Here is a 282,369-nt window from a genome sequence, read left to right on the forward strand (position 1 = left end):
GGTTTTGAAAAGTTTTAATTGTTTTGAAATTTTGGATGTTACAAGTTGGTATCAGAGCCTTGGTTTGAGTGAATTGGGGGAAACATTCGTGTAACCCCAGTCTCAAATCGAGGAGGATTTTAAAAAGAAAACTTAAAATGAGAAATTTAAAATGGTTTTCAAATTTGGTAAAAGGAGGACGCGGAGGTACGATCAGCCGGAGCCAGTAAGTAACCCCAAGATACCATACATGATATTTGTTTATTTGAGCTTGATAGCACAGCATGCTAGAGTTAGGCTAGGGATCTTCAGGAATTCATGATAATGTTGCCTGATTTGTGATGCCTGTAGCCTAGGGTCCCTTATGGGATATTCTCAGTGTTCCTCTAGTGGTGAGGGTTGATAGTTGTTATGCATGTTCCCTAGGGTATTGTGGTAGTACTTCATACAAATATGGGTAGGTGTGGAAGGTAGTATGGGCCCGTACTACTGAAAGCACAGGACCCATACGCGTATCAGGGAAACCATGGTCTCTAGGGTAGGGTTGCGAGAGTTGGATCCCAGGATTTTGGGAAGTGTCTGAGATTGGTATGGTGTCTTCGGTATGGAGATTTCGAGGCATGATGATAGTGGATCCGGATCAGGATCGGGAGCTGGAGAGCGAGTTCCGGGTGGATCGGTACTGTCGGAGGTTATCGATCAGACGAGCACGAGCGAGCGGGATGCGAGGATTCGCGAGATCATGCGTGATGGGGTTGCTGCATTGTTCCGGGCTGAATCGCCAGAATTGTTTGGGTCGATCAGGACCGCCATGATTGAGTATTTCGATGAGCGATATGCGGCTCTCGCAGAGACGGTTGCCGCGGCGGCTACGGCGGCTGTAACAACGGCAAAGAGAGGAGCTAGTCGGGGTTTTCAGTATCGGGACTTCTATTATACGAAGCCTCCCACATTCGATAGGGTTCAGGACCCGATTGTTGCTATGAGGTGGTTATCAGACGTGGAGGGGTATTTCTCCACGAGTTTATGCCCTGCTGATCAGAGGGTGAGGTGTGCTCTGAACCTATTGAGGCTCGGGGCGAAGGATTGGTGGAGATTGACCACGGGGTCATATTTCGACGCACTGAGGGCTGCGGTTTCAGAGGATCAGTTCAGAGAGATGTTCAGTACTCGCTATGTTCCGCGAGATGAAAAGGAGAGATTGGCTTGGGAGTTCCTTGAGCTGAAGCAGGATTTGGAGTCGGTGACTGAGATCACCAGTATGTTTATTGGGAGGGCGATGTTTTGCCCTGAGTTCGCTTCGGAGCAGGCTCAGATGCCCGATATCTAAGTGTGCTCAAGGGGGGGGGGGGGTATCAGATAGTTCGTGTCTGCGCAGAGGTGTGAGACCTTGTTGGAGTTGCAGGAGGCCGCCATATGGCATGAGTTAGAGGTTGAGTTGCAGTTGCGTGAGCTGAGGCAGGCCCCGATGCAGTCGCAGTCGGCGCCGAAACGGTCCAGGACCGTAGATGTTAGAATGGGGGATCGGAGCGGCCACACTTGTGGGAAGTGTGGGAGGGGTTACACCGGAGCTTGTTGGTCCGGTGGTGCATGCCGCAGGTGCGGAAAGGAGGGGCACGGTGCACGAGATTGTCGGCAGTCAGTGCCAATTCAGGATTTGAGGATTTGTTATCAGTGTCGGCAGGTTGGACATTTAAGGGTCAACTGTCCACAGCTTTCTGCAGGACCGGTGCAAGCTCTAGCACCGGCCACCTTGAGGAGTTCAGGAGGAAGACAGGATGGAGCAGAGCCCCAAGGGCTCAGGGTCGTGCTTATCGGCTTGCAGCAGAGGGAGACGGAGCAGTGCCGGAGGCAGCTGCGGGTATGATGCTTTCTTGATGTCTTGATTAGCTTGCGTTGATTGTGGCGTATTGTTTGTGCTGGTATCTGGTGTGGATTTCGATGCGATATTCGTTGTTTCGCGGGTTTGGCATGGTTATGGATTGGTGTTTCAGGTTTTCGCTTTGGCATTCGTTGTTCCCTGATGGTTTAGTATGGTTATAGTTTGGTGTTTTGGTGCCGGTAGCCTTGTGCGGTTTTCGATGCGGTATTCATCCTTTGGCAGGTTGTGGGTTTGGTTACGGGTTATTGTTTGGGGAATTCCGTTGGTTATTGTTCGTGAGGGTTGATAGTAGAGATGCGGCACTGGGTTGAATGTCGGGTAGCATCTGCAGTCGTGGAGTGGATAATTGAAAGACCGGATTCTTTTGAGCGGATTGATCAGGGAGGAGATGTGTTTTGCTGAGGGTTGCTTATGCTTGAGGGAAGCAGTCAGTGTGTAAGTGTTCTCTCTGTGCGGGGTTGTTCTGGAAGGTCGTTAATGGCGATCGGTGGCTGTGAGTTAGTGTTTTAAGTGGGGGAGAATTGGAGAATTCTCCGGGAGATCGATGAGTATGTGAGGGTGCTTAGCTGTTGGGAGTCAGCAGTGTTTGTCAGCGCAGAGTATAGGCTGACGAGAGCGAGTGTCGGGTATGCGGGGCGGGATACAGACCTAGGGCATTTGATTGTGGAGGCCTGAGAGAAGGCCGGGATCAAGCTTGAGTAAGTAACCGGGGTTATGCGATCAGAGTATTGGTATGTTTGAGGTACGTGATGGGTTGTACTGCATTAATCCCACGGGATTATGTTGTGCATGTTCCTAGAGCTGGAACCAGAAGGTTCCCAGAGTTAGAACCTGAGGGTTCGCAGAGTTTGGGTGCACGGACCCACAGAGATATAGCCTCGAGTGGCTAGTATGTGTTATGAGAGTCGGTCCAGTTATGCTGGAGACTCTGTTGGTATTGCTGGATCAGTTTGAGGTTGCGGATCGTGTATGTTGTAGGGTGATTGCATTGGAAGGTCTGGCCCCGGGGTAGCGATCTTGTTTAGTTGCAGCAGTGATTTGAGGAGTGGAGAGAGAGCATGGGATTGAGAGCCCCTGCAATGAGAATCAGAGTATGTGAATATCGGTTACGCAAAAAGGGTGGTGTCGCTTGGGGCGAGCACCGTGGCACCGTTTGGAGTGGCATTTTGGCCAAGAGGGTTCCTTGGAAAAGGAAAAGAGGATGGTGTGTAACTCCGAAGGGGGTGCAAGTTCACGAAAGCGAAAGCTGCAGAGCAGAGTTACGGTTAGGGTATTTCGGGTATGGTTTTGAGCATCGCGTTCGCGGCAGCGAAGTAGGAACCCACCCGGTTTGGGATGTCTGTTCAGGTTCAGAAGGGATGCAGGGAGAGAGAGAATCTTAAATTCTCAGTGTGATTCTGATCAGAGTGTAGGGTGGATGTAGTGGTTCGCATTGGGAGATGTTCGAGGATATCATCAGGGTATCGGGTCTTTCAACCTGCGGGTGTTGGGACTAGTTCAGTATGTGTATGTGATGGCAAGAGGAGAACTTGTGAGAGTTGCTCTGAGAGTGAGAATGGACCTCTCAGTCGGTCCGAATGGACAAAGTGGGCTTTGGATCGGGGATCCGGTGGTTCATGGTTTTCCGACCCTTATGGGTCGAATGATCGTTGAGATTTAGAGCAGAGTCGCATTTTGGGTAATTTTCGATTTCAGAGTGATGTGCAGTACAGAGATCGTGCTTCAGTCGACAGAGCAGATTCGACAGAGCCGACAGGAAAATTATGCAGACAGACGCCGGTCCGAGCTTGAGTTTCAGGTCGGTGACTTCGTATTCCTGTAGGCCTCTCCTTGGAGAGGAGTGATTCGATTCAGGAAGAGGGGGCAAGTTGGGGCCCCGGTATATTGGACCTTTTCATGTGATTGCGGGGTAGGCCGGGTGGCCTATCATTTGAAGTTGTCTACGGATTTGAGACAAATCCACGATATTTTCATGTGTCGCAATTGAGGAAGTATATAGCCGATGAGTCGGCAGTGGTTCCATTAGAAGACATTCAGGTGGATGCGAGCCTGAATTATGCCGAGAAGCCAGTGGTCATCAGAGATCGGAAGATCAAGGTTTTGAGGAACAAGGAGGTACCTCTGGTGTTGGTTCAATGGCAACACCGTAAGGGATCGGAAATGACTCGGGAGCCGGAATGTGAGATGCGGAAGCAGCATCCGGAACAATTTTCAGAGTGAGACTTCGAGGGCGAAGTCTAGTCCTAGTGGGGGAGAATTGTAACAGCCCAGAATTTCAAGTATTGTAATAATTATGTTTTTGGGGGTGATTTAAAAGGGGACTCAGCGAGTTGGAGCCTAGACTCGCCGAGTAGGATCGCAGACTTGGTCGCGGGTTCGCGACTGGACTCGACGAGTCCAGATATGGACTCGGCAAGTCGACGCTGTTCAGCAGAAACCCTAACCGTTCGGTTTTGGATCGTATATAACGCCTCTTAGGCCGTCATTGTCCGTCTTTTGGTCGATTGAGAAGAACCCTAATCGTTGTGGACGTCTAGAGCAGGAGAGAAAGCTATTGGAACTTGGAGGAACTTGTTAGGCAAGAAGAAGAAGAATTTGGCCAAAGGAATATCAAGGAGGATCGAGTCCTGAGGTTTGGGGGACACAGAGAGTGCGTTTTCAGGTAATACTCGGACCATTTCTGTTATTTTGATGTGTATACGAATCTAGGGTTTATGAAACCCACTTAGTGATTAGATGGGTTATTATGTTATTACCCAGACGTTTATACCCCAGTAATAAGATGTTTAGAAGTCCAGAAAGTCCCATGATTGTATATCTCGGGACCATACGTAATTTAGGAAGCAGTTGCTCGTCTGCATGGCATGGACTCGCCGAGTTGTTCTTCAGACTCGGCGAGTAGCTTGAAGATTAACTGGGACTCGTCGAGTTGTTCTTCAGACTCGGCGAGTTGAGTCGGGGTGGCCCCACGATTCTTCCAGGAGGAACTCGTCGAGTAAAAAGGGGATACTCGACGTGTAGAAAGGGTGCCTTAAGGAATCGGTGAGTTAAGGGCGAGTGGACTCAGAGTCGTTGAACTCGGCGAGTCTTGGGGTGACTCGGCGAGTTAGGTCGCGGGTTAAGCGAAGTTCTGAGTATGGGGACTCGGCAAGTCATAGGGTTGACTCGACGAGTAGGGTCAGTCAGGGGTTGACTTTGACCTTATCTTTGACCAAGGATTGACCAGTGGTTCCAGGGGTATTTTGGTAATTGTTGTTTATTGTTTGAGTTCAGTGCATTGGTGGCTGTCCAGAGGTGGAGATCGTATCAGTGATCGGAGCAGCTTGAGCTATCTGTTCAGTCGGCAGTTTCGAGGTGAGTTATCCTCACTATATCGCTAGGGTTTATGGCACCAAGGCCGACCCGTTTATCGGATGGAAATCCGGGTAGTTGTCATTACATGTTATGGGCCGGAAGGCGTTGCTAGGTGGACCGGAAGGTCATGGCCTGGAAAGGCGTATGTATGCATTTAGTATGTTGACTGGTTCATAGGGTAATGTTATGATAGTGACCGGCTAGACCGGTATCTTGTTAGAGTAATGCTATGATATGTGATCTGTTGATCGATTGTTGTCTATGAACTGCTATATGATTGCTTGTTATGTTATATGTGCATTTTATGCTTATGGGCCGGAAGGCAATATGTTATGGGCCGGAAGGCGATTATGTTGTGTGATGGACCGGAAGGTCGGCGTGGGTAGGACCGGAAGGTTTACCCAGCAGGGACGGAAGTCCCCTGAGACACATGGACTGGAAGGTCAGGGCCTGGAAAGGCGTATATGTGGTTGGTATTTTGGGGGTATCTCACTAAGCTTTCGGGCTTACAGTTGTGGTTTTATGTTTCAGGTTCTCAAGAGTTTGTGGCAAGGCAAAGGCGTGACCGTACCGTTCCTCGCGTTGGTGTTTTATGATATGAACCTGGGAAATTACTCTGTTAAATAATGTAATGAAAACCTTTTTGTAACAATGTTAATAAAATGGGTGATTTTGAAAAGTTTTAATTGTTTTGAAATTTTGGATGTTACACCGAAGGTCGTTTAAATTTTACCTATATATAAAATTGTATATGTATATAAATATAAAAGTTATTTCATCAGTTTAATTATCCTTTGTAATACGTTGAGCAAAGGATTACATGCAAACATAGTTATTTACCAGTTCCTAAAGTACGTATAAATTATAACAGGTATAATTTATGATACATAGAGCTATAATTCATATGAATACACTGTTTTACATGCTACAAGGGTTTTAATTCAAAACAAATCAAGGGTTTACACTTATAAAATACATGTTCGGGATACTAAGTCAAAAACATACTGTCAATCATTTATTTCATAATGATTGGGTTTTCATAACTAATATACATGTAACGTTTATATGCTTTTTATGAGACATTCAATTCAGGTTGTTTAATTCAGTTTAGACAACCAAAGTAAAGCCCTGACATTATAACCAGAATCTCCAGTCCGGGGATCGAAACAAGTTGTGTGTAGATCTATATCAGGATTGACAACCCCGCACTCAGGCTGCTAGCTACAGTCAGGCATACACGCCAATGAGTGGCAATTGTTATCAACAGTTTAAGCGCTCATCAGGTGTTTGTTTCAGGCGTTCATGTCTTAGTATGGTTATAATAACTCATTAAAAAGATATTAACAACACATTAGTGTATGAACAACTAAACGTAAGTATATATTCAAAGTACCAGTTTACAAAATGCAAAGTACAATGCTATACTATAGTTTTCGATAACAGCTGGTGAAGCCAGGCACACTCTCAAATACAAGTTTTACAAATACAATGGTTTACAAATAAGACGGTTTTATGGGAATAAAATTACTTTTCACATACCACAGAAAATATGAGATTTTCTAGAAGTGTTTTCATATTCAAAATACAAAGACACCCATTCAAACATAAAGACTTATGTACTCACTCAACTTATTGTTGATACTCTCTTTTCAAATTACTTGTATTATCAGGGAAATAATAGCAGGTACTCCCCGAGCTTTTTGAGAAGATGGAGCCATTAGGAGTCTTATCTTCTTCTTTTGTAATACTATTTTGGTTTCAATGTAAATATTATACTTTTAAAAACAATGGTTGTTTGTGCTTTGATTACTATGATACATGTGTTGTGATACTACAAATGAAGTCCTCCACCCCCGGAGGTTTCCGCCGTCTGGTTTGGGGGTGTGACACGCTCTAATCGTGTAACTAGCAACATGAAACGACGATTTTACCTAACACATAGCGTGGGTAGTGTAACCACTAACTCACTAAATTGTATTATTTTATGGTGTGTTAGCGTGACGATCACAAGGAAAAGACACTTCTCGGGTTCCATGTACTGGCTCCCTCTGTCTGCCTCGCATCTTTGACTGGAATCGGCGTTGGTTTCCTTCGGGTAGTTACCTAGGGGTCTTTTCTCATGAAGACACATTGAATTTCTACTCCACCTTACTCCCAAATCCGACTCTGGGTGTCATCACTTCATAATGGATGACTGGAAATTTCGGAAGATTAGGCGAATTTCTCACCGATGTCCCTAAAAATATATAGGCACTTGGTGAATTCAATAGTCTCAACCCAGTTCATTTATTTCTGAACAGGAAATCTTCTCAATGAACCTCTTCTGGGTCTGCATCAACTCTTCTGTCGAGTACTGAAGTGGATAGGGTTGTCTACAGGGTTCGTGCGAGAATGGAAATGTCTAAAGAATCCTAAGAGATTATTAACATTTCACTGGATGATCCATATCGAGTCCTGCTACGATTACATAGGGTATACAAATCATATATAGCTTAGATCCGATAGGCCTTCGAATATGTGATACTACTCTATATCCACATCCCAACGAGGAAAAGGAAGTAGAGCGAAACCACACATTCTTAGCCTATGGGATCCTTATTACATATAACCTTGGGAGTACAGTCTCTGTGATTGTAGGTATATCAATAAGGATCTTTTTAGTTCTTCACACAAGGTTAGTTATGGATCCTAAAATACCCCTATGGCATTTTAATTTCTTGTTTGGTTCTTATCTTCTGAATATGATTCTGGGATTAGTGTGAGTCTTTTAGTGTTCCAAAATACTCCTATAGTATTTTAACTTTATGTTTGGCTCTAGCACTCCTAGTTGGTAAGTTTCAGACCTGTTGCAACACCACTATCACTCCCAAGCACATGTTCATCGCATCTCGAATAAATGTAGTTGATCAGGTTACATTAATTCCAGCTTACGATTACATAACTACCCAGGTTTGACGGTAATGCTCAACATCCGAAGACTTTTATTATTGTTCTTCTTGTGATACTTGTGTTCGAGTGTTTAGGTTTTGGATGTTCTTATACTTTGGTAAAATATGGTTATATTTTAAAGTATCATTCTTGGTCAGAGTGTTTTATCCCTTTGTATTTATAGGCTGTATATCTTTTATGAATTGATATACTTAGCTCACTATAAACAATGCTCTGATACCAATTATTCACACCCCAAAACCGGAACGGCGGAAACGTTCTGGGGTGGATGACATCATGTCAAGTATCACAACACATGCATTATAGTAATCAAACTACAACAACCATTGCATTAATAGTAATAGTTTTACATGGTTTACATTACAATATATCAAAGTAATACAAGTAATAATATAAGTGCAGCCTGGTACTAAGCTATCATCATCAACAGCTCCGGGGATGTACCTGTCTAATGCTGACCTGAGAATACAAGTTATTTGAAAAGCGAGTATCAGCATTTTTACAAATGCTGGTGAGTTCATAAGTATTTAGTGTCATTTCATTCAAATAACTTTAATAAAAGTGGTAGTTTTAGAGTATCCAATAAATTAGAGTCTTCTCTAGAAAATCCTATATTTTCTTTAATAAAAGCAGTCTTCTACCAAGACTGGACGGAGTTATGTGGTAAAAAGTAGTTTTCCCTTAATCGCTATCATTATCAAAATACAGAATTTGATTATTAAAGAAAGCAAGAGAAATCAGGGAAATAACATATGCCTCAGCAGTGAAGACTACTGACTAAGGCAAAAGGAAACATAGACTCCAGGAGAGAGTATCGAACAAACGACATGCCTGGCTTAGTCTAACGAAGGAAGACACAAACTCCAGACAGTACCAAATGAAAGGTACAGCTAGCAAGGTGTAAAAACAGAGAATACTGACCCCAGACAGTATCAAATGAAAGATACAGCTAGCAAGGTCTAAAAACAGTGTGACTCTGAGAGTGGGTTTCCAGCATACAGTGTAAAATACAGTGTGAAATACCGTTACCTTAAGGCCATGAATTATAAGGTAACTTGGGAAACTCGTAACCATATTAACCGACACTAGAGTACTTACGACCATACCTTTGTCGTTATTTCCAGTCGATAGTATGGTACAATTAATCACATGATACCTTAATATAAATCCGGTTTAAGGTAGTTAGTACAGTAGTAATTCCTATAATACAACACTACAATACTACAGTAATTTACCCTTTATATACATTTAGTGACCTTTTCACTTAAACATTAATGTACAAACTATATTTTTGTTAATGATAGTTACACTTGGGAAATTACACACTTTTACAACAAACGAACATACAAAACAGTTAAGCCTTGGTAGAAGGCTACTTTAATAGAAAATTTAGGTTTTTCTAGGAGATTCAAACTTTTAAAAACACTTACAAACATTTACATACTTTTTACAAACTCATACTTAAAATCATGTTCAAATGTTGATAACAAACACCGACACTAAAATACTTATGAACTCACCAGCTTAATGCTGATAAACTCTTTCAAAATAACTTGTATTCTCAGGTTGACAGTAGACAGGTATCGAGGCCAGCTTTTGAGAAGATGGAGCGCATACAAGACTCATCTTATTATTTTGATTTACATTTTGGTGTCTATAACTGTCAGAACACACTTGTATTAAAATTATATATTTAATGCAATAGATGATGTTGTTTGCTTATTTACTGTTATATTGTGTTGTGCATGACGTCGTCCGCCCAGAACGTTTCCGCCGTTCTTGGTTTTGGGGTGTGACAATCTCTTTACTCGATTGTTTATACCTACTTCCTTGCCTAAACTCTAATTTCGGGACGAAATTCCCTCTAACGAGGGGATGATGTGACAACCCGAAATTTTTGGTTGCCTTGAAAGCTCAGCCATTTAACCCAAATAAATTCCAGACTTATTCTTGCTATCATTTATCACAATTTAGAGTCTGTTCGAGCGTTCTAAGCCAAGTACACTTAAGGAATAAGTGTTGGGGTTTATCTGCCAAAGCAATAGTACGTCAAACAATCCTGAACCACCTTAACCTGGAGTTCATGGCCAACACATGGGAGTTTACGGCCGTAAACTCCATGTGGGCCGTAAACTCCACCTTAAATGGTGAAAGGTTGGCTATTTGTTCATCCCACCCTCTTCCTTTGGCTGAAATCCTCTCAACTATCATCCCGTTCTTCTTCCCCGATCTTAAAAACTCGTAAGCTTCTTGTCCCAACTAGTTGATGTACTACTTAAGCTAGTGATCTTACATGTTTTCATCCATGAAATGTTTTCATAGATCTTCAAGTTTCCCCAAGAACACACACTAGTGTTTTTGGCCAAAAACAACCATTCGAGCTCCCAGATCGTAAGTACTCTTATCCTAAATCAATGTACACTAAGTTTAACATGTTTAGGGCTTAGAAACAACAAGAAATCAAGGATAAATGAGAGTTTACGGCCAAGGGATGTTCTTGGGCCGTAAACTCCCTTTGAGGGTGCAAAGTTGCCCTTTCTTCCTTCCTTATGCCCAGAACTCAACCTAGAACCAACCACCATTGAAGTAAGGACATTAAACATCAAAGAAACCATGTCCTCATAGAGTTTATGGCTATAAACCCCTAATGAAATGGTCCTTGGGCCGTAAACTCCATAAAATGATCATATGATGCCTTTAACACCCCCTATGGCTTGTAGAATTGACTAGAACCTTGCATGCTTAATCTAGGAACAACAAAACATGAAATGAATTGGAAAACATGAGTTTACGGCCATAAACTCATGTGTTTACTACCGTGAACTCCTCCAAGAGGTCCATTTGGAACCCCAAATCACTTCCTACGCCCTAGATTCGAGTCTAGCTTAATCCCTTGAGTGGTATTAGACTTTTGAACACCCAATGGCACCACTTCCATGAGTTTACGGCCGTTAACTCATGGGGGAAGTGGTATTGAATCTGTAAACACCCCTAGGTACTACCATTTGAGGAGTAAACTCCAATGTGTGTCCATACTCTCCTTATATGCAACCCTTGGTACTCCTAGCACTTGTAGCAAAGTGTTTTCATGTGTTAGGACATCCTTACTTGCTTAATTAGTTATTAAATGACTAATTAGATACTTGAATGTATCATTACATGTTAAATAGGATTCACGTGTGTGGTCAAGTCCTCACTTGACACTTAGCATCCTATACCGTCCGTTCATCCGAATCACCCACGTCAGGTGAGTTCATACCCCTGAATCAACCTTTTAAATGATTTTTAACTGTTTTATGGGGGGAGGAATACAAGGTGAACTATATAGTTATTAGATAAATCACATGTGATTAATAACGGTATAGCAAAATAGATTTTGCTTGTCAAACTACTTTATCCAGCTTAAGGTTTTCAAATCTCGTTTTCAAATCTTGTTTTAAAGTATAAATTTTTCTATTTAGATTATCAAAGATTTTCCAAAGGTTCTCCATAGGTTTTCAAGGCTTCTTTTATAAAGTGACATCAAGTCATAAGCTCTTATTTATAAAGTTTTCCAAAGGTTTTTACCAAGGTTTCTTCTAAGCTTTTATATTGTTAAATGCATGCCTGTATATGTATAGTTATATAAGTAATGCTTAAAGGACTTAGGAAGGCTGACCCACCGACACTCCTTTTCCTTGTTTGGATGTGGTCTAAGGGTAACGGTTATCCGTCCGAAGGTCGTTTAACTATTAGTTATACATCATGTATACATATATAGTCATGAAGGTTTCCTTCATCCAGTTCATTTCCTTTGGGTAGCAAAGGCATCCTTCCATGATTCATATTCCTGAAAATATTAGTAACTATTATAGGAATAGTTAGGAGATTCTATTTACTCTTTCTAGTATGAAGAATTCCACAAGAGTCAATTCAGTCGTGAGTCTATACTATTACTATATTACTTTAAATAGAATGTGACGTACTATCTCCCGATACGCCGCTTCCAAGCGTCATCGCCGTGTAACCAAAGTCTCTTGGGGGAGAGCGGACATCATGTGTATAGATCTATACGGGACAGACACTCCCACGTCCTGACTGCTAGTTACAGTCCGAGCAGGTACGACCCATGGGTGACATATGTCACATAATACATTGCGTGACCTGGAGGGTCATCAAGGATTCGATCGTCAATCAGCATGGTTACATACGAGTTCATATTTGTAACGCCCGTAGATCCGGGCTAGGCAATTTAGAGGCAATAGGGGTCGAAAACGACTTTTCGACAAAAGATTATTTAGAATAAATAATCTTAACCAAGTTGTGGAATATGTCACAAGGTTTCCGTACATATAAAGAACGCCGAAATCCGAGTTATAACGAAGAAGTTATGGCCCATCGAAGTTTTACGGCAAAACCGGCACGGCACCGGGAAGCGTAAATAGTGAATTTATGATAGAGCGAGATTTAGCCTTAGAAATCTAAACGAAAGTTGTAGAATATGTTAAACTAAGAGCGTCGATAAAAAGAACGCCCAAATCTGACTTCGTATGAGGAAGTTATGATTTTTCTAAGATTCGGCTTAGCAGTGCACGACCCGAAACTCGAATTTTAGTTCGAGCGGTTTTTGGCTTACGCGACCTAAATGAGAGTTGAAGATCTCATTAATAGGAACTCAACGGTAAAAAGATGGACGAAAACGGATTTCGTATGAAGGAGTTACGAATTCTTCGCGGTCATTTAACAGTCTAAACTCCTCCTACTGTTAAATTTGAGATCGGTTGAGAATTAGCCGACGGAGTCTAAACGAAAGTTGTAGATCTTGATTTTACCTACGCGTGGATATAAAGAACGTCGAAAACGGAGCTCGTATGCGAAAGTCATGATTTTTCTAAGTTCGAAGGTTGTTATGCGATAGGGGGTGACGTGGCACCACCAGAATTGGACACGTGGCACCACCAAAAGGTTGCCACATGCACCAACTCGGCGAGTCATGACTCTGACTCGGTGAGTCCATTAGATTTCTCCCCTATAAATAGAGGTGTCGGGTTCCATTCATTCTCACCCCTCAACCTTCTTCTTTCTCTCTCTAAACTCTCTCTCTAAGCCTCTCTAACCCCCCAAAGCCTAGGGTAACTCCCTAGCACGAGGCGGAAGCCCCGGAGCGCCCGGCGGCTCTGAGAAAAGAGCCTTTTGGCTCTGGAACGCTGCTCCAGCGAAGCCCGGTTTTGCGAAAAACCCGCTGTAAGTGAGCAGTACCTACCCTATCTTTAGTATAGCTTATGTTTTAATATAGTAACATTATTAGGAACTTATAATGAGTATTTAGGCTATTATTATGAGTTATATTGAGTGTTATTTAACGCTTATATAATAATAATAATAATAGCTAGACTATTAGTTTGTCGCGGTTATCGTTAGACTAAACCCTAGTGGTATTGATACTAGGTTTTCTCGAAGGAAAATTGTTTTGAGAGTATCGAAGCGTTGTCCGAGTGCTGAATCACCACCTTTCAGGTGAGTGCATAGTCCTGTTCATCTTACACATAGATATGAAGTATTTTAATATAAATTACGTGCTGTGTGTGCATATTGTCTGAATACTTGCTGTCTATGCTGGGTGAAAGATTTTTATACATATTTTAAATGATTTAAACTGTATATGTATTTTATATCTACAAAATGTGTTGGGTAAAACATGGGTAGATGAAATAGTTGTTTTGTGATAACACGATGGGAGACATCAATGTTGTCAGTGATCCAGTCATTTAGTGGAGTATAGATGATGACCATGGACGATACTAGACAGTCCGGTGGAACGCTAGCAGGCTCGTAACCTGTAGGTGTTTTTGAACTAGGTGCTCATTAGGTATTTTTGAACTGAGTGTGTTCACTAGGTATCTTTGAACTGAGTGTGTTCACTATGTTTCTTTGAACTGAGTGTGTTCACTAGGTATTTTGAACTAAGTGTGTTCACTAGCTACTTTTGAACTAAGTGTTTACCAGATGTTTTGGACTACGTGTTCACCAGTTGTAATCTATAAGCTTTGGTAACGATGGACTTCGTGCCGATTCCTTAGGATAATCCTTAGGAATGAATGAACGAGAAATAGCTGATTCTTAGGGTAGATCCTTAAGAGTAAAGAAGATAATGGGGATGGGTAATTGGGTTTAATTGCTTGATTGTTTAAACATAATAATTATATTATTGTGGGTTGAAAACCCTATGTACTCACCAGGTTTCCCAACCTGACCCACTCAGTTTATTTATATCACAGGTGTTGATACGAAGTCACATTACATTGAGAGATTAAAGAGATGTAGATCACTAGTGTAAATAAATGTAAGTTCCGTTTATGCTTATGTTCCTGTATTGACAATGACATCCCAAAAGTTTTAAAATGAAATAAATACGTTTCCTCGAAAATGTTTTAATAACGTATTTACCATGTTTTTCTGGGAACAAATTACGCAACCTTTTATTAAAACGAAGTACTCTGATTTTCATAAAGCATAAACAAAATCGGTCTTTTCTGGCCGTGATTTTGGGGATGTCACAGTTGGTATCAGAGCATTAGTTTAAGCGAACTAGGAATATGGATTTATTTCTAGACTTAAACTTAGAATGTTAAGCGATGATTGTGAGGTGTAAGCACTAGCTTATTTAGGGAAAATTCCTAACATGCTTTCATGTGCTAAATGTTTTATGATATGCATTATATGAACAGATCTATGGTCTGTTGCCGACCGGATCTGGAAACTTTATGTGTTCAGATTTCTAAACGTTTAATCACGGTATTAGAACTGGCATATAATTTTTCGAAGAGATAAGGAGAATTACACGTCGATCATAAATAAAATCTTCTCTATCTAAATTCTCGTCACTCTACACTGGACATCTAAATTCGATGTATAGATCGACATGATGAACACTCAAAGCGGATTCGGAGATAGTAACCCGCAGCCTAAGCCTCAAGCGATTGAGCGTACATGAGAAGTAGAAGTTGCACCCGAGCCAATCACGATGGAAGGAGTACAGGCAATGGTGCGGATGATGTTGGATCAACAGATGAGAGAAACAAGGTGCTTAATTCAACAAAGTAAGGACGAACTTACTGTGCCAGTACGCCAAGCACCCGCTCTTGAGGCAACCATCTGGGTTGCTAAGTCTGTCGGAAAGAAGATCAACGATAGGATCGCCAACAAAGTTGAAGTTGGCAAGAAGAGGAAATTTGAGGGATCTTCAAAGTCCAACAGGAAAAACTTATCTTCACAGTCTAGAGGAGGAAGAGGTAAAGAAAAATGGTGTAACAGGAAATGCCCTAAGGAAGTGACCTGCTTTAAATGCGGGAAGATTGGTCATAATGCCCATAAATGCTCAACCAAGGAGGAAGTTTGCCTCAAGTGTAGTGGAGTGGGACACTTCAAGCAAGATTGTCCAATGAGAGCAACAACACCAAATGTACTGCTAAAGCACTATGAGGGATATGATGAGAAGGTGACTTGCTACAAATGTGGAAGGATAGGGCATTACGCCAGCAAGTGCATGTCTAAGAGTAAGGTGTGCTATGGATGTAACAAAGAAGGACATTTACGTAGGGACTGCCCGAAGAAACATGAAGCAGCTGACAAGGTAATCAAAAGTGAGGATTGATATCCAGAGATCAAGCTATGAATGTAAACATAGTATGGTAGGGGTAGCCTAATAGAGGCACGATCTAGGGTGAACTTGAACATCTATGTAATAGTTTCAAGAAATAATAAAGCCTTCGTTTTGTTATCTGATGTGTTAAACTATTATGTGATTTTCTTGTATGGTGACATGGAAAACTGCGAGACAATACTTGGGACGAGTATGAGTAGGTGTGAAAGGTAGTAGATGCATATACTACCGGAAGCACAGGACTCACACTTGGATCAGGGAAAGTCACAAGGTTACCGAGAAGCCAATAATTGATTCCGTTTTATTCAAGTATGTCGTTACCATTGTTTCGGTAATGACTAAAAAGAGTGTTGATATTCCGACCCGAGTGGTCATATCAAATCGAGTCCGACTACGATAAGTATGTTGCGTGGTTCAGAGAACCAAGTTCGATGTAGCGTCCGACTTAAACCAAACGATTGAAATCAAAGCGATCAATAGAAGTATCGCACTCGTTGTTAAAGAAGTTGGTAGTGTGATTATATCACATTAGAACATGAAGGAAGGCATAGTTTGTTTTAGAATTTAACTTTAGGAGACCTAAGTCTAAGTGTTGCAACATACGATGATAGGTCATTAGAATATGACACGACGATCCATAGTAGTGGTAAAAGAAATCATCTCAAGTTCGTATCCAGTAAGGATCGAGATTGTGACTTAAAGGTCATAATTTGGAGTCTAACCTGAGGTAGAGAGCAGGTGTACGATCAAGTACTGCTTACAGTCAATAAGTCTAAGAGATAGACTTGAAGGAATATAGAAGATATAATTATTACCTAGGATGAAGAGATGACTTATGGAGTCATTATACGACCATGTTTCGTTGATGATTCCGGGACGTAATCATCCTAAGGGGGAGATAATTGTAACGCCCGTAGATCCGGGCTAGGCAATTTAGAGGCAATAGGGGTCGAAAACGACTTTTCGACAAAAGATTATTTAGAATAAATAATCTTAACCAAGTTGTGGAATATGTCACAAGGTTTCCGTACATATAAAGAACGCCAAAATCCGAGTTATAACGAAGAAGTTATGGCCCGTCGAAGTTTTACGGCAAAACCGACACGGCACCGGGAAGCGTAAATAGTGAATTTATGATAGAGCGAGATTTAGCCTTAGAAATCTAAACGAAAGTTGTAGAATATGTTAAACTAAGAGTGTCGATAAAAAGAACGCCCAAATCTGACTTCGTATGAGGAAGTTATGATTTTTCTAAGATTCGGCTTAGTAGTGCACGGCCCGAAACTCGAATTTTAGTTCGAGCGGTTTTTGGCTTACGCGACCTAAATGAGAGTTGAAGATCTCATTAATAGGAACTCAACGGTAAAAAGATGGACGAAAACGGAGTTCGTATGAAGGAGTTACGAATTCTTCGCGGTCATTTAACAATCTAAACTCCTCCTACTGTTAAATTTGAGATCGGTCGAGAATTAGCCGACGAAGTCTAAACGAAAGTTGTAGATCTTGATTTTACCTACGCGTGGATATAAAGAACGTCGAAAACGGAGCTCGTATGCGAAATTTATGATTTTTCTAAGTTCGAAGGCTGTTACGCGATAGGGGGTGACGTGGCACCACCAGAATTGGACACGTGGCACCACCAGAAGGTTGCCACATGCACCAACTCGGTGAGTCATGACTCTAACTCGGCGATTCCATCAGATTTCTCCCCTATAAATAGAGGTGTCGGGTTCCATTCATTCTCACCCCTCAACCTTCTTCTTTCTCTCTCTAAACTCTCTCTCTAAGCCTCCCTAACCCCCCAAAGCCTAGGGTAACTCCCTAGCACGAGGCGGAAGCCCCGGAGCGCCCGACGGCTCCGAGAAAAGAGCCTTTCGGCTCTGGAACGCTGCTCCAGCGAAGCCCGGTTTTGCGAAAAACCCGCTGTAAGTGAGCTGTACCTACCCTATCTTTAGTATAGCTTATGTTTTAATATAGTAACATTATTAGGAACTTATAATGAGTATTTGGGCTATTATTATGAGTTATATTGAGTGTTATTTAACGCTTATATAATAATAATAATAGCTAGACTATTAGTTTGTCGCGGTTATCGTTAGACTAAACCCTAGTGGTATTGATACTAGGTTTTCTCGAAGGAAAATTGTTTTGAGAGTATCGAAGCGCTGTCCGAGTGCTGAATCACCACCTTTCAGGTGAGTGCATAGTCCTGTTCATCTTACACATAGATATGAAGTATTTTAATATAAATTACGTGCTGTGTGTGCATATTGTCTGAATATTTGCTGTCTATGCTGGGTGAAAGATTTTTATACATATTTTAAATTATTTAAACTGTATATGTATTTTATATCTACAAAATGTGTTGGGTAAAACATGGGTAGATGAAATAGTTGTTTTGTGATAACACGATGGGAGACATCAATGTTGTCAGTGATCCAGTCATCTAGTGGAGTATAGATGATGACCATGGACGATACTAGACAGTCCGGTGGAACGCTAGCAGGCTCGTAACCTGTAGGTGTTTTTGAACTAGGTGCTCATTAGGTATTTTTGAACTGAGTGTGTTCACTAGGTATCTTTGAACTGAGTGTGTTCACTATGTTTCTTTGAACTGAGTGTGTTCACTAGGTATTTTGAACTAAGTGTGTTCACTAGCTACTTTTGAACTAAGTGTTTACCAGATGTTTTGGACTACGTGTTCACCAGTTGTAATCTATAAGCTTTGGTAACGATGGACTTCGTGCCGATTCCTTAGGATAATCCTTAGGAATGAATGAACGAGAAATAGCTGATTCTTAGGGTAGATCCTTAAGAGTAAAGAAGATAATGGGGATGGGTAATTGGGTTTAATTGCTTGATTGTTTAAACATAATAATTATATTATTGTGGGTTGAAAACCCTATGTACTCACCAGGTTTCCCAACCTGACCCACTCAGTTTATTTATATCACAGGTGTTGATATGAAGTCACATTACACTGAGAGATTAAAGAGATGTAGATCACTAGAGTAAATAAATGTAAGTTCCGTTTATGCTTATGTTCCTGTATTGACAATGACATCCCAAAAGTTTTAAAATGAAATAAATACGTTTCCTCGAAAATGTTTTAATAACGTATTTACCATGTTTTTCTGGGAACAAATTTCGCAACCTTTTATTAAAACGAAGTACTCTGATTTTCATAAAGCATAAACAAAATCGGTCTTTTCAGGCCGTGATTTTGGGGATGTCACAATATTCAACCCTTTTTTTATCCATTCCCTTGTTTTAGACTTTGCTAGACGTATTGTTCATTTGATACTGTCTGGAGTCTGTATTCCTTTGTTGACTTTGCTAGCTGTATTCGTTCATTCGATACTGTCTGGAGTCTGTGCTTCCTTGTTTTAGACTGAACCAGGCGTATTGTCCATTCAATACCCTCCTGGATGGAGTCTATGATTTACTTATTTTTGACTTTGCAAGGTGTCTCGCCTGAAGTCTATGATTTATTTACCTTTAAGCTTTGCAAGGCTTCCCGCCCTGAGTCTAGATTTTATTTACTTTTAGCCAACAGTGTTTCTGCTGAGGATAGATATGATTTTCCCTTATTATTTTTACTTGAGGCTTTTCTCACAACTCCTTTAAAGTAAAAACGATATTTTGATACTGATAGTACTTTTGGGGAAATTACTCCTTAAACATAAAACAATTGGGTCTTGGTGGAAGACTGCTTTTATTTAGAAAATATAGGATTTTCTAGAAAGAATTCTAATACACTATATACTCTAAACCACCATCTTTCATGAGGTTATTTTGAATAAAAATGTGTATTTATACTAATGTCATTAAATACTTATGAATTCACCAACATTATAAAAATGTTGATACTCGCTTTCAAAATAACTTGTATTCTCAGGTCATCGATAGACAGGTACATCCCGGGAACTTTTGCGAAGTCAACCTAGTACCAAGCTACATCTAAGTCATTCTCTGTATTTACTTTGGTGTTACTATGAAATGTAATCTATGTAAAATTATTACTATTAATGCAATGGTTGTTGTACTTTGATTACTATACTGCATATGTTGTGATACTTGACATGACATCCTCCACCCCAAAACGTATTCCGTCGTTCTCAGTTTTGGGGTGTGACAAACAAAGTCCGCACACTTCCTGCATATCAAAGAGACTGATGTGACAACCCGATATTTCAACTCTTTGTAATGACCTAAAAGGTCAAGTATTGTAACCACTTTTGAGTTAATAAAATTAACTTTGATAATAAAATGTCCAAAAAGTTTCTATTTAAATTCCTTCTATGCTTAAATGTCATTAAACCATGGTCGTACGTAAAAAGAACGCCAAAATCCGACTTCGTATATTGAAGTTATGATTTTTCCAAGTTCAGCTTAGCAACAGACAGCTAAAAACTCGAATCGGAGATCGAGCGACTTTTGACCGGAATGACCAAAACGAGAATCGAAGGTCTCGACAATGGTATTTCAGCGGTAAAAAGTCTGGCAAAAACCGACGTCAGATAAAGAAGTTATGAATTTTTAAAGAAATTCCTTAATCACGTCATTTTAATAAATAAATAATAAAAATAATTTCGGAATTTGCCAACGGAGTCTAAACGAAAGTTGTAGAGCGTAGTCTCACCTACGCGTGGATATAAAGACCATCGAAAACGGAGTTCGTATGAAGAAGATATGATTTTTTTGAAGTTTATTAAATAAATTATATATAAATTTAATTCAAAATCCGGTAATATCCGAAGGAGGAGTCAGCGTCCTCATCCGAGGTACGCACCGCGTAACCCCGTACGCCCTGCGTACCCGAGGTCCTTGGTCTCGGTCCGTCCACGTCGCCCCTATGCGAAGCTATCTAACCTGCCATCCCATCCGACCCGCCCCATCCGATCCGTCTCATCCGAAGCCGAGGCAGTCGAGGACTCGGTCATGCATGACGTACGAGTACGCGCTGCGTACTAGCGTACGCCCCGCGTACCGAGGCTTCTCAGACCCCCTATAAATAGAAATGCGAGGGTTCCGGAAAAATCACCCCATTTCTCTCCTTTCTCTCACGATCTTGCCTCGTTTTCCGTGCCCGCACTACCCCTAAGCTTTGGTCTTTTTGCTCAAGTCCCGAGGGTCGATTTTACTCCCGAGATTCCCGAGAATCCCGAGAAAAATCCGTTTCCCAAGACGAAACTCTGCCCGGTTTTCCATCTCGCTATCTTCAAACTTTCAAGTGAGTTCATACCCCTTAATTAACCCTTTTTAATTATTCTAAATGCTTTTATATGCTTTCGAAGGGGGAGGGGGAATACAAGTAAAACACACGACTACTATCGGGTGTTATATATAAAGATTTTTATACACTTTCATTAAGTAGAATCATATGTGATTTATAAACTATATAGGGAACTTTCATATATATATATATATATATATATATATATATATATATAATATGTTATATTCCATCTTTTGAAATATAAATTGTTGTAATGCATGTATAAATTAAACATTTTATTAGATTATATGTATACTTGCCTATCTTAGACTCTACACCAAAAATCTATGCTTTCATAACAAATGATTCCTTTTCTAGGTATTTCTAAACAAACGAGACACACTTTTAGAAAACTATAATAGGTATAGTTTTACGAAGAAATTCCTAACTCTTATGTACTAGAAACATGAATTTCAAGAAGTCACTTTCATATACAAAAACAAACGAAACATTTTAACAAGTAGATCTGTTTTTATACACCGGTTTATGTGAGACACTAACTTCACGTACGTTCGAGTACACATTTCAAGTCCTGTATTATATACCAGAATCCCTTGGAGGGGGAGCATGGTGTTTGTGTATAGATCTATACGGGCTTGACAACCCGCGCCCTGACTGTTAGCTGCAGTCCACCGTTTGGGGTGACAAACGTCATAACATTCCAACGCCTGAAGAACGTTGTGTATAGGCATTCCGAGTCAATAGTATGGTTATAAAACTCACATGGGGTATTAAAAATGCATTGATTTACAAGGTTTTCAAAACACATTGGTTATTTTACACTTACATACATTTTAGAAAACAAACATTGGTCTTGAGTGAAGGCTACTTTTATACTAGTAGAAAATATAGGATTTTCTAAACACAAACAAACAAAGACAAAACATTTCATTTCAAACAAACATTGTCACTTAAATACTTATGAAACTCACCAGCTTAAATGTTGATCTACTCTTTTAAAATTACTTGTATGTCCCAGGGAATCAGTAATTTCAGGTATCATTATGCTTTTGATGAAGGGATGCTGCGGCGCCAGTTTAATCTCATATTTTGACATCATATTGTAATTGGATTTGAACATGTAACTTTTGACAAATGTAAACTTTCAATTATATATATGATGGTTGTATTGCTTTCTTTACTATGTATTCATTTGTTACGTTACCACATGAAGTCATCCGCCCCCGAACGTTTCCGCCGTTCAGGTTTGGGGGTGTGATAGATTGGTATCAGAGCAATGTTTATAGTGAACTAAGTATATCGAACCACATAAGATATACAAACTATAAATGCTTAAGGGACTAATACTCTCTGACAAAACAATTCTTCTTTTTACGCTTAAGCAGCGTTGCGTTTAACTTAAATTGATAGTTCATTTAAGTACAATTACATGCATACCACAAATTATTTTCGTGATATCCAACTATACAAGTATTTAGACAAGTTGACACTATGATTGAGACTCGATATATGTAATCAGATTTTGGACAAATATAGCGTGATCAACTATATTTGCCCGAGATTGGACCAACGTATATCGAGGATGATCGTAGTAAGCAACAAGTCAAAACTTACCAAACCGTTACTAGAATCAAACACAAGAATTTAAATACTATAGGAGTATTTGCTATCTAAACTAGTTTAACTTACATGTTTTGCATGTTTCAACTTTATTCAATTCTTATAACCCTATTTCTCGTACAGTCAAATGGCTGGATTTCACCACCCTGGCGACCCCTACTTTCCCAACCAAGGCAACGGAGGATGGATCGAAGATGATCCCGAGGAGGACGAGGAACCCAGAGAAGTGGGTGATGACTCCGGTACCGACTCAGAGCCGGAAGTGATCGATCCACCACCCATTCAACCTCCCATCTTCGTAAGGAACTTTCAAGGACCGACTCTCGTCTGGGGAAGTCACCTCCATCATTGGAGCCAACAACAAGGCATATGCCCTCCCTACGGCATGTGCCGGGACTTCTATGATGTCCGCGGTGGAGGTTCGGCTGATCGGGCACTCCCAGTAATGGTGGGTAAGCTAGCCAACCAGTCCTATCAGTCCGGAGTTCAAGCTAGCCGACTCCGGGATGTCAACGTGGAAGTACAGGTTCACACTTCTGACATCCGTAGGCTGGACAAGATACAAGACAATGCTCAACTCCAAACCGAGGCATTCCAAGTGCAAATGATTGCAGCCCTCGCTGAACTGAGGGAACAACAAGCCGCTTTTGATAGGCGTCTAATGGAGTCAAAGCAATCAGATGCATAGTCAACCTCCAAGCGCAACCTGCATCGCAAGTAGTGCTTGTCAAAGACTCAAATTTTGTTATAGCTTAGGACATCGGCTAAAAGTATTTAAATTTCTCGAACTTTGTAATCGGAGAACCTTATAGGGGTCAAATTTTCATGATCGTTGTAACAACTTTTATATTAATATAAGTGACACTATTATTACTACGTTGAGTAGTTCGTTCAAACATTGAAAAGTCTTTGAGAAAACAGATACTTGTTTCATACTTTCAGTCTTACAAATAACTTTCAAGACTCATACTATCATCTGTTGTTGAACTATAGCGATTTAGTTCATGAGACACATACATTTTCTATTCTATGGAATTCTTATCTTTACCTTTTCAACCTATAGTTGAAGGATGCTTTCGCGTAGGAATCCAAGGCGAAGCAACGGTGGGGAAGCACCTGTACCACCACCACCTCCACCACCTTAATTTGATGCTGTTATGTTCCAAGCAGCAGTCACCGCAGCGGTGGCAGCTGCCATGTCACAGATCAATAACTCGAGTACTAATGGCTCGGGATCTGGCACACACCCATCCAACCATGGCGAGAGTCATGGACCACCTTGAGAATGCACCTATAAGGACTTCACTAATTCCAAGCCCCGGATGTTTTATGGAACTGGTGGTGTGATGGCCCTGAGGCAGCGGATTGAAAGGACGAAGGCAATCTTTGAAATCTGCTCCTGTCCCGAGCACAGCAAAGTCAAATTTGCAACTTTCACCCTTATTGATAAAGCTTTAACTTGGTGGAATGGCCACGTTAAAGTACTTACCCTGATAGTGGCAAACTCCATAAGCTAGGAGAGCCTAAAAGCCATGATGATGAGAGAATACTGCCCACGGGGAGAGATTCAAAAGCTCGAACACGAACTATGGACTCTCGGAATGGTTGGTACCGACATCGCTACTTATACCAACATACTCTACGAGCTGGCAATCCTTTGTCCAGATATGATTGCTCCCGAGAGCAAGAAATTAGAAAGGTACATCTGGGGACTGACGCCCCAAATACGATCAAGCGTGTTAGCTTCCAAACCTGACACCTTTGAAAGTACTAAGGAACTAACACAATATCTGATTGACTACGGAGGTCATCAGAACTCAACCACTTCTGCACCAGAACCACAGAAAGGGAACAACAACAACAACGAAAACAACAACAACAACAACAACAGGAAGAGAGTATGGAATAAAGGGAAGGGTGGGTCTTCCCAAGAGCCCGCAAAGAAACAACTGGTTTCAGTGAATGCTGCCACTGTACCTACTACAGCTCCTACAAATGCCTACCCAACAAAGCCTTATGTAGGTAACCGTCCAAAGTGCACCAAATGCACTTACCACCACCATGGACCTTGTCGGGAAATGCAGTGCGCCAACTGCAACAGAAAGGGACACACATCCCATTTCTGCAAAGACCCCGCAAAGCCGATCACTCAAGTTCCCAGTGCAGGTGTAGGGAAGACTTGCTACGGTTGTGGCGAGGTGGGCCACTGCAAGAGGAACTGCCCTAAGGCAGTAGGCACCGGCGGTGTGGGACGAGTTTTGGCTACAGGCCACGACGAAGCTGTAGTTGACCCAACCATAGTTGCCGGTACGTTCCTTCTCGATAATTCATATGCATGCATATTATTCGATAGTGGAGCGGAGAGAAGCTTCGTGAGTCAAAACTTTATTCATTTACTTAAACCTAAACCTAGCAAGTTAGAAAAATCATTCACTGTAGATATGGCCAATGGAAAAACCGAAAACACTAACTACATATACATGGGATGTACGTTAACTTTAGATGGCCATTCTTTTCCAATCAATCTCATGCCGGTCCAAATTAAAAGTTTCGACATCATAGTCGGCATGGATTGGTTGAGTCTTCTTCGCGCCGACATCATGTGCTTTGAGAAAGCAGTCCGTCTTAATCTCCCTAACAATGAAACATTAATTATCTACGGCGACAAATCAAGTACAAACCTTCACATCATTTCGTGCATCCAAGCTCGAAAGTGCTTGCGGAAGGATTGTCGAGCATTCCTAGCGCACATCGTTGATACAAGTCAAGAACTGAAGGACATCAAGAACATCTCGGTAGTACGCGACTTTCCCGATATCTTTCCAGAAGAACTACCAGGATTACCACCACAACGCCAAGTTGAATTCAGAATCGACTTAGTTCCAGGGGCTACCCCAGTAGCGAAGTCGCCTTATCGTCTCGCACCAGCAGAGATGCAGGAACTTTCCAGTCAACTTAATGAACTCCTTCAAAAAGGATTTATAAGACCAAGTTTCTCACCTTGGGGAGCACCGGTCCTGTTTGTAAAGAAGAAGGACGGATCGTTCCGTATGTGCATCGACTACAGAGAGCTGAACAAACTTACTGTCAAGAACCGTTATCCTCTACCCCGTATTGACGACCTATTCGATCAACTTCAAGGAGCAAACTACTTCTCAAAGATAGATCTACGATCCGGATATCACCAATTACGAGTTCTAGAGGGGGATATTCCAAAGACAGCTTTCCGAACTCGTTATGGACACTACGAATTTGTAGTGATGCCGTTCAGATTAACCAATGCACCATCAGTATTTATGGACCTAATGAATAGGGTATGCCGTCCTTACTTGGATCAGTTCGTGATCGTCTTTATCGATGATATACTTGTCTACTCCCGAAGTGAGGAAGAGCATAGTCAGCACCTACGAAAAGTCCTAGAAACACTGCGAACGGAGAAACTCTATGCGAAGTTCTCTAAATGCGAATTTTGGATTCGAAAATTAGCGAGAAAGGTATACACGTGGACCCCTCCAAAATTAAGGCCATTGAGAACTGGTCGGCACCAAAGACACCTACAGAAATTCGTCAATTTCTAGGTCTCGCTGGCTACTATCGCAGATTCATAAAGAACTTCTCTAGCATTACGAAACCTCTTACTACATTAACCCAGAAAGGCGTGGCCTTTGGCTGGGAAGCGAAACAAGAGAAGGCATTCCAGAAGCTAAAACAGGCCTTGTGCACCGCACCGATACTATCCCTCCCCGAAGGGATAGAAGACTTCGTAGTGTATTGCGATGCGTCAAATCAAGGACTTGGTTGTGTTCTTATGTAGAGAGGGAAGGTTATTGCTTATGCCTCCTGACAGCTTAAGACACACGAAGTGAACTATACGACACACGATCTCGAGTTAGGAGCAGTGGTATTTGCTCTGAAGATCTGGAGGCACTACTTATACGGAACAAAGAGTACTATTTTCACCGATCACAAGAGCCTTCAACGCATTTTCGATCAGAAGGAACTCAACATGCGACAACGATGATGGGTTGAGTTACTAAATGACTACGAATGCGAAATTCGTTATCATCCTGGCAAGGACAACGTGGTAGCTGACGCCCTCAATCAAAAGGAATACACTGGTCGGAGAGTCAAATCTCTAACTATGACTATCCATTCCCACTTATCCACACAAATTAAGGAGGCAAAAATTGTAACAACCCGAAATTTCATATCACTTCTTGTACCTCAACTTGTAATCCAATTCGATCAACCAAACGTCATTTTCAAATTCGTTTTGATTTTGCCATTTTATTAAGTCATTAGTTATATCAATCTAAAATGACTTAATGGGTGTCTTATTACATTTAGAAATCATTTTAACATCCCACTTTAGTAATCGGAATAATTATAGAATCGACTGTATCGAGTCACGACAAATTGGTCGAGTATGACCAAAAGCCTCACTTAACGTCGGTATCGGGTAAAATTCCGTCGTGTCCAATTCTCGAACACTATATAAAGTGTTCTAAGACTTCATTTGAAGCCTTTGGCCAATTTTTCACTAAACTCTCACAACCTCTCTCTTCAAGCTAGAATTAAGGTCCAAATCTCAAATTTAAGGCTTCAAATCTCTAAGGTACTTTCTTTAGCTTGTATTGTAACCTTCTTAGCCTTCAAATTAGAGTTCAAAGCATGGATTAAGACCACATTCATGAGTTTACGGCCATGGAGCCTTCATGGGCCGTAAACTCATATATCATGGGTTTTTAAGCCCTAAATTCACTCCTAAGCAATTTTGGACTTTAGTTATGGCTTAATGGCTTCATGGACAAGACTTTTATCATTTAAAACATAGATTTTGAGCCATTTGAAGGAGTTTACGGCCAAGGCATAAGCTTGGGCCGTAAACTCGTGTAAATGAGGTTTTCATGAACTTAAACCCTTCCAAATCATAGTTGGGACTTAGATATGACATTAGGGCTTGCTAATCTAGACTTGGAACACTTTAAACATGATTTTTGGGTGATAAAAGTGAGTTTACGGCCAAGACATATTCTTGGGCCGTAAGCTCCTCTTAAATGGTGATTTAGTGCCTTAAAACATGTCAAAATGCTTTCAAACTCAACCAATTACTTTGTAGTAAAATCTAGATGCATCTAAAAATAGTTTAAGGGTTTGTAACACATCAAAAATGTCACTTATAGGAGTTTACAGCCTAGGAACATACCCTTGGCCGTAAACTCATAAAACTTGCTTAAGGATGCATCAAATTCACTTATATGGCTTGTATAAAATTTTAGAATCACATGTGATTGTTTTTAAGCATCAAAAACTAACTTTTCATGAGTATAAGAGAGTTTACAGCCATAGAACATGCCTCTAGGCTGTAAACTCCCAAAAATAAGTTCAATGGTGTTCTAAATTCATTCAAGGCTTGGAAAATTAACTAGAATCACATGTGATTGTCCTTTGTAGCTTAAAACTAATCATTCTTGGCCATGGGTGGGTTTACGGCCATAAACTCCAAGAGTATGGCCGTAAACTCCCTTTTAAACGGTGTTAATTCATTCCAAGTGTTCCAAGGCATTTTTAGATATCCATTCTAGCAACCCTTATGTCCATTTAAGCCCTTAAACCTTTAAAATCACACCAACTTGAGTTTACGGCCGTAAACTCATGTGTGGGTGTGTTTTGTGGTTGCAAACTCTTTAAAATGTTTACTCTTGGGGAGTAAACTCAAGTCCCAAGTCACTAGTGCCATTACAAGTCCGAAGATGTCACCTGGGTCACTCCAAACGCTCGTTATGAGGTGTTTAACCTCGTTGGAATGTAATGTTCCATATAATTAGTGAATGTATCCCTAATTGTATATATATGGACATTATTTCATTTTACATATGGACATCACGAGTAAACAATCCCCGAACCAACGTCTAGTATCCAAAACCGACGCATTTCCGAGTCCGGTGAGTTCATACCCCTACCCTTTTTCACTGTTTTTCACTGTTTTCAGGGGGGGAACACAAGCAAAGTACAAGGGTTTTCTTGTACTCAAAACTTATTTTCATATGTGTGTGTTTCACATTTCATATGCTTTTAATATTGATTACACAACTGATAACTAGTAGAATATACAGATCACTTAAACATTTATTTGTGAAATGGGTTTTATAAACTGTTATGTTTTATATATTTCACAAATGGTTTCCACACTTTATCAGTTAAAAGCATGACATTATAATATGAACAATATAATTCGTACACTGTCTTGTCCTCGGTAACATTCCACAGAGATACGCGAATGGAGGATTGCCCTATTATTACTAGTAAATTTGTTATTCCATATGATTGGAGACACGTCCTCGGCGAACACTCCTCAGAGATATGCGAGTGGAGGACTACACCTGTAACCAGAATCTCTGGAATTTAGAGAGCGTGACTTGAGTGTATAGATCTATACGGGGCTGACTACCCCACACCTGGCTGCTAGCTACAGCCGAACCGAAATGGTTCAAGGGTGACGAAAGTCATAAGGATTGTGGACTACTTATTGCCACAGGTTCAGTCTTTAGTATGGTTATGGAACTCGCAACTAGGATAACAGAGATTTACTTATAGTAATAATGAACCACTTACTACATTTTTCAGATAACCAGGATTCAGTTTACATCTTTCACATCTTTTACATCTTTACATAAGGTAACTAACATTCAGGAAGGTATGGGACCTTCCTGGGAAACTTGTACATAACCAGGTTTAGCAGAATACATCTTTCACATTAAAAACCAACATACAGGAAAGCATGGGGCATTCCTGGGTAACATATACATAACCAGAAAAGGGTAACCAACTGAATAACATTACATCTTTTACAATAACTAACAATTTAGGAAAGTATGAGACTTTCCTGAGAATACACTGGTACATAAAAAGAATAGAACAATGAAGTGGATAATCATACTATATTTTACTTTTTTGATACAACAATCAACTTTTAAGAAAAAATGGTATTTTCTTGGTGTGTGTTATATTTTCAGAAACAGAAAGGAAACATAAACATTTTCACAAAACAAAACTACTTATGAACTCACCAGCATCATGCTGATTTTTAAACTGCTTGTGTTCTCAGGTCAAAGATAGTACAGGTACCCGAAGACTTACTTAATTCAGGATTGTGTGCGTGCAAGGCTCGTTCGTTTTGTTTATATCTAAAATTATGTATCACAACTGTATAAACTGTGTCTTTTGAAACAAATTATAAAACTTTTAATATGTAATGTAATGTTTGTTTCACTTTACTTACTATGTACATTGGATTTGATACTCAACGTGGAGTCAACCCCGGAAATGTTTCCGCCTTCGGTTTTCGGGGTGTGACAAATTGGTATCAGAGCCCTTGTTTATAGTGAATAAAGTATACCAAACCTTACATGGTATAAAACTATAAACACTAAAGGGCCTAAGTGCTCTGAAATAAAAGTATCTTCAGACTACAAGTATTTTCAAAAATATACAAGTATACCAGACCATCGAAATTTGTATCTATAAGTAGAACAAAACATAAGTAAATGGGTGTTGTGTATTGCAGTTAAACCTGGGCAGTTATGTAGTCATGTCTAGGGTCAATATAGCCTGGCCAACCATATTCATTCGAGACACGGCCAAAATGTGCTTGGGAGTGACTGTGGTATGCGGCATGCCTAAAACTTACCCTAATACCACAAACATCGAGCCAGTATCGTAGCAAACCATGAAATACTATGGGAGTATTTCTCGAATCATCGTACATGTATAGACCCCCGATCATTCCGTTAGCGATAGTTTACTTGCTTCAATAACTCTTTCCTGCTTTATCGCTTAATTGGAAATTAATATCTGTCATATCTCTCGATTCAGAGGACTTATCATCCTCTCTCTTTATTGATCTTAATAGATCAAGATGCCTCCCAGGAAGAGACCCAGCTCCAACAACCCTCCGCCACCTCCTCCTGAAATCGATCCCGTGTTATTTCAAACAGCTGTTACCGCCGCGGTGGCAGCTGCCATGTCCCAGCTCAATACCGGTGGTTCAGGAGGTAGTAATCAAAATCAAGATGTTAATCAGGAACGCCATAAGGAGGGTTCCTATAAGGACTTCATGAATGCGAAGCCTTCTTTCTTCAATGGCACTGGTGGTGTCATTTCCTTATCCCGATGGTTCGAGAGAATCGAATCCATCTTCGAAATCTGTGCTTGTGATGAGTCTGATAAGGTCAAGTTCGCAGCTTGTACCTTCCTTGATAAAGCATTGACTTGGTGGAATGGCCGAGTCAAATCCTTAACTCTCCCTGTAGCCAATGCCATGGGCTGGGAGGCTATGAAAGAACTTCTCCTTGCTGAATATTGTCCCCAAGGCGAAATGCAGAAGCTAGAGCACGAGCTCTGGAACCTGAAGATGAAAGGTTCCGATATTGCTGCCTACACTTCCCGATTTGATGATCTTGCCCTTATCTGCCCTGGACTAGTCACCCCTGAAAGCAAAAAGATCGAGAGGTTTATTTGGGGGTTAACCAATCCAACAAAAGGTCATGTCTTAGCTGCTCGCCCAGATACTTATGATAGTGCTAAGACTTTAGCCCAAGCTATAATTCACCACAGTGATGATGTTGAGGAAGCCACCACTGCTACCCCTGAGTCGACCAAACGCAGTGGTGAGAAAAGAAAATTCTGGAAGAAGAAGAAGGGTCAATCTTCCCAAGGCTCCTCCAAAAGACAACAAACAGTAGCAGTTCATGCTGCTACTACCCCCGTAGCTGCTGCTTCCGTTGTGGGATCCATAGCACCAACTCCTACCAGCCGGTATGTTGGTAACCTCCCTCTTTGCGAAAAATGCAAGTATCACCACAACCCTGGTCCCTGTCGAGAACTATCCTGTACCAATTGTGGTAGGAAGGGGCACACTGTTCGATACTGCAAAGCTCCGACTCAATCAGCAAATCAATCCTCTGGAACAGGCGTTGGTCAAGCCTGTTATAACTGTGGTGAGGCCGGGCACTTTAAAAGGAACTGCCCCAAGAAGACTACTGCTGGCAACACCGGAAGGGTCCTTGCTATGGGACGGGAAGAAGCAGTCACCGATCCCAATGTTGTCTCGGGTACGTTTCTTCTCGACAACTCGTATGCTAATATTCTTTTCGATTCGGGCGCTGAAAGAAGTTTTATTAGTCATGCATTCAAACATAACCTAAAACATGATTCCCAACCTCTAACTGAAATATTTACCGTCGAAATGGAAAACGGAGAGAAAGAAAGTGCGAGTGAGGTATTCGTAGATTGCACTCTTACCTTAAACGACCATTCATTTCCTATCGATCTTATGCCCGTATCCATAAAGAGCTTTGATGTCATCATTGGCATGGATTGGTTGAGTCCCAATCATGCAGATATCCTTTGCTTCGAAAAAGCCATCCGTCTTAACCTTCCTTCGGGTCAAACTCTAGTGATCTATGGCGATAAACTCAGTTCCAACCTTCGTATCATTTCCTGCATCAAAGCTCAGAAACTCCTGCGAAAGGAGTGTATTGCATTCTTGGCCCATGTAATCAACGAGAATCAAGAAGTTAAAAACCTCGCGAGCATCCCCGAGGTCTGCAATTTTCCTGATGTGTTTCCCGAAGAGCTTCCAGGAATCCCTCCCGAGCGACAGGTCGAGTTCCGTATTGACCTAATTCCTAGGGCTACTCCTGTAGCGAAGTCTCCATATCGCTTAGCTCCAGCAGAGATACAGGAGTTATCCAGTCAACTTAACGAGTTGCTTAGTAAAGGATTCATTAGACCGAGTTCCTCACCCTGGGGAGCCCCGGTTTTGTTTGTCAAGAAGAAGGATGGATCCTTTCGTATGTGTATTGATTATCGTGAGCTAAACAAGTTGACTGTCAAAAACTGATATCCTCTTCCATGAATAGATGACCTTTTCGATCAACTCCAGGGAGCCAGTTACTTCTCTAAGATAGACCTTCGGTCAGGGTACCATCAGTTGCGAGTTCATGAAAGTGATGTGCCCAAAACAGCTTTCAGGACTCGATATGGACACTACGAGTTCGTAGTGATGCCCTTTGGTTTAACCAACGCACCGGCAGTGTTCATGGATCTGATGAACCGGGTGTGTCGTCCTTATTTGGATAAGTTTGTCATAGTATTCATCGATGACATACTCGTCTATTCCCGAAGTGAAGAAGACCACAAACAACACTTGAGGCTAGTGTTGGAGACCCTGCGATCCGAGAAGTTATACGCGAAGTTTTCAAAATGTGAGTTCTGGATACGGAAGGTAACTTTCCTTGGTCACGTGGTAAGTGAGGAGGGTATTCATGTTGATCCTTCCAAGATTAAGGCAATAGAGAATTGGTCAGCACCGAAGACACCCACAGAAATCCGATAATTCTTGGGTCTCGCTGGCTATTATCGAAGGTTCATCCAAAACTTTTCCAGAATCGCCAAACCTCTAACCACTCTAACACAGAAAAGGTGTACCCTTTTGTTGGGGTGATAAACAAGAAACCGCATTTCAGACGTTGAAGAAAGCTTTGTGCAGCGCACCTGTCTTGTCCCTACCCGAAGGGACAGAGGACTTTGTTGTCTACTACGATGCGTCTACTCAAGGTTTAGGCTGTGTGCTTATGCAGAGAGGAAAAGTAATTGCTTATGCCTCTAGACAGTTGAAAACACACGAGGTCAATTATACCACACACGATTTGGAGCTAGGAGCCGTAGTTTTTGCATTGAAGATTTGGAGGCATTACCTTTACGGAACCAAGTGCACGATCTTCACCGACGATAAGAGCTTGCAACATATCTTCGACCAAAAAGACTTGAACATGAGACAAAGGCGATGGGTAGAATTACTCAGTGATTATGAGTGTGAAATCCGTTACCATCCCGGCAAGGCCAATGTTGTAGCAGATGCCCTTAGCCGAAAGGAGAGTACCAGCAACAAGGTGAAGAGCCAGTCGATAACCATCCATTCCAACCTACCCATGCAAATCCGAGAAGCTCAGTTAGAAGCCATGAAACCCGAGAACATGACAACTGAAGCCTTGAGAGGGATGGAAAAGAAACTTGAGATCAGAAGTGACGGAATCCATTGTTTTATGGATCGGATCTGGATTCCCAAGTCCGGAGGATTTAGAGAGTTAGTCATGGAGGAAGCACACAGAACCAGATACTCTGTTCACCCGGGCTCTGACAAGATGTACTTAGATCTCAAGAAACAATATTGGTGGCCAAATATGAAGGCTGAGATAGCTTCATTTGTGGGCAAGTGTCTGACTTGCGCCAAGGTAAAAGTTGAACACCAGAAACCCTCGGGTCTGCTCTAGCAACCTGAGATACCTGAATGGAAATGGGAGATGATCACCATGGATTTCATCACCAAACTACCCAAGTGCTCGAATGGGTATGATATAATTTGGGTGATTGTTGATCGTTTGACAAAGTCAGCTCACTTCGTTCCAATCAAAGAATCATACAAGATGGAAAGACTCGCACGGATATATATTCATGAGGTAGTCCGACTGCACGGCGTACCTACATCCATTATCTCTGATCAAGATAGCAGGTTTACTTCCCGATTTTGGCAGTCTCTCCAGAAAGCCCTTCGAACCCAACTAGACATGAGCACGGCATACCATCCTCAGACCGACGGTCAAAGCGAAAGAACAATCCAAACCCTGGAGGACATGCTTAGGGCATGTGTCATTGACTTTGGAAAGTCGTGGGACGCACATCTACCATTGATCGAATTCTCTTACAACAACAGTTACCATACCAGCATTAGGGCTGCCCCGTTCGAAGCTTCATACGGTCGCAAGTGCAGATCCCCTCTGTGCTGGGCCGAGGTAGGAGATACACAGTTAGCCAAGAGTCGAGTCCCCGACAGTGCACTTACCGGTCCTGAAATCATCCGTGAAACCACTGAGAAGATTATCCAAATCCGTGAACGACTAAAGGCCTCGCGCGATCGCCAGAAGAGTTACGCTGATAATCGTCGGAAACCACTAGAATTCCAGGTTGGAGACCATGTTCTGTTGAAGGTCTCGCCCTGGAAAGGCACTGTACGCTTCGGTAAACGAGGGAAACTTAATCCGAGGTACATTGGACCTTTTGAAATCATCGCCAGAGTTGGTCCGGTAGCCTATACGCTTCATCTACCTCACAAACTTAGTAGCATCCATCCCGTCTTTCATGTTTCAAACCTCAAGAAGTGCCTATCTGATGAAACCCTAGTGATTCCATTAGACGAGATTGAGATCGATGAAAACCTCAACTTCGTGGAGGAACCGATCGAAATTATGGATCGAGAAGTTAAACGTACGAAACAGAGTCGCATCCCGTTGGTGAAGGTTCGCTGGAATGCCAAGCGGGGACCGGAGTTCACTTGGGAGCGAGAAGACTCGATGAAACAGAAGTATCCACAACTCTTTCTAGATCCATGATTTGTATTTTCTCTTATCTCTTGTCTTGAATTTCGGGACGAAATTCCCTCTAACGGGGGGATAATGTAACACCCCGAAATTTCATATCACTTCTTGTACCTCAACTTGTAATCCAATTCGATCAACCAAACGTCATTTTCAAATTCGTTTCCGATTTCGCCATTTTATTAAGTCATTAGTTATATCAATCTAAAATGACTTAATGGGTGTCTTATTACATTTAGAAATCATTTTAACATCCCACTTTAGTAATCGGAATAATTATAGAATCGACTGTATCGAGTCACGACAAATTGGTCGGGTATGACCAAAAGCCTCACTTAACGTCGGTATCGGGTAAAATTCCGTCGTGTCCAATTCTCGAACACTATATAAAGTGTTCTAAGACTTCATTTGAAGCCTTTGGCCAATTTTTCACTAAACTCTCACAACCTCTCTCCTCAAGCTAGAATTAAGGTCCAAATCTCAAATTTAAGGCTTCAAATCTCTAAGGTACTTTCTTTAGCTTGTATTGTAACCTTCTTAGCCTTCAAATTAGAGTTCAAAGCATGGATTAAGACCACATTCATGAGTTTATGGCAATGGAGCATTCATGGGCCGTAAACTCATATATCATGGGTTTTTAAGCTCTAAATTCACTCCTAAGCAATTTTGGACTTTAGTTATGGCTTAATGGCTTCATGGACAAGACTTTTATCATTTAAAACATAGATTTTGAGCCATTTGAAGGACTTTACGGCCAAGGCATAAGCTTGGGCCGTAAACTCATGTAAATGAGGTTTTCATGAACTTAAACCCTTCCAAATCATAGTTGGGACTTAGATATGACATTAGGGCTTGCTAATCTAGACTTGGAGCACTTTAAACATGATTTTTGGGTGATAAAAGTGAGTTTATGGCCAAGACATATTCTTGGGCCGTAAACTCCTCTTAAATGGTGATTTAGTGCCTTAAAACATGTCAAAATGCTTTCAAACTCAACCAATGACTTTGTAGTAAAATCTAGATGCATCTAAAAATAGTTTAAGGGTTTGTAACACATCAAAAATGTCATTTATAGGAGTTTACAGCCTAGGAACATACCCTTGGCCGTAAACTCATAAAACTTGCTTAAGGATGCATCAAATTCACTTATATGGCTTGTATAAAATTCTAGAATCACATATGATTGTTTTTAAGCATCAAAAACTAACTTTTCATGAGTATAAGAGAGTTTACGGCCATAGAACATGCCTCTAGGCCGTAAATTCCCAAAAATAAGTTCAATGGCGTTCTAAATTCATTTCAAGGCTTGGAAAATTAACTAGAATCACATGTGATTGTCCTTTGTAGCTTAAAACTAATCATTCTTGGCCATGGGTGGGTTTACGGCCGTAAACTCCAAGAGTATGGCCGTAAACTCCCTTTTAAATGGTGTTAATTCATTCCAAGTGTTCCAAAGCATTTTTAGATATCCATTCTAGCAACCCTTATGTCCATTTAAGCCATTAAACCTTTAAAATCACACCAACATGAGTTTACGGCCGTAAACTCATGTGTGGGTGTGTTTTGTGGTTGCAAAATCTTTAAAATGTTTACTCTTGGGGAGTAAACTCAAGTCCCAAGTCCCTAGTGCAATTACAAGTCCGAAGATGTCACCCGGGTCACTCCAAACGCTCGTTATGAGGTGTTTAACCTCGTTGGAATGTAATGTTCCATATAATTAGTGAATGTATCCCTAATTGTATATATATGGACATTATTTCATTTTACATAGGGAATCGCGAGTAAACAATCCCCGAACCAACGTCTAGTATCCAAAACCGACGCATTTCCGAGTCCGGTGAGTTCATACCCCTACCTTTTTTCATTGTTTTTCACTGTTTTCAGGGGGGGGGGAACACAAGCAAAGTACAAGGGTTTTCTTGTACTCAAAACTTATTTTCATGTGTGAGTGTTTCACATTTCATATGCTTTTAATATTGATTACACAACTGATAACTAGTAGAATATACAGATCACTTAAACATTTATTTGTGAAATGGGTTTTATAAATATGTTTTATATATTTCACAAATGGTTTCCACACTTTATCAGTTAAAAGCATGACATTATAACATATGAACAATATAATTTGTACACTGTCTTGTCGTCGGTAACATTCCACAGAGATACGCGAATGGAGGATTGCCCTATTATTACTAGTAAATTTGTTATTCCATATGATTGGAGACACGTCCTCGGCGAACACTCCACAGAGATACGCGAGTGGAGGACTACACCCGTAACCAGAATCTCATGAATTTAGAGAGCGTGACTTGAGTGTATAGATCTATACGGGGCTGACTACCCCACACCTGGCTGCTAGCTACAGCTGAACTCAAATGGTTCAAGGGTGACGAAAGTCATAAGGATTGTGGACTACTTATTGCCACAGGTTCAGTCTTTAGTATGGTTATGGAACTCGCAACTAGGATAACAGAGATTTACTTATAGTAATAATGAACCACTTACTACATTTTTCAGATAACCAGGATTCAGTTTACATCTTTCACATCTTTTACATCTTTACATAAGGTAACTAACATTCAGGAAGGTATGGGACCTTCCTGGGAAACTTGTACATAACCAGGTTTAGCAGAATACATCTTTCACATTAAAAACCAACATACAGGAAAGCATGGGGCATTCCTGGGTAACATATACATAAGCAGAAAAGGGTAACCAACTGAATAATATTTACATCTTTTACAATAACTAACAATTCAGGAAAGTATGAGACTTTCCTGAGAACACACTGGTACATAAAAAGAATAGAACAATGAAGTGGATAATCAAACTATATTTTACTTTTATGATACAACAATCAACTTTTAAGAAAATATGGGATTTTCTTGGTGTGTGTTATATTTTCAGAAACAGAAAGGAAACATAAACATTTTCACAAAACAAAACTACTTATGAACTCACCAGCATCATGCTGATTTTTAAACTGCCTGTGTTCTTAGGTCAAAGATAGTACAGGTACCTGAAGACTTACTTAATTCAGGATTGTGTGCGTGCAAGGCTCGTTCGTTTTGTTTATATCTAAAATTATGTATCACAACTGTATAAACTGTGTCTTTTGAAACAAATTGTAAAACTTTTAATATGTAATGTAATGTTTGTTTCACTTTACTTACTATGTACATTGGATTTGATACTCAACGTGGAGTCAACCCCGGAAATGTTTCCGCCTTCGGTTTTCGGGGTGTGACACAAATGGAAGCTTTGCAACCTGAAAATGTGGCGGGTGAATCCCTGTGAGGAGTGGAAAAGAATCTAGAAGTCAAGGGTGGTGGAGCCTACTATCGCATGGACCGAATCTGGACCCCGAAACATGGTGGTTTCAGAAACGTAGTCATGACCGAAGCTCACAACTCAAGATATTTCGTTCACCCGGGTTCAGATAAAATGTATCTTGATCTTAAGAAACTGTACTGGTGGCCTAATATGGGGTAGAGGATAACAGTTCTTGACAGTAAGTTTGTTCAGCTCTCTGTAGTCGATGCACATACGGAACGATCCGTCCTTCTTCTTTACAAACAAGACCGGTGCTCCCCAAGGTGAGAAACTTGGTCTTATGAATCCTTTTTGAAAGAGTTCATTAAGTTGACTAGAAAGTTCCTGCATCTCTGCTGGTGCGAGACGATAAGGCGACTTCGCTACTGGGTAGCCCCTGGAACTAAGTCGATTCTGAATTCGACTTGGCATTGTGGTGGTAATCCTAGTAGCTCTTCTGGAAAGATGTCAGGAAAGTCGCGTACTGCCGAGATGTTCTTGATGTCCTTCAGTTTTTGACTTGTATCAACGATGTGCGCTAGGAATGCTCGACAATCCTTCCGCAAGCACTTTCGAGCTTGGATGCACGAAATGATGCGAAGGTTTGTACTTGATTTGTCGTCGTAGATAATTAATGTTTCGTTGTTAAGGAGATGAAGACGGACTACTTTCTCAAAGCACATGATGTCGGCGCGAAGAAGACTCAACCAATCCATGCCGACTATGACGTCGAAACTTTTAATTTGGACCGGCATGAGATTGATTGGAAAAGAATGGCTGTCTAAAGTTAACATACAGCCCATGTATATGCAGTTAGTGTTTTCGGTTTTTCCATTGGCCATCTCTATAGTGAATGATTTTTCTAACTTGCTAGGTTTAGGTTTAAGTAAATGAATAAAGTTTTGACTCACGAAGCTTCTCTCCGCTCCACTATCGAATAATATGCATGCATATGAATTATCGAGAAGAAATGTACCGGCAACTATGGTTGGGTCAGCTACAGATTCGTCGTGGCCTATAGCCAAAACTCGTCCCACACCGCCGGTGCCTGCTGCCTTAGGGCAGTTCCTCTTGTAGTGGCCCACCTCGCCACAACCGTAGCAAGTCTTCCCTACACCTGCACTGGGAACTTGAGTGATCGGCTTTGCGGGGTCTTTGCAGAAATGGGATGTGTGTCCCTTTCTGTTGCAGTTGGCGCACTGCATTTCCCGACAAGGTCCATGGTGGTGGTAAGTGCATTTGGTGCACTTTGGACGGTTACCTACATAAGGCTTTGTTGGGTAGGCATTTGTAGGAGCTGTAGTAGGTACAGTGGCAGCATTCACTGAAACCAGTTGTTTCTTTGCGGGCTCTTGGGAAGACCCACCCTTCCCTTTATTCCATACTCTCTTCCTGTTGTTGTTGTTGTTGTTGTCGTTGTTGTTGTTGTTCCCTTTCTGTGGTTCTGGTGCAGAAGTGGTTGAGTTCTGATGACCTCCGTAGTCAATCAGATATTGTGCCAGTTCCTTAGTACTTTCAAAGGTGTCAGGTTTGAAAGCTAACACGCTTGATCGTATTTGGGGCGTCAGTCCCCAGATGTACCTTTCTAATTTCTTGCTCTCGGGAGCAATCATATTTGGACGTCAGTCCCCGAACTGATAAGACTGGTTGGCTAGCTTATTCACCATTACTGGGAGTGCCCGATCAGCCGAACCTCCACCGCGGACATCATAGAAGTCCCGACACATGCCGTAGGGAGGGCGTATGCCTTGTTGTTGGCTCCAATGATGGAGGTGACTTCCCCAGACGGGAGTCGGTCCTTGAAAGTTCCTTACGAAGACGGGAGGTTGAATGGGTGGTGGATCGATCACTTACGACTCTGAGTCGGTACCGGAGTCATCACCCACTTCTCTGGGTTCCTCGTCCTCCTCGGGATCATCTTCGATCCATCCTCCGTTGCCTTGGTTGGGAAAGTAGGGGTCGCCAGGGTGGTGAAATCCAGCCATTTGACTGTACGAGAAATAGGGTTATAAGAATTAAATAAATTTGAAACATGCAAAACATGTAAGTTAAACTAGTTTAGATAGCAAATACTCCTATAGTATTTAAATTCTTGTGTTTGATTCTAGTAACGGTTTGGTAAGTTTTGACTTGTTGCTTACTACGATCATTCCTCGATATACGTTGGTCCAATCTCGGGCAAATATAGTTGATCACGCTATATTTGTCCAAAATCTGATTACATATATCGAGTCTCAATCGTAGTGTCAACTTGTCTAAATACTTGTATAGTTGGATATCATGAAAATAATTGTGGTATGCATGTAATTGTACTTAAATGAACTATCAATTTAAGTTAAACGCAACGCTGCTCAAACGTAAAAAGAAGAATTGTTTTGTCAGAGAGTATTAGTCCCTTAAGCATTTATAGTTTGTATATCTTATGTGGTTCGATATACTTAGTTCACTATAAACATTGCTCTGATACCAATCTGTCACACCCCCAAACCTGAACGGCGGAAACGTTCGGGGGCGGATGACTTCATGTGGTAACGTAACAAATGAATACATAGTAAAGAAAGCAATACAACCATCATATATATAATTGAAAGTTTACATTTGTCAAAAGTTACATGTTCAAATCCAATTACAATATGATGTCAAAATATGAGATTAAATTGGCGCTGCAGCATCCCTTCATCAAAAGCATAATGATACCTGAAATTACTGATTCCATGGGACATACAAGTAATTTTGAAAGAGTAGATCAGCATTTAAGCTGGTGAGTTTCATAAGTATTTAAGTGACAATGTTTGTATGAAATGAAATGTTTTGTCTTTGTTTGTTTGTGTTTAGAAAATCCTATATTTTCTACTAGTATAAAAGTAGCCTTCACTCAAGACCAATGTTTGTTTTCTAAAATGTATGTAAGTGTAAAATAACCAATGTGTTTTGAAAACCTTGTAAATCAATGCATTTTTAATACCCCATGTGAGTTTTATAACCATACTATTGACTCGGAATGCCTATACACAACGTTCTTCAGGCGTTGGAATGTTATGACGTTTGTCACCCCAAATGGTGGACTGCAGCTAACAGTCAGGGCGCGGGTTGTCATGCCCGTTTAGATCTGTCACACCCCAAAAACCGAGAACGGCGGAAACGTTCTGGGGCGGAGGACGTCATGTATGTATCACAACAAATGTAAAGTAGTAAACAAGCAACAACATCATCCATTTCATTAATAGTATAATTTTACTTACAAGTGTTTTCTTTCATAGTACAAGACATGATGATAACTTATCAAAATAAAAGACGAGTCTAGATTGCTCCGTCTTCTCTAAACATTGTATCGGCACTTGTCTATTTGTAACCTGAGAATACAAGTTATTTTGAATGAGTAGATCAGCGTTTAAGCTGGTGAGTTCATAAGTATTTAATGTCATTGCTTTGATTAGTTGATATGAAAGACTGGTGAATGATTGATGAAACATTTAGTATAAGTATGAAAACTCTAGAAAATCCCATATTTCCTACTAGTATAAAAGTAGTCTTCTACCAAGACCCGAATGTTTTGAAATTAGTCTTTTACCTAGACCTGACTGTTTTGAAAGTACGCATCTCTTGAAAATGTGACGGTTTTTCCCTGTTTAACTCTTATTGGTTTGTCCCTTAAGTATACCTGAAATGGTATCAACCTAAAACATCCGTAGATTGTTCATGTACCTCTGTTGCTAACAGCCGGGTTTAGGAATAGTTAGTCCCTTATGTATACCCGCGATGGTATCAACCTAAAACATCCGTAGATTGTTCATTTACCTCTGTAGCTAACATGGGTTCTCGGAATGGTTAGTCCCTTAAAGTATCCTTTGGTACTAGGATATAAAGTCCAATCTATCTCGTCGATGATGTGATTGTATCACAAGGTAAAGATAGAAAGGCGAACGATATAACAGTATCTAGACATATAACATGTAATAGTAATTTGCCATATAATGTCTATGTAAAAGTATTCATGTATAAGTATTCAAGTAAGAGTATTCTTTCATATAACATGTAGTAGTAATTTGCCATATAATGTCTATGTAAAAGTATTCATGTATAAGTATTCATGTAAGAGTATTCTTTCATATAACATGTAGTCTAGACTCATGAATGAACTGACTCCGGTGTAATTTCTTGTAGTAGGGATAATGTTTTGTTTACTCTAAACTATTCCTATAATAGTTTACTAGAATGTAATTGATGAGTGTCCAAGTAGGTTTATACAGTCTTGCTACCCAAGAGTATCGGAACTATATTAGCTGATGGAACATTTATGACCATATATGTATACATGATATATAACTAATATTTAAACGACCTTCGGAGGAGTACCCGATATCCCACCAGACCACATCCAAATCGAGGAAAAGTAAACAGGGTGGATAGCCTTCCTAAGTCTTTTAAACATTTCTTATATAACTATACGTAGAGAGGCATGCATTTTATAATATAAAAGCATAAGGAAGTTTTGTAAATCCGTTGAAAAGTCTAATAAAGCATTTGTGACTTGATGTCAGTTTATAAAATGATTGAAAGTATTTTGTTTGATAAGACAGTTTAAGTACACGGAAAACCATTGTTTGAAAACACCTTTGTAACCGAGTTTGAAAGGAAGCTTACAGTGTGTAAGACAGTTTGATAATGAGCGATAATCATGTAAAACGTTTAAGAAAGTCATTTGAAGTAATATGTTTAGTTAAACTGTTAAACTTGTAGTAAATCCATTTGTATATTAGTTATAAATCCCATATGATTGATTTATTAACAACAAGTATCCCAAAATATTGATGTTTTTCGTGCCAAAATAATCGCATGTTTGTAGTATCGAAGGTGGACATATATACATACAGTATAAGCAGAGTGTTTGATTTATATATAAATAGCAACACTTTTCATTTCAAAAGATATGATGTTATCGTGATACATTTTGCATACGAAAGTTTCTTTATAATAGTTATAAATCACATGTGATTCCGTTGATAAAAAGTATATAATGAAACTTTATATAACATACGATAATCATCGTGTGTTTTACTTGTATTCCCCCCTTAAAAGCATATAAAAACATTTATAAAACATTTAAAAGTGTGGATTATAGGGGTATGAACTCACTTGAAAGTTTGAAGATAGCGAGATGGAAAACCGGGCAGAGTTTCGTCTCGGGAAACGGATTTTTCTCGGGATTCTCGGGAATCTCGGGAGTAAAATCGACCCTCGGGACTTGAGCAAAAAGACCAGAGCTTCGGGTTTGAACGAGCACGGAAAACGAGGCAAAACGTAAGAGAAACGAGAAGAAATGAGCCCTTTTTCTGGAGACCCTCGCATCTCTATTTATAGTGGTGCTGAACCGCCTCGGTACGCTGGGCGTACGAGGGTACGCAGCGCGTACTGGGGCGTCATCGCTTACGCACTTCGGATGGGGCAGGTCGGATGGGACGACGGATCGGATAGCTTCGCATAGGGGCAACGTGGACGGACCGAGACCAAGGCCCTCGGGTACGCAGGGCGTACGGGGTTACGCGGCGCGTACCTCGGATGAGGACGCTGACTCCCCCTTCGGATATTACCGGAATTTTGAATTATTTTTATATATAATTTATTTAATAAACTTCAAAAATTCATATCTTCTTCATACGAACTCCGTTTTCGATGGTCTTTATATCCACGCGTAGGTGAGACTAAGATCTATAACTTTCGTTTAAATTCCGCTGGCAAATTATGAAATAATTTTTATTATTTATTTATTAAAATGACGTGATTAAGGAATTTCTTTAAAAATTCATAACATCTTTATCTGACGTCGGTTTTTGCCAGACTTTGTACCGCTGAAATACCATTGACGAGACCTTCAATTCTCGTTTAGGTCATTCCGGCCAAAAGTCGCTCGATCTCCGATTCGAGTTTTTACGTAACTTCGTATTGCCGTTTTTCTGTCGGAAAACTTAGAATGGTCATAACTTCTTCGTTATAACTTAAATTTTAGTGTTCTTTATATGCTTGGAAACCTTGATACGATTCCTACTACTTTATTTAACCCAAATAAGATTTTAGGAAAGTTAAATTTTGAACCAAATTTGACTTGCGTTTCATCATAATGCCTCGAAATATCGGGTTGTCACAAGATCTATACACAAACACCATGCTCCCCCTCCAAGGGATTCTGGTATATAATACAGGACTTGAAATGTGTACTCGAACGTATGTGAAGTTAGTGTCTCACATAAACCGGTGTATAAAAACAGATCTACTTGTTAAAATGTTTCGTTTGTTTTTGTATATGAAAGTGACTTCTTGAAATTCATGTTTCTAGTACATAAGAGTTAGGAATTTGTTCGTAAAACTATACCTATTATAGTTTTCTAAAAGTGTGTCTCGTTTGTTTAGAAATACCTAGAAAAGGAATCATTTGTTATGAATGCATAGATTTTTGGTGTAGAGTCTAAGATAGGCAAGTATACATATAATCTAATAAAATGTTTAATTTATACATGCATTACAACAATTTATATTTCAAAAGATGGAATATAACATATTTTATATATATATATATATATATATATATATATATATATATATATATATATATATATATATATATATATATGAAAGTTCCCTATGTAGTTTATAAATCACATATGATTCTACTTAATGAAAGTGTATAAAAATCTTTATATATAACACCCGATAGTAGTCGTGTGTTTTACTTGTATTCCCCCTCCCCCTTCGAAAGCATATAAAAGCATTTAGAATAATTAAAAAGGGTTAATTAAGGGGTATGAACTCACTTGAAAGTTTAAAGATAGCGAGATGGAAAACCGGGCAGAGTTTCTTCTTGGGAAACGGATTTTTCTCGGGATTCTCGGGAATCTCGGGAGTAAAATCGACCATCGGGACTTGAGCAAAAAGACTAGAGCTTCGGGGTAGTGCGGGCACGGAAAGGGAGGAAAGATCGTGAGAGAAAGGAGAGAAATGGGGTGATTTTTCCGGAACCCTCGCATTTCTATTTATAGGGGGTCTGAGAAGCCTCGGTACGCGGGGCGTACGCTAGTACGTAGCGCGTACTCGTATGTCATGCATGACCGAGTCCTCGACTGCCTCGGCTTCGGATGGGACGGATCAGATGGGGCAGGTCGGATGGGACGGCGGGTCAGATAGCTTCGCATAGGGGCGACGTGGACGGACCGAGACCAAGGCCCTCGGGTATGCAGGGCGTACGAGGTTACGCGGCGCGTACCTCGGATGAGGACGCTGACTCCTCCTTCGGATATTACCGGATTTTGAATTAAATTTATATATAAATTATTTAATAAACTTCAAAAAATCATATCTTCTTCATACGAACTCCGTTTTTGATGGTCTTTATATCCACGCGTAGGTGAGACTATGCTCTACAACTTTCGTTTAGACTCCGTTGGCAAATTCCGAAATTATTTTTATTATTTATTTATTAAAATGACGTGATTAAGGAATTTCTTTAAAAATTCATAACTTCTTTATCTGACGTCGGTTTTTGCCAGACTTTTTACCGCTGAAATACCATTGTCGAGACCTTCGATTCTCGTTTAGGTCATTCAGGTCAAAAGTCGCTCGATCTCCGATTCGAGTTTTTAGCTGTCTGTTGCTAAGCTGAACTTGGAAAAATCATAACTTCAATATACGAAGTCGGATTTGGGCGTTCTTTTTACGTACGATCATGGTTTAATGACATTTAAACATAGAAGGAATTTAAATAGAAACTTTTTGGACATTTTATCATCAAAGTTAATTTTATTAACTCAAAAGTGGTTACAATACTTGACCTTTTAGGTCATTACAAAGAGTTGAAATATCGGGTTGTCACAGAATACAAGTAGACACATTATAGTTATTATATCAATCACATGTGATTAATAACTATCAAACAGACAAATTTCTTATACTTCAAACTGTGTTTTCAAACAAATTGCTTCAAATAAGTTTTACAAACTCTTTTATATGCAAAACTCCTTATTAAACTCTTTCAAACTTATATTTTGTCAAAATCATGTCTATATAGATGTAGTTATATAAGTAGGATTGAAAGGACTTAGGACTGATAACTTGCCTTATTTCATGTTCCTTGTTTGGTTGTGGACTTAGGGTATTGGTTGTTTATCCGAAGGTTATTTGAATATTATTTATATATTATGTGTATGCATATAGATATTAAAGTTCTTCATTCAGTTCAATACCTTTGGGTAGCAAAGGTGTACAAACTTGTTCATTCATACAAAAAACATTACTAGTAAACTATAATAGGTATAGTTTAGGAAGTCATTACTTACTATTTCTTGAACAATGAATCATACAAGAGTCAGTACATACTATAACGAGTGACAATACTCACTATAAAGAGAAACTGATAGAGCATACTATAACGACAAACAGTACATACTACACACTATATACTAGAGAGCATACTACATACTAGACAGAAAGAACATACACTACACTGGAACATATTATACAAATACAAGAATACTATAACATTAATGTGAGATACTACTTCATGGCTCGACAATATACTGTTGCGTCACGTTTTGTATCTAGAGTCTCCTGGAGGGAGAGCATGAATTTATGTAAAGATCTATACGGGACTGACCTGTTGGGTTTTGAGCATTCTAACACTCCTATGGTGTACATGCAACCCTAAATACCTTGGATCTATGTTTTCTCTATTATACATTAAAATATCAATTTTCCAAGGTATTGTTCTAACTAGCATAATATAAAGTACACATAATATAAATTCTAGTAGAATTACATACCTCTTGTTTGGTGCTTGATTCCATGGAGCTCAAGATCCTAGTGCCCCAAGTGTGACACCTCAAATGGTTCACACAACATCATGAACACTTGGAATAACTTGAGAGAAAGTAGAACACTTCTAAAATCGGTTTTCCCTCACTTGTTTCACTACTCAACCGATTTCTTCACTAATAGATCATTATATAGTTAGTCACAATTAGGGTAAACCCTAATTGTCATGGCTTTCCATTTCCTTGGATCCATGGGTTTAAATACACCATGGAGCATCCTATGGGTTTTAGCCCAACTTGATAATCCATGGAGCATTAGCCCACTATATAAGTATGGATGATTTACACAATCAACCCATATATTTAATTAGTCTTCTTTTGATCACTTAATTAATTCTAGATTAATTCTCGATCAATACTAATTAAATAATCTTATTAATATATTAGAACTTATAATATATTAATAAACCGTAAGTGTTATTTCTCTTATTTTAGTCTATCCAAATGCATGATGCCATGCAACCCAAATGGACCATGCCGGGTCAGTTCAAGTATATACCAATTATAGTTATGGACATAAACACTAATCCAACAGTCTCCCACTTGGATAAGTCTAATAACTATTATTGCAAGTACGCCTTCACAACCTGACTAGCAATCATAGCTCTTAACAATTGTTGTCGAACTCTGAACAAATCAATGACACGTCCATTAGATAAGTGATTATATACTCCTCCATTCTAGATATCATATGGACTGAGACATGGATTATAATCATTCTCTCTGTCCATTTGTTGTTTCCCGATTTATGATTTATAACAACTGACTAATTGAACAAATCAAATCAGTCCAGGCCCGGCCGAGCACTTACATTTTGTCATCACTAAATCATCGAGGGGCCCACAAATATCGCTTTTATCCCTTTGAGGGTAAAAGGAATGGATAAACATCAACTCATATGCTTGTACTTGTTGGATAAGGTGTCTAAGTCCATAACTATTTCTAGTAAGTACTTGACCCGACCCGACATGGTCCATTTGGGTTGCATGGCACCATGCAATTGGATAAACTAAGTGAGAGAAATAACACATATGATTTATTAATATATTATAAGTTCAAATATATTAATAATATTGTTTAATTAGTTTTGATCAAGAATTAATTTAGAATTAATTAAGTGATCAAAAGATAACTAATTAAATATATGGGTAGATTATGTAAATCTTACATATCTTATATAGTAGGCTAAGAGGCTCCATGGATTATCAAGTTGGGTTCCACCCATAAGATGCTCCATGGATGCTCCATGGAGTTAACCCATGGATCAAGAAATGAAGAGTCATGGAGCATTAGGGTTTACCTAATGCAACACACTATATAAGCAATGTAACTCTCCCCAAAATCGGCTACACTAAGAAACAAGAGGGCTTGGCCGATTTTGCATGCATTAGAGTATTCTCTCAAGTTTATTCTTTGCATTTGGTGTTGTGTGAAGCATTTGAGGCATCACACTTGAGGTGCTAGGCTCACAAGGTTTCAAGGAACACTTTCAACAACAAGGTATGTAGTTCTATCTTTTATACAAAGAAAATTGTACCCCATGTATGCTAGATAGGTTCATAACCTTGGAAAACAACTTTGCATGATTATTAGACAAACATAGATCCAAGGTTATTAGGGTTGCATGTACACTTAGGAAGTGTTAGAATGCTCAAACCCCATCAGTGGTATCAGAGACTAGGCTTGCTTGTTTTATTTTTGTGCAAACTGCTTGAAAAATCGATATTTCTGCTTTCTGCCCGTATGAACTCGCCGAGTCCATGGGGGGACTCGACGAGTCCATGACCAAATGCAAACTATCGTCGAGTTTGTTCTTGCACTCGACGAGTAGAGGCTGCAGTTTTCAGAATTTCGATTTTTGTTGTTGGAAATGGACTAGGAACATTACCCTAAACTGTTTTGGTGTTTTGAAACTTGTTTTAGTTGGTGTAATGTTCATGTTAATCCATTTACAATGACAAATCATCAAAATTACAAGTTTTTAAGTGTAGTTTTTTGATTCATGATAGTGTTTATATTCATGTTCTTGATCTTATGATGTTTAAATGATCATAGGAATTATTTGTAACCTATGTGGTAGATTAATTCATGATCATTATGTGTTTTAATGGAGTACATAACTTGTCCTCAAGTTATGGAAAACCAAAAGTCACTTTGCTTTAAAACCATTAAAAGAACACATGGGTTATAAAAATGAAGAGTCTTCATTTTTAATGCTCTAATTAACTCATAAGTTACAAGAAATGAAAAGTTTTGAAAGTTTACAAAACTTGGCCTCAAGTTTTGGAACAAGTAAAGTCTTGATTAAAACTTTAGTTCCAACCATTAGAATTTTAAAAGTTAAAATTCAACCCTTATACTTATAATATTATAAGTTATTAATAATATATATATATATATATATATATATATATATATATATATATGTATGTATGTATAAGATCAAAGTCGTCTTACCGCTAGTACGCCTCATTCATGAAGCCAGTCTATAAGGAGGGTATACGGTTGTTGCCTATAAAATGGCAACATAATGGGTGTCCACTCTCACCCACCGCTTGCTTGACTGGTGGAGGGTCGTTAGTCGAACGGGTAGGACAAGGACTTATAAATTCTCATTAAAAGTATAATGATAATTATTAAAGTAACTAAATGCTTTTATTAAATTCCCAATCTTAGTTACTTTAGGAAAAATGTGAATAAGGTTCTAATCCATGAAATTACACTTTACACTTTGTTTAAGTCGTTAATGGAGCGTGTGTGGTTAACCGGCACACTAACTTGAACTTAACAAGGTAGGTAAAGGGTGACTTAATGTTTATCATAGTATCGATGGAGCGTGTGTGGTTAACCGGCACATCGATTAAGGGGTAATACATTAAGGGTACCAATTGATTCGCATGGTTACTTCACACCTCGTTTTATGATCCTCGGCATCCCAGTCACAAAACTTGGAGGGCACACTCGAGATTGAAACATGCCTTTGAAAAGTTCATTGAATCTCAAAAGAATCTAGGAGTTTCTTAGAACCAAATTAAATATTTTTTAATATTTCGTCTTTGGTGGAAGTTGGTGAATCATCATTCACCTACCTTTCAAATATGTTATTACTTAGATTATGGCATACCTCTTCTAAGTATAATATATTGTGATTGGGTCCTAGCCTTAATACTACATTTGGGTGTTTTATTAACGACTATCTCTATTTCTAAACTAAACTTTTCTTTTCTTCAGATGTCTGCAAACACTGCTGCTTCTGGCTCTAAGCCTAATGGCTCCTTTTCTCTAATGAACTTTTGTGGGAAAGTCACTTTTAATGGATCCAACTTTAATGAATGGATCAGAACATCCGAATGATTACCCGCTACGAGGACAAAGAATATGTCCTCGATAAGGAGCTTAAGGAGATTGATGAGACAGTTGCTACTCCTCAAGAGATCGCTGACTTTAGGGCACATGAAAGGGATGCCACCAAGGTGGCATGCATCATGATGGCCACTATGACAGCCGACCTCCAAAAGTCCTATGAGGACTACTACTCTTTTGAAATGCACCAAGATTTGATGGAAAGATACCATCAAAGTGCAAGACAAGAGAGGTATGAAATCATCTCCTCCATGATAACAACCCGAATGAAGGATGGTGAACCCATCACGGGCCACATGCACAAAATGCAAAGATTTGTGGACCGTTTGCTGAAGCTTAATGTGAACTTCCCCGAGGAGCTTGCAATAGATATCATTGTGCACTCCTTACCTTCATGTTATGATCAATTCCGCATGACATACCACATGAATAAGGATGAGGTCACTCTCAACAAACTTCGAGGAGTCTTAAAGACCATGGAAAGTGGTCTTAAGGGTAAGGCGGTTGTTACTACTCCTACTCCTACAACTTCCACCCCTGTCTTGGCAATCGGGAAAGGACGGGGGAAGAAGAGAAAGATTTCTTCGAAGGGTACCAAGGCAAGGACCCTTGATGGCTCTTCTTCAAGTGGAACCAAGAAAGGTTACATCACTCCTTCTTCTGACCCAAAAGAGGTTGAATGCTTCTATTGCCATGAAAAGGCACATTGGAAGCGGAACTGCCCAAAATACCAGCAAGATGTGAAGGATGGGAAAGTTAAACCCAACCATGCAGGTATTTACACTATCTTATCTAATAACTCACCCCATTCTAACGCATGGGTCCTTGATACCGGTTGTGGTATTCATATTTGTTCTGATGTGCAAGGACTAAGAAGAAGTGAGAATGTGGAGCAAGGAAGAATAAACTTGATCATGGGAAACAGGAAAGCTTCACCTGTCACCAAGATTGGAGTTTATACTTTATCGCTTAGTAGTGGGCTTTGTTTAGATTTGAATAAATGTTGTTATTCGCCAGAAATGGCAAGAAATATTATTTCCTTTCATGCATTGTATAAACAAGGTTTTACCTTTTCATTTGATAATGAAGTTGGTTTGATTAATGCTCTCTTTAATAATGTTCTTTATTTTAAAGCGTTACCTTGTGATGGTGTGTATGAAACTGTATCTGTGGTTGATAACTTAGGAAATAATGTATTGTGTATTGATTCTATTAATGATAATAACTTGGATAAAGCACCATTATGGCATTTCCGTCTTGGACATATAACTAAGAAACGCATAGGCCAACTCCAAAGGGATGGAGTCTTGGAGTCATTTGACCTAAAGTCAGATGATAGTTGAGAATCATGCTTACTTGGCAAAAATGAAAAAGTCACCCTTCATAGGTTCTTATGTATGGGGAGAAGTTTTGTTGGACCTCGTACACACGGATGTGTGTGGACCCTTCAAACATGCCACAAGGGATGCTAATCTTTATTATTTGACTTTTACTGATGATTACAGTAGATATGGATATGTCTACTTAATCAAGCATAAGTCAGAGACTGTTGAAAGGTTTAAAGAGTTTAAACAGGAAGTGGAAAATCAATTAGGCAGGAACATTAAGATGCTTCGATCCGATCGAGGTGGTGAGTATCTTAGTTGAGAGTTCCTCGACCATCTTAGGGAATGTGGGATTGTCTCACAATTGACACCTCCCAGGACACCGCAGTTGAATGGTCTAGCTAAGAGGCGTAATCGAACCTTGTTGGATATGGTTCGTTCCATGATGATTCGAGCTTCGCTACCAATCTCATTTTGGGGGTATGACTTAGAGACTGTCGCCCATATCCTTAATCTGGTCCCTACAAAGAAAGTTGCCAAAACTCCTCATGAGATGTGGACTGGTAAAGTAACCAAACTAGACCACATCAAGAATTGGGGTTGCAAGGCTTTCATGAGACGTGAGACTCATGATAAGCTAGAACCCCGAAGCGAGAGGTGTATTTTCATCGGCTACCCACAAAGATCCTTTGGTTACCTCTTCTACAGACCTAGTGATAATGTGGTCTTTGTAGCAAGAAGAGGAGTCTTTCGAGAGAGAGAGTTTATAAGCCAAGGAGACAGTGGGAGGCAAATTGACCTTGAAGAACTTCAAGAGTCAAAAGGTGAAGTTACTTCAAACCTTAGCCCTCAACTTGAGGAGGAAACTCATGTTGAGCAAATTGACGAGTCTGTACCTCTGAGGCGTTCCACGAGAGTTAGGAATGCACCTGAGCATTACTATGGTTTCCATATTACTGCGGAAAGTGAGACACTTATTAGTGATGAGACACTAGTAGGTCTGGATGAACCTAACAGTTACGCGGAAGCCATGACAGGCCCTAAGTCTGCTAAATGGAAAGAGGCTATGGATAGCGAGATACAATCCATGTATGACAATCAAGTTTGGAACTTGGTTGAGAATGTACCAGGTCGTAAGACTGTAGGGTGCAAATGGATCTTCAAGAAGAAGACCGACATGGATGGTAATGTACACACTTATAAGGCTCGACGGGTTGCAAAGGGCTTCTCTCAAACTCCTGGAGTGGATTATGATGAGACCTTTTCTCCAGTAGCCAAGATTAAGTATATTAGGGTTATGTTAGCCATAGCTGCATTTCATGACTATGAAATATGGCAAATGGATGTCAAAACCGCTTTCCTTAATGGAAAGTTGACTGAAGATGTTTACATGACTCAACCAGAAGGTTTTGTCAGTAACGAGTACCCTAATAGATTATGTAAGCTTGAGAAATCCATTTATGGATTAAAGCAAGCACCTCGCAGATGGAATCTTTTCTTTGATGAGAAAGTCAAGGAATTTGGTTTTTCTAGGAGTGAAGATGAATCTTGTGTGTATGTCAAGGCTAGTGGGAGTATAGTTAGCCTTTTGGTATTGTATGTGGATGACATACTACTCATAGGAAATGACATCCCAACTCTGCAGGAAGTTAAGTCCTGGCTTAGGAAGTGTTTCTCTATGAAGGACCTAGGAGAAGCTGCCTATATTCTAGGGATAAGGATATTAAGAGACCGGAGTAAAAGACTAATTGGACTTAGTCAAAGTACCTACTTGGACAAGCTGTTGAAGAGATTCAGCATGCATAACTCCAAGAAAGGAGAGTTACCCATCCAGAGTAACGTTAGATTGAGTAAGACACAAAGCCCTAGTACTGAGGCTGAGATAGCAGAAATGAGTCGAGTGCCTTATGCTTTGGCAGTAGGCTCGATCATCTTATGGGTTAACTCCATGGAGCATCCATGGAGCATCTTATGGCTAAGAGGCTCCATGGATTATCAAGTTGGGTTCCACCCATAAGATGCTCCATGGAGTTAACCCATGGATCAAGAAATGAAGAGTCATGGAGCATTAGGGTTTACCTAATGCAACATACTATATAAGCAATGTAACTCTCCCCAAAATTGGCTACACTAAGAAACAAGAGGGCTTGGCCGATTTTGCATGTGTTAGAGTATTCTCTCAAGTTTATTCTTTGCATTTGGTGTTGTGTGAAGCATTTGAGGCATCACACTTGAGGTGCTAGGCTCACAAGGTTTCAAGGAACACTTTCAACAACAAGGTATGTAGTTCTATCTTTTATACAAAGAAAATTATACCCCATGTATGCTAGATAGGTTCATAACCTTGGAAAACAACTTTGCATGATTATTAGACAAACATAGATCCAAGGTTATTAGGGTTGCATGTACACTTAGGAAGTGTTAGAATGCTCAAACCCCTTTAGTACTGACTACTTGTTGAATCATACACAAAGGCACATTTTATAACATCGAGTTACCAATGCGTTTTCATGCAATCAATGTATACCCAACTCGTAGTCAACAACTCATATCTCTAGGTTTGAAGAATATAAGATATTATTGTCTCACGATTCTCTCGTGATAAAATCCATGAAGTGATTCAAATGTGCGTGGGTTGAATCCAATACTCAGAAGTCAGAACTTATGAGCACTCATGAATATAGTAGCAACCACTGATATGTCTAATGCACATTAGACAAATCATACAAGCCAAATTCATTACAGTCTTGATTCATATCTACTTCCAACATATGACCGAATGTGGATGGTTTAAATAACTTAGTCATTCGGGAAGAATGACCTAGTTATTCTGGAAGTCAAAACATGCAAAGTGAAACACAAAAATAATACTAATCCTATATGGCCCCAACACTTTAAGTGTAAATAAAAACACCTTTTATCTAAGCACCATATTATTTACTTATTATTCATGTTTCGTTAATCAACTTAATACTTGAATTTAAACAATAGTCTTGCCATGCTCCAAGCATGCACACTATGTTCGTCCAAACAATAGCTATGCCATACTCCAAGTATGCACACTATGTTTACATTTGGTCCTCTCTTTGTGAAACAGATCGATTGAAAACATTTCAATGATGCTAATTTCACAATCCCAATCCTCTTGTCATTTACTGTAATATGTTAGATTCTAAACTTATATGCACTGATCCTCTTGTAATGACTATGCCTAGAAGTCACAAAGACTTGGCAACAAACATAACAAAGAATTCCAATGAAGATCAATTCCATGTAAATGATCTCAAATTCAAAGTACATTCCTTTAAACATCCTTCTTTGCATTAAGTTCTTTAATCTTACACAGATTCAAAGAATAACTTCCACCTATGGAAACAATTCCACATTCCCATTTTAACCATCACTTTTGGACAAGAGTTGCCTCTTTTCAAAATATGTCAATATGGTCCTTACTCTATACTTCCAATTGTGCATGAGTAACCAACCTTTGGAAAACCTCAAATTGTTCTCGACAATCGCTTAATCATTTTAGTCATATCCAATTCTAATCCCTTTTCCCTTCTTAATGCCCTAAGCATTAGGAAAATTTAGAATGGATGAACATTATAGCACATGCAATCGATACTATATCCGAAGTATATGGGACATGATTCATGCTATAAATTTTTTTTATTCGTCATATTCTCACAATTCGAACTATGAAGAGGTATGTCGTAATCGTAATCGAATTTTGAGAGCGCAACATATATAGAATTTCCTTATGTTGAACCATTCCAACATAACATTCTAATATATCCTTGACTAAAGTTGATTAAAATCTCAATCTAAGCTTGTAGAATTGGAATGAAGTATAAAATCAACTCCCTTAATTATAGGGAAACAACTTTTCAAAGCGAATTGAAACTTTTGTTTTCTATAATTAACAATGCTAACTTGCAACATAATCATCATGCTCCCACTAGCATAATGATTTATCTTACTAGCATAACACTTATGCTCCCACTAGCTTTGACATGTATCTAGAAATCAACTGGACCTCTAGAAATCAATACTTTATTGTCTTTCTTGCTCAAAGTTCAGATTTCTGATACGAGATTGCTTTGATAATACTTTATCAAAATCATACACCTTTCCTTAGATAGCTCTCATGTTTGTCTAGACCTTTTGCAATTCTCACTAGTTAGTGTGCCGGTTAACCACACACGCTCCACTAACTATATGAGAATGCAAATATCACAACTGCTATCTACTTAAAATCCATTTAGTGAAAGCGTTTCCTCACCATCATTTTCATGAATCGAAGAGAAACCTTATGACACTTAGATTTTTATGGTGTAAGTGTTCCTATCCATGTGAATTTGTCATAACCATAATCACAAGACAAGGTTAGTGGCAAATCCAAACCCATATGGACTGAATTTGTTCGATCTTAACTTCTTGCCACCCGGCAACACAAGGGCCTACCATTGCTTCCAAGTTGTCTCACAAGCATAGCCAACTTTAACTGGAATGGCACAAAAACAAGAATATGTCAACACAATATGTTACAAAATCGTGGGCTAGTGATTAACAATACTCTTTATTCGTTCTTGAAACCATCTCAAGATACTTTAAGACTCCCACTGTCCTCTTGACATATAGGATTCTCTTTTCAAGAACCATTCCTTGACAAAACAAATATTCAAGAGTTAGGGTGAATTTTAATCAAGACTAACACTTCATATAATTGGTCTAAGTTGGTCTTTGTTTTATCCAAAACATCACAACTTACTGATTTCAAATGTACAAGAGTAAGAAAACATTTTACTCTACATTTGACAAGTGTTTTAAACCTTTCTTAAGATTATGTCACTCAAGGCTCAATCTTGGAGTATGACTCTAAGATTTTATTTTGGAATGAAGTATGATTTATCTTTTGATTTAACCATTTCCACAATTCACGATTCCTCTCCTTAGCCAAAAAAATGCACTAAGGTGTCCTTAGAGGATAAATTGTGATATGGTTCCATAATCACTAAGATAATCATAAAACAGTATACACAAGTACTCTCCCATCTTTTCAGATTGGAGAAACTTTTATCTTTCTACCTTATTTGATTCTTCTTATTCATTTTGCCATATATTGAAACTTTTCCAATGTTTCAGAATTACACTTAAACTTGTAAGCATAATCATATTTACTAGACTTTAGTAAATCATAACGAATAATCTTATCAACCTTTGTGGTGGACCTGACTAGTGCCCAACCTAATTTACCCGATCCTTTAGTCCTTCGCTTGACTCACATGAGAATGTGAACAAGGAATTAGTCTTAATTTACCAAAGATGAAAATTTTCATTCATCACACAATACAACTTGCATGATTCCAAGTTTCTATCCAACTGAAACTTGGGTGATGAGAATCTTTCGTTATTTGATAAATTATGACACTACCACAAACGAAAGAATCAAATTCATTTTCCAATATTGCTTATCAATGGAAACATATAAACAACAATTTTTCACAAATGCCTTTGTAAGGATACTTAAAATAAATAAAATCAAAACTTTTCTTTTATTTTACAAACTTGCGGAAAAACTTATCCTTACAATGCAATTCATATGAAAATTTTATTGTTATCTATTCCTAAGCAATATCTCATAACTCTTTTGCAGTGACTTAAAATTCTGGTCAACGAACCATGCGATCAGAATTGGCACACTTTTTTCTTTAAGCTTCCTTTGATTCTTCAAAAACATCAAAATGTAATTACATTACATCATGTATTAAGAATCTACAAAAGAGACTTAATAGAGTTAGGTAACGGCCTTTACCTGAAGTAGAGTCAAACTTTTGACTTTACCATCCTTATGAGTTTTCAGGTAAATTCGGCAGCTACGCAACCAATGCCCATTTCCTTTGGCAATAGGCACATATGGACTCTTTGGGAATGGTACATGGGACTATCTCAGACTCCTTTCTCTTTACCATTGGGTCAACCGAGTTGACTATGACCGATCCCTTTCCATTGGGAAGAGAAAGTTTTTCTAGATTTCCAGTGTCACCATTGTCAATGTCCATGAAGTTTCGGGAAGTCGATCTTCTAATCAAATTTGCTTTACCAGTGTTCCAAATCATTGTTGATTTAGCGGCACATAACAAATAGATAAGATCATTAAAGGGTCATGTCATGATCTGTCATCAGGGAGTGACTGAAGAACCAAGTCAACAGCCAGCTACCTCGAGACTTCGACACCCGACTCTCCTGGCTTGTCAATATGCGACTTAATCTCCAAGACCTAAGCACATATAGACTTTATTTGCCAATATGGATTGAGTGACTTAGAACTTATCAAGTCTTGAAACTTGTGGGATAAGGAGATTTATTGGAGGAGGTGAAGGAAGTGAAGTATGATTTCCAGACCCATTAATGCACAACAAAGGGATTGATCTTTCACCTTGATTTCCATTTGGGATATCATCTTCATTAGGATAGCTTGTTCCTAAAGATTTGGGAAGACCGTAGTTGTCTGAAGGAGACATCTATAAGGGAGAAATTCAAGTTAGTTGATTTAAAGTCCTTAATATAACACCCAATATGAAATATTAAGGCTAGGATCCAACAACTTATTTATAACTGGAAGAGGGATGCCGTAATCCAAGTTATATAGTTGAAGGTAGGTAAATGACCATTTACCAAATTCCACCATGAAAAACGAAATATAATTAAGTTTTAATTGGATTTGAAACTCCTAGATCTTTTGAGATACATTGAACTTTCAATGGCATGTTTGAATCTTGATTGTGTCCTCTCAAGTTTGTGACTGGGATGTCGAGGATCACAAACAAGGTGTGAATAACCATGCAAATTGACTTGGTACCCTTAACTTTATCACCTAATCGATGTGCCAGTTAACCACACACGCTCCATCGATCTATAATAAAGTCAAGTTGCCCTTTGCCACTCTTACTAGTCCTTATTAGTGTGCCGGTTAACCACACACGCTCCACTAACGACTTGGTAAGGTACAAAGTGTAATTTCATGGGTTAGCACCTTTTCACATTTTCTTAAGTAACTAAGATTGGGAATTTATAAGTGTTTAGTTACTTAGTATTTATCATTATACTTTTAATGAAGGGAGAATTATAGTCCTTTCCTACCTGTTCGGCTAACGACCCTCCACCAGTCAACGAAGCGGTGGGTGAGAGTGGACACCCATTAAACTGCCATTTTATAGGCAGTAACCTTATACCCCCTTTATAGATTGGCTTCGAGAATGAGGCCTACTAACGGTAAGATTGACTTTATCTTATACATATCTATATAATTAAAATTATAATAATAGTATAAAGGTGTATTTTAAACATTTAAAATACTTGGTGGTTTAATCTATTAATTAAACTATACTCTTAATATAATTAAACTTAAACCATGTCTTTATGGAATTATTAAATCTTTTAATTAAACACTTTAATTAATTTAATGAGGTCCATAAAGTTTTGAATTAACTTTTAAAATTGTAGAGTTTGGAATAAAAGCATTAATGTGTGTGAGACTTTACAAATTCCAAAACTTGGGGGCAAGTTTTGAAACTATTCAAAACCTTTCATTTCATAACTTATGAGTTTAATGGTTCATTAAATGAAGACTCTTCATTTTTATGTAACCTCTTATTCTTTAATAACACTTTTAAAGAAGTGACTCTTAAATATCCATAACTTGAAGACAAGTTATGAAGTCATAAAATACTTAAATGAAAAAGACTCTTCATTTTTATGTAATCTATGGCACTTTTATGATTTTTAAGATTCATAAATGTGACCTTTTATGTGACTTGAAGACAAGTTACAAAAACACCTTTTATGAACTTCACTAGATTAATTTGGATTGAAAACAGCTAAAACAATTTTTTTTCATTAATCTAAACTAACTAATAAATCAAGGAAACATAAAACTCTTGGTAATCCATAATTTGAGGACAAGTTATGGACTCCTTACAATTTCATTGAGATCAAGAATTATACTAACAAACAATTTGCACGTAATTCCTATGATCTACCAAAACTCATAAGCATGAACATTCAAAATCAACATTTTTTCAAGAATTACATATACACATATAAAACTTGAAACTTTGATTATAGCATTGAAATTGATTTAGCATAATCATTACCACTTACAAAATAGGTTTTATAAGCCCAAAACAGTCAAAGGTAATGATTCTAGACCAATTCCAGCACCAAAACCCGAAGATATGCTGTTTGGGGGTCCAACACGTCGAGTGCATGAACCAACTCGGCGAGTTGGATGCATTTTGCCTTGGACTCGTCGATTCCCCTGTCCTGACAGCACAAAACTTCGATTTTCAAGTAGTATAAGCAAGTATAACAAGAAAACAAGCCTAGGCTCTGATACCACTGTTGGGTTTTGAGTATTCTAACACTCTTATGGTGTAAATGCAACCCTAAATACCGTGGATCTATGTTTTCTCTATTATACATGCAAATATCAATTTTCCAAGGTATTGTTCTAACTAGCATGATATAAAGTACGCATAATATAAATTCTAGTAGAATTACATACCTCTTGTTTGGTGCTTGATTCCATGGAGCTCAAGAGCCTAGTGCCCCAAGTGTGACACCTTAAATGGTTCACACAACATCATGAACACTTGGAATAACTTGAGAGAAAGTAGAACACTTCTAAAATCGGTTTGCCCTCACTTGTTTCACTAGTCAACCAATTTCTTCACTAATATGATCATTATATAGTTAGTCACAATTTGGGTAAACCCTAATTGTCATGGCTTTCCATTTACTTGGATCCATGTGTTCAAATACACCATGGAGCATCCTATGGGTTTTAGCCCAACTTGATAATCCATGGAGCATTAGCCCATTATATAAGTATGGATGATTTACACAATCAACCCATGTGTTTAATGATTCTTCTTTTGATCACTTAATTAGTTCTAGATTAATTCTTGATCAATACTAATTAAATAATCTTATTAATATATTAGAACTTATAATATATTAATAAACCTTAAGTGTTATTTCTCTCATTTTAATCTATCCAAATGCATGATGCCATGCAACCCAAATGGACCATGCCGTGTCGGGTCAAGTATATACCAATTATAGTTATGGACTTAGACACTAATCCAACATGACCATCCTACACCTTGCTGCTAGCTACAGTGGGACCTGCAGGTCTAAGATGATGAATGTCATATCACTTCAACGTCTAGAATGTCGTGTTACACTAGTCGATCAAGTATGGTTACAATCTTATCACATTTTACCTTAATTAACCAAATAAGTTTAAGGTAGTTAGTACATTGGTAGTTACATAGATAAAACTACAATACATCCTTATTTTCCCACTTCATTCACATTGTGATCTTCTCACATAAACGGTAATGAAAACTATATTTTGGTAATGATAGTCAATCTTTGGGAAAACACCCACTTTTACAAAAAGAACAAACATAAAGAACAGTTGGGTCTTGGTAGAAGACTACTTTAGTAGAAAAAATAGGATTTTCTAGGAAGTTTACATACATTTACATCAAACATTTTCAAACTTTTACATCAAACATATACAAACACTTTCTTCAAACTTATACAAACATTGACACTAAAATACTTATGAACTCACCGGCTTAAATGTTGATCCTCTCTTTTGAAATAACTTGTATTCTCAGGTCATCAGTAGACAGGTACTGATGACCAGGTTTTGAGAAGATGGAGCACGTTCAAGACTCATCTCTTATTTTGATTCATATTTTTGGTGTCTTGTAAACTATACAAAACACACTTGTATTAAATTATACTATTAATGAAATGGATGATGTTCTTGCTTGTTTTACTATTATGCATTGTTATGATACTGTACATGACGTCCTCCGCCCCCGAACGTTTCCGCCGTTCCGGTTTTTAGGTGTGACAAGTTACATTTGCTACACTTGGGAAGATTTCCTAAATATTGCTTTGGAGTATTCGGCGTGGATGAGGCTGGAGCATGTTGTGTGGCGGTAGCTTGAGTTGTAGCATGGACAAACACCATTTGTTGCTTCTTAGACGATTCCAAATTTTGCTTTCCCTTTCGCTTGTTGTTTTTCCCCTTCTTGTTCTCACCTTCTTTCTTGACTTCCGCTTCAGCTGTTTTGGCACCCTTTTTGTTGCCATGATCATACAATTTTTTGGCCAATCTCTTGGCGCTATCAAACGTCTTAGGGTTTTCCGCAATGACATTCCCTTGGATAGGTGCAGTCAATCCCCGAATAAACCTCTCAATCTTTTTCCCTTCTGAGGTGATCATTCCGGGACACAAAAGAGATAGCTCACTAAACCTAGATATGTATGCGTCCATATTGGAGTTTTGAATCGTGAGGTTCCACAACTCTTGTTCCATCTTCTGGATTTCGCCTCTTGGACACTATTCAGCCAGCATCATTTCCATAATCTCTTCCCAGGGCATCGCGTTTGCCACCAGGAGTGTCATGGCCTCTATGTGGCCATTCCACCAGGAGAGGGCTTGATCAATGAAGGTGCAGGCTATGAACTTGACCTTACACTCATCCGGACACCTGCAGATATCAAAAACGAATTCTATTTTCTTGACCCATCGCTTAAGGACTATTACGCCTCCTGTCCCATTAAAGGTCCGAGGTTTGGCGTTGGTAAAGTCCTTGTAGGTGCATGTTCGAGTGGCTCCGTGGTTCGTGTTGGATTAGATGTCTAAGCCCATAACTATTATTGGTATTTACTTGACCCGAGAGTAGCATGGTCCATTTGGGTTGCATATCATCAGGACAATTTGTCAGGATGGACTTTTGAGATAAGGTTATTTATGGTTTATTAATATATTATAAGTTATAATATATTAATATGAAATCATATGTTTTAATTAGTATCGATCAAGAATTAATTTGGAATTAATTTAGTGATCAAAAGAGACTAATTAAATCTATGGGGACTAATTATGATAATTAGTTATATTTATATGTGTTGGGCTTATGACCCATGTTGGACCAAGTTTATGTATGGATACATAAAGAGTTGGGCCACATGAACCATGGATCATAAAACCCATGGGTATGGATTATGGGTTATACCCATGACCCTTGGAATCCTACATATAAATAGGTTACTCCATAGCCAAAATCACCACTTCTTTTCTTAGAGAAATATGGAGGTGTTTTGGTGCATGGAATTCTCTCTCAATAGCCACCTTTGTCCTAGGTGTGTTGTGATTCCATTTGAGGCATTTCATACTATTGGTGCTAAGCTCTTAAGGCCAAATACATCAAGACTTCAAGCCACATAAAAGGTATGTTTCCCTAACTAGTATATTATATGATTTTTGTCAAATGCATGCTAGTTATAGGTTTAATGCCTTGGAAACCATTTGCATGTATAATTAGTGAAAACATAGATCCAAGGTATTTAGGGTTGTATGTGCACCATAGGATGTTGTATTATACCAAAACCCAACAGTGGTATCAGAGCCATGGGTTGTTTTCTACTATATTTGATGCAATTTTTTTTTTCAAGTTGATGGAAAAAAAGGAAAAAAAACATGAAGTTTGTCAAATTTTATGATAATTACTTGATTTTATGAAAAACTAATTATTTGTAAAATTTGAGTCACTTTACTACAAGAGTTGAATTAGGTCAATTTATTAAAAGATAGAATGATATGATTATTTTATTTGTTTTAAAAGTTTCATCTAAGTGGTTTTAAGGAGTTACAAATTTTTTCATAAAATTTTGGAACTCAAAAGTTTTTTTTTAAGTTATGATTTTAAGAGTTTTGAAACTTCCATAAGTTATGGATGTGAAATGTCTCATTTATTAACTCTTTAGGTTATGAAGTCCAAGAGTCTTCAAAGGATAATTGTCAAAGTTTCAAGATTTGTATTAGTTTATATGATTATCTAATTTGTTGAAAATTGTTCATGTGAATTATCTTTACTTATGAGTTTAATCTAGATCATAGAAAAATTATTTGATTATTGTGTTAATTGGAGTATTTGATCTTAATGGTTTTTATGAACTCCATAACTTGTCATCAAGTTATGGAAAGTGAAGAGTTTTTCTTTTTAAAGTGTCATTAAGTCTCATAGGTTATGAAAATAAAAGAGTCTCTATTTTTAATGTCATTATTAAATGATTGAATGTCTTCCATAACTTGTCCTCAAGTTATGGAACTTGAATTTTTTTTTTCATTAAACCTTAATTAAACTCATAAGTTATGAAAAAGCCAAGAGTTTTGAAAGGTTTCAAAACTTGTCATCAAGTTTTGGAATTTGTAAAGTTACCCCCCATGTATACTTTAATTCCAAACTAGACCTTAGAATTTTAAAAGTTAAAATTCAACCCTTATACTTTATAATATTATAAGTTTATATATATATATATATATATATATATATATATATATATATATATATATATATATATATATATATATGTATAAGAGTAAAGTCAATCTTACCGTTAGTAGGCCTCATTCACGAAGCCGGTCTATAAGGGGGGTATAAGGTTACTGCCTATAAAATGACAGTTTAATGGGTGTCCACTCTCACCCACCGCTTCCTTGACCGGTGGAGGGTCGTTAGCCGAACGGGTAGGACAAGGACTATAATTCTCCCTTCATTAAAAGTATTAATGATAAATACTAAGTAACTAAACCTTTTATAAATACCCAATCTTAGTTACTTAGGAAAATGTGAATAAGGTGCTAATCCATGAAATTACACTTTGCACTTTGTTTAAGTCGGTTAGTGGAGCGTGTGTGGTTAACCGGCACACTAACTCGTATTTAACAAGGTAGGCAAAGGGTAACTTAATGTTTATCATAGTATCGATGGAGCATGTGTGGTTAACCGGCACATCGATTAAGGGGTAAACACTTAAGGGTGCCAAGTAATTTGCATGGTTACTTCACACTTTGTTTTGTGATCCTCGGCATCCCAGTCACAAAACCTAAAGGGCACACTCGAGATTGAAAGATGTCATTGAAAAGTTCAATGAATCTCAAAAGATCTAGGAGTTTCAAATCCAATTAAAACCTAATAAATTATTTCGTTTTTCATGGTGGAAATTGGTGAATCGTCATTAACCTACCTTCAAATATTCTATAGCTTGGATTACGGCATCCCTCTTCCAAGTTATAAAATAGTTTGTTGGGTCCTAGCCTTAATATTTCATATTGGGTGTTATATTAAGGACTTTAAATCAACTATCTTGAATATCTCCCAAAAGATGGTTAGTTCAAACATCTATGATCTTCCCAAATATCTTGGAACTTCACTTCCTCCACCTCCTCCAAGTATTCTCCCTAACCCACAAGTTCAAGGTCACTCAAGCCCTATTGGCAAGGCAAGTTCTATGTGTGATCACATCTTGGAGATGAAGTCACATACTGACAAGCCGGGAGAGTTGGGTGTCAAAGTCTTAAGAAAGTTAGTGGTTCAATCACTTTCTAAGTCACATAGTGAGTTCCTTGGGACTCCTATGAAACAGACTATGACAAGACCCTTAATGATCTTATCTATTTGCTTGGTGCTGCTAAATCATAAATGATTTAGTGTACTAGTAAAGCAAATTTGATTAGGAGATCAACTTCCCAAAACATTATGGACAGGGACAATAGTGACACAAGAAATCCAGAAAAGCATTCTCTTCCCAATGGAAAGGGATCGGCCATAGTCAACTCGGTTGACCAAATGGTAAAGAGAAAGGCTAAGTCTGAGACAGTCCCATGTACTATTACCTAAGGGTCCATATGGTCCTATTGCCAAAAGGAAAGGGCATTGGTTGCGAAGCTGTCAATTTTACCTAAAAGCTCATAAGGCTAGTAAGGTCAATAAGTTTGACTCTATTTTAGGTAAGGTCCACTTTATCTAACTCGGTTAAGGTTCTATTCTGAGATTCTTATTACATGATGTGACTGGGTCACATGTTGATGTTTAAGAATCAAAGGAAAAGTGAAGGAAACTTAAAGAAAGAGTATGTTGAATCTGATCGCAAAGATGGATTTCTATCGCTTGATTGAAGATTGGATTCTTGAGCTACTCTTAGGAGTTATGATAGATTGCTATGAAATAAGTAATAACATAGTTTTCATTTCAAGTTACATTGTAAGGAAAAAGTTTTTTCCGCATTTTAAAATAAATAAAAGTTTGTTTTACTTTATTTTTATCTCCTTACAATGGCATTCATGAAAACTTGATGTTTGTATGTTTATAGCAATATTGGAAATATGAATTTGATTCGTTCATTTATGGTAGTGTCTAAATTTATCAAATAAGGAAAGATTTTCATCACCCAAGTTTCAATTGGACCGAAACTTGGAATCATGCAAGTTGTATAGTATGATGAATGAGAACTTTCGAACATTAGAAAAATTAAGACTAACTACTTGGAGGGTTTTGAGCATTCTAATACTTCCTAAGTGTACATGCAACCCTAATAAACCTTGGATCTATGTTTGTCTAAGATACATGCAAATAATTATTTTTCCAAGGCTTATATCCTAACTAGCATGGCATGGGGAACTTGAATCAAATAAAGCTAGTAGAAACACTTACCTTGTAGTTGTAGTTGATTGCTTGGAGTTTTAGAGCCTAGCACCAATAGTGTGGATGCCTCAAATGAAAGTCACAAATCACCACAAACTTGGAACTTTGAGAGAATAGTCACCACTTCTATTGAAATCGGCCCTCACCTCAACATGTGTCAACTAGTGTGATTTCAAGAACCAAGACCTCCTTTATATAGTGTGGTGGATTAGGGTTACATCCATGTAAACCCTAATACCCATGTCTCTTCATTTCCATGAGATCCATGGGTTAAAGCTCCATGGAGTATCCATGGACTTCTCCATCCAAGCCTAGCCCATTCCAAATAAGCATAAGCCCACACTATATAAATATAGAAGCCCATATTTAATTAGTAATATCTTTGATCACTAAATTAATCCTAGATTAATTATAGATCACTACTAATTAAAAATATGATCTTATATTAATATATTAGAACTTATAATATATTAATAAATCATAACATGTACTATTCTCAAATATTATCCATAAATTGTTCGAGTGAAGTGCAACCCAAATGGACCATGCCGGGTCGGGTCAAGTAGATACCAAATATAGTTATGGACTTAGACACTATATCCAACACTACTTGTTCACATGGATGTGTGAGTCAAGAGGAGGACTAAGGGATCAAGTACACTTTCTTGTGCACTTGTCAAAGTCCACCATAAAAGATGGATAAGACTATTCGTTATGATTTACTAAGGTTTAGTAAATATGATTATACTTACAAGCTTAAGTATAATTCTGAAACATTGGAAAATTTTCAATGTATGACAGAACGAATAAGAAGAATCAAATTAGACAGAAGGATAAAAGTTTCTCAAATCTGAAAAGATGGGAGAGTACTTTAGTATCATGTTTTAAGGTCATCTTAATGATTTTGAGACCTTATCACAATTCATCCTCTAAGTACATTCTGATAGTTAAGAAGAGGAGTTATGAATTGTTGAAGTGGTTAAATCAAGAAGATAATTCATACTTCATTCCAAAACAATTCATAGAGTTATACTCTAAGATTGTAACTTGAGTGACATGTCTTAAAGAAGGTTTAAAACACTTGTCAAATGTAAGAGTAAAAGTTTTCTACTCTTGTACATTTGAAATTGGTAAGTTGTGATGTTATGGATAAAACAAAGACCAACTAAGGCTAATTGTGTTAAGTGTCTGTCTTGATTAGAATCCACACTATCTCTTGAATATTTGGCAAGAAAGTCGTATAGGTCAAGGAGACAGTGGGAGTATAAAAGATCCTGAAAAAGGTTTCAAGAAGTAATCAAGAATAAAACCTATATTTCATCGCTAGCACACAAGTAAAGGTTTATAACCTATCGTGTTGACACTTCTGTGCCCATTCCAGTTAAGTTGGCTATACATTTGAGTTCTACATGTTCCAATTGTTTGCATAACTACTTGGAAGCAATGGCAGGCCCTTGAGCTGCCAGGCGGCAAGAAGTTAAGATTGCACAAGTTCAATCCATATGAGTTTGGATTTGTCATTATCCTTGTCTTGTGACTATGGTTTTGACAATACACATGGATAAGAACATATACACCATTAAATCTAAGTGTCATAAGGTTTCTCTTCGATTCATGAAAATGATGGTAAGGAAACTCTTTCACTAAGTAGATTTTGAGTAGATAGCAATTGTGGGAATGACAAAAGCTCTAAACATTACGATTACGACATCCCTCTTCATAATTCTTTAGACACACATGTGAGCTATCTAAGAGAGGTGTATGATATTGATAAAGTCTTATCAAGGCAATCTAGTATCATAAATCTGAACCTTGGTAAGAAAGTCAATAAAGTATTGATTTCTAGAAGTTTAGTTGATTTATGGGTACATGTCAAAGCTAGTGAGAGCATAAGTGTTATGCTAACAATCATCATGTTAGTGGGAGCATGATAATTATGATAAGTATTTCAAGTTAGCAATGTTAATTATAGAAAATAGAAGTTTCAATTCGTGAGGTTGCAGGGGTTGAAAAAGTTGTTTTGCTATAATTAAGGGAGAGGAAATTATACTTCATCTCAAATCTAAAAGCTTAGATTGAGGTCTTAATCGTATTTAGTCAAGAATATATATAAATTTCATGTTGGGATGGCTCAACATAAGGAAATTCTATATATGGGTTCATTATTTGCATTCTAAAATTTGATTATGATTATGGCATCCCTTTTCATAATCTGAATTATGAGAACTTGGCAAATAGAAATGGAAATATTATAGCAAAAGACTGGTTTAGTCTTTATGTGAGATATCATGAATCGTGTCCTATATGCTTCGGATATAGGATCGATTACATGTGCTATATTCACTCTTTCTAAGTTTTTCCAAATGCCTGGGGCATGAAGAAGGGAAAAAAGTCTAGAAATTGATATGACTAAAATGATTAAGCAATTGTTGAGGACAATTTAAGGTTTACCAAAGATTGGTTGCTCAAGGACGGTTGGAAGTATAGTATTAATTCTGGAAAGACCATATTGACATAATCTGTAAGGAGGCAACTCTTGTTCAGAAGTGATAGTCAAAATGGAATATGGAAATGCTTCAAAGTTAGAAAGTATTCAATCTGTATGATTAGGAAACTTAATGCAAGAAGGATGTTTCCAAGGAGTTGATCTACTTTGGAATACTCTGTAATGATTGTTGCCAAGTCTTTGTGAATTTGTGCATAATCATTACAAGAGGATCAATGCATATAAGTTTAGAATCTAACAGATTTCAGTAAATGGCATGAATTTGGAATTCTTGCATTTGCAGTAAGATTTGGGACTGTGAAATGAGAATCATTGGAGTTATGTTCAATTGATCTATTTCACAAAGTAAAGATCATAGACAAACATAGTATGCATACTTGGTGTGTGGCATGACTAGTGTTTAGAAAAACATAGTGTACATGCTTGGAGCATGGGACAACTATTGTTTTAATTCAAGAATAAAGTTGATAGTTGAAACAGTATACAATGAATAATGTGTAATCATATGGTGATAAATAAAAGGTGTTTTATTTATATTCATAAGTTCTGAGACCATATTAGATTCGATTATTATTGTGTTTCATTTTGCATGTTTTGACTTCCAGAATAACTAGGTCATTGTTCTGATTGACTAAGTTATTCAAACCATCCACAGTCGGTCATATGTTGGAAGTAGATATGAATCAAGACTGTCATGAGTTGAATTTGTAAAGGTCTAAGATGTTGGACAAGGTGTTGCTACAACACTCATGAGTGCTCATAAGTTTTGAGTATTGGATTCAACCCGCGCTCATTGGAATCACTTCATGGATTTTATCACGAGTGATCATGAGATGATAATATCTTATATTCTTCAAACCTAGAGATATGAGTTGTTACTATGAGTTGGTTATACATTGATTGCACGAAAACACATTGGTAACTCGATGTTATAAAACATGCCTTTTTGTATGATTCAACAAGTAGTAGAACAAGCCATATGAGTTGAAGTTTATCCATTCCTTTTACCTTCGGGATAAAAGCGATATCTGTGGGCCCCTCGATGATTTGATGATGACAAATGGAAGTGCTCGCCCGGGCCAGGTCTGATTTGATTTGTTCAATTAGTCAGTCGTCATAAATTGGAAATCGGGAAACAACAAATGGACAGAGAGAATGATTATAATCCATGTCTCTGTCCATATGATATCTAGAATGGAGGAATATATGATCCCTTATCTAATGGACACGTCATTGATTTGTTCAGAGTTCGACAGCGGCTTTAAGAGCTACGATTGCTAGTTGGGTTATGAAGTCGTACTTACAATAATAGTTTTAGACTTATCCAAGTGGGAAACTGTTGGATTAGATGTCTAAGCCCATAACTATTATTGGTATGTACTTGACCCGAGAGTAGCATGGTCCATTTGGGTTGCATATCATCAGTACAATTTGTTAGGATGGACTTTTGAGAGAAGGTTATTTATGGTTTATTAATATATTATAAGTTATAATATATTAATATGAAATCATATGTTTTAATTAGTATTGATCAAGAATTAATTTGGAATTAATTTAGTGATCAAAAGAGACTAATTAAATCTATGGGGCCTAATTATGATAATTAGTTATATTTATATGTGTTGGGCTTATGACCCATGTTGGACCAAGTTTATCTATGGATACATAAAGAGTTGGGCCACATGAACCATGGATCATAAAACCCATGGGTATGGATTATGGGTTATACCCATGACCCTTAGAATCCTACATATAAATATGTTACTCCATAGCCAAAATCACCACTTCTTTTCTTAGAAATATGGAGGTCTTTTGGTGCATGGAATTCTCTCTCAATAGCTACCTTTGTCCTAGGTGTGTTGTGATTCCATTTGAGGCATTTCATACTATTGGTGCTAAGCTCTTAAGGTCAAATACATCAAGACTTTAAGCCACATAAAAGGTATGTTTCCCTAACTAGTATATTATATGGTTTATGTTAAATGCATGCTAGTTATAGGTTTAATGCCTTGGAAACCATTTGCATGTATAATTAGTGAAAACATAGATCCAAGGTATTTAGGGTTGTATGTACTGTTGGGTTTTGAGCAATCTAACACTTCCTAAGTGTGCATGCAACCCTAATAAACCTTGGATCTATGTTTGTCTAAATACATGCAAAATAACCTATCTAACATGGCATGGGGTACTTTTAAACATAAAAGAATTAGATGAGATTACATACCTTTTGATGATGAGTTTGATTCCTAAGGAGTTTGAGGGCCAAGCACCAACAGTGTGAATGCCTCAAATGGAATCACAAATCACCACAAACTCTTGGAAAACTTTGAAAGAGTGTATACACACTTATAAAATCGGCCACACACAAACACACATTAGTGGCTATTTCATGCAACATAAGCATGCTTATATAGTGTGCATGGTTAGGGTGAAACCCTAATAACCCATGACCTTTCCTTTTACAAGGATCCATGGGTTAAAAGCTCCATGGATCATCCATGGACTTCCATACAAGCCTTGCCCATTAACAAATGAGTGTTAGCCCACACTATATAAAACCAATAGCCCACAATCTAATTAGTCTTCCTTTTAATCTCTAAATTAATTCATAATTAATTTAAGACTAAGACTAATTAAATAACATGACTTCATATTAATATATTATAACTTATAATATATTAATAAACATATGTGTATAACTCTCATAAAATTATCCATAAATAGTTCGGGTGAAATGCAACCCAAATGGACCATGCCGGGTCGGGTCAAGTATATACCAAATAAGTTATGGACTTAGACACCTTATCCAACATGTACACCATAGGATGTTGTATTATACCAAAACCCAACAGTTCGTCCCTTGATTTGTGCTTCCGGGTCCTTGCCCATTGCCTTCTCTGTTGTTTCCATTGCGAATCTACGCAAGTGCTGTAGTGACCGCAGCGGACACTACTGCCTGGAATGCAACCGAGTTTATCTCAGGTGGGGTCGGTGTTACGTTGTTTCCACAATTGGGTCTTTGAGGCATCTTTCTGTCATGGAATGGAAAGATGTTAAGTTCCTATTGTTTTGCGATTTTGGGATCCCATAGACTAGGCGTATAGTGTGTACTTCAGTAATTTCATGCATTAGCATAAAACGAGGAAAATAAAACACATAACAGAAGACAATGTCATGATAAAACATAAAGCATTTTCGTTAATACTAATAGGATACACTACTAATCCTGATCATACTGAGAAGTGCCTAATGGTGGTAGAGAAATCATATCCCAAAATGTTGCACCAAAAACTAAGCCATCTCGGTCATTTCTCCGATGACCTCATACCTATCCTGCTCAGCTTGCACGGCTCGTGCCTCCATAGCAAACAGTTGTTGCCGAAGTGTGGCGACCTCTGGTTCCAGAAATGTTCTACGTGTGCTAGCTGAAATATGTGTTCTCTCTATCTAGCAAGTATTGTTACGTAAGCGTTCTAGTATATCTGTATATGTATTGTTTCTAGTATATCTGTATATGTATTGTTTCTAGTATATCTGTATATGTATTGTTTCTAGTATATCTGTATATGTATTGACTCATGAATGAACTGACTCATTGTATGATATCGCGTTCTAGTATTGGTTCTAGTATCTTCCTGAACTACCCATATGGTAGCTTACTAGTAATCTAAGTAGTACGTATGGACGTGGATGTATACCTTGCTACCCAAGGGCATAGGATGAACTGGAAGGACCTTTTATGACTTTATACGTACACATGATATATAACAAATATTTAAACGACTTTCGGACGAGTATCCGATATCCCACCAGACCACATCTCAAGCGCGAAAAGGAAATAGGGTGGATAGCCTTCCTAAGCCTTTTAAACATTCCTTATATAACTATACATATAGAGGCATGCAATTTTATAATATCAAAGCATAAATAAATTTAGTAACATTTGAAATATAAATATTAGTCTAAAGAAAGATCGACTTGATGTCAATCTATAAAACAATTTGAAGGCATAAGTTTGATAAAACAGTATAAGTACAAAGAACATTTGTTTGATAAAACACAGTTGTAAATGAGTTTGAAATATGATGACAGAGTAAGAAGTACAGTGTAATAAGTAGTTGAAAACATATAAATTGTTTATAAAAATCTTTTGAAGGAAAACTATTTGGTAAAACGGCTAATGAGTAGCCAAATCTTTTGAATGCTGTATATTAATCACATGTGATTGATGTAATAAGTAATATAATCCAACTTACTAATCACATGTGATTGACATAATAAGTAGCATGATTCTACTTGTATCCCCCCCCCCCATAAAACATTTGAAATAGTTTAAAACATTAGTTAAGGGGTATGAACTCACCTGCAGTATGTGACTGGAAATGAACGGGCTGTTATCGTACGGAAGGATCGGACAAGTGCTTGGTGTCAAGTGATGACTTAGACACACACATTGATCCTAATTACATATGAAGACATATGTATATAAATAATTAGTGATTATAACACTAATTATACAAGTAATAATATTTAAGCGCGAGGACAACACTTTTGGTCAAGTGCTAGGAGGCAAATGGGTTGCAATAAAGGAGTGCAATGCCCCTAATGGAAGTTTAAGGTCAAAAGACCATAATCATTAGAGTTTACGGCCCAGGGGAGTAAGCTCCTGGCCGTAAACTCTCAAACAAGCCATGAAATGGAGTTTAGAAGTGTCACACCCCAAAACCGATAACGGCGGAATACGTTTCGGGGTGGATGACGTAGTGAACAGTATCATCACAATTGCATAATAGTAGAAACAAGAAACATACAACCATAGTATTACATAGTGAATTTAATTACATGCGTGTTTTGTAATGTTTAACAATCACTCAAAAGTAATTCAAAAATAAGAGATGGGTCTTGTGTGCTCCACCTTCTTCAAAAATGCTGCGTCTGTACCTGTCTATCTTTGACCTGAAGATACAAGTTATTTTGAAAACAATTATCAGCATAAAGCTGGTGAGTTCATAAGAGTTTAGTGTGAGTTTTTGTATACAAAGCATTAGTATTAAAAATGTATCCTTTATGTTCATAAGTAGTAGAAATTCGGAAAATCTCATATTTTCCAGGAAATACATTGTAAGTGACAATCTGTGAAAAGTGTGCATTCTTTATCTCTTTGAAAACAATTTATTGCAAAGATTCTTTGGCCAATCTTCAAATAACAAATATGTCAAGATAAGTTAAGCCCGTGATCCATGATAGAGGTACGAGCTTCCTTTAGTGATAGATACTTGCTTACTTCGGGATGTGGTTTAACATTTAGTGTAGTGTTTTAGCGTAGTTGTAGGGTATTCCTTGTAATTTACCAATAGTAAGAATAATAGAGAATCCCATGACCTTCCCGGTCATGCACAGTGTAGTGAAGTAGTGGCATCCCTGGGCCTGTACGGCGCGGACTGAGTTAACAGTCGGGATGTAATAGCGTCTGCACCCGTATAGATCTATACATGTAGAGTCGTCTCCTGCTGGAACACTCTGGGCGTAGTGAATAGCGAATAGAGTATTTCGTAGCGGGTTAGTGTATTATTGTTTGTTTATTGTTTTCTCTATGGTCATAGTGTAGTAATCTTTTAGTATTGATCATAGTGTATTCTCTTACTAGTGTATCGTCTAGTTTTAGTGAGTATTATAGTGTAGATAGTAATAACTTTAGCGAGTAGTAGCGGTAGCGACCCTAACCATACCTATTAGGGTTATCTTAGTGGGGGTGTTTCTTAGCACGTTAGTGACTTTAGCATTTAGTGGGAGCAGAAATATTCATATCCCATACCGATATACAGATTTTATATAAGTAAGAAATCAACGACAGTCGGACGGATAACTACTACCCTAAGCCCACAATCAAACAAGAACAGGAAATAAGGCGAGATATCGGTCCTAAGTCCTCCAAGTCTTATTTATATAAATATATCAGAGTGGTTACATTTTATAAGCAAATTGATTTAATAAAAGTATTTTTCCAAAAGAACATTTGAATTCTGATTCACTGTAAAAAAATAGTTTGAAAAGGGTAAAACCCGTTTTTAAGGCATAGGGGCAAATCACATGTGATTTGAACTAAGAGTAGTGAATCACATGCGATTAACCCTTGTAACTCGGAAATCGTTCTGTAAAACTTTGCATAAACATTTATAAGCAACTTGTATCTCCCCCCTAAAACATGTAAAACACTTGAAAGGTTCATTAAAGGGGTATGAACTCACCTGAAATCGCGGAAATCGGGTGAATCAGGTAAATCGGGTAATAGTGTCGATTGAGCGTTTGGTACCAAATAACCACTTGAGCACCTTTTAGGACCCTAATGGCATATGAAATATGTATTTTGCAAGAAGTTAATCATCTTATGCTTCTCATTATAGTATTTGGACATTCTAGTGTCGTTTTCGGGGTTTTAAGGCCTAGAAAGGGTTCCCGGGAGTGGTTCAAGGCCATGGATGATTTACGGGAGGGTCCTAGAGTTTATTCTCTTAGAGTTTATGGCCTAAAAGCCATTCATTGGGAGTTTACGGCCGTAAGCCCCCTAGGCTTGGCCGTAAACTCTTGTGACACTCCAAAATGTGTGTTTAAGCCCTTATCTCACTTCCTTGATTTAGTGGTGTGTGTTTTGGACCAAGAGGGAAGAATTAAACATCTAAATTTGTGATATTTTAGGGGAGTTTACGGCCAAGACTTGTTCTTGGGCCGTAAACTCCTATAAGTCCTTTAAGGTGATGGTTTTACTTGTACAACATGGTCCCAAATGGCTTAGAAAAATCCTAGAAGGTCCTATAGTGAGTTTGGAGCAATTTGGCACATATTTATGGGGAGTTTACGGCCCAAGAACATCCTTGGCCGTAAACTCTTCATTTGGTGTCAAAATGAAGTGTTTAATGGTACAACACACTTCCATAGGCCTTAGATTAATTCCTTTCATGCATTAGGGTAGTTTAGGGACTTGTTTGACACAATTTCTTGGGTGTTTACGGCCCAAGCTTATGCTAGGCCGTAAACTCCTCTTTTTGGCCTCAAATGTTGATGTTTAATGCACTCAAGTCTTCCTTGGAGTCAAGTCTAATTCATCAAACACCCTAGAAGTGTTTTTGGGGCTTAAAACATGGATTTGTGGGGTGTTTGAGGTGTTTACGGCCTAAGCACAAGCTTGGGCCGTAAACTCCTTTTCAAGCATCATTCTCTTGTGTTCTAAGGTCCAAACTCTTCTAGTTATATGCCTTAATTAGTATACTAACATACAAGAAGGAGAAACTTGGTCTTTGGCTTGGATTTGGGGGTTTACGGCCTAAGGAGCTTCTTAGGCCGTAAACTCCTCTTTGAATCTTGATTCCTATGGTTTTTGGCCCACAAATTCAATGAAGCATGTCTAGAATAAGATAAGGGATGAGTACTTACGTTTGGAAGTCGGAAATTAGCGGAATCGGGGTCGTTTTTGAGTCTAGAGAGAGAAAGTAGAGAGAGAGAGTGGGTGTGTAGTGAATGAGTGTTCAAATGTTAGGAACACCATTGCATATGTCTCGAGAATCGCGCCCGATACACGGCTACCCGATGTTTAAAGTTAACTGGGTTAAAACTTTTTACCCGGGTGAAGTGGTTGAGAAGGGAAAACCACTCTATTAGGTTAAACGGGGTTAACACCTATGAGACATATTACTTACAATAATATCAAACCATGCTTAAATTTAGATATTCGGATATTGACGATTCCAAATATTACGTAAAATAACGTATAGTGACGCTTTCCGTTAGTGAAAATGGGATTTTTAACGGAATTAGATTTGGGGTTGTCACAAGAAGTACTACAACTTTAGAGGGGAATTGTTTCAAGGCTAGGCAAGAGTTTAAGGCACCATATTGACTCCTAAGGGGAGTTTACGGCCCAAATACCCTTTTCCCTTGGAGTTTACGACCGTAAACTCCCTTGGGAGGGTTCTTATTGTCTTTTCAAGTGTCTAACAATTCTAGGAACAAGTCTAGGCTTCAATACTTGGATTAAGGGAGGTTTAAGGCACTAAATGGCACTAAATGGTAAGGAAACTCTTTCACTAAGTAGATTTTGAGTAGATAGCAATTGTGGGAATGACAAAAGCTCTAAACATTACGATTACGGCATCCCTCTTCATAATTCTTTAGACACACATGTGAGCTATCTAAGAGAGGTGTATGATATTGATAAAGTCTTATCAAGGCAATCTAGTATCATAAATCTGAACCTTGGTAAGAAAGTCAATAAAGTATTGATTTCTAGAAGTTTATTTGATTTATGGGTACATGTCAAAGCTAGTGAGAGCATAAGTGTTATGCTAACAATCATCATGTTAGTGGGAGCATGATAATTATGATAAGTATTTCAAGTTAGCAATGTTAATTATAGAAAATAGAAGTTTCAATTCGTGAGGTTGCAGGGGTTGAAAAAGTTGTTTTGCTATAATTAAGGGAGAGGAAATTATACTTCATCTCAAATCTAAAAGCTTAGATTGAGGTCTTAATCGTATTTAGTCAAGAATATATATAAATTTCATGTTGGGATGGCTCAACATAAGGAAATTCTATATATGGGTTCATTATTTGCGTTCTAAAATTTGATTATGATTACGGCATCCCTTTTCATAATCTGAATTATGAGAACTTGGCAAATAGAAATGGAAATATTATAGCAAAAGACTGGTTTAGTCTTTATGTGAGATATCATGAATCGTGTCCTATATGCTTCAGATATAGGATCGATTACATGTGCTATATTCACTCTTTCTAAGTTTTTCCAAATGCCTGGGGCATGAAGAAGGGAAAAAAGTCTAGAAATTGATATGACTAAAATGATTAAGCAATTGTTGAGGACAATTTAAGGTTTACCAAAGATTGGTTGCTCAAGGACGGTTGGAAGTATAGTATTAATTCTGGAAAGACCATATTGACATAATCTGTAAGGAGGCAACTCTTGTTCAGAAGTGATAGTCAAAATGGAATATGGAAATGCTTCAAAGTTAGAAAGTATTCAATCTGTATGATTAGGAAACTTAATGCAAGAAGGATGTTTCCAAGGAGTTGATCTACTTTGGAATACTCTGTAATGATTGTTGCCAAGTCTTTGTGAATTTGTGCATAATCATTACAAGAGGATCAATGCATATAAGTTTAGAATCTAACAGATTTCAGTAAATGGCATGAATTTGGAATTCTTGCATTTGCAGTAAGATTTGGGACTGTGAAATGAGAATCATTGGAGTTATGTTCAATTGATCTATTTCACAAAGTAAAGATCATAGACAAACATAGTATGCATACTTGGTGTGTGGCATGACTAGTGTTTAGAAAAACATAGTGTACATGCTTGGAGCATGGGACAACTATTGTTTTAATTCAAGAATAAAGTTGATAGTTGAAACAGTATACAATGAATAATGTGTAATCATATGGTGATAAATAAAAGGTGTTTTATTTATATTCATAAGTTCTGAGACCATATTAGATTCGATTATTATTGTGTTTCACTTTGCATGTTTTGACTTCCAGAATAACTAGGTCATTGTTCTGATTGACTAAGTTATTCAAACCATCCACAGTCGGTCATATGTTGGAAGTAGATATGAATCAAGACTGTCATGAGTTGAATTTGTAAAGGTCTAAGATGTTGGACAAGGTGTTGCTACAACACTCATGAGTGCTCATAAGTTTTGAGTATTGGATTCAACCCGCGCTCATTGGAATCACTTCATGGATTTTATCACGAGTGATCATGAGATGATAATATCTTATATTCTTCAAACCTAGAGATATGAGTTGTTACTATGAGTTGGTTATACATTGATTGCACGAAAACACATTGGTAACTCGATGTTATAAAACATGCCTTTTTGTATGATTCAACAAGTAGTATAACAAGCCATATGAGTTGAAGTTTATCCATTCCTTTTACCTTCGGGATAAAAGCGATATCTGTGGGCCCCTCGATGATTTGATGATGACAAATGGAAGTGCTCGCCCGGGCCAGGTCTGATTTGATTTGTTCAATTAGTCAGTCGTCATAAATTGGAAATCGGGAAACAACAAATGGACAGAGAGAATGATTATAATCCATGTCTCTGTCCATATGATATCTAGAATGGAGGAATATATGATCCCTTATCTAATGGACACGTCATTGATTTGTTCAGAGTTCGACAGCGGCTTTAAGAGCTACGATTGCTAGTTGGGTTATGAAGTCGTACTTACAATAATAGTTTTAGACTTATCCAAGTGGGAAACTGTTGGATTAGATGTCTAAGCCCATAACTATTATTGGTATGTACTTGACCCGAGAGTAGCATGGTCCATTTGGGTTGCATATCATCAGTACAATTTGTTAGGATGGACTTTTGAGAGAAGGTTATTTATGGTTTATTAATATATTATAAGTTATAATATATTAATATGAAATCATATGTTTTAATTAGTATTGATCAAGAATTAATTTGGAATTAATTTAGTGATCAAAAGAGACTAATTAAATCTATGGGGCCTAATTATGATAATTAGTTATATTTATATGTGTTGGGCTTATGACCCATGTTGGACCAAGTTTATCTATGGATACATAAAGAGTTGGGCCACATGAACCATGGATCATAAAACCCATGGGTATGGATTATGGGTTATACCCATGACCCTTGGAATCCTACATATAATAAATAGGTTACTCCATAGCCAAAATCACCACTTCTTTTCTTAGAAATATGGAGGTCTTTTGGTGCATGGAATTCTCTCTCAATAGCTACCTTTGTCCTAGGTGTGTTGTGATTCCATTTGAGGCATTTCATACTATTGGTGCTAAGCTCTTAAGGTCAAATACATCAAGACTTTAAGCCACATAAAAGGTATGTTTCCCTAACTAGTATATTATATGGTTTATGTTAAATGCATGCTAGTTATAGGTTTAATGCCTTGGAAACCATTTGCATGTATAATTAGTGAAAACATAGATCCAAGGTATTTAGGGTTGTATGTACTGTTGGGTTTTGAGCAATCTAACACTTCCTAAGTGTGCATGCAACCCTAATAAACCTTGGATCTATGTTTGTCTAAATACATGCAAAATAACCTATCTAACATGGCATGGGGTACTTTTAAACATAAAAGAATTAGATGAGATTACATACCTTTTGATGATGAGTTTGATTCCTAAGGAGTTTGAGGGCCAAGCACCAACAGTGTGAATGCCTCAAATGGAATCACAAATCACCACAAACTCTTGGAAAACTTTGAAAGAGTGTATACACACTTATAAAATCGGCCACACACAAACACACATTAGTGGCTATTTCATGCAACATAAGCATGCTTATATAGTGTGCATGGTTAGGGTGAAACCCTAATAACCCATGACCTTTCCTTTTACAAGGATCCATGGGTTAAAAGCTCCATGGATCATCCATGGACTTCCATACAAGCCTTGCCCATTAACAAATGAGTGTTAGCCCACACTATATAAAACCAATAGCCCACAATCTAATTAGTCTTCCTTTTAATCTCTAAATTAATTCATAATTAATTTAAGACTAAGACTAATTAAATAACATGACTTCATATTAATATATTATAACTTATAATATATTAATAAACATATGTGTATAACTCTCATAAAATTATCCATAAATAGTTCGGGTGAAATGCAACCCAAATGGACCATGCCGGGTCGGGTCAAGTATATACGAAATAAGTTATGGACTTAGACACCTTATCCAACATGTACACCATAGGATGTTGTATTATACCAAAACCCAACAGTTCGTCCCTTGATTTGTGCTTCCGGGTCCTTGCCCATTGCCTTCTCTGTTGTTTCCATTGCGAATCTACGCAAGTGCTGTAGTGACCGCAGCGAACACTACTGCCTGGAATGCAACCGAGTTTATCTCAGGTGGGGTCGGTGTTACGTTGTTTCCACAATTGGGTCTTTGAGGCATCTTTCTGTCATGGAATGGAAAGATGTTAAGTTCCTATTGTTTTGCGATTTTGGGATCCCATAGACTAGGCGTATAGTGTGTACTTCAGTAATTTCATGCATTAGCATAAAACGAGGAAAATAAAACACATAACAGAAGACAATGTCATGATAAAACATAAAGCATTTTCGTTAATACTAATAGGATACACTACTAATCCTGATCATACTGAGAAGTGCCTAATGGTGGTAGAGAAATCATATCCCAAAATGTTGCACCAAAAACTGAGCCATCTCGGTCATTTCTCCGATGACCTCATACCTATCCTGCTCAGCTTGCACGGCTCGTGCCTCCATAGCAAACAGTTGTTGCCGAAGTGTGGCGACCTCTGGTTCCAGAAATGTTCTACGTGTGCTAGCTGAAATATGTGTTCTCTCTATCTAGCAAGTATTGTTACGTAAGCGTTCTAGTATATCTGTATATGTATTGTTTCTAGTATATCTGTATATGTATTGTTTCTAGTATATCTGTATATGTATTGACTCATGAATGAACTGACTCATTGTATGATATCGCGTTCTAGTATTGGTTCTAGTATCTTCCTGAACTACCCATATGGTAGCTTACTAGTAATCTAAGTAGTACGTATGGACGTGGATGTATACCCTTGCTACCCAAGGGCATAGGATGAACTGGAAGGACCTTTTATGACTTTATACGTACACATGATATATAACAAATATTTAAACGACTTTCGGACGAGTATCCGATATCCCACCAGACCACATCTCAAGCGCGAAAAGGAAATAGGGTGGATAGCCTTCCTAAGCCTTTTAAACATTCCTTATATAACTATACATATAGAGGCATGCAATTTTATAATATCAAAGCATAAATAAATTTAGTAACATTTGAAATATAAATATTAGTCTAAAGAAAGATCGACTTGATGTCAATCTATAAAACAATTTGAAGGCATAAGTTTGATAAAACAGTATAAGTACAAAGAACATTTGTTTGATAAAACACAGTTGTAAATGAGTTTGAAATATGATGACAGAGTAAGAAGTACAGTGTAATAAGTAGTTGAAAACATATAAATTGTTTATAAAAATCTTTTGAAGGAAAACTATTTGGTAAAACGGCTAATGAGTAGCCAAATCTTTTGAATGCTGTATATTAATCACATGTGATTGATGTAATAAGTAATATAATCCAACTTACTAATCACATGTGATTGACATAATAAGTAGCATGATTCTACTTGTATCCCCCCCCCCCCCATAAAACATTTGAAATAGTTTAAAACATTAGTTAAGGGGTATGAACTCGCCTGCAGTATGTGACTGGAAATGAACGGGTTGTTATCGTACGGAAGGATCGGACAAGTGCTTGGTGTCAAGTGATGACTTAGACACACACATTGATCCTAATTACATATGAAGACATATGTATATAAATAATTAGTGATTATAACACTAATTATACAAGTAATAACATTTAAGCGCGAGGACAACACTTTTGGTCAAGTGCTAGGAGGCAAATGGGTTGCAATAAAGGAGTGCAATGCCCCTAATGGAAGTTTAAGGTCAAAAGACCATAATCATTAGAGTTTACGGCCCAGGGGAGTAAGCTCCTGGCCGTAAACTCTCAAACAAGCCATGAAATGGAGTTTAGAAGTGTCACACCCCAAAACCGATAACGGCGGAATACGTTTCGGGGTGGATGACGTAGTGAACAGTATCATCACAATTGCATAATAGTAGAAACAAGAAACATACAACCATAGTATTACATAGTGAATTTAATTACATGCGTGTTTTGTAATGTTTAACAATCACTCAAAAGTAATTCAAAAATAAGAGATGGGTCTTGTGTGCTCCACCTTCTTCAAAAATGCTGCGTCTATACCTGTCTATCTTTGACCTGAAGATACAAGTTATTTTGAAAACAATTATCAGCATAAAGCTGGTGAGTTCATAAGAGTTTAGTGTGAGTTTTTGTATACAAAGCATTAGTATTAAAAATGTATCCTTTATGTTCATAAGTAGTAGAAATTCGGAAAATCTCATATTTTCCAGGAAATACATTGTAAGTGACAATCTGTGAAAAGTGTGCATTCTTTATCTCTTTGAAAACAATTTATTGCAAAGATTCTTTGGCCAATCTTCAAATAACAAATATGTCAAGATAAGTTAAGCCCGTGATCCATGATAGAGGTACGAGCTTCCTTTAGTGATAGATACTTGCTTACTTCGGGATGTGGTTTAACATTTAGTGTAGTGTTTTAGCGTAGTTGTAGGGTATTCCTTGTAATTTACCAATAGTAAGAATAATAGAGAATCCCATGACCTTCCCGGTCATGCACAGTGTAGTGAAGTAGTGGCATCCCTGGGCCTGTATGGCGCGGACTGAGTTAACAGTCGGGATGTAATAGCGTCTGCCCCCGTATAGATCTATACATGTAGAGTCGTCTCCTGCTGGAACACTCTGGGCGTAGTGAATAGCGAATAGAGTATTTCGTAGCGGGTTAGTGTATTATTGTTTGTTTATTGTTTTCTCTATGGTCATAGTGTAGTAATCTTTTAGTATTGATCATAGTGTATTCTCTTACTAGTGTATCGTCTAGTATTAGTGAGTATTATAGTGTAGATAGTAATAACTTTAGCGAGTAGTAGCGGTAGCGACCCTAACCATACCTATTAGGGTTATCTTAGTGGGGGTGTTTCTTAGCACGTTAGTGACTTTAGCATTTAGTGGGAGCAGAAATATTCATATCCCATACCGATATACAGATTTTATATAAGTAAGAAATCAACGACAGTCGGACGGATAACTACTACCCTAAGCCCACAATCAAACAAGAACAGGAAATAAGGCGAGATATCGGTCCTAAGTCCTCCAAGTCTTATTTATATAAATATATCAGAGTGGTTACATTTTATAAGCAAATTGATTTAATAAAAGTATTTTTCCAAAAGAACATTTGAATTCTGATTCACTGTAAAAAAAAATAGTTTGAAAAGGGTAAAACCCGTTTTTAAGGCATAGGGGCAAATCACATGTGATTTGAACTAAGAGTAGTGAATCACATGCGATTAACCCTTGTAACTCGGAAATCGTTCTGTAAAACTTTGCATAAACATTTATAAGCAACTTGTATCTCCCCCCTAAAACATGTAAAACACTTGAAAGGTTCATTAAAGGGGTATGAACTCACCTGAAATCGCGGAAATCGGGTGAATCGGGTAAATCGGGTAATAGTGTCGATTGAGCGTTTGGTACCAAATAACCACTTGAGCACCTTTTAGGACCCTAATGGCATATGAAATATGTATTTTGCAAGAAGTTAATCATCTTATGCTTCTCATTATAGTATTTGGACATTCTAGTGTCGTTTTCGGGGTTTTAAGGCCTAGAAAGGGTTCCCGGGAGTGGTACAAGGCCATGGATGATTTACGGGAGGGTCCTAGAGTTTATTCTCTTAGAGTTTATGGCCTAAAATCCATTCATTGGGAGTTTACGGCCGTAAGCCCCCTAGGCTTGGCCGTAAACTCTTGTGACACTCCAAAATGTGTGTTTAAGGCCTTATCTCACTTCCTTGATTTAGTGGTGTGTGTTTTGGACCAAGAGGGAAGGATTAAACATCTAAATTTGTGATATTTTAGGGGAGTTTACGGCCAAGACTTGTTCTTGGGCCGTAAACTCCTATAAGTCCTTTAAGGTGATGGTTTTACTTGTACAACATGGTCCCAAATGGCTTAGAAAAATCCTAGAAGGTCCTATAGTGAGTTTGGAGCAATTTGGCACATATTTATGGGGAGTTTATGGCCCAAGAACATCCTTGGCCGTAAACTCTTCATTTGGTGTCAAAATGAAGTGTTTAATGGTACAACACACTTCCATAGGCCTTAGATTAATTCCTTTCATGCATTAGGGTAGTTTAGGGACTTGTTTGACACAATTTCTTGGGTGTTTACGGCCCAAGCTTATGCTAGGCCGTAAACTCCTCTTTTTGGCCTCAAATGTTGATGTTTAATGCACTCAAGTCTTCCTTGGAGTCAAGTCTAATTCATCAAACACCCTAGAAGTGTTTTTGGGGCTTAAAACATGGATTTGTGGGGTGTTTGAGGTGTTTACGGCCTAAGCACAAGCTTGGGCCGTAAACTCCTTTTCAAGCATCATTCTCTTGTGTTCTAAGGTCCAAACTCTTCTAGTTATATGCCTTAATTAGTATACTAACATACAAGAAGGAGAAACTTGGTCTTTGGCTTGGATTTGGGGGTTTACGGCCTAAGGAGCTTCTTAGGCCGTAAACTCCTCTTTGAATCTTGATTCCTATGGTTTTTGGCCCACAAATTCAATGAAGCATGTCTAGAATAAGATAAGGGATGAGTACTTACGTTTGGAAGTCAGAAATTAGCGGAATCGGGGTCGTTTTTGAGTCTAGAGAGAGAAAGTAGAGAGAGAGAGTGGGTGTGTAGTGAATGAGTGTTCAAATGTTAGGAACACCATTGCATATGTCTCGAGAATCGCACCCGATACACGGCTACCCGATGTTTAAAGTTAACTGGGTTAAAACTTTTTACCCGGGTGAAGTGGTTGAGAAGGGAAAACCACTCTATTAGGTTAAACGGGGTTAACACCTATGAGACATATTACTTACAATAATATCAAACCATGCTTAAATTTAGATATTCGGATATTGACGATTCCAAATATTACGTAAAATGTATAGTGACGCTTTCCGTTAGTGAAAATGGGATTTTTAACGGAATTAGATTTGGGGTTGTCACAAGAAGTACTACAACTTTAGAGGGGAATTGTTTCAAGGCTAGGCAAGAGTTTAAGGCACCATATTGACTCCTAAGGGGAGTTTACGGCCCAAAGACCCTTTTCCCTTGGAGTTTACGACCGTAAACTCCCTTGGGAGGGTTCTTATTGTCTTTTCAAGTGTCTAACAATTCTAGGAACAAGTCTAGGCTTCAATACTTGGATTAAGGGAGGTTTAAGGCACTAAATGGCACTAAATGGTAAGGAAACTCTTTCACTAAGTAGATTTTGAGTAGATAGCAATTGTGGGAATGACAAAAGCTCTAAACATTACGATTACGACATCCCTCTTCATAATTCTTTAGACACACATGTGAGCTATCTAAGAGAGGTGTATGATATTGATAAAGTCTTATCAAGGCAATCTAGTATCATAAATCTGAACCTTGGTAAGAAAGTCAATAAAGTATTGATTTCTAGAAGTTTAGTTGATTTATGGGTACATGTCAAAGCTAGTGAGAGCATAAGTGTTATGCTAACAATCATCATGTTAGTGGGAGCATGATAATTATGATAAGTATTTCAAGTTAGCAATGTTAATTATAGAAAATAGAAGTTTCAATTCGTGAGGTTGCAGGGGTTGAAAAAGTTGTTTTGCTATAATTAAGGGAGAGGAAATTATACTTCATCTCAAATCTAAAAGCTTAGATTGAGGTCTTAATCGTATTTAGTCAAGAATATATATAAATTTCATGTTGGGATGGCTCAACATAAGGAAATTCTATATATGGGTTCATTATTTGCGTTCTAAAATTTGATTATGATTACGGCATCCCTTTTCATAATCTGAATTATGAGAACTTGGCAAATAGAAATGGAAATATTATAGCAAAAGACTGGTTTAGTCTTTATGTGAGATATCATGAATCGTGTCCTATATGCTTCGGATATAGGATCGATTACATGTGCTATATTCACTCTTTCTAAGTTTTTCCAAATGCCTGGGGCATGAAGAAGGGAAAAAAGTCTAGAAATTGATATGACTAAAATGATTAAGCAATTGTTGAGGACAATTTAAGGTTTACCAAAGATTGGTTGCTCAAGGACGGTTGGAAGTATAGTATTAATTCTGGAAAGACCATATTGACATAATCTGTAAGGAGGCAACTCTTGTTCAGAAGTGATAGTCAAAATGGAATATGGAAATGCTTCAAAGTTAGAAAGTATTCAATCTGTATGATTAGGAAACTTAATGCAAGAAGGATGTTTCCAAGGAGTTGATCTACTTTGGAATACTCTGTAATGATTGTTGCCAAGTCTTTGTGAATTTGTGCATAATCATTACAAGAGGATCAATGCATATAAGTTTAGAATCTAACAGATTTCAGTAAATGGCATGAATTTGGAATTCTTGCATTTGCAGTAAGATTTGGGACTGTGAAATGAGAATCATTGGAGTTATGTTCAATTGATCTATTTCACAAAGTAAAGATCATAGACAAACATAGTATGCATACTTGGTGTGTGGCATGACTAGTGTTTAGAAAAACATAGTGTACATGCTTGGAGCATGGGACAACTATTGTTTTAATTCAAGAATAAAGTTGATAGTTGAAACAGTATACAATGAATAATGTGTAATCATATGGTGATAAATAAAAGGTGTTTTATTTATATTCATAAGTTCTGAGACCATATTAGATTCGATTATTATTGTGTTTCACTTTGCATGTTTTGACTTCCAGAATAACTAGGTCATTGTTCTGATTGACTAAGTTATTCAAACCATCCACAGTCGGTCATATGTTGGAAGTAGATATGAATCAAGACTGTCATGAGTTGAATTTGTAAAGGTCTAAGATGTTGGACAAGGTGTTGCTACAACACTCATGAGTGCTCATAAGTTTTGAGTATTGGATTCAACCCGCGCTCATTGGAATCACTTCATGGATTTTATCACGAGTGATCATGAGATGATAATATCTTATATTCTTCAAACCTAGAGATATGAGTTGTTACTATGAGTTGGTTATACATTGATTGCACGAAAACACATTGGTAACTCGATGTTATAAAACATGCCTTTTTGTATGATTCAACAAGTAGTAGAACAAGCCATATGAGTTGAAGTTTATCCATTCCTTTTACCTTCGGGATAAAAGCGATATCTGTGGGCCCCTCGATGATTTGATGATGACAAATGGAAGTGCTCGCCCGGGCCAGGTCTGATTTGATTTGTTCAATTAGTCAGTCGTCATAAATTGGAAATCGGGAAACAACAAATGGACAGAGAGAATGATTATAATCCATGTCTCTGTCCATATGATATCTAGAATGGAGGAATATATGATCCCTTATCTAATGGACACGTCATTGATTTGTTCAGAGTTCGACAGCGGCTTTAAGAGCTACGATTGCTAGTTGGGTTATGAAGTCGTACTTACAATAATAGTTTTAGACTTATCCAAGTGGGAAACTGTTGGATTAGATGTCTAAGCCCATAACTATTATTGGTATGTACTTGACCCGAGAGTAGCATGGTCCATTTGGGTTGCATATCATCAGTACAATTTGTTAGGATGGACTTTTGAGAGAAGGTTATTTATGGTTTATTAATATATTATAAGTTATAATATATTAATATGAAATCATATGTTTTAATTAGTATTGATCAAGAATTAATTTGGAATTAATTTAGTGATCAAAAGAGACTAATTAAATCTATGGGGCCTAATTATGATAATTAGTTATATTTATATGTGTTGGGCTTATGACCCATGTTGGACCAAGTTTATCTATGGATACATAAAGAGTTGGGCCACATGAACCATGGATCATAAAACCCATGGGTATGGATTATGGGTTATACCCATGACCCTTGGAATCCTACATATAAATAGGTTACTCCATAGCCAAAATCACCACTTCTTTTCTTAGAAATATGGAGGTCTTTTGGTGCATGGAATTCTCTCTCAATAGCTACCTTTGTCCTAGGTGTGTTGTGATTCCATTTGAGGCATTTCATACTATTGGTGCTAAGCTCTTAAGGTCAAATACATCAAGACTTTAAGCCACATAAAAGGTATGTTTCCCTAACTAGTATATTATATGGTTTATGTTAAATGCATGCTAGTTATAGGTTTAATGCCTTGGAAAACATTTGCATGTATAATTAGTGAAAACATAGATCCAAGGTATTTAGGGTTGTATGTACTGTTGGGTTTTGAGCAATCTAACACTTCCTAAGTGTGCATGCAACCCTAATAAACCTTGGATCTATGTTTGTCTAAATACATGCAAAATAACCTATCTAACATGGCATGGGGTACTTTTAAACATAAAAGAATTAGATGAGATTACATACCTTTTGATGATGAGTTTGATTCCTAAGGAGTTTGAGGGCCAAGCACCAACAGTGTGAATGCCTCAAATGGAATCACAAATCACCACAAACTCTTGGAAAACTTTGAAAGAGTGTATACACACTTATAAAATCGGCCACACACAAACACACATTAGTGGCTATTTCATGCAACATAAGCATGCTTATATAGTGTGCATGGTTAGGGTGAAACGCTAATAACCCATGACCTTTCCTTTTACAAGGATCCATGGGTTAAAAGCTCCATGGATCATCCATGGACTTCCATACAAGCCTTGCCCATTAACAAATGAGTGTTAGCCCACACTATATAAAACCAATAGCCCACAATCTAATTAGTCTTCCTTTTAATCTCTAAATTAATTCATAATTAATTTAAGACTAAGACTAATTAAATAACATGACTTCATATTAATATATTATAACTTATAATATATTAATAAACATATGTGTATAACTCTCATAAAATTATCCATAAATAGTTCGGGTGAAATGCAACCCAAATGGACCATGCCGGGTCGGGTCAAGTATATACCAAATAAGTTATGGACTTAGACACCTTATCCAACATATACACCATAGGATGTTGTATTATACCAAAACCCAACAGTTCGTCCCTTGATTTGTGCTTCCGGGTCCTTGCCCATTGCCTTCTCTGTTGTTTCCATTGCGAATCTACGCAAGTGCTGTAGTGACCGCAGCGGACACTACTGCCTGGAATGCAACCGAGTTTATCTCAGGTGGGGTCGGTGTTACGTTGTTTCCACAATTGGGTCTTTGAGGCATCTTTCTGTCATGGAATGGAAAGATGTTAAGTTCCTATTGTTTTGCGATTTTGGGATCCCATAGACTAGGCGTATAGTGTGTACTTCAGTAATTTCATGCATTAGCATAAAACGAGGAAAATAAAACACATAACAGAAGACAATGTCATGATAAAACATAAAGCATTTTCGTTAATACTAATAGGATACACTACTAATCCTGATCATACTGAGAAGTGCCTAATGGTGGTAGAGAAATCATATCCCAAAATGTTGCACCAAAAACTGAGCCATCTCGGTCATTTCTCCGATGACCTCATACCTATCCTGCTCAGCTTGCACGGCTCGTGCCTCCATAGCAAACAGTTGTTGCCGAAGTGTGGCGACCTCTGGTTCCAGAAATGTTCTACGTGTGCTAGCTGAAATATGTGTTCTCTCTATCTAGCAAGTATTGTTACGTAAGCGTTCTAGTATATCTGTATTTGTATTGTTTCTAGTATATCTGTATATGTATTGTTTCTAGTATATCTGTATATGTATTGACTCATGAATGAACTGACTCATTGTATGATATCGCGTTCTAGTATTGGTTCTAGTATCTTCCTGAACTACCCATATGGTAGCTTACTAGTAATCTAAGTAGTACGTATGGACGTGGATGTATACCTTGCTACCCAAGGGCATAGGATGAACTGGAAGGACCTTTTATGACTTTATACGTACACATGATATATAACAAATATTTAAACGACTTTCGGACGAGTATCCGATATCCCACCAGACCACATCTCAAGCGCGAAAAGGAAATAGGGTGGATAGCCTTCCTAAGCCTTTTAAACATTCCTTATATAACTATACATATAGAGGCATGCAATTTTATAATATCAAAGCATAAATAAATTTAGTAACATTTGAAATATAAATATTAGTCTAAAGAAAGATCGACTTGATGTCAATCTATAAAACAATTTGAAGGCATAAGTTTGATAAAACAGTATAAGTACAAAGAACATTTGTTTGATAAAACACAGTTGTAAATGAGTTTGAAATATGATGACAGAGTAAGAAGTACAGTGTAATAAGTAGTTGAAAACATATAAATTGTTTATAAAAATCTTTTGAAGGAAAACTATTTGGTAAAACGGCTAATGAGTAGCCAAATCTTTTGAATGCTGTATATTAATCACATGTGATTGATGTAATAAGTAATATAATCCAACTTACTAATCACATGTGATTGACATAATAAGTAGCATGATTCTACTTGTATCCCCCCCCCATAAAACATTTGAAATAGTTTAAAACATTAGTTAAGGGGTATGAACTCACCTGCAGTATGTGACTGGAAATGAACGGGCTGTTATCGTACGGAAGGATCGGACAAATGCTTGGTGTCAAGTGATGACTTAGACACACACATTGATCCTAATTACATATGAAGACATATGTATATAAATAATTAGTGATTATAACACTAATTATACAAGTAATAACATTTAAGCGCGAGGACAACACTTTTGGTCAAGTGCTAGGAGGCAAATGGGTTGCAATAAAGGAGTGCAATGCCCCTAATGGAAGTTTAAGGTCAAAAGACCATAATCATTAGAGTTTACGGCCCAGGGGAGTAAGCTCCTGGCCGTAAACTCTCAAACAAGCCATGAAATGGGCTTTGAAGTGTCACACCCCAAAACCGATAACGGCGGAATACGTTTCGGGGTGGATGACGTAGTGAACAGTATCATCACAATTGCATAATAGTAGAAACAAGAAACATACAACCATAGTATTACATAGTGAATTTAATTACATGCGTGTTTTGTAATGTTTAACAATCACTCAAAAGTAATTCAAAAATAAGAGATGGGTCTTGTGTGCTCCACCTTCTTCAAAAATGCTGCGTCTATACCTGTCTATCTTTGACCTGAAGATACAAGTTATTTTGAAAACAATTATCAGCATAAAGCTGGTGAGTTCATAAGAGTTTAGTGTGAGTTTTTGTATACAAAGCATTAGTATTAAAAATGTATCCTTTATGTTCATAAGTAGTAGAAATTCGGAAAATCTCATATTTTCCAGGAAATACATTGTAAGTGACAATCTGTGAAAAGTGTGCATTCTTTATCTCTTTGAAAACAATTTATTGCAAAGATTCTTTGGCCAATCTTCAAATAACAAATATGTCAAGATAAGTTAAGCCCGTGATCCATGATAGAGGTACGAGCTTCCTTTAGTGATAGATACTTGCTTACTTCGGGATGTGGTTTAACATTTAGTGTAGTGTTTTAGCGTAGTTGTAGGGTATTCCTTGTAATTTACCAATAGTAAGAATAATAGAGAATCCCATGACCTTCCCGGTCATGCACAGTGTAGTGAAGTAGTGGCATCCCTGGGCCTGTATGGCGCGGACTGAGTTAACAGTCGGGATGTAATAGCGTCTGCCCCCGTATAGATCTATACATGTAGAGTCGTCTCCTGCTGGAACACTCTGGGCGTAGTGAATAGCGAATAGAGTATTTCGTAGCGGGTTAGTGTATTATTGTTTGTTTATTGTTTTCTCTATGGTCATAGTGTAGTAATCTTTTAGTATTGATCATAGTGTATTCTCTTACTAGTGTATCGTCTAGTATTAGTGAGTATTATAGTGTAGATAGTAATAACTTTAGCGAGTAGTAGCGGTAGCGACCCTAACCATACCTATTAGGGTTATCTTAGTGGGGGTGTTTCTTAGCACGTTAGTGACTTTAGCATTTAGTGGGAGCAGAAATATTCATATCCCATACCGATATACAGATTTTATATAAGTAAGAAATCAACGACAGTCGGACGGATAACTACTACCCTAAGCCCACAATCAAACAAGAACAGGAAATAAGGCGAGATATCGGTCCTAAGTCCTCCAAGTCTTATTTATATAAATATATCAGAGTGGTTACATTTTATAAGCAAATTGATTTAATAAAAGTATTTTTCCAAAAGAACATTTGAATTCTGATTCACTGTAAAAAAAAATAGTTTGAAAAGGGTAAAACCCGTTTTTAAGGCATAGGGGCAAATCACATGTGATTTGAACTAAGAGTAGTGAATCACATGCGATTAACCCTTGTAACTCGGAAATCGTTCTGTAAAACTTTGCATAAACATTTATAAGCAACTTGTATCTCCCCCCTAAAACATGTAAAACACTTGAAAGGTTCATTAAAGGGGTATGAACTCACCTGAAATCGCGGAAATCGGGTGAATCGGGTAAATCGGGTAATAGTGTCGATTGAGCGTTTGGTACCAAATAACCACTTGAGCACCTTTTAGGACCCTAATGGCATATGAAATATGTATTTTGCAAGAAGTTAATCATCTTATGCTTCTCATTATAGTATTTGGACATTCTAGTGTCGTTTTCGGGGTTTTAAGGCCTAGAAAGGGTTCCCGGGAGTGGTACAAGGCCATGGATGATTTACGGGAGGGTCCTAGAGTTTATTCTCTTAGAGTTTATGGCCTAAAAGCCATTCATTGGGAGTTTACGGCCGTAAGCCCCCTAGGCTTGGCCGTAAACTCTTGTGACACTCCAAAATGTGTGTTTAAGGCCTTATCTCACTTCCTTGATTTAGTGGTGTGTGTTTTGGACCAAGAGGGAAGGATTAAACATCTAAATTTGTGATATTTTAGGGGAGTTTACGGCCAAGACTTGTTCTTGGGCCGTAAACTCCTATAAGTCCTTTAAGGTGATGGTTTTACTTGTACAACATGGTCCCAAATGGCTTAGAAAAATCCTAGAAGGTCCTATAGTGAGTTTGGAGCAATTTGGCACATATTTATGGGGAGTTTACGGCCCAAGAACATCCTTGGCCGTAAACTCTTCATTTGGTGTCAAAATGAAGTGTTTAATGGTACAACACACTTCCATAGGCCTTAGATTAATTCCTTTCATGCATTAGGGTAGTTTAGGGACTTGTTTGACACAATTTCTTGGGTGTTTACGGCCCAAGCTTATGCTAGGCCGTAAACTCCTCTTTTTGGCCTCAAATGTTGATGTTTAATGCACTCAAGTCTTCCTTGGAGTCAAGTCTAATTCATCAAACACCCTAGAAGTGTTTTTGGGGCTTAAAACATGGATTTGTGGGGTGTTTGAGGTGTTTACGGCCTAAGCACAAGCTTGGGCCGTAAACTCCTTTTCAAGCATCATTCTCTTGTGTTCTAAGGTCCAAACTCTTCTAGTTATATGCCTTAATTAGTATACTAACATACAAGAAGGAGAAACTTGGTCTTTGGCTTGGATTTGGGGGTTTACGGCCTAAGGAGCTTCTTAGGCCGTAAACTCCTCTTTGAATCTTGATTCCTATGGTTTTTGGCCCACAAATTCAATGAAGCATGTCTAGAATAAGATAAGGGATGAGTACATACGTTTGGAAGTCGGAAATTAGCGGAATCGGGGTCGTTTTTGAGTCTAGAGAGAGAAAGTAGAGAGAGAGAGAGTGGGTGTGTAGTGAATGAGTGTTCAAATGTTAGGAACACCATTGCATATGTCTCGAGAATCGCGCCCGATACACGGCTACCCGATGTTTAAAGTTAACTGGGTTAAAACTTTTTACCCGGGTGAAGTGGTTGAGAAGGGAAAACCACTCTATTAGGTTAAACGGGGTTAACACCTATGAGACATATTACTTACAATAATATCAAACCATGCTTAAATTTAGATATTCGGATATTGACGATTCCAAATATTACGTAAAATAACGTATAGTGACGCTTTCCGTTAGTGAAAATGGGATTTTTAACGGAATTAGATTTGGGGTTGTCACAAGAAGTACTACAACTTTAGAGGGGAATTGTTTCAAGGCTAGGCAAGAGTTTAAGGCACCATATTGACTCCTAAGGGGAGTTTACGGCCCAAAGACCCTTTTCCCTTGGAGTTTACGACCGTAAACTCCCTTGGGAGGGTTCTTATTGTCTTTTCAAGTGTCTAACAATTCTAGGAACAAGTCTAGGCTTCAATACTTGGATTAAGGGAGGTTTAAGGCACTAAATGGGACCATTTGATGGAGTTTACGGCCATAGAACTCTTTGGGCCGTAAACTCCCTCACACATGAGGTCCTAAGAATTTTAACTAGTCCATACCTCATCTAAGTACTTGCCCTAAAAGTTTCTTGGCTTAAGGAAGTGTCTAGGGTGTCCTTTGACCCCATTTAAGGAGTTTACGGCCCAAGAAATACTCTTGGCCGTAAACTCTCAAACACTTATGCTTTTTATGTGTTTTCTAGGTCCTAAACACATTAAGGTACATGCCAAAAATGAATACTAAGCCTTAGGAAGAGTTTAAAGGCATTTTGGAACCTAAAACTTGGAGTTTACGGCCCAAGGAGTTTCTTGGCCGTAAACTCGCTTATAGAAATGATTTCTAAGGGTTTTGATGGCATAAATCATGAGTGTAAAGCTTCTAGGTGTTTGTTCTAAGGCTAGGGATCACAAGGCACTCATTTGTGCCCTTTACTTGGAGTTTACGGCCCAAGAGGTGGTTCCTTGGCCGTAAACTCCTCAAACTAAGTGATTTTGATTAGTTTCTAGTCTACAATGATCATACACTAGGTCCTTAGTTAGTTGCCTAACACGGAAATGGGACTATGTGGCCTTTAGGCTTGATTTTGGAGTTTACTCCCCAAGAACGTTCTTGGGCGGTAAACTCCCGGATCTTGTGTTTTGGACATGAAATCAATGTTATAAAGCATATAAAAAGTATTAAAACACATTTAGGGAAGTAGACTCACAATCTGGGATAAAAACCCGAAGATCCGTGAGAGAGTATTTGGCTTTTCTCTAATTGGAAATCAAATAATGAACCAATTTGGTTTAGAATTCTATTTATAGTCCAGAGATTTTTTGGCAGAAAATATTTCTATTCTCGGAATGGATTCTAATGACCTAGAGAAATGGATTTACAGTGTTGCACAAAATCCTAGTGCAACCACTCTCCTAATAACTCCTTAGGTGTAAAACCCTAAAACTGCCAAACTTATTCCAAAAGTTTGAATTTTCACTGTATCTGCTCTACTACTATGGGATTGCAATGGTTTGATTTGAATGGAAAATTTCGGGTTGTCACATCATCCCCCTGTTAAAGGGAATTTCGTCCCGAAATTAGAATTTAGGCAAGGAAGTATGCACGAATGATAGAGACGTGAGAAGGGAACTTCCTAATCGATTGGTTCTAGCGCACTTAAGTGAAATCGGGCTCTCGGTTGGTATCCCAACGAACCTTCACTAATTGGCGACGGCGTTTGCTTCGTCCGCTTGACCTCTCGGTCGAGGGTCACTACGGTTCTGATACGAAGGCAAGGATCTCGACGAATGGACTTGGAAGAGTTCAAACAGAAAGGTATGGTTTCACGATCGAGATGCGAAAAGTAGAAAGTACGTTACTAAGTTCGCGGAGTAAGTCTAGTTTGTGCGAGGCACAGGACAGATTCTGATAAGAATCTAAGAAGTCCTGTCAACTACGGATTTAACTTTTCACGCTTTACGAAGCGTATTAAGCCCTTCTCAGAGTGAGTTATCCGAAAGAACTTGGTCACTCACTCGGAATCTCAAAGGTTCCTTTTCTTGTGTAACTTCCCAGTCAAAGGCCACACCTTGCTGGGTCTAAGTCGTACGAGTTTATGAAGCTTGCGGGGAGTTCTGAATGAACTAAGGCGGTAGGTCGGAAGACCTAACATTTGGCGAAAGCTGTCGGCTTCTCTGGTGTCGATGAACACTCAAATGTTTTGGCAAACTGAAAGAGTACCCAAAATTTCTCACATTACTAACAGTGTGTCCTAGAAATTTGACTCTTCAATTTCAAAACTCAAGCCTATAGATCTTCGCTAAAAGTTCCTCTGTAGGAAATGTTTTCATCGGTTTTCTTCTTACTACGAGGGTAGATAAGTAAGTTATTTCATGGAGAAATGACGAATCGATCCTAAGTAAGAAAGACGTAACCCTATTCATTTAGCTCATGAAAACCATGGGCGTACTGGTCCTATCCGAAAGGTATCACTACGGACTCGAGGCGTCCGCATCGAATTCGGAAGATAGTCTTCCAGACACCCTTCCCTAACACATCGAACTGGTGATATTCGGATCTTTGGTCTATTCCTAGAAGTAGTTTCTTTCCTTACGTGTGCTCAACCATTTTGTCTATGTGAGGCAGAGATAATGATTTCTATAAAAATCTTGACGGATTCCTCGATAACCGAGGCACATACGATGCGATCCATCGATCTCTGGAAGAATCTGACCGGGGTTCTCTAGGGTGAGAAACCTAGTCTTCTAATTCTATTTTTGTGTAATTCGCCAAGTTGCTCGTGCTGTTAAGGCGGAATCATCAATTCTAAACCTATAGAACCTTGATTATATAATACTCTTATGTATACCTTCCTCAGTGATAGATCATCTGCATGAATCCCTGGATCGAACTTGACGTACTGCACGAGTGGTACTTCGGGGATTTCTTCGGAAAGAAAAAAATAACTAAGAGGTACTCCGGGAATGAGTACTTCAGCGTTCTGATATGACGGATTCGCTGGAAAAGTGATCTAGAAGATGGGGACGTACGTCTGAAGCTGTTTTCGTGAGGATCAAATTTTAAATCGAGTCGTATGATAATTTCGGAATCATACAGAAACTTTTAAAGACATTAGAATTAACATAATACGGTTACAGACAAAACACAACTATGCAACCATGAACGGAGTTACAGTACTTTAAGTTTACCACAAGACTATTGTTGCGAATAAGATATACTACAAAAGACAAGTATACGTAGCACGAGAATTCCTATACAGACAGGATCTCGCAAAAGGTAAGACTCTAGTTGCACTAGTTCTAATTAGTTTTTAAGTCTGTTACAACGAAACGCCCTAAATACATTAACGTGGTTCCTGAGCAGGCTCTCCTACACCTGTGATCCTGAGAATCTTCCCGTCTGCGCCAGAGTTCTGCGTTATCGGGCAATCCTTCTGAAGGTGTCCAATTTCACCGCATTGGTGACATATATAGACAGTACCCACATTGGTGGTGGAAGTGAAGTGTCGGGTAGGAGTTATGGGAACACGGGTTCTTTCCTTGTTTTCCTTCTTTGGGCAATCTCTTTTATAGTGCCCAAACTCACCACATTTATAGCAATTTAGGCTGGCCCTAGTGGTGGAGGTAGCTCTACAGAAACGGGCGATGTGCCCTTTCTTGTTGCAGTTCACGCACTGCAAGACTCGGCACATTCCCTCGTGGTGGAAATTGCACCGGTCGCACTTCGGGAGTGTTCCCTTATATGGTCTGCTCGGTACTGGGATGGCAGAGGTTTGTGGCTGCTGCCTGGCCATTTTTTGAAACCGTTTGCGTTCCACTTTGGCTTGACGTTTTCTTTTCTTGTTCTCTGTTTTCTGGCTTTGCGAGCCTGTGGCTGTTACTGTTGGACGACTTCCTGGGTGGATATCGCGATTGGAAACTTTATTTCCATCAGCAGCATTGACCGTGCTGTTAGCGCTACGGTGCGCCATGACCGCGGTTACGGCAGCCACTACGGCAGCTGTAACTGCCGTTTAAAAGGTGGCGGCGTCCATCGGAAAAGTAGAGGTCTCGTTGCTTGGCTGGTTGTTTCTGGATGACGACATGATTCTGTAACACGAAAGAGTAAAGATTTGTAAGCGATTCTGGTTGACCCTGATGTACTAAGATTGCTCATGAAAAGAGTAAGAGTATGATCTCGAAAGTTTGACCTACATCCCTATGATGCAGTCCCGGTAAAGAATGAATGTATGTTCGTAGAATGATCTCAAGACGTTTGTCGTTCGAGCTGAGGTATCGTGGGTTGGTGAATAACAAGATCCAACCATTGAAAGAGACTTGGAAGTGTCTCTTGGAATAAATCACCGTAGTCCGATGACTTGACTAAAGTATGATTCAGATAGGCTCCAATGAAAGAAAGATAAAAGTACTTGAATGAAGAATGACTCAAAAGTTAGCCGGCTGTCAATACCTTGGATATTCACGATGTAAAGATTCAAGAAAATGACCTTGCAAAGGTCTTACATCATATCCACAGAAGATAGTTCCTGACAGCATAAAGACCTAACTAAAGTACTTACGGAACAAGATAATTTCATAGAAAATGCCACATCGGGCATAGACAGAAAAACATGATTTCCTTTTATAAGGGAAAATAAAGTAAAGCGTCTACTACGGCGACGGTCATCCCTCTGGTGAACTCTTAGTTCAACCAATTGACGTTCCACGTCAAGTAGGTGTCTTTCGCACACCATCTGGCGTACTTGGAGCTCTTAGCCTTCGGCTCGTGATTCAGCCAGTGTTTGAAACAGGATTTCATGGTTTCTCTCTGATCTCTCGTGAGCATCCTCTAGATGAATGGTGTGGAGGGTATGCATTCTAGCATAGGCGACTTCTTCTGAAATCTGATGTAGGGCTGTCCTGCCTTGAATCTCATTTCTGGCCTCTCTGTGGACCAAGATTGGCAAGACTATCTGCTAAGCCCTCGTTGCTCAAGTCGTAAAAGCTTCGGTCGCTACTAATTGGAATAGGTTGATCTTGTCCTTGGCTCCATGTTTCCAAGCATTCCACTCACTCAGGGTCGAGCCATGAAAAGCCGGAAGAGGGTTAGGAATTGAAACGGGAGTTACTCGAGGTAGGTTCTCAACCTCTGGCTCGGGGTTAGTATCATACGAAAGGTCTTCGTCATGGTGATCATCCAAGGGGATAGGATGATCATTCTCTGGTTCTTCTCCAAACCAACCAGTTATGACTTCATTCGGAAGATACTGGTTGTCAAGGGGATGGAGTCCAGTTATGATTTCTATGCGAGAATTTAGGGTAAGAAGATAATTATTAGACGAACTATCTACATAATTATTTTAGAAAACCTTCATTAGTTACATTGCTATCTGTGAAGTGCATACCAGCTATGTGTAATCTAAACAGGATAGACCTTCGAATAAGTAACCTTAACTCCTTATTCACGCAGAATAGGGGTAAGGCAAAATTACCACAGATTCTGAGTCTATGACATCCTAATTACATGTAGCCTCAGTGTATCCACTTAGCAACTATTAACTTAGTAATGAAGATCCCTTTTTAATTCTCAAGTATAAAGTACTTATAGTAACACCAAAATACACCTATAGTATTTTAAATTTATTGTTATGTTCTATTGTTCTCATTGTGGTAGGGTTGGTAAGATTTTAGCATTGTTGCAACCACACACTTAAACTTAGGCACATGCTAGTTAACCCTCGGATAATATAGGTGATCAAGCTATATCTTCCCAGTTTTGACCATATGTCTCTAAGCCCACTTGTGTTGCCCAACAATCGTAATTCTTTTGTACTGTCCTAATGACATTGATTTTAGTATGAATGCAGCACGTATACTTACTTAAATATTTTACTATTTAAAGTATAAACTCTTGGTCAGAGTATTTTTAATCCCTTATGTATTTATAGTTAGTATATCTTTTATGGGTTGATATACTTAATTCACTATAAACAATGCTCTGATACCAATCTGTCACACCCCAAAACCAAGAACGGCGGAAACGTTCTGGGGCGGAGGACGTCATGTTTCATATCAACAACAATGTAAAGTAGTAAACAAGCAACAACATCATCCATTGCATTAATAAAATAATTATTATACAATTGTATTCTGTCAAATTTTGATAAACACTAAAGCATAAATCAAAATGAAAGATAAGTCTTGAATAAGCTTCATCTTCCTTTCTCCTTGCATCGGTACCTGTCTATGATGACCTGAGGATACAAGTAATTTTGAAAATGAGTATCAGCTTGAAAGCTGGTGAGATCATAAGCATTTAGTGTCTTAATTTCTATGTAAGTATTTGTAAGTCTATGTATTGTAAGAATTTGTAAATGTATATGAATTGTAAGCGTTTGAAAAACCCTAGAATCCCTATGATTCCTTCTAGTATGTGAAGGTGTCTTCTACCAAGACCTAACTGTTCTGTGTGTGTGTCTCTTGTAAGAGTATGTGTTTTTCCAAATTATAACTATCATTATCCAAAAATATAGTTTGTACAATTTTGTTTAAGTGAGGTCATCACTGAAATATGTACTGGAAAAATTAACGTAGTACTAAATCGTAGCTCTAAAAGGGCTACTAATTATCAATAGATAAAAACTACATTACTGTGCTTCCTATGAAGAATTCACTAAGTGAATGTAATAGGAAGAAATGGTACTATGGTGTAGTGTCGAACTACAACCGTACCTATTACCTTAAGTCTAGGGTAATATTTCCAAGTACCACAGTATTTGGATATATATATATGAGTATATATATCAGTACACCGATACTCAACTTGCCTTATTTGAGGGATAAGGTATAATGTGATGTCTAGATCGCAGACTGTTTCGCTCCCCTATCAAAGGAATTTTAGGACCTACTCACGACCCCTGCATGAATGCAAGCCGTGGGCATCCACATTACTATGATCATGTATACTCGATATACCAATCACAATTGTAGTGTGATTTATCAGTATAGTTAGATCCTGAACTGGTTCTGAGCTATAGCCCCTAGTGACGTCTGTTCTATGTATATGTATATGTATATGTATATGTAAGCGTATTCATGTAAGTGTGATCATGAAATTGTACACTGGTGTACTGAAATGTTCTACGTGTGCTAGCTGAAATGTGTGTTCTCTCTATCTAGCAAGTATTGTTACGTAAGCGTTCTAGTATATATGTATATGTATTGTTTCTAGTATATCTGTATATGTATTGTTTCTAGTATATCTGTATATGTATTGACTCATGAATGAACTGACTCATTGTATGATATCGCGTTCTAGTATTGGTTCTAGTATCTTCCTGAACTACCCATATGGTAGCTTACTAGTAATCTAAGTAGTACGTATGGACGTGGATGTATACCCTTGCTACCCAAGGGCATAGGATGAACTGGAAGGACCTTTTATGACTTTATACGTACACATGATATATAACAAATATTTAAACGACTTTCGGACGAGTATCCGATATCCCACCAGACCACATCTCAAGCGCGAAAAGGAAATAGGGTGGATAGCCTTCCTAAGCCTTTTAAACATTCCTTATATAACTATACATATAGAGGCATGCAATTTTATAATATCAAAGCATAAATAAATTTAGTAACATTTGAAATATAAATATTAGTCTAAAGAAAGATCGACTTGATGTCAATCTATAAAACAATTTGAAGGCATAAGTTTGATAAAACAGTATAAGTACAAAAAACATTTGTTTGATAAAACACAGTTGTAAATGAGTTTGAAATATGATGACAGAGTAAGAAGTACAGTGTAATAAGTAGTTGAAAACATATAAATTGTTTATAAAAATCTTTTGAAGGAAAACTATTTGGTAAAACGGCTAATGAGTAGCCAAATCTTTTGAATGCTGTATATTAATCACATGTGATTGATGTAATAAGTAATATAATCCAACTTACTAATCACATGTGATTGACATAATAAGTAGCATGATTCTACTTGTATCCCCCCCCCCATAAAACATTTGAAATAGTTTAAAACATTAGTTAAGGGGTATGAACTCACCTGCAGTATGTGACTGGAAATGAACGGGCTGTTATCGTACGGAAGGATCGGACAAGTGCTTGGTGTAAAGTGATGACTTAGACACACACATTGATCCTAATTACATATGAAGACATATGTATATAAATAATTAGTGATTATAACACTAATTATACAAGTAATAACATTTAAGCGCGAGGACAACACTTTTGGTCAAGTGCTAGGAGGCAAATGGGTTGCAATAAAGGAGTGCAATGCCCCTAATGGAAGTTTAAGGTCAAAAGACCATAATCATTAGAGTTTACGGCCCAGGGGAGTAAGCTCCTGGCCGTAAACTCTCAAACAAGCCATGAAATGGAGTTTAGAAGTACTACAACTTTAGAGGGGAATTGTTTCAAGGCTAGGCAAGAGTTTAAGGCACCATATTGACTCCTAAGGGGAGTTTACGGCCCAAAGACCATTTTCCCTTGGAGTTTACGGCCGTAAACTCCCTTGGGAGGGTTCTTATTGTCTTTTCAAGTGTCTAACAATTCTAGGAACAAGTCTAGGCTTCAATACTTGGATTAAGGGAGGTTTAAGGCACTAAATGGGACCATTTGATGGAGTTTACGGCCATAGAACTCTTTGGGCCGTAAACTCCCTCACACATGAGGTCCTAAGAATTTTAACTAGTCCATACCTCATCTAAGTACTTGCCCTAAAAGTTTCTTGGCCTAAGGAAGTGTCTAGGGTGTCCTTTGACCCCATTTAAGGAGTTTACGGCCCAAGAAATACTCTTGGCCGTAAACTCTCAAACACTTATGCTTTTTATGTGTTTTCTAGGTCCTAAACACATTAAGGTACATGCCAAAAATGAATACTAAGCCTTAGGAAGAGTTTAAAGGCATTTTGGAACCTAAAACTTGGAGTTTACGGCCCAAGGAGTTTCTTGGCCGTAAACTCCCTTATAGAAATGATTTCTAAGGGTTTTGATGGCATAAATCATGAGTGTAAAGCTTCTAGGTGTTTGTTCTAAGGCTAGGGATCACAAGGCACTCATTTGTGCCCTTTACTTGGAGTTTACGGCCCAAGAGGTGGTTCCTTGGCCGTAAACTCCTCAAACTAAGTGATTTTGATTAGTTTCTAGTCTACAATGATCATACACTAGGTTCTTAGTTAGTTGCCTAACACGGAAATGGGACTATGTGGCCTTTAGGCTTGATTTTGGAGTTTACTCCCCAAGAACGTTCTTGGGCGGTAAACTCCCGGATCTTGTGTTTTGGACATGAAATCAATGTTATAAAGCATATAAAAAGTATTAAAACACATTTAGGGAAGTAGACTCACAATCTGGGATAAAAACCCGAAGATCCGTGAGAGAGTATTTGGCTTTTCTCTAATTGGAAATCAAATAATGAACCAATTTGGTTTAGAATTCTATTTATAGTCCAGAGATTTTTTGGCAGAAAATATTTCTATTCTCGGAATGGATTCTAATGACCTAGAGAAATGGATTTACAGTGTTGCACAAAATCCTAGTGCAACCACTCTCCTAATAACTCCTTAGGTGTAAAACCCTAAAACTGCCAAACTTATTCCAAAAGTTTGAATTTTCACTGTATCTGCTCTTCTACTATGGGATTGCAATGGTTTGATTTGAATGGAAAATTTCGGGTTGTCACAAAAGTGTACAAATAAATATAATAAAAACAGCATGGTACTAAGCTATCTTCATCAGCAGCTCCGGGGATGTACCTGTCTAATTGCTGACCTGAGATTACAAGTTATTTGAAAAGCGAGTATCAGCATTTTTACAAATGCTGGTGAGTTCATAAGTATTAGGTGACTTTTCAATCAAGTAACTTTAATAAGTAGTAGTTTAAGTGTTTTCTGTGTATTAGAGTTCTCTCCAAAAAATCCTATATTTTCTTTAATAAAAGCAGTCTTCTACCAAGGCTGGTCAGTTTTATGTGGTAAAAAGTAGTTTTCCCAAATTTGCTATCATTATCAAAATACTGAATTTGATTATTGAGGAAAGCTGTCACACCCCAAAACCGATAACGGCGGAATACGTTTCGGGGTGGATGACGTAGTGAACAGTATCATCACAATTGCATAATAGTAGAAACAAGAAACATACAACCATAGCATTACATAGTGAATTTAATTACAAGTGTGTTTTGTAATGTTTAACAATCACTCAAAAGTAAATCAAAAATAAGAGATGGGTCTTGTGTACTCCACCTTCTCCAAAAATGTCGCGTCTGTACCTGTCTATCTTTGACCTGAAGATACAAGTTATTTTGAAAACGATTATCAGCATAAAGCTGGTGAGTTCATAAGAGTTTAGTGTGAGTTTTTGTATACAAAGCATTGGTGCGAAAAAAAAATGTATCATTATTCATAAGTAGTAGAAACTTAGAAAAATCCCATATTTTTCCAGAAAATACATTTTTAGTGACAATCTGTGAAAAGTATGCATTCTTCATTTCTTTTAAACAGTTTATTGTAAAGTATATTGGCAAAACTCCAAATAATAAATGTGATAGAATAGGTTAAGCCTGAAATCAGTGATAGAGGTGCAAACTTCCTTTAGTGATAGATACTTACTTACTTCGGGATGTAGTTTAGCATTTAGTGTAGTATTTTAGAGTAGTTGTAGAGTATTCCTTGTATATTACTAATAGTGAGGATAATAGAGGATCCCATGACCTTCCCAGTCATGCACAGTATAGTGAAGTAGTGGCATCCCTGGGCCTGAACGACGCGGACTGAAATTAACAGTCGGGATGTGATAGCGTCTGCCCCGTATAGATCTATACATGTAGAGTTGTCTCCCTGCTGGAAAACTTCGGGCGTAGTGGATAGCGAATAGAGTATCTCGTAGTGGGTTAGTGTATTATTGTTTGTTTAGTGTTTTCTCTATTGTTATAGTGTAGTAATCTTTTAGTATTGATCATAGTGTATTCTCTTACTAGTGTATCGTCTAGTAATAGTGAGTATTATAGTGTAGATAGAAATGACTTCAGCGAGTAGTAGCTGTAGCAACCGTAACTATACCTATTATAGTTATCTTAGTGAGGATGGTTCTTGGCATGTTAGTGACTTTAGTATTAAGTGAAAGCAGTAACATTTGTATCCCTCACTGATATACAGATTATATAACTAAGAAATCAACGACAGTCGGACGGATAACTACTACCCTAAGCCCACAATCAAACAAGAACAGGAAATAAGGCGAGATATCGGTTCTAAGTCCTCCAAGTCTTACTTATATAAATATATCAGAGTGGTTACATTTTATAAGTAAATTGATTAAATAAAAGTATTTTTCCAAAAGAACATTTAAAATCTGACTCACTGTTTAAAATTAGTTTGAGAAGGGTAAAACCCGTTTATAAGGCATAGGGACAAATCACATGTGATTTGAACTAAAGGTAGTGAATCACATGTGATTAATCCTTGTAACGCGGAAACCGTTCTGTAAAACTTTACATAAACATTTATAAGCAACTTGTATCTCCCCCCTAAAACATTTAAAACATTTGAAAGGTTCATTAAAGGGGTATGGACTCACCTGAAATCGCGGAAATCGGGTGAATCGGGTAAATCGGGTAAAAGTGTCGATTGAGCGTTTGGTACCAAATAACCACTTGAGCACCTTTTAGGACCCTAATGTCATATGAAATATGTATTTTACAAGAAGTTAATCATCTTATGCTTTTCATTATAGTATTTGGACATTCTAGCATCGTTTTCGGGGTTTTAAGGCCTAGAAAGGGTTCCCGGGAGTGGTACAAAGCCATGAATGATTTACGGGAGGTCCATGAGCTCACTCTCTTAGATTTTATGGCCTAAAATCCACCCTTTGGGAGTTTACGTCCGTAAGCCCCCTAGGCTTGGCCGTAAACTCATGTGGTACTCCAAGGTGCATGATTAAGGCCTTATTTTACTTCCTTACTTTAATGGTATATGTCTTGGACTAAAAGGGAAAGATTAAACATCATAATTTGTGACATTTTTGGGGAGTTTACGGCCAAGACTTGTTCTTGGGCCGTAAACTCCAATAAATCCTTCAAGATGTATGTTTTAATGGTACAACATGGTCTCATACACCTTAGATAAATCCTAGAGGGCCCTATAATGAGTTTTGGGACAATTTGGCATGAACTTTTGGGGAGTTTACGGCCCAAGAACATCCTTGGCCGTAAACTCTTCATTTTGCCTCCAAATGTGAACTTTAATGGTACAACACACCTCCAAAGGCCTTAGCTAAATTCCTTACATGCATTTGAGTGGTTTAGGGACTTGTTTGACACAACTTTTTGGGTGTTTACGGCCCAAGCTTAAGCTAGGCCGTAAACTCCTCATTTTGTCCTCAAATGGTGTTGTTTGATGTACTTAAACATTTACTAGTGTCAAGGCTAAAATACTAAACACCCTAGATGAGTTTTTGGGACTTAAATCCAAGATTTTTGGGGTGTTTAAGGTGTTTACGGCCTAAGCACAAGCTAGGGCCGTAAACTCCTTTTTAAGCATCAAATCCTTGTGTTTTAGTGTCCAAACTCTTCTAGATATATGCCTTAATTAGTATACTAGCTTAAAAGAAGGAAAAACTTGATCTTTGGCATGATTTTGGGGGTTTACGGCCTAAGGAGCTTCTTAGGCCGTAAACTCCTCTTTGGTCCTTGATTTCTATGATTTTGGCCCTTAATTTTAATGGAGCATGACTAGATTAAGATAGAGGACGAGTACTTACGTTTGGAAGTCGGAAATTAGTGGAAATTAGGGTCGTTTTCGAGTCTAGAGAGAGAAAGTAGAGAGAGAGAGTGGGTGTGTGGTAAAAGAGTATTCAAATGTTGTGTACACTCATTTCATATGTCTTGGGTATCGCACCCGATACACGGCTACCCGATGTTTAAAGTTAACTGGGTTAAAACTTTTTACCCGGGTGAAGTGGTTGAAAAGGTAATACAACTCTATTAGGTTAAACGGGGTTAACACATACGAGTTATATTTCTTATGATAATATCAAGCCATGCATAACTTTATATATTCGGATATTGACGATTCCAAATATTACATAATATAACGTATAGTGATACGTTCCGTTAGTGAAAATGGGATTTGTAACGGGAATAGATTTGGGGTTGTCACAAAAGCAAACGATATCAGGGAATAACATATGCCTCAACAGTGAGGACTGCTGACTAAGGCAGGGAATCATAGACTACAAGAGAATATCGAACTAACGACTCACCTGGTTCTGTCCAACAAGTGGAGACTCAGACCCTAGAAGGTACCAAATGAAAGGTACAGCTGGTAAGGTCTAAAACAGTGAAAGACAGACTCCAGACAGTATCAAATGAAAGATACATCTTGTAAGGTCACAAACAGAGATAACAGACCCCAGACAGTATCAAATGAAAGATATGTCTTGTAGGGTCAAAACAGTGTGACTCTGAAAATGAGTTACCAGCATACAGTGTAGATTGCCGGTGAAATACCGTTACCTTAAAGCCAAAGAATTATAAGGTAACCCAGGATACTCGTAACCATACTGACTAGAGTTCCAAACACCCTACAAGCGTCTATAAGATGTGACATTTGTCACCCGTTGGCTTGGTAGGCCGGGACTGTAGCTAGCAGTTTGGGTGCGGGGTTGTCAATCCTGTATAGATCTATACACACAATGTCCGCTCTCCCTATAGGAGACTCTGGTTACCAACTAGACGACGAAGAAGGCCGTGTCCTGAAGATGCATCCCAAATAGTGGGTAGAGACTTCCAAATAGTGGGTAGTGTGTAAGTGTTGAACTAAAGGTAGAGACTTCCCAATAGTGGGTTTTTAATGTAAGTATAAACTAGAGGTAGAGACTCTTAACTGATCTGACTAGAGAATTCCTATATGTCGGTACTCATATACATAATATATAACTAATGAGTCAAACGACCTTCGGACGACCACCCGATCCCACCAGATCACATCTCAACGAAGAAAAGGAAATAGGGCAGACGAGCCTTCCTAAGTCTTTCAATCATTACTTATATGTACCTATATAAGCACAGACATACATCTAACTATGACTGAGTGTGTATCAAGTAGAAGTGATCTTTGTGAAGAAGAAGTGTCTAACAAGTGAAGTAGAAGCGGTCGCAAGTGAAGTAGAAGTGTCGAACAAGTATAAGCGCATCACGAAGTAGAGGCGACAATAAGTGAAGCAAAAGCGTATCAAGTATAAGTGAAGTAGAGTCGTTATCAAGTATAAGTGAAGAAGAATCGTATCACTAAGTAAGAGCGTGAATAAGTATAAGCGTCATCAGGTATAAGCGACTACAAGTATAAGTGAAAGCGTTACCGAGTAGGAGTATAAAATAAGTATAAGCGAAGTGACAATAATTAACAAGTAAAAGATACGTCGAAAAGGGAATCTTTGTTGAAAAGCCTTTATGTACAAAGAAAATCACAACTTGTATTCTTTTGTAAAAATATGTTTGAAAATCTTGGAAAATCTTTCATAAACCAGTTTAGAATGAATCTAGTTAAAACAGTATAAGTAAAAGTTTTGAAACAATTGAAAACATTCTAGTGTCCTGCTCGGTAAAACAGTGTACAGTGGTAAAATCTGGTGCATGTGGGTTATCAATCACATGTGATTGATATGATAACTGGCATGTTTAACTTGTAATCCCCCCTATAAAAACATTTAAAAGCATTCAAAAGGTTCATTCAGGGGTATGAACTCACCTGGTGTAAGTAGGTCCGACGAAGGTGCCGTTTGGGCGTTCGTTGTCACGCGAGGACTTGAACACACACAATGACCTATTTAACATATGATAACATATGTTCACATACAATTAGTATATTTAATACTAATTAAACAAATATACACGCTCACCAGAGCGGAAAACACTTTGGCTAAGTGTTTGGGTGTCCCGGGTAGCGTTTAAGGGTGTGTATGGCTAAGGAATGGAGTTTACCATCCAAGAAAAAACCCTCACTTCATAGTTTACGGCCCAGGGACTACTCACCATGAGTTTACGGCCGTAAACTCTTGGTGATGGGCTCTAGGGTGTTTTAAGGCTTCTACTAGCATCATAGAATTATTCCAAGCACTTTTCCTAAAAGGCATGAGTGGATTTGAGGCTTCTAAGGGCTTTATAATGGAGTTTACGGCCTAGGAACAACTCCTAAAGGAGTTTACAGCCGTAAACTCTAAATCATTGAGTTAAGTGAACTTTTAAGCCCCTATTACCTTTCTAGCAATTTCTAATGAAGTGTGATGCTATTTTGGGGGTTTAAATCTAACATTTGAATGAGTTTTGGGGAGTTTACGGCCTAGATACTTGCTTGGGCCGTAAACTCCAAGTCACCCCATATTTCCTTGTGTTTAAGCCCTTAAATCCTTCCTAGCATTTTATAGAAATAACCTATGGTCATTTGGGGGGGCAAAAACTACATTTTGGACATGTTTTGGGGAGTTTACGGCCTTGGTATAGACCTGGGCCATAAACTCCTTTTTATCCTTCATTTTGATGTGTTCAAGTGTTCTAAACTCAAAGGAATAAGCCCTTAATTTATGTGTTAATCCCTAGTGTGGTTTGGGAGTGTTTTGGAGGCATTTTAACAAAGTTTTGAGGGGTTTACGGCCTAAGCTTGTGCTTGGGCCGTAAACTCTCTTTTACCCCCTAATTCCATGAGTTTTAATGTTTAAACACTCCTAGACTAATACCTCAATATATTTCCAAGCTTAAGGGCAAGTTTAGAGGCATGTTTGGCACCATTTTAGGGGTTTACGGCCCTAGAGTGTTCTTGGGCCGTAAACTCCTTATCCCATGCCTTCTTGGATGGTTTTTGGGCTATAACTACAGCTAGTAATGTTTAGAACGAGCTAGGGTAAGCGGACTTAGAATTTGGAAGCGTTTGGTTGCGGATTCGGGGCAAAAACGGGTCTAGAGAGAGTATAGAGAGAGAGTGTAAAAAGTCCCCAACGGACTCCACTCACTCTTATATAGGTTTCACAGTCGGGGCTCAGTGGAATTTTTCCCGATACTGCCGTTAAACGGGGCTTTTGGTCGCCCCCGATTTAGCGGTCATAATAATAAAACTTGACATTTTCCTAATAAATGGAAACATGTGTCCTGTGTTTTATTTCCTTTTATCACGACTTAACGGCATGCTAAATGTAACCCAATGGAATATTTATCAAATTGACGCCCTCTAATTTAACGGAACTTTTATACAGTGGAAATATTCCGTTAACGGTAACGGGGAAATGTAACGGGACAACTTGGACTGTCACATCATCCCCCCGTTAGAGGGAATTTCGTCCCGAAATTCAAGTCTAGGCAAGGAAGTAGGTATAAATGGCCAAGTAACGGTATGAGGGTACTTCCTATACGGTTGTCCTCGCATTCCCAGGTGAACTCTAGTCTGTGTTTGCCACTCCGACAGACCTTCACGAACGGGATGCGGATTCCATCTAGTGTAGCTAGTGGGTTCCAATTGGTGTATCTATGAAGTCAGGGTTCTCAATGGTTTCTGTCAAGATGGGTGAGGTACGAAAAGTGTTGTCGGGAAATCACGTGTGAAGTCTAAGAAGTGGATCGATCGGGTGTGAATCTTGTGGCATATCCGAAGGTGGTAGTGACCTGAAAAGGGTTGGACCATGTCTCCATGAGGATTCTCGGATGGTCCTACGCTCTTGGAAGGGTAGAGCCTTTCAGTACTTAGAACATAGTGTACTTCTATGGCATGATCATCACTGGCGTGATCACCATTTCGAAGTTCCTAACGTTCTCTCTCATATTGGTAGTGTAGTCCTTCAGGTTGGTTCTTAGGAATCTCAAGTGGTCTTCAGTTTCGTTTTTCTGCCAACTGGCTGATAGAGGCTTTCTAGATCGTTGAGTGGGTTGCGTGATTATGGTTATCGGTTTGCTGTAGAGTGTCTATCTCAAGCTCGTGCAAAATGGACCTGTACTAACGAACCTTGAGCTACGGAAACCCTGAGGATCAGGGAGATAGGGTTTCACCAGACGAGTGTTGAACTATCCTGGGAGGTGGTTCTACTACCTCTGCGCGAGATATTATTCGTGGAACACCTAATAGTCCAATGAATCTCTAAGACTGTGGTTCATTCTAGCGTGGGAAGTGCATGTTCCTGCATAACCCTTCGACTAACACCAAGGCTGGTGTCAAGCCTATGATCTCTTCGGGATCCGGGTCATGAGATTTAACGCAACTACTTTCACACTTGACCAATTCTTCTTGATTGCGAAGGTTATCCTGTGGTTCTTGGTGTAACGCCCGTAGATCAGGGCTAGTCAATTTAAAGACGATAAGCGTCAAAAAATGAGTTTCTGATAGAAGATTATTTAGAATGAATAATCTTAACTAGGTTATAGTATATGTTACAAGGATTCCGTACATATAAAGAACGCCAAAATCTGAGTTATAACGAAGAAATTATGACCTGTCGAAGTTTCGCGACAGAACCGACACGACGCCGAGTGACGTAAAATATGAATTTAAGTTAGAGCGATATTTAGCCTTAGCGATCTAAACGGAAGTCGTAGATTTCGTTAAACTGAGAGCGTGCATAAAAGGAACGCCCAAATCTGACTTCGTATGAGGAAGTTATGATTTTCTGAAGTTTCGACGTGGCAGTATGCAGCCCGAATACTCGATTTGAGATCGAGCGGTTTTTAGCCGAAATAATCTAAATGAGAATCGAAGATCTCGTTGTTAGTAGCGAAACGATGAAAAGTTAGGCGAGAATGGACGTCGGACGAAGAAGTTATGAATTTATAACGAAATTTTTTGTCCCGACCTCCTAAAAATGATTAATAAAAATAAAAGTCAAAATCAGCCGACGGAGTCTAAATGAAAGTTGTAGAGCGTAGTCTCACCTTCGCGTGGATATAAAGGACGTCGAAAACGGAGTTCGTATGAAGGAGATATGAATTTTTGAAGTTTAATAAATATTTAATATTTATTTTTATTTTAACTTCAATATTATCCGAAGAAGGATGAGGCGGTCTATCCGAAGTACGCAGCGCGTACTGCTGTACGCCCCGCGTATAGCGTAGGGCACTTGAGTTCTACGGAGTAGTGTGTCGTATGTAATGACGTATGAGGGCCGATGACGTAAGCGCTGACGACCTCCGAGGAGTACGCCCCGCGTACCCCGAAGTTACGCCCCGCGTACGTGCGAGGGTCAGCATCTATAAAAGGGGATGCGAGGCCAGCTTCTTTTCTTTTACAAATTCTTCATCTTCTCTCATCTTTTGCCTCGATTTGCGTGCCGTTTGCACCCCGAAGCCCCGGTAATATTCCCGAGCCCCGAAGCGAGATCCGAAGCCCCGAGAATCCCGAAGAGCGTTATTCCCGAGCCGAAGCCCTGCCCGCGAGGAGCCCGGTTTTGTGAAGATCTTCCAGATCTGCGGAGAGGCGCTACATCTGCAAGCCGTAGTGCTATCGGATCATCTTCTGAGCAAGTGAGTGTATAGTCACTTTCATCTTACACATAAATATGAAGTATTTTATAAAATACGTGTTATGTGTATACATATATATATTGTTGTTTATATGCGTGAGTGCATAGCACTTTCTTCTAATACGTAAATATAAAGTATTAGCTATGAAATACGTGCTAGGTGTTATATATCTATTTGATATGGATTTGGAATTGATGTCTTTATACGGCTGTTAAATGATTCAAATTGTGTTTGTATTTATACCTACAAGAATGTTGGGTAGAACATGGGTAGATGGAATAGTTGGTGACGATGCGACTTTGTGCCTATTTGATGAACTTTGGTGACGATGTGCCTATTGTGTGAGCCCTGGTGACTATGAGACGTAGTGCCAATTGTATGAACCCAGGTGACTATGAGACGTAGTGCCTATTGTGTAAGTCCTGGTGACTATGAGACGTAGTGCCAGTTGTATGAACCCAGGTGACTATGAGACGTAGTGCCTATTGTGTAAGCCCTGGTGACTATGAGACGTAGTGCCAATTGTACGAACCCTGGTGACTATGCGACGTAGTACCTATTGTATGAACCGTGGTAGCAAATGGACTGTGAGCCAGTTCCTCAGGTAAACCCTTAGGAATGAATAAAGGAAGTATAATCGATTCTTAGGGTAAAAACCTTAAAGAAGATAACGGGGATGGGTATTTGGGTCAATTGTTGGTAATTGAATATAATAAATGTATTATTGTGGGTTGAAAACCCTATATGCTCACCAGGCTCCCAAGCCTGACCCACTCAGTTTTCTTTGTATCACAGGTATCAATACGAAGACATAATTCACTGAGAGAATAAAGGAGATGTAAATCATTAGTGTAAATGAATGTAAGTTCTGTTTATGCTTATGTTCCTGTATTGACGATGACATCCCAAACGTTTTAAAATGAATAAAATACGTTTCATCGAAAATGTTTTAATAACGTATTTATCATGTTTTTCTGGGGACAAATTCCGCGACACTTTTATTAAAGAAGTACTCTGATTTTTATAAAGCATAAACAAATCGGTCTTTTCTGGCCGTGATTTTGGGGATGTCACACTTGGTATCCTAGTGTTCACTTCGGAGAATGTATTTCATCGTCTACTGGACGACGACGATTTCCTCCATGCAAGAGGGTGAAGGATGATAGGCACTACCTGTCTATAACAGGGTGGGCAAGGTGCCTGAGTAGTTAGAGCATCTACTGCAAGTACTCTTCCGAAGGTTCTGAGTTTTCTCGGTCTAGGTCAAATCTAGTGGGTATATGGTTTCATCACTCGGAACTTTACTCGCTCAACCTGTAGTGATTCTCTTGACTCCGGCTCCTATGTTATGGAATAGGGTGAAAGTGTTTTGCTAAGAGGTCCGTGGTAGAACTCATGCTTGGCTTAACCGCCAATACTTGATGTATGCCATCAGTATACCTGATGATAGTGGTCAGCCTCATGAGTTCTATTCTCTGGGTTTACGAAACTGATGTGGGAGGTGCGAAGGGTCTTTCAGGGGATTCTTCTGAGTATGCTTTGGATGGTTATTGTCTTCTGAAGTATCTACAGTGTCGTTCACTTCGGTGTTCATCTGACTACGAGAGGGTCGGTCAACAGTGTAGGGTACCCTCCCTTGGGTACTTCGGAAGGTTTGAGATAAGAGGGACGATTGACGGATCGCATTAGGTTTGATTATTTGTGTTAGGTTTAGGTTCGGAAGAACCTTTATTTGCCGACTTGGCTATGGAGAATTTTTTTTTTTTTTACACAGCACTAAGGATGTACACATGGTTGCACGAAGTCAAACCATGATCAATAGAGTCGTCGAAGTTGGCACACTTCGACATGATATATAATGAAGATCGATAGAGTCATGTGCCGAACAGGCACACAAGTTCTAGGCGTCTCGGGTTTCGTCCAACGTATCACTACCGCGGATACTTGGACCGATAGAGTCGACGCGGAACTATAGAGAGTTCTAAGTGTTTCCGAATAGAGTACCTTTTCATGAAAGATTTCTCACAAGGCATTTCTATAATCGCCTCACATATACTAGTCATGTATATTTAAGGTGGGGAGGACTGTTGACTGAGCGACCCCGCCCTAAATCCACAACCCAACGAGGAACAGGTAATGAGGCGGCATTCGCTCACTCTAGGTCTGTCCATCTTAAATATACATGGCCGATACGTATATGTTTAGTCATTATAGTTTTACCTAATGAATTTTTAAATTTTATCACAGTGCTGCAACTTTCGCCTTACTGGGAAGAATTTACATTGAATTAGTCTTTTAATGTATTTAGTTTAGTTATCCGGAATTGAGAGACGTACCAAAATCTAATGAGTTCCTTGCCGCTTCTCCCTAAGTAGTAGTGTCAGGATCCTTCTGTATCTTTGTCTTTCTCTTCGGTTGGGCAATCCTTCTTGAAGTGTCCCGTTTCACCACATAGGTGGCAAACTGTACGGGTCGCCACATTGGTGGTTGATGTAATGAACTCAATCGGGGTTCTGCAGACGCGAGCAGTATGCTCCAACATGTGGCACCTAGCACAATAAAGTTCCCGGCAGGCACCATGATGATGGTAGCTGCACTTGCTGCAGTGGGGAAGGTCTCCTAGATACGGTCTTCTTGAAGTCGGGAGGGAAGGATTGACAGGGGTATAGACTGCCTCAGCTCGTTGTCCACCGGAAGGTCCTTGAGCCGAGGTACTTCCCACCTCTATCTTGAGTTTTCTCTTTAATGGGTTTGAGTGAGGTTCTTGGGTGGCTGAGTATGGAAGTGTTGGTTGCTGCTGTCCATTGCCAGGATTGGAAATCCCGACCGGGCCCTTGCTAACATTGGCAGTGTTAGCATTCAGGTGAGCCATGACATCTGGTACGGCTGCTGAGACTGCAGCTTGGAACGTAGCTTCATCGAATAAGAGAGTAGGTTTCTTGCTTGTGGATTGGTTACGCTTCGTCGGTGGCATGGTTTTCCTACACAAAAAGGAATACAAGGCAATGAGAGACGATGGTTAACCCTGGACATTTCTGTCCCGACCGCATTAGGCATAATTTTTCCCGTGCATCAAGTACTGGTTGTTTGAACGTCGACCTACATCCCTATGATGTAGTCTTGGTAATCAAGGTAGGAGTGTGTGAATATCGAAAAAGGCCATAAGATGCGAGTCGTTCCTACTAAGTTACCTTTATACTGGGAAGGTTCCACTCTCCGGCCTGGAGAGATTTGAGAACGGTTCGGAACGAAACTGCAGAAAGAGAGGCTCATGAAGGCTCATGGCTAAACACTTCTCAATAAAGATGCAGTGACCCGCCCTAATCGTATGTCTGGCAACGGGAATCAACGATTTACCTAACACATAGCGTGAGTAGTGTAATCACTAACTCACTAAATTGTATTATTTTAAGGGTGTATTAGCGTGACGGACACGAGGAAAAGACAATTCCCGGGTTCCATGTACTGCTTCCCTCGGTCTGCCTCGTGTCTTTGACTGGAATCGACGTTGGTTTCCTTCGGGTAGTTTCCTAGGGTTCTCTTCTCGTATGAACATATTGAATTTCTACTCCGCCTTTCTTTTGATTCCAACTCTGGGTGTCATCACTTCATGATGGATGACTGGGAATCTTCGAAGTTTAGGCGAATCTCTCACCACTGTCCCTAAAAGAATATGGGCACTTGGTGCATTCAATAGTCTCGACCCGGTTCATTTATTTCCGAACAGGAAATCCTCTCAATGAACTTCTTCGGGGTCGACTTCAACTCTTCTGTCAAGCACTGAAGTGGGTAGGATTTTCTACAGGGTTCGCGCGAGAATGGAAATGTCTAAAGAATCCTAAGAGATTATTAACATTTCACTGTATGATCCATATCGAGTCTTGCTACGATTACACAGGGTATACAAATCATGTATAGCTTAGATCCGATAGGCCTTTGAATATGTGGTACTACTCTAGAACCACATCCCAACGTGGAAAAGGAAAGAGAGCGAAACCACACATTCTTAGCCTATGGGATCCTTATTATATATAACCTTGGAAGTATACCATCTGTAGTTGTAGGTATATCAATAAGGATCTTTTTAGTTATTCACACAAGGTTGCTTATGTATTCTAAAATACCCCTATGGTATTTTAATTCTTGTTTGATTCTTATCTTCTGAGTTTGATTCTGGGATTAGTGTGAATCTTTTCGCGTTCTAAAATACTCCTATAGTATTTTAACTTTATGTTTGGCTCTAGCATCCCTAATTGGTAAGTTTCAGACCTGTTGTACGCCACTATCACTCCCAAGCACACGTTCATCGCATCTCGGATAAATGTAGTTGATCAGGTTACATTTATTCCAGCTTACGATTACATAACTGCCCAGGTTTGACTGTAGTGCTCAACATCCGAAGACTTTTATTATTGTTCTTCTTGTGATACTTTTGTTCAAGTGTTTAGATTCTGGATGTTATTATGCGTTGGTAAAATATGGTTATATTTTAAAGTATAATTCTTGGTCAGAGTGTTTTATCCCTTTGTGTTTATAGGTTGTATATCTTTTATGAATTGATATACTTAGCTCACTATAAACAATGCTCTGATACCAATCTGTCACACCCCAAAACCGGAACGGCGTAAACGTTCTGGGGTGAATGACGTCATGTCAAGTATCACAGCACATGCATATAGTAATCGAAGTACAACAAAACATTGCATTAATAGTAATAACTTTTACATGGTTATATTACAATACATCAAAGTGTACAAATAAATATAATAAAAACAGCATGGTACTAAGCTATCTTCATCAGCAGCTCCGGGGATGTTCCTGTCTAATTGCTGACCTGAGATTACAAGTTATTTGAAAAGCGAGTATCAGCATTTTTACAAATGCTGGTGAGTTCATAAGTATTAGGTGACTTTTCAATCAAGTAACTTTAATAAGTAGTAGTTTAAGTGTTTTCTGTGTATTAGAGTTCTCTCCAGAAAATCCTATATTTTCTTTAATAAAAGCAGTCTTCTACCAAGGCTGGTTAGTTTTATGTGGTAAAAAGTAGTTTTCCCAAATTTTCTATCATTATCAAAATACTGAATTTGATTATTGAGGAAATCAAACGATATCAGGGAATAACATATGCCTCAACAGTGAGGACTGCTGACTAAGGCAGGGAATCATAGACTACAGGAGAATATCGAACTAATGACTCACCTGGTTCTGTCCAACAAGTGGAGACTCAGACCCCAGAAGGTACCAAATGAAAGGTACAGCTGGTAAGGTCTAAAACAGTGAAAGACAGACCCCAAACAGTATCAAATGAAAGATACATCTTGTAAGGTCACAAACAGAGATAACAGACCCCATACAATATCAAATGAAAGATACGTCTTGTAGGGTCAAAACAGTGTGACTCTGAAAATGAGTTACCAGCATACAGTGTAGATTGCCGGTGAAATACCGTTACCTTAAAGCCAAAGAATTATAAGGTAACCCGGGATACTCGTAACCATACTGACTAGAGTTCCAAACACCTAATGGTGGTAGAGAAATCATATCCCAAAATGTTGCACCAACAACTGAGCCATCTCGGTCATTTCTCTGATGACCTCATACCTATCCTGCTCAGCTTGCACAGCTCGTGCCTCCATAGCAAACAGTTGTTGCCGAAGTGTGGCGACCTCTGGTTCCAGAAAACAATCCTCACTAACGGGATCCTCTGGTGGAGCAGGGTGGTCCTTGTATGACTCATCGGTAGGTGGTTCGACATGGGCTTCATTCGGGTCCCTATCTTCCTCCATGTCCTCGTCAGTCCCGTCAAACTCATAGTCTTTATCAATGTACTCGTCGGGCCCAAATGTCATGGGCTCCCCCTTGTTCTACTTCGGGATCCTCCTCAAGCATCCCCTAAGCCACTAGCGCTTGATAAAAATGTACTCCTTGCTGATCATCATCCATGGTGACTGCATGGGGGCACGAGAACAAGTCATGTCTTGATTATTCCTATAGTATATTTTAATTATTTAGATTTGAGTTCACTAGAGTTATTAGAGAGTGAGGTAGGCTTTTGGATTCATTTCCCGCTATGATTACTCCCGAACACATGTTGGTCGTATTCTGAATAAATATAGTTGATCAGGCTATATTTATCCCTAATATGACTACATAACTGCCTAGGTTTAATCATAGTGTTCAATTTCCTCCAAAAGCTGTTATTAAGTATGGTTAGTTTACTATCCTAATTTGCGCACATAAGTGTGAAATTTTTGTTTTGTTCAGAGTTATTTAGTCGCATTGTGTTTATACTTGCATATCATGTATGATTAGATATGCTAGTTCATTATAAACATTGCTCTCATACCAACCTGTCACACCCCTAAACCAGACGGTGGAAACATCCAGGGGCTCGTGTGACTAACAATTGAATTTTCATCGCAATGAATATACATGAATCATAACACATTCATCACCAACATTTCATATTACAACCATCATTGTTCACATCAAGTACATTGTCATAAATACATAAGTTCAAGCTAGTAAAAGTACGATGAGTGATGTTACATAAAATGAAACCATACACACTTGAAAATCTTCCAGCTTAACGATTACTTGAGAATACAAGTTATTTTGAAAACGGTCCACATATATAATGTTGGTGAGTTCATAAGTATGTTTGAGTAAAAGTCTTTGTATCTTTCGTAAAAACCCAGAAAATCCGATATTTTCTGTAAAATGTCTGAAAATGATGTGAAAATCAAGTATAGATGCATGTGTGAATTTCATAGTAGTAACATATGTGAATGTAGTTTAGATTTCTTTATATTCACTACAAGAAAAATACCCTTTAATGACGCGCAAACAATGACACTCGCTGATTTATGATACATATTTTTGTGTGCCCTTAAAAATAATGTCAACCTTCCAAAATTTGAAGGATAGAGAACACGCATTTTTGCGTGCCTTTAAATTAATGTCCAAAATAAAAACACGGGGGCACTTGTTTTAAATGCGTGTCCTCTAGAAATGTCGCTTTTTATTTTTTTATCAAACACGCGTTTTTAAGGGGCAAAAATGAAATCCTCTCAAATTCTAAAATTTTGAAGTGCCCGCTTCTTCTATCTGTCACACCCCAAAACCAGAACGGCGGAAACGTTCTGGGGTGGATGACGTCATGTCAAGTATCACAACACATGCATATAGTAATCAAAGTACAACAAAACATTGCATTAATAGTAATAGTTTTACATGAATTACATTACAATACATCAAAGTAATACAGACAATATAATAAGTACAGCAAGGTAATAAGCTATCTTCGTCAAATGCTCATGGGATGTACCTGTCTAATGCTAACCTGAGAATACAAGTTATTTGAAAAGCGAGTATCAGCATTTTTACAAATGCTGGTGAGTTCATAAGCATTTAGTGACATTTCATTCAAATAACTTTATAAAGTAATAGTTTAAGTGTTTACAGTGTATTAGAGTTCTTTCCAGAAAATCCTATATTTTCTTTAATCAAAGCAGCCTTCTACCAAGAATGGTCAGTGTTATGTGGTAAAAAGTTATTTTCCCTAAATTGCTATCTTTATCAAAATACTGAATTTGATTATTGAGGAAAGCGAATGACATCAGGGAATAACATATGCCTCAGCAGTGAGGACTGCTGACTAAGGAAAGGAATCATAGACTCCAGGAGAGTATCGAACGAACGACACGCCTGGTTGAGTCTAACAAATAGAGACACAGACCCCAGAAGGTACCAAATGAAAGGTACAACTGGTAAGGTCCAAAACAGTGAATACAGACCACAGACAATATCAAATGAAAGATACGTCTAGCAAGATCTAAAACAATGAACGTAGTGAACACAGTGAATACGGTGGATACAAACCCCAGACCGCATCAAATGAAAGATACGTCTTGTAAGGTCAAAACAGAGGAGACAGACCCCAGACAATATCAAATGAAAGATACGTCTTGTAAGGTCAAAATAGTGTGACTCTGAAATTGAATTACCAGCATACAGTGTAAATTGCTGGCGAAATACCGTTACCTTAAGGCCATGAATTATAAGGTAACCCGGGATACTCGTAACCATACTAACCGACACTAGAGTACCAGACGCCCTACAAGCGTCTATATAATGTGACATTTGTCACCCCTTGGCTTGGTGAGCCGTGGACTGTAGCTAGCAGTCAGGGTGCGGGGGTGTCAATCTCGTATAGATCTATACACACAATGTCCGCTCTCCCTACAGGAGACTCTGGTAATCAACTAGACGACGGAGAAGGCCGTGTCCCGAAGATGCATCCCAAATAGTGGGTAATGACTTCCAAACAGTGGGTAGTGGGTTTCTAATGTAAGTGTTGACCTAGAGGTAGAGACTCTTAACTGAATTGACTGAAGAAAACTCGTATATCTATGCTCGTGTACATAATATATAACTAATGAATCGAACGACCTTCAGATGGACATCCGATCCCACCAGACCACATCTCAACGAAGAAAAGGAAATAGGGCGGACAAGCCTTCCTAAGTCCTTCAATCATTATTTATATACATTTATACAAGCATAAACATACATCTAACTACGCTTGATTGTGTATCAAGTCGTATTATATAGTGAAGTATAAGTGTACAGTGGAACATCCGAGTCGTGAAGTATAGCGTACAGTGGAACATCCGACTCGTGAAGTATAAGCGTACAGTGGAACATTCGAGTTGTGAAGTATAAGCGTACAGGGTGGGATAACCGAATCATGAAGTATAAGTGTACCAAGTATAAGTGTATTACGAAGCAGAGACGACAATAAGTGAAGTAAGAACGTCTATCAAGTATAAGAGGCTACAAGTATAAGCGATATAGAGACAAAATCCAGTATAAGCGTATCGCGAAGTGAAAGCGTTATCAAGTAGGAATTTAAAATAAGTAAAAGTGAAGCAGCAGTAACTAACAAGTAAAAGCATTCATGAAAACCTTGGAAAACCTTATTACTTAGGAAAATCACATTTGTATTCTTTGGTAAAATAAGTGTGAAAACCTTTAGAAATCTTTGGGAATCTTTTATAAATCAGTTTGAAAATGGATCTTTGATAAGCAATAAAAGTAAGAGCTTGAATAAGTGAAAAACCCTTTTTGAAAGCCATTTATAGTGTCCTACTCGGTAAAACAGTGTACACTGGTAAAATCTTGTGCATGCGGGTTATCAATCACATGTGATTGATATGATAACTGGCATGTTTAACTTGTATTCCCCCGTATAAAACATGTAAAAACATTTAAAAGGTTCATTCAGGGGTATGAACTCACCTGGTGTAAGTAGGTCCGACGAGGGTGCCGTTTGGGCGTTCGGTGTCACGCAAGGACTCGAACACACACAATGACCTATTTAACATATGGTAACATATGTTCACATACAATTAGCATATATAATACTAATTAAACACATATATGCGCTCACAGGAGCGGAAAACACTTTGGCTAAGTGTTTGGGTATCCCGGGTAACGTTTAAGGGTGTTTATGGCTAAGGAATGGAGCTTACAATCCAAGAGTACACTCCCCAAGTTGTGTTTACGGCCCAGGGACATCTCACCATGAGTTTATGGCCGTAAACTCATGGTGATGGGTTCTAGGGTGTTTTAAGGCTTCTAGCTTGTTCATGGGATTTTTCTAAGTACTTTTCATAAAAGGCATGAGTGGGTTTGAGGCTTCTAAGGGCACTAACTTGGAGTTTACGGCCTAGGGACACTCCTAAGGGAGTTTACGGCCATAAACTCTCACCCTTAGTGTTTTGTGAGGTTTCAAGCTTCTATTACCTTTCTAGCAATTTCTAATGAAGTGTGATGCTATTTTGGGGGATTAAATCTAACATTTGGATGTGTTTGATGGGTTTTGAGCATTCTAAAACTTCCTAAGTGTACATGCAACCCTAATAATCTTGGATCTATGTTTGTCTAATTATCATGCAAAGTTGAATTTCCAAGGTTATATTCCTATCTAGCATACATGGGGAACAATTTTAACTTGAATGAAAGATAGAATAACTTACCTTGTTGTTGCTTATGTTCCTTGAAACCTTGTGAGCCTAGCACCCCAAGTGTGATGCCTCAAATACTTCACACAACACCAAATGCTCTTGGAAAGACCTTTGAGATAATACACACAAATCAGCCAAGCCCTCTAGTTTCTTATGTCTAGCCGATTTTGGTGGAGAATGGGACTCTTATATAGTGTTGACACATCTAGGGTTACACCATGTAAACCCTAATGTGTCATGACTCTTCATTTCCATGACCCATGGGTTTGTAACTCCCATGGAGCATCCATGGAGCATCCTATGGTAGAACCCAACTTGATAATCCATGGAGCCTCTTAGCCCACTATACAAGATATGAATGATTTACATAATCAGTTGGATTAATGTCTATGTCCATAACTATAATTGGTAAGACTTGACCCAACCCGGCATGGTCCATTTGGGTTGCATACCATCATGTACTTGGATAGACTATAATGAGAGAAATAAGACACTTATGGTTATTAATATATTATAAGTTCTAGTATATTAATAATAAGAATAATAAGATTATTTAATTAGTATTGATCAAGAATTAATCTAGGATTAATTAAGTGATCAAATAATATTATTAATATATTAGAACTTATAATATATTAATAATCTCCACGTGTTATTTCTCTCATTTAGTCTATCCAATTGCATGGTGCCATGCAACCCAAATGGACCATGCCGGGTCGGGTCAAGTACACACCCGAAATAGTTATGGACTTAGACACCTTATCCAACAGTCTCCCAATTGGAGTAGGAGTGTTAACAACCGACTTCCCCTTAAGACCTGTTTCTGCGGTCTTGAGAAGTCCCTAAAGTTTGCTAAGTGTGACCTCTTCCTTATTCATGTGATATGTCATGCGGAATTGATCATAGCACGATGGTAAGGAGTGCAAAATGATATATATTGCAAGATCCTCAGGGAAGTTCACATTAAGCTTCAACAAACGATCCACATACCTTTGCATTTTCTGCATGTGGCTTGTGACGGATTCCCCGTCCTTCATCATGGCTGTTATCATGGAGCAGATGATTTCATACCTCTCTTGTCGTGCACTTTGATGGTATCTTTCCATCAAATCTTGATGCATTTCATAAGGGTAGAAATCCTCATAAGACTTTTGGAGTTCCGCTGTCATCGTGGCCATCATGATGCATGCCACTTTCGTAGCATCCCTTTCATGTGCCTGAAAGTCAGCGATCTCCTGAGGAGTTGCAGTGGTCTCATCAATCTCCTTAAGCTCCTTGTCAAGGACATATTCTTTGTCCTCGTAGCGGGTAATCATCCTGATGTTTCTGATCCACTCATTGAAGTTGGACCCATCAAAAGTGACTTTCCCACACAAGTTCATAAGGGTAAAGGAGCTATTAGGGTTAGAGCCAGAAGCAGCATTGTTTAAAGACATCTGAAAGAAGAGGACAAGATTAGTTTAGATATTAAGAGAGTCCTTAATAAAACACCCAAATGTAGTATTAAGGCTAGGATCCAATCACCATATATTATAACTTGGAAGAGGTATGCCGTAATCCAAGCTATAACATATTTGAAAGGTAGGTGAATAACGATTCACCAATTTCCACCACGAAAAACGAAATATTAAATATTAGGTTTTTTTTATTGGTTCTTAGAAATTCCTAGATTCTTTGAGATTCAATGAACTTTTCAAAGGCATGTTTCAATCTCGAGTGTGCCCTCCAAGTTTTGTGACTGGGATACCGAGGATCACAAAACGAGGTGTGAAGTAACCATGCAAATCACTTGGTACCCTTAAAATTTATCACTCAATCGATGTGCCGGTAAACCACACACGCTCCATCGATACTATAATAAACCTTAAGTCACCCTTTACCTACCTTGTTAAGTCCAAGTTAGTGTGTCGGTTAACCACACACGCTCCACCAACGACTTAAACAAAGTGTAAAGTGTAATTTCATGGATTAGCACCTTATTCACATTTTTCCTAAAGTAACTAAGATTGGGAATTTAATAAAACATTTAGTTACTTTATAGTATTCATCATACTTTTAATGAGAATTTATAAGTCCTTGTCTTACCCGTTCGGCTAACGACCCTCCACCGATGAAGCAAGCGGTGGGTGAGAGTGGACACCCATTAAGTTGCCATTTTATAGGCAACAACCTTATACCCACCTTATAAACCGGTTTCGTGAATGAGGCGTACTAGCGGTAAGACGACTTTGTTCTTATACATATATATATATATATATATATATATATATATATATATATATATATATATATATATATATATATATATATATATATATATATTAAATCATAATAATATAAGTATAAGGGTTGAATTTTAATTTTTAAAATTCTAAGGGTTGGAACTAAAGTTTTAACTTGAGGGCAAGTTTTGTAAACTTTCAAAACTTTTCATTTCTTGTAACTTATGAGTTTAATAGAGTAATAAAATGAAGACTCTTCATTTTTCTAACTCTTGTGTTCTTTTAATGGTTTTTAACTCAAGTGACTTTTGGTTTTCCATAACTTGAGGACAAGTTATGGATACCATTAAAACACATTATGATCAAGAATTAAACTACCACATAGGTTATAAATAATTCCTATGATCATCTAAACATCATAAGATCAAGAACATGAACATAAGCATTTTCATGAATCAAAACTACACTTAAAACTTTGTAATTGTGATAACTAGTTGTTGTAAATGAAATAGCAAGACATTACACCATCTAAAACAAGTTTTCAAGTACAAAAACAGTTTAGGGTAATGTTTCTAATCCATTTCCAGGAACTAAAGTCGAAAATCTGCACTCTGTCGACCCTACTCGCCGAGTACATGAACCTACTCGCCGAGTAGGTTGAAGATACAAGTGAACTCGATGAGTCCCCCCATGGACTCGCCGAGTCCAGCAGTCAGACAGCAAGTTTTTCGACTTTCTTCAACTTTTTAGCACAAATAACAAACAAACAAGCCTAGGCTCTGATACCACTGATGGGTTTTGAGCATTCTAACACTTCCTAAGTGTACATGCAACCCTAATAACCTTGGATCTATGTTTGTCTAATTATCATGCAAAGTTGAATTTCCAAGGTTATATTCCTATCTAGCATGGGGACCAATTTTAACTTGAATGAAAGATAGAATAACTTACCTTGTTGTTGCTTATGTTCCTTGAAACCTTGTGAGCCTAGCACCCCAAGTGTGATGCCTCAAATGCTTCACACAACTCCAAATACTCTTGGAAAGACCTTTGAGATAATACACACTTCTTCAAATCAGCCAAGCCCTCTAGTTTCTTATGTCTAGCCGATTTTGGTGGAGAATGGGACTCTTATATAGTGTTGACACATCTAGGGTTACACCATGTAAACCCTAATGTGTCATGACTCTTCATTTCCATGACCCATGGGTTTGTAACTCCCATGAAGCATCCATGGAGCATCCTATGGTAGAACCCAACTTGATAATCCAAGGAGCCTCTTAGCCCACTATACAAGATATGAATGATTTACATAATCTGTTGGATTAATGTCTATGTCCATAACTATAATTGGTAAGACTTGACCCGACCCGGCATGGTCCATTTGGGTTGCATACCATCATGCACTTGGATAGACTATAATGAGAGAAATAAGACACTTATGGTTATTAATATATTATAAGTTCTAGTATATTAATAATAAGAATAATAAGATTATTTAATTAGTATTGATCAAGAATTAATCTAGGATTAATTAAGTGATCAAAAGAAGACTAATTAAATATATGGGTTGATTGTGTAAATCATCCATACTTGTATAGTGGGCTAATGCTCCATGGATAATCAAGTTGGGCTAAAACCCATAGGATGGTCCATGGATGCTCCATGGTGTATTTGTACCCATGGATCATGGAAATGAAAGGCCATGTCAATTAGGGTTTACATGGTGTAACCCTAACTATATAAGCATCTTATTCTTGACCAAAATCGGCCACTAGTGTGTGAAGTGAAAGGGCTAGCCGATTTCATGAGTTGTAGAATTCTCTCAAGTTATTCTAAGTGTTTTGGTGATTGTGATTCCATTTGAGGCTTCCACACTATTGGGGCTAGGCACTCAAGCTTCATGAAGACTTTCTACATCAAGAGGTATGTATTCTATCTTGTTACATTCATTGTTTTTGTATGCTAGATTAGGATAATACCTTGGAAGTTCTTATTTGCATGTATAATAGATAAAACATAGATCCAAGGTATTTAGGGTTGCATGTACACTTAGGAGTGTTAGAATGCTCAAAAACCAACAGTGGTATCAGAGACTAGGCTTGTTTTCTTGTTATACCTGCTATAGAAGCTGGAAAAAACGAATTTGTTGCTGTCTGATCATCAGACTCAGCGAGTCAATCAGAGGACTTGGCGAGTCCATGCCTAAAATGTGATCAATTCGATCCAACTCGCCGAGTTGGTTCATGCATTTGACGAGTTGGACCCCCAGACAGCATATTTTCGAGTTTTTTGGCTAGAAATGGACTAGGAACATTACCCTAAGTTGTTTTTGAACTTATAAACTTGTTTTTGATGTGGTAATGTTCATGCTAATCCATTTTCAAAGATAATTATCAATAGATTCATGTTTTGTATTAGTTTAAGGTTTAGACTAATTACATGAAAAAGTTTGATTTGAATTATCTTGTTCTTATGAGTTGCTTAGATTAATAGAAAAGTTAATTGAAATAGTTGTTTTCAATCCATTTTAATCTAAGAGTTGAGTATAAAATGTGTTTGTGTAACTTGTCCTCAAGTTACATGAAGAGTCACATTAAAGACTCATAAAACTCATAAAAGTTGGCAATGGTTACAAAATGAAGAGTCTTGTGTCATTGAATAATTTTTTTATGACTCCATAACTTGTCCTCAAGTTGTGGAAGTTCAAGAAGTCACTTCATTAAAGAATAAATATGTAACCATAATTAAATCCATAAGTTATAAAATAAAGAAAAGTTAGTTCTTTTATTAGTTTAAAGTCTTCCATAACTTGTCCTCAAGTTATGGAACTTGAAGAGTTTTTGGATTAAAACTACTTTAAACACATAAGTTATGGAATTAATTAGTTTTGAATAGTTTCAAAACTTGCCCTCAAGTTTTGGAATTTGTAAAGTTTTCTCTTATGAATACTTTAATTCCAAGTTAGCCCTTAGAATTTTAAAAGTTAATATTCAACCCTTATACTTTATAATATTATAAGTTAATAATAATATATATATGTATAAGAGTAAAGTCAGTCTTACCGCTAGTACGCCTCATTCACGAAGCCGGTCTATAAGGTGGGTATAAGGTTGTTGCCTATAAAATGGCAACTTAATGGGTGTCCACTCTCACCCACCGCTTGCTTGACTGGTGGAGGGTCGTTAGCCGAACGGGTTTGACAGGACTATAATTCTCCCTTCATTAAAAGTATTAATGATAAATACTAAGTAACTAAACTCTTAATAATACCCAATCTTAGTTACTTAGGAAAAATGTGAATAAGGTGCTAATCCATGAAATTACACTTTGCACTTTGTTTAAGTCGGTTAGTGGAGCGTGTGTGGTTAATCGGCACACTAACGCGTATTTAACAAGGTAGGAAAAGGGTAACTTAATGTTTATCATAGTATCGATGGAGCGCGTGTGGTTAACTGGCACATCGATTAAGGGGTAAACATTTAAGGGTACCAAGTAATTTGCATGGTTACTTCACACCTTGTTTTGTGATCCTCGGCATCCCAGTCACAAAACGTGAAGGGCACACTCGAGATTGAAACATTCCTTTGAATAGTTCAATGAATCTCAAAGATCTAGGAGTTTCAAAACCAATTAAAACCTAATAATACATTTTGTTTATCTTGGTGGAAATTGGTGAATCGTCATTCACCTACCTTCAAATATTTTATAGCTTGGATTACGGCATACCTCTTCTAAGTTATAAAATAGTTTGTTGGGTCCTAGCCTTAATATTTCATATTGGGTGTCATATTAAGGACTTAAAATCAACTATCTTGAATATCTCCCAAAAGATGTCTGGTTTAGACACTTATGATCTTCCCAAATCTCTTGAAACAAGGTTTCCTAATGAAGATGATGTCCCATGGATATCATACTTCTTTCTCCTCCTCCAATTATTCTCCCTAACCCACAAGTTCTTGAAAAGTTTAAGGTCACTCAAGCCTTATTGGCAAGGCAAGGTCTAGGTGTGAACACATCTTGGAGATGTAGTCACATATTGACAAGCTGGGAGAGTTGGGTGTCAAAGTCCTGAGAAAGTTGGTGGTTCAATCACTTTCTAAGTCACATAGTGAGTTCCTTTGGGACACCTATGAAACAGACTATGACAAGACCCTTAATGATCTTATTTATTTGTTAAGATCAACTTCCTTAAAACTTGATGGACATTGACAATAGTGACACAGGAAATCCCGGAAAGCATTCTCTTCCCAATGGAAAGGGATCGGCCATAGTCAACTCGGTTGACCAAATGGTAAAGAGGAAAAGCTAAGTCCGTGATAGTCCCGTGTATGAGATATTGCTTAAGGAATAGATAACAACAAGTTTTCATATGAATTGTAAGGATAAGTTTTTTCCGCAAAGTTTTAAAATAAAAGAAAAATTTTTGATTTTATTTATTTTAAAATATCCTTACAATGGCTTTTGAGGAAAAATTGTTGCTTATATGATTCCATTAAGAGCAAGAGTGGAAATATGAAATTGATTCTTTCATTTGTGGTAATGTCTAGATTTACCAAATAAGGAAAGATTTTCATCACCCAAGTTTCAATTGGACCGGAACTTGGAATCATGCAAGTTGTATAGCATGATGAATGAGAACTTTCAAGTTTTGGAAAATTAAGACTAATTACTTGTTCACATGGATGTGTGACTCAAGTAAAGGACTAAGGGATCGAGTACACATTCTTGTGCACTGATTAAGTCCACCACAAAAGTTTGATAAGACTATTCGTCATAGTTTACTAAAGCTCAGTAAATATGATTATACTTACATGCTTAAGTGTAATTCTGAGACATTGGAAAAAGGTTCCAATGTATGACAGAGCGAATAAGAAGAATCAAATTAGGCAGAAGGATAAAAGTTTCTCAAACCTGAAAAGATGGGAGAGTACTTTAGTATCAGTTTTTGTGATCATCTTAATGATTAAGAAACCATAGCACAATTAGTTCTCTAAGGAAGTCTTAGTGCATTCTTATGATTAAGAAGAGGGATCTTGAATTGTTGAAATGGTTAAATCAAGAAGATGAGTCATACTGCAAGTCTTAGAGTCATACTCCAAGATTGTAATTTGAGTGACATGTCTTAAAGAAGGTATAAAACACTTGTCAAATGTAAGAGTAAAAGTTTCCTACTCTTGTACATTTGAAATTGGTAAGTTGTGATGTTTTGGATAAAACAAAGACCAACTTAGGCCAATTGTGTGAAGTGTTTGTCTTGATTACAATCCACACTATCTCTTGGATGTTTGACAAGGGAGTCTTATAGATCAAGAGGACAGTGGGATTCTTAAAGGTCTTGAAAGTCTCAAGAACTAATCAAGAATAAACCTGAAGTTCTTCACTAGCACACGACTTGAGGTTTATAACCTATCGTGTTGACATATTTTGTGCCCATTCCAGTTAAAGGTGGCTTTGCATATGAGTTCTTAGAGTTCTCAATGTGTTGCATAACAACTTGGAAGCAATGGCAGGCCCTTGAGCTGCCAGGTGGCAAGAAATTAAGATTGAGTTCAATCCATATGGTTTTGGATTTGTCATTATCTGTGTCTTGTGATTATGGTTTTGACAAATTCATATGGGTAGGAACTCATACACCAAATAAATCTAAGTGTCATAAGGTTTCTCTCCGATTCATGAAAATGATGGTGGGGAAACACTTTCACTAAGTAGGTTTTATCTAGATAGCAATTGTGATATTTGCATTCTCAAAGTCGTTAGTGGAGCGTGTGTGGTTTACCGGCACACTAACCTGGACTTGTGAGAAGTGGCAAAAAAGGTCTAACCATTATGATTACGGCATACCTCTTCATAACTGTTTAGACACACAAGTGTGCTATCTAAGGGAAGGTGTATGATTTTTGATAAAGTTTTATCAAAACAATCTAGTATCAGAAATCTGAAGTTTGGTAAGAAAGTCAATGAAGTATTGATTTCTAGAAGTCCAGCTGATTTCTGAGTACATGTCAAAGCTAGTGGGAGCATAAGTGTTATGCTAATAATCATCATGTTAGTGGGAGCATGATAATTATGATAAGTATTGCAAGTTAGCAATGTTAATTATAGAAAACAAAAAGTTTCAATTCGTGAGGTTGCAGGGGTTGGAAAGGTTGTTTTGCTATAATTAAGGGAGAGGAAATTATACTTCATCTCAAATCTATAAGCTTAGATCGTGAGGTTTTAATCATTTAGTCAAGGATATATATGAATTTCATGTTGGAATGGCTCAACATAAGGAAATTTTGTATACGGGTCCATTATTTGCATTCTAAAATTCGATTATGATTACGGCATCCCTTTTCATAATCTGATTTATGAGAACTTGGCAAATAGAAATGGAAATGTTATAGCAAAAGACTGGTTTAGTCTTTATGTGAGACATCATGAATCGTGTCCCATATGCTTCGGATATAGGATCGATTACATGTGCTATATTCATCCTTTCTAAAATTTTCCAAATGCCCGGGGCATTAAGAAGGGAAAAGGTTTAGAACTGGATATGACTAAAAGGATTAAATAATTGTCGAGAACAATCTAAGGTTTACCAAAGATTGGTTGCTCAAGGACAGTTGGAAGTATAGTGATAATTCTGGAAGGACCATATTGACATAATCTGTAAGGAGGCAACTCTTGTTCAGAAGTGATAGTCAAAAATGGAATCTGGAAATGTTTCAAAGTTAGAATTTTCAATCTGTGTAAGATTAAGGAAACTTAATGCAAGAAGGATGTTTCCAAGGAGTTGATCTCCTTTGGAATACTCTGTAATGATTGTTGCCAAGTCTTTGTGAGTTTGTCCATAATCGTTACAAGAGGTTCAATGCATATAAGTTTAGAATCTAACAGATTTCAGTAAATGGCATGAATTTGGAATTCTTGCATTTGCAGTAAGGATTTGGGAGTGTGAAAAGAGAATCATTGAAGTTATGTTCAATTGATCTAGTTCACAAAGTAAAGGTCATAGACAAACATAGTATGCATACTTGGTGTATGGCATGACTAGTGTTTAGAAAACATAATGTACATGCTTGGAGCATGGGACAACTATTGTTTTAAATTCAAGAATAAAGTTGATAGCTGAAACAGTATACAATGAATAATGTGTAATCATATGGTGATAAATAAAAGGTGTTTTATTTATGTTCAAAGAGTTGATACCATATTGGATTCAATGATTATTGTGTTTCACTTTGCATGTTTTGACTTCCCGAATAAACTAGGTTATTTTTCCGGAATGACTAAGTTATTCAAACCATCCACAGTCGGTCATATGTTGGAAGTAGATATGAATTAAGATTGTCATGAGTTGGCTTGTAGTGGTCTAAGGTGTTGGACAAAGGGCTACAACACTCATGAGTGCTCATAAGTTCTGAGCATTGGATTCAACCCGCGCTCATTGGAATCACTTCATGGATTTTATCACGAGTGATCATGAGACGATAATATCTTATATTCTTCAAACCTAGAGATATGAGTTGTTACTATGAGTTGATAGTACATTGATTGCACGAAAACGCATTTGGTAACTCGGTGCTATAAAACGTGCCTTTGTGTATGATTCAACAAGTAGTAGAACAAGCCATATGAGTCGAAGTTTATCCGTTCCTTTTACCTTCGGGATAAAAGCGATATCTGTGGGCCCCTCGATGATTTGATGATGACAAATGGAAGTGCTCGGTCGCAAATCGGGAAACAACAAATGGACAGAGAGAATGATTATAATCCATGTCTCAGTCCATATGATATCTAGAATGGAGGAATATATGATCCCTTATCTAATGGACAAGTCATTGACAAAGGTCAGAGTTCATCTACAAGGTCAGAGTTCGACAGAAAGCTTTTGAGAGCTACGATTGCCAGTTGGTTCCTGAAGTCATACGCAATAATAGTTTTAGACTTATCCAAGTGGGAGACTGTTGGATTAATGTCTAAGTCCATAACTATAATTGGTAAGACTTGACCCGACCCGGCATGGTCCATTTAGGTTGCATACCATCATGCACTTGGATAGACTATAATGAGAGAAATAAGACACTTATGGTTATTAATATATTATAAGTTCTAGTATATTAATAATAAGAATAATAAGATTATTTAATTAGTATTGATCAAGAATTAATCTAGGATTAATTAAGTGATCAAAATAAGACTAATTAAATATATAGGTTGATTGTGTAAATCATCCATACTTGTATAGTGGGCTAATGCTCCATGGATAATCAAGTTGGGCTAAAACCCATAGGATGGTCCATGGATGCTCCATGGTGTATTTGTACCCATGGATCATGGAAATGAAAGGCCATGTCAATTAGGGTTTACATGGTGTAACCCTAACTATATAAGCATCTTATTCTTGACCAAAATCGGCCACTAGTGTGTGAAGTGAAAGGGCTAGCCGATTTCATGAGTTGTAGAATTCTCTCAAGTTATTCTAAGTGTTTTGGTGATTGTGATTCCATTTGAGGCTTCCACACTATTGGGGCTAGGCACTCAAGCTTCATGAAGACTTTCTACATCAAGAGGTATGTATTCTATCTTGTTACATTCATTGTTTTTGTATGCTAGATTAGGATAATACCTTGGAAGTTCTTATTTGCATGTATAATAGAGAAAACATAGATCCAAGGTATTTAGGGTAGCATGTACACTTAGGAGTGTTAGAATGCTCAAAACCCAACATAATCAACCCATATATTTAATTAGTTATCCTTTGATCACTTAATTAATTCCAAATTAATTCTTTGATCAAACTAATCAAATAATATTATTAATATATTAGAACTTATAATATATTAATAATCTCCAAGTATTATTTCTGTCATTTAGTCTATCCAATTGCATGGTGCCATGCAACCCAAATGGACCATGCCGGGTCGGGTCAAGTACACACCCGAAATAGTTATGGACTTAGACACCTTATCCAACAGTGTTTTGGGGAGTTTACGGCCTAGAGACTTGCTTGGGCCGTAAACTCCTTTTTACCCCTCCATTTCATGTGTTTAAGTCCTTAAATCCTTCCTAGCATTTTATAGAAATAGTCTAAGGTCATTTGGGGGGCAAAAACCACATTTTGGGCATGTTTGGGGAGTTTACGGCCTTGGTATAGACCTGGGTCGTAAACTCATTTTTATCCTTCATTTTGATGTGTTTAAGTGATCTAAACCCAAAGAAATAAGCCCATAATTTATGTGTTAAGCCCTAGTGTGGTTTGGGAGTGTTTTGGAGGCATTTAGACAAGGTTTTGAGGGGTTTACGGCCTAAGCATGTGCTTGGGCCGTAAACTCACTTTTATGCCCTAAATCATTGTGTTTTGATGTTTAAACACTCCTAGGCTAGATACCTAATTAGTTTCCAAGCTTAAGGGAAAGTTTAAAGGCATGTTTGGCACCATTTTAGGGGTTTACGGCCCTAGAGTGTTCCTGGGACGTAAACTCCTTATCCCATGCCTTATTGGATGGTTTTTGGGCTATAATTACAGCTAGTAATGTTTAGAACAAGCTAGGGTAAGCGCACTTATAATGTGGAAGCGTTTGGTTGCGGATTCGGGGCGAAAACGGGTCTAGAGAGAGAGTATAGAGAGAGTGTGTAAAAAGTCTCCAATGGACTCCACTCACCCTTATATAGGGTTCTGGGTCGGGGCTCAGTGGAATTTTGCCCGATACAGCCGTTATACGGGGCTTTTGGTCGCACCCGATTTAGTGGTCGTAATAATAAAACTTAACATTTTCCAAATAAATGAAAATGTGTGTCTGGTGGTTTTATTTCTTTTTATCACGACTTAACGGTATGTTAAATGTAACAGAATGGAATGTTTATTAAATTGATGCCCTCTAATTAACGGAACTTTTATACAGTGGAATATTCCGTTAACGGTAACGGGGAAATGTAACGGGACAACTTGGGTTGTCACATCATCCCCCCGTTAGAGGGAATTTCGTCCTGAAATTCAGCTCTAGGCAAGGAAGTAGGTATGAATGGCCAAGTAGAGGTAAAGGAGTACTTCCTATACGGTTGTCCTCGCATTCCCAAGTGAACTCTAATCTGTGTTTGCCATTCCAACAGACCTTCACGTACGGGATGCGAATTCCGTCTCGTGTAGCTAGCGGGTTCCGACAGGTGTATCTATGAAGTCAGGGTCCTCAACGGTTTCTATCAAGATGGTTGAGGTACGAAAAGTGTTGTCGAGAAATCATGTATCAAGTCTAAGAAGTGGATCGATCGGCTGTGAATCTTGTGGCATATCCGAAGGTAGTAGCGGCCTGAAAAGGGTTGGACCATGTCTCCATGAGGATTTTCGGATGGTCCTACGCTCTCGAAAGGGTAGAGCTTTTCAGTACTTAGAACATAGTATACTTCTATGGCAAGATCATCACTGGCTTGATCGCCATTCTGAAGTTCCTAACGTTCTCTCTCGTACTGGTAGTGTAGTCCTTCAGGTTGGTTCTTAGAAATCTCGAGGGTCTTTGGTTTCGTGTTTTCTATCAACTGGCTGATAGAGACTTTCTAGATCATCGAGTAAGTAGCATGACTATGATTATCGGTTTGCTGTAGAGTGTCTATCTCGAGCTTGTACAAAATGGATCTGCACTAACGATGCTTGAGATACGGAAACCCTGAGGGTCGGGGAGATAGGGTTTCACTAGACGAGTGTTGGACTATCTCAGGAGGTGGTTCTACTATCTCTGCGTGAGATAGTATTCGTGGAACACCTAATAGTCAAAGGAATCTCTAAGACTGTGGTTTATTCTAGCGTGGAAAGTGCATGCTCCTGCATAACCCCTCGACTAACACCAAGGCTGGTGTCGAGTCTATAACCTCTTCGGGGTCTGGGTCATGAGGCTTAACGCAACTACTTTCGCTCTTCGATCGAGGATTCTTGGCCGCGAAGGTTATCTTGTGGTTCTCGGTATCCTAGTGTTCACTTCGGAAAGTGCAATTCATCATCTACCGGGCGACGACGATTTTCCTCCTTGCAAGAGGGTGGAGGATGATAAGCACCACTTGTCTATAACTGGGTGGACGAGGTGCCTGAGTAGTGCGAGCATCTACTGCAACTACTCTTCCAAAGGTTCCGAGTTTTCTCGGTCTAAGTCAAATCTAGTGGGTATAGGGTCTCATCACTCGGAACCTTACTAGCTCAATCCGCAGTAGTTCTCTTGATTTCGGCTCCTATGTTATCGACTAGGGTGAAAGTGTTTTGTGAAGAGGTTCGTGGTAGAGTTCATGCTTGGCTTAACTACCAATACTTGATGGATGCTAGCAGTATACCTGGTTATAGTGGTCAGTCTCATGAGTTCTATTCTCTGGGTTCACGAACCTGATGTGCAAGGTGCGAATGGTCTCCCAGGGGATTCTACGGAGTATGCTTCGGATGGTGGTCGTCATCTTAGAGTATCTGCAGTGTCGTTCACTTCGGTGTCCATCTGTCTACGAGGGGTCGGTCAACAGTGTGCGGTACCCTCCCTTGGGTACTTCGGAAGGCTTGAGATAAGAAAGACGATTGACAGATCGCATTAAGTTTGATTATTTGTGTTAGGTTTAGGTTCGGAAGAACCTTTATTTGCCGACTTGGCTATGGAGAATTTTATTTTTTTTACACAACACTAAGGATGTACACATGGTTGCACGAAGTCAAACCATGATCAATAGAGTCGTCGAAGTTGGCACACTTCGACATGATATATAATGAAGATCGATAGAGTCATGTGCCGAACAGGCACACAAGTTCTAGGCGTCTCGGGTTTCGTCCAACGTATCACTACCGCGGATACTTGGACCGATAGAGTCGACGCGGAACTATAGAGAGTTCTAAGTGTTTCCGAATAGAGTACCTTTTCATGAAAGATTTCTCACAAGGCATTTCTATAATCGCCTCACATATACTAGTCATGTATATTTAAGGTGGGGAGGACTGTTGACTGAGCGACCCCGCCCTAAATCCACAACCAAACGAGGAATAGGAAATGAGGCGACATTCGCTCACTCTAGGTCTGTCCATTTTAACTATACATGGTTGTGATGTATATGTTTAGCCATTATAGTTTTACCTAATGAATTTTAAATTTTAACAATGCTGCGACTTTCGCCTTACTGGGAAGAATTTACATTTGAATTAGTCTTTTATTGTTCTTAGTTTAGTTATCCGAGATCGAGAGACATACCAAAATCTAACGAGTTTCCTTGCCGCTTCTCCATAAGCAGTAGTGTCAGGCTCCTTCTGTGTTTTTGTCTTTCTCTTTGGTTGGGCAGTCCCTCTTGAAGTGTCCCATTTTACCAAATAGGTGGCAAACTGTACGGGTCGCCACATTGGTGGTTGATGTAATGAACTCAACTGGGGTTCTGCAGACGCGAGCAGTATGCCCCAACATGTGGCACCTAGCACAATAGAGTTCCCGGCAGGCACCATGATGATGGTAGATGCACTTGCTGCAGTGGGGAAGGTCTCCTAGGTGTGGTCTTCTTGAGGTCGGGAGGGAATGATTGAAAGGGGTATAGACTGCCTCAGCTCGTTGCCCTTCGGATGGTCCTTGAGCCGAGGTACTTCCCTCCTCTAACTTGAGTTTTCTCTTTAGTGGGTTCAGTGGAGGTTCTTGGGTGGCTGAGTATGGAAGTGTTGGTTGTTGTTGTCCATTGCCAGAATTGGAAATCCCGACAGGGCCCTTGCTAACATTAGCGGTGTTAGCATTCAGATGAGCCATGACAGCTTCTACGGCTGCTGAGACTGCAGCTTGGAACGTAGCTTCATCGAATAAGAGGGAAGGTTTCTTGCTTGTGGTTTGATTACGCTTCTTCGGTGGCATGGTTTTTCCTACATGGAATTGAATACAAGATGATAAGAGACGATGGCTAACCCTGGACGTTTCTGTCCTAAATATATTAGGCATAATATTTTTCCCGTGCCTCGGGTACTGGTGGTCTGAGTGTTGACCTACATCCATATGATGTAGTCCTGGTAATCGAAGTGGGTGTATGAATATCGGAAAAAAAGGCCATTAGATGCGAGTCGTTCCTACTAAGTTACCTTTATACTGGAGAAGGTTTCACTCTCCAGCCTGGAGAGATTTGAAAACAGTTCGGAACGAAACTGCAGAAAGAGAGGCTCACAAGGGCAGATGGCTAAAATTCTCTCAATAGAGATGCGGGGATCCGCCCAAATCGTGTATCTGGCAACGGGAAACGACGATTTACCTAACACATAGCGTGAGTAGTGTAACCACTAACTCACTAAATTGTATTATTTTAAGGGTGAATTATCGTGACGAATACGAGGAAAAGAAAATTCTCGGGTTCCATGTACTGGTTCCCTCGGTCTGCGTCATATCTTTGACTGGAAACGGCGTTGGTTTCTTTCGGATAGTTTCCTAGGGTTCTCTTCTCGTATGGACGTATTGAATTTCTACTCCACCTTCCTTCTGATTCCGACTCTGGGTGTCACCGCTTCATGATGGATGACTGGAATCTCGGAAGTTTAGGCGAATCTCTCACCACTGTCCCTAAAATAATATGGGCACTTGGTGCATTCAATAGTCTCGACCCAGTTCATTTATTTCCAAACAGGAAATCTTCTCAATGAACCTCCTCGGGGTCGAAATCAACTCTTTTGTCAAGCACTGAAGTGGATAGGGTTGTCTACAGGGTTCGTGCTAGAACGGAAATGTCTACAGAATCCTAAGAGATTATTAACATTTCACTATGTGATCCATATCGAGTCCTGCTACGATTACACAGGATATACAATTCATATATAGCTTAGATCCGATAGGCCTTCGAATATGTGGTACTACTCTAGAACCACATCCCAACGAGGAAAAGGAGATAGAGCGATACCACACATTCTTAGCCTATGGAATCCTTATTATATATAAGCTTGGGAGTATACCCTCTGTAGTAATAGGTGTTGGGTTTTGAGCATTCTAACACTCCTAAGTGTACATACAACCCTAAATACCTTGGATCTATGTTTTCTCTATTATACATGCAAATAAGAACATCCAAGGTATTATCCTAATCTAGCATACAAAAACAATGAGTGTAACAAGATAGAATACATACCTCTTTGATGTAGAAAGTCTTCATGAAGCTTGAGTGCCTAGCCCCAATAGTGTGGAAGCCTCAAATGGAATCACAATTCACCAAAACACTTAGAATAACTTGAGAGAATTCTACACTTCATGAAATCGGCTAGCCCTTTTACTTCACACACTAGTGGCCGATTTGGTCAAGAATAAGATGCTTATATAGTTAGGGTTACACCATGTAAACCCTAATTGACATGGCCTTTCATTTCCATGATCCATGGGTACAAATACACCATGGAGCATCCATGGACCATCCTATGGGTTTTAGCCCAACTTGATTATCCATGGAGCATTAGCCCACTATAAAAGTATGGATGATTTACACAATCAACCCATATATTTAATTAGTCTTCTTTTGATCACTTAATTAATCCTAGATTAATTCTTGATCAATACTAATTAAATAATCTTATTATTAATATACTAGAACTTATAATATATTAATAACCATAAGTGTCTTATTTCTCTCATTATAGTCTATCCAAGTGCATGATGCCATGCAACCCAAATGGACCATGCCGGGTCGGGTCAAGTCTTACCAATTATATTTATGGACTTAGACATTAATCCAACAGTCTCCCACTTGGATAAGTCTAAAACTATTATTGCGTATGACTTCAGGAACCAACTGGCAATCATAGCTCTCAAAAGCTTCTATCGAACTCTGACCTTGTAGATGAACTCTGACCTTTGTCAATGACTTGTCCATTAGATAAGGGATCATATATTCCTCCATTCTAGATATCATATGGACTGAGACATGGATTATAATCATTCTCTCTGTCCATTTGTTGTTTCCCGATTTCCGATTTATGACGACTAACTAATTGAACAAATCAAATCAGTCCTGGCCCGGCCGAGCACTTCCATTTGTCATCATCAAATCGTCGAGGGGCCCACAGATATCGCTTTTATCCCGAAGGTAAAAGGAATGGATAAACTTCAACTCATATAGCTTGTTCTACTATTTGTTGAATCATACATAAAGGCACGTTTTATAGCACCGAGTTACCAAATGCGTTTTCGTGCAATCAATGTACAACCAACTCATAGTAACAACTCATATCTCTAGGTTTTTGAAGAATATAAGATATTATTGTCTCATGATCACTCGTGATAAAATCCATGAAGTGATTCCAATGAGAGCGGGTTGAATCCAATACTCAGAACTTATGAGCACTCATGAGTGTTGTAGCCCTTTGTCCAACACCTTAGACCTCTACAAGCCAACCCATGATAGTCTTAATTCATATCTACTTCCAACATATGACCGACTGTGGATGGTTTGAATAACTTAGTCATTCCGGAAGAATAATCTAGTTTATTCGGGAAGTCAAAACATGCAAAATGAAACACAATAACATTTAAATCCAATATGGTATCAAAACCTATGAACATAAATAAAACACCTTTTATTTATCACCATATGATTACACATTATTCATTGTATACTGTTTCAGCTATCAACTTTATTCTTGAATTTAAAAACAATAGTTGTCCCATGCTCCAAGCATGTACACTATGTTTTCTAAACACTAGTCATGCCACACACCAAGTATGCATACTATGTTTGTCTACGATCTTTACTTTGTGAACTAGATCAATTGAACATAACTTCAATGATTCTCTTTTCACACTCCCAAATCCTTACTGCAAATGCAAGAATTCCAAATTCATGCCATTTACTGGAATCTGTCAGATTCTAAACTTATATGCATTGATCCTCTTGTAATGATTATGCAAAAAGTCAGAAAGACTTGCCAACAATCATTACAGAGTATTCCAAAGGAGATCAACTCCTTGGAAACATCCTTCTTGCATTAAGTTTCCTAATCTTAAACAAATTGAAAATTCTAACTTTGAAACATTTCCAGATTCCATTTTGACTTATCCCTTCTGAACAAGAGTTGCCTCCTTACAGACTATGTCAATATGGTCCTTCCAGAATTATCATTATACTTCCAACTGTCCTTGAGCACCCAATCTTTGGTAAACCTTAGATTGTCCTCGACAATTGTTTAATCCTTTTAGTCATATACAGTTCTAAACCTTTTCCCTTCTTAATGCCCTAAGTATTTGGAAAATTTTAGAAAGGATGAATATAGCACATGTAATCGATCCTATATCCGAAGCATATGGGACATGATTCATGATGTCTCACATAAAGACTAAACCAGTCTTTTGCTATAATATTTCCATTTTAATTTGCCAAGTTCTCATAATTCAGATTATGAAAAGGGATGCCGTAATCATAATCGGATTTTAGAATGCAAATAATGGACCTATATACAGAATTTCCTTATGTTGAGCCATTCCAACATGAAATTCATATATATATCTTTGACTAAATGATTAAAACCTCATGATCTAAGCTTATAGATTTGAGATGAAGTATAATTTCCTCTCCCTTAATTATAGCAAAACAACTTTTCCCAATTGAAACCTTTTGTTTTCTATAATTAACATTGCTAACTTGCAATACTTATCATAATTATCATGCTCCCACTAACATGATGATTATTAGCATAACACTTATGCTCCCACTATCTTTGACATGTACTCAGAAAGCAGCTGACTTTCTTACCAAAGTTCAGATTTCTGATACTAGATTGTTTTGATAAAACTTTATCAAAATCATACACCTTCCCTTAGATAGCACACTTGTGTGTCTAAACAATTATGAAGAGGTATGCCGTAATCATAATGGTTAGACCTTTTTGCCACTGCTCACAAGTCCAGGTTAGTGTGCCGGTAAACCACACACGCTCCACTAACGACTTTGAGAATGCAAATATCACAATTGCTATCTAGCTAAAATCTACTTAGTGAAAGTGTTTCCTCACCATCATTTTCATGAATCGGAGAGAAACCTTATGACACTTAAATTTAATGGTGTATGTGTTCTTATCCATGTGAATTATCAAAACCATAGTCACAAGACAAGGATAATGACAAATCCAAACTCATATGGACTAAACTCAATCTTAATTTCTTGCCACCTGGCAGCTCAAGGGCCTGCCATTGCTTCCAAGTTGTTGAGCAACACATTGAGAACTCTAAGAACTCATATGTAAAGCCAACTTTAACTAGAATGGGCACAGAATATGTCAACACGATAGGTTGTAAACCTCAAGTCGTGTGCTAGTGAAGAACTTCAGGTTTTATTCTTGATTAGTTCTTGAGACTTTCAAGACCTTTAAGACTCCCACTGTCCTCTTGACATATAAGACTCCCTTGTCAAATATCCAAGAGATAGTGTGGATTCTAATCAAGACAAACACTTCACACAATTGGCCTAAGTTGGTCTTTGTTTTATCCAAAACATCACAACTTATCAATTTCAAATGTACAAGAGTAGAAAACTTTTACTCTTACATTTGACATGTGTTTTAAACCTTCTTTTGAGACATGTCACTCAAGTTACAATCTTGGAGTATGACTCTAAGACTTGTATTGGAATGAAGTATGACTCATCTTCTTGATTTAACCACTTCAACAATTCAAGTTCCTCTTCTTAGTCATAAGAATGCACTAAGATTTTCCTTAGAGAACTAATTTTGATATGGTTTCTTAATCATTAAGATGATCACAAAACTGATACTAAAGTACTCTCCCATCTTTTCAAATTTGAGAAACTTTTATCCTTCTGCCTAATTTGATTCTTCTTATTCGCCCTGCCATACATTGGAACCTTTTCCAATGTCTCAGAGTTACACTTAAGCTTGTAAGTATAATCATATTTACTGAGCTTTAGTAAACTATGACGAATAGTCTTATCAGTCTTTTGTGGTGGACTTGACCAGTGCACAAGAATGTGTACTCGATCCCTTAGTCCTTTACTTGACTCACACAACCATGTGAACAAGTAATTAGTCTTATTTTTTTATTAATACTTGAAAGTTCTCATTCATCATGCTATACAACTTGCATGATTCCAAGTTCCAGTCCAATTGAAACTTGGGTGATGAGAATCTTTCCTTATTTGGTAAATCTAGACATTACCAAAAATGAAAGAATCAATTTCATATTTCCACTCTTGCTCTTAATGGAATCATATAAGCAACAATTTTTTCCTCAAATGCCATTGTAAGGATATTTTAAAATAAATAAAATCAAAAATTTTCTTTTATTTTTAAAATTTTGCGGAAAAGCTTATCCTTACAATCCATATGAAAACTTGTTGTTATGTATTCCTAAGCAATATCTCATAACTCCTAAGAAGTAGCTCAAGAATCTGATCTTCAACTATGCGATAGAAATCCACCTACGCGATCAGATTCAACATATTCTTTCTTTAAGTTTCTTCACTTTTCTTTGATTCTTAAAACATCACCATGTGACCCAGTCACATCATGTAGTAGGAATCTCAGAATAGAAACTTAGCAGAGTTAGATAGTGGACTTTACCTGAAGTAGAGTCAAACTTATTGACTTTAACATCCTTAGGTAAATTTTGGCAGCTTCACAACCAATGCCCCTTTCTTTGGCAATACAAACATATGGACCCTTTGATAATGGTACACGGGACTATCACGGACTTAGCTTTTCCTCTTTACCATTTGGTCAACCGAGTTGACTATGGCCGATCCCTTTCCATTGGGAAGAGAATGCTTTCCGGGATTTCCTGTGTCACTATTGTCAATGTCCATCAAGTTTTAAGGAACTTGATCTTAACAAATAGATAAGATCATTAAGGGTCTTGTCATAGTCTGTTTCATAGGTGTCCCAAAGGAACTCACTATGTGACTTAGAAAGTGATTGAACCACCAACTTTCTCAGGACTTTGACACCCAACTCACCTGGCTTGTCAATATGTGACTACATCTCCAAGATGTGATCACACCTAGACCTTGCCTTGCCAATAGGGCTTGAGTGACCTTGAACTTGTGGGTTAGGGAGAATAATTGAAGGAGGTGAAAGAAGTATGATTTCCAAGGGACATCATCTTCATTTAGGAAAGCTTGTTTCAAGAGATTTGGGAAGATCATAAATGTCTAAACCAGACATCTTTTGGGAGATATTCAAGATAGTTGATTTTAAAGTCCTTAATATGACACCCAATATGAAATATTAAGGCTAGGACCCAACAAACTATTTTATAACTTAGAAGAGGGATGCTGTAGTCCAAGCTATAAAATATTTGAAGGTAGGTGAATGACGATTCACCAATTTCCACCATGAAAAACGAAATATATATCATTAGGTTTTAATTGGATTTGAAACTCCTAGATCTTTTGAGATTCATTAAACTGTTCAATGGCATGTTTCAATCTCGAGTGTGCCCTTCAGGTTTTGTGACTAGGATGCCGAGGATCACAAAACAAGGTGTGAAGTAACCATGCAAATTACATGGTACCCTTAAGTGTTTACCCCTTAATCGATGTGCCGGTTAACCACACACGTTCCATTGATACTATGATAAACATTAAGTTACCCTTTGCCTACCTTGTTAAATACGTGTTAGTGTGCCGGTTAACCACACACGCTCCACTAACCGACTTAAACAAAGTGCAAAGTGTAATTTCATGGATTAGCACCTTATTCACATTTTTCCTAAGTAACTAAGATTGGGTATTATTAAGAGTTTAGTTACTTAGTATTTATCATTAATACTTTTAATGAAGGGAGAATTATAGTCCTGTCAAACCTGTTCGGCTAACGACCCTCCACCAGTCAAGCTAGCGGTGGGTGAGAGTGGACACCCATTAAGTTGCCATTTTATAGGCAACAACCTTATACCCACCTTATAGACTGGCTTCGTGAATGAGGCGTACTAGCGGTAAGACTGACTTTACTCTTATACATATATATATTATTAACTTATAATATTATAAAGTATAAGGGTTGAATTTTAACTCTTTAAAATTCTAAGGGCTAACTTGGAATTAAAGTATTCATAAGTGAAAACTTTACAAATTCCAAAACTTGAGGGCAAGTTTTGAAACTATTCAAAACTAATTAATTCCATAACTTATGTGTTTAAAGTGGTTTTAATCCAAAAACTCTTCAAGTTCCATAACTTGAGGACAAGTTATGGAAGACTTTAAACTAATAAAAGAATTACCTTTTCTTTATTTTATAACTTATGAAATTAATTAAGTTTACACTTTATTTATTTATTTATTAATGAAGTGACTCTTGAACCTCCATAACTTAAGGACAAGACTCTTCATCTTTTGTAACCATTGCCAACTTTTATGAGTTTTATGAAACTTAAATGTGACTTTTCATATAACTTGAGGACAAGTTACAAAAACACATTTTAGAATCAGCTCTTAGATTAATTTGGATTGAAAACAACAATTTCACATAACTTCTATTAATCTAAGCAACTCATATACACAAGATAATTCAAATCAAACTTTTCCATGTAACTAGAGTAACACTTTAAACTAATACAAAACATGAATCTATTGACAATTATCTTTAAAATTGGATTAGCATGAACATTACCACATCAAAAACAAGTTTATAAGTCCAAAACATCTTTGGGTAATGTTCCTAGTCCAATTCTAGCCAAAAAAGTCGAGTTTATGCTGTCTGGGGGTCCAACTCGTCGAGTGCATGAACCAACTCTGCGAGTTGGATCGAATTCATCACTTTTTAGGCATGGACTCGCCGAGTCTCCTGATGGACTCGCCGAGTCTGATGATCAGACAACAAGAAATTCGATTTTTTAACCAGTTTTGCATGTATAACAAGAAAACAAGCCTAGGCTCTGATACCACTGTTGGGTTTTGAGCATTCTAACACTCCTAAGTGTACATGCAACCCTAAATACCTTGGATCTATGTTTTCTCTATTATACATGCAAATAAGAACATCCAAGGTATTATCCTAATCTAGCATACAAAAACAATGAGTGTAACAAGATATAATACATACCTCTTTGATGTAGAAAGTCTTCATGAAGCTTGAGTGCCTAGCCCCAATAGTGTGGAAGCCTAAAATGGATTCACAATTCACCAAAACACTTAGAATAACTTGAGAGAATTCTACACTTCATGAAATCGGCTAGCCCTTTTACTTCACACACTAGTGGCCGATTTGGTCAAGAATAAGATGCTTATATAGTTAGGGTTACACCATGTAAACCCTAATTGACATGGCCTTTCATTTCCATGATCCATGGACCATCCTATGGGTTTTAGCCCAACTTGATTATCCATGGAGCATTAGCCCACTATACAAGTATGGATGATTTACACAATCAACCCATATATTTAATTAGTCTTCTTTTGATCACTTAATTAATCCTAGATTAATTCTTGATCAATACTAATTAAATAATCTTATTATTATTATTATTAATATACTAGAACTTATAATATATTAATAACCATAAGTTTCTTATTTCTCTCATTATAGTCTATCCAAGTGCATGATGCCATGCAACCCAAATGGACCATGTCGGGTCGGGTCAAGTCTTACCAACTATAGTTATGGACTTAGACATTAATCCACAGTAGGTATATCAATAAGGGTCTTTTTGGTTATTCACGCAAGGTTGCTTATGTATTCTAAAATAGCCCTATGGTATTTTAATTCTTGTTTGACTCTTATCTTCTGAGTTTCATTCTGGGATTAGTGTGGATCTTTTAGCGTTCTAAAATACTCGTATAGTATTTTAACTTTGTGTTTGGCTCTAGCAATCCTAGTTGGTAAGTTTCAGACCAGTTGTACACCACTATCACTCCCAAGCACACGTTCATCGCATCTCGGATAAATGTAGTTGATCAGGTTACATTTATCCCAGCTTACGATTACATAACTCCCCAGGTTTGACTGTAGTGCTCAACATCCGAAGACTTTTATCATTGTCCTTCTTGTGATACTTTTGTTCGAGTGTTTAGATTTTGGATGTTATTATACTTTGGTAAAATATGGTTATATTTTAAAGTATAATTCTTGGTCAGAGTGTTTTATCCTATTGAGTTTATAGGTTGTATATCTTTTATGAATTGATATACTTAGCTCACTATAAACAATGCTCTAATACCAATCTGTCACACCCTAAAACCGGAACGGCGGAAACGTTCTGGGGTAGATGACGTCATGTCAAGTATCACAGCACATGCATATAGTAATCAAAGTACAACAAAACATTGCATTAATAATAATAGTTTTACATGAATTACATTACAATACATCAAAGTAATACAGACAATATAATAAGTACAGCAAGGTAATATGCTATCTTCGTCAACTGCTCCTGGGATGTACCTGTCTAATGCTAACCTGAGAATACAAGTTATTTGAAAAGCGAGTATTAGCATTTTTACAAATGCTGGTGAGTTCATAAGCATTTAGTGACATTTCATTCAAATAACTTTATAAAGTAATAGTTTAAGTGTTTACAGTGTATTAGAGTTCTTTCCAGAAAATCCTATATTTTCTTTAATCAAAGCAGCCTTCTACCAAGAATGATCAGTGTTATGTGGTAAAAAGTTATTTTCCGTAAATTGCTATCTTTATCAAAATACTGAATTTGATTATTGAGGAAAGCGAATGACATCAGGGAATAACATATGCCTCAGCAGTGAGGACTGCTGACTAAGGCAAGGAATCATAGACTCCAGGAGAGTATCGAACGAACGACACGCCTGGTTGAGTCTAACAAATAGAGACACAGACCCCAGAAGGTACCAAATGAAAGGTACAGCTGGTAAGGTCCAAAACAGTGAATACAGACCACAGACAATATCAAATGAAAGATACGTCTAGCAAGGTCTAAAACAATGAACGCAGTGAACACAGTGAATACGGTGGATACAAACCCCAGACCGCATCAAATGAAAGATACGTCTTGTAAGGTCAAAACAGAGGAGACAGACCCCAGACAATATCAAATGAAAGATACGTCTTGTAAGGTCAAAACAGTGTGACTCTGAAATTGAATTACCAGCATACAGTGTAAATTGCTGGCGAAATATCGTTACCTTAAGGCCATGAATTATAAGGTAACCCGGGATACTCGTAACCATACTAACCGAAACTAGAGTACCAGACGCCCTACAAGCGTCTATATAATGTGACATTTTTCACCCCTTGGCTTGGTGAGCCGTGGACTGTAGCTAGCAGTCAGGGTGCGGGGGTGTCAATCTCGTATAGATCTATACACACAATGTCCGCTCTCCCTACAGGAGACTCTGGTTAGCAACTAGATGACGGAGAAGGCCGTGTCCCGAAGATGCATCCCAAATAGTGGGTAATGACTTCCAAACAGTGGGTAGTGGGTTTCTAATGTAAGTGCTGACCTAGAGGTAGAGACTCTTAACTGAATTGACTGAAGAAAACTCGTATGTCTATGCTCGTGTACATAATATATAACTAATGAATCGAACGACCTTCAGATGGACATCCGATCCCACCAGACCACATCTCAACGAAGAAAAGGAAATAGGGCAGACAAGCCTTCCTAAGTCCTTCAATCATTATTTATATACATCTATACAAGCATAAACATACATCTAACTACGCTTGAGTGTGTATCAAGTGGTATTATACAGTGAAGTATAAGTGTATAGTGGAACATCTGAGTCGTGATGTATAAGCATACAGTGGAACATCCGAGTCGTGAAGTATAAGCGTACATTGGAACATCCGAGTCGTGAAGTATATGCGTACAGGGTGGTATAATCGAATCGTGAAGTATAAGTGTACCAAGTATAAGTGTATTACGAAGCAGAGACGACAATAAGTGAAGTAAGAACGTCTATCAAGTATAAGAGGCTACAAGTATAAGCGATATAGAGACAAAATCCGGTATAAGCGTATTGCGAAGTGAAAGCATTATCGAGTAGGAATTTAAAATAAGTAAAAGTGAAGCAGAAGTAACTAACAAGTAAAAGCATTCATGAAAACCTTGGAAAACCTTATTACTCAGGAAAATCACATTTGTATTCTTTGGTAAAATAAGTGTGAAAACCTTTAGAAATCTTTGGGAATCTTTTATAAATCAGTTTGAAAATGGATCTTTGATAAGCAATAAAAGTAAGAACTTGAATAAGTGAAAAACCCTTTTTGAAAGCCATTTATAGTGTCCTACTCGGTAAAACAGTGTACAGTGGTAACATCTTGTGCATGCGGGTTATCAATCACATGTGATTGATATCATAACTGACATGTTTAACTTGTATTCCCCCCCCCCCTATAAAACATGTAAAAACATTTAAAAGGTTCATTCAGGGGTATGAACTCACCTGGTGTAAATAGGTCCGACGAGGGTGCCGTTTGGGCGTTCGGTGTCACGCAAGGACTCGAACACACACAATGACCTATTTAACATATGGTAACATATGTTCACATACAATTAGCATATATAATACTAATTAAACACATATACGCGCTCACAGGAGCGGAAAACACTTTGGCTAAGTGTTTGGGTATCCCGTGTAACGTTTAAGGGTGGGTATGGCTAAGGAATGGAGCTTACAATCCAAGAGTACACTCCCTAAGTTGTGTTTACGGCCGTAAACTCATGGTGATAGGTTCTAGGGTGTTTTGAGGCTTCTAGCTTGTTCATGGGATTTTTCTAAGTACTTTTCATAAAAGGCATGAGTGGGTTTGAGGCTTCTAAGGGCACTAACTTGGAGTTTACGGCCTAGGGACACTCCTAAGGGAGTTTACGGCCGTAAACTCTCACCCTTAGTGTTTTGTGAGGTTTCAAGCCCCTATTACCTTTCTAGCAATTTCTAATGAAGTGTGATGCTATTTTGGGGGATTAAATCTAACATTTGGATGTGTTTTGGGGAGTTTACGACCTAGACACTTGCTTGGGCCATAAACTCCTTTTTACCCCTCCATTTCATGTGTTTAAGTCCTTAAATCCTTCCTAGCATTTTATAGAAATAGTCTAAGGTCATTTGGGGGGCAAAAACCACATTTTGGGCATGTTTTGGGGAGTTTACGGCCTTGGTATAGACCTGGACCGTAAACTCATTTTTATCCTTCATTTTGATGTGTTTAAGTGATCTAAACCCAAAGGAATAAGCCCTTAATTTATGTGTTAAGCCCTAGTGTGGTTTGGGAGTGTTTTGGAGGCATTTAGACAAGGTTTTGAGGGGTTTACGGCCTAAGCATGTGCTTGGGCCGTAAACTCACTTTTATGCCCTAAATCATTGTGTTTTGATGTTTAAACACTCCTAGGCTAGATCCCTAATTAGTTTCCAAGCTTAAGGGCAAGTTTAAAGGCATGTTTGGCACCATTTTAGGGGTTCACAGCCCTAGAGTGTTCCTGGGCCGTAAACTCCTTATCCCATGCCTTCTTGGATGGTTTTTGGGCTATAATTATAGCTAGTAATGTTTAGAACAAGCTAGGGTAAGCAGACTTACAATTTGGAAGCGTTTGGTTGCGGATTCGGGGCGAAAACAGGTCTAGAGATAGAGTATAGAGAGAGAGTGTAAAAAGTCTCCAATGGACTCCACTCACCCTTATATAGGGTTCCGGGTCGGGGCTCAGTGGAATTTTGCCCGATACTGCCGTTATACGGGGCTTTTGGTCGCATCCGATTTAGTGGTCGTAATAATAAAACTTAACATTTTCCAAATAAATGAAAATGTGTGTCCGGTGTTTTTATTTCTTTTTATCACGACTTAACGGCATGTTAAATGTAACCAAATGGAATGTTTATTAAATTGACGCCCTCTAATTAACGGAACTTTTATACAGTGGAATATTCCGTTAACGGTAACGGGGAAATGTAACGGGACAACTTGGGTTGTCACACTATCTCTCCGTATCTCCCTTCATTCACTCATTCCTAGGGCTTTTTCAAGAACCATTCTACCTAGGGCTTTTTCAAGGAAGTTCAAAACACTCTCCGATTCTCGATCGGTTCTCCCATGCCTCTGCAACAATCGACGATCTCACTTCACGCTTACTTCTTCTCCAGTGAGCATAGGATCACCTCCCCGCGTCCATCCTCCTCGTCATAAAATCATCCAACTAGGGATTTTTTTTCTCGATCTCTTCAGGTCCGTCCTCCCAAAATAAGGAAGAAACTAGTTTGATTTCTCCCCTAAAACTTGGTACGACTTCTCCTAATTCCAACTTCACTCTTCACTATTTAGGTTATCGGCTCAAAAACTTCTCCCTGAAACCTGGTTTGATTTCTCCAACATTCCAACGAACCCGTTTTTCAAAAAGAAACCCATATGGGAGTTTGTTTTCTCCCTTATCCCCATGTCAGAGTTCAATTTCTGCCATATCCTCATAATTTCTAATTAGCGCTTTTGAACCATTCACATGTTGAAGATCAGAAATCAGAGGTTCAAGGTAAAATTGGTGCTACAGATTGATTGCTTTGTATTTTTCAAAAGGGAACAATGAGAAAGATCCAATGAAGATGACTACATACCACGGTAAGTAGAAAATATTAAAGATAATGTTTCTCGTTTTACCAACTTTTCTTTCTGTTTAAAGCCAATGTTAATGTATGCATCTGAAGTAAGCTCTTTCCCAGGAAGGTTAATCACCATTTGCACAAAATCAGTCACCCCTAACTCTTGCAAGAATTTTCTCCATTTTGATTTTGCTCAATTTATGGATTTGGAAATCGGGTGCTTTAGATAGTTGTTATCAATCTCAAACCACTACATATCAGTGCCATGAATTAGCTTCCTCATATCAATTGGGTTCCTGAATTCTTTACTGAAATGAATTGGCATGTCGAAAAGTCGTTTGTACCCCTGGTTTGTGGAGATAAAAACAGTGTCACGCACCCGTGAGAGTAGATTCTCTCTTTCTGGAAATACAATTAGAGCAAGCTGATTCAAAATGGAGCATTATAAAAGAAAGATATTCAGTCATTAATTCTTTACTTTCTGAAACAACTTGTTCATTTGTAATAGCTGGCAAGATGTGAGCTCTTAAAACTTCATGTGCAGATAACCGTTGAACACCCACTTTGTAAAGCATTTGACTTATGTTTTCAACATGTGTAGAATCATTAAGAAGGGCATAATTGACAATTTGAAGCTTAGGGTACAAGTTCCTGAAAGCTTCAAGGCCATGTTTACTATCAACTCTATCAGTATGCAAGCATATTGCACCTTCTTGAATTGATGAATTGAATTGAATTTATTGTTATGACAGTTACAAATCAACCAATCTATGATATTCTATAACTCTGCAAACCGAGTAGAGCTATTAGCAAAGAAGATAACAGAGCTTGGATATTCTTGCTTATATATATATATATATATATATATATATATATATATATATATATATATATATATATAATAATTAAAAAAAACTCAAATTATAAAATATTATTTACCCTAATATACCCTAATCTTGAAATTGTTATCAGATTTGTTTACAAGGGGTATAGATATTCAAGCCGTGAATGTTGTAATCAGTTTTGACTTTCCAAGGAACACCGAGACGTATTTGCACAGGGTAAACTAAAAATATTTTATTATTTTATTATTTTTTTTGAAAATGAAAAATTATTATATTGTTTATTTGTAGGTGGGGACGTTCGGGAAGGTTTGGACATCTAGGGTTAGCTGTGAATCTGATAACTTATGAAGATCGGTTTAACTTTTATGTATTTTCTTTCATATTTTTAATTTAAATGTTAAATGTTAAATGTTAAATGAATGCTAATATAATGTGTGGTTTTGTGGAAATTTTATAGGTATATGATTGAACAAGAACTTGGAACTGAGATAAAATAAATTCCTCCCCAAATTGATCAAGCCATTTATTGTTTGTGATTGATTTTGGTGAGACAAAATGAAACACAAGTAGGAGACATTTTCTATTTCCGTTTCTGTTTTTAGTTTAGGTTTTGTTATATCATATGCTAGATGTGTAATTAACTGATTCTCGAGGATAGCTTCTAGTTTGTACTCCATATCTTGAAAAAAAAGGAAAAAAAAGATAAAAGGTACTAAGAACTATTGAAGAATAATCATTTACAACTTTAGTACTAATAACTCAATTTTATGTAAAAATAAATAATAAAATAAAAATAAACAAACTTACGGGATGTCGGGGATCAGCAAGCATGGGGAAAAGACCTCTGACAATAAGTGATTGCCTTTCTTCAAATGTGCCACTAACCTCTGACAGTAAGCTTAGAGACCCAACTGCTCAATGACAAACACATGAACTGAAGTTCGGGAAGCCCGTGTATCCAAGATTACCGGAAGTTCACATGCTGGACTTTCATGCCCTTATGCCAAGTGATGGAAGTAATGTACAACTAAAGTTCTTAGAGCTTTTGGATTCTGTAATTCCAACGGCAAAATCAACATTTAACTTGACAATGCTGGCTTACAGAAGTGGGAATCTGAATCAGGGTGGTGGTGGACTTGTTGCAGACCTTGTGGAAAGAAATGCAGAAGTGACTGGAGAGCTTCAGGGGTGAAGCTCTGATGCATAAAACTTATGCAACACATCTTATGGGTGGAGAAGCTTCTGCTCCTACTGCTACATAATATGTTCTTAGATTCATGGTGGATTTAGCCAAAATGTGTCCCGCTTTTTCTATTGTATGTAGACGAGTTGAATTCATTCAGAGCTGTGTGGATCTTTATTTCTCCTGTGTCAGGTCATATACTTTTTCTCTTTCCTGTTTGTCTAGGAAAGATTATAATTATTGTTTTCTTCTAAGTCTTCTAATTTTATTATTATTATTATTATTATTATTATTTGGTTTTTTTTAGGGATGCTCATGGTGTGATGATGGCGAAGCAGATGTCGATAAAGGCAGAAGAGAAAAACATAAATGATGGTGAAGAGGTGGAAAGCTCTGTTAAGACTTCCATCAGCATGAGAAGCTTCCCTCCAGTGAGTGAAATATCAACCACTCGCCTCTCTTTCCATGGACTCCTCCTCTTTATCTCTCACTAAATTTGATTTAACTCCAGACTTTAGATGGTCCCCACAAATCCCAAACATTTCAAACACAATTTTCACACTCCATCCGAAGCTGCTTTTTGATGTGGATGATTTCGTTTATGGTGGTGGCCCGTGTTCTGTTGGAGCAACAGCTGTGCTAGACTTCCTTTCAGAAGTTCTTTCTGATTTTGTAACTGAGAATCACCATGTACTGTTTCCTTCCTTCTTTCTTGACCTCAGTTGGAGAAGATGAGTTTCTTTAGCCAAGGTACTTATCTTTTCCTGTATGTATGGATAAAATAGTTGAATGGTTAAATGCTTAATTCAAAAATAAACAGCTCTTAATGTTTTTTATATAATGGTTCTCTTTTTATTTTTATATATAGATGGTTCATGAGGAGTTTGGTATCATTGAAGGTTTGATGACAACTGTACATGAAACCATAGGTGTTGACATTTATTCAAACCTTCAATTTTCATTCTCTTTATATATAAAAATTTTCATTTAAAATTATTAAATTGCTGTTATTTTATTTGTTTTCAGCTACACAAAAAACGGTTGATGGACCTTCAACGAAGGATTGGCTTGGAGGATGTGGCATTGCACAAAACATCATCCCTAGTTCCACTGGTGCTGCCAAGGTATATATTATTCTTATATAAAATGAAAATGTAAATTTATATATTCTTTTTTATAAATCTTTTTAGATTTTATAAAAAACAAATTAGGGTGTGGGAAAGGTCAATTACATATGGAAATGAAAGCCGAAAGTGTTGGCACTCTTGCATCTCGTTTTAATGCCACATCTGGTTAACCGCATCTAAGTCGCCTCTTCAAACTTTGAAGCTATCTTGGATTGAAGGTTGGGCATTTATTGCATTTGTAACCTTAGGGTGTCTGCAATAGAAATGTTTGAGGTATATTCACTGATGTTTTTTTTTATAAAAAATTCAGACCATTGTTATGGTTGTCAATCTCAAACTCGTTCTTATTTAATAATATTTTTTTTCAGGGCCTTCCTCCAAGATCAAATGTGATGATGCAGATTATATTGCAGCATGGGACCATATACTGATCCCTGTTGCAAGAGAATTTAAATGTTTACGTACTCCATGATCATGGCTACCAAGTACTCCATGATCATGGCTACCAATTTGGAGTCTTGTTACCATATGTGTCAACTTACACATCCTCTTTTAAAAGCTTCTGGAGCTGGAAACATTGTTTTGATTTCATCTGTTGCAGGTCTTGTTCACGTTTCTGTTGGGTCTGTTAATAGTGTCACCAAAGGTATGGTTTGTTTGGCTCCATATTTTATATCTGATTTCATCTGGAAACAGCTAGCTGTTGTATCTATTCAGACTAGGCTTAGAGAAATGGTTGCAAGAGATGAGTTCAGAAGAAGAAGAAACACGGCTGCAGCAACTATAGTTCAGGTACTATGGATGAATTATGTTTGTAAAGTATTTAAGGAAATGATTAGAAACAAGGGTGACTTTGTACACATTAGTTAGCTACTTGCAGATTGATCTTGAATACGAAAATGGGCAATGAATTGTATTTTTTGTATCTAATTTGTTTGTAAATTTTTGTTACAACTTCTATTGATTTGTTTTATCTTTCCATGGAACGATTATTTGTATGACATTAAATTTATGCAATGGATTCTATTTTTTGTATATGATATTTTATTTTCTATTATGAAACATTAAATACAAATTTAATTTGAAAATAAGTAAATCTATAAATAATATTTTTTTAAACATTTAAAATTATGATACGCAAAAATGTGTGTCGTCTTCATTTATGACATGGCCTTTCTTGACAGGGTCTTTCTTGATACACATTGCGTGTCATTAACACGCGTGTCGTAAGGTTACGACACGCGAATGCGTGTCGTTTTCCTTTATGACAGGGCCTTCCTTGATACGCATTGCGTGTCATAAACGCGCGTCGTAATTGCGCGTCGTAAATGAGCGTCGTGAATGCGCATCGTCTCTCTTTATGACAGGGCCTTCCTTGACGCGCATTTGCACGTCGTCTGAGCCTTTTACGACGCGCAATGAGCATCGTAAAATGCTGTTTTTCTAGTAGTGATTGTAAGTAAGTGATAATTGAATATTAATCTTTCCCCAGAAAATCCGATATTTTCTGATTTATAAAAATGTTGAGGTTCTTGTATCGTTAGATAAGTTGTTTTGTATTGACACGATCAAAGCTTAATCCCCGAAGTGTTAATTTTTGGTATTAAATCTCTATATGAGCAGTTATAATCATACATGATAATGACTAGGTTGCCTGTCTTGACATTTTTCGAAATGCCGGTATTTGCTCAAGGTTTTGTCGCCCTATACTAGCCTAGTCTAGATTTAGCGAACAACTAAGGCGTAGGGGGTCACCCTGTACAGATCTATACACAAACTCTCACTCTCCCTCCAGGAGACTCTGATTATAACTACAAGCTACAACTGTACACTCAAGGTGTCAACCGACATGTCTAACTAGATTCACAACCTTTCGTACTATGTTTAATGTTTACGTGTATGTTATGTGTTATCAAATCCAAAGGTACGTTTATAAGTATACAAAGTTCAATAGTTATGTAAGGGTATAGTTACGATCTACTAAGCATGTGAATTTCAGTCCAAGCCCAATTAGCATGTAAATGGATCACGATGGCCCAATAACATGTAAGTGGGTAATTTGGGCTTGATAGGCATGTAAATGGACTACAAAGGCCCAACAAACATGTGACCCATAACTCAGGCCCAAATTAACATGTAAATGGGTCGCAGGGCCTAATAAACATGTTATGGAAAATGTTGGGCTCAATATACACTTGAATGGGCCCTTCAGGCCCATTGGCCATGTAACGTGAATATTAGGCCCAATAAAATGGTTATCGTTGTATTACGTCCATTTGTTATTTTTTCATTATTTGTTTTAGTTCGAGGTTTATTGAATCGAATATAGAAAGTCCTTTTTTTTTTTTTTTGTGAAAACGACGTTCTTGGCTGATAAGTCTCAAATTTTCAATTAAGGCCCAAAGTTTTGTAAAAATAACACTTTAGTCCATAATTTATAAAATTTGTAATTTCATCCCAAATGTTTAGAAATTTACGGATTTAATCCAAAATTTTATATTTTAAGTTTTAGGCCCAGTTTTGTAGAAAATTACATTTTAATCCTCTTGTTTCTATAAATTGTCACTTTTGGACCAATTTTGATAAAAAATACATTTTTTGTCCAATTTAGAAATAAATGTTATTTTCACCCCTAAATTTGGTTTACTTACATTTATGACTAAAACTTTGGCCAAATAACACTTTTAATCCCAAAACTTCATTTTTTTTCGCAAATTTGGGCCCGAAACCGTGAGGCCCAAATGTGTGGCCTATTAATCTCAAATTTACATTTTTGGTCCTTTGGAAAGTATTTTTAACATAAAAATCCATTTTTATACAAGTAGGACCTATTTGGTCTCTATAAAAACATAAATGTCACCTTTTTTCCCTTATCTTTTTGTTTCTTGACAATTTTGACCCGTAACAAGGTTTTTATTTTAACTTTTATATCTTAAACATATAATCACTTTTGGCTTGATAGTATGATGTATAAAGTGTCTTAGTTCATGGATCTTTACTCAATGTTACTTAAATTGTCGCGATTTTTTAGATCTAAACACATTTTTACAAAATAAACTAAGAAATCACACAAGACATGCATGTAACACACAGATCTACACATTTACTTGCATTCTCCCCCAAAATCATATGAAATCCAAAAACAAGGGGGTATGAACTCAAATTTGCTTTGATGTTTTGGTTTTGAAGAAGAAATGAAGAGATTTTTGGTCCTAGCAAGCTTTCTTGGGTGGATCTCGAACATAGGAGGTTTCTAGGAGTATGATCACCAAAAATTTACTTAGAAGGAGTAATCTAACATGAGAATGAAGTTATATTACACGGATATGTAACGACTTACCAAAAGAATAATGACTTTTGGTGGTGAAAACCTTCTTGAAGATGCTCAAAATCTCGAAAATTTGAAAGGAAAGGAAGGAGTGTTCCTCGGTGGTTGAAGGATTATTTGAGAGAAATTTGTAAGTGAAGTGTGTGTGTTTGTGTGTATCTTCGGCCGAGAGTGAAAGAAGAGGGGAGAGACACTAGTCTTGATGCATGTTGGATTATACAAGCTTGCATGGAAGTATGAGATGCAATTGTCTTGTTATTTAGTGAATAATATGGAGGTGGCACCACCAAAGTTAGCCCCCATTTCATTTTTTTTTTTGCTCATGGGCTGAGAGAAAGGGTGGAGTAGTTTGGGCCTTTACTTGTCTTTACTCGAAATCATGAGGCCTAATGATTACTTTTCGGCCCAATGGGCTCATTAGATGGTTCACTGCCTAAATAGAATAAAAGAATGGGTTTATGGCTCACTAAGGTTAATTGGATTAATTATGGCCCAATAAGGCCCATTAGGGTTAGAATGAATCATTCTAGGCCCAAATGGTCCAAAATGTTATAGATTTGTGAATTGGGTCCATTTAGAATCCAAATAGGGTTTCCAAGCCCAAAATAGTTGAATTGGATGCTTATTGGTCCATTAGGCCTAAAAGGAAATCCTAGTCTAATATGGACTCAAACTGGGATTCTTAGGGTTTTCAGACTCTTTGTTGAACATGAAAGGTGAATTTAAATGAGCACCGAGTGATATTTAGAGTATATGTTTTACAATGATTACATGAGAACAGAATTTCCTAGCTAAAATGCTAGTTGTGACAACTTTCCTTGCTCATGTTGTGGATAAAGCCAAAGAAGAAGTAAACATTAAAGACATCCCAGTTGCATGCGACTTTCCAGATGTATTTCCTGAAGACCTTCCGGTAATACCCCCAAAAAGACATATTCAATTTCGAATCGACCTCATACCAAGAGCCACATCAATTGCCAAATCACCTTACAGGTTAGCTCTCACCGAAATGCAGGAATTATCCAGTCAATTAAGTGAATTGTTGAGCAAATGATTCATCAGACCAAGCTTCTCACCCTAGGGAGCTCCGGTCTTGTTTGTCAAGAAGAAGGACAGATCCTTCAGAATGTGCATCGATTATAGGGAATTGAATAAGCTCAAATTCAAAAACCGATACCCACTCCCTCGGATTGACGATCTATCTGACCAGCTTCAAGGAGCTAGTTACTTCTCCAAAATAGATCTAAGATATGGTTATCATCAGCTCCGAGTCCGAGAAGATGACATTCCAAAAACTGCTTTCTGAACTCGATACGGTCATTACGAATTTGTTGTGATGCCCTTTGGTCTGACAAATGCCCTCGCAGCATTTATAGACCTCATGAATCGAGTCTGCTGCCCATTCCTTGATAATTTCGTAATCGTCTTCATCGATGACATTCTTATATTATCCCAAAGCAAGGAGGAGCACGGTCAACATCTCCGTCAAATCTTGGAAACTCTAAGAGCTTAAAGGTTATATGTGAAACTATCCAAATGCGAGTTATGGATTCGTAGTGTAAACTTCTTGGGTCATGTAGTAAACGAGGAGGGGATTCACGTAGATTCTTCCAAGATCAAGGCCATTGAAGGCTGGGCGATTCCGAAAACACCAACAAAAATCTGACAATTTTTGGGTCTCGCAGGCTACTACCGAAGGTTTATTCAAAACTTCTCGAAGATAGCCAAGCCCCTCACCACCCTAAGATAGAAAGGTGTATCTTTCAACTGGACGGACAAGCAAGAAGTTGCCTTCCAAACCTTGAAGCGAGCCCTCTGTAGTGTACCAGTGCTATCCTTACCGGAGGGAACCAAAGACTTCATAGTATATTGTGATGCTTCGAACCAAGGGTTAGGTTGTGTCCTCATGCAGTGTGGAAAGGTGATAGCTTACGCATCCAGACAATCGAAGACACATGAAGTGCATTACACCACCCATGATCTAGAGCTGGGAGTCGTGGTCTTCGCCATAAAGATGTGGAGGCACTACCTTTATGGTACAAAGTGCACCATATTCACGGATCACAAAAGACTCCAGCACATTCTAAACTAAATGGAGTTGAGCATGAGGCAGCGAAGGTGGATTGAGCTGCTAAATGATTACGAATGCGAGATCAAGTACCACCTAGGCAAGGCTAACATGGTGGCCGATGCCATGAGCAGGAAAGAATACTCAGGTCTCCGGGTGAAGACATTATCGATAACCATCCACTCCCACCTAACCTCACAAATCAAGGGAGCCCAATCAGAGGCATTGAAGTCGGAGAACACTGCAAATGAAACACTGCGTGGGATAGATAAAAACCTTGAAGCCAAAAATGACAGAGCTTACTACTTCATGAATAGAATATGGGTCCCTAAATTTGGGGGATTCAGAGAGATAGTCATGAACGAGGCTCATAAAACACGATATTCTATCCATCCAGGTTCAGATAAAATGTACTTGGACATCAAACAACAATATTGGTGGCCAAATATGAAGGCAGGCATCGCCACTTACATGGGCAAGTGTCTCACTTGCGCCAAAGTGAAAGAGGAGTATCAGAAGCCCTCGGGATTATTACAACAACCAGTGATAACCGAGTGGAAATGGGAAAGGATTACCATGGACTTAATAACCAAATTACCTAAGACAACAGACTGATTGGATGCTATCTGGGTGATTGTTGATAGATTAACCAAATCCGCCCATTTCCTGCCAATAAGAATCGTACAAGATGGAAAGATTAACATGAATCTATATAAAAGAGATCATGAGGCTTCATGGGGTGACAATATCTATTATCTCGGATTGGGATAGTAGATTTACTTCATGGTTTTGGCAGTCGCTCCAGAAGGCAATGGGAACACAAATGGACATGAGCACTGCTTACCACCCTCAAACCGACGGCCAGAGAGAACGAACCATTCAAACACTTGAAGACATGCTCCAGGCTTGTGTGATCGATTTTGGTAAATCTTGGGATACCCACTTGCCTTTAATTGAGTTCTCATACAACAACAACTATCACACGAGCATAAGGGTTGCTCCTTTTGAGGCTTTGTATGGTCGCAAATGCAGATCACCTCTCTGCTGGACTGAGGTGGGTGACACCTAGCTGACAAAAGGACAATCATCAAGCAGCACTCTTACAGGACCAAAGATCATTTGAGAAACAACAAAAAGATAATCCAAATCAAGGCTCTACTCCAAGCATCGCGAGACCGACAAAAGAGTTATGCTAACAAACATCGAAAGCCTTTAGAATTCAAAGTCAGAGATCAGGTGCTATTAAAGGTCTCTCCCTGGAAAGGGATGATCCTTTTTGGGAAACGAGGAAAACTAAATCTGCAATACATCAGACCGTTCAAGATTCTTGTCCGAATTGGTCTGGTGGCATATAAGTTGCAGCTACCTGTGGAGCTCAGCAACGTACACCTCGTGTTCCACGTCTCGAATCTGAAAAAGTATTTATCTGATGAAACCCTTGTCATTCCTCCGGGAGAGATCGAAATAAACAAGAATCTCCTGTTCGTCGAAGAACCGGTTGAGATAATGGACAGGGAAATGAAGCGTACGAAACAGAGTCGTATACCGATTGTGAAGATTTAATGGAACGCTAAGAGTGGACCGGAATTCACATGTGAACACGAAGACCGGATGAAGCAGAAGTACCCTCACTTATTCTCTCGTTCATAGTTCTATCTTTCAAAAGAATTTCGGGAGAACATAGTTGTCAGAACTAGACATCTATAATGGGAGATATTCAAGTTAGTTGATTTAAGTCCTTAATATAACACCCAAAATGAAATATTAAGGCTAGGACCCAACACAATATTTTACAATTCGGAAGAGGGATGTCGTAATTCAATTGCAAAATTTTTTGAAGGTAGGTAAATGACGATTTACCAATTTCCACCATGAAAAACGAAAATGAATATTAGGTTTTAAATGAATTGAAATTCCTAGATCCTTTGAGATTCATTGAACTTTTCAATGGTATGTTTAAATCTCGATTGTGACCTTCAAGTTTGTGACTGGGATGCTAAGGATCACAAACAAGGTGTGAATAACCATGCAAATTAGTTTGGTACACTTAATGTTACAGATCACCTAATCAATGTGTGCCGGTTAACCACACAAACTCCATTGATCTATGATTAACATCAAGCTACCCTTTGCCACACACTGACAGTTCCAAATTAGTATGTCGGTTAACGATACGCACTCCACTAACGACTTAACAAGGTGCAAAGTGCAACTTCATGGGTTAGCACCAAATTCACATTTTTCCTAAGTAACTAATATTAGGAATTTATAAGTGTTTAGTTACTTGGTATTTTCGTTATAATTTTAATGAGAATTAATGTCCTATCCTACCTGTTCAGCTAACGACCCTCCACCAGTCAAGGAAACGATGAGTGAGAGTGGACACCGATTAAACCGCCATTTTACCCCCTTATAGACCGACTTCATGAATGAGGCCTACTAACGGTAAGACCGGCTTTTCAATTATACATATAATATATTAAACTTTTAATATTATAATAGTATAAGGGTGTATTTTAAACTTTTAGAATACTAAGTGGTTTAATGTATTAATTAAACTATACTCTTAATTTAATTAAACTTAAACCATGTCATTATGGAATTATTAATTCTCTTTTAATTAAACACTTTAATTAACTATTAATAAAGTCCATAAAGAAGTAATATGAATTATTTAAAACATTAAGACGCTAAAACAAAATTAAAACTATTTAATTTATTATTAAGTTACTAACCCATGAGTTACACTCTTGAAAACTTTTCAAATAACTTTAGTTTTAGAATTCAATGTCTCATAAAAAAAAACTTTTCAAATTCCAAAACTTGAGGGTAAGTTTTGTAACTCTTGAAAACTTTTAGAATTCCATAAAAGAGACTTTCTGTCATAACTAGCATTTTAGCTAGGAAATTTTGTCTTCATGTGAAGATCAACTCTTGTATAACTTGTAATCTAAGTTGATGTCATGTACTAATGCTCATTGAAAATCAAACATTTGAATCAAAACTCGTGAGTGAAGTTCAAAACCTAATTCAAATAATCTCATATTGGGACTAATAGATCAATAAACCCCCAACTTGATTCTTTTAAGCTAAGAGTCTTCAATTGGGCCCTAATTGGACCCACATTTATTAAACTATAACATTTTGGGCCACAAGACTTTTTATGGGCCTTATTGGGCCTAAACTGTCCCATGTCATTTTCATAAGCCCTATTGGGCCGTAAACTATCTTCTTGGGCTTCATTAGGTCGAAAACCTAAATTCCTTTATCATTTTGGGTCGTAAACCCTCATATGGGCCCAATGGGCCAAAACTCCTATCATGAGCCTTATAATTTCGAAAATACTCAATAATGTCCCAAACTTTTCCTTTCTCTCCTCTCATTCTCAGATTTGAGTATATATATATATATATATATATATATATATATATATATATATATATACATGTAAAAAAAGGAAATAATATGGGAAATTTTTTAGGAAGACACCTCACCATTGCATGGTGAGTATCGATGCTTAATATCCTTCATGTATCCATGAAAACTCATACCTCTAAGCAAGTCTTGTCACTCCTTCCCCATCTTCTTCTTATTCTCGGCCTAAACAACTCACCATCACCTTCATTTCCACTTCAAAGTCACTAAGGAAATCCTCTCAAATCTCTCAAGGAAACAATGGAAAATCCTCCCCTTTTCTCTTTTAAAAACCGTGATTTGTGTGGTTAGCTCAAAGTAGATAATTTCAATATCACATTCTAGGTAAGTTACTTCACTATTAAGTTGAATAAATTCATCTTATGTTTAGATCTTCATCAAAACATCATAAATCTCATGTTATACTCCTAGAATCATCACATTTTTCGAGGAACTTCTCAAGGAAGTGTGATAGGCCGAAATTTCCTCCAAGCTCTTCACCAAAACCGAATCCAACACCCTAAAGTGATTTTATACCCCCTATTTTCGGTTTACTATGTTTTGGGGGAGAATACAAGTTGCTTTGTGTAGATCTATGTGTGTATGCATGATTTTGTGTGTTTTTCATGATATATATGTGTGATTATGTGTTATAAACTCCATGAACTTGAAAGTATGTTAAAATATGATGATATTTGTAGAACATAACATTTATTGCAAACTTATTGTGTAAAGAAAGGTTTTAAAATACTTCAAAGTTGTTTAAAACTAACAAAAATACATAAAAGGGCAAAAAATGGCAAAATAATAAAAAAAAATGAGGTTATTATATGTAACTCACGGTTTTAAGGGACCAAAAAGGATTATTTTTGATAAATATGAATCCTTATGGAATTTGTGATTTTAAAAGGGTTAAAAGTGTAAATTTTCAAAAATGGGCCTTATTTTTGGGCTTTCACGGTTTTTGGGCCAAAATTGTAAATTTTTGGACTTTTGTGGTGTCACACCCCCAAACCAAGGATGGCGGAAACGTCCGGGGGTGGAGGACTTCATGTACAGTATCACAACAACGTGTATAATAGTGCTCAAAGTAAATACAACCATCATAAATATAATTGAAAAAGTTACACCAAAGTATATGTTTACATGTTCCAAAATCAATTACATTATGATGACAGAAATAAATTGTTGACGGTTTAACGTCCCATCCTCAAAGCGCTGAAGTTTTTCTGTTTCACTGATTTCCTGAGAATACAAGTAGTTTTGAAAAAGTGTCAACAATTAAGTTGGTGAGTTCATAAGAGTTTTGTTTGAAGTAGAAACCGTTTTCCTTGTAAAATCGATAGAGTTTGATTTCCAGAAAATCCAATATTTTCTTAGTTAAGTGTGAACAGAATATTCCTATATGATGCGTTAATGAACCCTAGAATGACCCGTAGATTTCCCCTATGATCGTCCAGCGTATATAAGTTATATAAGATTTAAGTTAGATAAAACGTTGAATATAGTGGGTTTGCCCTAGGTCCACAACCCAACGAGGAACAGGAGATGAGGCGGGCACCACCAATTCTAAGCCAATCAAGACTAAATTCTTATATGACTCAAGCATATACGCTCAGCGATTATAGTTGAAGTCTAATAATTCTAGATGAAATATAGTTTTAATATCATAACAACTATTTTATGTGAACCTGCTACTTTGGAATGTACCCCATTTATATGAAAACCCGGTACTTTGGAATGTACCCCATTTATATGAAGACCCGGTGCTTTGGAATGTACCCCATTTATATGAAGACCCGGTACTTTGGAATGTACCCCATTCGTATGAAAACCTGGTACTTTGGAATGTACCCCATTTATATGAAAACCCGGTACTTTGGAATGTACCACCTTATATAAAAACCCGGTACCTTGGAATGTACCCCCTTATATGAAAATCCGGTACTTTGGAATGTACCCCATTTATATGAAAACCCGGTACTTTGGAATGTACCCCCTTATATGAAAACCCGGTACTTTGGAATGTACCCCATTCGTGTGAAAACCTTTTGTAATGTAAATGATCATAAACTATACCTATTATAGTTTATCAAAATGTTTGAAATGTATATGCAACCTAAATATACTCATTATAGTTTAGTATGCTTATTTGTGGTGTACAAGAACCCTTTCTATGTAAGTCAAATGTATAGTATAATATAGCTATGTTTAACTTGCTTTGTTTTGTACTAATGATTATGAGGGAGGATTCTTATAAATTCAGTAAGTAATTCCTATTATATAACTATACCACTACAAGAAATACATGTAATACATGAAGTCATCAAAGATTTAACACTTTGCTCAACATGTTACAAAGTGTTTTGAAAGTTAGAAGCTGTTAACTAACTCTTAACCTTTCTGCATTGTTTTAGAAAAATCATACGAAGTCGAAAACTAGATCCGTAAATTCTAAGAGTTCCTAAATTGTGTCTAGTTTACTCATAATTTTTATCATGATTTTTGGAAGCCTTTAACTTGTATTAAAATGCTCAAATTCACAGACTGGTCCGGATTTGTGTTTGAAAAGACAGGTTGTTTTGTAAAAATCACCATAAATTGTAGAAAAATCGTGTGGAGATGTGCAAGTAGTCATTTTAAAGCTAAGAAGTGGAACTACTTGCACCTCAAACAGTTTTGAAAACTAAAATGTTTAAGTTGTCCAAAACAGTCCGTGAATGGAGTTGAACTTTTCTGATGAAAGCTGTTAGAAATGTTTAGTTATGTTCTTGGTGTTTTAACTTGTATTCCCCCCCCCCCCCCCCCCTAAAAACTTGAAAAAACATGAAAATGTAGGGGTATGAACTCACCTTGAGTGATTTCAGTAGATAGATGATGGAGAAAAGATGTGTTCAACTCAAGAACACTTGGGAGAATCACTTGGAGATTCGAAGATCTAACAAGAATGTGATGATGTTTGTGTAAGGAATCATTGATTTGAGTAGAATGAAGTATAATAATCACAAGGAGGATGAATCATACTTACCAAGAGAAGAATAAAGCTTGATAATCAGCCTTGGAGTCTTGAAATAGAGAGAAAAAAAGTTTGAGAGAAAAGTTGTGTTGCATTTTTGGTGAAATGAGAGCAAGTGAAAGAAATGAGGAGAGAGGATGAATGTCCAGCTCTCAAAACGTGGGAATGACTTGTGAGTGAGGTAAAAAGGACAAGGAAGTGACAAGGTATGGTGGGGAGGAGTGTGGGTTAGTCATGGGGTAGGTATGGTGGTTGCTTATGTCATAAAATAAAGGAAAGTCAACACTCCACCTCTTGTACTTCACCCACTCTTTTGAATAAGGTTTTATCCTTAAAAACGTGATAATTTAATAATTTTGGGTCCTTATATGTTAAAATAAAGTTTTGGGTGAAAATCCCGCATTAAAACAATTAAAAACGAAGCTAAAATGAAGTCGTAGTCGAAATCCGGGTAGAAAAGCACTTCCAGCGAGGCTTCTCGGAAAGGGGTCGGAGGTTCGGTCCTCCTGAGGTTGGGTCCGAAGCGAGGCGAGGCAACAAGGAAGCGAAGGGCTCGGTCCGAAGTCATCAGAAGCGAACTGGACCAAAGTGAACAGTACCTTCAGGTTCGGTTCCAGGAGCCTTCGGGTTCGGGTGTGCATGCGAGGTTCGGGCCCGAGAGGACCCTTCGGGTTCGGGTCAGCAGCCTTCGGCTCAGAAGGGTTCGGTCCCTAAGAGGACTTTCGGCCCTAAGAGGGGTTTCGGGTCCTTAAGCCCTTTTTGTCCGTTTTTGCCCCGTTTTAAGCCGTTTTTGACCCGGTTAAGGGTCGGAATGACCCGAATGACTTCAAAAAGTTACGGAAACTTTTGAGAGAGATTTGGGAGAGATTTCACATTCTTGGAGAGATTTGGGAGAGATTTGACATTCTTGGAGAGATTTCACATACAAAGAGATATTTGGGAGAGATTTCACATTCTTGGAGAGATTTGGGAGAGATTTGACATTCTTGGAGAGATTTCACATACAAAGAGATATTTGGGAGAGATTTCACATTCTTGGAGAGATTTGGAAGAGATTTGACATTCTTGGAGAGATTTCACATACAAAGAGATATTTGGGAGAGATTTCACATTCTTGGAGAGATTTGGGAGAGATTTCTAAATAAAGAGAGATAGAGTGAAAAAGATTGAGAGAGGTTTCATTTGTGACAAATGTGAGTGTTCGGCTTCGCAATGCAAGGTCCGTAAACCCTGTTAAGCCTTGTTTAAGGATCTTACACACTCCCGATGAGTATGCAACATTGTTTTATCGGTTTGGTTCGTCACTTACCATAATTTTAGGTTAAGGAGATCTAGACGTACGTGCTTTTCGATTTATGATCTCTCATTAGAATAGCGAGTTGTTTAGTAATTACAGAACGTAAGCCCTAGTACACAAGGGTTAGTTGGGTTGACCAGTTGACTTGTTGACTTTATTTGACTTTGAATTGACTAGAATTTGACGGTTGTCACATGTGGCTTAAGTGTCATTTTAAACAAAGTTGTGCCAAAAATGAAAATTTTTCAAAAAGAAGAACTGAAAATGTAAATTTATTAGATCTTAGACCAAAAAGATAAATTTATTTATAAATGGGTCGAGAATGCACATTTTCATAAAATTAAGCCAAAAATGATATTTTTGACAAAAGTAAGCAAAAAATGTTATTTTTACTTAAAACTAGCCTTAAATGCAAACTTTGGCCTTAAAGGACCTAAAATGTCATTTTTACCAAAAATGACCTTTTGGTAAACAACGAAGCTTAAACAAACAATGTAACAAACCACAGATCAATTACGTCATTTATACTTTTATTGGGCATGTAATATAATTTACATGCTTAGTGGGCCTTAGTTGTCCATTTACATGTTTATTGAGCCAGGAATATACCTTATATACTCATTGGGCGTGGAATATAATTTACATGCTTAGTGGGCCTTAGTTGTCCACTTACATGTTTATTGGTTTTGGAATATACATTTCATGTTTATTCGCGTAAATTCGATTAAGGATCTAGTGAGACGTTTCGTTTGGCACCAAATGAGTGTACAAACGTAGCCTGTAGTTATAACCAAAGTCTCATGGAGAGAGAGCGAGAGTTTGTGTATAAATCCACGGACCTTGCATTGCAAGATTATTCAATGAAAATGGCTAAAAGTGAATCTCTCTCAAATCTCTCCCAATCTCTCCCAAATCTCTCTCAAAATCTCTCTCAACTTTTTATAGTCATCCGGGTCATCCCGACCCTTAACTTGGATAAAAATCACTCAAAGCGGGAAGTTATATTGAAAAATAGCCATTTAGGGTCGGAACCCTCTTAGGAACCGAACCCTCTTAGAGGGAACCTCTCATAAGAAGCGAAGCTGTCAGAAGCGAAGCCCCCTGCGAACCGAACCTGACCTTTGGGCCCGAGCCTCCACCTTCGGTCCCTTCACCTGCCTTCGGTCCCTCCTCCTCCCTTCTCTCGGTTCTCACCTCCTAAGGGTCGAACCTCGCAGGCTCGCTTCCTTCTCTCGGTTTTCGACTACTTTCACCTCCTAAGCCCGGTTTTGATGTTTTTGACGGGATTTTTTTCACCAAATTCATGTTTTTACTATTTTAAACTCCCATAACTCATATTTTATTTATTTCTCAAGGATTTATTAATTTAAAATCATTATTTTATATTAAGAGGATAATTACCCCACAAGTGGGTCAAGTGTGCCCACTTGCCTTCCATGTGTCACCCTCTCACTTGCCACCTTATCCACATCACACAAACCAATGCACACATCACTTCAAACTCACAACTTGCTCCAGCAACTCCCCTATATAAAGAAATCCCTGGAGGATTTCTTGATTCACTTGATCATTACCACACTCTTACACCTTTCTTACCACACAAAGGAGCTTATTTTCTCTCAACTTCCAGCCACTTTTAGAAGTGTTCTTGAGCAATTACTTCACTTTTTGGTAAGTATTTCCTCTAAACTCAAGTGTTATTCCATGTTTTCATAACACCCTTGAACCATCTACACACATTCTAACGCCAAAGAATCGTTCTTAGGATCATCCAAGCTTTTACGTGTTCATCAAGTGATCTTGACTTGATACTCCTCGTCTTGACCTTCCACTCTTCCAAGAATCACTAAAGGTGAGTTCATACCCCTATATTTTCTATTTTTGTTTTGTTTTCAGGGGGAGGATACAAGTTAAAACACAAAAACATATTTGAAACTTAACTTGACAACTTACAAAAGAAAAGTTGTGACCTGTTCACGAACTGTTTTACCCAACTTAAACTTAATATTTTTCAAAACTGTTTAATATGCAAATAGTTCAGGTTTATACCTTTAAAATGACTAGTTGCACATCTCCATAAGATTTTCCTACAATTTTTGGTGATTTTTACAAAACTGCCTATCACTATAGCAATGAAATCGGACCAGGTTGTGAAAATGAACATTTTCACACTGGTTTGAGACCACCAAAAACTATAAGAAAAGTTGTGAACATAGTAGAATCTTTTTCCAAACTCTCTGAGTTTATGGATTTAGTTTACGACTTACGATGATTTTCCTATAAATAATCTAAAACAGTGACAGTTAAGAATAAATGTTAAAACAAGTTTAAGAGTTATTCACACCTTGTAACATGTTGAGCAAGGTGTGTAGGAGTTTATACTTAGCATTTTCAATGTCATTTTATTGAAATATAAAGCGAGTATTTTATTACAAACTACGTGAACATGTTAATGAATAAATTTATGAGACATTCATCTTCGGGGTACTCTTTAGTACTACTTAAAAGTCCTGTAGTTATAGCCAGAATCTCTTGTAGGGAGAGCGTGATAGCTGTATTTAGATCTATATTGGGTTTGACAACCCGCACCTGAGCTGCTTGCAACAGCCAGACCGGCAAGTTTGGGGTGACAAGTATCATAACATTCCGACGCGTGAAGAACGTCGAGTACGAGGTCCTCGAGTCATAGTATGGTTATAACAACTCACATGAGAAAATTAACAAACACACCGTTCACGGGAATTTAATGATTTCACGAAAAAGGGTTTTATTTAATTATAAAAACCACATATAAGTATGATGATTTACTTACATATACTAGGTCTTGGGTCAGTTAAGACTACACTAAATCTTTTAGAAAATATTGGATTTTTTGGAAACAAACTTATAACAAACTTTAAGGAACAACATGCATTTTTCATTCATAAATTGCTTATGAACTCACCAGCTTTAATGCTGATACTTTCGCCTCCTAAGCCCGTTTTTGACGGGATTTTTTTCACCAAATTCATATTTTTACTATTTTAAACTCCCAGAACTCATATTGTATTTATTTATCAAGGATTTATTAATTTAAAATCATTATTTTATATTAAGAGGATAATTACCCCACAAGTGGGTCAAGTGTGCCCACTTGCCTTCCATGTGTCACCCTCTCACTTGCCACCTTATCCACATCACACAAACCAATGTACACATCACTTCAAACTCACAACTTGCTCCAGCAACTCCCCTATATAAAGAAATCCTCCCTGGAGGATTTCTTGATTCACTTGATCATTACCACACTCTTACACCTTTCTTACCACACAAAGGAGCTTATTTTCTCTCAACTTCCAGCCACTTTTAGAAGTGTTCTTGAGCTATTATTTAACTTTTTGGTAAGTATTTCCTCTAAACTCAAGTGTTATTCCATGTTTTCATAACACCCTTGAACCATCTACACACATTCTAATGCCAAAGAATCGTTCTTAGGATCATCCAAGCTTTTACGTGTTCATCAAGTGATCTCGACTTGATACTCCTCGTCTTGACCTTCCACTCTTCCAAGAATCACTAAAGGTGAGTTCATACCCCTACATTTTCTAGTTTTCTTTAGTTTTCAGGGGGAGGATACAAGTTAAAACACAAAAACATATTTGAAACTTAACTTGACAGCTTACAACAGAAAAGTTGTGACCTGTTCACGAACTGTTTTACCCAACTTAAACTTAATATTTTTCAAAACTGTTTAATATGCAAATAGCTCAGGTTTATACCTTTAAAATGACTAGTTGCACATCTCCATAAGATTTTCCTACAATTTTTGGTGATTTTTACAAAACTGCCTATGACAATAGCAATGAAATCGGACCAGGTTGTGAAAATGAACATTTTCACACTGGTTTGAGACCACCAAAAACTATAAGAAAAGTTGTGAACATAGTAGAATCTTTTTCCAAACTCTCTGAGTTTATGCATTTAGTTTACGACTTACGATGATTTTTCTATAAATAATCTAAAACAGTGACAGTTAAGAATAAATGTTAAAACAAGTTTAAGAGTTATTCACACCTTGTAACATGTTGAGCAAGGTGTGTAGGAGTTTATACTTAGCATTTTCAGTGTCATTTTATTGAAATACAAAGTCAAGCATAGTAAGGTTCCATTTACAACATAAAACATTTTGATAAAACTATAATAGGTATAGTTTGGACACCTCAAATGGTAATACTATCGAGTTATAAAGCGAGTATTTTATTACAAACTACGTGAACATGTTAATGAATAAATTTGTGAGACATTCATTTTCGGGGTACTCTTTAGTACTACTTAAAAGTCCTGTAATTATAGCCAAAATCTCTTGTAGGGAGAGCGTGATAGTTATATATAGATCTATATTGGGTTTGACAACCCGAACCTAAGCTGCTTGCACCAGCCAGACCGGTAGGTCTGGGGTGACAAATATCATAACATTCTGACGCGTGAAGAACGTCGAGTACGAGGTCCTCGAGTCATAGTATGGTTATAACAACTCACATGGGAAAATTAACAAACACACCGTTCACGGGAATTTAATGATTTCACGAAAATAATTACAAAAACCACATATAAGTATGATGATTTACTTACATATACTAAGTCTTGGGTCAGTTAAGACTATACTAAATCTTTTAGAAAATATTGGATTTTCTGGAAAAAAAAACTTATAACAAAGTTTAAGGAACAACATGCATTTCTCATTCATAAATTGCTTATGAACTCACCAGCTTTAATGCTGATACTCTTTCAAAAACAACTTGTATTCTCAGGTAATCAGTAATACAGCTAACCACAAGACTTTGTAGGCAAGACGCTAAGGCGTAGATTTCTTTTGAACTATTTTGACATCATATTTAATTTATTTGGAAACATGTATTTTCTCAACGATGTAACCTTTTAAATTATATTTATGATGGTTGTGTTTACTTTCTTCACTATGGTTATGATACTGAACATGACGTCCTCCGCCCCCAAATGTGTCCATCGTTCCGGTTTGGGGTGTGACAGATTGGTATCAGAGCTTTGTTTATAGTGAACTAAGTATATCGAACCACATAAAATATACAAACTATAAATACAACGGGACAAAATTCTCTGATGTAGCCTTTAAAAAAATATACAAAATACTTTTAAAAGTAAAAATTCGTATTTTTATAAAAGTATTCGTACCATCGCACTCACTAGTTCAGTATCACAATAGCAATAACATAAAAGTATTGAGACAAGTTGGACACCATGATCCAACTTCGGAGTATGTAGTCAAATCTTGGGTGAATATAGCATGCTCAACTATATTGAGCCAAGGTATGACCAACGTATGCCGAAGGAGGATCATGTTGAGCAACAAGTCTTCAACTTACCAAAAATCTTGAGAATCAAACGTAAAACTACTATAGGAGTATTTTAACACAAATAATCACATCATAAAATTTCAATAACTAGTTTCTTATACTAAAATTTCTCGCCATATCCTTCTTATCCCTATTCTCGTACAGCCGCGATGGCAAGATTTCACTTGTCGGGTGACCCCTACTTCCCCAATCAAGGGAATGCTGGTTGGATTGTGGAAGAACCGGAGGAAAATTCTGATGAGGAACCCATGGAAGATAAAGAACCCATGGAAGAGGAATAATTAGTAGACGGTGAAGAAGAGGAAGAAGATGAAGAAGCAGATGGAACCAATTCGGAACCTGAAGTTTACAATCCACACCCTGCCCCTACTCCTCCACAACACTACCAGGGCCCGACGCCCTAATGGGCTGAAACTGTACATCGATGTAGCTGAGAGCAAGGTTAACGAACTCCCTATGGCTTGCAACGGGGTTTCTACGATCTCAGCAAAGGAGGGTCAGCCGACCGAGCCCTCCCTGTCATAGTTCACTGTGTCACACGCCACGAAGAGCAAACAAGAGTTAACACACGACATCTCATGGAAGTTGGTGCCACCAGCCAAGTCAACTCTGTTCGTATTCGCCAGTTGGATGATGACCACGATCGAACTCGAGACCGCACCAAGCTTCTTCGACGAGAGATGGCTGCGACCCGAGCTAAAGTACAAGAACTCTGAGAACACCGAGCTGCTCTAGAAAGACGTCTGACAGACACAGAACGCCAGGCGGCTGAATCCAGAGCTAAAATGAGGAACTTCGTGTCTTCATTTCGTGATTAGCAGAGCTTCAACCACCGCAAGTAGTACTTGCACTGCTCGCTTCAACTTAATCTAGTTTTGCGGATAAATATTACTATTATTTTCTAGTATGTTATGTCCGATCCCGTGATCAAGTGATTACACTTCTGGGATCTGTTAGGCTGTCAAAAAAATTTCGTACATTGATGTAACATAGACCCTTATAGGGTCAAATTTTCCAAATATTTTATACTAAGTTATATCAATGAAATTGACACGCTAATTACTTTATCACATCAAGTTCATGATAAGGACTGTTTTCAGACTAAATTTACTGGTGTCCGATTTATGATTGTTTGATTTATAAGTCAAATTATATATAATTAAGACCATGTCGACCTAGAAATGGTGGTTCCGCGTTGGATCATGTTCCTTGTTTGGTTGTGGACCCAGGGCAGACCCATTAGATTCGAAAGCTTATTTAATCTTAATTATATGTAAATATTATACATCAAATGATTTATGGGTGAGCCTGGTATGGATTCTATCTCAGACATCTCATGTAAATCAAATCTATCAGCATTCATAAAGTCTATGTTTTATTATCTATAGACCTCTAGTATGAATGGTTTCATACAATAACTTTACAAGTCGAAATCATTATGAACTAATAATGTTTAGTTTAACTCTCGAATTTTGGAGCGCTATCAAAGACTTATTGTCTTTTCATTCTTGTTATGGTAGAAAATGCCACCTCGTAAAAATCCTAGATGTCGCGGTGCCGCAAGTGCTCCACCACCTCCACCACCCCCTCAGTTCGACCCGGTAATGTTCCAAGTTGCCGTAACAGCCGCAGTAGCAGCCGCAATGTCCAAATCAGCACCAATAATGCGAGTGGTGCAAGTAATGGTCCCACAAATTCTAACAACGGGGACAGTCAGTGTGACAACCCGAAGTTTATTACATCATTGTAACCCGTTTCCGTCAATAAAACTCGTCTTTATCGAATTGTTTCGTTTGCGTTTTTGGATTAAGTCATTTAAATTAGGACTTTTATTATGACTTCATAAGTGTCCAAACACATTAGAAACGCGTGAAAACATCCCCAATTCTTATTTGGGAAAAACTTTTAGTTACGACCACATCGAGTTACAAACAACTAAATCAGGTACGACCATAAGCCTCGTTTAACGTCAGTATCGGGTAGATTTCCACCGGGCCTCAAACTCAAACCATATATAAAGTTGAGTGGGCTTCATTTGAAGCTTTTTCACACTCTCTCTCTCTACTCTCTCTCTACAAATCCAAGTCTTGATCCAAAACACCCCATTTCAAGCTCCAATTTGGTAAGTGATCCATCCTAGCTCATAGATTAGCATGTTTAGCTTTCAAATTCGTGTCAAAAACATATAAAAGGACCAAAGACTTGTGTTTATGGCCTAGGAACAGCTCCAAGCCGCAAACACACATAAATGGGGTTTTGGAGACCCAAAACCTTTCCAAACACTCCTGGAGCTTAGATATGACTTAAGGGCTTACAATATTGGACTTAGAACACCAAAACCTTAACATTTGAGGGGTAAACATGAGTTTACAGCCCAAGAACATGCTTAGACAGTAAACACTCTTTCTTAGGCCATAAACACCTTTTAAGGTGTCAAGATGCCCCTTAAACACCTCCTAAGCCTTTGAATAATGTCTAGAACCATCCACCTTTGTGTTAGGGACCTTAAACATGAAAGAAACCATCCCCTTAGGAGATTACGGCCATAAACCCCCCAAGGAATGGTTCCTGGGCCGTAAACTCCTATAAGGTGCTCAAATGGTGCCCTCACTTCCTTCCATGGCTTGTACCTTGGACTAGAAACACTTGTGCTTAACCTGGGGACACCAAAACACATAAGGAAAGAGTACATGAGAGTTTATAGCCATAAACTCCTATTTTACAGCCGTAAACTCCTTTATATGGTCCATATGTTGATCAAACCCCTCTCAATGCCTTAGAACTAAACCTAGTATCGCCCCACAAGTGTTGTAAGGCCATTAAACACCCAAGAACACCACACCCATGAGTTTATGGCCGTAAACTCATGGGGATATGGTCTATGGGCCGTAATCTCCTTTAGGAGTTTACTCTTGAAGAGAAAACTCCATATCCAAGCCCTACACACCCTTAGATGCTACCCGGATCACTCCTAACACTTGAAATAAAGTGTTTTCGCGTCTTGGAATGTATTGCCTTACTTAATTGGTAGTTCAAAGTCTAATTAGATACAATTGTGTATCTCTTCATATTACATAGGAACCTCGCGTGTTTTCAAGCCCCGAACTGACACTTAGCATCCTAGCCGACACATTTCTCGTCTGGTGAGTTCATACCCCTACACCATTTTCCGTGTGTTCAATGTTTTCAATGGGGAATACAAGCAAAAGTACAAGAATATTTTGTACTCAAACTTATTATTTCATTTGAAATGTTCATATTTTGTATGCTTTTAACATTGGAATCAGTATTAACCAACCGTTTAACTTGTAAAGTTAGTTTTCAAACTGTTTGTGAAACTCGTTATAAAATGTCATATTTTATATTTCACAAATGATTTTTCCATGTCATTACTGTTAAAAGCATTAGCTTAGTACTTTTGATTCGTCCTCGGTAACACTCCACAGAGATACGCGAGTGGAGGACCACCTTTTTGTAACAGGATTTTCGCATTATTACTTGTAAATTTGTTCTTCTTAAAAATTGGAGACACATCCTCGGAAACACTCCATAGAGATACACGAGTGGAGGACCGCCCCTGTAACCAGAATCGCCTGGAGGGAGAACGTGACTTGAGTGTATAGATCTATACGGGGCTGACTACCCCGCACCTGGCTGCTAGCTACAGTCGGACCGAAAGGTCCAAGGGTGACAAAAGTCATAAAATGATGTTGGACTTCTTATTGCCATATCTAGTCTATCTTATGGTTTCTGGAACTCGCAATTTGGATAACAGAGATTTACTTGTTAGTAATAATGAACCTAGTAACTAGTTTACTTCTTACTTATTAGTTTTATATACGTGTTAAAACTAATGCACTTTACAAGGATAACCAGGTTTTCAGAACACATCTCTTAACACTGCAAGTATGGTAGATACTTGTACATTCCATTCCGAATTGGTAACCAACTTTTAGGAAAATAAGGGTTTTTCCTGGGATAACTGAACTGTTCATAACCATATTTGTGTAACAAATGGATAACTAAACTTTACTTATAAGAAAATATGGGATTTTCTTGGATAAAAACTTTTACAGAAAACCAAAGGAAACTTGTTCATTTTCAGAAAACAAAACTGATTATGAACTCACCAGCTTTATGCTGATTTTCAAACTGCTTGTATTCTCAGGTCCGCATTAGACAGGTACCTCGCGATCTTTTGGAGGAGACGGACCGTCTAGAAGTCACGTCTTAACTTTTTTTCATTTCGGATGTATATATCTATAAACATGTATAACTTCGATTACAAACAAATGTAAATACTTCTATGTAATGTAATGGTTATGTTTACTATGCTTACTATGTACATTGGTTGTGATACTCAACATGACGTCACCTCTGCCCCGGAAGGTTTCCGCCTTCGGTTTCGAGGTGTGACAGATTGGTATCAGAGCCCTTGTTTATAGTGAACTAAGTATACCAAACCTTACATGGTATAAGAGTATAAACACTAAGGGGCTGAAGTGCTCTGAACTAAAAGTATACTTTAAAATATAAGTATTTTTCAAAAGTATACAAGTATACCTAACTGCCGAAATCCGTAACTACGAGTAGAACAAAACATAAGTAATTGGGTTTTATACGTTGCGGTTAAACTTGGGCAGTTATGTAGTCGTTTCTAGGGTCAATATAGCCTGATCATCTATATTCATTCGAGACACGGCCAACATGTGCTTGGGAGTGACTGTGGTGTGTAGCATGCCTAAAACTTACCAATTACCCAAACAATGAGTCGTCGTCGCAGCGAAACATAAATTACTATGGGAGTAGTTTCTAGAGCCAACTTCATTATAGAAATCCTCATTCAAGTGTTGCTACTCATTCATTCCTTTAGCGATAATTTCTTGCCTTGTTAACTTTCCTATATTATCGCATAGTAGAACACTTTATCTGTCATAATGAGATATCTCTTGTTTCATATCTCTTGATTCAATCCAGAGGACTTACCATCCTCTCTTTCCTGATCTTTTTAGATCAAGATTCCTCCAAGAAAGAGACCTAGCTCAAAGAACAACAATCCTCCTCCACCACCACCTCCTCCTCAATTTGATCCCGTGATGTTCCAGGCAGCTGTTACTGCCGCAATGGCAACTGCCATGTCTCAAATGAACCCCGGTGGTTCAGGCGAGCCAGGAGGTGGTACTCAGCCCCAAAACCAGGAAGGTAGCCAGGGACACCGGAAGGAGTGTTCCTACAAAGACTTTATGAACGCAAAACCCACATCTTTTGATGGCACTGGAGGTGTCATTACCCTAACTCGATGGTTCGAGAAAGTCGAATCTATTTTCGAAATTTGTGCCTGCTCCGAATCTGATAAGGTGAAGTTCGCCGCCTGCACCTTCACCGATAAAGCCCTGACTTGATGGAACGGCCGAGTCAAATCCCTAACCCTACCTGTAGCCAGTGCTATGGGTTGGGAGGTCATGAAGGAGCTTCTACTTGTGGAGTACTGCCCTAGGGGCGAAACGCAGAAGCTAGAGCATGAACTCTGGAACCTGAAGATGAAGGGTTCTGAAATCGCCGCTTACACTTCAAGATTTGATGACTTGGTACTTCTCTGCCCGGGAATGGTTACCCCGGAGAGCAAAAAGATTGAGAGGTTCATCTGGGGGTTGACTCAGCAAACCAAGGGTAATGTCTTGGCTGCAAAGCCAGACACCTACGACAGCGCCAAATGCTTACCGCAAACTTTGATTGATCATAGTGATGACCTTGAGGAATCGGCCACCACTCCTGAACCGACAAAGAGGAGTGGTGAGAAAAGGAAATTTTGGAAGAAGAAGAAGAGTCATCCTTCCCAGGAGTCCTCGAAGAAGCAGAAAACGGTGGCAGTCTACGCTACTACTGCTCCTGCTGATGTTTCTGTCGTCGGCTCTACAGCTCAAGCACCTGCCAGTAGGTATGCTGGTACCCTTCCCAGATGCGATAAGTGTAACTTCCACCATAACCCTGGTCCATGCCGAGAACTGTCATGCTCCAACTGTGGCAAAAAGGGTCACACTGCAAAAAACTGCAAGGCACCAACCCAGTCAACAAATCAATCTTCCAGAGCGGGTGTCGGTCAGGCCTGCTACGGATGTGGTAAAGTCGGGCATTTTAAGAGGAACTGCCCCAAGGCGGCAACAGCTGTTAACACTAGGAGAGTCCTAGCTTTGGGACGAGAGGAAGCAGCCGCCGATCCCACCGTTATCTCGGGTACGTTCCTTCTCGACAACTCTTATGCTAGTATCCTTTTCGATTCTGGTGCTGAACGTAGTTTTGTTAGCCATTAATTCAAATGCCTTCTTAAACATAATCCCCAACTATTAACCGAAACATTTACCGTCGAGATGGCTAACGGTGAGAAAGAAAGCGCTAACGAAATATTCCTAGGATGTACCCTTACCCTGAACGACCATTCTTTTCCCATCGATCTTATGCCAGTCTCCATAAAGAGCTTTGATGTTATCATTGGCATGGATTGATTGAGTCCCAATCATGCTGATATCCTTTGTTACGAAAAAGCCGTCCGTCTCAATCTCCCCTCTGGCCAGACTCTCATGATCTATGGTGATAAGCTTAGCTCCAATCTTCGCATTATTTCCTGCATCAAAGCTCAAAAGCTTCTGCGAAAGGAATGCCATGCATTCCTAGCCCATGTGATCAACGAGAAACAGGAAGCTAAAGACCTCGAGAGTGAGCATTCTCGAAGTCTATAACTTTCCTGATGTCTTTCCCGAAGAGCTCCCGGGAATTCCTCCTGAACGTCAAGTCGAGTTTCGCATTGACCTACTTCCTGGAGCTACCCCCGTAGCCAAGTCTCCATATCGCTTAGCTCCAGCAGAAATGCAGGAGTTATCCAGCCAGCTCAATGAGCTGCTCGATAAAGGGTTCATCAGACCGAGTTCCTCACTCTGGGGAGCTCCGGTATTGTTTGTGAAGAAGAAAGATGGATCCTTCCGAATGTGTATAGACTACCGCGAGTTGAACAAATTGACCGTCAAGAACCGATATCCTCTTCCTCGAATAGATGACCTCTTCGATCAACTTCAGGGAGCCAACTACTTTTCGAAGATAGACCTTAGGTCAAGGTACCATCAGCTACGAGTTCATCAGAATGATGTTTCCAAGATAGCATTCAGGACTCGATATGGTCACTACGAGTTCGTAGTGATGCCCTTCGGTCTAACCAACGCACCGGCAGTGTTCATGGACCTGATGAACCGGGTGTGTCGTCCCTTTTTAGAAAAGTTTGTCATCGTGTTCATTGACGACATACTTGTCTATTCCCGAAGAGAAGAATATCACAAACAACACTTGAGGGTAGTGTTGGAAATGCTGAGAACGGAGAAGCTATACGCGAAATTCTCCAAGTGCGAATTCTGGATTAGGAAGGTAGCCTTCCTTGGTCACGTGGTAAGCGAGGAGGGTATACACGTGGACCCTTCCAAGATCAAAGTGATAGAGAATTGGTTGGCACCGAAGACACCCACATAAATCCGTCAATTCTTAGGTCTCGCCGGCTATTATCGAAGATTCATCCAGAATTTCTCTAGAATCGCCAAACCCCTAACCACTCTGACACAGAAAGGTGTACCCTTTTGTTGGATTGAAAAGCAAGAAACTGTGTTCCGAACATTGAAGCAAGCCTTGTGCAGTGCACCTATCTTGTCCCTAACTGAAGGGACATAGGACTTCGTTGTTTATTGCGATGCGTCCAATCAGGTATGCAAAGGGGAAAAGTTATTCCTTATGCCTCAAGACAGCTGAAGGCACACAAGGCCAACTATACAACGCACGACTTAGAGTTAGGAGCAGTAGTCTTTGCACTGAGGATTTGGAGACATTATCTCTGTGGAACCAAGTGCACGATCTTCACTGACCATAAGAGCCTACAGCACATCTTTGATCAGAAAGACTTAAACATGAGGCAACGACGATGGGTAGAGTTGCTCAGTGACTATGAGTGCGAAATCCGCTACCATCCTGGCAAGGCCAATGTGGTGGCAGATGCCCTTAGCCGAAAGGAAAGTTCAAGCCGCAAGGTGAAGACACTGACGATGACTATCCATTCCCACTTATCCATACAAATCCGAGAAACCCATTTAGAAGCCCTCAAACCAGAGAACGTGTCGAACAAAGCCTTGAGAGGAATGGATAAGAATCTTGAGATCAGAGGTGACGGAGTCTATTGTTTCATGAATCGGATCTGGACCCCAAAGTTCGGAGGATTTAGGGAGGTTGTCATGAGTGAAGCACACAAGACCAAATACTATGTTCACCCAGGTTCAGATAAGATGTACCTGGATCTTAATAAATAATACTGGTGGCCAAACATGAAAGCCGAAATCGCTACATTCGTGGGCAAGTGCCTGACTTGCGCCAAGGTGAAGGTCGAGTATCAGAAACCCTCGGGTCTGCTCCAACAGCCCGAGATACCCGAATGGAAATGGGAGATGATTACCATGGATTTCATCACCAAGTTACCCAAATGTCCGAGTGTGTACGATACCATTTGGGTAATTGTCGATCGTTTGACAAAATCCACTCACTTCATCCTGATTAAAGAGTCGTTCAAGATGGAAAGAGTTATGCGAATTTACATCCAATAGGTAGTCCGACTGCATGGTGTGCCTGTGTCCATTATCTCCGATCGAGATAGCAGTTTTACCTCCAGATTTTGGCAGTCTCTCCAGAAGGCTCTTGGAACTAAACAAGACATGAGCACGGCTTATCATCCTCAGACAGATGGGCAGAGTGAGAGAACTATCCAAACCCTGGAAGATATGCTTAGAGCATGTGTCATTGATTTCGGAAAGTTGTGGGACACACATTTTCCTTTGATCGAGTTCTCGTATAACAATAGTTATCACACCAGTATCAAGATTGCCCCGTTCAAAGCCCTCTACGGTCAAAAGTGCAGATCCCCTCTATGGTGGGCCGAGGTAGGGGACACGCAGCTAGCCTAGGGTCGAGTCCCCGACAGTGCTCTCACTGGTCCTGAAATCATCCGCAAAACCACCGAGAAAATCATCCAAATACGAGATCGACTGAAAGCTTCATGAGACAGACAGAAGAGTTACTCTGATAAACGATGGAAACCTTTGGAATTCCAGGTTGGAGACCGTGTCCTGTTGAAGGTCTCGCCCTGGAAGGGCATGATATGATTTGGAAAGCGCGGAAAACTTAACCCGAGGTACATAGGAAGTTTCGAGATCCTCGCTAGGATCGGTCCCATAGCCTATAAACTCCGACTACCTCAAGAACTTAGCAACATCCATCTTGTCTTCCACGTCTCAAATCTTAAGAAGTGCCTATCTGATGAAACCCTCGTGATCCCTCTTGATGAGATCAAAATCAATGAAAACCTAAACTTCGTGGAAAAACCAATCGAAATCATGGATCGAGAGATCAAACGTACGAAACAAAGTCCCATCTCGATAGTGCAGGTTCGTTGGAACGCCAAGCGGGGACCCGAGTTCACTTGGGAGCGCGAAGACTCGATGAAGCATAAATATCCGCATCTCTTTCCAATTCCATGATTTGTATCTTAATTTTAAATTTCGGGACGAAATTCCCTCTAACGGGGGGATAATGTGACAACCCGAAGTTTATTCCGTCATTGTAACCCGTTTCCGTCAATAAAACTCGTCTTTATCGAATTGTTTCGTTTGCGTTTTTGGATTAAGTCATTTAAATTGGGACTTTTATTATGACTCCATGAGTGTCCAAACACATTAGAAACATAGGAAAACACCCCCAATTCTTATTTGGGAAAAACTTTTAGTTACGACCACGTCGGGTTACAAACAACTAAATCGGGTACGACCATAAGCCTCGTTTAACGTCAGTATCGGGTAGATTTCCACCGGGCCTCAAACTCAAACCATATATAAAGTTGAGTGGGCTTCATTTGAAGCTTTTTCACTCTCTGTCTACTCTCTCTCTACAAATCCAAGTCTTGATCCAAAACACCCCATTTCAAGCTCCAATTTGGTAAGTGATCCATCCTAGCTCATAGATTAGCATGTTTAGCTTTCAAATTCGTGTCAAAATCATCCAAAAGGACCAAAGACTTGGGTTTACGGCCCAGGAACAGCCCCAAGCTGCAAACACACATAAATGGGGTTTTGAAGCCCCAAAACCTTTCCAAAACACTCCTTGAGCTTAGATATAACTTAGGGGCTTACAAGATTGGACTTAGAACACCAAAACCTTAACATTTGAGGGGTAAACACGAGTTTTATGGCCCAAGAACATTCTTGGACTGTAAACCACCCTTTCTTAGGTCGTAAACACCTTTTAAGGTGTTAAGACGCCCATTAAACACCTCCTAAGCCTTGGAATAATGTCTAGAACCATCCACGTTTGTGTTAGGGACCTTAAACATGAAAAAAAACCATCCCCTTAGCAGATTACAGCCGTAAATCCCCCAAGGAATGGTTCCTGGGCCGTAAACTCCTATAAGGTGGTCAAATGGTGCCCTAACTTCCTTCCATGGCTTGTACCTTGGACTAGATACACTTGTGCTTAACCTAGGGACACTAAAACACATAAGGAAAGAGTATATGAGATTTTACGGTCATAAACTCCTATTTTATAGCCGTAAACTCCTTTATATGGTCCATATGTAGATCAAACCCATCCCAATGCCTTAGAACTAAACCTAGCATTGTCCCACAAGTGTTGTAAGGCCATTAAACACCCAAGAACACCACACCCATGAGTTTACAGCCATAAACTCATGGGGATATGGTCTATGGGCCGTAATCTCCTTTAGGAGTTTACTCTTGAAGAGCAAACTCCATATCCAAGCCCTACACACCCTTAGATGCTACCCGGATCACTCCAAACACTTGAAATAAAGTGTTTTCGCGTCTTGGAGTGTATTGTCTTACTTAATTGGTAGTTCAAAGTCTAATTAGATACAATTGTGTATCTCTTCATATTACATAGGAACCTTGCGTGTTTTCAAGACCCAAACTGACACTAAGCATCCTAGCCGACACATTTCTCGTCTGGTGAGTTCATACCCCTACACCTTTTTCCGTGTTTTCAATGTTTTCAGGGGGAATACAAGCAAAAGTACAAGAATATTTTGTACTGAAACTTATTATTTCATTTGAAATGTTTTGTCACACCCCAAAACCAAGAACGGCGGAAACGTTCTGGGGTAGAGGAGGTCATGTGAAGTATCATAATAGTGTAAAGTAGTAAACAAGCAACAACATCATCCATTGCATTAAAAGTAAAGTCTTAATACATGTGTGTTCTTTCATAATGTACAACAATAAAAATGAATAATAAAAATATGACGAGTCTTGACTACTGCTCCGTCTTCTCAAGGCCTGGACATCGTACCTATTTAACTGGTGACCTGAGAATACAAGTTATTTTGAAAACGAGTATCAACCTAAAGCTGGTGAATTCATAAGTATTTAAGTGTCATTGCCTTGTTTGGAAAAGTGTCATGATTGTCTGGAAAATCTTTAAATGTAACAATTGATATAAGTTTGAAAATCCTAGAAAATCCCTTATTTTCTACAAGTATGAAATGTAGTCTTCTACCAAGACCCGAATGTTCTGTAAGTAAAATGATAGTTTTTCCTTTCTATTGACCAGTACTAAAGTACTTAGTCTAACTCCTCGTTTATGTGAAAGTATCACAAAATAAAGTAAAATAGAAAAATGATATGATAGTCTTCTACCAAGACCTAAATGTTCTGTAAGTAAAATGATAGTTTTTCCTTCTATTGACTAGTACTAAAGTACTTAGTCTAACTCATTGTTTATGTGAAAGTATCAAAACATAAAGTAAACAGGAAAAAGCATAATCATGTAAGTGTTATCCCTGGGTTACCAGGACTAACACGACATCGCCGAAGCGAAAGGTATAACCTAATGAACATCCGAAGATTGTCCAATTGTCCTCTATAGCAACAACAGGTGGGTGGAAGGGTTAGTCCCCATATCGATCTACCTAATTCAAATAGTAACCATAGACCTCCGTAGATGGTCATCGACCAATGGTGTTAATCAGATGGGATTCACAATGGTTACTCCCGCCTAGATATCGATCTACCTCCGTAGATGGTCATCGACCACTGGTGTTAATCAGATGGGATTCGGAATGGTTAGTCCCGCCTAGATATGGATCTACCTAATATAAACAATAACCATAGACCTCCGTAGATGGTCATCGACCACTGGTGCTAATCAGCGGGGTTCGGAATGGTTAGTCCCGCCGAGATATCCCATTGAACCGGGATAGGAAAGATAATTTATACAGAAAATACTAATAAATCATCCTCACAAGTTGAGATACAAGTATCCAGGTAAGTGAATACAGGATAATATATCTATGTAACACTGTTCATGTATGGTATTCATGTAAATGTGTTCATGTATCAGGTAAGTATATGTAAACATGTTCATGTATCAGGTAAGCATATGTACATGTACTCATGTATCAGGTAATGTACTGGTGTGGACTCATGAATGAACTGACTCTTGTGTGATTCCTTGTAATAGGAATAATGTTTGATATCTTCAAATTATCCCTATGATAATTTACTGAAAGGTAATTGGTTGTTCAAGTAGTGTTATACACTCTTACTACTCAAGGGTGTGGGAAACTAAATGACAGATGTAAACTATAACGACAATACATATATAAGATTATAAGTGTATATGCATAGTTTAGTTCAAGAATGTAAAATGGTTTTGTAAGACATTTAAGGGTTTTGAACAAATATAAAAGTGACTTGATGTCATTTTGATAACCATTTCAAAAGTAATACATTTGATAACAAAGTATTTTAAAGATAGAAAACCATTTCATGCATCTCATCTTGTAGTATGTGAAATCTGTTGAATGAAAACACAGTTATAAAATACATATAGATGATTTAATAACATGATGTTTTCTACTTGTATTCCCTCCCATTAAAGCATTTAAAATCATTCAAAACATTGATTAGGGGTATGAACTCACCTGTTGTGAGTGGTTCTAGTGGGTACGCGTGTAGGGATGAGAAGTTCCACGAATGAAGTCCCGAGACACAATAAGTCCTAAATGATATTTAAGGACACATAATGACATAAATATAGTGTTTATAACAACTATATGAAAGATAACACCTTCCGGGACTAGGAAACACCTTGACCAAGTGTTGGAATCACATGTGATTCAACATAGGAATGCATAAGGGAACACTTATGAGTTTACTACCATGAGTTCACGGCCCAAGGGAGTTTACGGCCGTAAACTCATGGTCACTCATGGGTTTGTGTAAGTATGAAAGCTAAGGAATGATTTAGGGACATTAGCTCTAGCATAGGATGAGAAAGACCACCTTCTTTGGAGTTTTTGAGGTGTTCACGGCCCAAATGAGTTTACTACCGTAAACTCATGGCCAAATATACTTATGGGGGTCCTAAAGGTCATAAGGAAGCATTCTAAATTCATGCCTAATCCCTTGGAAGTGTTTGTGGCATCAAAACACCCCTAACTTGAGTTTACGGCCCATGGACCATTTGGTCATGTGTTTGCGGCCATAAACACTTGTGGGTGGTTGTATTTTGGTTGTTTTGTATCTTATACACATCTAGGTAAAAAGCTATGCTAGTCTCTTGGCTTAAGGGTGGCATTTAGGGCATTTTGACACCCTAAAATGGAGTTCACGGCCCAAGAACTTCCTTGGCCGTGAACTCACTTTCAACCCTTGATTCTATTTGTTTTGGATGTCTAACCATGTCATAGGTAGTCTCAAGGTTCATTTCCAAGGCTTTGTGGGTCATTGGGACACTTTTGGCCCTTAAAATGGAGTTTACTCTCCAAAAGGAGTTTACTCTCCAAAAGGAGTTTACTCTCCAAGATGTTCTTGGGGAGTAAACTGTCAAATCTTGTTGTTTTCAGTTTGTTTTCTGTCCCTAAACTCATTTGTGTACAAGTCCAAACTAGTTTCATGGCTTAAGGAAGGACTAGGCCTCATTTGGCTTTCGAAAAGGAGTTTACTCTCCAAGATGTTCTTGGGGAGTAAACTCACAGATCTTGTTGTTCTGTCATGATTTTGATGTTATTAAGCACAATCTAAGTTATATAAATCAACTAGATTGAAATACTCACGTTTTGGGATAAAGACCCGAAGATCCGTGAGAGAGAATTTGGCTTTTCTCTAATTGGAAATGTAACTAATGAATTATTTGGTTTAGTTTTCTATTTATAGTCTTGAGATTTTTGGCAGAAAATATTTTATTCCCGGAATGAACTCTAATATCATAGAGTATCGAAATAACAGTGTTGCACAAAACCCTAGTGCATCCACTCTCCTGATATCTCCTTAAGTGTAAATCCTGAAAAACTCAAACTTATACCCAAAGTCTGGAATTTCACTGAAACTATTCTAACCTCTATTGGCTTGATATGGTTTGTTCATAATGGAAATTTCGGGTTGTCACATCATCCCCCTGTTAAAGGGAATTTCGTCCCGAAATTAGAATTTAGGCAAGGAAGTAAGTAAACATGATCGAGTCGTTAGGTGAAAACTTGCTAATCGATTTGCTCTCGCGCTCCCAAGTGAAATCGGGTTCTCCGTTGGTATTCCAACGAACCTTCACCAATGGGCGACGGCGTTGCTTCGTCCGCTTGACCACTCGGTCGAGGGTCACTACGGTTCTAATACGAAGGCAAGGATCTCGTAAATCTCGATCTCGTCGAGAGGGATTACGAAAATCCTAACTGAAACATACTGTTTCAAGTTCGAGACGCGAAGGGGAAGATGTATGTTATTGAGTTCGCGGAGTAGGTCTAATTTGTGAGATGTAGGATCGATTCTGGTAAGAATCTCAGAGGTCCCAACTACATTGGATTTAGCTTTCCACGCTTTACGAAGCGTATTAAGCCGTTCCCAGAGTGACATTTCCTAAAGAATTTGGTCTCTCACTTGGAATTCCAAAGGTTCTTCCTCTCGCTTACTTCCCAGTCAAGGGCCCTCACTTGCTGGGTCAAAGTTGAAAGGGTTCCTGAAGTTTGCGAGGAGTTCTGGTTGGACTATGATAATAGGTCTGTAAGATCTAGAATTTGGCGAATTTTCCATCGGTGACTACGGTGCCGACAAATTCCCAACGGTTTTGGATAACTTGTAAGAGTACTAAAGAATTTCCACATCACTAATAGTGTGTCTCAGGAAATCTGACTCTAAATTCCAAAACTCTTGTTCAGAGAACTTTGCGGAAAGTATCTCCGAGGGTAATGTTTCTATGGGCTCTTTCTTACTACGAGGGTAGATAAGTAGTCATTATATGGAGAAATGACGAACTGATCCCAATAGGAAAGGCGTACTCTACTCATTTAGCACATGAATACTATGGGCGTATTGGTCCTATCCGAGGGGTATCACTACGGACTCGAAGTGTCCGCATCGAGTTCGGAGGGTAGTCTCTAAGACATCCTTCCCTAACACTCGAACAAGAAATATTCGGATCTTAGGTCCGTTTCTGAAAGTAACACTCTCCCTGTGGTTGCTCAATCAACTCGTCTATGCGAGGAAGAGACAACGGTTTCTAAAGGAAATCTTAATGAAGTCCCCGGTCGTCAAAGTACATAAGATGCACTCCGTCGACTTCTAGTAATAATAAGACCGGAGCTCTCAAGTGTGAAAAGCCTGGTCTCCTAATTCTATTGTTGAGTAGTTCGTTGTGTTGTCCGGGCTGTTCTTGTATCTTCCGTAGGTGTTTAGACTGAAGGCGATCTGGTTATAAGAGTCATACTGGGTTCTAAGTTTGTTCCTATGCCGATGAAATAACTCGTACTCCTAGACAGTCTCCGTCCTGAAGTTCATATTAGAATTCATACGTGATTCAATGATCACAATTTCGTGTATACGAGTCGTATATAATTAAGACTGAAAAGGTAGTCGAATAACTGATTCTTCCTTAATCTCACATCCCATCGAGGGAAAAGAAGTTAAAGTGGAATCATCAATTCTAAACCTGTAGAACATTGATTATATATCACTCTCATGTATACATTCTTATGTGATAGATCAGCCGTATGAATCCTGGAATTGAACTTGACGTCCTGTACGAGCAATACTGTGGGGATTCCTTCGGAAAGGAAAAGAACTATGAGGTACTCCTTGTATGAGTACTTCGGTGTTCTGATATGACGGCTTTGCTAAAAGACGATTACTGAGAAAGAGATGTACTTATGAAGTTGTTTTTGTGAGGATCAAATCGAATCGAGTCGTATGATAATGTCGGAATCATATAGAAACTTAAAGACATTAGATTTGAACATAAGGCGTTACAGACCAAAACACAACAGTGCAACCATTAACAGAGTTATTGTACTTAGGATTTACCACAAGACTATTGTTGCGAACAAGGTATACTACAAAAGACACGTATACGCAGCACGAGCAGCCCTAAACGGACGGGATCTCGCAAAAGATAAGGATCTGGTTTCACTAGTGTTGGGATGGTTCATAAGTCTGTTTCAATGGAACGCCTAAATTACATTAACATGGGTCCGGAGTAGACTCTCCTGCCGCGGTGGTTGGTAGTAGACTTTCGTCTGTGCTAGCAATTTCTGCCTCTGGGCAGTTCCTTTTGTAGTAACCTACTTTGCCACAACCATAGCAAGTCTGGTTCACACTGGTGTTTGGCACTTGGGCAGGCTGAGCTGTTGGAGTCTTGCAGTAACGGGCTGTATGCCCCTTCCTGTTGCAGTGTGAGCACTGCATCTCCCTACAAGGTCCATGGTGGTGAAAACTATATTGGATGCATTTTGTGAGATTTCCAGCATAAAGTTTGGCTGGTTTAGGGACAATTGGGATTCCCGAAGGGATGGTAGTTGGGGGTGCTGATGTCGTGGCTGTGAAGGTTGTTACTGGTGGTTGTTTCCTGTTCGCCCTTCGAAGCGACTTGTCCTTAGGTTTATTCCAAGACTTCCATTTGTTACTTGGATTGGAATGATTGTTAACAATACCGCTAACACTTGCGTTGTTAGTGTTCAGGTGGGTCAGAATAGCTGACACGGCAGCCGAGACTGTAGCTTGAAAGGTAGCTGCATCAATCTGAAAAGTTGGTGGTTGGTTGATGGGCTGATCGTTTTTCTTCGGCGACATGATTATGTTACACCGAAAGAAAATGAATCTTGTGAGCGAAAATGGTTGAACCTAGACGTAGTTCGATCGCTCATGAAAAGAATAGAAGTATGTTTTCTAACGTTCGACCTACATCCCTATGATGCAGTCCTAGCACGGAATGGAAGTATGTACACGAAGGTTGACCTACATCCCTATGATGCAGTCCTAGCAAAGATCGGAAGTAAGTTCGTACAATGTCTCAAGACGTTTGTCGTTCTAGTCGAAATATCGCTGGTTGGCAAATAACGTGATCCAACCATTAAAAGAGACTCGGGGATGACTCCGGAGTTAAATGGCTATAGTCCAATGACTTGACTAGAGCATGTTTCAAATAGACTCAAATGAAAGTATGATAAGAGTATTTGAATAAAGAATGACACATAACTTAGCCGACTGCCAATATCTTTGATATTCATGACGTATAGGTTCGGGAAAATGACCTTGTAAAAGGTCTTACATCATATCCAGAGAATATAGTTCTTGACAGCATAAAGACCTAACAAAAGTACTTACAGTACAAGATAGTTTCATAGAAAATGCCACATCGGGCATAGACAGGAACACAATTCCTTTCAAGCAAGGAATGTAAGGTAAAGTATCTACTACTAGCGACGGTCATCACTCTGGTGAACTCTCAGTTCAGCCAGTTAGCGTTCCACATCAAGTAGGCGTCTTTCGTACACTCTCTGGCGTACTCGAAGTTCTATGACTTCGGCTCGTGATTTAGCCAGTGCTTGCAGCAGGGTTTCATGGTCTCTCTCAGACCTCTCACAAGCATGTTCAAGGCGACTGGTGCGAAGCATATGCATTCTTCCATTTGTATCAACTTCTGCGATACGTTGTAGAGCTGTCCTGCCATGAATTTCGTTTCGGGCAACGCTTCGGATCAGAATTGGCATGACTCTGTCTGCTGAGCCCCCATTGCTCAGGTCATAGAAGCTTCGGTCACCATTAAATGGCATGGGCTGATCTTGTCCTTGGCTTCACGTTTCCAAACATTCCACCCACTCAGACGTCGGGCCATGAAAAGTCGGACGAGGGTTAGGAATCGGAAAGGGAGCTGCCTGGGGTAGGTTCTCAACCTCGGGTTCAAAGATAGCATCGTCTGAAAGGTCTTCAGCATGGTGATCATTCAGAGGGATTGGATGATCATTAACTGGTTCTTCTCCAAACCATCCAGCAATAACCGCGTTTGGAAGGAACAGGTTGTCATGAGGATGGAATCCAGCCATGTTATCTATGCGAGAATTTGGGGTAAGAAAAATAATTATTAGACGAACTATCTAGATAATTATTTAGGAAATCTTCATTAGTTCCATCGCTATTTGTAAAGTGCATACCAGTTATATATAATCAACATAGGATAGGCCTTCGAATAAGTGACCTCAACTCCAAATTCACAAGGAATAAGGGTAAAGCAAAAATTTCACCGATTCTAAGTCTATAACATCCTAGTTACATATAACTTTAGCGCATCCACTTAGCAATTATCAACTTAGGAATGAAGATTCCATTTTAGTTCTCAAGTATAAAGTACTTATAATAACACAGAACACCCATATGGTATGTTAGACTTAGGTTTTGTTATAATGTTCTCATTGTGGTAATGTTGGTATGTTTTTAGACTTATTGTCGTATCACAACCATTCTTGGGCATGTGCTAATCACTCCTTGGAACAACATAGTTGATCAGGCTATGCTACTCCCAACACTGACCATACATCCCCGAGCTTACCTATGATATTCAACAATCTCAATACTTTTGTTCTTGTCATTGTGACATGGATTTACTCTCCAAGATGTTATTGGGGAGTAAACTCACAGATCTTGTTGTTCTGTCGTGATTTTGATGTTATTAAGCACAATCTAAGCTATATAATACAACTAGATTGAAGTACTCACGTTTTGGGATAAAAACCCGAAGATCCGTGAGAGAGAATTTGGCTTTTCTCTAATTGGAAATGTAACTAATGAATTATTTGGTTCAGTTTTCTATTTATAGTCTTGAGATTTTTGGCAGAAAATATTTTATTCCCGGAATGAATTCTAATATCATAGAGTATCGAAATAACAGTGTTGCACAAAACCCTAGTGCATCCACTCTCCTAATATCTCCTTAAGTGTAAATCCTGAAAAACTCAAACTTATACCCAAAGTCTGGAATTTCACTGAAACTGTTCTAACCTCTATTGGCTTGATATGGTTTGTTCATAATGGAAATTTCGGGTTGTCACATCATCCCCCTGTTAAAGGGAATTTCGTCCCGAAATTAGAATTTAGGAAAGGAAGTAGGTAAACGTGATCGAGTCGTTAGGTGAAAACTTGCTAATCGATTTGCTCTCGCGCTCCCAAGTGAAATCGGGTTCTCAGTTGGTATTCCAACGAACCTTCACCAATGGGCGACGGCGTTGCTTCGTCCGCTTGACCACTCGGTCGAGGGTCACTACGGTTCTAATACGAAGGCAAGGATCTCGTAAATCTCGATCTCGTTGAGAGGGATTATGAAAATCCTAACTGAAAGATACTGTTTCAAGTTCGAGACGCAAAGGGGAAAATGTACGTTATTGAGTTCGCGGAGTAGGTCTAATTTGTGAGATGTTGGACCGATTCTGGTAAGAATCTCAGAGGTCCCAACTATATTGGATTTAGCTTTCCACGCTTTACGAAGCGTATTAAGCCGTTCCCAGAGTGAAATTTCCTAAAGAATTTGGTCTCTCACTTGGAATTCCAAAGGTTCTTTCTCTCGCTTACTTCCCAGTCAAGGGCCCTCACTTGCTGGGTCAAAGTTGAAAGGGTTCCTGAAGTTTGCGAGGAGTTCTGGTTGGACTATGATAATAGGTCTGTAAGATCTAGAATTTGGCGAATTTTCCATCGGTGACTACGGTGCCGACAAATTCCCAACGGTTTTGGATAACTTGTAAGAGTACTAAAGAATTTCCACATCACTAATAGTGTGTCTCAGGAAATCTGACTCTAAATTCCAAAACTCTTGTTCAGAGAACTTTGCGGAAAGTATCTCCGAGGGTAATGTTTCTATGGGCTCTTTCTTACTACGAGGGTAGATAAGTAGTCATTATATGGAGAAATGACGAACTGATCCCAATAGGAAAGGCGTACTCTACTCATTTAGCACATGAATACTATGGGCGTATTGGTCCTATCCGAGGGGTATCACTACGGACTCGAAGTGTCCGCATCGAGTTCGGAGGGTAGTCTCTAAGACATCCTTCCCTAACACTCGAACAAGAAATATTCGGATCTTAGGTCCGTTTCTGAAAGTAACACTCTCCCTGTGGTTGCTCAATCAACTCGTCTATGCGAGGAAGAGACAACGGTTTCTAAAGGAAATCTTAATGAAGTCCCCGGTCGTCAAAGTACATAAGATGCACTCCGTCGACTTCTAGTAATAATAAGACCGGAGCTCTCAAGTGTGAAAAGCCTGGTCTCCTAATTCTATTGTTGAGTAGTTCGTTGTGTTGTCCGGGCTGTTCTTGTATCTTCCGTAGGTGTTTAGACTGAAGGCGATCTGGTTATAAGAGTCATACTGGGTTCTAAGTTTGTTCCTATGCCGATGAAATAACTCGTACTCCTAGACAGTCTCCGTCCTGAAGTTCATATTAGAATTCATACGTGATTCAATGATCACAATTTCGTGTATACGAGTCGTATATAATTAAGACTGAAAAGGTAGTCGAATAACTGATTCTTCCTTAATCTCACATCCCATCGAGGGAAAAGAAGTTAAAGTGGAATCATCAATTCTAAACCTGTAGAACATTGATTATATATCACTCTCATGTATACATTCTTATGTGATAGATCAGCCGTATGAATCCTGGAATTGAACTTGACGTCCTGTACGAGCAATACTGTGGGGATTCCTTCGGAAAGGAAAAGAACTATGAGGTACTCCTTGTATGAGTACTTCGGTGTTCTGATATGACGGCTTTGCTAAAAGACGATTACTGAGAAAGAGATGTACTTATGAAGTTGTTTTTGTGAGGATCAAATCGAATCGAGTCGTATGATAATGTCGGAATCATATAGAAACTTAAAGACATTAGATTTGAACATAAGGCGTTACAGACCAAAACACAACAGTGCAACCATTAACAGAGTTATTGTACTTAGGATTCACCACAAGACTATTGTTGCGAACAAGGTATACTACAAAAGACACGTATACGCAGCACGAGCATCCCTAAACGGACGGGATCTCGCAAAAGATAAGGATCTGGTTTCACTAGTGTTGGGATGGTTCATAAGTCTGTTTCAATGGAACGCCTAAATTACATTAACATGGGTCCAGAGTAGACTCTCCTGCGGCGGTGGTTGGTAGTAGACTTTCGTCTGTGCTAGCAATTTCTGCCTCTGGGCAGTTCCTTTTGTAGTAACCTACTTTGCCACAACCATAGCAAGTCTGGTTCACACTGGTGTTTGGCACTTGGGCAGGCTGAGCTGTTGGAGTCTTGCAGTAACGGGCTGTATGCCCCTTCCTGTTGCAGTGTGAGCACTGCATCTCCCTACAAGGTCCATGGTGGTGAAAACTATATTGGATGCATTTTGTGAGATTTCCAGCATAAAGTTTGGCTGGTTTAGGGACAATTGGGATTCCCGAAGGGATGGTAGTTGGGGGTGCTGATGTCGTGGCTGTGAAGGTTGTTACCGGTGGTTGTTTCATGTTCGCCCTTCGAAGCGACTTGTCCTTAGGTTTATTCCAAGACTTCCATTTGATACTTGGATTGGAATGATTGTTAACAATACCACTAACACTTGCGTTGTTAGTGTTCAGGTGGGTCAGAATAGCTGACACGGCAGCCAAGACTGTAGCTTGAAAGGTAGCTGCATCAATCTGAAAAGTTGGTTGTTGGTTGATGGGCTGATCGTTTTTCTTCGGCGACATGATTATGTTACACCGAAAGAAAATGAATCTTGTGAGCGAAAATGGTTGAACCTAGACGTAGTTCGATCGCTCATGAAAAGAATAGAAGTATGTTTTCTAACGTTCGACCTACATCCCTATGATGTAGTCCTAGCACGAAATGGAAGTATGTACACGAAGGTTTGACCTACATCCCTATGATGCAGTCCTAGCAAAGATCGGAAGTAAATTCGTACAATGTCTCAAGACGTTTGTCGTTCTAGTCGAAATATCGCTGGTTGGCAAATAACGTGATCCAACCATTAAAAGAGACTCGGAGATGACTCCGGAGTTAAATGGCTATAGTCCAATGACTTGACTAGAGCATGTTTCAAATAGACTCAAATGAAAGTATGATAAGAGTATTTGAATAAAGAATGACACATAACTTAGCCGACTGCCAATATCTTTGATATTCATGACGTATAGGTTCGGGAAAATGACCTTGTAAAAGGTCTTACATCATATCCAGAGAATATAGTTCTTGACAGCATAAAGACCTAACAAAAGTACTTACAGTACAAGATAGTTTCATAGAAAATGCCACATCGGGCATAGACAGGAACACAATTCCTTTCAAGCAAGGAATGTAAGGTAAAGTATCTACTACTAGCGACGGTCATCACTCTGGTGAACTCTCAGTTCAGCCAGTTAGCGTTCCACATCAAGTAGGCGTCTTTCGTACACTCTCTGGCGTACTCGAAGTTCTATGACTTCGGCTCGTGATTTAGCCAGTGCTTGCAGCAGGGTTTCATGGTCTCTCTCAGACCTCTCACAAGCATGTTCAAGGCGACTGGTGCGAAGCATATGCATTCTTCCATTTGTATCAACTTCTGCGATACGTTGTAGAGCTGTCCAGCCCTGAATTTCGTTTCGGGCAACGCTTCGGATCAGAATTGGCATGACTCTGTCTGCTGAGCCCCCATTGCTCAGGTCATAGAAGCTTCGGTCACCATTAAATGGCATGGGCTGATCTTGTCCTTGGCTCCATGTTTCCAAACATTCCACCCACTCAGACGTCGGGCCATGAAAAGTCGGACGAGGGTTAGGAATCGGAAAGGGAGCTGCCTGGGGTAGGTTCTCAACCTCGGGTTCGGAGATGGCATCGTCTGAAAGGTCTTCAGCATGGTGATCATTCAGAGGGATTGGATGATCATTAACTGGTTCTTCTCCAAACCATCCAGCAATAACCGCGTTCGAAAGGAACAGGTTGTCATGGGGATGGAATCCAGCCATGTTATCTATGCGAGAATTTGGGGTAAGAAAAATAATTATTAGACGAACTATCTAGATAATTATTTAGGAAATCTTCATTAGTTCCATCGCTATTTGTAAAGTGCATACCAGTTATATATAATCAACATAGGATAGGCCTTCGAATAAGTGACCTCAACTCCAAATTCACAAGGAATAAGGGTAAAGCAAAAATTTCACCGATTCTAAGTCTATAACATCCTAGTTACATATAACTTTAGCGCATCCACTTAGCAATTATCAACTTAGGAATGAAGATTCCATTTTAGTTCTCAAGTATAAAGTACTTATAATAACACAGAACACCCATATGGTATGTTAGACTTAGGTTTTGTTATAATGTTCTCATTGTGGTAATGTTGGTATGTTTTTAGACTTATTGTCGTATCACAACCATTCTTGGGCATGTGCTAATCACTCCTTGGAACAACATAGTTGATCAGGCTATGCTACTCCCAACACTGACCATACATCCCCGAGCTTACCTATGATATTCAACAATCTCAATACTTTTGTTCTTGTCATTGTGACATGGATTTACTCTCCAAGATGTTATTGGGGAGTAAACTCACAGATCTTGTTGTTCTGTCGTGATTTTGATGTTATTAAGCACAATCTAAGCTATATAATACAACTAGATTGAAGTACTCACGTTTTGGGATAAAAACCCGAAGATCCGTGAGAGAGAATTTGGCTTTTCTCTAATTGGAAATGTAACTAATGAATTATTTGGTTCAGTTTTCTATTTATAGTCCTGAGATTTTTGGCAGAAAATATTTTATTCCCGGAATGAATTCTAATATCATAGAGTATCGAAATAACAGTGTTGCACAAAACCCTAGTGCATCCACTCTCCTAATATCTCCTTAAGTGTAAATCCTGAAAAACTCAAACTTATACCCAAAGTCTGGAATTTCACTGAAACTGTTCTAACCTCTATTGGCTTGATATGGTTTGTTCATAATGGAAATTTCGGGTTGTCACATCATCCCCCTGTTAAAGGGAATTTCGTCCCGAAATTAGAATTTAGGAAAGGAAGTAGGTAAACGTGATCGAGTCGTTAGGTGAAAACTTGCTAATCGATTTGCTCTCGCGCTCCCAAGTGAAATCGGGTTCTCAGTTGGTATTCCAACGAACCTTCACCAATGGGCGACGGCGTTGCTTCGTCCGCTTGACCACTCGGTCGAGGGTCACTACGGTTCTAATACGAAGGCAAGGATCTCGTAAATCTCGATCTCGTTGAGAGGGATTATGAAAATCCTAACTGAAAGATATTGTTTCAAGTTCGAGACGCAAAGGGGAAAATGTACGTTATTGAGTTCGCGGAGTAGGTCTAATTTGTGAGATGTTGGACCGATTCTGGTAAGAATCTCAGAGGTCCCAACTATATTGGATTTAGCTTTCCACGCTTTACGAAGCGTATTAAGCCGTTCCCAGAGTGAAATTTCCTAAAGAATTTGGTCTCTCACTTGGAATTCCAAAGGTTCTTTCTCTCGCTTACTTCCCAGTCAAGGGCCCTCACTTGCTGGGTCAAAGTTGAAAGGGTTCCTGAAGTTTGCGAGGAGTTCTGGTTGGACTATGATAATAGGTCTGTAAGATCTAGAATTTGGCGAATTTTCCATCGGTGACTACGGTGCCGACAAATTCCCAACGGTTTTGGATAACTTGTAAGAGTACTAAAGAATTTCCACATCACTAATAGTGTGTCTCAGGAAATCTGACTCTAAATTCCAAAACTCTTGTTCAGAGAACTTTGCGGAAAGTATCTCCGAGGGTAATGTTTCTATGGGCTCTTTCTTACTACGAGGGTAGATAAGTAGTCATTATATGGAGAAATGACGAACTGATCCCAATAGGAAAGGCGTACTCTACTCATTTAGCACATGAATACTATGGGCGTATTGGTCCTATCCGAGGGGTATCACTACGGACTCGAAGTGTCCGCATCGAGTTCGGAGGGTAGTCTCTAAGACATCCTTCCCTAACACTCGAACAAGTAATATTCGGATCTTAGGTCCGTTTTTGAAAGTAACACTCTCCCTGTGGTTGCTTAATCAACTCGTCTATGCGAGGAAGAGACAACGGTTTCTAAAGGAAATCTTAATGAAGTCCCCGGTCGTCAAAGTACATAAGATGCACTCCGTCGACTTCTGGTAATAATAAGACCGGAGCTCTCAAGTGTGAGAAGCCTGGTATCCTAATTCTATTGTTGAGTAGTTCGTTGTGTTGTCCGGGCTGTTCTTGTATCTTCCGTAGGTGTTTAGACTGAAGGCGATCTGGTTATAAGAGTCATACTGGGTTCAAAGTTTGTTCCTATGCCGATGCAATTACTCGTACTCCTAGACAGTCTCCGTCCTGAAGTTCATATTAGAATTCATACGTGATTCAATGATCACAATTTCGTGTATACGAGTCGTATATAATTAAGACAGAAAAGGTAGTCGAATAACTGATTCTTCCTTAATCTCACATCCCATCGAAGGAAAAGAAGTTAAAGTGGAATCATCAATTCTAAACCTGTAGAACATTGATTATATATCACTCTCATGTATACATTCTTATGTGATAGATCAACCGTATGAATCCTGGAATTGAACTTGACGTACTGTACGAGCAATACTGTGGGGATTCCTTTGGAAAGGAAAAGAACTATGAGGTACTCCTTGTATGAGTACTTCGGTGTTCTGATATGACGGCTTCGCTAAAAGACGATTACTGAGAAAGAGATGTACTTATGAAGCTGTTTTTGTGAGGATCAAATCGAATCGAGTCGTATGATAATGTCGGAATCATATAGAAACTTAAAGACATTAGATTTGAACATAAGGCGTTACAGACCAAAACACAACAGTGCAACCATTAACAGAGTTATTGTACTTAGGATTCACCACAAGACTATTGTTGCGAACAAGGTATACTACAAAAGACACGTATACGCAGCACGAGCATCCCTAAACGGACGGGATCTCGCAAAAGATAAGGCTCTGGTTTCACTAGTGTTGGGATGGTTCATAAGTCTGTTTCAATGGAACGCCTAAATTACATTAACATGGGTCCGGAGTAGACTCTCCTGCGGCGGTGGTTGGTAGTAGACTTTCGTCTGTGCTAGCAATTTCTGCCTCTGGGCAGTTCCTTTTGTAGTAACCTACTTTGCCACAACCATAGCAAGTCTGGTTCACACTGGTGTTTGGCACTTGGGCAGGCTGAGCTGTTGGAGTCTTGCAGTAACGGGCTGTATGCCCCTTCCTGTTGCAGTGTGAGCACTGCATCTCCCTACAAGGTCCATGGTGGTGAAAACTATATTGGATGCATTTTGTGAGATTTCCAGCATAAAGTTTGGCTGGTTTAGGGACAATTGGGATTCCCGAAGGGATGGTAGTTGGGGGTGCTGATGTCGTGGCTGTGAAGGTTGTTACCGGTGGTTGTTTCATGTTCGCCCTTCGAAGCGACTTGTCCTTAGGTTTATTCCAAGACTTCCATTTGATACTTGGATTGGAATGATTGTTAACAATACCACTAACACTTGCGTTGTTAGTGTTCAGGTGGGTCAGAATAGCTGACACGGCAGCCAAGACTGTAGCTTGAAAGGTAGCTGCATCAATCTGAAAAGTTGGTTGTTGGTTGATGGGTTGATCGTTTTTCTTCGGCGACATGATTATGTTACACCGAAAGAAAATGAATCTTGTGAGCGAAAATGGTTGAACCTAGACGTAGTTCGATCGCTCATGAAAAGAATAGAAGTATGTTTTCTAACGTTCGACCTACATCCCTATGATGTAGTCCTAGCACGAAATGGAAGTATGTACACGAAGGTTTGACCTACATCCCTATGATGCAGTCCTAGCAAAGATCGGAAGTAAATTCGTACAATGTCTCAAGACGTTTGTCGTTCTAGTCGAAATATCGCTGGTTGGCAAATAACGTGATCCAACCATTAAAAGAGACTCGGAGATGACTCCGGAGTTAAATGGCTATAGTCCAATGACTTGACTAGAGCATGTTTCAAATAGACTCAAATGAAAGTATGATAAGAGTATTTGAATAAAGAATGACACATAACTTAGCCGACTGCCAATATCTTTGATATTCATGACGTATAGGTTCGGGAAAATGACCTTGTAAAAGGTCTTACATCATATCCAGAGAATATAGTTCTTGACAGCATAAAGACCTAACAAAAGTACTTACAGTACAAGATAGTTTCATAGAAAATGCCACATCGGGCATAGACAGGAACACAATTCCTTTCAAGCAAGGAATGTAAGGTAAAGTATCTACTACTAGCGACGGTCATCACTCTGGTGAACTCTCAGTTCAGCCAGTTAGCGTTCCACATCAAGTAGGCGTCTTTCGTACACTCTCTGGCGTACTCGAAGTTCTATGACTTCGGCTCGTGATTTAGCCAGTGCTTGCAGCAGGGTTTCATGGTCTCTCTCAGACCTCTCACAAGCATGTTCAAGGCGACTGGTGCGAAGCATATGCATTCTTCCATTTGTATCAACTTATGCGATACGTTGTAGAGCTGTCCAGCCCTGAATTTCGTTTCGGGCAACGCTTCGGATCAGAATTGGCATGACTCTGTCTGCTGAGCCCCCATTGCTCAGGTCATAGAAGCTTCGGTCACCATTAAATGGCATGGGCTGATCTTGTCCTTGGCTCCATGTTTCCAAACATTCCACCCACTCAGACGTCGGGCCATGAAAAGTCGGACGAGGGTTAGGAATCGGAAAGGGAGCTGCCTGGGGTAGGTTCTCAACCTCGGGTTCGGAGATGGCATCGTCTGAAAGGTCTTCAGCATGGTGATCATTCAGAGGGATTGGATGATCATTAACTGGTTCTTCTCCAAACCATCCAGCAATAACCGCGTTCGAAAGGAACAGGTTGTCATGGGGATGGAATCCAGCCATGTTATCTATGCGAGAATTTGGGGTAAGAAAAATAATTATTAGACGAACTATCTAGATAATTATTTAGGAAATCTTCATTAGTTCCATCGCTATTTGTAAAGTGCATACCAGTTATATATAATCAACATAGGATAGGCCTTCGAATAAGTGACCTCAACTCCAAATTCACAAGGAATAAGGGTAAAGCAAAAATTTCACCGATTCTAAGTCTATAACATCCTAGTTACATATAACTTTAGCGCATCCACTTAGCAATTATCAACTTAGGAATGAAGATTCCATTTTAGTTCTCAAGTATAAAGTACTTATAATAACACAGAACACCCATATGGTATGTTAGACTTAGGTTCTGTTATAATGTTCTCATTGTGGTAATGTTGGTATGTTTTTAGACTTATTGTCATATCACAACCATTCTTGGGCATGTGCTAATCACTCCTTGGAACAACATAGTTGATCAGGCTATGCTACTCCCAACACTGACCATACATCCCCGAGCTTACCTATGATATTCAACAATCTCAATACTTTTGTTCTTGTCATTGTGACATGGATTTTAGTATGAATGCAGGCACGTATACTTTGTTTTATGTTTTATTATTTAAAAGTATAAACTCTTAGACAGAGTGTTTTAATCCCAATGTGTTTATAGTTAGTATATCTTTTATGGGTTGATATACTTAATTCACTATAAACAATGCTCTGATACCAATCTGACACACCCCAAAACCAAGAACGGCGGAAACGTTCCGAGATGGAGGACGTAATGTGAAGTATCATAACAGTGTAAAGTAGTAAACAAGCAACAACATCATCCATTGCATTAAAAGTAAAGTTTTAATACATGTGTGTTCTTTCATAATGTACAACAATAAAAATGAATAATCAAAATATGACGAGTCTTGACTGCTGCTCTGTCTTCTCAAGGCCTGGACATCGTTCCTGTCTAACTGGTGACCTAAGAATACAAGTTATTTTGAAAGCGAGTATCAACCTAAAGCTGGTGAATTCAAAAGTATTTAAGTGTCATTGCCTTGTTTGGAAAAGTGTCATGATTGTCTGGAAAATCTTTAAATGTAACATTTGATATAAGTTTGAAAATCCTAGAAAATCCCTTATTTTCTACAAGTATGAAATGTAGTCTTCTACCAAGACCCGAATGTTCTGTAAGTAAAATGATAGTTTTTCCTTTCTATTGACCAGTACTAAAGTACTTAGTCTAACTCCTCGTTTATGTGAAAGTATCACAAAATAAAGTAAAATTGGAAAATGATATGATAGTCTTCTACCAAGACATAAATGTTTTGTAAGTAAAATGATAGTTTTTCCTTCTATTGACTAGTACTAAAGTACTTAGTCTAACTCATTGTTTATGTGAAAGTATCACAAAATAATGTAAACAGGAAAAAGCATAGTCATGTAAGTGTTATCCCTGGGTTACCAGGACTAACACGACATCGCCGAAGCGAAAGGTATAACCTAATGAACATCCGAAGATTGTCCAATTGTCCTCTGTAGCAACAACAGGTGGGTGGAAGGGTTAGTCCCCATATCGATCTACCTAATTCAAATAGTAACCATAGACCTCTGTAGATGGTCATCGACCACTGGTGTTAATCAGATGGGATTCACAATGGTTAGTCCCGCCTAGATATCGATCTACCTAATATAAATAGTAACCGTAGACCTCCGTAGATGGTCATCGACCACTGGTGTTAATCAGATGAGATTCGGAATGGTTAGTCCCGCCTAGATATCGATCTACCTAATATAAATAATAACCATAGACCTCCGTAGATGGTCATCGACCACTGGTGCTAATCAGCGGGGTTCGGAATCGTTAATCCCGCCGAGATATCCCATTGAACCGGGATAGGAAAGATAATTTATACAGAAAATACTAATAAATCATCCTCACAAGTTGAGATACAAGTATCCAGGTAAGTGAATACTGGATAATATATCTATGTAACAGTGTTCATGTATGGTATTCATGTAAATGTGTTCATGTATCAGGTAAGTATATGTAAACATGTTCATGTATCAGGTAAGCATATGTACATGTACTCATGTATCAGGTAATGTACTGGTGTGGACTCATGAATGAACTGACTCTTGTGTGATTCCTTGTAATAGGAATAATGTTTGATATCTTCAAATTATCCCTATGATAATTTACTGAAAGGTAATTGGTTGTTCAAGTAGTGTTATACACTCTTACTACTCAAGGGTGTGGGAAACTAAATGAAAGATGTAAACTATAACGACAATACATATATAAGATTATAAGTGTATATGCATAGTTTAGTTCAAGAATGTAAAATGGTTTTGTAAGACATTTAAGGGTTTTGAACAAATATAAAAGTGACTTGATGTCATTTTGATAACCATTTCAAAAGTAATACATTTGATAACAAAGTATTTTAAAGATAGAAAACCATTTCATGCATCTCATCTTGTAGTATGTGAAATCTGTTGAATGAAAACACAGTTATAAAATACATATAGATGATTTAATAACATGATGTTTTCTACTTGTATTCCCTCCCATTAAAGCATTTAAAATCATTCAAAACATTGATTAGGGGTATGAACTCACCTGTTGTGAGTGGTTCTAGCGGGTACGCGTGTAGGGATGAGAAGTTCCACGAATGAAGTCCCGAGACACAATAAGTACTAAATGATATTTAAGGAAACATAATGACATGAATATAGTGTTTATAACAACTATATGAAAGATAACACCTTCCGGGACTAGGAAACACCTTGACCAAGTGTTGGAATCACATGTGATTCAACATAGGAATGTATACCGGAACACTTATGAGTTTACTACCATGAGTTCACGGCCCAAGGGAGTTTACGGCCGTAAACTCATGGTCACTCATGGGTTTGTGTAAGTATGAAAGCTAGGGAATGATTTAGGGACATTAGCTCTAGCATAGGATGAGAAAGACCACCTTCTTTGGAGTTTTTGAGGTGTTCACGGCCCAAATGAGTTTACTACCGTAAAATCATGGCCAAATATACTTATGGGGGTCCTAAAGGTCATAAGGAAGCATTCTAAATTCATGCCTAATCCCTTGGAAGTGTTTGTGGCATCAAAACACCCCTAACTTGAGTTTACGGCCCATGGACCATTTGGTCATGTGTTTACGGCCGTAAACACTTGTGGGTGGTTGTATTTTGGTTGTTTTGTATCTGATACACATCTAGGTAAAAAGCTATGCTAGTCTCTTAGCTTAAGGGTGGCATTTAGGGCATTTTGACACCCGAAAATGGAGTTCACGGCCCAAGAACTTCCTTGGCCGTGAACTCACTTTCAACCCTTGATTCTATTTGTTTTGGATGTCTAACCCTGTCATAGGTAGTCTCAAGGTTCATTTCCAAGGCTTTGTGGGTCATTAGGACACTTTTGGCCCTTAAAATGGAGTTTACTCTCCAAAAGGATTTTACTCTCCAAGATGTTCTTGGGGAGTAAACTCTCAAATCTTGTTGTTTTGAGTTTGTTTTCTATCCCTAAACTCATTTGTGTACAAGTCCAAACTAGTTTCATGGCTTAAGGAAGGACTAGGCCTCATTTGGCTTTCGAAAAGGATTTACTCTCCAAGATGTTATTGGGGAGTAAACTCACAGATCTTGTTGTTCTGTCGTGATTTTGATGTTATTAAGCACAATCTAAGCTATATAATACAACTAGATTGAAGTACTCACGTTTTGGGATAAAAACCCGAAGATCCGTGAGAGAGAATTTGGCTTTTCTCTAATTGGAAATGTAACTAATGAATTATTTGGTTCAGTTTTCTATTTATAGTCCTGAGATTTTTGGCAGAAAATATTTTATTCCCGGAATGAACTCTAATATCATAGAGTATTGAAATAACAGTGTTGCACAAAACCCTAGTGCATCCACTCTCCTGATATCTCCTTAAGTGTAAATCCTGAAAAACTCAAACTTATACCCAAAGTCTGGTATTTCACTGAAACTGTTCTAACCTCTATTGGCTTGATATGGTTTGTTCAGAATGGAAATTTTGGGTTGTCACATGTTCATATTCTGTATGCTTTTAACATTGGAATAAGTATTAACCAACAGTTTAACTTGTAAAGTTAGTTTTCAAACTGTTTGTGAAACTCGTTATAAAATGTCATATTTTATATTTCACAAATGATTTTTCCATGTCATTACTGTTAAAAGCATTAGCTTAGTACTTTTGATTCGTCCTCGGTAACACTCCACAGAGATACGCGAGTGGAGGACCACCTTTTTGTAACAAGATTTTTGCATTATTACTTGTAAATTTGTTATTCTTAAAAATTAGAGACACGTCCTCGGAAACACTCCACAGAGATATGCGAGTGGAGGACTCGCAATTTGGATAACAGAGATTTACTTGTTAGTAATAATGAACCTAGTAACTAGTTTACTTCTTACTTATTAGTTTTATATACATGTTAAAACTAATGCAATTTACAAGGATAACCAGGTCTTCAGAACACATCTCTTAACACTGCAAGTATGGTAGATACTTGTACATTCCATTCCGGATTGGTAACCAACTTTTAGGAAAATAAGGGTTTTTCCTGGGATAACTGAACTGTTCATAACGAGTTTTGTGTAACAAACGGATAACTAAACTTTACTTATAAGAAAATATGGGATTTTCTTGGATAACAACTTTTACAGAAAACCAAAGGAAACTTGTTCATTTTCAGAAAACAAAACCGCTTATGAACTCACCAGCTTTATGCTGATTTTCAAACTGCTTGTATTCCCAGGTCCGCATTAGACAGGTACCTCGCGATCTTTTAGAGGAGACGGAGCGTCTAGAAGTCACGTCTTAACTTTTGTTCATTTTGGATGTATATATCTATAAACCTATATAACTTCAGTTACAAACAAATGTAAATACTTCTATGTAATGCAATGGTTGTGTTTACTACGCTTACTATGTACATTGGTTGTGATACTTAACATGACGTCACCTCCGCCCCGGAACGTTTCTGCCTTCGGTTTCAGGGTGTGACAGTCAGGGGCGCTCAAGAGAGTGTACCTACAAAGACTTTACTAATGCCAAACCTAAAACTTTCAATGGGAGCGGAGGTGTCATAGCATTACTTCAATGGTTCGAGAAGACCGAATCAGTCTTTGAAATATGTTCATGCCCTGAAGCAAACAAGGTCAAGTTTGCAGCATGCACATTCTCTAAAAGGGCACTCACCTGGTGGAATAGCCACGTCAAGACATTGATACTTCCTGTCACATCCCAAAACCAAGAACGGCGGAAACGTTTTGGGGCGGAGGACGTCATGTAAAGTATCACAACACAGTATAATATTAAACAAGCAAACAACATCATCCATTGCATTAAATATAAAATTTTAATACAAGCGTGTTTTGTACAGTTATAGACACCAAAACTATAAATCAAAATAATAAGATAAGTCTTGAATGCGCTCCATCTTCTCAAAAGCTGGCCTCGGTACCTGTCTACTGATGACCTGAGACTACAAGTTATTTTGAAAGAGTTTATCAGCATTAAAGCTGGTGAGTTCATAAGTATTTAGTGTCGGTGTTTGTATCAAAACGTTTGAACGTGGTTTGAAGTACGAGTTTGTAAACGTTTGTAATAAAAACTATGTAAATGTTTGTAAAAGTTTGAATCTCCTAGAAAATTCTATATTTCCTACTAAAAGTAGCCTTCTACCAAGGCATAACAGTTTTGTATGATCGCTTCTTGTAAAAGTGTGTAATTTTCTCAAGTGTAACTATCATTATCAAAATATAGTTTGTACATTAATGTTTAAGTGAAATGACCACTAAATATATGTAAAGGGTAAATTAATGTAGTACTGTAGTGTTGTATTATAGTAACTATGTTGTACTAACTACCTTAAACCGAATTTATATCAAGGTATTATGTGATTAATTGTACCATACTATCGACTATGTAACACGACAATGTATGTCGTAAAAAGGTATGACGTTTGGCACCCGCAGACCTGCAGGTCCGGCTGTAGCTAGAAGCAAGGTGTAGGATAGTTAATCCAGTATAGATCTATACGCAAACTCATGCTCTCCCTCCAAGAGACTCTGGCTACAACTCGGGCCATGACATTGCAGGCATGCTCCGATACAGTGGATCACATTTATGTTAATGTATTCATGTATATCTAATGTATTGTTACTCATTCTAGTATCATTGTATATGTTCTCTTTCTAGTATAGTTGTATATGTTCTCCTTCTAGTATAGTTGTATATGTTCTCATAGTAATATAATGTATATGTTCTCATAGTAATAAGTACTGACTCATGACTGAACTGACTCATTGTATGTTTCATTGTTCTAGCAATAGTATTAGTATCCTCCTGTGCTACCCCTATGGTAACTTACTAGTGATGTAACTGGTACGTATGAACATGGAAGTATACCATTGCTACCCAAGGGTATTGAATGAACTGGAAGGACCTTTATGACTATCTATGTACACATGATATATAACAAATATTTAAACGACCTTCGAATGGATACCCGAAACCCCACCGGACCACATCTCAACGGCGAAAAGGAAATAAGGCGGGCAGTGTAACATACACGTTCTGAAATTGAGTATTGTTATTATTAAAAGTGAATAAAATTGAGTGATTGAGTTCTAAGAGATAGTTTTTACTAGAAATGAAGTAAAACTATATTTAGAATCACTCTGAAAATGTTGGAAGTCTTATGAGATTCCAATCAAATGTCAAATGGTAAAAATTTAGCGAAAATATAAATTTTGGAATAAGTAAAATTTTATTGTTGAAAGTTGTAGATAATCTCGTTAGAAAATTGTAGGCGAAAACCTCGTCGAAATCCGAGTTATAACGAAAAAGTTATGACCAAACGAAGATCCGTGATAAATCCGGAAAATACTTTGTCACGTAAAAATTTAGTTTTCGATAAACTAATTTTTAGTCTTAGTGATGTAAATGAAAGTTGTAGAACTCGTGAAAATAATCAACTTTCATATAAATACCGTTTGAATCTGATTTCGTATGAGGAAATTATGATTTTTCGAAGTTTCAGCCTAGCAGTAGATAGCTAAAAACTCGAATTTTAGATCGAGTGGTTTTTAGCCGACTCAACCTAAACGAGAATTGAAGATCTCGTCAATAGTAGTACAACAGTAAAAAGTCTGACCATACGATCTGCCCATTGATCATAATATTCTGGAATAAGCATTGGAATTTTTGTGGATGATCCAAGCAAATGAAAAAATGAAGTCATCGAATTAAGATTGAATGACGCCATTGCTGTACGAACAAAAACTTCAAGATGAAACTTGACTTTTGAGAATTTTGAAAATCAAATTGTATGATTCAATTCAGAATTACACAAAGAACACTCGATTAACAAAAATTTTTGCAGAATCAAATCCTAGATTGAGATCTAGATGAAAATTTCACATTCAAAAAGGACGGAAACTTTTTGAATCAAACAGTGGATTCAAAAACCTTTTTGATCGAATGAAAATCAGATCACAGAAAGGATTCCTGCTCTGATACCAATTGAAGAGATTTGTAATCGAGTTTAAAGATCAATTTATGTAAGAATTAAGAAAGAAGAATCACGATGAACAAGAGAGTAAATATAATCTTTGATCAGCTCATATTATGCTTTCTGATTTACAGAGTATAACCAAATTCTCTGTAAAGTGTGTGAAAAGTTCTCTTCTCACATTGTACAGACTCCTATTTATAGGCATACAAAAGCATAATAAAATACTAAGGACTAGACATTAAAGCTTCGATAAAATGCCTTAGTAATTATAACGTTACATTCAAAGACACAACTTACGAAGACTAACAACCCTTCGTAACAAAAACAATACTTCGACATATTACAATACAAACCCTAACAGTATGTTTGATATATAATAACATCTTTGGAAGGAAGATGTGCGTTTGAAACACGTTTGGGCGAGACAAATGTGTTGGTGCAAATCCACGAAGTTGTTTCCACCGTTGTTCAGATTGAAGCGGTGATTGTTTAGAGAGTAAAAAGAACCGAAGATGGCGATCAATACTTTGATAGTATCTCAATCGATGTTGTACAAGATTTAGAAGAATCAAAGGAAAGGCTAATGAAGTTTTCAGACTCAATAGGCCAAGACTTTGTGATGTAGTATGTAGTTCGAGTAGTAACCCTATAAAAGATGTTCAGACTTAGTATTTAATAATACTAAGTGATGATTGACTTCTATCCCATCCTTATAGAAGTTCCATTATGTGTTAAGCCGACTTTAACATACAAGATTGGGATGGTGAATTGAATCATTTAGTGGTAAGTGGTTAAGCAACCTACTTGTTTAAGTAAGGTAGAATGCTTAATTAAAGAAGAAATACACCCATAGTATCGTATGAGAAGAGATGTTGTAGTCAGGAATGACAAAGAACCAAGTTGAAGCTAGTAGAGCTTGCTGAGATGCAGCTATGATGTAGACTTTTTAGGATAGACTCCTAAGAAGTAGACTTAGACTTACTCAGATACAAGAATAACGATTTCAAGGAAGAATAATGAAATGAACAAATGTGCATGATGGTTTGCATGAGTTAGAAGATGATGCAGGTAGTAGAAGACCGTTTGTCTCCATGCTGCTAGAGTAAATTTTGGAATAGTGTGTCTTGTAGAGTAGACACTACTCGAGAAAGAATTTATATGAATAAATGGAAGTAAAATTTCTATCGACCTATGGAAAAGTATTATGATATATTAAAGCGAGCAAATGCATGAGAAGAATCCTAGAAGACGAGTATAGGTAATCCAATATATGTTTGATAGAAACGTGAAAACCCTAGTTGAGTCTAGGAGAAACTGTTGTATGTATTTGTTTGAAGACATGATCTGTGATAAGTTTCTTTGTGAAAACTTTTGAATGGTGACTTGGGAACTGCGAGACAATACTTGGGACGAGTATGAGTAGGTGTGAATAGTAGTAGAGGCCTATACTACTGGAAGCACAGGACTCACACTTGGATCAGGAAAAAGTCACAAGGTTACCAAGAAGCTAGTAAATGATTTCGTTTTATTCATGTGTGTCGTTACCTTCGTTTCGGTAATGACTAAGAAGATAATTATCGTTCAAATCTTAATGGCATAAAGAATCGAGTCCGATTAGTATAAATCCGTGAAAGGAGTTCATTGGTTCAGAGAACCATGTCTTATATAGTGATAAAACTTCAGTAGGAATACTGAAGAAGTAAATGGTCGAGGTAGTCGATAGAAATATAACGATCTTCATTAAAGAATTGAGCAATCATTAGCCAGAGATGTGACTTGCTATGTGGTGTTACTGGCCACAAGAAATATTTTTGCCCTACTCTTACTAGTCAAATGGCGGGGAGTCAAGTTTCCGTTCAACAATCAAAGAGTACTCCAACTAAAAAGGAGGAGGTGCCAAAAGCTAAAAGATGTGTAGGTCCGAAAGCACTAATTAGAGATACGTGGTGCTATTCTTTCTGTTCCAAAGCATCTACATGTTGATCAAACTCTTTTCATTTTCTTTATTCCATCAGGTTGATTTATTTGATCTGATTCTAATACAAGAGTTTGGTTCGTTATGTGTCTTGTGTGTTATAAATACAAATGTCATTAGAATAAAACCATTCGAGTTGCTGTTATAGCAAAAGTAAAGACCTTATCACGGGTTTAGTTTATAAACCAAGAAGGGGCAGGAGTCTGCAATGAGAATTGAGTTTTAACTCAAAGATTAGGATCGAAAGCCCAATAGAGAATGATGAGCGGGTGCAGGTTTGAGCACCGCTAGTAATTAATAAGTTTGAAGAGTCTGACAATCGTTTGGCAAACTAAAAGTTAAAATATCGTACATTTTAGATTACCACAAAAAAAAGTAAGTTAAAACTCGAATGTTGTGACTAGTAATTTTCTCGTAAACTCTAGATCTACTCACATCTTATTTGATTTCAATACCTCAGATTCTTTCGTGCCTTATAAATTCGCATATTCTTTTCAAATTGCTTGTTACGCAATTGTCCAATCATTTCATATAGATAACATAGGAAATATATCATTACTTGCTGATAAAGCTTATAGAGTTAGTGTTATAGGAATTGAAAGTTATAATCTTCCTGCTAACCAAATTCCTATCTTTGATATTATTCTCGACATGGATTGGTTGTTAAAGAACCACGCAGAGCTCTTGTGTTACAAAGAGATGATATGCATCCCTATCGAAAGGGAAGATTCTATTTATGTCTACGGTGAAAATAATAAATTTCTTTCTTAAAAACTCGTAAATTATGTCGAAGGGATATTCTACTTATCCGGCTTATACGGTTAATACCTTGAAAGAGGAGAAGAAAACTGTGAATGATAACCTTTGGATAATTGTCGACAAGCTGACTACGAGTGCATATTTTCTTGCCATACGTACAACGATTCTAATGGAGAAATAAGCACAAGTTTACTTAGACGAAATTGTGGTGAGACATGGTGCGCCACTAAAGATTATTTCCGATTGTGATACTCGTTTCACTTCTCACTTTTGGGTGAGAATGAAGCATGAGTTAGGATCTCGAGTTTCTCTTAATACAACTTATCATCCTCAGACAAATGATCAAAAAGAAGAGAGCAATCCAAATAGTAGAAAATATACTTAAGGTATATAAAGTACTGTATGAGCGTAAATGTCATACTCAAATATGTTGGCGTGACATAGGACGGAATATCTTTGGAGGATCTGAAATGATTCAAGACATCACTGACAAGATACAAATTTTCCGAGAAAGAATGAAAGCAGCCCAGGATCGATAAATGTCCTATGCAGAAAAGAGGAGACGACCCGTAGAATCCCGGGTGGATGATTTAGTAATACTGAAGGTATTTCATGAGAAGGCGTTATACTACTTTGGAAGAAAGAACGGTTGGTAAGCAAGCATACTGCTTGGAATTGCCTAAATATTTAACAAATATTCATGAAGTGTTTCATGTGAGCTATCTGTGTAAAGGTTTAAACATTTATGATGAAATGGTTCTATTATCCGAGGTGAAACTGGATAATAAGTTAAGTAGAAGAGATCGTCGAACGACTAATCTACGTAATAAAGAAGTGAAGTTGGTGCATTCCAAGTGGAAAACACCATCGAGACCCAAATTATACTTGGGAAAATAAGAATGAGATAAGAATGAAATCTCCCCAATTGTTTTAAATCATTGTGATTTCTGGGACGAAATCCTCAAAAGGAGGGGGTATTTGTAACATACACGTTCTGAAATTGAGTATTGTTATTATTAAAAGTGAATAAAATTGAGTGATAGAGTTCTAACAGATAGTTTTTACTAGAAATGAAGTAAAACTATATTTAGAATCACTCAGAAAATGTTGGAAGTCTTATGAGATTCCAATCAAATGTCAAATGGTAAAAATTTAGCGAAAATATAAATTTTGTAATAAGTAAAATTTTATTGTTGAAATTTGTAAATAATCTCGTTAGAAAATTGTAGGCGAAAACCTCGTTGAAATCCAAGTTATAACGAAGAAGTTATGACCAAACGAAGATCCGTGATAAATCCAGAAAATACTTTGTCGCGTAAAAATTTAGTTTTCGATAAACTAATTTTTAGCCTTAGTAATGCAAATGAAAGTTGTAGAACTCATGAAAAATAATCAACTTTCATATAAAGACCGTTTGAATCTGACTTCGTATGAGGAAGTTATGATTTTTCGAAGTTTCAGCCTAGCAGTAGACAGCTAAAAACTCGAATTTTAGATCGAGTGGTTTTTAGCCGACTCAAACTAAACGAGAATTGAAGATCTCGTCAATAGTAGTACAACGGTAAAAAGTCTGACGAAAACGGAAGTCGAATGAAGAAGTTATGAATTTTTAACGGATTTTCCTGTCCCAGTCTGTTAAAAAAAATAATATTAAAATTAAATTCAAAATTAACCTACGAAGTCTAAACGAAAGTTGTAGAGCGTAATTTTAGCTACGCGTGCATATAAAGAACGTCAAAAATGGAGCTCGTATGCGAAAGTTGTGGATTTTAGAAGTTTTTGCACGAAAATCGAGAAATTTTGCATAGGTGGCTTCGGCCACGTCACCTTCGCTCTATGCACGCCATGTGTTCGAACTGCTGAGTCATCGAGGCCAGCTGGCGAGGCGTGTCGCAACCCTCACATCCGAAGTATAGGTCCAACAGCGGTCCGACGCGTGCCCTCCTTACGCGTCCGAAGCTCGCTCCTTCACTGCGCCATCCTCGCTGTCCGAACCGAGCCTCACTGGAGCCCTGCACAGCTGCCGTGTATCTTCGCTAAGTCACCCTTCTCGGCCGACCCTCGCATCTGTTGTCGCGTGCAGCCTTCTCAGCCCTCGGATCCGAGCCTCTCACCCTATAAATACAAGGCTGCGAGCCTTCCCGAGAAACTTTGGAATTTTGGCATATTTCACCCTTTTTTTATATTTTGACTATTTCCACTTCTCCCGAAGCCCCGGTATTATATTTAAAGCCCGGAATACGTCCTGAAGTGCCCGGAAAGCCCGAAAAAATTATCTTTTCGGTTTTGAATCTCTACCTTCCCAGAGCCCGGTTTTTCAATAAATCTCCCGGTTTCAACGAATAAAGTCATATTTAGAGCCGAAATGTTGCACAAATTATTATTTTGACCCCCGGATTATTTCAAGGTGAGTTTAATATATAGGAACAATTGTATGTTATGTGTTATATGTGCTACGTGCTTTTCAGTGTTATTATTCCGGGTTATTTTCCCGGGTTATTTTTATTCGCTATTTTTTAATAGCAAAGAAATACCTTTGACCATGTGATCAGTGAAAGGACTTAGATTCACGTTGGTACTGGTATGTAGCCTCTGGCTATGTGGAACATGTCTCCGTAAGAGAATGAATTCTATTCTATGGTAGTGGTAGAAGGTTAGACAGGGCTATAAGCCTGAAATTTACCAAAATGTTAATCCGAAGTTGTATATCTTCTGTGCCGTATGGGCCAAAGCTTTATTGATGTATATCAAGCATGAAAATTGTTATGTCTCATTGATTGTATATCTTTAAATCAAATCAATGATTGATATGGAATGTTTGTCACATGATTCACGTATGCCCCTGTTGTTCCTTGTTCCTCTTTGCTTCTGCCCTATTAAAGTATATATATGGCATAACGTTATATTGTATCTATTATTGAACTCACTAAGCGTCACCGCTTACCCTCTCGATGTTTAACAAATTGCAGGAGATAAACATCCAGTATAGTTATATACTGGTAGAAGATTTTTGAATAGATTGAAACTATTGTATCGATAGAACTTATGAATAGTTTGAAACTATTGTATTTTGCACTCCCATATGTATAAAACTATGAATCCTGGGAAGTTATGTAATATATAACACTTTAAAATAGTCGGTTTGTATCCAGTAGTTTGTAACCTCTTTATCAATGTAAAATATTTTTTTATGAATATGCAAGTAACATGTTTTGGAGTAACTATATTGTCGTGTATGAAAGTTTGGGTCTTTCATAAATACGAAAGTTAGGGTCTTTCAGGAAGGCCTTCCTAAGCCTTTTAAACATTGCTTATGTATATACATAGACATGCAATTGATAATAAGTATAACAGAGCTTAAGTAAATGTATTTGATAAGTATAAGAATTTGTAAAACAGTTTGAAGCAAAACAGTTTGATAAACAGTTTGAACAGTAAGAAAATCACTGGTTTTGTAGTTATTAATCACATGTGATTAATGTAATAACTATAAGTATTCAACTTGTATTCCCCCCCCCCCCCCCATAAAAGCATTTAAAAACATTTTATCCATTGATTAAGGGGTATGAACTCACCTATAGTGAGTGGTACGGATGTACTGAAGATGTAGGATTGCTAGGTGTCAAGTGAAGTCTTGAACACACTCTATGATCCTAGTTAACATATATTCACACATATATGTTCCCAATTAGCATTAAACTATTAAGTGAAAATTTTTAGACCTCCTAGAACATGTTAAACACCTATAATAAGTGTTATTAGCCGTAAGGATTGCATCTAATTTGTTGTAGGACACGGCTAGTGAGTTTAGGATTCCAAAGGACCCCATTCTTGAGTTTACTCTCCAAGAATCATCACACAAGGAGTTTACGGTCATAAACCCTTGAGTTTACGGCCGTAAGCTCCTAAGCCTTTGTTTGTTGGGTGTTTTGAAGTTCTAAATGTTCCCTCGAAGCATTCCTACTTGATGGTTTAGTCCGTGGAAGAGATTAGGGCACCTTTCAACTCCTTTGAGGAGTTCACGGCCCTGGGACCAATTCCCTTAGAGATTACGGCCGTAATCTCTCATGGGGATGGGTTTTTTGTGATTCCAAGTCTCTAAATTAACTAGGAGTGAATCTAGGCTAGTGTTCAAGGCTTTTGGAGGGTTTAAAACACCTTTTGGCCCTTAAGTTTGGAGTTCACGGTCCAAGAACTTCTTGGGCCGTGAACACCTTACTATTAGTGTTATTGGGTGTTTTCTAGTCCTGCATACACTAAGATACAAGCCTAGCATAGTTTCATTGCAAGAGGAAGGGACTAGGGCACTCTTTGCCCCATAAAGAATGGTTTACGGTGCAAGATGTTTTTTGGCCGTAAACTCTTAAATCTTGTTGTTTTGATATGATTTCTAGGTTATTAAGCATATAATAAGCTATATAATACAACTAGATGGAAGGACTCATGTTTTGGGACGAAAGTCCGAAGATCCGAGAGAGAGAATTCTGCTTTTCTCTAGTTGGAAATGTAACAAATGAATAATTATGGCTCAGAACCATATATATACTCCTGGGGGTTTTGGCAGAAAATATTTTATTCAAGCAATGAACTCTAATATCATAGAGTTTTGAAATAACAGAGTTGCACAAAACCCTAATGCATCCTCTCTCCTGATATCTCTTTAAGTGTAAATCTTGAAATACTCAAACTTATTCTAAAAAGTCTGAAAATTTACAGCAACTGTTCCGACTTCTATTAACTTGATATTGTTTGTATAGAATAGAAATTTTGGGTTGTCACATCATCCCTTCCTTAGAAGGAATTTCGTCCCGAAATTAGAATTTAAGCGAATAAGTAGTTATAAATAACTAAGTAAAAAGACGAGGATATTTTAGTTTCATCTGATCCTCATGCTCCCAAGTGAATTCCGGTCCTCGCTTGGCGTTCCAGCGAACCTTCACTATCGGGATACGGCTTTGTTTCGTCTACTCCTTACGGTCCATGATCTCTACCGGTTCCTCCACGAAGTTGAGGCTCTCGTTGATCTCGATCTCGTCGAGTGGAATAACAAGAGTCTCGTCGGACAGACACTTTTTCAAGTTAGAGACGTGGAATGTAGAATGTACGTTACGAAGTTCGTCGGGTAGATTGAGTTTGTAAGCTACAGGGCCGATTCTTGCGAGAATCTCGAAAGGCCCTATGTATCTCAGATTAATCTTCCCACGCTTACCAAAGCGTATCAAGCTCTTCCAGGGTGAGACTTTAAGAAGGACTCGGTCTCCGACCTGGAATTCCAAAGGTTTCCTTTGCTTGTCAACATAGCATTTATGTCGGTCTCTAGAGGCTTTCAATCGTTCACGGATTTGAAAGATCTTCTCTGTCATTTCCCGAATGATTTCCGGGCCTGTAAGAGTACTGTCAGGAACTTGCCCCCTAGCTAACTGGGTATCACCTACTTCAGCCCAGCACAGAGGGGATCTGCACTTCCGGCCATAGAGGGCTTCAAATGGAGCAGCCTTGATACTCGTGTGATAACTGTTATTGTAGGAAAATTCGACAAGGGGTAAATGAGTATCCCATGCCTTCCCAAAGTCAATCACACAGGCTCGCAGAATATCCTCCAGTGTTTGGATGGTCCTCTCACTTTGTCCGTCGGTCTGAGGATGGTAGGTTGTGCTCATGTCTAGCCTTGTTCCTAGGGAATGTTGTAGCGATTGCCAGAATCTTGAAGTGAACCTACTATCTCTATCGGAGATAATGTATATAGGAACACCATGCAGTCGTAAGATTTCCCTAATGTATGTTCTCGTAAGTTTCTCCATCTTGTCAGTTTCTTTGATAGGCAGTAAGTGTGCAGACTTGGTCAATCTATCGACGATGACCCATATGGTATCAAGTCCACCCGTTTTTTTGGGCAACTTGGTTATGAAATCCATAGGGATCCGCTCCCACTTCCATTCTGGAATCTCTGGTTGTTGTAGTAAACCGGAGGGTTTCTGGTACTCGACCTTAACCTTTGGGCAAGTAAGGCATTTACTTACGAAGTTTGCAATTTCTGCTTTCATGTTAGGCCACCAGTATAGCTTTTTAAGATCCAGATACATCTTATCTGAACCTGGGTGGACGGAATACCGAGTGTTGTGCGCCTCGGTCATGACCAAGTCTTGGAAACCACCGTGCTTCGGTGTCCAGATTCGGTCCATGAAATATAAGGCTCCGCCACCCTTGGCTTCTAAATTCTTTTCTATTCCTCTAAGGGATTCACTCGTCACGTTTTCAGGTCTCATGGCTTCAAGCTCAGTCGCCTGAATTTGCTTAGACAAGTGTGAATGGATAGTCATCGTCAACGACTTAACTCTTCGACCATAATATTCCTTCCGACATAGGGCGTCTGCTACTACGTTGGCTTTACCCGTGAACTCGTAGCTGATGGTACCCTGACCTAAGGTCTATCTTTGAGAAGTAGCTGGCTCCCTAAATTTGATTGAAGAGATCATCGATTCGAGGAAGAGGATATTGGTTCTTGACGGTCAACTTATTCAGCTCACGGTAGTCGATACACATCCGGAAGGATCCATCTTTCTTCTTCACAAATAATATCGGAGCTCCCCAGGGTAAGGAACTCGGTCTGATGAACCCTTTGCTGAGTAGCTCGTTGAGCTGGCTGGATAACTCCTGCATTTCTGCTGGAGCTAAGCGATACTGAGACTTGGCTATGGGGGTAGCTCCAGGGATTAGGTCGATGCAAAACTCAACTTGACGCTCGGGAGAAATTCCCAGGAGCTCTTCAGGAAAGACATCAGGAAAGTTGCAGACTTCAGGGATGCTCTCAAGGTCTTTAACTTCCTGTTTCTCATTGATGACATGGACTAGGAATGCTTGGCACTCCTTCTGCGGAAGCTTTTGAGCTTTGATGCAGGAAATGATGCGAAGATTGAAGCTAAGCTTATCGCCATAGATCATGAGAGTCTGACCAGAGGGAAGATTGAGACGGATGGCTTTTTCGTAACAAAGGATATCAGTATGATTGGGACTCAACTAATCCATGCCAATGATAACATCAAAGCTATTTATGGAGACTGACATAAAATCAATGGGAAAAGAATGGTCGTTCAGGGTAAGGGTACAACCTATGAATATGTCGCTAGCGCTTTCTTTCTCACCGTTAGCCATCTCGACGGTAAATGTTTCGGTTAATGGTTGGGATTATGTTTAAGAAGGCGTTTAAATGAATAACTAACTAAACTACGTTCAGCACCAGAATTGAAAAGGATACTAGCATCAGAGTTGTCGAGAAGGAACGTACCCGAGACAACGGTGGGGTCAGCGACAGCCTCCACGCTTCCCATAGCTAGAACTCTCCCCGTGTTGCCAGATGTTGCTGCCTTGGGGCAGTTCCTCTTGAAGTGCCCAACTTCACCACAATTATTGTAGGCCTGACCGACACCCGCTCCGGAAGATTGATTGGTTGATTGAGTTGGTTTTCTGCAGTTTCGAGCAAGGTGGCCCTTCTTGCCAAAGTTGTTGCAGAGTCTTTCACGACATGGCCCGGGAGTACGATGATGGTAGTTGCACTTGCTGCACTAACGAAGGGTACCGGTATATCCACTGGTAGGAGCTGAGTTGTGGATCCGACGGCAGAAACAACAGCAGGGGCAGTAGCAGCGTGGACTGCTACCGATTGTTGTTTCTTAGAGGATCCTGGTGAACTTTGGGCCTTCCGCTTGTTCTAGAATTTCTTTTTACTTCCACCACTATTTTTAACCGGATCAGGAGTGGTGGTCTCCTCATCGGGGTTGTCTCTGTGATCAATCAGGGTTTGTGCCAGGCATTTAGTGCTGTCGAAAGTGTTTGGCTCGGCCGTTCATGGCCTCCCAACCCATAGCATTAGCTACAGGTAGAGTTAAGGATTTGACTCGGCCGTTCCACCAAGTCAAGGCTTTATCGGTGAAAGTGCAGCGGTGAACTTCACCTTATCAGACTCAGAACAGGCATATATTTCAAAGATAGATTCGATTTTCTCGAACCATCAGGTTAGGGAAATGACACCACCAGTGCCATCGAAGGATGTGGGTTTCGCATTCATAAAGTCTTTGAAGGAACACTCCTTCCGGTGTCCCTGACCACCGTCCTGGTTTTGAGATTGGGTACCACCTCCTGGACCACCAGAACCACCGGGGTTCATTTGAGACATGGCGGCTGCCACTGCGGCAGTAACAACTGCCTGGAACATCACAGGGTCAAATTGAGGAGGAAGTGGTGCCAGAGGGTTGTTGTTCTTTGAGCTGGGTCTCTTTCTTGGAGGCATCTTGATCTATAAAGATCAGGAAAGAGAGGATGGTAAGTCCTCTGAATTGAATCAAGAGATATGACAGATATGGAATTCTATTAAGCGATAAAGTAGGAATGAGTTATCAAAGCAGATAAACCATCGCTAAAAGGATGATTAGGGATCAACGCTGGAACGAGGATTTCTATAACGAAGCTGGCTCTAGAAATACTCCCATAGTATTTCGTGATTCGCTGCGACGACGGCTCGTTGTTTGGATATTGGGTAAGTTTTAGGCATGCTGAACACTACAGTCACTCCCAAGCACATGTTGGCAGTGTCTCGAATGAATATAGTTGATCATGCTATACTAACCCTAGACACGACTACATAACTGCCCAGGTTTAACTGCAGCGTACAACACCCATTTACTTATGTTTTGTTCTACTCGTAGTTACAGATTTCGACGGTTCGGTATACTTGTATACTTTTGAAAATACTTATATTTTAAAGTATACTTTTAGTTCAAAGCACTTAGGCCCCTTAGTGTTTATAGTCTTATACCATGTAAGGTTTGGTATACTTAGTTCACTATAAACAAGGGCTCTGATACCAAGTTCACAGCCGTAAGCTCCTATATACTCTTTCCTTTCATGATTTGGTGACCCTAGATTAATCATATGTGATTCTAAGTCATTTTACAAGCCATGGAATGGATTTAGGGCATCATTTGACTAAGGTATAGGAGTTTACGGCCCAGGAACCTATCCTTGGGGGGTTTACGGCCGTAAGCTCCTATGGGGGTGGTTTTTATCAAGTTTAAGGCCCCTAACTCGTTTTTGGTTGCTTCGAGACTTTAATGTAAGGCTTAGGAAATATTTAAGTGGCATCTTAACACCTTAAAATGAGTTTACTGCCCATGAAATGGTGTTTACGGTCCAAGCATGTTCTTGGGCCGTAAACTCATGTTTACTCCCTAAATGTTGAGTTCAAGGTGTTCCAAGTCCTTAATTCGATTCCAAGCTCCAAAAGTGTTTTGAGAGGGTTTCGGGCTCAAAAACCCCTTATATGTGTGTTTATGGCCTATGGGTGTTCTAGGGCTGTAAACACATGTTTATGGTCCTATTTCATGAATTGAACACGAATTTGAAAGCTAAAGAGGTTATACAATGAGTTAGGATAGTTACCTTGATGATTTGGAGCTTAAATTGGATGATTTTGGACTTAAGATTGAATTGTAGAGAGAGAGAGGGTGCAAAATCTTCAAAATGAAGTCATTTGAACTTTATATATGGTTCAAGTTTGGGACATGGTGGAATTCTACCCGATACTGACGTTAGACGAAGCTTTTGGTCGCACCCGATTAAGTTGTCGTAAACCGATATGGTCGAATCTAAAAATCTTCCAATTATTAAATTGGGGCGTTATCACGAGTTTCTAATGTGTTTGGACACCCAATAAGTCATAATAGAAGTCTCAAAATTTATGACTTAATTTAATAACGAAACGGAAACAATTCGAAAAAGGACAAATTCTATTGACGGAACGGGTTACAATGACTGAAAGAACTTCGGGTTGTCACAGTTTTGTTATTGATTCGAGACCGAATCAATTCGTTTTGTAACGATATTTATTGTTGAGAGTGTATTTGTTTTTCCGTTTCGTCGGTAGTCGTGGATCTTGTATTTTGTCTTAATGAATTAATTTGTTTAAAAGTAAGATTTTTACCTTTTCACAACCTTTCTTTTATAAAAATAACACTTGTAGTCCTTTATATAAAAGAATTTCATTTTTAGTCCTTAAAACATTTTTTGACACTTTTGTATCATAAATTTGTTGAAAAGACATTTTTAACCCAAAATTTATTTTGTAAACAGCTTTAGCCCTTCCAAAATGTTGTTTTCTCGGTTAAAACCCCAAATTTCGCAACTTTTACAGTTTTGGCCCAAATATAAAATGTTTACATTTTTTATCCTTTTTGAATTTGAAAAGCATTTATGACCTTTGAAATAGTTTTATTTCACTTCAAATCCCCTGTTTTACAGAAAGTTACATTTTCAGCCCCTCAAACTTGTAAAGTTCGCATTTTGAGGCTCATTGGGCCGAGAAGCCCATAATTAGCCCAATATGCTAAAATTTACATTTTAAGTCCCTTGAAATTTATAATATTCAGAAAAATAATTATAAAAACTGTTTGACCCTTTTAACCTTCAAGAAACCGTGACTTGTTGATTTTTACCCCAAGTTTTGTATTTTTGACAATTTAAGCCCATAAATGGGTTTTATGTGAGAGTATGTTCATCATAACCTTATACTTGCAAAAGGAGCTGGAAAATCGAGTTTTGATGTTGTCTGCCCAGCAGACTCGCCGAGTCCATGAATGGACTCGCCGAGTCCAAGGCAAAAAGCATCCAACTCACCGAGTTGGTTCGTGCACTCGACGAGTTGGACCCCCAGACAGCATAAATTCGACTTTTTTGGCTGGAATTGAACTAGGAACATTACCCTAAGATGTTTTTGAACTTATAAACTTGTTTTTGATGTGGTAATAATGTTCATGCTAATCCAATTTCAAAGATAATTGTCAATAGATTCATGTTTTGTATTAGTTTAAGGTTTAGACTAATTACATGAAAAAGTTTGATTTGAATTATCTTGTTCTTATGAGGTACTTAGATTAATAGAAAGTTGAGTGAAATAGTTGTTTTCAATCCAAATTAATCTAAGAGTTGATTCTAAAATGTGTTTTTGTAACTTGTCCTCAAGTTATACGAAAAGTCACATTTAAGTTTCATAAAACTCATAAAAGTTGGCAATGGTTACAAAAGATGAAGAGTCTTGTCCTTAAGTTATGGAGGTTCAAGAGTCACTTCATTAATAAATAAATAAATAAAGTGTAACCTTAATTAATTCCATAAGTTATAAAATAAAGAAAAGTTAATTTTTTTATTAGTTTAAAGTCTTCCATAACTTGTCCTCAAGTTATGGAACTTGAAGAGTTTTTGGATTAAAACTACTTTAAACACATAAGTTATGGAATTAATTAGTTTTGAATAGTTTCAAAACTTGCCCTCAAGTTTTGGAATTTGAAAAGTTTTCTCTTATGAATACTTTAATTCCAAGTTAGCCCTACGAATTTTAAAAGTTAAAATTCAACCTTTATACTTTATAATATTATAAGTTAATAATATATATATATATATATATATATATATATATATATATATATATATATATATATATATATATATATATATATATGTATAAGAGTAAAGTCAGTCTTACCGCTAGTACGCCTCATTCACGAAGCCGGTCTATAAGGTGGGTATAAGGTTGTTGCCTATAAAATGGCAACTTAATGGGTGTCCACTCTCACCCACCGCTTGCTTGACCGGTGGAGGGTCGTTAGCCGAACGGGTTTGACAGGACTATAATTCTCCCTTCATTAAAAGTATTAATGATAAATACTAAGTAACTAAACTCTTAATAATACCCAATCTTAGTTACTTAGGGAAAATGTGAATAAGGTGCTAATCCATGAAATTACACTTTGCACTTTGTTTAAGTCGGTTAGTGGAGCGTGTGTGGTTAACCGGCACACTAACGCGTATTTAACAAGGTAGGCAAAGGGTAACTTAATGTTTATCATAGTATCGATGGAGCGTGTGTGGTTAACCGGCACATCGATTAAGGGGTAAACACTTAAGGGTACCAAGTAATTTGCATGGTTACTTCACACCTTGTTTTGTGATCCTCGGCATCCCAGTCACAAAACCTGAAGGGCACACTCGAGATTGAAACATGCCATTGAACAGTTCAATGAATCTCAAAGATCTAGGAGTTTCAAAACCAATTAAAAGCTAATAATACATTTCGTTTATCTTGGTGGAAATTGGTGAATCGTCATTCACCTACCTTCAAATATTTTATAGCTTGGATTACGGCATACCTCATCTAAGTTATAAAATAGTTTGTTGGGTCCTAGCCTTAATATTTCATATTGGGTATCATATTAAGGACTTTAAAAAAATCAACTTTCTTGAATATCTCCCAAAATCATGTCTAGTTTAGACATTTATGATCTTCCCAAATCTCTTGAAATAAGCTTTCCTAAATGAAGATGATGTTCCTTGGAAATCATACTTCTTTCACCTCCTCCAATTATTCTCCCTAACCCACAAGTTCTTGAAAAGTTTAAGGTCACTCAAGCCCTATTGGCAAGGCAAGGTCTAGGTGTGATCACATCTGGGAGATGTAGTCACATATTGACAAGCCGGGAGAGTTGGGTGTCAAAGTCTTGAGAAAGTTGGTGGTTCAATCACTTTCTAAGTCACATAGTGAGTTCCTTTGGGACACCTATGAAACAGACTATGACAAGACCCTTAATGATCTTATCTATCTGCTAAGATCAACTTCCTAAAACTTTATGGACATTGACAATGATGACATTGGATATCCAGTAAAGCTCTCTTCCCAGTGGAAAGGGATCGTCCATAGTCAACTCGGTTGACCAAATGGTAAAGAGAAAAGCTAAGTCTGTGATAGTCTCGGGTACCATTATCAAAGGGTCCATATGTTTATATTGCCAAAGGAAGGGGCATTGGTTGCGAAGCTGCCAAATTTACCTAAGGATGTTAAAGTCAATAAGTTTGACTCTACTTCAGGTAAAGTCCACTATCTAACTCTGTTAAGTTTCTATTCTGAGATTCTTTATACATGATGTGACTAGGTCACATGGTGATGTTTTAAGAATCAAAGAAAAGTAAAGGAACTTAAAGAAAGAATATGTTGAATCTGATCGCGTAGATGGATTTCTATCGCGTAGTTTGATGATCGGATTCTTGAGCTACTTCTTAGGAGTTATGAGATATTGCTTAGGAATAGATAACAACAAGTTTTCATATGGATTGTAAGGATAAGTTTTTCCGTAAAGTTTTAAAATAAAAGAAAATTTTTAGATTTTATTTATTTTAAAATATCCTTACAATGGCATTTGAGAAAAAAAATTGTTGCTTATATGATTCCAATAATAGCAAGAGTGGAAATATGAAATTGATTCTTTCATTTGTGGTAATGTCTAAATTTACCAAATAAGGAAAGATTCTCATCACCCAAGTTTCAATTGGACCGGAACTTGGAATCATGCAAGTTATATAGCATGATGAATGAGAACTTTCAAGTACTGGAAAAATTAAGACTAATTACTCGGTCACATGGATGTGTGAGTCAAGTAATGGACTAAGGGATCGAGTACATAGTCTTGTGTACTGATTAAGTCCACCATAAAAGATTGATAAGACTATTCGTCATAGTTTACTAAAGCTCAGTAAATATGATTATACTTACAAGCTTAAGTGTAACTCTGAGACATTGGAAAAGGTTCCAATGTATGGCAGAGCGAATAAGAAGAATCAAATTAGGCAGAAGGATAAAAGGTTCTCAAATCTGAAAAGATGGGAGAGTACTTTAGTATCAATTTTGTGATCATCTTAATGATTAAGAAACCATATCAAAATTAGTTCTCTAAGGAAATCTTAGTGCATTCTTATGAATAAGAAGAGGGAACTTGAACTGTTGAAATGGTTAAATCAAGAAGATGAGTCATACTTCGTTCCAATACAAGTCTTAGAGTCATAATCCAAGATTGGAACTTGAGTGACATGTCTCAAAGAAGGTTTATACTCTTGTACATTTGAAATTGGTAAGTTGTGATGTTTTGGATAAAACAAAGACCAACTGAGGCCAATTGTGTGAAGTGTTTGTCTTGATTAGAATCCACACTATCTCTTGAATAACTGACAAGAAAGTCTTATATGTCAAGAGGACAGTGGGAGTCTTAAAGGTCTTGAAAGTCTCAAGAACTAATCAAGAATAAAACCTGAAGTTCTTCACTAGCACATGACTTGAGGTTTATAACCTATCGTGTTGACATATTATGTACCCATTCCAGTTAAAGTTGGCTTTGCATATGAGTTCTTAGAGTTCTCAATGTGTTGCACAACAACTTGGAAGCAATGGCAGACCCTTAAGCTGCCAGGTGGCAAGAAATTAAGATTGAGTTCAATCCATATGAGTGTGGATTTGTCATTATCCTTGTCTTGTGTCTATGGTTTTGACAATTCACATGGATAAGAACACATACACCATTAAATCTAAGTGTCATAAGGTTTCTCTCCGATTCATGAAAATGATGGTGAGGAAACACTTTCACTAAGTAGATTTTAGCTAGATAGCAATTGTGATATTTGCATTCTCAAAGTCGTTAGTGGAGAGTGTGTGGTTTACCGGCACACTAACCTGGACTTGTGAGAAGTGGCAAAAAGGTCTAACCATTATGATTACGGCATCCCTCTTCATAATTGTTTAGACACACAAGTGTGTTATCTAAGGGAAGGTGTATGATTTTGATAAAGTCTTATAAAAAACAATCTAGTATCAGAAATCTGAACTTTGGTAAGAAAGTTAGCTGATTTCTGAGTACATGTCAATGCTAGTGGGAGCATAAGTGTTATGCTAATAATCATCATGTTAGTGGGAGCATGATAATTATGATAAGTATTGCAAGTTAGCAATGTTAATTATAGAAAACAAAAGTTTCAATTGGGAAATAGTTGTTTTGCTATAATTAAGGGAGAGGAAATTATACTACATCTCAAATCTATAAGCTTAGATCGTGAGGTTTTAATCATTTAGTCAAGGATATATATGAATTTCATGTTGGAATGGCTCAACATAAGGAAATTTTGTATATGAGTCCATTATTTGCATTCTAAAATTCGATTATGATTACGGCATCCCTTTTCATAATCTGAATTATGAGAACTTGGAAAATTGAAATGGAAATGTTATAGCAAAAGACTGGGTTAGTCTTTATGTGAGACATCATGAATCGTGTCCCATATGCTTCAGATATAGGATCGATTACATGTGCCATATTCATCCTTTCTAAAATTTTCCAAATGTCTGGGGCATTAAGAAGGGAAAAGGTTTAGAACTGGATATGACTAAAAGGATTAAACAACTGTCGAGGACAATCAAAGGTTTACCAAAGATTGGTTGCTCAAGGACAGTTGGAAGTATAGTGATAATTCTGGAAGGACCATATTGACATAATCTGTAAGGAAGCAACTCTTGTTCAGAAGTGATAAGTCAAAATGGAATCTGGAAAGGTTTCAAAGTTAGAAAATTTTCAATCTGTGTAAGATTAAGGAAACTTAATGCAAGAAAGATGTTTCCAAAGAAGTTAATCTCCTTTGGAATGCTCTGTAATGTTTGTTGTCAAGTCTTAATGACTTTGTGCAAAATCATTACAATAGGATCAATGCATATAAGTTTAGAATCTAACAGATTTCAGTAAATGGCATGAATTTGTAATTCTTGCATTTGCAGTAAGGATTTGGGAGTGTGAAAAGAGAATCATTGAAGTTATGTTCAATTTATCTAGTTCACAAAGTAAAGATCATAGACAAACATAGTATGCATACTTGGTGTATGGCATGACTAGTGTTTAGAAAACATAGTGTACATGCTTGGAGCATGGGACAACTATTGTTTTAAATTCAAGAATAAAGTTGATAGCTGAAACGGTATACAATGAATAATGTGTAATCATATGGTGATAAATAAAAGGTGTTTTATTTATGTTCATAGGTTTTGATACCATATTGGATTCAATTATTATTGTGCTTCACTTTGCATGTTTTGACTTCCCGAATAAACTAGGTTATTCTTCCGGAATGACTAAGTTATTCAAACCATCCACAGTCGGTCATATGTTGGAAGTAGATATGAATTAAGACTGTCATGGGTTGGCTTGTAGAGGGCTAAGGTGTTGGACAAAGGGCTACAACACTCATGAGTGCTCATAAGTTCTGAGTATTGGATTCAACCCGCGCTCATTGGAATCACTTCATGGATTTTATCACGAGTGATCATGAGACGATAATATCTTATATTCTTCAAACCTAGAGATATGAGTTGTTACTATGAGTTGGTTGTACATTGATTGCACGAAAACGCATTTGGTAACTCGGTGCTATAAAACGTGCCTTTGTGTATGATTCAACAAGTAGTAAAACAAGCCACATGAGTCGAAGTTTATCCATTCCTTTTACCTTCGGGATAAAAGCGATATATGTGGGCCCCTCGATGATTTGATGATGACAAATGGAAGTGCTCGGCGAGTCTGCTGGGCAGACAACATCAAAACTCGATTTTCCAGCTCCTTTTGCAAGTATAACAAGAAAACAATCCTAGGCTCTAATACCACTAACTGTTGGATTAATGTCTAAGTCCATAACTATAATTGGTAAGACTTGACCCGACCCGACATGGTCCATTTGGGTTGCATGGCATCATGCACTTGGATAGACTATAATGAGAGAAATAAGACACTTATGGTTATTAATATATTATAAGTTCTAGTATATTAATAATAAGAATAATAAGATTATTTAATTAGTATTGATCAAGAATTAATCTAGGATTGATTAAGTGATCAAAAGAAGACTAATTAAATATATGGGTTGATTGTGTAAATAATCCATACTTGTATAGTGAGCTAATGCTCCATGGATAATCAAGTTGGGCTAAAACCCATAGGATGGTCCATGGATGCTCCATGGTGTATTTGTACCCATGGATCATGGAAATGAAAGGCCATGTCAATTAGGGTTTACATGGTGTAACCCTAACTATATAAGCATCTTATTCTTGACCAAAATCGGCCACTAGTGAGTAAAGAAAAGGGCTAGCCGATTTTCATGAGTGTAGAATTCTCTCAAGTTATTCCAAGAGTATTTGTTGTTGTGTGAACCATTTGAGGTGTCACACTTGGGGCACTAGGCACTCAAGCTTCATGAATACCTTCTACATCAAAGAGGTATGTATTCTATCTTGCTATAGTCATTGTTTTTGTATGCTAGATTAGGATAATACCTTGGAAGTTCTTATTTGCATGTATAATTGAGAAAACATAAATCCAAGGTATTTAGGGTTGCATGTACACTTAGGAGTCTTAGAATGCTCAAAACCCAACACTTACAAGCCACTAAGTTCGAGATCCATCCAAGGAGCTTGCTAGGGCCGAAAATAACAACAAACTTCTCCAAATATTCTTCAAAACCGAAACCACAACTCAAGGTGAGCTTCATACCCCTTTCTTTTCGGTTTTTATGAGTTTTATGGGGGAGAATACAAGAAAATGTGTAGATCTATGTGTATATGTATGCTATGTGTGATTTGATGCGTGTATGTGTGTGATTTCATGTGTATTGTGATGAATATGTTACCAAAAAGGGGTGTAAACCCAAGATCTAAGATATGAGAAAGGAAATAAACATAACTTAAGCCATCTTACACTAACCAAGTCAAGAAAAATAGTTTATAAGGTTATGTTGAACATACTCTCACATAAAACCCATTTTTGGGCTTAAATTGTCAAAAATACAAAACTTGGGGTAAAAATCAACAAGTCACGGCTTCTTGAAGGTTAAAAGGGTCAAAACAGTTTTTATAATTATTTTTCTGAATATTAGAAATTTCAAGGGACTTAAAATGTAAATTTTTAGCATATTGGGCTAATTATGGGCTTCTCGGCCCAATAAGCCTCAAAATGCAAAATTTATGTAACAACGCAAATTTTCAAATAAATTTTTCATTTTAAAAATAAAGTATTTCCATTCAAAACAAGGCATAAATAATTTTAGTATCATGTCAAATACAAATTGTGTAAATCCCAAGATCATAAAGAACATCCTTCAGTGTGTATCGATCACGTCGGCGCCTTCCCACGGTCCTCACTAGTACCTGAAACACATACATATCAACTGTAAGCATAAATGCTTAGTGAGTTCCCCAATATACAACTTACGCACATACGCCTTTCCAGGCCCTGACCTATCGGTCCATGTGTCTCAGGGGACTTCCGTCCCTGCTGGGTAAACCTTCCGGTCCTACCCACGCCGACCTTCCGGTCCATCACACAATGTATTGCCTTCCGGCCCATAACATATTGCCTTCCGGCCCATAACATATTGCCTTCCGGCCCATAATATAATTGCCTTCCGGCCCATGACATACATAGCACAAACAGCAAATAACATACCACATTTAGCATACATATCACATATTATCTGACCTTCCGGTCACACAGTCAAACCCTTTCGGGTACAGTATAGTGAGAAGACTCACCTCGTGAATATCGAAAGCTAGCAAATCTCGAAATCACTCGTGCTCGATCCGCCGAGCTACAGACTCCCTATAATACCATATACCCCTTATTAATACTCTTATCATTCAAGACAACTGACCCTAAGAAATTACATGCAGGTCAACTCTGGTCAACGGTCAACGGTCAACGGTCAACTTGACCGGACTCGACGAGTGCAAAGGCGACTCGGCGAGTCTAGACGTCCTCCCCGACTTTCCCTGATGTTCTCTTTCTACTCGTCGAGTATCTCTCTTGGCTCGACGAGATCCTCGTGGAAGAATCGCGGGGCCACCCCGACTCCACTCGCCGAGTCTGAAGAACAGCTCGACGATTCCTAGTTAATCTCCAAGCTACTCGCCGAGTCTGTTCATCGGACTCGGCGAGTCCATGTCATGCAGTCGATCAAACTGCTTCCTGAGATAAGTATGGTTCTGAAATACACAAGCATGGGACCTTCTGGACCTCTAAAGGTCCTAATACAGGGTTATATTCGTTTGGGTAACAAGGTAATAATCCATCTAATCACCAAATGGGTTCCATAAACCCTAATTCCATGCACACATCAATATAACAGAAATGATCTAAAATATTACCTGAATAACGCACTCTCTGTGTCCCCAAACCTCAGAACTCGATTCCCTTGCAGTTCCTTTAGCCAAGACTCTTCTCCTCCTTGCACAACAATTTCTTCAAGTCACCAATGGCCTTCAATCTTGCTCTAGATGCCCACAGCCGCTTAGGGTTCTTCTCAGTCGACTAAAAGACGGACAATGACGGCATATAGTGCGTTATATACGTCCCAAACCTGAACGGTTAGGGTTTTCGCTAAACAGCGTAGACTCGCCGAGTCCATATCCGGACTCGTCAAGTCCAGTCGCGAACCCGCGACCAAGTCTGCGATCCTACTCGGCGAGTCTAGGCTCCAACTCGCCGAGTCCCCCCTTAAATCACCCCAAAAACATAATTTAACAATACCTGAGATTCCGGGCTGTTACAACTCTCCCCCACTTGGATTAGACTTCGCCCTCGAAGTCTCACTCTGAAAATAGTTCCGGATGCTGCTCCCGCATCTCACGTTCCGGCTCCCAAGTCATTTCCGACCCCTTACGGTGTTGCCACTGAACCAACACCAGAGGTACTTCCTTGTTCCTCAGAACCTTGATCTTCCGATCCCTGATGGCCACTGGTCTCTCGGCATAATTCAGGCTCGCATCCACCTGGATATCCTCCAATGGAACCACTGCGGACTCATCGGCTATGCACTTCCTCAATTGCGACACATGAAAAGTGTCGTGGATCTGCCCCAACTCCGCTGGCAACTCCAACCGATAGGCTACCCGGCCTATCCTTGCAATCACACGAAATGGCCCAATATACCGGGGCCCCAACTTGCCCCTCTTCCTGAATCGAATCACTCCTTTCCAAGGGGAGACCTTCAGGAGAACGAAGTCGCCGACCTGAAATTCAAGCTCGGATCGGCGCCTGTCTGCATAACTCTTCTGTCGGCTCCGGGCAGTCAATAACCTCTGTCTAACTTGCTGAATCTGCTCTGTCGTCTGAAGCACGATCTCTGTGCTGCCCATCACTCTCTGTCCCACCTCTCCCCAGCAAATGGGGGTCCTACACCTCCTACCATACAACAGCTCAAAAGGTGGCATACCAATGCTCGAATGATGGCTGTTGTTGTAGGAAAATTCTGCTAAGGGTAAATATGCATCCCAGCTACCCCCGAAGTCTAACACACACGCTCGAAGCATGTCCTCCAGCATCTGAATCGTCCGCTCGCTCTGACCGTCTGTCTGGGGATGGTATGCGGTACTAAAATGCAATTTAGTACCCAGCTCCTCATGAAATTTCTTCCAGAACCTGGAAGTGAAACGCACATCACAGTCTGAAACAATCGAGATCGGTACCCCATGCCGAGATACCACCTCTCTCACATATATCTCCGCCAACTTCTCCGCTGAAGAACTCTCACTGATGGCAAGGAAGTGTGCACTCTTCGTCAACCTATCCACAATCACCCAAATTGCATCAACTCCCCTGGCAGTCCTCGGCAATTTGGTGATGAAATTCATAGTGATTCGTTCCCACTTCCACTCGGGGATCTCCAATGGCTGTAACTTGCCATGCGGTCTCTGGTGCTCGGCCTTAACCCTACGGCAGGTCAGGCACCTCTCAACGAACCATGCGACGTCCCTCTTCATACAGGGCCACCAATACTCTTTCCTCAAATCCAAATACATCTTCGTAGCACCGGGATGGATCGAGAATTTCGATCTATGAGCCTCTTCCATCAAAGTAATACGCGTACCGCCCACAAACGGTACCCAAATCCGACCCTGAAACGTCATAAGCCCTCGCCCATCCTTAACGAACTCTGAAATTAACCCCACAACCCGCTCTTTCTTCTGCATTTCTGGTCGCACAGCCTCGGCCTGTGCCCCACGAATAGCATCCAATACTGGAGTCATCACAGTCAGTCTCAAGCATACATCTCGCAATGGAGTGCTCTCCGCCTTGCGGCTCAACGCGTCGGCTACCACATTAGCCTTACCTGGGTGGTACAGGATCTCACAATCATAATCCTTGACCACATCCAACCACCTCCTCTGACGCATATTTAGGTTGGGCTGATCCATCAAATACTTCAAGCTCTTATGGTCCGTATATATCGTACATCGAACCCCATACAGGTAGTGACGCCAAATCTTGAGAGCGAATACTACTGCCCCCAACTCTAAATCATGCGTGGGATACCTCGCCTCATGAGGCTTCAGCTGCCTCGACGCATACGCTATCACATGACCCCTCTGCATCAACACTGCACCCAGTCCCGAAATCGATGCGTCGCAATATACTACAAAATCTTCCATCCCTTCCGGGAGGGCTAATACCGGGGCTTCGCACAACCTCTGGCGAAGTGTCTCAAAGGAGGTCTGCTGCTCGGGCCCCCAAGAGAATGAAACACCCTTCCGGGTCAATCTGGTGAGCGGCACTGCGATCTTGGAGAAATCCTTAATGAATCTCCGATAATACCCTGCCAACCCAAGGAAGCTCCTGATCTCAGAAGGTGACTTCGGCACCTCCCAACTCATCACCGCCTCAACCTTGGCCGGATCGACCAATATCCCTTTCTGATTAACAACATGTCCTAGAAATTGGACCTCCCGCAACCAGAAGTCACATTTGGAGAACTTTGCATAAAGCTTCTCCGACCTCAATACCTTGAGGACCTCCCTCAAATGCTCCTCATGCTGCTCTCTAGATCTAGAATACACCAGAATGTCGTCAATAAATACAATCACTGACCGATCCAACATCGGCCTGCATACCCTGTTCATGAGATCCATGAACACAGCCGGGGCATTGGTGAGCCCGAAAGGCGTCACCACAAACTCATAATGCCCATATCGCGTCCTAAACGCTGTCTTCTGGACATCCTCATCCCGCACTCTCACCTGATGGTACCCTGACCTCAGATCGATCTTGGAAAACCAAGACGCTCCCTGCAACTGATCGAATAAATCATCGATCCTCGGTAACGGGTAACGGTTCTTGACCGTCAACTTGTTCAACTCCCGGTAATCAATGCACATCCGGTGTGAACCATCCTTCTTCTTGACGAATAGAATAGGTGCTCCCCACGGCGAGCTGCTCGGCCGAATGAATCCCTTCCCCAGCAACTCCTGGAGCTGCGAGGACAACTCTTGCATCTCTGGAGGTGCAAGACGATAAGGCACCTTAGCAATAGGCGCGGCCCCCGGAACCAGATCGATACCAAACTCTACTTGCCTCACAGGAGGTACTCCCGGCAGCTCCTCGGGGAAAACATCTGTAAACTCACGCACCACAGGGACCTCCTCAACTGACTTCGGTCTCTCAGAAACCTCCCGCGTATCCATCATATATGCCACAAAACCCTTACAGCCCTGCTGCAGACACTGCCTCGCCCTAGCGGCCGAACAAAAAGCTGATCTCGAACGGGTACCCTCGCCGTACACCGAAAGAACTCCCCCACTATGGTCTCGTATAGTCACCAGCTGACGCTCACAGTCGATGACAGCGCCGAATCGGCTCAACCAGTCCATGCCCACGATGACACAGACATCACCCATCGTAATAGGAATCAGGTCAATCGGGAATTCTACCCCGAAAACCTCTAACACGCATCCCCGGAGAACCTCCGTGGCACAAATCACTCTCTCGTCAGCTATAGAAACCCGCAGAGGTCGGCTCAACGACTCGCGACTAACGCTGATATGCTGACTAAAGGCTAAAGATACAAAGGACCTACTCACACCCGAGTCAAATAACACTAAGGCAGGCACAGAGTTCACAAGGAAAGTACCTACGCATATAATAACATAAGCATAACATTTCGACATTAAAATAAATACATGAATTACAGTATACCTACCACAACATCGGGCGCAGCGCGGACCTCCTCCGCAGTCAGCTGAAAGGCTCTCCCCCGAGCCCTCGGGGCCTCGGCCTTCAGCGGTCGAGTCGCAGTAGCTCCGGCAGCAGGTGCAGATCCCTGAAGAAGCTGAGGGCACTCGGCCTTCCTATGGCCTGTCTGGTTGCAATGAAAGCAAACCGTAAATCCCTTGGGACACTCCCTAGCAATGTGCCCCTCCTTGCCACACTTGTAGTAAGCACCAGATCGACACGCCCCCTCATGACCCTTGCCGCACTTTCCGCAAGTGCGGCCCTTCGAACCTCCTTTGCTCGCATCGGCGGACTTTATCCGCTTGGCTGCCGGCTGGAACTGAGCCGGTCGCCGGTCCACCCGCTGAGACTCGGCCTCCTCCCTGGCCTGGGTCTCTAACTCGATCTCGCGCTTCCGGGCATTCGCCTGAAGCTCAGCAAAAGTATGGTAAGTTGAGTTTGACACAAACTCCCGGATATCCCTCCTCAACACTCCCAAGTACTGGCTCATCCGAGCCTGATCAGTGGACACCAGCTCGGGGCAGAACATCGCCCTCTCATGAAACTTCCGCGTGATCACCGCAACAGAATCAGTACCCTGCTTGAGGGTTAAGAACTCCTGAACCAATCGTTCCCTCTCCACCGGGGGAACGTACTCATCCCTGAACATGGCAGTAAACCCCTCCCATGTCACTGTTGTAGTCTCTGCCAAAGTGAAGTTCGCCGTCACGAACTTCCACCAGTCCTTCACTCCCAGACGGAGCTGGTTCAAAGTGAACCGTACCCTCAGGTGCTCCGGGCATGAACAAGTGTAGAAGCACCCCTCTATATCCGCGATCCACCTCATCGCAGCAATCGGATCCTGCGTCCCATCGAACTCTGGTGGCTTCGTGTTGCTGAACTCTCGAAACAGCAACAAGTCACCCCCCTGTGGCCTAGCAGCGGCCACAGCTGCGGTAGCTGCAGCGGTTGCAGCCTCAGTCAATGCGGCGTACCGCTCATCAAACGTCTCCATCAGGGTGGTCTTAATAGACCCAAACATCTCCGGGATCTCAGCCCGGATCGCCGCAGCTACCTCCTCGTGAATCATCTGACGAATCTCCTCGTCACTCACACCGCTCGAACTCGCTCCGTGGCGTGGTCTAACCATGATGTCTCTGAAATACAACATAAAACTATCAGAGACTCCATCGAGTATAATCGCACTCGATAACGCAACCCTACTCAGTCCCCGATATCCAGGGATTCTTACTTGGGTCTCCCACTGACCCGGTGTCTTCGGTAGTACGGGCCCAATACTACCGACCACACCGCATCAGCATTCATCCCGAGTCTTCCTCCCCAAACCCCGGATAGTGAGTACTCTACTTCTGATATGCACTATCTACCGGCACACTAGCAAAGCATCTCATATCGGCAAACTTCCCTAGACTAAGGCATCACAAATCAGGCCACTCTAGTCCTATCATGAATACCTAGTCTTCTAGCATGCATAACAATTTATATCATATAACATTGTAAGGTATTTTGGGCATCTTTACCGTTCGGGCGCTGACTGATCGTACACACTGCTTCTTTCTTGCTTACCACAAAACCATTTACAAAAGTTTATGCCTTTATTTAAAAAGTTTTCCTCAAATCCTCGGTTTGAGTTCAGTTACTCCCGAAGGTGCACCCGAATCCCTCAAACCAAGGCTCTGATACCAATTGTAACAACGCAAATTTTCAAATAAATTTTTCATTTTAAAAATAAAGTATTTCCATTCAAAACAAGGCATAAATAATTTAAGTATCATGTCAAATACAAATTGTGTAAATCCCAAGATCATAAAGAACATCCTTCAGTGTGTATCGATCACGCCGGCGCCTTCCCACGGTCCTCACTAGTACCTGAAACACATACATATCAACTGTAAGCATAAATGCTTAGTGAGTTCCCCAATATACAACTTACGCACATACGCCTTTCCAGGCCCTGACCTATCGGTCCATGTGTCTCAGGGGACTTCCGTCCCTGCTGGGTAAACCTTCCGGTCCTACCCACGCCGACCTTCCGGTCCATCACACAATGTATTGCCTTCCGGCCCATAACATATTGCCTTCCGGCCCATAACATATTGCCTTCCGGGCCATAACATATTGCCTTCCGGCCCATAATATAATCGCCTTCTGGCCCATGACATACATAGCACAAACAGCAAATAACATACCACATTTAGCATACATATCACATATCATATCTGACCTTCCGATCACACAGTCAAACCCTTTCAGGTACAGTATAGTGAGAAGACTCACCTCGTGAATATCGAAAGCTAGCAAATCTCGAAATCACTCGTGCTCGATCCGCCGAGCTACAGACTCCCTATAATACCATATACCCCTTATTAATACTCTTATCATTCAAGACAACTGACCCTAAGAAATTACATGCAGGTCAACTCTGGTCAACGGTCAACGGTCAACGGTCAACTTGACCGGACTCGACGAGTGCAAAGGCGACTCGGCGAGTCTAGACGTCCTCCGCGACTTTCCCTGATGTTCTCTTTCTACTCGTCGAGTATCTCTCTTGGCTCGACGAGATCCTCGTGGAAGAATCGCGGGGCCACCCCGACTCCACTCGCCGAGTCTGAAGAACAGCTCGACGAGTCCTAGTTAATCTCCAAGCTACTCGCCGAGTCTGTTCATCGGACTCGGCGAGTCCATGTCATGCAGTCGATCAAACTGCTTCCTGAGATAAGTATGGTTCCGAAATACACAAGCATGGGACCTTCTGGACCTCTAAAGGTCCTAATACAGGGTTATATTCGTTTGGGTAACAAGGTAATAATCCATCTAATCACCAAATGGGTTCCATAAACCCTAATTCCATGCACACATCAATATAACAGAAATGATCCGAAATATTACCTGAATAACGCACTCTTTGTGTCCCCAAACCTCAGAACTCGATTCCCTTGCAGTTCCTTTAGCCAAGACTCTTCTCCTCCTTGCACAACAATTTCTTCAAGTCACCAATGGCCTTCAATCTTGCTCTAGATGCCCACAGCCGCTTAGGGTTCTTCTCAGTCGACTAAAAGACGGACAATGACGGCATATAGTGCGTTATATACGTCCCAAACCTGAACGGTTAGGGTTTTCGCTAAACAGCGTAGACTCGCCGAGTCCATATCCGGACTCGTCGAGTCCAGTCGCGAACCCGCGACCAAGTCTGCGATCCTACTCGACGAGTCTAGGCTCCAACTCGCCGAGTCCCCCCTTAAATCACCCCAAAAACATAATTTAACAATACCTGAGATTCCGGGCTGTTACAATTTACAAGTTTGAGGGGCTGGAAATGTAACTTTCTGTAAAACACGGGATTTAAAGTGAAATAAAACTATTTCAAAGGTCATAAATGCTTTTCAAATTCAAAAAGGATAAAAAATTGTAAACATTTTATATTTTGGGCCGCAACTGTAAAAGTTGCGAAATTTGGGGTTTTAACCGAGAAAACATCATTTTGGAAGGGCTAAAGCTGTTTACAAAATAAATTTTAGGTTAAAAATGTCTTTTCAACAAGTTTATGATACAAAAGTGTTAAAAAAAAATGTTTTAAGGACTAAAAATGAAATTCTTTTATATAAAGGACTACAAGTGTTATTTTTATAAAAGAAAAGTTGTGAAAAGGTAAAAATCTTACTTTTAAACAAATTAATTCATTAAGACAAAATACAAGATCCACGACTACCGACGAAACGGAAAAACAAATACACTCTCAACAACAAATATCGTTACAAAACGAATTGATTCGGTCTCGAATCAATAAAAAAACTGTGACAACCCGAAGTTCTTTCAGTCATTGTAACCCGTTCCGTCAATAGAATTCGTCCTTTTTTGAATTGTTTCCGTTTCGTTATTAAATTAAGTCATAAATTTTGAGACTTCTATTATGACTTATTGGGTGTCCAAACACATTAGAAACTCGTGATAACGCCCCAATTTAATAATTGGAAGATTTTTAGATTCAATTAGAGCCCATTTTTAGATTCATTCTAGGCCCAACATGGCCCAAAATGTTAACATAAATGAAATTAGGTCCAATTAGAGCCCATTTAAGAGTTCTAAGCCGAAAGTAGTCAAATTGGAAGCTTATTGGTCCATTGTGCCCAATAAGGAAATCCTAGTCCAAAATGGACTTAAACAAGGATTTCTAGGGTGTCCAATTATTTTTTGACTATTTGCAGTGCTTGTATGAAGTGTTTGATTGAAATTCTGTTGTTATTGAATAAGCATCTTAAATGTTTTCACATTTGTTATCATTGTTCAATTTTTTCAGGGCATCAAAATTCCTAGTTGTGACATCATCCCCCCGTTAGAGGGAATTTCGTCCCAAAATTCTTTTGAAAGCCAGATTTGAGAATGTTAGAATAGATGAGGGTACTTTTGCTTCATTTGATCTTCGCGTTCCCACGTGAATTCTGGCCCACGCTTGGCGTTCCACCGTACCTTCACAATCGGAATGCGACTTTGCTTAGTACGCTTCACCTCCCTGTCTAGGATTTCTACTAGCTCTTCCACGAACAGGAGATTCTCGTTGATCTCAATTTCATCAAGGGGAATGACGAGTGTTTCATTAGATAAACACTTCTTTAGGTTGGAAACATGGAACACGGGGTGTACGCTGATGAGCTCAGCGGGTAGCTGCAGTCTGTACGCTACTGAACCAATTCGGGCAAGGATCTCAAAAGGTCTGATGTATCGTGGATTCAATTTTCCCCGTTTTCCAAAACGAATAACCCCTTTCCAGGGAGAAACTTTTAACAGCACCTGATCCCTGACCTGAAACTCTAACGGCTTTCGCCGTTTATCAGCGTAGCTCTTTTGTCAGTCGCGTGATGCTTGTTGTCGAGCTCTGATTTGAACTATCTTTTCCGTGGTTTCCAGGATTTGTCGGAGATGTTGGCCATGCTCTTCTTCGCTTCGAGAATAAACTAAAATTTCGTCAATGAATACAATAACAAAGTTGTCGAGGAATGGTCGGCAGATTCGATTCATTAGGTCCATGAATGCGGCAGGGGAATTCGTTAGACCGAAGGACATTACGACAAATTCATAACGTCCGTAACGAGTTCGGAAAGCGGTTTTGGGAATATCCTCTTCCCGGACATTGAGTTGATGGTACCCAGATCGTAGATCTATCTTAGAGAAGTAACTAGCTCCTTGGAGCTGGTCAAATAGACCGTCGATTCGTGGGAGTGGATAGCAATTTTTGACAGTGAGCTTATTCAGTTCTTTGTAATCAATGCACATCCTAAAAGATCCGTCCTTCTTCTTGACAAAGAGGACTGGAGCTCCCCATGGCGAGAAGCTGGGTCGGATGAATCCTTTGCCCAGGAGTTCACTGAGTTCGCCGGACAATTCCTACATCTCAGCAGGAGCCAATCGGTAAGGCGATTTAGCGATGGGAGTAGCTCCCGGAACAAGATCGATTCGGAATTCCACTTGTCTTTCTGGGGGTACTCCAGGAAGATCTTTAGGAAATATGTCTGGGAATTCACGTGCTACCGGAATGTCTTGAACGTTAACCTCTTCCGTGGTTTTATCCACTATGTGCGCCAGGAACGTCAAATCGTTCTTTCGCAGATGCTTCTGTGCCTGGACGCACGAGATGAGACAAAGGTTCGTGCCAGGTTTGTCTCCGTAAATAACCAGGGTTTCATGATTTGGAAGGTGAAGGCGAACGACCTTCTCGTGACACATAATTTTAGCATGGTGGGGGCTTAACCAGTCCATGTCAATAATCACATCAAAACTCCTAATGGAAACAGGCATTAAGTTTATTTGAAAGACGTGTTGATTTAGGGCTAGGGTACATCCGATATAGATTTCCCCAGTGGATTCTGTTTTCCCATTGGTCATTTCCACCGTAAAGGTTTCATTGATCTTCTGGGGTTGTTGTTTTAACAAATGTTTAAACTTATTGCTCACAAAACTTCGTTCTGATCCGGTATCAAATAGGATGCATGCATAAGTGTGGTTTAGGAGGAACGTACCAGTTACGAAAATGGGATCCTGAACTGCTTCTCCCTGACCCATGGTCAGCACCCTTCTTGTTCCTCCATTTCCGGGATTGTTGTTATTGGGGAAGTTTCAACGGAAATGCCCAGTCCTTCCACATCCATAGCAGGTGTGGCTAGGTCCAGCATTGTTGCCACTATTGTTGGTGTTGGTGTTGTTGTTGCGGTTATTGTTGTTGTTGTTTCCCTGTTGTTGGTTCCAAGGAGGGTAGGTCCTGTAGTACTTTACCGTGTTCCCCTTCCGATTGCAACTGGTGCACTGCATCTCTCTGCATTCTCCATTGTGATGGAGACCGCACTTGTTGCACTTAGGAAGATTACCGGAATACGGCCTAGGGGCACTTGGAGCAGCTCAGGCTAAAGCATGTGGTATGGATGGAACTTGAGTGGTTGCAGCATTAACTGCCACTATTTGCTGCTTCTTGGATGATTCGGAGCCTTGACGTCCCTTCCTTTTGTTGTTCTTCCCTTTTTTGTTATCATTTTCCTTTTTACCTTCAGCCTCCACTGGCTTCTCACCCTTCTTGTTGTTGTGGTCATACATCTTCTTGGCCAATCTCTTGGCACTGTCGAAAGTTTTGGGATTTGCAGCTATCACGTTCCCTTGGATCAGGGAGGTCAGTCCCCAGATGAATCGTTCGATCTTCATTCCTTCTGAGGTGATCATGCCAGGGCACAGCAGAGACAGTTCGCTAAACCTTGATATGTATGCATCTATATCAGCGTTCCGGACAGTGAGATTCCAGAACTCTTGTTCCATTTTCTGAATTTCGCCACGAGGGCAGTATTCGGCCATCAACATTTCTTTCATCTATGCCCATTGCATGGAATTGGCTACGGGGAGTGTCATGGCTTCCACGTGTCCGTTCCACCAAGTGAGCGCTTGGTCAACGAAAGTGCATGCGGCAAACTTCACCTTCATCTCCTCAAGGCAATCATATATCTCAAACACCGATTCCACCTTCTCGATCCATCGTTTCAGGGTGATCATTCTTCCAGTGCTGTTAAAGGTCCCTGGTTTGGCGTTGGTGAAGTCTTTGTAGGAACATGTTTTGGTAGGTCCTTGATTCATCCCGTTGTTTGAACTTCCATCCCCTTGTCCGTTGACTCCCCCATTGTTCCCTTGATGAATTTGTGCCATTGTTGCGGTGACCGCAACACACACAGCTGCTTGGAATGCAGCTGATTCGACTTCGGGTGGGGTTGGCCCAGGGTTTCTGCGGGTGGGTCGTTGAGACATCTTTCTGTCATGGATCGGAAAGATGTTGAGTGTCTGTGGTTTTTGTGAGGTTGTGATCCTATAAACTAGGTGTGTGGCACAAACTTAAGTAATTTCACAATCTAGCATACAATCATGGATATGTAACACATAGCAGATTATAACTTCACAGTAAAACATATACATCTTTCATTACTATTACTCGCACTTTGATACATGAAAATTTTGCCCGAAAGAGCATACATAAGCGGTCCGAGTTTGACAGCATAACGGCTCTATGAGTAGTGTAATCACTTAAACGTAGAGTCGATGGTACATAGCATAGGTCATAGTACTAGAGACAGGTATGACTAGTCCTAGTCGTGGTGAGTTCTATATAGCAGGTAGTAGAGAAGGTCCTATTAGTAAGGATGACGACGACGCTCAATCGTCGAGGTGACGCACCAGAAGTTCAGCCAATTCATCCGCCTCTTGGGTGATTACCTCTACTTTTCCCTCGGCTCGTGCAACCCTTGCCTTGGCCAAGATGAGTTGAAGCTTCAGGCTGATAACTGCCTCCTCGAGAGCGTGTAAGTAGTCTGTATCCACTCCTTGAAACATGCGGAAATTTAACGGGGCTTCCAACTGGTGAGCTTCACTACACGCCTCCTATACGCCCTTTTCCTTGTTTGGCTCCTGGTCCAACTCATCATGATCGAAATCAACCACTACGTACTCGTCCTGTTCCTCTTCCGGTCCAATGTCGTTTGCCTTTCCTTGATCTACCTCTGGCTCATCTTCAATCATCCCGTGAGCCACTAAGACCTGATGAAACTGAATGCCCTGCTGCTCCCCTTCCATATCGACTGAGAGGAGGTATACGAATAAACTATCATTACTCCTAGGACGCTAACATTATTGTATAGATCGAGCTGATGTTCTCTTCTTGGTGATAAAGGGGTATGTTTTTAGGTTTCCTAGTCATCACGATTTCCTCGGGACATGTGATAGTTGTACCTTGGAGGAAATGTAGTTGATCAGGCTACATCCACTCCTTGATACGACTATGAACAGTCCTGGCTTAACCGAGATGCTAGCATTATCTTGTTTGGTTCGGTATTATGTTCTTTTTCCTAATACAAGCAAAGATGTTTTTATCGTTAAGTTTTACTTGTTTTGTTCAGAGTTGTGTTAGTCCCTCTTTTTGGTTTATAATTTCATATCAATGTGTGGTTAGATATGCTAGTTCACTATAAACAGAGCTCTGATACCAACCTGTCACACCCCGAACCAGACGGTGGAAACGCCTGAGGGCTCTTGTGACTTAAATTGAATACCATCACAATTAATATACATGAATCATAACATAATTCATCACCATGCATTGAAATATTACAACTGATAGTGTTTACATCCAGTACATTGTTTTAGACATTGCAATTTCACAACATAAATTGTCCGATAGATAATCTAAGCAAAACACCATGACATTACTTGGTACTTATTATTCTGCTTACCTGTTACCTGAGAATACAAGTTATTTTGAAAAGCGTCAACATATGAAATGTTGGTGAGTTCATAAGTAATGTTGTGGTAAAATGATTCGATGTACATTGTAAAACGCAGAAAATCTGATATTTTCTGAAAAGATCATTGTTTATAAAAAGTGTGAAGATCCGTGGATATAAGCTTGTTGATTTTCAACATGTATAATTATTGAACTTTTGTATAAATTATGCAAGTGAAAATGTTGAACTTCCCAGGAAAACCCGATGTTTTCCCAACACATAAAATATAGTGACTTGTCTATTATTATACCAATAAGTCGAATGATTTTGATTACCCGAGTTGCATTGGATTAATTAGGGTTGTGAGTTGTTATAATCGCGCATTAAAGAAAATGACTAGTTTATAACTACACTTTACGAACGATCCTTAAAGGCGTCGGCCGTTACTACTCACTTAATCCACCCACCATGTTTACTCTTGTTTATCGTCCTAAATCTGTTTACTTTGATTTCTCATAAGCCCAACAACCGATGAGATAGGAGAGTACGAAGCCCCTTTATTTCCATGAGTTATTCAAGGCTATCGGGAATGCGAAAGACTATTGGTCCCACTCGCATTTGACTTCTCGACCTCACTAGCAGTACCAATGGGCCACTAGGGCCCAATAGCACATTAGAGCTATTGAAAGTCCTTTTACGTGGAATTAGGTCATAGAAAGCCCAATATCACGTAAGCATATTCCCTTTAGGCCCAAAGATCATGTTAAAGGGCTAGCAAGGCCCAACAAGCATGATTTGAGACTTTCAAGCCCAAAGTTTGTAAGTTAGTTCATCATAGTTATCGCGCGTTTATTGAAATACTTTGGTTTACTGACTTTGTTTTGTTATTGATTCGAGACCGAATCAATTCGTTTTGTAACGATATTTGTTGTTGAGAGTGTATTTGTTTTTCCGTTTCGTCGGTAGTCGTGGATCTTGTATTTTGTCTTAATGAGTTAATTTGTTTAAAAGTAAGATTTTTACCTTTTCACAACCTTTTTTTTTATAAAAATAACACTTGTAGTCCTTTATATAAAAGAATTTCATTTTTAGTCCTTAAAACATTTTTTTGACACTTTTGTATCATAAACTTGTTGAAAAGACATTTTTAACCCAAAATTTATTTTGTAAACAGCTTTAGCTCTTCCAGAATGATGTTTTCTTGGTTAAAACCCCAAATTTCATAACTTTTATAGTTTTGGCCCAAAATATAAAATGTTTACATTTTTTATCCTTTCTGAATTTGAAAAGCATTTATGACCTTTGAAATAGTTTTAATTCACTTCAAATCCCCTGTTTTACATAAAGTTACATTTCCAGCCCCTCAAACTTGTAAATTTTGCATTTTGAGGCTTATTGGGCCGAGAAGCCCATAATTAGCCCAATATGCTAAAAATTTACATTTTAAGTCCCTTGAAATTTCTAATATTTAGAAAAATATTTATAGAAACTTTTTTGACCCTTTTAACCTTCAAGAAACCATGACTTGTTGATTTTTACCCCAAGTTTTGTATTTTTGACAATTTAAGCCCAAAAATGGGTTTTATGTGAGAGTATGTTCATCATAACCTTATAAACTGTTTTTCTTGACTTGGTTAGTGTAAGATGGCTTAAGTTATGTTTATTTCCTTTCTCATATCTTAGATCTCGGGTTTACACCCCTTTTTGGTAACATATTCATCACAATACACATGAAATCACACACATACATGCATCAAATCACACGTAGCATACATATACACATAGATCTACACATTTTCATGTATTCTCCCCCATAAAAATCATAAAAACCGAAAAGAAAGGGGTATGAAGCTCACCTTGAGTTGTGGTTTTGGTTTTGAAGAAGATTTGGAGAAGTTTGTTGTTATTTTCGGCCCTAGCAAGCTCCTTGGATGGATGTCGAACTTAGTGGGTTGTAAGATGCAAGATCATGAATTTGAATGGATTAAGAGGTGATTTTTGATGAAAAGAAGTGAGTTAGATCATAGATTTGTCATCAACTTACCTTAGATGATGAATTACTTGGTGAAAGCCTCTTGAAACACAAACAATTTCGAGATTTTTGGATGAAGGAGAGTGGATGATTCTTGAGTGGTTTAGAGAGAAATTTGGGTGTGAAGTGTGTGTGTTTCTCTTGCTCTCGGACGAAGAAGAGAGAGAGAGAGAGAGAGAGAGAGAGAGAGAGAGAGAGAGAGAGAAAGAGGGGAAGATAGAAAATTGGTGAGATGTTTACTTGGATGTATGGGAATTGCATGGAAACCCATTAAGTAAAAATGAGGTGGCAATGAGAAAGTCAACTCCTCTTTCTCTTGTGGGTTTGGGCCGAAAATGGAGAGGGAAAGAGAGGAGATTTGGGCTTTAAATGATTAAGCCCATTTCGTGGTTAGGTTAGGTGATTTTTGGCCCAAATAAATAAAAATATGATTTTTATGACTTATTAGGACTAAATTAAATTATTTATGGCCCAATAAGGTCCATTTAGGTATTTTATTTCATTCTAGGCCCAACATGGCCCAAAATGTTAAAATAAATGAAATTGGGTCCAATTAGAGCCCATTTAAGAGTTCTAAGCCCAAAGCAGTCAAATTGGAAGCTTATTGGTCCATTGGGCCCAATAAGGAAATCCTAGTCCAAAATGGACTTAAACAAGGATTTCTAGGGTTTCCAATTATTTGTTGACTATTTGCAGTGCTTGTATGAAGTGTTTGATTGAAATTCTGTTGTTATTGAATAAGCATCTTACATGTTTTCACATTGTTGGTTCACATTTGTTATCATTGTTCAATTTTTTCAGGGCATCAAAATTCCTAGTTGTGACATTGTAGTAGCACAAATACTCCTATAGTATTTTAAGTTTAGGTTCTATTGTACTCATTGTGGTATTGTTGGTAAGTTTTTAGACTTGGTAACATATCACAACCATTCTAGGGCATATGCTAATCACTCCTCAGATCAGCATAGTTGATCAGGCTATGCCATTCCCAGGACTGACCATACATCCTCGACTCACTTGTGATATTTAACAATCGAAATACTTTCGTTCTTGTCATTGTGACACTGATTTTAGTATGAATGCAGACTTGTATACTTAGTTAAATATTTTATTATTTAAAAGTATAGACTCTTGGTCAGAGTGTTTTAATCCCAATGGGTTTATAGTTAGTATATCTTTTATGGGTTGATATATTCAATTCACTATAAACAATGCTCTGACACCAATCTGTCACACCCCAAAACCGAGAATGGCGGAAACATTCTGGGGCGTAGGACGTCATGTAAAGTATCACAGCACAGTATAATAGTAAAAAAGCAAACAACATCGTCTCACTTTGTCCGTCGGTCTGAGGATGGTAGGTTGTGTTCATGTCTAGCCTTGTTCCTAGGGAATGTTGTAGCGATTGCCAGAATCTTGAAGTGAACCTACTATCTCTATCGGAGATAATGGATATAGGAACACCATGCAGTCGTAAGGTTTCCCTAATGTATGTTCTCGTAAGTTTCTCCATCTTGTCAGTTTCTTTGATAGGCAGTAAGTGTGCAGACTTGGTCAATCTATCGACGATGACCCATATGGTATCAATTCCACCCGTTGTCTTGGGCAACTTGGTTATGAAATCCATAGGGATCCGCTCCCACTTCCATTCTGGAATCTCTGGTTGTTGTAGTAAACCGGAGGGTTTCTGGTACTCGACCTTAACCTTTGCGCAAGTAAGGCATTTACTTTCGAAGTTTGCAATTTCTGCTTTCATGTTGGGCCACCAGTATAGCTTTTTAAGATCCAGATACATCTTATCTGAACCTGGGTGGACGGAATACCGAGTGTTGTGCGCCTCGATCATGACCAAGTCTCGGAAACCACCGTGCTTCGGTGTCCAGATTCGGTCCATGAAATATAAGGCTCCGCCACCCTTGGCTTCTAAATTCTTATCTATTCCTCTAAGGGATTCACTCGTCACGTTTTCAGGTTTCATGGCTTCAAGCTCAGCTGCCTAAATTTGCTTAGACAAGTGTGAATGTATAGTCATCGTCAACGACTTAACTCTTCGACCATAATATTCCTTCCGACTTAAGGCGTCTGCTACTACGTTGGCTTTACCCGTGAACTCGTAGCAGATGGTACCCTGACCTAAGGTCTATCTTTGAGAAGTAGCTGGCTCCCTGAAGTTGATCGAAGAGATCATCGATTCGAGGAAGAGGATATCGGTTCTTCACGGTCAACTTATTCAGCTCACGGTAGTCGATACACATCCGGAAGGGTCCATCTTTCTTCTTCACAAATAATACCGGAGCTCCCCACGGTGAGGAACTCGGTCTGATGAACCCTTTGCTGAGTAGCTCGTTGAGCTGGCTGGATAACTCCTGCATTTCTGCTGGAGCTAAGCGATACTGAGACTTGGCTACGGGGGTAGCTCCAGGGATTAGGTCGATGCAAAACTCAACTTGACGCTCGGGAGGAATTCCCGGGAGCTCTTCAGGAAAGACATCAGGAAAGTTGCAGACTTCGGGGATGCTCTCAAGGTCTTTAACTTCCTGTTTCTCGTTGATGACATGGACTAGGAATTCTTGGCACTCCTTCCGCAGAAGCTTTTGAGCTTTGATGCAGGAAATGATGCGAAGATTGAAGCTAAGCTTATCGCCATAGATCATGAGAGTCTGACCAGAGGGAAGATTGAGACGGATGGCTTTTTCGTAACAAAGGATATCAGCATGATTGGGACTCAACCAATCCATGCCAATGATAACATCAAAGCTCTTTATGGAGACTGGCATAAGATCAATGGCAAAAGAATGGTCGTTCAGGGTAAGGGTACATCCTATGAATATGTCGCTAGCGCTTTCTTTCTCACCGTTAGCCATCTCGACGGTAAATGTTTCGGTTAATGGTTGGGGGGTATGTTTAAGAAGGCGTTTAAATGAATGGCTAACAAAACTACGTTCAGCACCAGAATTGAAAAGGATACTAGCATAAGAGTTGTCGAGAAGGAACGTACCCGAGACAACGGTGGGGTCAGCGACAGCCTCCACTCTTCCCATAGCTAGAACTCTCCCCGTGTTGCCAGATGTTGCTGCCTTGGGGCAGTTCCTTTTGAAGTGCCCAACTTCACCACAATTATAGTAGGCCTGACCGACACCCGCTCCGGAAGATTGATTGGTTGATTGAGTTGGTTTTCTGCAGTTTCGAGCAAGGTGGCCCTTCTTGCCACAGTTGTTGCAGAGTCTTTAACGACATGGCCCGGGGGTACAATGATGGTAGTTGCACTTGCTGCACCAAGGAAGGGTACCGGTATATCCACTGGTGAGAGTCTGAGTTGTGGATCCGACGGCAGAAACAACAACAGGGGCAGTAGCAGCGTGGACTGCTACCGATTATTGTTTCTTAGAGGATCCTGGTGAACTTTGGGCCTTCCGCTTGTTCTAGAATTTCTTTTTACTTCCACCACTATTTTTAACCGGATCAGGAGTGGTGGTCTCCTCATCGGGGTTGTCTCCGTGATCAATCAGGGTTTGCACCAGGCATTTAGCGCTGTCGAACGTGTTTGGCTTTGCGGCCAAAACATTCCCTTTGGTTGGATGAGTCAGCCCCCAGATAAATCTTTCAATCTTTTTACTCTCCGGGGTAACCATTCTCGGATATAGAAGCGCTAGGTCTTCGAACCTAGAGGTGTAAGCGACGATGTCGGAACCCTTCATCTTTAGATTCCAAAGTTCATGCTCTAATTTCTACATCTCGCCCCGTGGGCAGTACTCAGCAAGAAGAAGATCCTTCATGGCCTCCCAACCCATAGCATTAGCTACAGGTAGAGTTAAGGATTTGACTCGGCCGTTCCACCAAGTCAAGGCTTTATCGGTGAAAGTACAGGCGGCGAACTTCACCTTATCAGACTCAGAACAGACATATATTTCAAAGATAGATTCGATTTTCTCGAACCATCGGGTTAGGGAAATGACACCACCAGTGCCATCGAAGGATGTGGGTTTCGCATTCATAAAGTCTTTGAAGGAACACTCCTTCCGGTGTCCCTGACCACCGTCCTGGTTTTGAGATTGGGTACCACCTCCTGGACCACCGAAACCAACGGGGTTCATTTGAGACATGACGGCTGCCACTGTGGCAGTAACAGCTGCCTGGAACATCACAGGGTCAAATTGAGGGGGAGGTGGTGGCGGAGGGTTGTTGTTCTTTGAGCTGGGTCTCTTTCGTGGAGGCATCTTGATCTATAAAGATCAGGAAAGAGAGGATGGTAAGTCCTCTGAATTGAATCAAAAGATATGACAGATATGGAATTCTATTAAGCGATAAAGTAGGAATGAGTTATCAAAGCAGATAAACCATCGCTAAAAGGATGATTAGGGATCAACGCTGGAACGAGGATTTCTATAACGAAGCTGGCTCTAGAAATACTCCCATAGTATTTCGTGATTCGCTGTGACGACGGCTCGTTGTTTGGATATTGGGTAAGTTCTAGGCATGCTGAACACTACAGTCACTCCCAAGCACATGTTGGCAGTGTCTCGAATGAATATAGTTGATCATGCTATACTAACCCTAGACACGACTACATAACTGCCCAGGTTTAACTGCAGCGTACAACACCCATTTACTTATGTTTTTTTCTACTCGTAGTTACAGATTGCGACGGTTCGGTATACTTGTATACTTTTGAAAATACTTATATTTTAAAGTATACTTTTAGTTCAGAGCACTTAGGCCCCTTAGTGTTTATAGTCTTATACCATGTAAGGTTTGGTATACTTAGTTCACTATAAACAAGGGCTCTGATACCAAGTTCACGACCGTAAGCTCCTATATACTCTTTCCTTTCATGATTTGGTGACCCTAGATTAATCATATGTGATTCTAGGTCATTTTACAAGCCATGGAATGGATTTAGGGCATCATTTGACTAAGGTATAGGAGTTTACGGCCCAGGAACCTATCCTTGGGGGGTTTACGGCCGTAAGCTCCTATGGGGGTGTTTTTTATCAAGTTTAAGGCCCCTAACTCGTTTTTGGTTGCTTCTAGACTTTAATCCAAGGCTTAGGAAGTATTTAAGTGGCATCTTAACACCTTAAAATGAGTTTACTGCCCATGAAATGGTGTTTACGGTCCAAGCATGTTCTTGGGCCGTAAACTCATGTTTACTCCCTAAATGTTGAGTTCAAGGTGTTCCAAGTCCTTAATTCGATTCCAAGCTCCAAAAGTGTTTTGAGAGGGTTTCGGGCTCAAAAACCCCTTATATGTGTGTTTACGGCCTATGGGTGTTCTAGGGCTGTAAACACATGTTTATGGTCCTATTTCATGAATTGAACACGAATTTGAAAGCTGAAGAGGTTATACAATGAGTTAGGATAGTTACCTTGATGATTTGGAGCTTAAATTGGATGATTTTGGACTTAAGATTGAATTGTAGAGAGAGAGAGAGAGAGAGAGTAGAGAGAGAGGGTGCAAAATCTTCAAAATGAAGTCATTTGAACTTTATATATGTTTCAAGTTTGGGACATGGTGGAATTCTACCCGATACTGACGTTAGACGAAGCTTTTGGTCGCACCCGCTTAAGTTGTCGTAAACCGATATGGTCGAATCTAAAAATCTTCCAATTATTAAATTGGGGCGTTATCACGAGTTTCTAATGTGTGTGGACACCCAATAAGTCATAACAGAAGTCTCAAAATTTATGACTTAATTTAATAACGAAACGGAAACAATTCGAAAAAGGACAAATTCTATTGACGGAACGGGTTACAATGACTGAAAGAACTTCGGGTTGTCACAGTTTTCTTATTGATTCGAGACTGAATCAATTCGTTTTGTAACGATATTTGTTGTTGAGAGTGTATTTGTTTTTCCGTTTCGTCGGTAGTCGTGGATCTTGTATTTTGTCTTAATGAATTAATTTGTTTAAAAGTAAGATTTTTACCTTTTCACAACCTTTCTGTCACAACTAGAAATTTTGTGTCTTGTAATCACTATACTCAAGTAAAATGTTGAATCAAAAACTTAAGAGCATGTATGATGCTTACTCTATGACATCAAAATTTTCAATCAAATACACCATACAAGTATTACAAATGGTCAATAAACAATTGGAAACCCTAGAAGTTCTTGTTTAGGTCCATTTTGGGACTAGGACTTCCTTATTGGACCCAAAGGGGCCAATAAGCTTCCAATTTGACTATCATGGGTTTAGAACCTTTTAATGGGCTCTAATTGGACCTACTTTCATTTATTCCAACAATTTGGGCCACATTAGGCCTAGAATGGAATAAATCAACTTCATGAAACATTATGGGCCATAGTTAACTTAAACTAGCCCAACAAAGTATAAAAATCACACTTATATCTTACAATCATCAAACCTAACTCTAATATTGGGCTTAGGGGCATTAAAGCCCAATACTCTCTTTTTCTTTCCAAAATTCGGCCCAAGACAAGCCCAAGAAGAAAGGAGTTGACTTCTTCATGCCACCTCATTTATGTCCACCATACTTCCATGCATGGACCAACATACATCTATGTATGTCAACTCAACCCTCTCTTCTTCTTCCCCTCTCTCATTCTCGGCCGAACACCCTCCTACACTCACCAAAAATTCATTCCAAACCTCTCTAAGTCTTGAAGAGCATTCCTCCCTCCCTCTCCTAAAATTTTCGAGATTTAAAGGCATTCCAAGGAGATTTTTCACCAAAAATCACCCTCCAAGGTAAGGTTATACTAAATTCTATGATCTAGGTTCCTTGATCTATCAAAAATCTCTTCTTAACTCATGATAAATCATGATCTTGTATCTTAGAAACACCTCAAGGCCGAGATCTTCATCAAGGGGTGCTAGGGCCGAAAATCACCAAACTTTCTTCCATTTCTCCTCCAAAACCGAAACCACACCCTAAGGTGAGCTTCATACTCCCTATTTTTCTGTTTTATAAGTTTTGTGGGAGGGGGGAATACAAGTGAAAGTGTAGATCTATATGTAATTGTATGCCTTGTATGATTTCTATGCTTACATGTGTGTTTTTGTGTGATTATGATGTTGGATCTAGCCATAAACCCCTAAAAATCGAGATATACTTTATGTTAAATGATACTAGCATAAATTATATTACTACATACAAAGTATTCCAAGAAAAATAGCTAAGTGGCTTAATAACATCTTCTTTGGGTTAAAAACTCATTTTTGGACACAAAATGTTAAAAATATAAAGTTAAAGGGCCCAAAATGTCATATTACGAATTATGATGGGTGAGATGAGTCAAAACAGTTTCAATAATGTATTTTCTGGAAATATACTCTTTTGGAGGATTAAAATATAAATTTCAAGCTTAATGGGCTAAAAATGACATTTTCGGCCCAATAGGGCCCAATATGTGAAAATTTCCAATTTGAGGGGCTGAAACTGTGTTTTTCCGTAAAACAGTGGACTACTAGTGTTCCAAGTCCTTTTCAAAGGTTAAAAATGCTTTTCATAATTAAAAAGGACCAAAGTTGCAAAAAAAATTCCAATTTGGGCCAAAAGTGTAAAAATTGCGAAAAAGAGAGGTTACAGCCGAGAAAACTGTATTTTGAGGGACTAAAACTGTTTTCAACTAAAAATGTGCTGAAAAATATCAATTTCAATAAGTTTTGGTGTTAGAATTCCTAGAAAAATGGTTTACGGACTAAACCGGAAATTAATTTATTCAAAGGGTTGAAAAAGTAAATTTACAAAATAAAGAGGGGCTGTAAACAGAAAAATTTCAATGTTAATTCAATACATCCGTTGTGATCAAATATTGACACTGCGACTACTGACGAATTACAATACACAACAACACCAAATATCGTTATCAAACGAATTGATTCGGTCTCGAATCAATAACAAATCTGAAACTACTAACACGACGACAACTCGATTCATACACGGAAAATTTGGGAATTCAATACACACGTGAGAGTGCACAGACGTCGATACACCATCTTTGGGCCCAAAAGTGTAAAATCTTGTTTGTTGGGCCTAGCTAGCCCAATGACCTGATCTTTAGGCCCGAAGACATCAACCTTACGAGTTGTTGGGTCTTACATGATCCAACACAGCGTAAAAGGACTTTCAATGGCTTTTATACTATTGGTCCCCAAGGGTCCTTTGGTACTGCTAGTAAAGTCGGGAATTTAAATGCGAGTCGGGCTGAGGGCCCTTCGCACTCACTTTATCCCCAACCGACTAATGGAGTTATTGAGGTCTTCGTGCCCTTTTTCTCTTCGGATGTGGGACTACAAGAAGTCAGGGCGGTTGGATTACGTGAATAGTACGGACGACGCCTAAGGGATCGTTAGTATAGTTGTAAACTGGTCGTTTGTGTAACGCGTGTTTATAACAATTCACCATGCGCAATAATCCAACGTCGCCTGGAATCAATGACTTCACATGCCGCGATGGTACAACAACTATTCGGAATTCAAAGTGATATGAAAACATCGGGATTTCCTAGGGTATTTCAATACATACAGTTTCGAAATGTACACCAAGTTTAATGAACACTTTTTACAATTATAGAAACAAACAAGCATACTTATGGATCTTCACAAACTTTTTCATAAACTCTTTTCAGAAAATATCGGATTTTCTGGTAATTTTCAAAACAATGCAAAACATTGCTTTTCAAACACCGCTTATGAACTCACCAACATTTCATATGTTGACGTTTTTCAAAATACATGTATTCTCAGGTAACAAGTAAACCAAGGGGAAAATGTACTCACTGATGGCTTGCAGTTTGTTATCTATGATCGAACAATTTATTTTTGGGAATGTAATGTTAAAACAATGTACTCAGTGTAAACTCTACCAGTTGTACTATCTCAATGCATGGTGATGAATGATGTTATGTTTCATATATATTCAATGTTATGATATTCAATTAAGTCACGACAGCCCTCGGACGTTTCCGCCGTCTGGTTCGGGGGTGTGACACTTTCTTTTATAAAAATAACACTTGTAGTCCTTTATATAAAAGAATTTCATTTTTAGTCCATAAAACATTTTTTGACACTTTTGTATCATAAACTTGTTGAAAAGACATTTTTAACCCAAAATTTATTTTGCAAACAGCTTTAGCCCTTCCAAAATGATGTTTTCTCGGTTAAAACCCCAAATTTCGCAACTTTTACAGTTTTGGCCCAAAATATAAAATGTTTACATTTTTTTATCCTTTTTGAATTTGAAAAGCATTTATGACCTTTGAAACAGTTTTATTTCACTTCAAATCCCTGTTTTACAGAAAGTTACATTTCCAGCCCCTCAAACTTGTAAATTTCGCATTTTAAGGCTTATTGGGCCGAGAAGCCCATAATTAGCCCAATATGCTAAAAATTTACATTTTAAGTCCCTTGAAATTTCTAATATTCAGAAAAATATTTATAGAAACTGTTTTGACCCTTTTAACCTTCAAGAAACCATGACTTGTTGATTTGTACCCCAAGTTTTGTATTTTTGACAATTTAAGCCCAAAAATGGGTTTTATGTGAGAGTATGTTCATCATAACCTTATAAACTATTTTTCTTGACTTGGTTAGTGTAAGATGGCTTAAGTTATGTTTATTTCCTTTCTCATATCTTAGATCTCGGGTTTACACCCCTTTTTGGTAACATATTCATCACAATACACATGAAATCACACACATACATGCATCAAATCACACATAGCATACATATACATATAGATCTACACATTTTCTTGTATTCTCCCCCATAAAAATCATAAAAACCGAAAAGAAAGGGGTATGAAGCTCACCTTGAGTTGTGGTTTCGGTTTTGAAGAAGATTTGGAGAAGTTTGTTGTTATTTTCGGCCCTAGCAAGCTCCTTGGATGGATCTCGAACTTAGTGGGTTGTAAGATGCAAGATCATGAATTTGAATGGATTAAGAGGTGATTTTTGATGAAAAGAAGTGAGTTAGATCATAGATTTGTCATCAACTTACCTTAGATGATGAATTACTTGGTGAAAGCCTCTTGAAACACAAAAAATTTCGAGATTTTTGGATGAAGGAGAGTGGATGATTCTTGAGTGGTTTAGAGAGAAATTTGGTTGTGAAGTGTGTGTGTTTCTCTTGCTCTCGGACGAAGAAGAGAGAGAGAGAGAGAGAGAGAGAGAGAGAGAGAGAGAGAAAGAGGGGAAGATAGAAAATTGGTGAGATGTTTACTTGGATGTATGGGAATTGCATGGAAACCCATTAAGTAAAAATGAGGTGGCAATGAGAAAGTCAACTCCTCTTTCTCTTGTGGGTTTGGGCCGAAAATGGAGAGGGAAAGAGAGGAGATTTGGGCTTTAAATGATTAAGCCCATTTCGTGGTTAGGTTAGGTGATTTTTGGCCCAAATAAATAAAAATATGATTTTTATGACTTATTAGGACTAAATTAAATTATTTATGGCCCAATAAGGTCCATTTAGGTATTTTATTTCATTCTAGGCCCAACATGGCCCAAAATGTTAAAATAAATGAAATTGGGTCCAATTAGAGCCCATTTAAGAGTTCTAAGCCCAAAGCAGTCAAACTGGAAGCTTATTGGTCCATTGGGCCCAATAAGGAAATCCTAGTCCAAAATGGACTTAAACAAGGATTTCTAGGGTTTCCAATTATTTGTTGACTATTTGCAGTGCTTGTATGAAGTGTTTGATTGAAATTCTGTTGTTATTGAATAAGCATCTTAAATGTTTTCACATTGTTGGTTCACATTTGTTATCATTGTTCAATTTTTTCAGGGCATCAAAATTCCTAGTTGTGACATCATCCCCCCGTTAGAGGGACTTTCGTCCCAAAATTCTTTTGAAAGCCAGATTTGAGAATGTTAGAATAGATGAGGGTACTTTTGCTTCATTTGATCTTCGCGTTCCCACGTGAATTCTGGCCCACGCTTGGCGTTCCACCGTACCTTCACAATCGGAATGCAACTTTGCTTAGTACGCTTCACCTCCCTGTCTAGGATTTCGACTAGCTCTTCTACGAACAGGAGATTCTCGTTGATCTCAATTTCATCAAGGGGAATGATGAGTGTTTCATCGGAGAAACACTTCTTTAGGTTGGAAACATGGAACACGGGGTGTACGTTGATGAGCTCTGCGGGTAGCTGCAGTCTGTACGCTACTGAACCAATTCGGGCAAGGATCTCGAAAGGTCCGATGTATCGTGGATTCAATTTTCCCCGTTTTCCAAAACGAATAACCCCTTTCCAGGGAGAAACTTTTAACAGCACCCGATCCCTGACCTGAAACTCTAAGGGCTTTCGCCGTTTATCAGCGTAGCTCTTTTGTCGGTCACGTGATGCTTGTAGTCGAGCTCTGATTTGAACTATCTTTTCCGTGGTTTCCAGGATTTGTCGGAGATGTTGGCCATGCTCTTCTTTGCTTCGAGAATAAACTAGAATGTCGTCAATGAATACAATAACAAAGTTGTCGAGGAATGGTCGGCAGATTCGATTCATTAGGTCCATGAATGCGGCAGGGGAATTCGTTAGACCGAAGGACGTTACGAAAAATTCATAATGTCCATAACGAGTTCGGAAAGAGGTTTTGGGAATATCCTCTTCCTGGACATTGAGTTGATGGTACCCAGATCGTAGATCTATCTTAGAGAAGTAACTAGCTCCTTGGAGCTGGTCAAATAGACCGTCGATTCGTGGGAGTGGATAGCAATTTTGGACAGTGAGCTTATTCAGTTCTTTGTAATCAATGCACATCCTAAAAGATCCGTACTTCTTCTTGACAAAGAGGACTGGAGCTTCCCATGGCGAGAAGTTGGGTCGGATGAATCCTTTGCCCAAGAGTTCACTGAGTTGGCTGGAAAATTCCTGCATCTCAGCAGGAGCCAATCGGTAAGGCGATTTAGCGATGGGAGTAGCTCCCGGAACAAGATCGATTCGGAATTTAACTTGTCTTTCTGGGGGTACTCCAGGAAGATCTTTAGGAAATATGTCTGGGAATTCACGTGCTACCGGAATGTCTTGAACGTTAACATCTTCCTTGGTTTTATCCACTATGTGCGCCAGGAACGTCAAATCGTTCTTTTGCAGATGCTTCTGTGCCTGGACGCACGAGATGAGATGAAGGTTCGTGCCAGGTTTGTCTCCGTAAATAACCAGGGTTTCATGATTTGGAAGGTGAAGGCGAACGACCTTCTCGTGACACATAATTTTAGCATGGTGGGGGCTTAACCAGTCCATGCCAATAATCACATCAAACTCCTAATGGAAACAGGCATTAAGTTTATTTGAAAGACGTGTTGATTTAGGGCTAGGGTACATCCGATATAGATTTCCCAGTGGATTCTGTTTTCCCATTGGTCATTTCCACCGTAAAGGTTTCATTGAGCTTTTGGGGTTGTTGTTTTAACAAATGTTTAAACTTATTGCTCACAAAACTTCGTTTTGATCTGGTATCAAATAGGATGCATGCATAACTGTGGTTTAGGAGGAACATACCGGTTACGAAAGCGGGATCCTGAACTGCTTCTCCCTGACCCATGGTCAGTACCCTTCCTGTTCCTCCATTTCCGTGATTGTTGTTGTTGGGGCAGTTTCGACGGAAATGCCCAGTCCTTCCACATCCATAGCAGGTGTGGCTAGGTCCTGCATTGTTGCCACCATTGTTGGTGTTGGTGTTGTTGTTGCGGTTATTGTTGTTGTTGTTTCCCTGTTGTTGGTTCCGAGGAGGGTAAGTCCTGCAGTACTTTACCGTGTGCCCCTTCCGATTGCAACTGGTGCACTGCATCTCTCTGCATTCTCCATTGCGATGGAAACCACACTTGTTGCACTTAGGAAGATTACCGGAATACGGCCTAGGGGCACTTGGAACAGCTCAAGCTGGAGCATGTGGTATGGATGGAACTTGAGTGGTTGCAGCATTAACTGCCACTGTTTGCTGCTTCTTGGATGATTCGGAGCCTTGACGTCCCTTCCTCTTGTTGTTCTCCCCCTTTTTGTTATCATTTTCCTTTTTACCTTCAACCTCCACTAGCTTCTCACCCTTCTTGTTGTTGTAGTCATACATCTCCTTGACCAATCTCTTGGCACTGTCGAAAGTTTAGGGATTTGCAGCTATCACGTTCCCTTGGATCGGGGAGGTCAGTCCCCAGATGAATCGTTCGATCTTCATTCCTTCTGAGGTGATCATGCCAGGGCACAGCAGAGACAGTTCGCTAAACCTTGATATGTATGCATCTATATCAGCGTTCCGGACAGTGAGATTCCAGAACTCTTGTTCTATTTTCTGAATTTTGCCACGAGGGCAGTATTCGGCCATCAGCATTTCATTCATCTCTACCCATGGCATGGAATTGGCTACGGGGAGTGTCATGGCTTCCACGTGTCCGTTCCACCAAGTGAGCGCTTGGTCAACGAAAGTGCATGCGGCAAACTTCACCTTCATCTCCTCAAGGCAATCATATATCTCAAACACCGATTCCACCTTCTCGATCCATCGTTTCAGGTTGATCATTCCTCCAGTGCCGTTAAAGGTCCGTGGTTTGGCGTTGGTGAAGTCTTTGTAGGAACATGTTTTGGTAGGTCCTTGATTCATCCCGTTGTTTGAACTTCCATCCCCTTGTCCGCTGACTCCCCCATTGTTCCCTTGATGAATTTGTGCCATTGTTGCGGTGACCGCAGCAGATATAACTGCTTGGAATGCAGCTGATTCGACTTCGGGTGGGGTTGGCCCAGGGTTTCTGCGGGTGGGTCGTTGAGACATCTTTCTGTCATGGATCGGAAAGATGTTGAGTGTCTGTGGTTTTTGTGAGGTTGTGATCCTATAAACTAGGTGTGTGGCACAAACTTAAGTAATTTCACAATCTAGCATACAATCATGGATATGTAACACATAGCAGATTATAACGTCACAGTAAAACATATAAAATCTTTCATTACTATTACCCGCACTTTGATACATGAAAATTTTGCCCGAAAGAGCATACATAAGCGGTACAAGTTTGACAGCATAACGGCTCTATGAGTAGTGTAATCACTTAAACATAGAGTCGATGGTACATAGCATAGGTCATAGTACTAGATACAGGTATGACTAGTCCTAGTCGTGGTGAGTTCTATATAGCAGGTAGTAGAGCAGGTCCTATTAGTAAGGATGACGACGACGCTCAATCGTCGAGGTGACGCACCAGAAGTTCAGCCAATTCATCCGCCTCTTGGGTGATTACCTCTACTTTTCACTTGGCTCGTGCAACCCTTGCCTTGGCCATGATGAGTTGAAGCTTCAGACTGATAATTGCCTCCTCGAGAGCGTGTACGTAGTTTGTATCCACTCCTTGAAACATGCGTAAATTTAACGGGGCTTCCAACTGGTGAGGTTCACTACACGCCTCCTCTACGCCCTTTTCCTCGTTTGGCTCCTGGTCCAACTCATCATGATCGAAATCAACCATTACGTACTCGTCCTGTTCCTCTTCCGGTCCAATGTCGTGTGACTTTCCTTGATCTACCTCTAGCTCATCTTTAATCATCACGTGAGCCACTAAGACCTGATGAAACTAAATGCCCTGCTGCTTCCCTTCCATATCGACTGAGAGGAGGTATACGAATAAACTATCATTACTCCTAGGACGCTAACATTATTGTATAGATCGAGCTGATGTTCTCTTCTTGGTGATAAAGGGGTATGTTTTTAGGTTTCCTAGTCATCACGATTTCCTCGGGACATGTGATAGTTGTACCTTGGAGGAAATGTAGTTGATCAGGCTACATCCACTCCTTGATACGACTATGAACAGTCCTGGCTTAACCGAGATGCTAGCATTATCTTGTTTGGTTCGGTATTATGTTCTTTTTCCTAATACAAGCAAAGATGTTTTTATCGTTAAGTTTTACTTGTTTTGTTCAGAGTTGTGTTAGTCCCTCTTTTTGGTTTATAGTTGCATATCAAGGTGTGGTTAGATATGCTAGTTCACTATAAACAGAGCTCTGATACCAACCTGTCACACCCCGAACCAGACGGCAGAAACGTCTGAGGGCTCTTGTGACTTAAATTGAATACCATCACAATGAATATACATGAATCATAACATAATTCATCACCATGCATTGAAATATTACAACTGATATTGTTTACATCCAGTACATTGTTTTAGACATTGCAATTTCACAACATAAACTGTCTGATAGATAATCTAAGCAAAACACCATGACATTACTTGGTACTTATTATTCTGCTTACCTGTTACCTGAGAATACAAGTTATTTTGAAAAACGTCAACATATGAAATGTTGGTGAGTTCATAAGTAATGTTGTGGTAAAATGATTCGGTGTAGTTTGTAAAACTCATAAAATCTGATGTTTTCTGAAAAGATCATTGTTTATAAAAAGTGTGAAGATCCGTGGATATAAGCTTGTTGATTTTCAACATGTATAATTATTGAACTTTTGTATAAATTACGCAAGTGAAAATGTTGAACTTCCAAGGAAAACCCGATGTTTTCCCAACACATAAAATATAGTGACTTGTCTATTATTATACCAATACGTCGAATGATTTTGATTACCCGAGTTGCATTGGATTAATTAGGGTTGTGAGTTGTTATAATCGCGCATTAAAGAAAATGACTAGTTTATAACTACAGTTTACGAACGATCCTTAAAGGCGTCGGCCGTTACTACTCACTTAATCCACCCACCATGTTTACTCTTGTTTATCGTCCTAAATCTGTTTACTTTGATTTCTCATAAGCCCAACAACCGATGAGATAGGAGAGTACGAAGCCCCTTTATTTCCATGAGTTATTCAAGGCTATCGGGAATGCGAAAGACTATTGGTCCCACTCGCATTTGACTTCTCGACCTCACTAGCAGTACCAATGGGCCACTAGGGCCCAATAGCACATTAGAGCTATTGAAAGTCCTTTTACGTGGAATTGGGTCATAGAAGGCCCAATATCACGTAAGCATATTCCCTTTAGGCCCAAAGATCATGTTAAAGGGCTAGCAAGGCCCAACAAGCATGATTTGAGACTTTCAAGCCCAAAGTTTGTAAGTTAGTTCATCATAGTTATCGCGCGTTTATTGAAATACTTTGGTTTACTGACTTTGTTTTGTTATTGATTCGAGACCGAATCAATTCGTTTTGTAACGATATTTGTTGTTGAGAGTGTATTTGTTTTTCCGTTTCGTCGGTAGTCGTGGATCTTGTATTTTGTATTAATGAATTAATTTGTTTAAAAGTAAGATTTTTACCTTTTCACAACCTTTCTTTTATAAAAATAACACTTGTAGTCCTTTATATAAAAGAATTTCATTTTTAGTCCTTAAAACATTTTTTTGACACTTTTGTATCATAAACTTGTTGAAAAGACATTTTTAACCCAAAATTTATTTTGTAAACAGCTTTAGCCCTTCCAGAATGATGTTTTCTTGGTTAAAACCCCAAATTTCGTAACTTTTATAGTTTTGGCCCAAAATATAAAATGTTTACATTTTTTATCCTTTCTGAATTTGAAAAGCATTTATGACCTTTGAAATAGTTTTATTTCACTTCAAATCCCCTGTTTTACAGAAAGTTACATTTCCAGCCCCTCAAACTTGTAAATTTCGCATTTTGAGGCTTATTGGGCCGAGAAGCCCATAATTAGCCCAATATGCTAAAAATTTACATTTTAAGTCCCTTGAAATTTCTAATATTCAGAAAAATATTTATAGAAACTGTTTTGACCCTTTTAACCTTCAAGAAACCATGACTTGTTGATTTGTACCCCAAGTTTTGTATTTTTGACAATTTAAGCCCAAAAATGGGTTTTATGTGAGAGTATGTTCATCATAACCTTATAAACTATTTTTCTTGACTTGGTTAGTGTAAGATGGCTTAAGTTATGTTTATTTCCTTTCTCATATCTTAGATCTCGGGTTTACACCCCTTTTTGGTAACATATTCATCACAATACACATGAAATCACACACATACATGCATCAAATCACACATAGCATACATATACATATAGATCTACACATTTTCTTGTATTCTCCCCCATAAAAATCATAAAAACCGAAAAGAAAGGGGTATGAAGCTCACCTTGAGTTGTGGTTTCGGTTTTGAAGAAGATTTGGAGAAGTTTGTTGTTATTTTCGGCCCTAGCAAGCTCCTTGGATGGATCTCGAACTTAGTGGGTTGTAAGATGCAAGATCATGAATTTGAATGGATTAAGAGGTGATTTTTGATGAAAAGAAGTGAGTTAGATCATAGATTTGTCATCAACTTACCTTAGATGATGAATTACTTGGTGAAAGCCTCTTGAAACACAAAAAATTTTGAGATTTTTGGATGAAGGAGAGTGGATGATTCTTGAGTGGTTTAGAGAGAAATTTGGTTGTGAAGTGTGTGTGTTTCTCTTGCTCTCGGACGAAGAAGAGAGAGAGAGAGAGAGAGAGAGAGAGAGAGAGAGAGGAAGAGAGAAAATTGGTGAGATGTTTACTTGGATGTATGGGAATTGCATGGAAAACCATTAAGTAAAAATGAGGTGGCAATGAGAAAGTCAACTCCTCTTTCTCTTGTGGGTTTGGGCTGAAAATGGAGAGGGAAAGAGAGGAGATTTGGGCTTTAAATGATTAAGCCGATTTCATGGTTAAGTTAGGTGATTTTTGGCCCAAATAAATAAAAATATGATTTTTATGACTTATTAGGGCTAAATTAAATTAGTTACGGCCCAATAAGGTCCACTTAGGTATTTTATTTCATTCTAGGCCCAACATGGCCCAAAATGTTAAAATAAATGAAATTGGGTCCAATTAGAGCCCATTTAAGAGTTCTAAGCCCAAAGCAGTCAAATTGGAAGCTTATTGGTCCATTGGGCCCAATAAGGAAATCCTAGTCCAAAATGGACTTAAACAAGGATTTCTAGGGTTTCCAATTATTTGTTGACTATTTGCAGTGCTTGTATGAAGTGTTTGATTGAAATTATGTTGTTATTTAATAAGCATCTTACATGTTTTCACATTGTTGGTTCACATTTGTTATCATTGTTCAATGTTTACAAGGCATCAAAATTCCTAGTTGTGACATTGTAGTAGCACCAAATACTCCCATAGTATTTTAAGTTTAGGTTCTATTGTTCTCATTGTGGTATTGTTGGTAAGTTTTTAGACTTGTTAACATATCACAACCATTCTAGGGCATATGCTAATCACTCCTCGGATCAGCATAGTTGATCAGGCTATGCCATTCCCAGGACTGACCATACATCCCCGACTCACTTGTGATATTTAACAATCGTAATACTTTCGTTCTTGTCATTGTGACACTGATTTTAGTATGAATGCAGACTTGTATACATAGTTAAATATTTTATTATTTAAAAGTATAGACTCTTGGTCAGAGTGTTTTAATCCCAATGGGTTTATAGTTAGTATATCTTTTATGGGTCTCAATTCACTATAAACAATGCTCTGATACCAATCTGTCACACCCCAAAACTGAGAACGGCGGAAACGTTCTGGGGCGGAGGACGTCATGTAAAGTATCACAACACAGTATAATAGTAAACAAGCAAACAACATCATCCATTGCATTAAATATAAAATTTTAATACAAGCGTGTTATGTACAGTTATAGACACCAAAAATGTAAATCAAAATAATAAGATGAGTCTTGAATGCGCTCCATCTTCTCAAAAGCTGGCCTCGGTACCTGTCTACTAATGACCTGAGAATACAAGTTATTTTGAAAGAGTTTATCAGCATTAAAGCTGGTGAGTTCATAAGTATTTAGTGTCGGTGTTTGTATCAAAACGTTTGAACGTGGTTTAAAGTACGAGTTTGTAAACGTTTGGAATAAAAACTATGTAAATGTTTGTAAGTGTTTGTAAAAGTTTGAATCTCCTAGAAAATCCTATATTTCCTACTAAAAGTAGCCTTCTACCAAGGCATAACAATTTTCTATGATTGCTTCTTGTAAAAGTGTGTAATTTTCCCAAGTGTAACTATCATTATCAAAATATAGTTTGTACATTAATGTTTAAGTGAAATGATCACTAAATATATGTAAAGGGTAAATTAATGTATGTAACGCCCGCGTTTCCAGGCTAGGCATTTTCGTTAATGTAATAGTCTAGGTTAACCCTTGTAACTCTTTTTGAAGTATTAATGGTGAAATATTATTTTCGTTGATTTTGGGGATGTCATGTAGTACTGTAGTGTTGTATTATAGGAACTACTACTGTACTAACTACCTTAAACCGGATTTATATCAAGGTATTATGTGATTAATTGTACCATACTATCGACTATGTAACACGACAATGTAGGTCGTAAAAAGGTATGACGTTTGGCACCCGCAGACCTGCAGGTCCGGCTGTAGCTAGCAACAAGGTGTAGGATAGTTAATCCAGTATAGATCTATACGCAAACTCACGCTCTCCCTCCAAGAGACTCTGGCTACAACTCGGGCCATGACATTGAAGGACTACAAGTGTTATTTTATATAAAGGACTACAAGTGTTATTTTTATAAAAGAAAAGGTTGTGAAAAGGTAAAAATCTTACATTTAAACAAATTAATTCATTAAGACAAAATACAAGATCCACGACTACCGACGAAACGGAAAAACAAATACACTCTCAACAACAAATATCGTTACAAAACAAATTGATTCGGTCTCGAATCAATAACAAAACAAAGTCAGTAAACCAAAGTATTTCAATAAACACGCGATAACTGTGACAACCCGATATTTCAACTCTTTGTAATGACCTAAAAAGTCAAGTATTGTAACCACTTTTGAGTTAATAAAATTAACTTTGATAATAAAATGTCCAAAAAGTTCTATTTAAATTCCTTCTATGTTTAAATGTCTTTAAACCATGATCATACGTAAAAAGAACGCCCAAATCCGACTTCGTATATTAAAGTTATGATTTTTCCAAGTTCAGCTTAACAACAGACAACTAAAAACTCGAATCGGAGATTGAGCGACTTTTGGCCGGAATGACCTAAACGAGAATCGAAGGTCTCGACAATGGTATTTCAGTGGTAAAAAGTCTGGCAAAAACCGACGTCAGATAAAGAAGTTATCAATTTTTAAAGAAATTCCTTAATCACGTCATTTTAAAAAATAAATAATAAAAATAATTTCGGAATTTGCCAACGGAATCTAAACGAAAGTTGTAGAGCGTAGTCTCACCTACGCGTGGATATAAAGACCATCGAAAATGGAGTTCGTATGAAGAAGATATGATTTTTTGAAGTTTATTAAATAAACTATATATTTATTTAATTCAAAAATCTGGTAATATCCGAAGAGGACTCAGCGTCCTCATCCGAGGTACGCGTCGCGTAACCCTGTACGCCCTGCGTACCCGAGGGCCTTGGTCTCGGTTCGTCCACGTCAGGGATGACGGAGTTCGTTTTCTCATGAACCGGATATGGACACCGAAATTTGGTGGATTCAGGGACATTGTTATGAATGAAGCTCACAAAACTCGCTACTCAGTGCATCTCGGCTCAGACAAGATGTATTTAGACCTCAAGAAGTTGTAGTGGTGGCCGAACATGAAAGCCGAAATAGCTACCTTCGTGGGCAAGTGTCTGACTTGCGCAAAGGTTAAAGTAGAGTACTAGAAGCCCTCGGGACTACTTCAACAGCCAGTGATACCCGAGTGGAAGTGGGAGTGAATTACAATGGACTTCATTACCAAGCTACCTAAGACAACGGGTGGACTTGACACCATTTGGGTAATCGTCGATAGATTAACCAAATCCGCTCACTTCCTGCCGATAAAGGAAACCGACAAAATGGATAAACTGACGAGAATCTACATTAAAGAAGTTGTGCGACTTCACGGAGTACTGCTATCCATTATCTCCGATAGAGATAGTCGGTTCACATCACGATTCTGGCAGTCACTGCAGAAAGCTATGGGAACTAGGTTGGACATGAGTATAGCCTACCACCCACAGACCGACGGGTAGAGTGAAAGGACCATTCAAATGTTAGAGGACATGCTAAGAGCTTGTGTGATGGACTTTGGTAAAGCGTGGGATGCCCACCTACCTCTTATCGAATTCTCATACAATAATAGTTATCACACTAGCATCAAAGTTGCTCCGTTTGAAGCCCTTTATGGCCGTAAGTGCAGATCACCCCTGTGTTGGGATGAGGTGGGCGATATGCAACTAGCAAAAGGGCAAGTTCCTAACAGCACACTCACTGGCCCGGAGATCATAAGGGAAACAACAGAAAAGATCGTCCAAATTTGAGAACGGATGAAGGCTTCAAAGGACCGACAAAAGAGCTACGCCGATAAAAGACAGAAGCCTTTGGAGTTCCAAGTTGGAGATCGAGTACTACTGAAAGCATCACCTTGGAAGGGAATAATACGTTTTGGAAAACATGGGAGGTTAAATCCAAGGTATATCGGGCCATTCGAAATCATCGCCAGGATTGGCCCGGTGGCATACAAGCTCCGATTACCACAGGAACTCAGCAACGTGCACCCTACCTTTCATGTGTCGAACTTAAAGAAATGTTTGTCTGATGAGACCCTTATCATTCCTTTCGAAGAAATTGAGATCAATGAGAACCTCCACTTCATAGAGGAACCTGTTGAAATCATGGATCGAGAGGTCAAATCGATGAAACAAAGCCGCATCCCCATCGTAAAGGTCCGTTGGAACGCCAAGCGAGGACCCAAATTTACATGGGAAAGTGAGGATCAAATGAAGCAAAAGTATCCACATCTATTCCCCAACCCTTAAGGTCCCTCTCAAAACTGCAAATTTCGGGACGAAATTCCTTCTAACAGGGGGATAATGTGACAACCGTCAAATTCAAGTCAAATTCAAAGTCAACAAGTCAAAGTCAAAATCAAAATGTCAAATTCAAGTCAACAAGTAAAACTGGTTAATCTTGTATTATACTTGTATGATTAAAAGTTATTCTATGAAAACGTACAATTGTGTGTCAAGAATTCGAGTGTCTCGGTAAATTTATGTGTTTATCAATGTGAAACCCTAATAAGGGAGCTAAACGCGTCAAAACATGTCTATGAACCCTTTTGGGGACTTAATATAATCATAAACGAAGTATAACGGGGTCCACGGACCTTGTCACACCCCAAAACCGAGAACGGCGGAAACGTTCTGGGGCGGAGGACGTCATGTATAATATCAACAACAATGTAAAGTAGTAAACAAGCAACAACATCATCCATTGCATTAATAAAATAATTATTATACAATTGTATTCTGTCAAATTTTGATAAACACTAAAGCATAAATCAAAATGAAAGATAAGTCTTGAACAAGCTCCATCTTCCTTTCTCCTTGCATCGGTACCTGTCTATGATGACCGGAGGATACAAGTAATTTTGAAAGCGAGTATCAGCTTTGAAGCTGGTGAGATCATAAGTATTTAGTGTCTTAATTTGTATGTAAGAATTTGTAAGTCTATGTATTGTAAGAATTTGAAAGTGTATAAGAATTGTAAGTGTTTGAAAAACCCTAGAATCCCTATGATTCCTTCTAGTATATAAAAGTGTCTTCTACCAAGACCTAACTGCTCTGTGTGTGTGTCTCTTGTAAGAGTAAGTATTTTCCAAAGTATAACTATCATTATCCAAAAATATAGTTTGTACATTTATGGTTAAGTGAGGTTATCACTAAAACTATGTAATGGGAAAATTAACGTAGTACTACAACGTAGCTCTAAAAGGACTACTGTCGTACTAACTACCTTAAACTGGATTTTAGGCTAAGGCAATATGTGATAAATTGCACCATACTATCGACTGATAACAACGACATACGAATGGTCGTAATAACGGAATGACGTTTGGCACCCGCAGACCTGCAGGTCCGGCTGTAGCTAGCAGCGATGTGTAGGATTGTCAATCCAGTATAGATCTATACGCAAACTCAACGCTCTCCCTCCAAGAGAATTCTGGCTACAACTCGGGCCATGACATTTAAGGCATGCTCCGATACAGTGGATCACAATTGTTAACGTATTAATGTAAGGGTAATGTTTCTCGTTCTAGTATAGTTGTATATGTAATATACAGTAATGTTCTAGAAAGTATTGACTCATGAATGAACTGACTCATTGTATGATATCGCGTTCTAGTAAAGGTTCTAGTATCTTCCTAAACTACCCATATGGTAGTTTACTAGCAGTCTAACTGGTACGTATGGTCATGGATGTATACCCTTACTAACTAAGGGCATGGGATGAACTGGAAAGACCTTTTATGACTATATATGTACACATGATATATAACTAATATTTAAACGACTTTCAGACGAATACCCAATATCCCACCAGACCACATCTCAAGGCGCGAAAAGGAAATAGGGTGGATAGCCTTCCTAAGTCTTTTAAACATTTCTTATATAACTATACATATAGAGGCATGCAATTTATAATATAAAAGCATAAATAAATTTTGTAAGACATTTGAAACATAAATATTATTTTAAGAAAAGATCGACTTGATGTCGATCTATAAAACAATTTAAAGGCATAAGTATGATAAAACAGTTTTGAGTATAAGGAAACATTTGTTTGAAACACAGTTGTAAATAAGTTTGAAAGGTAATGTACCGAGTAAGATGTACAGTGTAATAAGTAGTTTAAAACATATAAAATGTTTATAAAAATCATTTGAAGGAAACTGTTTGGTAAAACGGCTAATGAGTAGCCAAATCTTTTGAATGTTGTATATTAATCACATGTGATTGATGTAATAACTAGCGTAATTCTACTTATTAATCGCATGTGATTGATATAATACTAGCATGATTCTACTTGTATTCCCCCCCCCCCCATAAAACATTTAAAAGTAGTTTAAAACATTAGTTAAGGGGTATGAACTCACTTGAAAATTTGAAGATAGCGAGATGGAAAACCGGGCAGAGTTTCGTCTCGGGAAACGGATTTTTCTCGGGATTCTCGAGAATCTCGGGAGTAAAATCGACCCTCGAGACTTGAGCAAAAAGACCAGAGCTTCGGGTTTGAACGGGCACAGAAATCGAGGCAAGATCGTGAGAGAAAGAGAGAGAATGAGCAAAATTTTCGGAAAGCCTCGCATCCCTTTTATAGGGGTGCTGAACCGCCTCGGTACGCTGGGCGTACGAGGGTACGCAGCGCGTACTGGGGCGTCATCGCTTACGTACTTCGGATGGGAGGGCGGGTCGGATGGGGCGGGTCGGTAGCTTCGCATAGGGCGACGTGGACGATCCGAGGCCCTTGATTCGAGTACGCGGGGCGTACGAGGGTACGCAGGGCGTACTCCGGTCCTATCTGTTGACTCCCCCTTCGGATATTACCAAGAATTTATATTTAAATTTATATTTATTTTAAATAAACTTCTAAAATTCATATCTCCTTCATACGAACTCCGTTTTCGACGTTCTTTATATCCACGCGTAGGTGAGACTAAGATCTACAACTTTCGTTTAGATTCCGCTGGCAAATTATGAAATTATTTTTATTATTTATTTATTAAAATGACGTGATTAAGGGATTTCTTCAAAAATTCATAACTTCTTTATCCGACGTCAGTTTTCGCCAGACTTTTTACCGCTGAAATACCATTGACGAGACCTTCGATTCTCGTTTAGGTCATTCCGGCCAAAAGTCGCTCGATCTCCGATTCGAGTTTTTACGTAACTTCGTATTGCCGTTTTTCTGTCGGAAAACTTAGAATGGTCATAACTTCTTCGTTATAACCCGGATTTTAGGGTTCTTTACATGTATGAAAACCTTGATACAATTCCTACTACTTTATTTAACCCTAATAAGATTTTAGGAAAGTTAAATTTTGACCCAAATTTGACTTGCGTTTCATCATATTGCCTCGAAATATCGGGTTGTCACAGACCTTGCATTGCAAGATTATTCAATGAAAATGGCTAAAAGTGAATCTCTCTCAAATCTCTCCAAAATCTCTCCCAAATCTCTCTCAAAATCTCTCTCAACTTTTTATAGTCATCCCGACCCTTAACTTGGCCAAAAATCACTCAAAACGGGAAGTTAGATTAAAAAATAGCCATTTAGGGCTGAAACCCTCTTAGGAACCGAACCCTCTTAGAGGGAACCTCTCATAAAAAGCGAAGTTGTCAGAAGCGAAGCCCCTTGCGAACCGAACCTGACCTTCGGGCCCAAGCCTCCACCTTCGGTCCCTTCACCTGCCTTCGGTCCCTCTTCCTCCCTTCTCTCGGTTCTCACCTTCTAAGGGCCGAACCTCGCAGGTTCGCTTTCTTCTCCCGGTTTTCGACTACTTTCGCCTCCTAAGCCCGTTTTTGACGGGATTTTTTTCACCAAATTCATATTTTTACTATTTTAAACTCCCAGAACTCATATTGTATTTATTTATCAAGGATTTATTAATTTAAAATCATTATTTTATATTAAGAGGATAATTACCCCACAAGTGGGTCAAGTGTGCCCACTTGCCTTCCATGTGTCACCCTCTCACTTGCCACCTTATCCACATCACACAAACCAATGCACACATCACTTCAAACTCACAACTTGCTCCAGCAACTCCCCTATATAAAGAAATCCTCCCTGGAGGATTTCTTGATTCACTTGATCATTACCACACTCTTACACCTTTCTTACCACACAAAGGAGCTTATTTTCTCTCAACTTCCAGCCACTTTTAGAAGTGTTTTGAGCAATTACTTCACTTTTTGGTAAGTATTTCCTCTAAACTCAAGTGTTATTCCATGTTTTCATAACACCCTTGAACCATCTACACACATTCTAACGCCAAAGAATCGTTCTTAGTATCATCCAAGCTTTTACGTGTTCATCAAGTGATCTTGACTTGATACTCCTCGTCTTGACCTTCCACTCTTCCAAGAATCACTAAAGGTGAGTTCATACCCCTATATTTTCTAGTTTTGTTTTGTTTTCAGGGGGAGGATACAAGTTAAAACACAAAAACATATTTGAAACTTAACTTGACAACTTACAACAGAAAAGTTGTGACCTGTTCACGAACTGTTTTACCCAACTTAAACTTAATATTTTTCAAAACTGTTTAATATGCAAATAGTTCAAGTTTATACCTTTAAAATGACTAGTTGCACATCTCCATAAGATTTTCCTACAATTTTTGGTGATTTTTACAAAACTGCCTATCACTATAGCAATGAAATCGGACCAGGTTGTGAAAATGAACATTTTCACACTGGTTTGAGACCACCAAAAACTATAAGAAAAGTTGTGAACATAGTAGAATCTTTTTCCAAACTCTCTGAGTTTATGGATTTAGTTTACGACTTACGATGATTTTTCTATAAATAATCTAAAACAGTGACAGTTAAGAATAAATGTTAAAACAAGTTTAAGAGTTATTCACACCTTGTAACATGTTGAGCAATGTGTGTAGGAGTTTATACTTAGCATTTTCAATGTCATTTTATTGAAATATAAAGCGAGTATTTTATTACAAACTACGTGAACATGTTAATGAATAAATTTATGAGACATTCATCTTCGGGGTACTCTTTAGTACTACTTAAAAGTCCTGTAGTTATAGCCAGAATCTCTTGTAGGGAGAGCGTGATAGCTGTATATAGATCTATATTGGGTTTGACAACCCGCACCTGAGCTGCTTGCAACAGCCAGACCGGCAAGTTTGGGGTGACAAGTATCATAACATTCCGACGCGTGAAGAACGTCGAGTACGAGGTCCTCGAGTCATAGTATGGTTATAACAACTCACATGAGAAAATTAACAAACACACCGTTCACGGGAATTTAATGATTTCACGAAAAAGGGTTTTATTTAATTATAAAAACCACATATAAGTATGATGATTTACTTACATATACTAGGTCTTAGGTCAGTTAAAACTACACTAAATCTTTTAGAAAGTATTGGATTTTTTGGAAACAAACTTATAACAAACTTTAAGGAACAACATGCATTTTTCATTCATAAATTGCTTATGAACTCACCAGCTTTAATGCTGATACTCTTTCAAAAACAACTTGTATTCTCAGGTAATCAGTAATACATGTGACCACAAGACTTTTGAAGGCAAGACGCTAAGGCGTAGATTTCTTTTGAACTATTTTGACATCATATGTAATTTATTTGGAGACATGTATTTTGCAACGATGTAACCTTTTAAATTATATTTATGATGGTTGTGTTTACTTTCTTCACTATGGTTATGATACTGAACATGAGGTCCTCCGCCCCCGAACGTTTCCGCCGTTCCGGTTTGGGGGTGTAACACAGACGTGTCTACCGTCTGGTTTGGGGGTATGACACTTTCCAAGTTCCATAACTTGAGGGAAAGTTATGAAACTCTTCAAAGCCATTTTATAACAAATTTTGTAACCTTTGAAGACTCTTGAAATTCATAACTTAAAGAGTTAATGAATAAGGCTTTTCACATCCATAACTTATGGAAGTTTCAAAACTCTTAAGATCATAACTTTTAAAAAAGACTTTTGAGTTCCAAAATTTTATGACAAAATTTGTAACTCCTTAAAAGTGTTTAGATCAAACTTTTAAAATAAATAAAAGAATCATATCATTCCATCTTTTAATAAATTGACCTAATTCAACTCTTTAGTAAAATGACTCAAATTTTACAAATAATTAGTTTTTCATAAAATCAAGTAATTATCTTAAAATTTGACGAACTTCATATTTTTTTTCTTCCAACTTTGAAAATCAAACATTTGCATCAATATAACAGAAAACAACCCATGGCTATGATACCACTGTTGGGTTATGTATACTACAACATCTTATGACGCACATACTGATGGGTTTTGGTCATAAGACATCCTATGTGCTCATACAAACCCTAATTCTAGCATGCTTTGAATCCAAGACTAGGTTTCTCTATTGTGTGCATGCTTTGAATCCAAGACTATAAACCCTAATTCTAGCATATGGAAATCAATATTAACATATAATTAGGTTTAAGATATTACCTTGATTGTCATGTAGTAATAACAATCCCAATTCCTCCTTGAATTGACTTTGGAAGGCTTAGAGTCACAAGTGTCACTCCTCTAATGGCTTACAAACACCAAGAGCAAATGGAGAAGGTATAAGGAGAGAGGAGAGGTATAAGATTTCTTCCTTAGGACCTCTAGGGATCAAGTACACGGATTCTAAGGCCTTAGGGGGTTTATATAGGTGTAAAGATTAGGGTTTTAGTCCTTATCCTTATCTAGTTGCTTGTCCACCAAGCAACCATAAGATAACTCTTAGAAACCCTTATCCTAGTCGAATTCTAAGGCATTATCACCTCAAATTCGTTCACCCTATATATAAGATAATCCTTACCTTATTTTGTAACTATCACATAATTACAATTCAGCCCCTCTAGTTTAATTAATTACACTTGATCACAAAATTAATTCTTAATTAATTATTGACCAATATTAATTAAACAAATATGATTTCTCCTTTAATATATTATTCTTATAACACATTAATAAATCATAATAACCTCTCTCTCTATTTATTTCTCCAATCAAGTTGCTTTGGTGAAGGCAACCCAAAAGGACCATGCACCATCGGGTCAAGTACATACCAAAATAGTTATGGACTTAGACACTAATCCAACAGTCTCCTACTTGGATAAGTCTAACAACTATTCTGCGTATGACTTCGGATCCCGATCTGCAATCGTAGCTTTCCAAAGCCGTTGTCAACTCTGATCATATCAAATACGCGTGTCCTTAGATAAGGGATCATATATTCCTCCATTCTAGATATCATATGAGATATGATTTCAAATCATTCTCTTTGTACTACTTCTCGATTTCTGATTTACGACGACAAACTAATTGAACAAATCAAATTAGCCCTAGCCCGGCCGAGCATTTACGTTTGTCATCACTAAACCATCGAGGGGCCCAAAGATATCGCTTTTATCCTACTTTGGATAAAAGGAATGGATAAACTTTGATATAATGCTTGCTTGCACTCACTCACCGAATTACACACAATAATATGTTTTATAACACCAAGTTACTAGTGCGTTTACATATTATCAATGTGCAACCGATTCGCAAGATACAACTCACACATCTCGGTTTCAAGAATATAAGATGTTATCGTCTCACCAATCACTCGTGATACAATTTCATGGAGTGATCCAAGTGAGCGTGGGTTTAATCCAATGCTTAAATCATATTCGTAAGCACTCATGAACGTTGCAGCAAACATTTGCTTATGTCTAATACTCTTCTAGACAATCCACACACCAATTCACGACAGTCTTCATTCATACCTACTTCCAACATATGAACGACTGTGGCCCGTTTGAATAATTCGATTATTCTTAATAAACTCAATTATTCTGGAAGTCAAAACATGCAAATGTGAAACACAAAAATAATACTAATCCCATATGGCCTCACACCTTTGAGTATAAATAAAACACCTTTTATTTATCACCATATTGATTACTCATTATTTGTCGTTTCGGATAATCAACTTCGTACTTGAATTATTACACTTGTCCCATGCTCCTAGTATGCACACAATGTTTACCTATGGTTCTTACTTTGTGAAATAGATCACATTGAACACATTTCCAACCATTCTCATTTCACAACTCCAAATCCATTTTTCATAAGTTTAAGAATATCAAATTCTTGCCACTTATAGAATATGCTAGATTCTAACATTTTATGCAACTTTCCCTTTCGTAATGCCAATGCACCAAAGTCACAAAGACTATTGCCAATGATATTACAAAGTCTTCTATCGGAGATTGTTACAAGACAATGTTTATATATGATGTCTCTCACTCAAAGTACATTCCTTTGAACATCCTTTTGCATAAAAGTTTCTAATCTAGTCATAGATTTTTAATATTCAATTCTCAATATGGATACATTTCCATATTTTCCATATGACAACTTATTCTTAATAGAATCTCATTTATTCGTAATGATGTCGATATGGTCCATCCAATATGGACACATTTCCATATTTTCCATATGACAACTCATTCTTAATAGAATCTTTTTCTATTCATAATAATGTCGATATGGTCCATCCAATACCATGCTTCCAACTACTCACAAGCGACCAATCATCGTCGAACTTTGGATTGTCCTTTGATAGTTGTTTAATTATTTTAGTCAAAACCAATTCTAGTCCCTTTTCCCTCTAAATGCGCTCGACATTTGGAAAATTTTAGAATGATCAAACATTAAAGCATTTGCAATCGATCCTATACCCGAAGCGTATGGGACACGACGCATAATGTTTTATTTGCTATGTTCTCAAAATTCGAATTGTGAAGAGGGATGCCATAATCATAATCGAAATTTTATGAACACACTCTATACCTTTGACTAAATTTTATTAACTTTCCACAACCTAAGCCTTTAGATTTGAAATGAAGCATAATATTCTCTCCCTTAATTATAGCAAAACAATTCTTCAACTATTGCGACTTTGCAAAGTATGACTCTTGTTTTCTATAAATAATATTGCTAACCTTGCAATACTTTCCTTAATAATCATACAATCATAACTTTTATACTCCCACTATCTTGATGATTATTATAAAACATAACACTTATGCTCCCACTAGCTTCGACATGTATTCATAAACATCTTAACTTTCAAAAAACAATGCTAATTGAATTTCTTAAGTTCATGTTTCTAATACTTAGTGCTTTGATAATCTTTTATCAAGGCTTCTTGAACTTATACACCTTTGCCTTCGATAGTTCATATGTGTGTTTAAACAATTGCCAAGCCTCACAATTCAAATTATGGAAAGGGATGTCGTAACCATAATCGAATTTGAGAATGCAATTTTACAATCACTATCTTCTTAAAATCTTTCTTAGTGAAAGCATTTCCGCACAATCATTTTTATGAAGGAGGAAATCTTATGACACTTAGATTTGAGTGGTGTATGTGTTCCTATCCATGTGAATTTGTTAAAACTAAAGTTTACGACAAATTCAAACTCATATGGACCGAACTTTCTTAATCTTGATTTCTTGCCTTATGGTAGCACAGCTGCCCACCATGTCTTCCAAGTAGTTAAGCAACTCACATTTTCCTATCAATGTACCTTTCATTGATTAAGGTGCTTTGCCTTTTATGCGTTCAAAATGAGAACTCATAGAACTCACATGCATAATTAACTCGATTGGATTGGCACAGAAACCAAATAATGTCATCACGATAAGTTGTAAACCTCAACTCGTGTGCTGGTGATGATCGATAAGGTTTATTTGATTTGTTCTTGAAACTTTTCAAGACTATAAAGACTCCCACTGACTCCTTGATATATACGATTCTCTTGTCAAAACATTTCTTGACAAACAAATATTCAAGAGTTAGTGTAGTTTTTATCAAAACAAAACACTTCACAATTTTGGTCTTAGTTGTTCTTTGTCTTATCCAATACATCACAACTTTCCACAATTGATGAATGTTATAAACCTTCTTAATACTTTTCACTCAATGTCATAATCTTAACTCTAAGACTTGATTTGGAACGAATTATGATTGACTTTTTGATTTAACCATTTCTTCAATTCTTGATTCCTCTTCTTAGACATACAATTGTACTAAGACTCACTTAGAGGGTCAATTGAGATATGGTTCTTAATTATTAAGACCTATCATAAAGCATAAAAGGTACTCTCCCTTCTTCTTAGAATGGAGAAACTTTTATCTTTCTGCCTACTTGATTCTTGTTATTCGTTCTACTATTGATTTAAACTTTTTCAATCAATTCATAATTACACTTAATTTTATAAGTATAATCATATTTGCTAAACCTTTAGTAAATCATGACGAATATTTTGTTACTCTTATGGTGGACTTTGATCAACACACAACTTTGTGTACTCGATCTCCTAGTCCTTCACTTGACACTTTGTCAATGAGTTAGTCTAATTATCAAATATGAAATTTCTCATTCATCGTGCAACCAAGTTGCATGATTCCAAATTTCTGTCCAATTGAAACTTGGGCGATGAGAAACTCTCCCTATTTGGTAAATTCTTGACTTTCCATAAGAACCAAATCCATTACAGCTAATAATAGAAACATTTTAACATCAATTTTTCATACACGCCATTGTAAGGATAAATAAATAAAATTTAAAATCAAAATTTATTTTATTGCGGAAAAAATTTGTCCTTACAATGCAACTCATTGAAAAACTTATGCTAATACATCTTTCTTAGCAATCTAATTCTAACTCTAAGTATTAGCTCAAGAATCTAATCTTCGAGAAATGCGATCGAAATCCATTCCTACACGGTTAGATTCTGCTCACTTCTTCCCTTAAGCTTCCTTTCTTTTCTTCGATCCTACAAAACATCAATTGTAATCTTATCACATTATGTATTAAGAATCTAGAATAGAAGCTTAAAAGAGTTAGTCAATGGATTTTACCTAAAGTAGAGCCATACGTTTCGACTCTCCCATCTCTTAGATCTTTTAGGTAAATAGGGCAGCTTCGTTTCCAATGCCCCTTCTCTTGGCAAAAAAAGCAAATTGACCTTTTTATGACATGGAACTACTTCATACATTGCCTTTCTCTTATGATCAAACTATTCGATCATAGCATGTCTTTCGTTGCCATTGTCTATATCCATAGAGGTCTTGAAGGCAGATTTACCAATCAACTTTGCTTTTCAATTGCGCCAAACCATTGTTGATTCAGCAGCAATAAGCATATAGGTGAGATCTATAAGGGTCACGTCGCGGCTCATCATATAGTACTCTCTTACGAACTCACTATATGAGTTAGGAAGTGACTGAAGAACCCAATCAACAGCCATTTCCTCATATACAACGGATCCCAACATTCTTAACCTATCAATGTGTGACTTCATCCCTAGGACGTGTGCACACACCGACTTTCCTTCTTTATGTTTACTTGCCAAAAGGGCTTGAGTGATATTGAACCTTTCAATTTTACAATCTTGTAGGTTAGGGAGAATAATTGGAGGAGGAGGAGGAAGTGAAGCATGATTTCTTGTTCCTCGATCGAATCGTGGAATATCATCTTCATGTGGAATGCTTGTTCCACGGAATTCGGGAAGACCATAGTTGTCGAACTTTGACATCTACAAAATGGGAGAAAACGAAATTCAAGTTAGTTGATAGATTGAGTCCTTGGTAGATCACCCAAATGAAATTCCAAGGCTAGGACCCAACACAATACGCTACAACCTAGAAAAGGGATGCCGTAATCTAGTTGCAGAATATTTGAAGGTAAGTGAATGACAATTCACTAATTTCCACCATGAAAAACGAAAAAGAACTTTAAGTTTTAAATCTATGAAAACTCCTAGATCCTTTGAGATTCATTAAACATTTCAATGGCATGTTTAAATCTCGATATGCCCCTCTTGTTTGTGACTGGGATGCCGAGGATCACAAAGCGGGTGTGAATAACCATGCAAACTTACATGGTGCACTCACATGTTACAGTCACCTATTCGATGTGCCGGTAAACCACACACGCTCCACCGAACTATGACAAACATTGAGTCACCCTTTGCTACCTTTGCTTAGACCCATTTAGTGTGCCGGTAAACCACACACGCTCCACTAACGTCTTCGCAAGGGCACAAAGTGTAATTTCATGGAATTGCATCAATTCACTTTTGCCTAAGTAACTAAGATTGGGAATTTTATGAAAACATTTAGTTACTTTAGTAATTCATTATACTTATAATGTAAGGTTTTGTCCTATCCTACCCGTTCGGCTAACGACCCTCCACTAGTCAAGAGTGCGGTGGGTAAGAGTGGATACCCATTCAATCGCCATTTTATAGGCAATTTCCTTAAACACCCCTTATAGACCAGCTTCGTGAATGAGGCCTACTAACGGTAAGACTGACTTTTACTCATACATATATATAATGTTAGACTTTTAATGTTATATATATAGTATAGGGTGTATTTTACACTTTTAAAATATTAGGTTGTTCAATTTAACAATTATACTTTTAATTCAATTAAATTGTAAACCTAGACTTTTATGGATTTATTAAATCTCTATTAATTATACACCTTAATTAATAAAACCATAAGGGTGTGATTTGAACTTTTTCAAAACTATACTAGTTTTAGAATTTAACATTCCTAATTAAACTTTTAATCAACTTTTAAATTCCAAAACTTGAGGGAAAGTTTTGAAACATTTCAACACATCAGGGTTTAGAATTTAAATATACATCAAAATTAAACCATTTAATCAAAATTTAAATTCCAAAACTTGAGGGCAAGTTTTGAAACATTTTTCAAAACATTTGGGTTTCAACTATTTAAATTTCAAAAATAACAAAACTTTTGGGTTCAAATTTAAACTATAAAACCTAAGGGGAAAATATGAAACTTTTCATAACATAAGGATCAAATAACAAATAATTTAAATTAACATTTAATTACATAATTATCCATATTTGATTTATTTAATGATTTCTTGCAAAACAATTTACCAATTAAGTCAAAATAATTAAACAATTATCATATAAGGAAACAATTATCTTATTAATTGATAAATATCTTCTATTAGATCAAATTATAGTCAAATATATCATATAATCGGATTAATATTGATCTAACATGATAAGGTAACTATCCCAATGCAAAAACAGCAAGAAATCCCGAGATTATCCTCATCTGACGAGTTGACTCGTCGAGTCAGGCTTGGACTCGTCGAGTCACCTTGGACTCGGCGAGTTCAACTATGGACTCGGCGAGTCCAGCCTCCAGAAACCCAAAAAAACGAATTTTCCAGATATCTAATGCATCAATACAATTAAAACCAAGCTAGGCTCTGATACCACTGATGGGTTTTGGTCATAAGACATCATATGTGCTCATACAAACCCTAATGCTTGGATCTAGGTTTCTCTATTGTACATGCTTTGAATCCAAGACTATAAACCCTAATTCTAGCATATGGAAATCAATATTAACATATAATTAGGTTTAAGATATTACCTTGATTGTCATGTGGTAATAACAATCCCAATTCCTCTTTGAATTGACTTTGGAAGGCTTAGAGTCACAAGTGTCACTCCTCTAATGGCTTACAAACACCAAGAGCAAATGGAGAAGGTATAAGGAGAAAGGAGAGGTATAAGATTTCGTCCTTAGGACCTCTAGGGATCAAGTACACGAATTCTAAGGCCTTAGGGGGTTTATATAGGTGTAAAGATTAGGGTTTTAGTCCTTATCCTTATCTAGTTGCTTGTCCACCAAGCAACCATAAGATAACTCTTAGAAACCCTTATCCTAATCGAATTGTAAGGCATTATCACCTCAAATTCGTTCACCCTATATATAAGATAACCCTTACCTTATTTTGTAACTATCACATAATTACAATTCAGCCCCTCTAGTTTAATTAATTACACTTGATCACAAAATTAATTCTTAATTAATTATTGACCAATATTAATTAAACAAATATGATTTCTCCTTTAATATATTATTCTTATAACACATTAATAAATCATAATAACCTCTCTCTCTATTTATTTCTCCAATCAAGTTGCTTTGGTGAAGGCAACCCAAAAGGACCATGCACCATCGGGTCAAGTACATACCAAAATAGTTATGGACTTAGACACTAATCCAACACATACAACCCTAAATGCTTTGGATCTATGTTTTCTCTAATTATACATGCAATATTGTTTCCAAATCATTAAGCCTACAACTAGCATACAATTGACATAAACAATATAAAATACTAGTTATGAGTTTACCTCTTTATGTAGCTTGTGGAACATGTTGTATTCGATCTTTAAGAACTTAGCACCCCAAGTGCGATGCCTCAAACGGTTCACAACACACCTAGGACAAAGGAGAACTTGAGAGAGATGTTGCTAGCTCCAACATTGGTTCTAATGAACTCCAAGAACTCTGGTGTTCGATTTTGGGTGCTAAGGGAGTCCTTTTATAGTGTGGCAAAGTCTAGGATTACATCCATGTAAACCCTAATGCCCATGACCTTTCATATTACTTAGGATCCATGAGTTAAACCACTATGGACTATACATGGACTACCATATAGGTTTAACCTATCCTAAATAACAATTGGCCCATACTATAAGAATCACTGATTTACCAAATCAATCCCCATATATTTAATTAGTCTCTTTTGATAACATAATTACTTCCAAATTAATTCTTGATCAAAACTAATTAAATAATATGATTTCATATTAATATATTAGAACTTATAATATATTAATAAATCATAAGTAACCTCTTACCAAGTATCCATCCTATCAAATCGTTCTGGTGATATGCAACCCAAAATGGACCATGCTACTCTCGGGTCAATTATATACCAATTATAGTTATGGGCTTAGACACCTAATCCAACACATATATCCATTCTGTGTATGGAGAAATACTAGGAACATAATGTGATATATTAAATTTAAGAAAAGAAAAGAAAAGAGACAATAACTTTAATAAAGAAAGATAAAGAGAAAGAGTGTGTAAAAAGAATCAGATGATGTTGATGAAACATACCACAAAATATATTGTTATCGATGTAAAAGTCTACTTGTAATTACCACCCAAAAAGAATCAAAGTGAAAATTGTTGGATTAGATGTCTAAGCCAATAACTAAATTGGTATATACTTAAACTATTGACAAAGTCCTTTTGGGCCGCCCTCGTATCTTTTAATTAAGAATTAACCATAAACTAATTAGAATTAGTTTTGGGATTAATTGGATTAATTAAAAATGCAAGGACCTAAGCTATAATTGTTCAATAGTTGAAGAAAAGGCATTCAAGAACCTTTCGCAATAGGTGGATGGTTTGGAAGGAACTTTAGGGTTCTAGAATATCCCTTGGAGAAAACT

At 38.6% G+C, this 282,369-nt stretch overlaps 1 pseudogene; it reads left to right on the forward strand.

The window, feature by feature from the left end:
- Positions 1–15,167: 15,167 nt before the first annotated feature.
- On the forward strand, positions 15,168–153,273 carry LOC128129119 (ATP-dependent RNA helicase FAL1-like; annotated as a pseudogene).
- The last annotated feature ends 129,096 nt before the right edge of the window (positions 153,274–282,369 follow it).

Source organism: Lactuca sativa, chromosome 9, assembly GCF_002870075.4.
Source record: "Lactuca sativa cultivar Salinas chromosome 9, Lsat_Salinas_v11, whole genome shotgun sequence".
NCBI lineage: Eukaryota > Viridiplantae > Streptophyta > Magnoliopsida > Asterales > Asteraceae > Lactuca > Lactuca sativa.